Below are 288358 nucleotides of genomic sequence, written 5' to 3' on the forward strand. Positions count from 1 at the left end.
ATAAACTGCATTTGCCGCCTAAAATTTAAAAAAAACAAACAAAGAGGCTGTTCTGATTGACATTGCCACCCACAATCCACATCCTTTTCAGCTTGGGTTTCAACTAGAGGAATTCAAAAGTCATCAGAAACCAAACCAAGATATAATGCCCAGATTTAGCCGGATAGCAGCAAATGCTCCGAGCCAGGACACTGGATATTCCTGGGCCGTTCAGAAACTTGTGAAGCCAATTCCGAAAGAACTCCAGAAATATGGGGAGCAACTAACACATTCCACAAAACACCTTTTCTTCTAATTTCCACTAAGAACAAGTAACTTCCAGCAGGAGAAATCAGCACTGCCATACCTTTACAAGTCATTTCCTTTTTCTTTAACCCAAAATGTTAACCTAATGCTATTTAAACATGTTAAACTTTAATGGTACTGACTCACTCGTGGCAGGAAGGAGAGAAGGCAAGGCATTCTCACCCACTACCGCCAACTAGACCCAACCCAAGTCTGCAAGTAGAGATCTGACAGCGGCTCTGGCAGCCAACAGGTAGTGGATTCAGTTTCTCCAGGACCCGATTCTGTGACTGTCCAGCAGAAAAACTTCTCTGAAGCCTCTTTCAGAACATGAAGCAGCTCAAACTGCCTGCACCTGCCCAGCTACCCCTCAGTCAGGTTAGTCTGTCATCTTCCCTGATTCCTGTTAAGAATAGTTCAAGGAAAACCCAAAGAACACATAAGCTGAACTGTGGTCTTCCCTTGGGGTGTCCTTGAAGCACTGAGGTGTCTGAAAGCTAAGTAGAGTTTCTGGGGAAACAGTCTTTTAAGAAATGTAGCACAGACACTAATAGTTCTCAAGAGCTCCTTGCTGACATGAGAAATCATCGTGTGAGAGCAGCACATGTGATTCATCACGGGGACCCATCTGACCCCCAGGGGTGCCAAGGTGCTGGCCCCTTGTCCCTGCAGAAGGGACACTCCAGACATACGCAACGTTTCTAACCAAATGGGAACAAATCCAGGGCTCAGTGTACACATTTCACAGCTTTTTATTGCGATTCAGGAAGAGCCTGCACGTGGCAGGCATGATCACTGTCCCAGTTTGCGCAGGTCTTCTGCTGCGTGCGTGACAGCATTTGTGACTGTGTTGATCACCACCCCAGTGACATCGTCTACCACTTTGTCCCCTGTCTCGTGGGCATTCTTTAAAGCTTCAAAAATGGCTGTCAGGAAGAAAGAAGAATGTCCAGGTGAGCAAATAAAACAATTCAAGTCACTTGCTGGGTTGCTGTCACCTAGAGTGGCCTGTGGGATGTGGCAGGCTTACTGAGTCGTACCCTGGAAGAGTCCGTGGGACAGAGAGCAGCACAGCTCCTGGAGAAATCATTCAAATTTGCTTTTATTTCTCCAAACAGCTTGCATTTCTCCAGCTGTTAGTGAGACAGAGCATCTGCTTGTGGGTGTACTGCCTACTCATGCATCTTTTTCCTGTGAACTGCTGTTTATATCTTTTGGTCATTTTTATATTGGGGTATCATGTCTACTACAAATATTTTTGCCCAGTTTGTTGTTTTTCTTTTGGTTTGGCTTATAGTTTTGTTTGTTTTTTCCACTATGGAAAATTCTGAAGTTTTATATTGTCCAATTTACCTAACATTTCCTTTATAGCTCTTGGATTTTCTGTCATCATTTAAAAAGTCCGCCCTTCTCTGAGATTATGCCAAAATCTATGTTCTCTTCTATTAATTTAGTAGTTTCATGTATTTATATTTAAGTCCTCATCCATCCAGAATCTATTTCATTGTAAGGAGTGAGATATGCACATGCTTTGTACACTGTGATACTCACAGCACAAACAAACATATAAACATTTATGGAAATAGGTATTTGTATAAATATATAATTTCATGTCTCCAATGTTTTGTCCCCACACGGCTGCCACCTGGTCTTTTGTGCTATCACCCTCTTAAGATTCCACAGAAAGGATTATCTAGATGAATCTTACTTTAGTAAAGTACAGCCTCTGCCCTCAGATGAACACAGATAATTACACACCAACTGAAAGGATGCAACACTGGAGTCAAGGTCTGATCTGGTTAGGCAAGGCTCAGGTTGCTGCCAGCACCCAGCTTCGCTCCTCCCCCACCCCGTCCTTGGCCATACCATTCTCTCCAGCCTCCTTGGCGTGCTCCACCACCTCCTTCACCTCCATAAGATGAGCTGAAAAAATGAGACAAGCCCAGAGTGAGAGCACAGTGCAAGCTGCTTGCACTCACACCAGGTCCCAGACAGCCCTGGATATCCTGGAAGGGCCTCGGGGAGGCCGCCCCTGCCAGGACAGGACAAACCGCCTTCCTTCAGAGACCAGAGTGGGGCCTGGATGCTGGGGGGGCAAGCTGAGTGAGCCAGGTACACGCACACCCCCATGGCCCTTGCCCAGCAAGCCTGGAATGCTGACCAGCAGCCCTCCTGCTGGCTGGGGACCTGCAGCCAAGGCTAGGCCTGTTTCCCAGGTCACCACACCTCTCAGGTGAGCTGCTGTCCTGCCTGTGGCTGAATGGAGGCTGCAGCGGGGGGCTGAATGGCAAAGCGTCCTCCAAAACACAAGCCCCTCAAAGCGATTCCTCCAATTAGATGAAACTCTCTGCCCTCCTAGAGTGGTAACGTGCTAGAGCTGGAAGATGCTAGGGTCAGAAGAACTAATTCAGATTCTAACTCCTAGAATTAACTCTACTGCTTGGGTCCCTCATCTGTAGACTGATAACAACACACCACTCAGAGCTAGAGAAAGATGAAAGGGGGTGGTCTACACCAGCTGCAGGGTTCAAATGAAACACAGGCAAGTTTGCAGCCATTTAGGAAGAAAACAGCAAACTCGGGCACAAGCTGTTTTTCACAAAATGTCCAGCAGGTGGAACCTGGATTAGCCTCCCTGCATCCAATGGCTGACATACAAAAAAGGGTTTCTGGGCACTTTGAAGAAATTGCAAATGTCCTTTGTGTAAACCCTGGGTGCTGACTTTGAACAGAATCAGACTTGGTGGTTTCTTGAACTAGAAATCTTTGCAGCTTTAAAGTTATGGTAAAAATTAAAACCCATCTTCCTTTTCTGTATAGGATACTCGCGATAGGCTGTATCCTCAGAAGGGCCCCTCCCTGGTTTCCAGAGGGAAGGATTCAAGCCACCAGCTGCTCACCCAGCACCCCGGCTTCCCTCCTCCGCGCTGCCCCCTCTGGCTCTCAGCCACAGACCCCAGGAAGGTGTCAAGCCCGGGGGCAGAGCGGGCCTGACAGGGACGGTTGCTTGGGGCAGTGGACCCCTCGTGGTTCCTCCCCCAGGTACCTTCCTTGGCTTCCATAGCCCCCACCTCCATCCTGTCCCTATGGGGCTGATCAGCCACAGCTCCCCGTGGGGCCAAGGCCTGCCCCAATCCTGTTGGGATCAGCACAGGCCTAGTCGAGTCTGTCCTGATCCCCCAGTGGCAGGAACAGTGCAGGTGGAAAGGAGCCTCACAGTTCTCACCAACTTCCTCTGTGGCCTTCTCCATGCAGTGGGCCAGACCCTGAGCGGCAAGTTTCCCCAGGCCTCCCAGCATTGTGTGGTGACAGGTGATGATCAAGCAGGATGCTCAGGCCTGGACCAGTCTGCTTTTATAGATGACTTTTACGCCTGGCTGGCTCTGGTGCACAAGCCCTTAATCGGGTGCTGAGACAGCAAAGATCACAGGAGGAAGACACTGGATGGAGATATCCCAACACTGTGGCTGGGGCAGTGCCCCTCTGGCAGCATGAGACCCCCACACCCCATAACTTGAGACCATCGGTTCTGAGACATGCCCCTCCCCAAAGGCAAGAGGCACTCGGGCCCTGTGGGATGACAGGCATTTGAGACCACAGCCCTGTGAGCCTCCCGGGCTCCTCCCAGACAAGGCCTAGGACTCCCAGCCTGCTGCCCACAGTCCCTCGGGTGGCCTAATCAGAGACTTAGGGTTTTGTATGAGAGGGACCTGGGCAGACCCTTAGGCCAGGAATACCAGTGTACTGGGGGCCACTGCCCTTCCCATTCCTAAAGACCTCCGCTCCACAGAGTGGCTTTGCAACCTCCACTGAACAAGTTGGGGGTGGGAGGAGTCAGGGCCATGCCTGGCCCAAGGCAGAGGAGGACACTACATTGACCAGAAGCCTAGTCATCCCTGGCTTGCAGTTTCCTGGTTCTCACTCATGGGAGCACTTGAGTGGGCCACCAATGAGGTTGCCAGCATGTGAGGGAACCTAGCCCTCCCTGCACCTTGGGGCTTGGCCTCTCAGGGGAGCCCCATGAGGCCAGCAGTCCTCCCCCAAGAGGTTCTAGGGGAGCAGCTGGAGGACCCCACTACCATCTGGGGAGGTGCTTCTGGCCCTAGCAGGAGTTCCCTGAAAGCAGCTCTACCAGCCCCTGATGCATCACACACTTTGGGAGCCAGGCTGCCTCTCTAGTTACCCAGGACGGAGAGAGATGCCTCCAGCCACATACCACATGCTGATTCCCTAGTCCTAGCCCAACCTGAGCCTCAGCTTCCTCACCTATGAGATGGGGGCACCCACGCCATCCTGGATGACAGCTGGTGGGACCATGCATGCACCCTCTCGGTAAACCTCCGTTCCCACTCCCTTGTCACTGACGTGCTAGGGAGGGCTACTTGGCAGGGAGCCCTGACCAACCAGCAGGTGGCGCAAAGAGTGGCAGGGCTATGAGACTGCCTGGGAGTGAGAGGGCTTGGAGATGGGACCGCCACTGGCCAGGAGTCATGGAGGGAAGGCCCTCCAAGGCCCTGCTCACACAGTCCAGGCCCGGGGCAGGAGTCTGAGGCTGCTCCCCCCACGCAGGCTCCCTGATCCCTCAGAGGGGCCAGGAGGGCGTGCTGGGTCTAATTAGTGTTCCCCTGACACAGGCTTTCTGGAGCCGAGGCCCTCCCGCATTCCTGAGTGGTACTGGAAGGCCCTGGGCAGCGGCCGGGCCCCCTGGGCAGCAGGGACTCTGGGCCACAAGGCCCCAGCCCCATACACGCCATTGGCAGGAGGAGATCGGGTCTTAAACAATCTGGAGTCCCTGTAAGAGAGATTACACTACTACTCCTCTTGCGACAGTTCTAAATACATATGTATGACCCTGTGGACTCAGAAGGGGCCACGAAAGCGAGGCGCCCTGGAGCTAAAGCAGACCCCGATGACTCGGGCCTCCTCTTGTTACTGCCAAATACCCGCGAGTTCTGCTCATGGTATCAGGACAACGCTGCCAAGGCCGGGGGGACTTCTGGGACTGGCTGGTGGGAACTGGGCTCAGAGCGCCACAGGCATGTTCCCTAGACCCTTCGAAGCCCCTTCCCTGCTTCCTCTGACGTTGTGTGTCCCCCACCCCCACAGGGCTCCTCTGTGCTGGAGCCCCTGACAGGAGGGCGGTGTCACCCACCAGCCCTGGGATGGCTTCCAGACCCCACGACCCCTCCCCACCAGCGCACACCCTGGGGTACTCTTCACCGTCCGCCTCTCCTCGGGAGCTCGCCAGCTCCTCGACAGGCCCTTGTCAGGGTGCGGCCGCTCAGCAGGACTCTGGCCCCAGTGCCAGCCGGGAGCCCTCTGGCTGCACTTTTCCCCCTCCCTGTCAGACTGCTCTTCCTTCACCACATGTGCCCCTCGCCCCGCCATGGGACCGTCTCCTCCTTAATGCATGGCCCTAGTGTGAGCACCCCGACTCCAGGGAAAATGCCCCAGGGCCCCAGATCTCCTGGCAAGGCTGGGTTCAGGCACAGATCCCAAATGCCCAACAGGGAGAAGGCAACAGGTCTGGAGAGGCCACGCTGCCCAAGACGGGACTCGGGACCCAGACCTGTGCTCTGGCCCGCATCAAGTCCCACTGGCCTTTCCACTCTAGCTCTGACCAGCTCCCTGTCCTCTCAGACCAGCCCAGCCCAGCCGGGCCTCCCTGAGGGTGGACTTTCCAGCCGAAGCACCTAGGACCGCCCAAGACCCTCCTACCACGATTCTGGTCTGAGGGGTCGGGCGAGTCCTGCAGGGAGCCACGTTACCTGCCTGGATGAGGCTGAGATGACTCAGGTGGGAACCACCCCATCTTGGAAGAAGCCTGGCTCACCCGGGGCCCCAGCAGAGCAGGCCCTGAACACCGGCACCCATGTCAGCCCGTCCTGAGTCAGAAGGTCAAGTCCTGCACTTGGGGCGGGGAGAACTGAGCCTTGACAAGAGCCCACGAATTCTCCAAGTGGAATCTGCTCAACAACCCAGTCTGGCAAAGGACCGGCTGACGACATCATCAAGTCACGGAGAGCCAGTTTTTCAAACAGCAACTTGCCAAGTGAGCAGTTAACAATTCGGGAAGAAAAATTAAGAACTTAAATACTTAGGGCTGGCTATGTCTGAAACATCACTTTTTTTTTTCTCCTGTGATTTGAACTGCAAATGCCATGAATGTCAAGAACTTTATGACTGTCATCCTGCCTATGCCTTCTCCTACTTCTGCTTCGTGGACTTGAGCTCCCAGTGTGCACAGAGCCCACATTCTTGCACATGCGGGTCCCTTCCAGCCACAGGGGAACCAAGATTGGACTCCTGGGGACTTGGTTCGTCAGGCACCAAAGGAAGACGTCCCCAGCAACTCAGCTCTCATACATCCATGGGTGTCAGTCAGGGTTCTGGAAGAAATCAGAGGGCACCTCAAAGGGATACCTGAGGAAAGGGACAGTTCACAAAGGTATGGACAGACTTAAGGGAACCAATGAGGGATGGCCAGGCCCCAGGGACCAGGAGCAGTGGGAGTTGTGGCCTCCCTGGGCCTGGAGGGGCTGTAGACCCTGATGAGAGCTGCAGCTGTAGGAGAGGATCAGCAGACAGGAGCAGCTGTCAGCGGAGGAACAGGGCCACTGCCCAACCACGCCCAGCGAGAAGAAAGCAGGAGGAGTACACTCCTCTCCTCTTCTTCTCCATCTCCTATCCACATGCCCCACTGGCTGAACCCAACCAAGTCCCGAGGGTGAGGGAGCCTGGGTGACGCAGTTCAAGAGGCAGGTTCCCAGGGCGAGGGCAGGGAGGAGATGATGTGGATTCTCAGTTGAATGAGAACACCAGCTCAGCCTGCCAGACTTCTAGGTCTGGGGGCAACATGGCAGCAGCGGAATTCTACACTGTCCCATTTCTCCTTCCTGAAACTCTATGGGGCAGCAAGGAACCCAGGAGAAAGAGTTTGTAAAAGCCCATCATCAACTCACACATCAAACTTAACTTCTCTGAAGTTAAGTGTCACTCTCTCCTCATCTCTGCTACCCTGTTGCCATCCGCTCCTTCTTTCCACTGCCTTCCCACCTGTCCCCTGTAGGTAACCAGTCTTTCAGATTCTGGTTTATCCTCCTGCATTTTCTTTCCACAGATTTGCAGAGACATGTGCCCTGCATATTTTCTCACATTCCTCCTCCTTTCTGTACAGGAAGGATCGCATACCAGAGACATGCAGTTTTGCACTTCACTTTTTTCTACCTACCAGTAAAAGCATACTATTTTTTAAGTACAAAAAATACTAAAACGACATTGCATATGAAGAAATCCCACCGAAAAGTCTGCCTTGAAGAAGGCACGTGAAAATTATTACCTAACAGGAATGAAACTCTAACATAAATCTTAGAAAGAAAAGAAGACCCTTAATAAAGTATTAGTTGTCATGAAGGAAGACTGTAAAACAGAAATACAAGAATTCAGGGGTGAGACAGCTGACGACAGGAGTAGGCAGAACAGGAACTTACATAACTCTGGAATAAAACAGAAGAAAAAAGATAAACCAGTGTAGAAATGAAGACTAAACTAGAAGGAGCCACAGTAGGTACCTGTGGGAACACACATGAAGAAAAGCAAAAAAAAAAAAAAAAAAAAAAGGAGTCATATTAAAGACATATACAGTGTTGGGGGACAATGGCAGATGTGGAAGGCAGAAAAGTTTGTGCCCACAACTGGAATTCCCAGAGAAGAAAGCCAAGCAATGGAAGAGACCAAATATTTAAAAGTACAATTAAGAAGTGTTCCTGAAATAGAAGAAATCTAGAATCAATATGGAAAGGGCAAACACCATACTAGGGAAAATTGAACCAGGACAATCATCACTGAGACGAACCTTGAAAAAATTATTGTACCTTAAAGGGGTGAGAGGGATAAATTAGGAGTTTGGGATTAACATATACACACTACTGCATATAAAACAGATAAACAACAAGGAACTACTGTATAGCACAATATCTTGAAATAACCTATAATGGAAAAGAGCATGAAAAGATATATATGTAACTGAATCACTTTGCTGTACACCTAAAACGAACACAACATTGTAAATCAACTATACTTCAATTAAAAAAGATAAAAAAGATAAAGCCAGCCATCCAGTAAAAGTCACTTATTAGAAATTCCAGTGAATTAGAAATCAGATTTCTAGGAACCACGCAACCTTCTGTGGCAGAAGGCAGGGCAGCATATCTAGAAGACACTGATGGAAAAAAGTGTGAGCTTTTTTCACACCCAGTTGAGGATAAAGTATAAAGGCTATAGACCAACATTACCACACATTCAAGAACACAGAATATGGTTCACATGAGCCCTTTTTTTATTTTTAACTTTTTAACCTTTTTTTTAAAAATGGAAAATGCCATACACAAAAACAGAACATCATGGGCCCTCATGGACACACTGCAATAACCCAAGGGATCTACTTATAACAATTCTCAGCTCAGATCCCAGATGTCTTCTCAGTTCATCTGAAAATATTTCATTCTTGAGGAAACTTCTAGAGGACTAACTCCAACAGACCAAGAGATCACAGAAAACATTTCAGCAAAAACAATGGCAGAGCACTTTTAATAATTTCAGTTGCAGATCTAAGACAAAACAAAGATGTGGAAGAATGGATTGCAAATGCTATGTGTTTTCACATAGTAGAAACGAGACAAGTAACAACAACCAAAAAAAAAAAAAAAAAGGAGAAAAAGAGAGAAAGTGGAACGCAGAAAACTCTGCCTCTTCTCATCTGTAATTTTATGGGAATCAGAGCTGGGAAGTCCAGTGGAACCACAATGTGAAGCTAGTGACTTTGTGTTTGGCTATCTGGGGAACTGGGATTTGGAGAATTAGGAACTATCTGAGGAACTGCTAATGGAAGAATAAATCTTTGGAGATTTCACCAAGACCCAACAGATGCAGTGGCCAGAGCCTTCTTCTCCTCAGCCTGTCTGGGCTCAACTAACTTCATGAACCTCATGGAGGCAGGCCTGGGCTCCTATAAGCTCCCATGGCTCCCCAGCTCCATGCCCACCCTGTTTCAGACATAGGGCCAAAGACAAGTCCAACCTGGCCTTGCCCGCAGGGCTCAGTGTTGGGGGAATAGAAGCAAACAGAAACAGGCATCTACACAGTGCATGGAAGCATCAGCTGCATGGGGGCAGGAGGCTGTGGAAGGCGCTGCATTGTAGAGATGGCACCATGTCAACTCTGCTACCTGGTAGGAGAACCAAAGGACCCTCATCCCTGCATTCATGCGGCAGATGTTGCCAGAGCCCAACTCTAGGCACTGGGTGTGCACTGATCAGCAGAAGGGACCTGGTTGCTGCCCGTGGACAACCATCACAGTGACGCACCCAGGAGAGGGACTCATGACTCTACAACTGTGGGTGTGAGAACATACAGGCAGTGGCCGGACCCATTCTGTGTATGCTGGGGGCCGATCGGGGAAGCTGAGACCTGAGAGATGAAAGAGCAGGAGCAACCTGGACAAGGGTGGCTAATGAGGGAGGATGGACAGCATTCCACCTAGAAAAAAACAGCACACACAAAGACTGAGGTGAGCAGAAGCACAACATCAAGGGAAACGAACAAAGGTTAACATGGCTGAGGCAGAGAGGGAGGGGGTGCTGGGAGTGCAGGCTGGGGAGGTGGGTGAGGCCGGCAAATTCCAGACCTTAGCATCGAGGTAACATCAGGATTAAAGCTTTTGTTTGCAATAGAACAATTCACAACGGCTCAAACAATAAGAAAATTGATCCTCTCACCTAACTCGTGGCAGCTGCAGGACTTGTTAAGTTAGGGACTGAATAAAGTAACTTGGCCTCCAGGTTCTTTCTATATTTTGGCTCTGTCCTAATCAGCATTTTGCCTTTTCCTTAGGCTTGTTCCTCCTATGGTTAGAAGTGGCTGCCAGAGTTCTAAGCATCATTTTTAGCCACAAAAATGTCCAGTGGAATAGGAGAAAATGCTTCATCCTTCGTCTTTTTTTTTTTCCTTTTTAGATTAAAAACTTTTCCTAGAAGCCTCCTGGTCCCTCAGACCTGACTCCTCCTCTCCTTGGCCTGAGCAGGCTCACACACTCATCCCTAAGGCCGACACTCACAAGAACAGGATGAACAGGGATTGTCGGGTCAACTGGAATTTCTCCTCTCCCAGAAGGGGAAAGATGCATCCCAGACAAGATATGAGGATTCTGCCAGTCCACACATGCCTCCGGGTGTGGCCCCAGGTGGTCTCTCCCAACCCTGGCATCCTCTCCTGGGGGCAGGGGCTCCTGGAGATGTTGGAAGCACCTCCATATTTCCCCAGGTATCTCTTCAAAGGCCTTCCCTTTAGGCCTTGGCCCATGCTGCAGACTAGGTGAGGCCTTCTTTTGGCCCTGGGATGAAGTGAGAGATGCTAAGGGTTAAGGAGGAGACCTGCTACATTCTTGGGAGTGATCTCAGATTGGAGAAGAGAAAGCTCACCAGGGCAGATGGTCACCCACAGAAAGACCTGGGCCGGGGGGTATGAAGGGGAGGAGTGGGGGTGGACACGACGTCACTGTCCCCTGCTGTCAGGTCGTGGAAAGCCTCTGGGAAAGCCGGCCTCAAGTCAGCTTGAAGGAAAGACGACGCTTTTTTCTCTCAGTCTCTCCAGAACCGGGAAGTGTCGTGTAGCCAATATTTGTGAGTTGAAATGGCATGTGCTCGTCCAGAAGAGAACAAGATCATTACCGAAGCAGGGAACAGTGTGTGCAAAGGCGTGGAGGTGGGGAAAAGGGAACCGGGCATTACCAGCCGAGGTGTGGTGGGGGGTTCGGATGAAGAGGGCTGCCAGCGCCCGGCGCCAGGGCTGGGCCATATCCTGTGGCAACAGTGACTCACCCATCAGCAGGACTTATCGAGGGCTGGTATCGCGTGTATGAACACACGGACACGTGCTAAGGAAGTCGGAGGGAATAAAGTTTGCACGAACCCTCCGAGGGACCTGCCGTACAAAAATGCTGGCCTCCGGCCTCAGCCAGAAGGTACTGGTGCAGCTGGAAGGAAAAGGGTGCTCCAGGGAGCGGTCTAGCGCGCGCACGCACACTGCCGGGCCCACGTGCACCGCCCCCACGTGCACCGCCCCCACGTGCACCGCCCCCACGTGCACCGCCCCCACGTGCACCGCCCCCACGTGCACCGCCCCCACGTGCACCGCCCCCACGTGCACCGCCCCCACGTGCACCGCCGCGTGTGCGCCGCAGGCCCCTCCCAGAGGGCGTGCCATGGGCGGAGCTCCTGGAGGTCGCGCCAAATACAAGTCAACTGAGCGGGATCCAGGTCTTCGGGGAGTGTCTTCGGGGAGTTTCCTCGCCCTCCTGGTCCCGGCCGGTGACGCACCGCAATCGCACAAACACCGGGCGGGCGTGGTAGGGTGACGAGGGCTAAAGCCCCGTCCCTGCGTTCCTTGTCTTCTCCGAGAGCTCTTGCCGCCTGAAGACCTCGCGGGCGCTTGGCCCTGGGATGCCTCGATGCTCCCAGCCTCCCCCCCCCCCCCCCCCCCGGCTTAGCTCCCTGGGAGAAGCTCCCGAGGCCCCGGCCGTTGGAACCCTTCGCCCCCCCGCCCAGGGCTGAGCTCCTGGAGAATCTGGGGACCAAGTATCCCTCTCCTAGGAAGGGGCGGGTTCCTGGAGCTGGGGGAGCAGTTTTGGAATCGTAGGCAGGGGAAATAGAGCGGGGAGGGGCACCTACCTAGATGGGGGGTTGAACTTCGGGTAAGGGAGAGTCTGGATAAGCGGTTGAGACATGGGAAATGAGTTTTTGGACAATCCGTCTGGGTTTCCGAATTTGGAATGCCAGGACTCCGGACGTCGGGGCTGAGTTTCTGGGTACCGAGGCTCTGCTCTAAGCGACAGAGGGCTACGCCCAGTTTGGGAGGAGGCATAAAGTGGACACAGGGTAGGCATAAGTACTTTAATGAGTTGGCCCTCCAGGCGCCTTCTAGAGCTCCATGTCTGGAAGGGAGTCACCCTTGTCTCCCTTCTGTCATTTCAGGAAGCCGAGTTTTTTCCCAAAACCTGAGAAAGCCTCGGAGGCCTGGTTAGCAGTCTTGTCGATGGTTTCCTGGGTAGACTTGGCGGCCTGGTCCATGGCTGGGGAAGGAAAGGTTAGGGCAGTGGAGGGCGGGGCCTTGGGGAACCACAGCCCTGCAGGGTTAGCCTGGCCTGGGTCTCCCTCCCCTGGAAGCAATGTTGGTAGAGGGTCTGCACAGGAGAGGGTGTGTCTGGGCAAGGGCTTGGGGGGTGAGGGGGGAGGGGGTTGTGCTGGGACTGTCTACCCTCCTGCCCACCAGCCCCACCAGACCTTTCTGCCCTGCTTCTGTGGCCTGATCCACCACTTGCTGAGCCGCTGCTCCAGCCGCCGTTACTGGAACAGAGAGATGTGGCCTTTAGCCCTTGTTGAGATACCACCAGCCACAGGGGCCCCACCATTGCTAATCCCATCTGTTCTCTAGAGTGGGCTGTCCTACAGGCCCCGGGATGGATGCCACTGAAGAAAAGTTCTTTGACCAAGGCTACTCAGTTAGTGAGGAGCATGGGCCCTTTCCATGACTCCAGGGTGTTCTTGTTTGTAACTCTGGGCTCCTCCCCTCTGGCCTGCTTCCCTTGCCATCTCCAGCATTGCTGAGAAAATATCCAACAGAGGAAGGAAGGCAGGGCTGGGCCAGGCTGGAACTGGCATCTGGACTGTGGCTGCTGTTGGGCATGGCCCAGGAAGAACCTTGCCCCCTTTAACAACTTCCCCAGAAGCTTGGCCCAGATGCCTGAATTCCCACATTGAGAGCACTGGGGCTTCTACTTTGCAAAGCCCTCTGACTACTTCCTCTCTCCTGTGCCTCTACCCAGAGGGCACACAAGCAGTGATTGCCAGTGCCTCCATGGGCAGGCAGCTTAAGGCATTAGGAAACTAAGTGCAGAAAATAGGTGAAACTTCCAAGGTCAGACCATCTCCTTTAGACCAGAGTTTGTGCCTGTGGAGAACAGGGTTTCCAGGGCCTTAGGTGGGTCCCACCAGCTGGGTAGGCAGACAGGTGACTCTGGCCTTCAGAAATCTGACTCATCCTTGCTGCTGAACAGGAAAGGGCCTGCTTTACCCAGACCTTGGGGGCCAGGGGTCAGGCAGGCCATGGGTCTATTGCTCACAGAGGTCCCTGGGATCCTTGTCTGACAAAGCACAGTCAAGACCACAGGGAAGGAGCCTTTGCACTCAGCTTACAGATGGGGAAAGTGAGGCCCAGAAGGAAAGGTACTGTAGACAGAAGCTTCCTGGTACCATTTTAGCCTCAGGGGAGCAACTGTGGGCTTTCCTTGGGGCACTGATGAAGGAGGGGGTTAGTTTAGGCGTCCTCTGTTGACTGGGATATGTGTAGGACAGATTGGGGAGTGGAGTCCCAAAGGAGGCTGAGCTGGGACTGGAAGAGATGCCTGCTGGTGGGCCTGGAGTCTCCTTACATCCCCTACTCCCCAATCCATCCCCACCCCCAAGCTGTGTAACCTCAGGTCTGAGGAAGAAAGAGCTGAAGGTAGAGAAATGATTGGGGACCTGCTCTGCCTGTGTGAGGGTGGGAAGGTCCTCTGGGTGAGGACTTAAGAGGAAATGAGTATTTGGGGGGGGGGTGCTCAAAACAAAGCCCAGTGGGCATCTGGAGCTGCTTTCCCCATCCCACTCTGGTTCGGTGCGCCTCCAGGATCTGGCCGGTGCGGGGGAGGCCGTGCACGCTTTCCCGGTAGACCTTCACCTTCCCCTAAGGGCCCAGGTGGGGCCCGCTCCCGCCCTCGTAGCTTCTTTGGATTGGCTCTGGCAATGCCCAAAGCGCTCCCTCCCTTCCCCCTCCCCATCCCGCCCCGGCTCCTCAGGCACCGCAGTTCTCCCATTTCCCTCAAGGCATCATTCCCGGGCTGGTCAGGGTAGGCATCCTGCCAGGTCCCTGCATTTCAGGAGAGGGCCCTTCCTAGCCAGAGCCACCCGCCGCCTTTCGAGCTGCGCAGTCCCCTGGCTTCTGCCCCCCTCTGCGTCCATCCGGGTGCCCCAGTATGTGCCCCAGTTCGCGCGCTGTCCTCACCCGCTTCCTGGGCCGCCCCCTCCACTTGCTGCTTCAGGTCCTGCAAGCCCTTGTTGGCCATGGCTGCGGGGTGTCTGCGAGATAGTTAAGGGTAACCGCAGAGACGCTGGATCCTGCTCAAAGCGGCGGCGACCCGAGCGCCAGCTCTGGTTTTTAAGGCGTCCCAGGGCCGGCCCGCCCCGCAAGAAGGGGGGTTGGGGGGGGCGCAGGGCGGTTCCCAGCACTCGGCTCGAGGAAATGACCGGGCCCTGCTCCAGTCCCCGCCAGCCCGAAAGCACATTCTGGCCTCAGGCGGGCCATACTGGGAAGGCGGCGGCGGCGGCGCCAACCAGGGTCTGAAGAGGGGCTCGGGGCTGCGGAGAGGCCGATCACAGGTGCGGAGAGCGGCTGGGGGCAGAGCAGGGCGCACCAAGCTCCCTCCACCGCGTGCGCCCGACGTTTCCTCCTTGGCCCCGAGGATCCCCCAGCCTGTGAACGCGCGGTCAGCACCAGGTCAGGGTCTCAAGGCTGGAGTGGTCATTAATAACAGCAGCTGCCTTTTATGAAGCATTTACCGTGTGGCTGGAGCAGCCCTAATGCTTACAGCCTCTTGTGTAACCTTTACAACTCTTGGAATGGGTGTTATTAGCAGTTTATAGGAAGAAACTGAGGCACAGAGGGTGCGTTAGGTCTCACCCAAATTCACATGGCAGGGATTCAAATCTGAGTCGGTGGGCTGTAAAGCCCCGGGCCCTGACCAATGCCAAGCCGGGGGTCCCCACGCACTCCGCCAGGACACGGCAGACTGGCCACCTGCCCAGCCGCTGCTGCGACAGGGGTGGGGGTGCGGCAGTGGGGAGAAGGTCGATAAATCCCACCCCTTTCCGTAGAGGGAGAGTCAGTGGCCCGCGAGCTGCCCAGGCTGGGGACCACACAGCCCAAAGTGGAGGGGGAGTGAAGCATAGGGCAGCCCATGTGTGTCCAGCACAGGCAAGAAAATCGTTGTCCGTCACCAAAGCCCAACGACTTGGGCAGGAAGCACCCCAGGCCACACAGGGAAGAAGGGATTGGCCAGTCTGCAGGCCGCTCAGGTCAACTCTCCTGGGACAGAGCGGGGGTGGGGGGGGGTGACCAACCGAGGGCACGGTGGGGGGGGGTTAGTGCCTGCGAGTCTGTAGGACAGCCAGGGATCTCGGGGACAGCAAAACCACCCTCGAGGCTCAACCTCCTGGCGCTCAAGGGTGCAAGTCGGCCCCGCCCCAGCGCTCTTCCACTCCAGAGTCCACCTACAGAGCCTGGAGGCCACCCCCTTTGCATCTCTGTGCGGCTCAACCCTCTCTAAGGCTGCTGATTCATCCTCTCTGGGCCTGTCTCTGCACGGCTGTCGGAGTCCCCCCTATTCTGGAGCTCTAGGAAGCCCCCACCTACCCAGGTCCACACCACTGGCCCATGCCCTGCCTCTTATAGGTGGGGAGGGGTGGGTAGGCCATGGAGGGTCAGCCTCTGGTGTGGGGTATCTGGAAACACACACACACACACACACACACACACACACACACACACACACGCACACGGAATTGAGTAACGGGGAAGGATTCCTGGGCAAGAGGAAGGGGCAGGCACTGGGATCAGGTGGGGGGAGGGGACACCAAATGTAGACTAACGGAGCGGCAGCCCCTCCCTGCCCGGCCAATCCCGGCCCTGAGCCTGGTCCAGCCCAGAGCACTGAGGCGCCTGCAGAGCGGCCTGACTGTTCCTTAGGGACTCCGGGCAGCCCCCGCCCAGCCCGTGCCCCAGGCCTGCCTGCGCTCCTGAAGAACCACCAGTAGCAACAGTCCCTTTAGCCAGGAAGGCCTTTTACACCCATCGAAGTTAGCTCTCTGCTGAGCTGCTGATGCTACTTGGCACCTGGCCCAGTGGGTAAGGGACTAGACAGGGAGGCCGTCTATGTAGGAGAGGCTGTCGGGCCCAAGCAGGTGATAAAAGAGACAGCTGAGTGGCTCTAAAGCAGCAGGCACTGGAGTCAGACCTCTTGGGTTCAAAGAAGGCAAGTTCCTTCATCTCTCTGAGCCTCAGTGTCTCAAGGAGCCTCATCAAGCCTCAACCCGTTTTTTTTTTTTTTTTCCTGAGAAAGCAAGGGACTTTACTGGCAAGGGGCACCTGGGTGGAGAGCAGGAGGGTAAGGGAACCGAGGAGGGCTCCTCTGCCACGTGGCTCACAGTCTTGGGTTTTATGGTGACGGGATCAGTTTCTGGGTAGTCTCTGGCCAATCATTCTGACTCAGGGTCCTTCCTGGTGGCGCACGCATCGCATCGTTCAGCCAAGGTGGATTCCAGCGAAAGCCTCAACCCTTGATGGTGGGGGCACAATAACAGAATCTCCAGAGTGTTATGGTGAGGATTAAATGGGCTGATAGATGTCTGACACTCAGCGGAGGGTCCTTGGGCGGGGGGGGGCGGGGGGTATGAAGGGCCCCTTAATCTTGCTAATTCTTACTCATCCTTCCAGTTTGATCAAAAATATCATAGCCTCTGGGGAGCCTTCCCTGACTATCACAGATTTGATGAAGTATTCCAGTTTGGGCCCCTCAGCATTCTGTACTCCTCTAACATGACACTTCCTGTACTTTAGTATTATTGTTTTTCAAATTATCTCCCTTCCCTGTGTAGGAGAGCAAAATTTGCCACTCCAAAATGTCATTTTGGCAGGCAGGTTATTCCAAGCTGAAAACAATCAAGGCCCAGAAGACTCAGGGAGAAACTTTGATCTTTCCTTTTAGCTGAATTTAGATAGAGGGCCTTATAGGAATAGAGCTACCACCATAAACAACTACAGTATAAGCTAGATGTGAAGACAGGGAGGAACCTAGAAAAGTCTATTTGTTAAAATTCCTCTCCGTGTCCCATTGTCTGTACGTGGCCAAGCAAACATTTACCGAACATTTGCTTTTCCATCTCCATTTCAATTGCCTTCCTTCCCAAGTCTCTAGCCCCAAGATTCTCTTTTTTCTTTAGCTGAAGATTATATTTAAGGTGAAAGTTTCAGCCATTTTGACAAGTTACTCAATTTTCCTGGGTCTGTCCCATGTATACACACTATTAAACTTTGATTTTCTCCTGCAGTCTGTCTCATGTCAATTTAACTCTTTGACCAGCCAGAAGAACCTAAAAAGGTAAAGGAAAATTTCTTCCTCCCCGTCACCTCCAAGATTCTGAGCAATTGGAGACGAGAGACCATGCCTAGTTTGCTTAGTTTGATTCCTTAGAGTCAAGCACCTTGCCTGATACATGGTAGATGATTGAAAAATCTGTTGCAGCAATGTTGGAGGAAGTCATCAAGAGGATGTAACTACTGGTTGCCTCGTGAGCTGGACCTAGGCAATCAGAGGCTCCTCACCCCCTCCCCTGTCCTTGGAACGTATGAGTATGTTCTGCCTACAGTTCCCATATTAGCGGCCATTTCAAGGACACAGCTTTGAGAGAGTAAGGTGTTGTTGAAACCCTCTGAACTGAATACATGACTGACCCCAGTTAAGTCCTCTATTAACTTTTAAGATTCTGGTGGGCTGAGGCAGAGATGTATTCATCTTGTGGCCTCCCAAGACAAGCCACAAGACTGTAAGTTCTCTTATTAAAACTACCACCTACCAAAAAAAAAAAAAAAAAACGAGGGACCGGTTGCCCGGGGCTTCTCGGATAAGGAGAGGGTAGGGGGAGAGCAGTTACTCCTCTAGGGAAGTCAGGCGCAGCCCCACAGAGCCCACAGCACATAATAGGGGGCTTAAAGGCAAAGAGCACTGCAGTGCCCATGGAATGGGGAAGGGGCTTCCTGGACTGGGCAGACCTTGTTGTTTGATCACAGGAACAGGCCCTGTATGCATGTCTGGGGTAGGGGCAGGGGGCAAGCAGCAGGGACCCTTGCAGGTTCCTTTAGCAGAGGAGAGGGCACTGGGACCCCAGGGGCCGAGTCTCGGTGTCCTCCTCCCCAGTTACCTGAGAGGGCCCAGCTCCTCCTCGCTTGCTCTCAGGCACACCCAGGCCCCAGATGCCCTCCTGTGGGGCATGCACAGGCCTGCTGACGAACAGTGTCTGAGCCTGGGAGCAGGAACATCCCTGACTGCTCTGAGACTCTTCAAGACCCTTCACTCCTCCCATGGTAGGGTCTGGGAAGCTGGGACACCAGCAGCTCACTGCTCCTTTCTGCCTCCTCAGCAGTGGATGCCCATGACCGGCAGACTGGGATACAACCAAGCTCAGCTATGTTTGACTAGGTCCCCAGCCCCCCAGGGCTGCCCTTGACCTCTGTTCCCCACCACAGAGGCAGGATGGGAAGGTGGTGTGGACTCGAGCTTTGGTGCTGGTGCTCTACTCAGGGCTGGAGGCCTGGGGCAAGACATTTAGATGCTCTGAGCCCAAACTGGGTGTCAAAGGAGAGGGAACCCTGCTCTCTGCTCAGGCACCTCTGAACGAGACTCCGGGTCATGATGCCAATGGCTGTTCGCATAGGACAATGACCAACCCAATTCCTGGGTTGTTTTGAAATCTTGGGGGTGGCAGCATCTGCCACAAGGCCCCTGGGGCCCACGCAGTCCGGGTGGATGTAGCAGAGCATGGGAATCCATTGCATGGCTTGGGAGCCAGGCCACCTGGCCTTCTGCCCAGGCCCCAGCTTCCTAGCTCTGTGCCCTTGGGCACGTTATTTAACCTCTCTGTTTCTCAGTTCATTCTCTGTGAAACTGGGACACACCAACTATTTGTTTTGAGGATTAAAAGAGGTCAAGTATACAGTACAGTGTCCCACACTTGGGAGGAGCTCAACTTGGGAGGAGTTCGTTTTTACTCTTTTTCTCTCTAGGCGGAGCCTTCCTTTCTTGCCTCTCAACTGTTGTGGTTTTCTAATGATACTTGACAGGACTCTGATGAATGAAGGGAAAGCCCAGCTCCAACCTGGTGGGGAGCTCAAGGCTGGGTGGCGCCAGGCGGGAGGGGTCCTGCCGTCATGTCCTTCTCTGCCGAGGAGGATGCAAAGAGTCCCCACTATGGGTTTAGATTTCACATCTTTGAAAGTTACTTTCTGCTTCAGGGAGGGGTGTTAGATGTCCCTGTTCCCGGAGGGACACTGGTGCCTAGGACACCGACGGCGGGAAGGCCCACGAGGCCCATCCTCACCCCCTGCTGTCAGTGGGGTCCAACCCCACAGGGTGAGCCAAAGCTCAAAACCTGGGGCATCCGGGTCTCAGGCTCCATCAGACAGTGTGTCCTTAAAGGTGTCTGCCTGAGCCGAAAGCACGGCCGCCGCCTCCGTGTTAAAAGGCAGGGGGAGGTGAGGGGAGTCCCTGAAGGCACTGCCTGCTCTCAGCAGGTTCCAGAAATGCCCAGGGTGTTCCTGTCGCACACCTGGCCCAGCTCCTGTTCCCAGGAGGGCCCAGGGGGCGTCTTCATGATGAGGCAGCACAGAGAGGAAGCCTGAGCAGGTATGTGGTGGGGATTTGAGTTTTATTTGGAATCATTAAAATCATTAAAAAAAAAATTCACAGCAGCATCTGTGTGGTCAGAAGGACCAGAGGGGGTGAGGAGACATGGGATGGAGGTGCAGGCGGTGGCGGCAGCATGGGAGGACCAGCCTGTGGGCGGCCAGGTGAGGGCACGGGGACCGTGGACAGCCCCATAGGTCACACTCCAGGACCAGACACTCCTTGTACCAGGAGAGGATGGGGTGTTCTTCCGGGCCTCCTCAGCTCGCTTGCAGCCCTCTAATCTCCCCCACTCTTGGTCTGGGAGAGAGAGTGATGTTCACACACAGCTCTGGGGCCCCAGCCCTCCGTGGCCACCCTGGGTGGGCTGGGGAAGGTGTCATCTATGCCCCTCTGCCCTGAGGGTGCCATTCATGAGGGAACCTCATGCCCAGGCTCGGAGGGCTGCAGGTCAAGAGGCTCCCTTGAGGGCTCCAGGGCCCAGGAGGGGTGCAGCTTGCCCAGGACCCCCCAGAACCCCAGGAGCCCAGCTCCTACCTCCTCAGCCACTTCCTCTTCCACTTTGGTTGCCTCGTCCTCCTGCGAGGGGGCAGGTTGCTGCAGGTCCTTCTGTGGGAAAGCAAAGTGGGTGTGGGACCAGGTGGAGGGCACAGAGTCCCCAGCTCCCTGCATCTAGGGCCTCGTCTCCCTGGCCTCAGAGAGGAGCAGAGGCCCTCAGCACCTTGCTGTATGTGGAGGGCTGGAGGTGAGGCAGGTGTGAAGGCCAGATGGACCCTGGAGAAGATAAAGCCTCATGTAAGGATTCACAGCAGGGGCTCTGGCTGATGGTGCCAAGGCCTTCTGGGGGTACCAAGTCCTCCTGAGCTCAGCTTTGCCCCCCAAAGCCAATGCTGAGTCCCTGACAGTCCATGCTTGGGCCTCCTCCATGAGAGAGCCCAGTGAGGTGGGGTGGGGTAGGCAGTGACCCCTGAAGCACTAGGCCTGACCCCACCCTCAGTGTTCCTGAATCATGGGATCACATACCCTTGTCCTACTGTGACCCCAAAGAGCCCGAGGAGGAGGGGCATGTTATCACTGTTCACATGGGGACCCTATGCCCAGAGAGGCCAGGTATCCAGCTCAAGGCCTCATAGCTCAAAGCAGTAGGGCTTCAGAGATCAGGTCCGGCTTGCTCCAGGCCCAACCCTATCCCCAGTAACATGAATGCCCCCTCCTTCCTTCTTCCTGCCTCTTGGATGGGCGCTGGGCTCAGGCTGGTCTGGTTGGGACCAGCAGAGGTTATACAGTCCTCTCTTACTCCCTGTTGCCTTCTACCCACCTACACCCAGCCAGACACTTGCCTGAGATGGTGGCCTGCCTGGGGATGGCCATGTGATAGCTGGTAGGCAGGGACGGACTGGCTTATAAGCTTGGACCCTAGTCTCAGCACCTTCTTCTGGAGGGTCCTGCCACCCTGTGCTACCGTGGGGCCATCCTGCCCCTTGGTGGACTGGGACAGCCAGAGTTGGGGCAGGCTCTCCAGGCAAAATACAGGTGGCCACCTACCTAGTCCTGCTGCCCCAAGGTAGGTGCATGAGGCCTGTGGCATGAGTGGTCAGACACACTGGCAGTGCTGCATCCTTCTACGGTTCACTGGAGGGTGAGTCATGGCTGGTTTTTGGGTGTCACCAGGAAATGTCTCCCTTGGGGTAGCTCGAAGGGCTCACCAGCCCTCCTCCAAAGTCACGGAGGAGTGACTAGGTTTCTGCTCAGAGGCCCAGGGGCAGCCTGGCCCCATCCCAAGGCCTCTTTTGCTGGGGTGTGGGAGAGGAAGGGGCCTGGGATCTCCGGGGGATCTCCTGGGTCCTGCCCAGGGGCACTGATGATGATGGTATAGTCACCTCCCTTTGTTGGGTGCTCACCGTGAGCGAGGTATAGCTGCTTCACGGGGGCACTTCCCTGTATCATCACAGCCCAGAGAGAAGGTTACTCCCCACGCCCGCTGGCATTTTACAGCTGAGAAAATGGAGGCCCAGAGAGGTTGAGTATCTTCCCAAGGTCACACAGCCAGGAAGAGGCAGAGCTGGGAACTAGGAGAGGGGCACCTGCCTGCTCCTAGGATCTGGAGATCTCGTGTGGGGCCTGGAAGCAGATCCCTCGGTACGGCCCCACAGCCAGGGTCAGGGTGACCCCCTACCCTCCCACCCACTTACTCCCTGGAGCAGGGATTCTTAGTGCTGGGTGCCTGGGACTCTGCCGGCCCCCGGGGGCCTGCGCCAGGTAGGGGGGCTTTCTAAAGGACAGCCTTGTACAGAGATGGAGACAGCACATCTCTGGAACAGGAAAACCTCCTGCCCCCAAAATATGAACCTGCTCCCACCACCCAGGATCTCCTGATGTCCCACTCACAGTCTCTCTTTCAGGCTGTGCTGGAAATTGCAGGCTCGCTCAGAGTAGCCATGGGACCTTGGGCAATTATCATCTCTCTCTGGGCCTCATATCCAACCCCGTCTCATGGGACTTTGTACCCACTGAATGAGTTAGTAGGTGTAAAATGCTTCAGGCAGAGTCTCTCTATGGGGGGTGCTCGGACCGTTCTCCCAGCTGGGCTCCAGCCGCTGGTAATGCCCCTCTGCTCCCGTGCTCTCTGCTGCCCGGTACATACACACACATCCACGCACACTCACACCAGACACAGGCACGAATGCACATACACAGGGCTGCTCACAAAGGCGGAGGCGGAGGGCGTGGTCAAAACCTCTCTGTTTTCTGTCACCAGGGGGCGCTGCTTCCCTGCTCCTCCTTGGAGGAGGAGGCCCAACCCAGCCAGGCCCTGGAGGGAGGCTGGACTCCAGTGGGCGGTGACTTGGCAGCTCTGACCCGGTGTCCACTGCCCGTTGGAGGCTGCCTTGGGGCCCTCAGGACCCTGATTTTACTAGTAAAATGTGGTGTCTCCTAAACACTGAGTACCATGGAGGGCGTGGTTTTAAGCCTCACTTTCCCACTGGGCCCCACACTGCCCCCCTCACAGGGGTGGTTGCGAGGATTCCGGGAGTTAATGGATGTAGCAACACCAAGCACAGAGCAGGGCCCCTGAGTCTCCGTTCCCCTGTATGTCAGTGGGGTGGTAATACCTCCTCCCCAGCTGGCCTCCCTGGGCCCGGGGAAAGGATGGGACTGGTCTGAGGGTGAGGGCTGGGGACCAGGTCTCACCTTGCGCACCACTCCGGAGGTGATGGCGATGTTCTCCGCCTCCTCCACGGTCTTGGTGGCCACAGTGTTGACGCTGGAGACCACGGCCTCGCTCACGGCGTTGGCCTGCTCCTTGGTCTTCTCGGCCACTGTGGGAGGAATCTGGCTGGCTCTGGCCCTGACCCCACCCCATCCGGGCCTGGCCTGCCCGAGTCAAGCCAGAGCAGCCCCTTTCCCAGGGCACTCAAGACTCTGGCTCTACCCAAAACCCCAGGCTGTCCCCTCTCTGACCCCAGGGGAGCTCTGATGACGATGGGGTGGCCCACCCTGGGTTTAGCCCCAGATTCTGAAGTCTGGGTTCACATAGAGCTGGGGGAAAAGGGATGGCCTTGGGCTTGGGCCTTTAGGACCAGGGTGCAAAAGTCCCTGGATGTCCCAGCCTCCATGTCCCCTGGTCCTGGGGCCCCTCACCTGAGGTCACACTCTGCACAACACCCTCCTTGGTCTTGGCTCCTGCGGAGGAAATGGAAGCATCAGCCCAGGCCCACTCCTGGTGTTGGGAGGAGAGCCATCAGGGCAAACACATCACAGGACAGCCGGACAAGCTGCAGGATCGGTGGGGGCTAAGGATGGTGTCTGGGGGCGAGCCATCCTTTCAAAGGCCACTTCCTGCTGTGTCTGGAGGAAGGGGACGGATGGGAAGTGGACAGGACAGGATGGAGGGATGAGAGACACCAGGCCTGAGGTAGGGTCTGGACCTTGCATGGCTGTGGCCCGGGCCTCGGAAGTAGCACACGACAGGGTCGACGAGAGCTGAGTCATCAGCTCAGCCTCCTCTCCAGAAGGAGCTGATGGGGGTGGGGTGCACGGGGGGCTGGCCAGGACCCTGAGGGTCGGTCTCACCTCCCCTGACCCCCCCCTTCCTTCCCTCTGGGCAGGGTGGGGGCCTGCGGCCTGGCTGCTGAGCACCTGCTTGCTCAGCCTGGGGTCTAGGCTCAGGGCGGCTGCTTCTCCGGGTCAGGGGGCCTGTCGGTGATGCTGGGGCGGGGGCGCTGGTGTGCGTGGGTGTGTGCACGAGCAGATGTGTCTGAGGGCTACGTGCTCCCCTTGCTGTCCTGCCCCAGAGACCTTTGGGGTCCCAAGGAGGCCCAAACAGACAATGCAGTGTGCAGGAGAGGGGGGGTCCTCCAGTGCCGGGAGACCCTGACTCAATAGCCAGGTCCTCATCCCTCTCCAAATGCCCCCCCCGAGGCCGGGGGACAACGTCAGGCCCAAGCAGCCGGGCGGCCACCAAGCTGCCCCGCCCTGCCGGGCCCTGCCACGCCCCAACTCACCCACATACATGACACCCTCCTTGGTCTTCTCAGCCGCCTCTGTCACCCCCTGCTTGGTTTTCTCCACGGCGCCCACCACACCCTCCTTGGCAATGGAGAAGCCCTTCTTGAAGACGTCCATGGCGGCAGGCAGGGACAGGAGCCTGACTCCCCGGGTGACCTGTGACAGGAGCCGGCGCGAGTGCTGCCGCAGCCGCCGGCCCGCTGCTGCCTCTCATTGACGCCGATGAAATATTGATGATGCAGCAGCGGCTGATGGGAGCCCAGCCAGGCCGGGGTGGGGGCGGGGAGGGAGGGAGGGAGGGAGGGAGCAGGCCCGCCCCCACCTTATTCCAGGGTCCCCTGGGTCCCTGCTGGCTCAAGCCTCCCCTCCTCTTCCCTGTCCTCCCTGGAGGGGCCGTAGAGAGCTGGACACATGCTTATGCATCCCTGCCCCTCATATGTCTGCTGCCCTGTGCACCCGTAGGGGCAGCCCTGACTGGGGGCTCCCAGGCCTGGGGCTGTTGTGTCTGTGTACATCTGGGGCAGAGACTGGTCAGAGAGGAAAGCAGGCAGAGAGTGGGCAGGCACCCCTGCTACCAGTGTCCCAGGGAGGGCAGGGGTCAGGACCAAGCAGGCCTGTTAAGCAAGAGTGGCCAACCTCCCGGACTGGCTTTGGCTGCCCGACTTGTCCCCAGCACCGTGGACGCCCCTATCCTGGGGCTCAGGCAAGGCCAGGTTCGGGAGCTGGGCCACAAAGCGCTGGCCCCAGCGACAGGCTGTGTGATCCCAGGACAGCTCCTTCGTCTCTCTGAGCCTCCACCCACCTGCCGGCTCCCACAGCCCAGTGGTGAGAGGTGCCGAGTAGACATGAGGGCCCCCCACTTCCTGGCCACCAGCATGGATGGGCAGCAGGTTCCCTGAGACGGACTCCACCGCTTCCTGCTGCCCCACGTCAGGGCTGGTGCAATTCTCCTGACGCCCCCTGGGACGTGCTTGGTGGGGCCACCTCCCCCCGTGTCTCCCACACCCCCAGCGTCCCTGACCTGCGTCTTCCTGGGCACAGGGACCGGCCCGTGTTGTCGGCTGCCCCTGTGGGGACCAGGCAGAGGGTGAGGCGGGCCGGACGAGACTCACCGGGTGGGCTGGCCCGGGCCACTTCCTCTCTTTGTTGTCCCTGTGCTTTTTTTTCCTTCTGAGACTTAACTTGAAGACAACGTCACCGGTACCGGCAGTTTCTGGAGTCGCCCTCAGAAGCCGAGTGTGCCCCGAGCAAGATGATTCTCACGCTGCTGCTGAGTGTGGGGGCGCCCCTGGGCTGGGGGCTGCTGGGGGCCTGGGCGCAGGTCCCCGGCACCAGGTTCTCCGGTCCACACAGCCTCAGGCCACCTGGGGTCTGGAAGACAGAGGCTGAGGACACCGGCAGGGACCCTGCCAGACGGTAAGGAGGGTCTGGACCTGGGGGAGGAAGTAGTACAGGATCTGAGTCCCAACTCAGCCGAAGCAGGAGCTCTCTGGACTTCAGTTACCCATATGTGAAATGGGCTCATCCTATCTATCTGCTGTACCAGCCGTGAGGTGAATGAGGTGCTAGGTGGCAGGCTCCCCTTCAGGAGGCCACCCCCAGCCAGGCTGGACCGGGTACCCCAGGGCCCATGGCGGGGAATGGACCTGAAGGTTGGACAGGGCAGGAGCACGACTATGCCATTGGCCACCGGGGTGCTGAAGAGCTGTGGTTCTGGAAGTTTCTAGCTGGCCTGGGAGTGGCTCCTGTTCTTCGAAGTCAGTTCTGAAAGCTGAGCCCCGTTGAGGCTGGCCTGGCCTAAGCCATAGAAGACAGATGCTCCTGGGGACTGGATTTGGCTCTGAGTCCCCAGGGGGCCTGGCATGGGTCCTCCGTCTGGCCCTAACAGCCTTGCATTGAGTCGACGGGGTGCCCTGCTCTATTTCCAGAACAGAAAGGAGGCTGCGGCATCCAGCGAGCTCTGCTTCAGCGCCCCTCTGGACACGGGTAGAATGGTCTTAGGACTCGACCAGGACACCGTCTTCCAGTCTTCTGATTTGTCCAGGGCCAGGGATCTTCCTGCTGATAAGCTGCCGGGAATGTGGGTCCCTCCTCAGGGTATCCCTCAGTCAGAGCAGCAGGTGCCGTGCATGGGACCCATCTCTGGGCTAGTCATCTTGCCAGGTGTTAGCTCACTTCATTCCTCCCCACAGCCCTGGTTAGAGAGGCGCCTGAGGCTCAGAGAGGCTAAGCATCTGGCTAAGGTCACACAGCTGAGGAGAGCTAGAACCAGGACCGGAGTCTGACTCCAGAGATCATATTCTGGCCCAGCTCCCAGGGGTGCCTATTCTCCCTTCCCCCCACTCCCCCACACCCCCAGATCAGACTTGGTTGAGGACCTCTGTATGGATTTGGAGGGTGAGAGGGGCCAATGTACACTCACCCAGAGTCTCCCATCTAGCCAGCTGAGATTCGCCGTCATGTTGGCCTGGCCCCAAATGTCCTGGAACAGTTCTCATGCAGCTATGACACTTCAAGGTGGATGTGTTTGTTGGGCACTTTCCTGAAAGCAGATTTGCCCAGGGAGAGGGAGGAGGACACGAGTACGCAGATGTGCACTGCCTCTCAGTGATGGAGGGCGGGCCATGTGGGAGGAGAGGGGAGAAGGAGTACGCGGGTGTGCACTGCCTCTCAGCGATGGAGGGCAGGCCATGTGGGAGGAGAGGGGAGAAGCTGGGCCTTGAGAGACCCCCCCCCCGCTTCCATTCCCAATTCAGCTCAGTGCTGGGAGGTGCAGATGGCTCTTGGTGGGGGGAACGCAGTCGCCCAGCTCTGATTTCAGGACCCAGCCTTCCCTCCCCGAAGGCATCAGCTCCAAGCCCCTGTCTCTGGGCAGCCTGCCTCCCTCTGATGAAAGGCAGTATGAGGGGCCCAAGCAGATGGGAAGGAGGCAGGAGATGCTTCTCTTTCTCTCCCACCCCCCGGGGACGTGGGGGAAGGACTGTGTTCCCGTAGCCCCAGGGAGGGTGGGTCTCTGGAGTGCTCAAGGCCTGAGGGGGTCACTCAGCCATGGCCTGGTGGTCCCAGTATGTGTGGACGTGTGCACAAGGGCACCCTAGCTGGGGACTGCCCAGGCAGGAGTCCCAAGGCCTGGTCCCAGGAACCTCCACAGGGGTCCCAGCAGGCCTGCTGGTCTCCTGCCCACAGCCCTGAAGCTGCAGGCCCCACACGTCAAGCTCAGGTTGTCAAGGCCTCCGGAGGCACTGGTGAGAAAGGAAGGAAGCGCTGCGCGGCTTCCTTGGGCTGATTGCTTCCAGTGCTCTCGCGAGGGGAGAGGCGGAAATGCAGCACCAGCCCCCCTCCTGCTGCAGAGGAAGGGGAGGTAGCAGGCGCTCCACACACAAGCGGGGCGCCACACCGCCCACACCATCCCTCACCAGCCTGTGCCTCCTGCCCTCGGCTGCCAGAGCCAGGTGCCTGCCCTGTGTTTGCCCCTCATACCTGTATCCGGGGCCTGGAGGCCAGGGCAGGCCCTGGACACAGACCCAGATAAGACCCTCTGCAGGGAGAAACTCGGACAAAACAACGTGGTGCTGGATGCCAGGGCCCGGGATGGAAGAGGGGCGTGGGTGCTGCTTCCTAGGTCCCCCAGGACCCCATTGGTCTGGACCCAGTAAGCCAGCAACATGGGTATTTGGACTTTGTGGGGAAGAGGCTCTTTCCTTAATCCCAGGCTTTTGTGGGGTTGGGGGAGGAGGTTAGGATGTGGGCTCCTCAGACACAGGACTGCTTCCCAGGCAGGACTGAGCCTGCTGTGGGGACTGAGCCAAGATCCAGGCAAGGTGCCGCATCTCCACATAGTGGTGACAGTACTGCGAGGTCGCCCCTGTTCTCTTCACTTTAGATGTTCTGAAGTTCAGACGGGTAGGGTCGCCACCCGGGCCACACAGCTCCTAAGTGATGGGTCAGGCCCACACTGGCCGGGCTGCAAATCCCAGGTGTCCTCAGTTCTGTCTCCCCTAAGAGGGATGGGAGTGTAGGAGACACTCTTCCCAGCAGCCCAGCTGGCCCCAGTCGCCGGCATCAGTGTCTCCACAAGGAGCATTTGCAACTTCTGCAGCTGGGAGCTTGTGGCTCAGAGGAGTCACGTGTCACTCTGGAGGTCACACAGGAGTGGAGTGGAGCCCAGACTGCTGGTCTCTGGGCCATGGCTGTGCCTCCGGCACCTGTATCTGTTCTCCAAGGCACAGGGTCCTGGGCACTAATAGGGAAGAGTCTCACTGGCCTGAGCTTTCTGGTTCTGGGCTGGACACCAAGTGGGCCTTGGCTCGCCTGCCAAGGCCCCTCTGCGGCTCACTGACCAAGCCGGGCAAGAGTCTCCCCTGGAGGCATCATACTCACAGCCACATTCAGGGCCTCAAGAAGCCAGGATGCTGAGAACACAGCCTCCCTCCACAGAAGGACTTAAGGGGCAGTCAGAAGTGGGTTTTACTGGCTGGTTAAGAGGCACTTAAATGTCCCAACAGGCCACAGCAGCAGCACATTTATAATTCAGGAGGCTCAGGTTAATAGCCCTTTCCCTGCTGGAGACTTTCTCTGACTTCCTCAAAGCCTCCCCCAAAGCCTCCCCCACCCCACCCCCTGCTACCAGGGAGGGGCTGGGAGTGGGAATCTTCTCCACATTTCCAGGACTGGAGGAAGGGCCTTGCTCAAGGTCACCCTGAGTCCAGGGACGGGGAGGGGAGGAGAGCCCAAGCCTCGCAGCTCCTATTAGAAGCTCCAAGGGGGTCAGCAGACTCTCTCCTGCCCGGGCTGGGCATCAGGTCAGGGCCATGTCAGAAGCCCAGGACATGCCCAAACCAGGCTGGAGACCCCACACTCATTTCTAGGCTGGCACTTGCCTCTCAGTACGCCACTGGGAGATGAGGGTGCCAAGAGGGCCCGGGCCTGAGGCCAGGAGGCCGTGAGAACAATGGGGCGCTTCAGCGAGCGGGGCTGGGGGCTCCGTGGACCAACGAGAAACTGCCAAGAGCTGGAGGAAACCAAAGCAAAGGTCAGGAATGTTCCCAGGGCTTCTGGGCCAGCAGCCTGTACTGGGCCCACGGGACGGGGCTGCCAAGGGAGGGGAGCGTGGGCAGGGAAAATAGCGGCTGCTGGAGCCTGAGGTTTGGGCAGGTCGGGAGAGAAAGGTCCTGGGCAGGAAGGGTGGGAGGCGCCGCTTCCAGTTCTAGGAACCCGAGGTGGAAAGTCCCAGTCACTCCCTGAAGGCTGGCCCAAACCCGGTGCTCCCAGGGTGCAGGCCTTCTGGACCCTCTGCAGCCATTCGAAGGGCGTGCAAGGAGCAGAACTTTGTTTACAGCGGGTATTTCTCAGCCTCACTCTTTTGACATGGGGGGCTAGTTCTTGGTTTGGGGGTCGGAACTGTCCTGTGCATCGTAGGATGTTAACAGCATCCTTGGCCTCCACCCACTAGGTGCCACTAGCATCCGCATCCCCCGAGGTATGTCAACCATAAATGTCTCCAAATGTTGCCAGATACACCTGGGGTGAATCTCCTCTCCTCCCAACCCGTGCCCCATTGAGAGCAACTGGTTTAGAGAAATACTTCTCCCTAGGTCTGAGCATGTTCTAGGAATTACCATGGGGCCCAGGGCAAGGTAGGAGCTGCAGTTTCTGGTCCTTGAAACAGTCTGTGCACGTGGCCACCTCGCCCCCAGCCCTGACCTCTGGGCCCAGCACTCTCACAGTCTACTGTTTCCATGTTGAGTGTGCATCCTTTGCTTCCATCCTGATTTTCCTGTGCCTCTTTTACCTTTTAATTATCCCTCGGGGATGTATGGGCCCCTTCCGGGTCTCTGTTCCCACTGACTGGCTTGACAAATCTTGTGCCAACGTCCCACTGTTTTCATTACTTGGCATTGGAGTCGGTCATGACAGTGAGATGAGAAACTTCACTCGTTGTCTTCCAAAATGTTCTTACTTGTTCACCTGCATTTTCTCTTCCAGATGGAAATTATTTTATTTTTAAGTTTTGTTTTTATTAGTTATACACACCCATAAGCAGGGCTTAGAAAACTCCAGAATGGTGGGTAAAACCTGGCCTCCCACTTGTTTTGTAAATAAAGTTTTATTTGAACACAACCATGCCCATTTATTTACATACTGTCAGTATCTGCTTTCCTGCTACAATGGGCAAATTGAGTAGATGCAACAGAATCTGTATATCCTGGAAAGCCTATTCATCCTTCTCCTTCCTCCCCACATCCCCAACTGCACACTTTTGATTTTCCCTAAAATAAACAAGTTTCATTTTTGTTGTAGTTTTTTTCCTTTTGCTTAGTTTTCTGTGTTTGTCGCTATTCAATTCCAAACTCTCAGCCAGTTGTCCATATCTGCTCTCCACTTTCACTCCTGTCAGGTGTCTGACCACCTGTGGCCTCTTAGAGATGCTTCCCTCAGGGCCTCCAGCCATGCCCACTCACCCGCTGCCCGTCGTTGTCCTGGGGTCTCCCTTTGCCTCGTTTCTGTGCTGGACCTCCTGTTTCCTGATGCCATGATTTCCTGTTTCTTGGTGTTCTCTCTTGTTTTGGTGGAGCACTTCTGGCACAGTGGTCCTCAGTCCTGGGCTGGGCCTTAGAATGACCCAGAGAGCTTTACAATGCGGATGCCCAGACCTTAATCCCAGAGAATCTCCTTCAACTGGCCTGGGGTGGAGCCCATAGGCTCGTATTTTTAAAGTGCTTTCACAGGGTGCTTCTGATGTGAAGATTTGATGGCGAGATTGCAAACCACTGCTCTAGTAGCCCCCTGATGAGGGCCCTGGGGAGGGAAATGCTTTGAAATCTGGCTTGTTGAAAATGTCTTTATTCTGCGCTCCTTAAATTTATAGTTAGGCTGGGTATAGGATTCTAAATTGGAAATAATTTTCCTTCAGGATTTTATTATTTTTTAATTAATTTTTATTGGGGTATAGTTGCTTTACAATGTTGTGTTAGTTTCTACTGTGCAGCAAAATGAGTCCTTCAGTATTTTGAAGGCAACTGTCCACTATGTTTCAGTCTCCGGTACTGCTGTTGAAAGGTCCAAGGCTATTCTAACTACTGATGTGTGTGTGTGTGTGGAAGGTGTGGGAGGAGGGGTGCTTGATTTTCCTCTTTGGAAAATGTAGAATCGGTCTCATTCCAAGAGTTCCACAATTTCACAATGATGTGCTTTGCTGTGTATTAACTTTCATTGTATTGCAGGTAATTGGTGGGTCCTTTGAATCTGAAATTCCAAGCCCTTCTCTTCTGGCATATTCATTTGCTTGTTTTCATCGATGATTCCCTCCCTCTATTCTCTTTCTAGAACTCCTATTGTTTGGATGTTGGATTCCCAACCCTGGTCTTCTATTTTTCTGATCTTTCCTGTTCTATTTTCCATCTCTCTGTTTGCTCTTCTTTTAGGGAAATTTCTTTAACTTTACCCTCTAACTTTTCTATTAAATTTGTTTTGTATTTCTACCATTATAGTTTTAATTTCCAAGGGTTCTTTTTTGTTCTCTCAATGTTCTGCCCCCATTTTTAAAGTAGCTTCCTGTTCTTGTCTCTTGGATGCAGTAAGTTCTCTTATCAATATCTGGAAATATTAATGCAAATTTAGGGGAAGTTCTTTTCTCCCTGCACAGACTTGGTTTTCTCCAAATTGATTTTCTTCCATTTGCTCGTTTTGACCTCCCACTTTTGTAAGAGATTTTCCTCAGGGGTCATTCTTGGATGTCTGCCCACTTAAGAGGAGAGAGGTGGGAAGCTGATTGGAAGCTGGGTGGACGGGTGGGGCTCTGTAATCTGTTTTCTTATAGGATGCTCTGCTGGGCTAGTTCATTGGGGGAAACCCCTAGGGTCAGTGTCTTTAGGTCTTTCCCCTCAAGTGGGGTCATTTTCCTGACAAGCTTTTTCAGTCTGCTGCCAAGGCTGGCTGCCAGGCTTCTGGGAGCCAAGTGGGAAAGCAGGCTGCGTGGTCTCAGCACTCAGAATAGATATGGTCTCTCAATGCCCCCTCAACCCTCCCCACTGCCATCCCCAGCAGTTTCCCTATGTGATGCTGCCTGGTGGGTGCGGGGCAGAGATCAACTCCAGAGAATTAAACTCCAGCCTGAGAGCCACTCAGTCACCAAGGCCCCTGTATATCACCACCTAACATCTCACAAATGGGGTCATTTCTCCCCAAATACACCACCATCACCCAGTCAGTCCACGCTGCCAGCATCTCCCACCTAGACCCCCGACACAACCACCTACATCTTGCCCCCCCCCCATCCTTTCCGCACCCAGGAACCAGGGTGGCTCTTTCATGTCACTTCCCTGCTTAAACTCCTCCATGGCTCCCCAGGCCTTCAGGACAGAGCCCTGTCCTCAGCTGGCACTCAAGGCCTCCACGGTCCGGCTTCTCCCTACTCCCATCGCCTCTCCTTGGCAGCCCTTTCCACGCTCCCACCCTGCGCACCTCAGTGGGGCCACACACCTCTATCACCACTCCCGGTGCTCCACCTCACTCCCTCCACGTGAGAATCATCACCTCCTCCCAAAAGCCTCCCCAGGTCCTAGCACCTATCACACCATCTGAGATCACCCACTCTCCCTTGGGACCCTGAAAAGAAGGTCTGCACCTTCACGCTGGCACCCAGCCAGAACCCAGCACCTGCTCTCACCAGGTGCTACGTTGACCTGAGCCATGGACGTCATTATCGCTTGCAGCTCTGGAAAGCTCTGGTCTGAGAGCTGACTGTGTGGGGAAGGGCCCTCTGACCTCGTCTGCTGAGCCCATCCAGTCTGCCACCAGGGCTGTGAGCTGGGGCTCTGTCAGCGGTGAGCATCCCCCCACCCCTGGGATGCGCAGCAGCACACGCCCGTGGAGGGCACAGGAGGTGGGGCGACGTCCCAGGTGCTCCGGATGCTGCGTGGGACCCCCGCACCACGCGTGACGACCTCAGTGTGGGTGGCCTTTTCCAGGGAAGGAACTGCTCTGCCTGGCTGCATTCCCTTACAACTGTTTGCAAGTCCATTTCCACAATGGTCATAATGGAGCTCGGCCAGAGTAGGTGCCCCCCACCCCACGCCGGGCCTCCAGTGAGGAACGATGTGGGTGAGGATGGGCATGGCGCAGGACAGCAGTGCTCACTGGGCACTTGGGAGGAGCCAGGCTCCTGATACTCACTTGCCCACTTGGAGGAGGGTATTATGATCTCCATCGCATGGACGGGAAACAGCAACTCCCTAAGTGCCTCACTCGAGGTCACAGAACCAGAAACTGTGAAGGATTCGAACCCAGGACTCTCCAGCCCCAGCAGCGCCATGCTGCCTGCCTGGCACCAGGAGAAACAGGGAGATCCCTTCCTGACTCTGGGGGTAACTCTGTGATTTGGGGGGCTCCTGAGCCTCTCTGTACTCACCTGGGAGTGAGGGGTGCTTCCTGGAAGGCCGTGCAGCAGGTGCCCTTGCAGGCGGGGTCTGTGGAGCTTTTGCTCTGGAGCAGCGAAACGCATACGGCAGAGCACGCCCTTCTCAGGCTGGTGGATTCCAGAACCCCCCCCCCCCCGGCTGGGTGGGGCAGGGAGGCGGGGCAGGGCTCTGCACGGGCTCCCCGCTGACCTCTAGGAAGTGGGGGGGCCTGGGTGTGGCTCAGCAGCCCTCTCTCCTGGCTCGTTTCTTTTCCAGTAACTGGTGCCCCTACCAGAAGTCCAGGCTGGTCACCTTCGTAGCTGCTTGCAAAACTGAGAAATTCCTCGTCCACTCACAGCAGCCATGTCCACAGGGCGCTCCAGACTGCCAGAAAGTCAAAGTCATGTGAGTGGGGGTGTAGCAGGGTGGGCTATTCGTCCAGGCCCTGTGCCAGCTCACCCTAGAGTTGCTGAGCCAGCCCTCCTCCCCCCCCAGGTACAGCATGGCCCACAGGCCGGTATACCAGGTCAAGCAGAAGGTGCTGGCCTCTGTGGCCTGGAGATGCTGCCCGGGCTTTGCGGGACCTGACTGCCAGGACCACGGTAGGGTTCCCTGTGGCCTCCCTTCCCCCTCGACCTCTGACCCCAGAGGTCACGCAGCCCCTCTGAGCTCTGGAGTCCACATCTGATGCTTCTCTGCAGATCCCATGGCGATCCCTGAGCCGGAAGATCCAGGTGATAGCCTCCAGGAGCCTTGGGATGGGCCAGTTGACTTTGAACCTGGTATGCTGCTTTCCTAGAAGGCACAGGAGGGACAGGCGGGAAGAAAGAACCTGTGTGCCCAGGCCCTTTCTCCTCTGGTAGGGTCATGCCATTTCAGGGAAGCTTGGTCCCCAGAATCAGCAGGGGTCCCTCTGTGGCCCTATGTCACCCTGTCCCCACACAAAGGCACCAGGTTACAGGGCCATCAGTGACTTGCCTGCTGGCTAAGCACATGCACCCTTTCCCTTGACCCTATTTTTCCGGGAAGGACAGGTTCACTGGGCACCCTCCTTACCCTCTGAACTGCATAAGATTCCATGGCCTGAAAGAAGCCTCCCCACAGACCCCTAACCAGGACCAGGAAGTCATGCTGTCCCTGGTCTTGAGTCAGCACAGCAGAACCACCAAGTGACACCATTTGTGAGGCCTTTCAAGGCCAGGCCCTGGTTGGGATGGCGAATAAGTTTCATCGTGTGGTGAACTCCTATCTATGGACAAGGGCTGACTAGAAGGATGTCGAGAAGCCGTGTCCCTGTGACTGGGGAGGAAAGTGTGCTTCGAGGATGAGTCATGTCTGCTGTGGGTTTAGGGGGCAGGGTGAGGGCTCACTGGCCATGCATTTGCCCTTCTGGAGTTAAAGGCTTCTAAGCTCCTGCTCAGAGGACATCACTCCCCTCCCCGCTTTCAGTCCCGAAACTTCCTCTCTGCACCTCATGTGCTCCCCAGGCCTGGGAAGTCAGACCCTCATGTCTCATGTGTATGCAGGCCACCCGGCTGCAGAGATCAGCAACATGGTGGAGCAGCAGGAACACCGGCTGGGAGATCTCCAGAATGACATTCACCAGGGGACAGACAGCCTCCCAGGCCTGTGGAAGGCCCTGGCAAGCAACCTCACAGTGGCAACAGCTGAGGCAAATCAGACAGAGCTTGGTGAGTGGCAAGTTCCTGGGGCTGAGGAAGAGCGCAGCCACATCCTGGGGGATGAGTGGGAGGGGAAGCAGGAAGGCCCAGACCTCAGAGGCACCCCCCTCCTTTGCCCCCTGGGGAGGCTGTCTGCTCCGGAAGGGCTTGTGTAAACACATGCATCTGTTGTAGAGTTTCCCAACAGATCCTTGGAGCAAGTGCTACTGCCCCACATCAACACCTTCCTGCAAGGACATCTCAGCCTCATGTGGAGAAGCTTCAACCAAAGCCTGCACAGCCTCTCCCAGGCCATAAGAAACGTATCTCTTGATGTGGAGGCCAACCGACAGGCCCTCAAGAGGGTCCAGGAGAGCTCTGTGGCCAGAGCTGACTTCCAGGAGCTTGGTGCCAAATTTGAGACCAAGGTCCAGGAGAACGCCCAGAGGGTGGGCCAGCTGCGGCAGGACGTGGAGGGCCGCCTGCACGCCCAGCACCTGTCCCTGCACCAGTCCCTCTCAGAGGTCCAGGCCGACGTGGACACCAAGTTGAAGAAGCTCCTGAAGGCCCAGGAGTCCCCGGGAGTCAACAGCAGCCTGGTCCTGGCGGCAGCAGGGGCAGCAGCGAGGCCGGAGCCGGAGAGCCTGCAGGCCAGGCTGGGTCAGCTGCAGAGGAACCTCTCTGCGCTGCACGTGGCCGCTGCCCGCAAGGAAGAGGAGTTACAGAGCACCCTGGCAGACATGAAAGCCACCCTGGCCCAGCACGTGGATGAGATCAAGGAGCTGTATTTGGAATCTGATGACACCTACGAACAGATCAGCAAGGTGGAGCGGCAAATGCAGGAGCTGCTGGTGAACCACACTGCGCTGCGGGAGCTGCGGGTGATCCTGATGGAGAAGTCCCTGATCATGGAGGAGAACAAGGAGGACGTGGAGCGGCAGCTCCTGGAACTCAACCTCACCCTCCAGCACCTGCAGGGCGGCCACGCGGACCTTATTAAGTATGTCAAGGACTGCAACTGCCAGAAACTCTACTTTGACCTGGATGTCATCCGGGAGGGCCAGCGGGACACCACGCGTGCCCTGGAGGAGACCCAGGTGAGCCTGGATGAGCGGCGCCAGCAGGACGACTCCTCCCTGCAGGCCCTGAGCAGCACGGTGGCCGCCCTGTCGCAGACGGTGGACGCGCACGGGGCGGAGGGCGAGCGGGCGCGGGCCGACGTGGCGCGGCTCCGGAGCCAGCTGCGCGCGCTGGGCGGCGAGGTGAGCGCGCTGCGGGCCTCGGAGCCTGAGATCCGCGGCGAGATCCGCCGGCTGCACAGCTCCTTTGCGGCCCTTCTGGAGGACGCGCTGCGGCACGAGGCCGTGCTGGCCTCCCTCTTTGGGGAGGAGGTGATGGAAGAGATGTCCGAGGAGGCGCCCGGCCCGCTGCCCCTGCGCTACGAGCAGATCCGCACTGCCCTGCTGGACGCCGCCAGCGGGCTGCAGGAGCAGGCACTCGGCTGGGACGCGCTGGCCGCCCGGGTGACCGCCCTGGAGACCGCCCTGGAGCGGGCCTCGGGGACCCGCGGGCAGGCCGAGCGCCTGGAGCCCGGTCGGGACGCGTCGCCAGAGGCGACCAGCGGGCTGGATCTGGCTGGGCTAGGCCTGGAGCTCCAGCGCCTGAGCTCCGACATGGTGCGCGTGGGACAGTGCTGCGGGGCCTCCGGGGCCTCCTGGCTCAACAGCTCCCTCGAGGGCCTTCGCGGGGAGCTCTCCACCATCGAGCGCGGCTTGGAGCGGCACCAGCGCCTTTTCCACAGCCTCTTTGGGAACTTCCAAGAGCTCGTGGCAGCCAACGTCAGCCTGGACTTGGGGAAGCTGCAGGCCATGCTGAGCAGGAAAGGGAAGAAGCAGCAGAAAGGCCTGGAAACTCCCAGGAGGCGGGACCGGAAGCAAGTGGGGTCTCTCGAGGATGCGCAAGTGAAAGGGCCGGTGCTCTGGGAGGCAGGTGAGTTCCTCTGAGCAGGGGGAGTTTAATAAAGACTGTGCTTCTGCCTCAGAGGGAGCCGGGGTGAAAGACAGCAGAATGACCATCAGTCACCGCTACTCAGGGCCGGCTTTGCCCTTGACCCACCTTCCATTGAGGACTCGGGAGAGGCCTCTTAAGCTACCTGGAGTATGAGGAGACAGAAGTCACATGACTGAGACGGCAGGGAGCAGGCAGAGCCCCCCCCCCCCCCCCCGTATATACATTTGAGGCTCATATACACACAGCTAGAGTGGCTGCCTGCCTCTCTAACTGTAGAGCGGGGATTGGGGGCTGGGGGGGATGCCTCCTTCCTCCATAACCACACCCTCAAATCCCTCCATCTCAGCTCCTCACCCCTCCCCGCTTCCCCTGCCATGTGTCTTTAAGCTTTCCCCTGTGTACAGGTGAGTGTGTGGCTAGGGCAGCACCTCACAAGAGGTGAACACAGGGGAAGGCCTTGGGCCCCAAAAGGAGCTCCTTCTGCTAACATGGTGGACCCATGTTGCTGCTCTGAGCCAGGTCCCCTGCAATGCTTTTCTTGGGCTTTGCTGTGGTGAATCATCACAACAGTTCAATGACACATTGTCACTGCCACCTTACCTGAAACTGAGGGTTAGGACAGTGTCCTGCTCGCCCAGCTAGTAAACGGCACACAGGAACCCAGTCCGGCTGTGTCTAGGGAGCTGGCTCTTCGCCTGTGAAAGGCCCTCAGCTGGTCCCTGCAGGGCCCTGGGAAGCTGCCTCTGAGGCTAAAGGGATGAGCGCCCAGCCTTCCCAGCCCGTCCCTGAGTGTGGCCCTGGGAAGTGTGCCTAGGCTCTGTGCCTCAAGTGACTTGCCCCTGCCAGAGGGGCTGGCCTTGGGGCTATAGCCACCTCCTCACTCAAACCTGGGCTAAGTACAAGGCTGCCATCTGGGCCATCTGTACCCTCATGTAGCCTGGCATGTGGGCAGTCCAAGGCCTTGCTGAGGACCCCACTGCAAGCCTCCCGTGCTCTCACTCACTCTCCACTATGGCCCCACAGGCCAGTGTCTCCCTGGGAGCAATGGACATAGCACAGGCTCTAGCACCACTTCCGTGTCTCAGTTTCTTCCTCTGTAAAAGGGAGAACCACTACCTACACCAAAGCGTTGTCAAGAAAACTAGCAGGTACACTTACTAAAAACCTGGCACAAGGCTTAACATTTAGTAGAAACCAGTCAGTGTTTTCCCATTTCTCCAGCATTTTCAGGGCTGAGGCTGCACCTACCTACACTAACTCTTATATCTTACTTACTCTTACTTTTCCCTCTTGTGAGTGGTGCAAGGCCTCGGTTGCCTGATAGTTTAGGTATCTGAGTTCACCACTTAATATTTTGTTATTTAAAACAATTTTTTCCATAAAATTAAAAGTAAAAATTCCCCCTTATTTGTCTTATGGGAAGGCCAAAGGGCTTGACTATGTGCCCTGCAGGGAAGCCCACTCTCAGTCCACCTGCTGGCAAATCCGTGAAGCACAACCCTTCCACCTTCTGGGGAGCACGTCGGGCCGCTGGCTGGCTGGGGCCTCCGGCAGAGGGCGCGCTAGGCTGGCCTTCCTTCGGTGGGGCGAGCGCGCCACCTCCTGGGTGCTGGGGGAACTGCAGAGTCAGCAGCGGGTCTTTCTCGCACAGATAAGAAAGCTATTCTGAACTAATTCTCAGAGAATCTTCCAGAAGTAGAGAAAAGCAAATTTTGTCATTCACGAGGATGCTGTTGGGCTGGGAGCCAAAGAGCAGGGGCTCTAGTTCTGGGACCTAAGTCACTAACTGCTATGCAAACTGCTCCTCTGTTAAGCCTTGGTTTCATCCCCTGACAAATGGGGAGCTTGGTCTCAACAGAGAAGGATGGGGTGGGGGTGGGGGGGCTCACAGAGAGCCTGCAGCTTGAGGGAATGACAAGGGAGCCCATGAGGAACATGACCTTGTCAGTACTGAGGCTGGAGCCCCAGCGGAACTCAACCATCCCGTCCCATCGCCTGGCCAGGCAGCCCGGCTGGCTCCTTCCTTTACACAGAGCGGCTTCCTCTGGCTCCGGGCCTGCATGTGGGCCTGGCGGGCCACTCACTTGTGTTCTCTGACTCATCCTCCTTAAATTGGCTAAAGTGCTTCTTCAAGTGGGAAGAGCACCAGAAGTTAGGAGATCCATAGCTCCCAGCTTGGTCACTTACTAGTGTGTCCTCTGGAGCAAGCTTTCCCTTGCTGGGCCTGTTCCCCACTCTGTAATCCCAGGGCTCTGTGCAACATTTTGAAAACATTAAAATGACCACCTTGAAAAGACTTTTCTTCCTTGGTCCCACCTGCTTTTTCCTTCTCTCTCTAGGGTCCTGTGGTAAACATCCAGTAGAAGTCACCCTTCATTCCTTATCTCACCAGGGTTAGCATTATTACTTTGAGGATAGGTAATATTTTCTCTTTCCCCTGGTATCTCAAGATCCCTAGCAGGTGGCAGAAATCTGGGAGTCAGGGGCCTGGGTTCCAGTCCCAGCCTGCCACTGCCAAGCCATGTAGTCTTGGATGCCAGTTAAGCATACAAGACTCACAGTTTCCTCAATCAGGGCACTTATCTCTCAAGGATGTTGGAAAGAAGGATGAAACAAGAAACTGCCTTGTTAAAATGTACACCAGTAGGGACAACAGACTTGTATTTTCCTTTCTCTCAACTAGTGAAATACTGAGAATTGGCCAGTTAGCTCCCAAGATATATTGCTATTGGGAATATCTAGGTTATCTAAAAATAGTAACCTATTTCTAATGTTAATAAAGTGAGAGAGGAAGGAAGTTCTCAGTATAATTTCCCACCTGAGGGAGTGAGGGGATGAGCCACTGACACTTTTCTCCTGCATTCCAGGCTTCCCTGTGGCCTTCTACGCCAGCTTTTCAGAAGGGACAGCTGCTCTGCAGACAGTGAAGTTCAACACCACTTACATCAACATCGGCAGCAGCTACTTCCCTGAACATGGCTATTTTCGAGCCCCTGAGCGTGGGGTCTATCTGTTTGCAGTGAGCATTGAATTCGGCCCAGGGCCAGGCACTGGGCAGCTGGTGTTTGGAGGTCACCAGTGGACCCCTGTCTATACCACCGAGGAGCAGAGGGGTGGGAGCCCGGCAGTGGTCTTTGCCATGGCTGAGCTGCAAAAGGGTGAGAGAGTATGGTTTGAACTAACCCAGGGATCAATAATGAAGAGAAGCCCGCCAGGCACTGCATTCGGGGGCTTCCTGATATTCAAGACCTGAGCACCAGGCACAGCTCTGATCAGACATCGCAGACTTGTTCAGCTCACCTTGGCCTGGCGCTCAGGCTAGGATTGGTCTGGAGACCATCCAGCTGGTCTAGCTCTTCCCTGGAAACCTTCTGCAAAGACAACATGGCATTTGTGGCCTCCCTCTGGACACACTGAGTCTGGCTGTTTCTTAATGATGAGAAGGACTGGAATGCTTCTCTCCAGGCAGGACCTGGTCTGGGGACATGTGAATCTTGGCTTGGTGTGCCTTCCAAGGCAGCATGGCTTGGATTCCAGCTCTTGGCCGTACCCCGTGTTCTATAGCTTCTTTGGTGTTTTGCTCCTCCTGTGGTTGGAAACTTCCATACAACACTAAACCTTTTTCCTGCTTCCTCTTCTCCTTCATCTTATGCTAGAAAATCATTCTTTCCCAGAAAGAATATGTTTAAGTGGAAGTGACATTTAAATGGAAGTGGTGAAGAAGCCAGTCTCCACCCACTGCAGGGCAGTAGGAGAAAACTAACCTGTGTGGTATCTATCAATCAAAAATGGAGACAAAGACCTGGTTGAGTTAACCAAGGGAAACAAAATCAGTATCTTTTCCTTAGTTTCAGTCCTTCCTTGAATTTATCTGTAACTTTAACTTTACTTCTTTTTCTCCTTGCCTCATGCAGGGTAAAGGCCAAGACATGCCAAACACAAACTAAAATGTGTATAGCCTTCACCTTTTTTGCTTCCTCCAATAGCTTATGACCACCCTAGTTCTTATTAGCATTTCTAACCAAGAAGGGAGCTGGGGGAAGAGAAGGAAGACGGTAAACATCTCCCTCAACAATTCTCAACTTTGGGATGAAGTGATATCCTTCAGATTGCTGTCTGGTTTGCAGAGCAAACCCGTATGGAGTGCAAAAAGATTTGGTAAAGTAGGTAGAAATCTGGGACAAACTGTCTGGGATGTGACTTTCATTACTCCAGGCCATATGTGACTTCACAGCTTCAGTTAATCCTACATAAAACACTCAGAGGCCTCCACGGCCTCCACAAGAATCTTGGATTAGACAGTACAGCTTAGAGTTGTAGTTGTTCCTACAATATCAATATATGGTTTTCAAAAAATTACAGGTCCTGACTCAAACAGGCTTCTTGTCAGGGTACACTTTTATTTTGGTAGTAGGTATTCAATATGTGTTGACTATACTTCTCTCTACAAGAAAATCAGATTGGTCTGGGTGATAAAAAAGGACAGCATGGGCTGTCAGGGTTCCCAGCCCTTCTCGTTTCCTTGGGCTCATGAATTCAAATAATTGTCCCTCAGAATTTATTTACCACTAAACTTGGTGTGCTTGATATGCTAAAATATCAGTGTCAAAAGGAACAATACGCCAGGCCATTCTGCCACTGACAGTTTGACCTTGGGATAAAACACCTCTCTTGAACGTTTCCATCTGTAGTATGAGGTGGGTAGTCTAACAGCTGTAAGTATTCTGGTATTTTATTATCTTGACCACAGGTTTGGCTCTCACCTACCTGCCCTTCCCTCTGGCCAGGGCCTCCTGCCCAGTGCAGCTCAGCTACAAGACCAGTCCTGACCCATGGCATGATGTATCTGGGCCATCCCTGACCAAAGATGGGAAATCCAGTACCAGGTCACCCTTGCGGCTAGAAAGACCATGCTGTGTCTTCTTTCTGCTCAGTCTTGCTGTTGCTGGTCAGACTGTGCTGATGGCTAAGTGGAAACATTTGGGTAATACAGTCATCATTTAAGACTTTCACTTGGAAGTTACTACATTATAATAAGCAGAGTGAAAGGATTTCCTTTATAAGGGGCACACGTCCTCCAACCGTCACATGGCTGGTGCTATTCAATAGGGAATTTTTAAATGAAAGTGCTAACTGGTCAACTCTGCCAGCAGCATGCAGTATTGGATAAGTCACTCCAGAAGTTTCTGGGATGAGAATTGGAGAGACAATAGTTCTTTTAAATAGGGTGCTTTCCATGCAAATTTCACAAAACCTTAATATCAAAGTTGAAGTGTAAATTTTCTACTTAAACACTTGTATAACTAGGACCCCAGATTAACAAGAATTCTGAAGTTATTTGATAGATTTATCTCCATGAATATCTCTGGGTGGAGAATCTGTTTGAGTGCCCCCCCCCCCAGCAGACCCCCCGTTACCCAGGCCAATGTTACAACACCCTTTACTTGTGGCATCCAGAACAAGACAATGACTGAGCACAGAGTGGTATCAGGTTTTTCCAAACCCGATGGAAAAAAAATACACAAAAATATTCAAAAATATCATTGAAAAACAAGAAAGGGTACCATAAGCAGGTCAGGAAATTTTAGTAATTCCTGGAAAATAGGAAGTAGAAGGGAGCAAGCAGAAAATGAAACAGCAATAGGAAATCATAACTCAAAACATTTGAGAGATGGGAGTGATTTCAGGGGAGCCCCAAACTCAAGCGCAGCCCCTAACACACCCGGAGGGGTTTGTGGAGAAGAGGCAGCTGAGGCAGCAGTCAGTTCCACCTGCTCCTTGTCTGAGCTAAGCAGCAGGCAGCAGTGGCCTCTGTCTTGAGCTAGAGCAGTGCTGGTCAATCCTGACCTCTCGGTTACAGGGCAGCTACTGACACTTGGAGGTAAGAACCTCCCACATCCAGAAGACACATGTAACCTTATCACAATCAAGACTCCCAGGAGTGAATCTGGAGCTGTGTCTCCACAAACCACAACATGTTAAAATAACTCCTTATTTCAGAAACACTGTGAGAAAGATATATGGTCTATAAAAAATGCTTCTCAAAACTCCCCTTTCCTCTCATACTCTGAAGCTCCTCTGGTCTCCCATGATGTTTATCTTGAAAACGTCACAAACTCCTCTCCCAGCTCTAGCCTGAGCACCATTCCCTTCTCCTCCATCAAGAAAGCTCCCCCAAACCTGGCCTGACAATGACAAAGCTCTTTTATGGGGAAGGGGAGAGGTAAACAAGCAGTGGGGGGGAAAGCCTGAGTCCTCTTGAGTAGGTAAAAAGGGAGGAAAGGATTACCTCTTATTTTTCCACTAACAGCTAGTCCCATCACCCCTTGATAAAAACAGGAAGCTGAGGAACACAGAACTGGGATGAGCAGGTGTTCACGAATACACAGATAAGCAGCTACCCCAAACTGCTAAACGTTTGTGGGAAACTAGTCTCATGAACAATAAGTTCCAAACTCAACAAACTGAAAACTATGGAATATATAAATCTCTAGAAACAATACAGGACATTGGAAATGTATACTGATTATTTGCCACTCAGATCCTGGTTTCTAAATATCATCCTCCCTAAAAGGAACCAAAGTGCCTTGGAGAAATGGCTGACTCGATGGCAAGGGTAAGGAAGGTACCAGATGAGCTTGGAACATCTTTATGTGCCCCAAAGTAAGAAGTGCTCAAAAATGATGGGCATGTGTCAAAAGGACTCAGGCGCCAACTTGATGAACTCCCAGTAGCCAAGTCTGGGTCAATCTGAGCAGCAAAACAAAAAATGACCTAAGAGACTACAACTTACTGAATAAGAGTCCATACTGATAATAAAAAATAAACAAGAACAGAAGACTTATTCCTTGTAGCAGAATGCCAATTAATAAATGTAAATGTAATAATGGAATCAGAAAATCACCACTTTGTAACCACTGATTCATGTAGAAGTTATCAATGGATGCTAAAGCGCAGTCTCTAAGTCTCTCTTATAACATACTCATTACAAAGGGGAACCGGTAGCTTCACAGTGGGGAAACGAGGTACCACAATAAACAACCAATTGACAAGGACACCATCAGTAACTGATGGTGACACATGGACACTGTGGCCTCCTGGTGGGATGCCCTGAGGACACAAACATCATGTCCACAAAATCACTGGCTTTTACTCTAGAAAATGTTGACATCACAAAAGACAAAAGCTGGAGAACTCTTTCAGATGAAAGGAGAATAAGGAGACAGGACACCTAAATACAATGCAAGATCCTAGGCAGACTCTGAACCAGGAAAATGTGCTCAAGGACTTTACTGGAACAACTAGCAAAACTTGAATAAGGTCTACGGACTGGTATTGCCGATAATTGTCACAGTGTAAATGTTAACTTTCCTGATTTTGGAAATTGTACATAATCAGTTATATAATAGAGTATACCTGAAGTATTCAGGGATAAAGAGGCATGAGCTCTGTAACTTACTCCAAATAGTTCAGAAAAAAGTATGTCTATGTATGTGTTTGTACACAGATATTCCAAAATGAGCCTTTGTAACTTTTCTATACACACAGAATGACAAAGCAATTGTGACAAAATGTAGGTTTATGATTCTGGATGAAGGGTAAATGGCATTCTTTATACTATTTTTGTAACCTTTCTGGAAGTTTGAAATTTTTCAAAATACAAATAAAGTTAAAATAAATTTTTGGTTGTTGAAATAAAAACACTCAGTAGGTGGGCTAAAAGCAGAAGGCAGGATGAAACATAAGAAAAACATGTTAAGAAATATGCAAGCAACATCTGTGGGACCTAATATCTGTCTAATAGCAATTCTAGAAAGAGGAGAGTAAAAGGGAAGGAGAGTAAAGAAGTGATGGGAAAAAAGTTCCCAGATATGAGGCAAGATTAAAAGGACCCTATTAGTACTGAGTAACAGAATGAATGTATCTAGAAACGGCAAGATTAAACTTCAAACATCAAAAACAAAAATTAAGTCCTATGTTTCTCGAATGAAAAAAAGTTAAACTAAAAAGGACCGAATTAGACACGTCAGACTTCTTACTGGCCAAAGGGATGCTGGAAGATCACAGAGTAGAATCTTCACAGCTAGATTCTCTCTTCAGCCAAACTACTAGCCAAGTATGAAGACAAAATAAAAAAATAAAAATTACTTTTCAAGTGCTCAATTGAAATGCTTTCCCCAACAGTGTTGGTCTTTTGTTTTTTGCCACAGCCTTTCCATTCTTTCTTGTAGTGTTTTTCACTTGGACTTTAGTCATACAGGAGAGCAACAGAGAACAGAGCAACAGCTGTGCTTCAACCTGATTCTAAAATTGCTTTCAAAAAAAGACTCCCCACCCTCCACCAAAAAAAAGGCCCAAGTTCTTTCTTCCCCTAGCTTAAAAATACTTTCAGTATAAGAATTTCACATTGACTTTTAAACAATGGTAACATTTCAGGTTCCCTGTATAAAATCTAGGCCATGGGTAGTAAGGTGGGTGTAGGGAGCACTGGGGCATCTGGAATCACTCTGAATTTCATTCTGAGCAAGTAATTGGACAAAGGCCAGGAAGACAAACCTCAGAGGAATAATATGTAGGCCATATATATTGCATCTAAAAAAGAGAGTAAGAATTCAAAAGGTAATTATGGATTAATTTTTCAGCCCTAGTCTCTGCTTCTATCTGAAATATTTTTTCATGCACCTTTGCACTTGAACTAAGTTTCCTCTTCCTGCTTCCCAGCTGCAGGGTGACGTGCCCATTTGCTTCTACCCTAAGCTCACAGTGTTTAACTTCCCATGACTAGAACAGTGCCACTGCCATTAGGTGGCCTCTGCCTACACTCCTGGCCAGCCACCTGCACTCTAAGTGCAGCCATGTCCACTTAGGCTGTACTGCTCCAGGGCTGAAGCCAGGCATCTTTTAGGAATATGCATCCAACTGAAGTATGAAGTGCCAGAAATAGTCCATGCAGTAGCAACTGGCAGGTAAATATTTCTCCAAGAGAATGAAGACCTAATGACTGAATTAGCATCTGCTTAAAATTACCTGTAAGGATTAGACTATTCTGGAACAACAGTGTCTCATTCTTAATGTCTACTCTATTAATGCTACTAGTAATATTATAGAAACCTTGGAAATAGTCACTCTTCCAACTAACCAGTGAGAGTAACATTATGCTAGGAAGGAAGAATGAATATATTTATCCAATTTTTGAGTCAGCTTTTTTACAGGTGGAAAAAAAGCCAGCAAGTTTTTGATAAGCCCAAGAAATTCCTGATTCTTCTTTATCAAGCTTCATTTGAGTGCATGCTATTGTTTCAAGAAACTGTCTTACACTGACACTACAGGAGGATTCTAATAAGGCTATCTCCAAACATGTATTTTTTGGGGGCGGGGCAGGGAAGACAACTAGTCCCAAATCCTTTATAAGGATTTAACATGTTCAAATGCCTAAGAAAAGGCATCACAAGGCACACTGAGTGAATTTACACACAACTGAAAACAGCTCTGACAGGCGGTGAAGGGAAGTACAGAAGGGATAATATTGCTACAGAGCAGAAGGAAAGCTACCTTTACTGCCCTGAAGTTTAAGCTTTTAAAACAGCACTTGCTGCAGTAGGAATACCATAAGGCCAGATAAATGGATTCTACTACTCTAACTAAAAGAAGCTAGTTACAGCCAAGATATCAGGCACTCTATTAGCAGAAAGAGAAAAAACTTGGAAGAAATTACTTGGCCAGATAGTGAGATGAGTACTCTTACACTACTCTTAAGAGTGTAAATGAGAAACGCTTCTGGGCAGCAAGATAGCAATATTTGTCAAGAATCTAAGATTTTTTTTTCATCTTAAAGAATTTTTTTTTTGGCACACGGGCTTAGTTGCTCCACGGCATGTGGGATCTTCCTGGAGCTAGGATCGAACCCGTGACCTCTGCATTGGCAGGCGGATTCTTAACCACTGCGCCACCTAGGAAGCCCTCATCTTAAAGAATTTTTAAAAGTTCATATCCACTGGTTCATTTTTAGGAGTGTAATCTAAGAAAATAAATATATGAAAATTTATGTACAAGGATGTTCAATACATTGGTTATATTTTCCCAAACAACAAAAATAACCCTAATATTCAACAGGGAATTATAAAAATAAATTGTTCCATCTACTTAGTGGAATGCTATGTAGTCAGTTTTTTAAAATATTATGTTTTCAATGGATATATAACATACTATTATCTTAACATTGTAAAGAAATACGTAGCAGCAAAAAAGATCGAAAGAAACATTCAACTAAATAGTGGTACTATCTGGCAATAGGATTTTAAATGATTTCATTTGCTTCTTTATTCTTTCCTATATTTTCCAAAATTTCTGTGATGAGTACGTTTTTAGAATTAGAAAAAATGTTTAGTTTTTTTTTTTTTTAAAGGAAAATAACCCTTGGCTATAACAGACTTATGTAACTATTATAACTTCTCTATCTACACAAAGGAAAGAGTGTGTGGTCACTTACCTGCCCTGTGTCCCATTCTGGATGTCTGGTGGCTGAAATGCACATCTCAGGTACATCTGTATGTACCTGTATGTACCTAACTTATCTGTTACCAAATTTCACCAGATATGTGGCTTCTGATACACAACAGAGTCCAAGCAGAGTATCACAAAACACATCACTGAAGTATACTAAAATAAGGTTATTTACTTAAAAATGATACATTGGATGTAAGCTATGTATAGAACAAAACAATTAATGGTAAACTTAATAAGGCACCTTTTAAACCAGATGCTGTACAAAATACATTTAGTGTGTTATATATCAAAGATGAATCTAGATTTTTAGTGTTTTACAATTGCATAATAAAACTGCTTGTTTTTAACCTTCTTTCAGTGTCTATGTACAACTTTCCTAATGAAGCTATAATGATACTTTCATTTTATACAATATATACTACATTTTAGTTTTTAAATGGGCAAGGACAACAGTCACTAAAAGGGCTTAAATAATTCCATTGAAAGCATAGTACAGAGCACAAGCTAAAATTACAATATATTTATCCTTTGCAAAAGCAGTATTCACATACTTTCCTTTATGGGACGACCATTACACGTAGCTTCATGTGATGCTGCCCTAGATTTAATTTGCTCTTTATGGACATGTCAGCTCTCCAGTTTTCACTGTGACTCTCATAACAGCACTGAGGCAAGATGAACTGCTACACCACTATTTTAACATCTGACCCAAGCAAATAATAAATATCACCACTTTTAAACAGTACAAGAGCTGCAACAATCTTAAAAAAAAAAATCAATTCATATTTCTGCTGTTGAACTTATTTTAGATATTTAGAAACGTTTCAAAACAACATGTATGAAAATAAAAATAAATAATTTAATTTATAAAATCTTGCCTGGAATAAATTATTCAGTACCAAATTCGATCTTGGGCCAACTTCGAGATGCATGATTTTTTAAACATTGTATTGCATTTTTGTTCTAAACAGAAGCAAAGTATTTGGGGGAAAAAAGGTCCTGAATATTTTTTAGAGTGAATAAATAAAAAATCTGGCATATTCTAGGAAAACATAATTTTTAAAAAACTATAGGTCACTTTCTAAGCTTAAAACACTCTGGAAATTGGAAAGGCTACATAAAATGTTGATTGAAATATCTTTTGTGAAAACATTTCCAGAGAAAACAGATTCAAATTTTATGCTTCAGAAACCTGTCCAATAAGAAAGCACAGGCAAAGCTTATAACAGTCACACTGAAGCTAATCCTAGCATGCCTTTAATTCTAGACATATTGATATTTACCTGTATAAAGAGAATTTTCTTTGAGGGAGGATTAACTTTTGTTATATTCAGGTAGCTTTGGTTTTTTGTTTTGATGTTTTAGTTATTTAAAAGGATGACAGACAGAAGCCACACATTTTTAAGGACCTAATGGCTTCCAGGGTTTTACAAATTATTATCTATGGTACTATGTAATAACTCCTCTCTTTTACTCTTTAAATATTTAAATATGAACTGAGAAATTTAAGAGTAAGAGTAAAAGCAGGAGAGAAAAAAATAGGTTTCACGCAACTTCTTTTAGACTTTAGGATTTCAAAAATGGCATCATTTGCTTTTTAAAGAACACGTAATACTAGAAAATATTTTTACTGAACAAGTTTCTACAGTCAGTTCTTGATATCACTTTTAACAGATCAATTTAAAAAAATCTTTATAATGGTCTTGTACTTATATATTACCTGCAATTGTCTACTTCCACATACTATTTTAACATTTCTAAGAATAGAGTTTGCCTTTCCTTACATTTTTTCTTTATTAAGATGACAAATTATTTTCAAGATTTATAGTTATCAAATAAAAAATAAATCAAGGTTAACCTTAGACTAAGATTAGAGGTCATAAGTATTCTTAAATCACAAGGCAATTTAGATAAAAAATATCTGTATTTCTCAGAATAGAGATGGGAAAAACATTCTCAAACAGGAAGCTATTGGGTACTATATATATCAATATATAAATTTACTTATCTTGATGAACACTTCAAACTTTAGTTATGTTAGATGAAAACTATTAAATTTGGTCAAAACTGTTCAAGCAAGTTTCAAATTTGTGATTGATATACAGACAAATATATGAGTTTCATCCTTAAATGTCAGTCACATTTTTGGCAATGGATGGATACATGCTCTGATTCCCCCCCTTTAAAAGATTTTTTTTTTTTACTATGTTGTGATATAATCACATTAGGCTATATTTAAGAAAACTGTCTCACTTTATGTACCCATGAATTGTTTAGAAAAAGACATGAGTATTTAAAAGGCATTACAGAAGTATAATAAGTTTAAGTGGATCAGAATTACTCCTTGGGAAAACAAGGCATCCATAAAATGTAGCATTTTATTGGATAACAGCTATATGGTATAGATATAGTACTGAGTAGATAGTGAACTTTATGCCTGACTCTTCACTGTCTTTGCAAACTCACAGAACAAAAATCATAAAGCCAAAAATCTCAAATGATTTAAATGTCTAATACAGTTGTTGATAAGTGTATATTAACTCTGAGATAGAAATTTCTAATTGGAGGATCCTTTCATAAAGGAGAATTGAGATGATGGCATCTTAATGAAAGTCTATACCTGAAGTTAAACAAAGTCCTAGACTTGATACACTACTTTGAATTAATTCTGAAAATTTACATGTAGTTCTACTTTACAGTATTTTTTTTTCTGATGATCTTTTAATTATTTTTCCCTTAAGGATGGGACATGAGGTACACATGAGCTGGTTTCTATAGTATGAATGTATGTACATATATAAAATATGGTTGTAAAGGAGCAGGTGTTTTGCAAGTAAAGCATATTACACGCAAAATATAAATAACTTCCCTTTTAAAAGTTACTGAGAATAAAGAATACCGAACATGGTTATAGGCACTTACTTACATTGCTATCAAATGTAGTAATTAGTATTCACTTCAATAAGTGTTTTCTTTAGAAGGTTCATAGCACTGGAAGTTCCAACTTTGGATAGGATGCTTTTCATGACAAAAATAATAACTATTAAAAAAAAAAAAAGAGTTTGTAGTGGGAGGAAAACAGTTCAAATTTATGTACACTTTAAATTCCTTTTGGCCTTTATATCAACTTTAATGTTAAAAAATAAAGTTGGTGGAGAAGCTAGCTCACTTGCAAGGTAAATGGCTTTTATGTGATTGGCGAATCTTGGTCAGATAATGCATTTTTAAAGCACAAAACCAACAGCCACCAATATCTTCCTGTGCATTCATAAATTATTTTCTTCTGATTCAACTGGCAGCAGAGGAAGTCTGGTATGCATATATGTACACAGACACACACCCCATTACCAGGCATGACCAACTATCATAAACTAAGCGGTATTCCAAACAGATCATAACCCATAGGCTGTTTACAAGGGTAGAATACAAACAGATCCGATTTTCTCAGGTAGAAGACAAAAGTGTCTATTTCTCCATCTCTGCTGAATTCATTTATCTTCTTAAGGCTTTCACAGAAAGCACCATTTTATGAATAGATAATTCAGTACCCAGAGTTTGACTGGAGACTTATTAATCAGGATTGAAGTCTTGATGTAGTTCATAAAAACCCAATAAAAAAAAGGCATCAAAAACCACATTTAAAATAAAGCTGTCCATATATAAAGAATGAAGTGTTTAGAAATTCCCAGCTTGTATTCTACAGAGTACTGAAAGGTTTAATATTAGCAGCCTGTGAAGGTGTAGTGAGGAAAGAGTCTGAGAACCAAGTTAACATCCTTATTCTATTCTAGTTCCACCCGTTCCTTGGGTAAAAACAGTTCTTGCAGTCTAGAGTTTCTCCTCATGATTATTTATCTGTCAAATCTTTACATCTTGAGATTCAACCATCTTGGCGAGTGTCTTCTTGATTCTCAGAGCTGTAAGTCTGGAGGCTGGATTATGGGCCCAGCATTCTGACATTAGCTTCAAAACTGCTCGTAGACACTGAAAAGTAAAAAGAATGTAGTGAGTAGGTAAATATCTTTGTCAACACTCAACAATCACTTCCTCAGGGGACTGAATTATACTTACTTCATCACTGTTCCATCGATTAGACACAATTGGCCGCAAACGTTTGACACACACAACCTCACGCATATCTTCATATGATGGATCACTGGGTACCATGTTATAATATGGCAATTGGTACTCTTCTACTATTCCTGTAATGAGTGGGAAAATACAGTGGGCACAAAAATGGTGGCTGGACAAAATACTTCAATCCATTCAGCACCTCCTGCTGAACTATGGAGCTAAAACAGGTTCCTCCATAAAGAAGAAAAGATTATAGAGTGGATGGTTCACTTTTAATAGTAAACATATGTTCTTCTCTCTCTCTTTTTTTAATGTCTAATTATTTTCTCTACCCCCACCATAGCTGTCCATATTGGATATCCCTTAAAATAAGCAAGGTGAATCACTCACCCTAAATTTTTAGTCTAATTATTTATGTACAAAATGGTTTCCACTAATGAGTGAGGTTTTTATTTTTTAATTTTTTCTGCAGTAGAAAGACAACATATATGCAGAAAAGAGTTAATAAAGCAGACCTGAAACCACTATCCTTAAAAGGCCTGCTTGTAAGACTGGTACCTGGCTGGGTGTTTGGGAACTTGCCTGGTAAACAGGTCCCCTACACTCACATAAAACTAAATGAAAAGGGTGGCCACTGTGCCTAGAGTGCAAACAATATGGTTTATGCTGAACCTCTGCTTTCTTTCTTGGAGTTTGGGATTTTGACACATGCTAGGCAGAGGATGCCCATGTGAACAACCTCCAAGAAAATCTTTGGGTACTAAAGCTCTAATGAACTTCCCTAGATGACAATATTTTATGTGTTATCACAATTCACTGCTGGAGTAACAAAGCACATCCCGAGTGACTCCACTGGGAAAAGAATTTTGGAAGCCTGTGCCTGATTTCCTCTCAACTTTTTGCCCCATGCACCTTTGCCCTTCACAAATTTTAGCTGTGAAGAAAACTATATGCTGAGTCCTGGGAGTCCTAACAAAATCACAGAACCGGGGAGTGGTCTTGGGGATCCCTGACACACATGACATCTAAATTATACAACTGGAGTTGGATTTTTTGAATGATGAGTATACAAACATAACCAGAAACATGCTACCTAAACTCCTACCTCCTGTGATACAACGACGAGCCATTTCCCAAATGATCAGGCCAAAGCTATAGATGTCAGCCATTATGTAGGGCTGGAAATGGTTTTTATTCAGGCTTTCATCTAGCACTTCTGGAGCCATGTAGCGTTTGGTACCCACCCTAGTATTCAAAGGTACATCAACTTCGTTTGTATCACTGAAACAGAAGACAGACAATGTCTAGGTTGAGGGCCAAGAACAAAATTGTTTCTCATCTATTTTTGTCACATATTGTAAAAGTCAGGGTCTGTCTCTCTCTGTATGTGTATAACTGAATAAAATAAAAATCTATCTATCTAACTATCTAATATGTCTACATTCCCTTATCAGAAATCCTTGGGGCCAGATGTATTTTGAAACTCAGCATCTTTCAGATTTTAAATACGTAATATAATCCTTTAAATATATGCTATATATCATATAAATTTCCAGCAGGGTCTGGAGCAGTACTCAATCAAAATCACAACTAAGTACACACAGTGAATATTCATACTAAGCTGGATAAAAAAAGACAGTAAATACCTCACAGTTCAGGTCAAGTTTTGTCACCAAACAAGTTTTGTGCCTCTCTAAGAAAGAGAACAATGCTGAACCAAAAAACAGTGGTAGATAATTATATCCCAGAACAAGTGAATGTGAAAATTAACTGAGAGGAATCATTTGCTTTTATCATTCTCATGTGATCCTCTGTGATTTAGGATTACATTTTTTTTCTTTATGGGTCCAACCAACTAACTTCTATTGTGAGTAATGTTTACATAATCATACTGAAATGATATTTATTGTTTTTTTCAACTTTTGGAGCAAATTTTAGAGTTGGAAGACATGAATGATTTGTTTTTCGGTCCCCAGATCTATTAGGTTCTGAAAACTACTCTGAGGCAGAGATGTATTTTATACTTTCTTAAATAAGCATCAGATGAATATTTGAGCCAATAAACACTCCGCTGATAAAAACAACAGGATTAGAATACTGTAAAAATGATGGAAGAAGGTTAATATTTTTTAAGGCTTGCTTTATTATGGACTAATATTTTTATTTCATGGTCTGAAATGAATTTTGAAATGTGAAATGACTACTGCATTCTAAAATTATAACATTAAAACAATTTAAATGGTTTCCTAAAAATTTGATATTCTCATTGTTTAAAAATATCGACAATATCAAGTAGTGATAAAGAAATGGCATATCTTGTTTATGGGAGTGTAAATTGATGCACACTTTCTAAAGGGATAACATACAACATACTATTAATATAATTTAATATGTACATACTCTCTGTCTAGCCCCTTCTCTAGCAATCCCTCATGAAGAAATACTTGCACAAGTACTCAAGGATATTGTATACGGATAAAATACCATATTCATTAAAGCATTTCTTAAGTAAGAGAGAGAAACTGGAGGCAGCCTTAATGCCCATCATTTGGGTCATAGATGGAATAAATTATAGTACATCTATAAAATGGAAAACTTTCCTTAACACTGTTAAAAAGAATGAAGTAGATCTATATAAGCTGAAACAGGAGGATGTCTAAGACAACAAAAAGTAGGAAATCAAGAATTATGTAGAGTACAATGTAATTTTTGTAAAAAGCAAAAAACATGACGACAAAACACTAAGACAAAAACCCCTCAAAACCCCAATTTATATAATTATATACGCACAAATACATGTTTGGAATTCCACTGTCCTGAATACAAATACAAACAGGTAAATATCTTTAGGAGGTTATAATAATTTCAAGCTAGTAGGTAAAGAATCACTCACCTGTTGAATTTAACAGCAAGGCCCAGGTCAGCAATGCAGCAACTTCCATTTTTCTTGATGAGGATGTTTTTGCTCTTAAGGTCGCGATGAGCAATTGCAGGCTTTCCTTGAGTCCCATAAATTTCTGTGTGGAGATGGCACAGACCACAGGCAGCAGAATAAGCCAACTTAAGCAGGGCTCTGGTGTCTAGGGTAGCACATTTCAGGAAATCATAGAGAGATCCATTTTCATGGTAATCGGTAATCAAATAGAGCTGAGTCCAGGAACCTGTACCTTTAATATCTGCTGCTATAAAACCTGTTCAATTAATGAATTAAAAGGTTAGTTATCAGAGGTGGCTAGGAAGAATAATGAATGCTCATTCAGGATACTGACAATAACTTAGGTATAATCTACAGACAATAAAAATTTAACTTGCCTGACAAAATCTCTTGAACGTGTTACCAAAATTTTTATTTCTGTCATTTATGCATATAAGTCTACATTTTTGTAATTAATTTAAAATAATCTTTATGATAATCATAAAAATGATAATAATATCACTAAGAAAAAGATCACATATATAATAACCTAGGGAAATTGTTATTAAACTACATGATTCTCTGAGTATGAAGAACTATAAAGAAGGAATGCGGAAAAGGCTCTTCATTTCAAACTGAAGTGGACACATTAAAATCATAAAGCTAAATATGTTCAACTAAGAGTTCACTCCTAATTAAGCCAACTCCCACGTGCCCATCAATGCCTTATCACATCTGTCTTTTCAGCCTGGCTCACTGACAAGCAAGTTCACAATACGGGCCTCCTTTCCTTCTTTCTCTTCTCCTCCCTCTCTTCAGAAAAAGCTCAGTGAGTGCTGAGTTGAATAATGTTCCCCTGCCAATTCATGACCACCTGGTGCCTAGAAATGTGACCTTATTTGGAAACAAGGTCTTTGTAGATATAATCAAGTTCAGATGAGGTGATACTAGGTTAGAGAGGGCCCTAAATCAATGACTGGTATCCTTACGGGAAGAGGGAACGGTACATACAGTTCAAGTCACCCTAGAAAATTGCTTAAATTACCTTTAAAGACTTGTTTTTTGTCACTATATGAGTCCAATAAACTACATTACTTCCAATTTGAAACTCACTGCTGTTTCTCCTCTGCTGGGTAGTAAATATAAACATACCTTGTTTAATTGAGCTTCACACATACTGTGTTTTTAACAAACTGAAGTTTCTGTGGCAACTCCTGCCATAGTCTATAGGAGCCGTTTTTCAAACAGCATTTGCTCACTTCATGTGCCACGTTTTGGTAATTCTCACAAAACTTCAAACTTTTTCATTATTTTTACATTGTTGTGGTGATCTGTGATCAGTGGTCTTTGATGTTACTACTGTAATTGTTCTGGTTTTTTTTAGCAATAAGAGTATTTTTATACTAAGCTATGTACGCTGTTTATTAGACATAATGCTACTGCACACTTAATAGACTACAGTACAGTATAAACATAACTTTTATATGCACTTGGAAACCAAAATATTTGTGTGACTTGCTTTATTGTGATATTTGCTTTATTGCAATGGTCTGGAACCCAACCCCGAAATATCTCCTAGGCAAGTCTGGAAAGTCGTTGGTTGCCATTTAGGACTGGACTGTATTTAAACTATGTATTCTGCTAGGTTTCCTTTAGCCCAATGCACACAACTAAACTCACATGTTTTCAAAGCCTGTGTGCCAGGCTTCCACCAGCATCCCACTAACCTTGAAGAATATGCAAGTGACTAAAATCAAATGTGAACCCACCAAGTATGTTTTCATGGCGCATTAGAACGGTTTGATAGATTTCTGTTTCTCGAAACCAGCTAGCTTCTTCAGTGGTAAAAAACACTTTGACTGCCACTTTCTCACCACGCCATTTACCCATCCACACTTCTCCATATCGGCCTTTACCAACTTGCCGAACCATCTGAATCTGTTTGGCAATAGTTCGCTGAACCTTCATAGAAAAAAGGAAAATGAGAAGAACGTATTAAGACTGAGAAAGTGGTTTAATAGGCGATCTCATCAAAAAAGATGGTATCTATAACCAACCAACTCCAATATTAACATGTATACAGTTGGCCTCCATATCGGTTCTGCATCCTTGGATATGGAACATAGACTGCAAGGGACCTGAGCATTTGTACATTTTCGTATCTGCAATGGGTGCTGGAACCAACCCCTGAGGTAGATCCTGAGGGAGGACTGTACTGAATTCAAAAGGAGATGAAACAGTGTACAATATATTCTAAAATCACGAAATAACAGGATAGTCAATGTGACAGATTGTTTGCAAAAATGGACAATATAACTCCCCTCCCAGTATACACACCCTTGGATAGTCTCCCCTACAGACTCTGAGCTTGGCTACATGACTTACTTTGGGCAAAAGAACAACAGCAAATGGAAAACAAAGGAAAAGTCTTTGTGCATTGGGGCTTGCCCTTTCTTGCCACTGTAGGGCACATTTGTGACCAAAATGAGCAAAACCACACCAACTGTTAGCCATGTACATAAACTATACCATTTGGCTCTAGCTGAGCAAATTCAGAAAAAGAACTGCCCAGAAGACCCACAGGATCATGAAAAATAATGTCTGTTGTTTTAAACCACTAAGCTTTGGGGGAGGTTTATCATATAGCAAAATCTAAATGATAGCTAAAAATACTCAGCCTGCAAGACCCTACCTGATCTGGTCTCTGCCTAACTCTCCTGCCTGATCATTCAGTCTAATCCCCCACCCTAATCCCTCTTATTTACGTTGTTTCAATTTTCAAAATTTACTAAAGCTCATTCCTGTCTCAGGCTTTTTACATGTGCAGATCCCTTTACTTAAGAGTGTTGTTTCTCTCTTAAATACCTTCATAGCACATATATACTTCTCAGTTGCTGCACTTAACCACAATTATAATTTTAATATTATTTATATATATATTTGTTTGAATTCTACCCCCTACTACTCACAGAATACAGATATTTATGTAGGACAATACCTGAAGTACAATACCGCTTTCATTAATATTTTCTGGGTGAAAGATGCACATGAATTGCTACCTTTCATTTTCAGAAGCATTAGCAGCCATTCTAAATTAAAAAAAAAACACTAAAGGCCAGGCTGGAAATGTAGTTAAAATGGGCTAGATTTTATGAGAGTATCTAAACCGACTTACTTTATATATCATTTATTACAAAATCCTTTTGTGATTTCTTTTTAGGAAGTCAGAATTTCTAATTTACATATAATAAAATGTAAACGGTCTAACTTACACATAATAAAATTCACTCTTTTTGAGAATTGTTTTGACAAATGTATAGTTATGTAACCACCAACATCACAATTAAGATACAGAACATTTCTATACCCCAAAAAAGTTCCCTTTATCGCTTTAAAGTCAATCTTCTCCCCACCTATCTTCAGTCCCTGGCACCACTGATCTCTTCTCTGTCCCTACAGTTTTGACCATGACATAAAAGGAAACCTACAACAGGCAGCCTCTATGTCTAGCTTCTTTCATTCAGCATAAAATGCTTTGAAATCTACCAGTAGTTTGTTCCTTTTTACAGACAAGCAGTATTCTACTCTATGAACTTACTAGTTTGTTTTCTTTTTTAATCTTTATTGGAGTATAATTGCTTTACACTATTGTGTCAGTTTCTGCTGTACAACAAAGTGAAAGAGCCACATGTATACATATATCCCCATATCCCCTCCCTCTTGAGCCTCCCTCCCAACCTCCCTATCTCACCCATTTAAGTCTTCACAAAGCATCAAGCTCATCTCCCAGTGCTCTGTATTAGCTTCCCACTAGCCATCTATTTTACATTTGGTAGTGTGTATATGTCAATGTTACTCTCTCACTACATCCCAGCTTCCCCTCCCCCTTGTGTCCTCAAGTCCATTCTCTACGTCTGCATCTCTATTCCTACCCTGCCACTAGGTTCATCAGTACCATTTTTCTAGATTCCATAAATATGTGTTAGCATACGGTATTTGTTTTTCTCTTTCTGGCTTACTTCACTCTATATGACAGACTCTAGGCCCATTCACCTCACTACAAATAACTCAATTTCATCCCTTTTTATGGCTGAGTAATATTCCATTGTATATATGTACCACATCTTCTTTATCCATTCATCTGTCGATGGACATTTAGGTTGCTTCCATGACCTGGCTATTGTAAATAATGCTGCAATAAACATTATGATACAGGTATCTTTTTGAATTATGGTTTTCTCCAGGTATATGCCCAGGAGTGGGATTGCTGGGTCATATGGTAGTTCTATTTTTAGTTTTTTAAGGAACCTTCATACTGTTTTCCATAGTGGCTGTACCAACTTACATTCCCACCAACAGTGTAGGAGGGTTCCCTTTTCTCCACACCCTCTCTAGCATTTGTTGTTTCTAGATTTTTTGATGATGGCCATTCTGACTGGTGTAAGGTGATATCTCATTGTGGTTTTGACTTGCATTTCTCTAATGATTAGTGATGTTGAGCATCTTTTCATATGTTTGTTGCCCATCTGTATGTCCTCCTTGGAGAAATGTCTATTTAGGTCTTCCGCCCATTTCTGGATTGGGCTGTTTGTTTTTTTGATATTGAGCTACATGAGCTGCTTGTGTATTTTGGAGATTAATCCAATTTGTTTATCCCTTTAGCAACTGATGGACTTTTGGGTTGTTTACAATTTATTATGAATAAAGCTGCTATGAACATTCACAGTCTGTCTTTGTATGTACATGTTTGCATATCTCTTCCGTAAACACTCAGCAAAAGGACTGCTTCACTGTATAAAAAGCATACGCTTAACTTTTTGGTCAACTATCAACCTGTTTCCCAAAGCAACTGTATTTTGCATTTCAATCAGCAGTGTATGAGATTTCCAGTTGATCTATATTCTTTTTCACAGTTATTATTCTCAGTTTTCATCCTACTAGTGAATGTGTAGTAATATGTGTTTAATTTTCAGTTCCCTGATGATGCTGAGCATCTTTTCATGTGCTTATTTGTCATTCTTATATCTTCTCTGGGCAAGTGTCTGTTCAAATCTTTTGTCCATTTTTAAAATATTGGGTTGTCTCATTACTGAGCTGTAAAAATTCTTCATATACTCTGCAACACAAATTCTTTACCAGAACTCCTTTGCCAGTTTGTGACTTGTTTCCTCATTTTCTTGACAGTGTCTTCTGAATAGAAAAAGTTTTAAAGTTTAATAAAGATCTACTTATCATTTTTTAAAATGACTCTTGCCTTTTGTGTCCTAAGAAATCTTTGCTCAAGATCACAATAATTTCCTAAAACATTTTCTTTTAAAGATTTTACACTTAATTTTTACATTTAGGTCTACGATCCACTTCAAGGTCATTCCGTACATGGAGTGAGGTAAAGGTCAAGATGCACCTTTTGGCAAATGGACGCCCGACTTCTCCTGCACCATTCGTTGAATGGACTCTTTTCCCCACTGAATTACTGGCATCCAAATCGATTGATCACATATGTGTGTGTCCATTTCTAGACTCTTCTCTGTTCCACTGATGTACATATTGATCTTTATGCCAGGATCACACAGTGTTGACTACTGTAGCTTTACAATAAGCCCAGAAAACAGGTAGTGAATCCTTCTTATTTTTCTTTATCAAAATTGATTTGGCTCTTCTAGGTCTTCTGCATTCCCAAATAATTGTTAGAATAAGCTCATCAATCTCAACAGAAGTTTGCTCTGATTCTGATTTGGATTGAACTGAAACTATAAATCAATGTTAGGATAACTGAAATACAGAGTTATACTCAGTTAAGACTCATACAATACTGAGTCTTCTTTTAAAAAAAAAAAATACATTTATTTATTTATTTATTTATTTATTTAATTTATTTTTACTTTTGGCTGCACTGTGTCTTCATTCCTGCACATGGGCTTTCTCTAGTTGTTGAAAGTGGGGGCTACTTTTCATGTGCGAGGGCTTATCATTGTGGTGGCTTCTCTTGCTGCAGAGCACAGGCTCTAGGCACATGGACTTCAGCAGTTGTGGCACACGGGCTCTAGAGAGCAGGCCTAGTAGTTGTGGAGCACAGGTTTAGATGCTCCATGGCATGTGGGATCTTCCCGGACCAGGGATCGAACCCGCGTCCCTTGCATTGTCAGATTCTTAACCACTGTGCCACCAGGGAAATCCAATACTGGGTCCTCTGATTCACAAACAGGATATATACATCTCCACTTATTAAGGGTTTTGTTAATTTCTTTTGGCAATGTTTTCTAATTTCAAGTGTACAGATCTTACATAAATTCTGTTAAGCTTATCCCAAAATATTTCATGTTTTTGATGTTATTTTAAATGATACTGCTTTTAAAATTTTAATTCCTAATTGTTTGTAGCCAGTGTACATAAATTCAATGATTTTTGTATAATGACCTTACATTCTGCAACCCTGATAAATTCACTTATTGGTTATTGTAGCTTTATGTTATCATCCCTGAGATTTTCCATGTAGACAATCAGGTTGTCCACATGTGAAGACAGTTTTACTTTGATTTTTCCAATTCAATTACAGAATTACCTGATTCAATGAATTTTAAAATTAGAGATCAATGTATTTACTTTAAACAAATCCAACTAAACAAAGAATTAAAAATCTATCTCGATATCTATTGTTTATTATAAGGGCCCCCTTAACCCCTAAGTCTGAATATTTCCATACATACAATTCTCTTAGAATTATTTACAACTCCCTTTAACGTTATTTTTATGAATTGTGCTTTGGTAATAGAGTATTATATTGAGGGAAGTATCCTCTTTATGAACATGATCTGTGAGAGTAGCTTCCCTTTGATTTCAGAATCTGAAATAGTTATACTTCTCCCAACCAATCACAGTTTAACCTTACAGAGCCAAGGAATTTTACACCTAATTCCTCAAGTTGGCTGTTAAAAACTTGTGAGCTAATGCTAACACTTATAGAGCAATTCATGATCACATTTTCTCTCTTAACCTTGCTTGTGGCTCTACCTTACTAGCCTATTCTATTTTTCTTATTGCACATTTCTTATTTTAACGAATTTCATCTTGCAGTACTGTACCCATCTTTCTAAATAAGAAGGGGAAAAAATGCATCTAGTAAAGTCCCCTAATCTGTAATTATTATGCTGTCTACCATCATATGACAACACATTCTGTATCAATAAATCATTCATGTTTATATGACATTTCAGCTTACCAATAAGGGTAGTCCAGATCCACTACCAGAACTTTGTGATTGATCAATAAGGTCTTTTAATGATTCTCCAACTGGAATAAATGCTTCATCCTGTTCCAAGTCACGATTGTAACGGCGTCTGCTTGAGATGCTCTTGCAATAATGTCTTTTAAAAAAGCAGAAAATAATACATATTAAAATTCTAAAAATATAATATTCTAAGGTAAGAAAAATCTTGAGACTGTTGACACTATCATCCTTCCTTCATCACATGGGTTCATATCCAAATTCGTCTTATCACAGAATAATACATCTTCTGTTAAAATAATGTCCAGAAATACAATTTATGAGTTAGAGAGCTATATACTATCTTAAAATGGAAAGATGTCCATTGTACATTGGCAAGTAAGAAAAAACAGATTAAAAAACATGTAAAGTGTCATCCTACCTATAAACATTTTAAAATTATATGTATCTATACTTGTCTAAAAGGATCAGAAAGGATATACAGCAAGTTGTATATACTACCTATTGCTGGGGATGTAGGAATATTTACTTTCTACTTTATATATATATTTTCATTTGAATTTATAAGCATATAGTTTTGTATCAAAATGAACAATAAATATAAAAGGGAAATAAATAAATATAAAAAGGGAAAAGGAGTTTACGGAAAAGAAACCAAATAAGTTCTCTTACTTCATTCTGCTATTTTCAAAGGCTTTTTTTTTTTTTAATTTCAAATTATGAAATGTTTCAAACATTTAGGAAAGTAAAGATTAATTTATTTGGCACCCATGTGTAAACCATTTAAATTTAATAAATATTAACATTATGCTGTTTATTTTAGATATATTTTATTTTTTTTAAGCTCTTTATTGGAATACAATTGCTTTACACTCTTGTACCAGCTTATGAGGTACACCAAAGTCAGTCAGCTGTATTTATACACATATCCCCGTATCTCCTCCCTCCTGCGACTCCCCACTACCCTCCCTGTCCCGGCCCTCTAAGGCATCATCCATCATCGAGTTGATCTCCCTTTGTTATACAGCAACTTCCCAGTGGCTATTTTACAGTTGGTAGTATATATATATGTCTGTGCTACTCTCTCACTTCGTCCCAGTTTTCCCTTTGCCCCCCACCCCCCCACCCGTGTCCTCCAGTCCATTCTCTGATACATTTTAAATAAATAAACATTAAAATACTCACAGCTGCAGCCATTTCCCTGATAATTCCTTTCCATCCGTTATTGCTAAGAGACAAACACTATCCTGAAGGTGGTTATATCCTTCCTATCCATGTATTTATACTCATAAACAACATCGTGCCTCTGGACACAGATGGCATATGTTGCATTAATATTTTACATCTTGCTTAAAAAAACTTCTTATGTACTACATATTTATGTTACTCCTTATGTAAAATATCCATGTTGATACATGTTAAAAAAACAATAGCTCCTTTTTATTGATGTTGAGTGTGTCAGGCATTGTTCTATGACTTACTTCATCTTTATTGAACTCCTAAGAGGTAAGTACTGTTGTTTCCATTTTACACAAGAGGAAACCACGGCCCCGAGGCTCATCATTTGTCCCAAATCAGACAGCTGGCTAATTATTCTCCAATACTGAGGCAAGACCCTTCTGAGTACTATAACCAAAGTCCCATGAATTACAAGGTTTTCAAGTCACATAGCTGGTGGGAACAGACACTTATCCCCAGCCTTGTGTGAGCAGTGAATACTGTTTCCTTCAATCTTTTTAGGCGTTCTTTCCCAGCCTTAGATGGTTTCCTCACTTGAACACACTGATCAAGATTCAGGTGGCCCAGTGAGTAAGACTCCGCGCTCCCAATGCAGGGGGCCCAGGTTCAATCCCTCGTTTGGGAACTAGGTCCCCATGTGCATGCCACAACTAAGAGTTTGCATGCTGCAAAGAAGATCCCGTGTGCCACAACTAAGACCCAAGACAGCCAAAATAAATAATAAATAAGTTAAAACAAAAAAACCCCCAGATTCAGATGAATATTCCATGGGAAGGTTCTGAAGATGCCTGGAGTTCTTTCTGTGAAGCTCTCCTTTCCAGTACTCTGTACCTATGAACTATAGCTGCTGCTCTCTCCCCAGACTCTCAGCTACATCTCAATTTGGAGTGTCTGCTGGGCTATACACCTGAGTTCTTCTTGTGCCCTGCAGCCAGAAACTCTTCAGGGAGTAAGCTGGGCAATCACAAGACTCACCTCATTTGTTTCCTGTTTCTCAGGGATCAGTGTCCTTCACTGCCTGACTGGCAGCTGTTAGTATGTGACTGGGGCTTACTGATTACAGGTGTCACTGTAAGATAATCTGCTTAGGCCATTTCATTGGGTTTACTAGGGACAGAATACTTAGGTCTTTTTTCTTTGGCTAGATGGATTTTCCCCAAGAACAATCTTCTTATCTGTTATCTAGAGGGAATATGCTTGGCTAGCAGGCTTCTAGAGAGTGGAGGGGTGCACAAATTAGTATGTAAATATACACTCTACCTCCTTATTTTCACTATAATACCTCACCCTCAATAATGGGATACCACAGCTGAGAACATTTTTGTTATTTTCAGAGACTACACTTCTAGCCCTCTGTTGGAGAGATGGTGGAAAGTCACATAATTATTCAGAATAAGAGTAAGGATCTCAACATCCGTGGTACTTGGCATCCAAAATGGTCTACAAAATTTCTCAGCTCCTGGTATGCCTGTCCTTGTTTAATTCCCTTCCATAAAGCACTAGGGCTGATCTCTGTGACCAACAGATTATGGCAGAAGTGATGGTGTGACTTTTGAGTCTAGGTCACAAACAGCACTGCAGCTTCTACCTTGGTCTTCTGGATCACTAACCCTGATGGTGGGGAGCCAGGCTTCATGCTGTGAGGAAGCTCATGCAGGCAGCTCAGTAGAGAGGCTCACATCAGAGGAACTGAGGTCTCCTGCCAACTTGTGAGCCTTGGAAATGAGCTATTTTGAAAGGGGATCCACCAGCTCCGGTCAAGCCTCTAGGTGAGCACAACCTCTGCTGACATCTAACTGGATGTCATGAAAGATAATGAGCAGGGAATATGGGGATATGTGTATAAAAACAGATGACTGAACTTGGTGTACCCCCCCAAAAAATAATAAATACATAAATTTAAAAAAAAAAAAAAAAAACTCCCAAAAAAACCTAGCTTAAAAAAAAAAAAAAAAAGATAATGAGCCACCCAGTCAAGTCACTCCTGAAGTCCTGACCCACAGAAACAGTGAGAGATAATAACTGCTGTTTCAAGCCACTAAGTTTGGGAATTATTTCTCAATGCAGTACTGCACAACTAATACAGCATCTGACTTTCTAAAAATAGACTTTCAAGCAACCCTCTTGGTTTTACTGCCACTCTCAACTTCACCTCCACAGATAACTGGTACTGCCAATTCTTGAGCTTCTTGGGGAATTTTATAGTATAAACTGGTGGTTGTTTGTCTTTCTCAGTTTCTACCCTGGGATTCAGATTGCTTAGGTCTACAAAGTCACTGGTCATCCATAAGCTTCACAGATTCCACAGCTTTTTGCTGTTATCTTGTCTCCTTGTCCTAGCTGGACAAAAAAGTTAAAGCTCTTTATTGCTGTTTTAGTGGGGACAACAAAAGTAAATGTGTGCTCAATCTGCCTCTTTATCTAAAAGACCTCTTATCAAACATTTTAATCTTTGCCAGTATCACAGGTAAAAAATATCTCAGTATGATTCTAATTTATATTTTTCATAATATGAGGATTCTTGAGTCATCATTTTATTTTTCTTTTAAGAGCCATATGTATTTCTCTTTAGATAAACCATATGTTCATTTTTGGGGGCTTAATTTCCCACTGAATTGATTTTTTTCTTTTTGATTTATAAAAGCTCTTTATATTTGAGAAATCAGCTCTTTGTAATATAAGCTGCTCCTATTTTTCACTGTTAGCCTATCTTCTGACCATTTATGGTGGTTTCTACCACACAGTAAAGTCTTATTTTTATGTAGTTGACACCATCAACTCTCTCTATATATATATATCTCCCCAATCTGGCTAAAATTTATTTCAGCATACAGAATTGATTCAAGTTCATTTTTTTCCATATAGCATCCACTCCCATATCTATTTACTGAATAAGCCAACTTTTTCTCAGTGATCTGCAATGTTACCTTTATCATATACCAACTTTATATACCTGGGTCTACTTATGGGTCTAGTAACCAGTTCCACTGATCTCTCTGTTTATTCATATGCCAGTAAGACAATGTTTTATTACGGAAGTTTATGCCCTCCTCCTATTGCTCTTCTCTTCTGGCAACTGTCTTCTGAAATCATGACTAAATGCAAATAATCCTGAACCACCAAATAACTAAAGAATGGTAATATATATAGTTGATTTCTTGGGGCAGGTTTTAAACATTCAGATATAAGAAATAAATAAGAAAATCCTAATTACTCGTGAACATAACAAGAAGTACAATGTTGTGTCCAATTAATTGATTAGTAGTAAGGTCCTCTGTTCCCTTAAGAAAACTATAATTAATTAAAGGAGATAACCAGAGAATACAAGTTAATGGTTTCTGAAATACATTCAATATCAATGGCTTCTGCCTAGAAGCTTCAAGAACAACTGTTTATATCCAATACTCAACAAAATATTTTGCATCAAAATAATTATCTTACTTGTAACAAAAGCAGCTGGAGAAGATGATCATAGCAACTATGCAGACAGCCATAGAAATGAGCAAAGCCAGCCATCGAATGCTGCCATCGAAAAATGGACCTGGCAGTGGAAGTAAACAATGAAAAAGACGTTATCCGTCGATCTCATCTTAACAGGAAAAAGTAACTTGTAGTGCTGAACTCTAGAAAGCTTGCTTATTGTTAAAACCAGAGAAAATATTTTACTGAGAATCATAATTGCACTTTTCTCTGCTAACCTACCTATAACAACAGGGGGCAGTGTAGGTTGTAAATACTGGTTACATAAGTTGGTCCGGCAGCATTCTATTGTCCGGCGTAGCTGGGCTTTTGGTGAATCCTAGAGGAAGAAAATTAGAAATAATCTGATATACAAAATTCATAATTAATTTTAAAAATATTCATAAAATACAATTTCTAATTCAGTGAGTGAAAAGGGCTTGTTAAGTTTATGTGTGAAAAAAAGATTGTTGAAAATTTTTAATCTATGCTGAAATAGTGTTGTAAAGACTCTAAAATGTTTTTTCTTAAGGAGAATGTATGTATATGGATGGTGTGTTAGAACACTAGACTATAACTTAATTACAGATAAACAAAAGTACATATGTATTTTTCACCCAAAATTTGGCATATCTTAAGATATTACTATTCATTTGTTTTTATAAAAAGTAATTAAAATCACGTTTTCCTAAAAAACATGGGTAATACATTTTATTACAATGATAAACCAGTATGGTAAACATGATCTCATAGTAGTATTGAGACTTAGTTGGATGAGACTTAAGATCTGACTAAAAACTAGAGTATGTCCTAGGCCAAAGAAATGACAGGTTAGAAAAGCAAGTCAAGTAGGCAGAAGATACAGTTGATTCTGCATATCACAACTATGTTGAAACTAATGAATCTGATATGGAAGCAAGCTGAAGCGTTCGTGATGAGGATAACAGCAAAATACAGAAATGATAGTTCTGAGGATTTTTTAGAGACCACCAACAAAATACGTGTCTCTAATAGATCAGAAAATGAGCAAAGGGAAAGGCTGTAGTCTTGGGAACAGATATCAACAATTATATGTGAAATTTTGTTTGATTAAAAGTACAGTATTTGAGAAGTTCTTAACTTGAATGCTGACATTTCAGCACGGCCTGGAAGAAGTGCCTTTCTAGACCAAAAACAGTGATAGAAAGGAATTGCTTGTCATCATAAAAGTAGCAAGAATATAAGCAGAAACTGACTGTCTTATTCTTAAATATCAGATAGCCAGAAAGGAAAAACCTCGGTATAATCAGGTATTCCTTTAAAAAGGTGAATATGAGACTCCCTAAGGGAATCTATACGGGATTCTATAAGGGATTTGAGATTTTATACGAGAAGATGGGTCAAGAGTATTTGCAAACCTCCAAAAGCACAAGTTTTACATTTTAACTGAATTTTAACCTTTCTAACAAATCTGTACTTTTAAATGATCATAAAAAGAAAGAGAAAAGAGAGGCATGTCAGAACTTACACAGGTGACTCAAAAAAATCCCAGATCTAGAGAAAACTTACATGAGGATGGAATGGAGTATATGACTAAAGATGAATGAAAAACTGTGAAGCATCCAAGAATAGTCCCAGTACTGCTAAAGTTCAAAATGAGCTTAGCCTTGCAGGACAGAAAATGTAAAGAAAAATCAGAAAAGGATTTTTGGCACTGCTAGAAGAGAGACCACTAAGCAACGGATGTAGTATTGCTGACAAAATAGTAGGGAATGGAGGACAAAGAAAACAAACAATTGCTTAACTCCACTTTGTTTCGGTCTTCTCTATCAAGGATGATTACAGGAATGAGGAAGGCAGACCAAACCCCAGTAAGTGGGATTGATATTTCACAAGTATGCAGAGACCCTACAATGTTTCTGTGTTCTGTCTGAATTCCTATCTTCTAAGCTAGGTGAATTATATCACAGGAAGTTGAGGGCACTTGGGAGAAAGCTGAAAGAGGTATGATTTAAGATTTTAGAAACAAGGAGTGTTGTAAACTAGATAGCTAAATGTTATGTTACTTTTAAAAGGAAAAGAAAGACTTTGCCAACATCAGATTGGAGGCAGCATAGTATTATGGAAACAGCAAGGATTTGGGAATCAAATAGCTAAATCCTAGCTTGCCATTTATTAATAATAAATCCTTGTCATTTATTAACTTTGTGACCCTGAGCAATGAACTCACTTCTCTCTGGGCTTTAGTTTCCTATGCTATAAGATGGAGGATAAAAGACACCTGCCTTATAGCGTAACTGGGACAAAAGGAGGTCTAATATACTAAGCACTTCGTGTAATAAATGCAAATAGTAAATGTTCAATAAATTAACTCTTCTTCCTCTAGTGAATATGACATGGATCCCAGTCGAGATTCTAGAGTAAGTCAAAAATGCTTGTAATCTCCTGGAAGACTCAATGTGGCTTCACTGAGAATAAGCAACAGGAGACTCTCAACTTTCTTACACAGGTTAACTATGTATTTGGGTAGGTAGAAGCTAGGTGTGTCTAGATTATGAAGTTGGGTGATACAACCTTTCCGGTTCCTGCACTCCCCACTCTCACGCTCCACCGAAGTCCATTTGTATCTCTGGATTTATGTGGGCAATAAAAATCCTTGTGGGGAAAAAACTCACTTTGCATTCATAAAATGGAGATTCTAACTTATTTAGTGAGCTTGATTGGAGGGTTGTGAGTTAGGAGGAGTGGTACATGATGAAGGAACTGAAACCAAATGACAAGGAATGGCAGTGCAGTTTCTGAGAAACAATTCATCTTACAGGAAGGAACAGAATCAGCTAGATTTACCTATGGAGACTGAATGGTGTGAGGGAAAATTAAGGCCTGGGCGAAACATGGTGATTATCACTTGAACCTGTTTTGATCCAAACCTGGCGGCATGTGAAAGCACTGGGAGGAAAAGGCTTAGGTAAAAGCAGAAGAGCTGTTCTGCTCAGGTTAGGTGCCAGGTAAATTAACAGTGATACGTAGCAAGATACACAGAAAGTAAGGTAAGTGGTGGTCAACATTTTTTGTCTGTGTAACCCCTAAATGAATTCTGAAAAACAATGTATCCCCTCATATATTTTTAGGCTGACACCTAAATTTTTCATCATAAATAGCTGCAAAGAATGTATTGATAATTCCTTGCATACTGCACATATTTTAAAATAAAATAACTCTTAAATCCATTCAGTAGAATCTAAATAATGTAACAATTCAATACCTGTTATCATTATTTTAAAAAATAAATGGACAAATGCTTCCTTAACAACTGAAAATTTTATAGTGTTCTTTTCCTCCCTGAGCTCCTATTCCCTTTCCACATTTCCCACAATAATTATGTCCTAATGTAATATATCTTGATAAATAATTCACATGAAAAATAATATACATAATCTATTTTATTTTCTATGATAGTATGTCTTTAAGTCTTAAAAAATTATTCTGGTTTGATTTATCATCACAATTATTAGTATAAAATTAATCAAAACCATATATATTATAACCTTTATTAAAATACTAACATAAAAAGAAAGTTTTATTGGAGAGGTATGAGAAGGATGGGGCTTTAAGAAAATAGTTCATAAATTCATGGATAATTACTTATTGCTAGAATGAGAAAGTTTGGCATGAACTTTTTTTAAGATTTATTATCTATCTATCTATCTGTGTATCTATTGGCTGCGTTGGGTCTTTGTTGCTGTGCATGGGCTTTCTCTAGTTGTGGTGACCAGAGGCTACTCTTCATTGTGGTGTACTGGCTCTAGGTATGTGGGCTTCAGTAGTTGTGGCATGTGGGCACAGTAGTTGTGGCACACCAGCTTAGTTGCTCCGCAGCATGTGGGATCGTCTCAGATCGATGATCAAACCTGTGTCTCCTGCACTGGCAGGTGGATTCTTAACCACTGCACCACCAGGGAAGTCCCTGGAATTAACTTTAATCCTATTTTTATCTCTTCCCTTTTTTTGGGTCAGTACTAAGATTATTTGTTCACATAAACAAAAAGATGGTAACAGAAGGAAGTGGTTATACCATTGCCCTATAATTCTTTAGAGACCTTCCAATTGTATGCTAAAACTCCTATAATGATCCTATTAGCAAAAATTATTTTACATGATCTAGCAACTTGGTTGAAAGAAAAAAATGAAAAACAGATATGCAAATATATCCGCGATCACCACATTCCCCACACTGATACTCAGATTTCAAATTATGACACGGTCTGGAAACTTGAGGATTTACATTCCAGGCCACTAATCTGGAAACTGTGAGAAGGCTGATTGTGAAAAGGAAGGAAGGAAAAGAAAAACTGCTTGAGAAGCTCTGGTCTCAGGCAGATCAATATTAAGCAATAGAACCTATGTAAGTTCAGGATCAGTAAACTGATTGCCTTGAAACTATCCATGTGTCTATGTGATCCTCATGTAATGTAGTCCGTGTGCACCCAGGGATATGCGTAACCTAGTTTAAAGCCTGCTTGGTTACATCATCAATATGGTAAAAGCTAACATTTACTAAGTCCTTACTATGTGCCAGTTGTGCTAAACTCTTTGCACATACGCTATCTTTCATTTGATCCTTACAAGAACTACTTTGCTGATGAGAAAACAACTTGAGAGTGTAAAGCTCCTTGCTCAAAGTTCCACAGCTAGGAAGAGGCAGCATGTCCATCTGAACACAGACTGTCAAGCTTAACAAGTAAATTACATTGATAAATTCATTTGGGACATGCCTAGTGGAGGGAGCCTGTGAGACTGCTGAGCTCAGTACTTTAACCATAGAGAAGTCCTTCTTCAAGATTTTTAAATGATTAAACAGTGGACTGTAGTGTGGCTGATAAATATGAAAATAGCACATAACTAGAAGAGACAAACAAATCAGCATCCCCCAAATCCCAACACATTAGAGCAAAGGATTAATTTTAATACGATGAAATTTAACTTCGACAAGTATGTGACAATTGTGTAACAAAAGTCATTCCATTCCCATCTACTTATTTGTGTCAAGAAACCAACAGCACCAATAAAGAACGGAAGCGATAAGGCTGAGCAGCAGCATGAGTGAAAGACACGGGGATTTCGGCTGACAGAAAACTCAGTATATCTGAAGAATATGCTATGACAATCAAACCTCTAACATGAGATGTGGCTGCATTTTGGAAAAGGGAAAGGCGTTACTAATTCTTTGCTTTTTTTTTTTTCCTGGCCAGACCACAGTGAATTCTGCATATTACACTGAGAAACTGAATACTGAGTAACTCTAAAGCTGATTCTTATAGGGAGCAGTTGAACTATTATTTTCGTTGGACAAAGACTATAAGGTATGATGGGAAGTAAAGCAGTACAAAAACATTTCTTGTCATAGTAAAGGGTTACCATATTAAAGAGGGATTTAATTTGTTCTCCACGGTCCAAATAAGTATAAAGGCAGAGAGATTTGCAGTCATTTGGAGGAAAAGCTTTCTAAGGATAAGGTTAGGTCATTACTATGATGAAATAGGTGGGGTTGGGAAGTAATGAGCTCCTGTCACTAGAGGTGTAGCAAACAGAAAATAAATGGAATGCAATGTGTGTGAGTATGTATGCGTGTGTGTCTGTGTGGTTTTTATCAATCTTGAGAATTTCTCCTTAATTGGAATAATTTTCTAAAATAGCTAAGGCTAAAATTTGTTAACAAACAGTTTCTCTCTGGAGCTGTTTTAAAAAACACTGGAAGGATCCCTTAGGGCAAAATTACTACACAGGATTTTGAAGAGATTAGGTTTATAACCCAAAGCCATCAATATGTTCATACAAGATTACTAATCCTCTGATTCCTTTGCTGTGCTGTTAAAGTAACTGCACTGAGATCTCCTTACAAGGACTTAATGTCTCTAAGTTGTCTCAGAGAGATATAAAGGTCATCTTAAAGTATTTCCAGTCAATTTGATAATCCAGAAATAAGTGTGACACTATCATTTTTTACAGGCTTGACAATTTAAAAACAAGATGATTAAAAACTTTTTTTAAAGTAAAATAATCTATAATTTCAATTGGCACAATCATATAACTTGACAGAATAAGAGCTAAGCTTCCTCCAATGTATCTGCTTCCAGAACACACAGCAATGTACAGACCAGGCACACTTATCCCCGGGAAATCAATGCTTTTTCCTGTGGCCCCTCCCTTCTTTATTTCATAGGCCTCAAATCAGATCTTACCTTGCACTGAAAATCAGATCCTTCATACTTCATACACCCTGAAGCTAATGTAGTTTCTCCCTGGTCATCTTCTTCTATGATGGCAAAGCAATGCCCATTAGTTCTAAAAGAAAAAAAGCCAAAGAACCAAAACCCAACTTCACATCAGAAAGTATTAATTAAATCTCAGTTTGAATGTGACCAGTTACTAATGGCTTTTAGTTCTGAATTAGAATTACATTCATATGTGACTTTCTGCCAAAACCGTACGTGTTTTAAGGCAAATGAAAGTCGTCACATCTGACCTAAAACCTAAAAGTCTAAATAAAAATCCTATGTCAGGCAGAAAAGGATTTCTATTAAACAAGTCCCATCAAATAGAAAGACTATGTAACTTCTCTTTGCTAATCATAGTCATGTGATCATAGAAAGATGATTTATACAACTTTGTAAATAATCTTAATGTTTAAAAATATACTTAAAAATAAAGCTGTCTCTTTTCATCCATAAGATTTTCAGTATACCCATACTGTACACAGTAATAAATAAAACCAAACTTTTCTGTGAAACATAAAAATAGATTCAATGACAAAGAAAAGTATATTTGAGAAGACCAGACTAACTAAGATCCTGAGAGGCACTTTTTATTTAATGTGACAGGAAAAAAAGAACTTTTAAACAGCTGAATTTTCAAGAAATTTATATAAATGTATTTGTATTTAATAAAATGTTATCATTTTAGTATTAGTATGCCAGAATTTTCTCCTAATATATTCATTAGGCTTTAATGGGTAGGAAGAAATACCTAAAAGATTTTTTGTGTCCCTTTTTACTGTTCATTTCAGTAAGTGTATTACTTACAGTTATAAGAATCTTGCAGAATTATTCACGTTTTGAAATGAGAAAATGTTAAGTGTGGGGTGAAATTCTGTTAAAATTGATGATTCAGTTTTACTCTGGGTTACTAAGCCTCAAACAAATAGCCCACACAGATCAAGCACGAACTACAGACAAGAAGTCTGGCAAGAAGCCACTTGCTGACACAGTAGGGAACACTCCCCTAACAACAGATCACCCAATCTACTACAGTAAAGTCAGCCACCACCAGGACAAACAACGAACCTAAGACATGGTGAACCATCATATAATTTCAGTGTTTTATATGTATACTTTTTGACTTTATATCTGGTCATATTCAAAGAGCATAAAATTATTAGGAAAGTACAAACAAGCTATTGACTATTACACTTTTATAACAGGGAGACAAGTGACTGATGAGATTGAGTCATTCAGGGAATTTTTTGGCTAGTAAGCTAATTCTTCAATGTCCCCTGAGAATATGGAATAGAACTACATGATCATATATAAACAGTAAATAGTTAACATAAGATTAAGTAGAAAAATTAAAGTGGTTATATAAATCAGATTTGCATTGAGGAGTTCCCTTATAAGAAAATAACATAAAATTAACTAAATATCACAATATCATTCTTGTAGATCTGTAAAATATTTCAATCAATTTAGAATTACAAGGTTTTAGTGAATTTTCAAGGTAATTTTGGTAATCTCTAAGTTTTCTACAATGAATATCAATAACTATGATAAAAAAGATCACTAAATAAACCCAAAATGTTAGACAAATACCAGATTCCTTTTACCTCTTTTAATACAATGTTACTCTAAGAAAATAACCATCAATCACTTAATAGTAATAAATGTTCCTATATAAAGGACAAGAAGCTTCTGGCTCTTTGGAAAGACATCATATAAAGTTAAAGAAAAAAAAATTTAGACAAAAGTAAATTCTTTAAATAACACTAAGTGCAACCTTATTCTTATAACTTTAAGAAGAACTGCATAAAATACTTACATGCATGTGTTATTAATAGCATCATCTGGGCAGTGTCCTGAGCAATAGCACTTTAAAAAGGGCAAGGTATCCTCTGGTGCTAAGGTTACTCCATTTTCTGACTTTTTCTGGTCGGAGTCTGATTTCATCCCAGTACCATGGAGCATACTGTCTAGATTCTGCCCTGTATTCAAACATGAAATTGTAAATAAACCATTCTGAAAAGCTAATTCTTTTACTCCAATTTTCAGTGAGGAGAAATTTCTTAGCTTTCTTATTGCATTAATTGCAGCTAATGTGTGTTTTTCACTAAAAAATAAATTTCATTCATATGATTAACATTTATTAGCAACCTAAAATGCACTGAAAAACTATCCCAGGTACTGTGGGATATATGGAGATGACCATGTCACAATTTTTGCACTAGAGAAAGACAAATAAGAGTGGCACAAGGTAGCATATGGTGATGACTTGTAAGAAGGATACAAAATGGAAAACGATTTCAGGGAAGAGCAAGATTATTTCCAATCACTAAGAAACAGACAAATTATGGTTCTTTTTTCAGGCTCTTTGGTTCAAAACTTGTGACTAGCTTTAAAAAAGTAAAGTCCTTTATTTGTAACTCTATGTGGAAGTGAAGTTACTAAGCCTCTTGCTCTGGATTTAAGTAAGGGAATTGTGAGAGCATGGGGACTAATCATATTATCTGGTGCCTTTCATCTCAAGGTCATTGGTTCAAACCCAGACTATGCTGCCAGAAAATGAAGGTTACTGCAGGGCAGTAGTTAGTGTATGGAAACAGAACTGTGTTCTTGCATTAAGGTCTCATAGCCTCAAATGACACACACTGTCATATTTGGTACTGATTCTTTCAGGATGAAAGCAGAACAGTACTAAAACAATGTTTTAGTAATTCCTTTCTCTCTCTGAATGAGCTGAAATCAGCTAGGCTACTCCTTGTAGGGTTGATCTCCAGGTAATGAAATATAGAGCCAAACAGCTATAAAGTATTAAGAGAACTGTGTATGTATTTCATTATAAATGTTAAATAAGTGGTTCAAGGCATAATGTGAACTTCACTTAAATTTAGCTGTACTGGTGAGATGACCTATTGAAAAAAGAAAAAGTAACACATACACACACACTGATAACCCAAAAAGAATGTGCTGCTAAACAAATTTTAGTGATTCCATGCCTTAAATTTTAATAATCTTCATTTAATCCTCTAAATCGCTACAAAACACAGACTTCATTTATGTTAAGAACATCAACAGAAAAAAAAGGGGTGGGGAAAAGTTTCAGGAAGGGAAGAAATGAACTGGGCTAGAAATGAGGAACGTGGATTGTGGTCTACTATGTCCCTCCACTGTACATCTAGCTGGATGATCACTGACAAGCCATGTCACTTCAAGCCTCATTTACTCAATAAGACCATAGGACTAGAGCACATCTGAGGTCTCTTAACCAGCTTTAAAATCCTATTACAATAACAGAAGGAAGCATCAAGTTAACTATGGAGACCAAATGGCAAATAATATGCGCACGCTATTGGTTTTTCAAAAATCTAGTGATACACAGAAAAAGAAGTATAATGTGGCAGAAATAACACTGAAATTACAATAAGTCAAGGATTTGTCTTGAATATCTCCACTGATAAGTTACTCTCTGAACCTCTGGTCTCTTCTATAAAAAATGATGATAATAATTTCTGCCCATTTCAAGAGATTACATGTAGATCAATGAATGTATAATAAAGGACTTAAATATAAGTGTATAAATGAAGATATTATTAATAACAAAGATCATAATAAAAGATCACCAATACCTGGAAAATTCAAAGTTATATGATGGTTAATACACATAACTTCCTAGAACAGTTTGAATTTAGGAGATAAAAATATTTTAATTACAATAATTTGCATCTGGGATTTATATTATCTCAAATATTTAATTAACAAAACACTAATTAGAGGCTAACTATGTGCAGGCCAAGTTACTGGATGCTGGAAACTGATCTGGTCTTGAGAAACTTGGAAGGAGGCAAAGGTGTATGTGTGTGGAGGAGATAAGCACATAAACACAATTCAAAGAGTGATATAATACAAAGGTGCTATGTAAACAAAGGAAGGAGCCAATAACACAAACTCTTTGGTAAAAAGCAAAGAAACCTGAGCTACACCTGAAAGTTGTAAAATTTCACTAAGCAGAGGCATGGATACAAAGAAAAACAGCAACAGCCTCTTTGCACTTTCTCCCCAGGTGACAGCACTTATTCCCATGGTTTAAATAAATCTGTTGATGGTTCCTAGATTTATCCCTTCAGCCCTGACTTGCTTAAGCATCTCAAAACTAACTTGTCCAGAATGGAATGCTTGACTTTTCTCCTCAAACTTGGTCCTCCCCAGGTCTTTGGCTCAATCTCTAAGATATATCTCACTTTTTCTCATTTTGGTCTAATTCCACTGATTACCTGGGCCCATCATATCACGTCCCTTCCAAGATAGGAATCTTGACACTGATCTCCCTACTTCCATTTGTACCCTCTCCAATCCATTTCCCACATAGCAGTCAGAGTTATCTTATAAACCTAAATCTGATCCTGTCAACCCCTTGCTTAAAATCAATTAATGGCTTCATAGACACTAAGAATAAAATCCAACCTCCTTCACCATGCCTACTGAGGCCCTGCAGGATTTACACCCTGTGGACCTCTCCATCATGCCAGTTCCTAGAACATGCCAATCTCTTTCTACCCACAAATTCTGTCTTTACAAAGCATAAAATTATGAGTCCTGGGGTGGGCTGCAGCTATAGGTTATATATATAACACCATTTTAGCAATCCCTAGTAATCTCTAAGAAATAACTTTTTTTTTAAGTCTCACCTCACAGCATGTGGAACTTTCCCAACCAAAGATTGACCCCATGCCTCCTGCAGTGGAAGCAGGGAGTCTTAACCACTGGACCACTGGGGAAGTCCTAAATAGTATTTTTTCTACACCAGTTTTAGTTCTTTTCTTTAAGAGCAAATATTTTTATTATTTGAAGGCAACTATTAAACTAATCTTCCTTGAAAGGAAACGTAACAAATTTTGCTCTTATCTTTCAGAGAAATACAATGCTTACTAAGTTTTTTCACTTATGCCTGATAACTAATCACCAATTCATTTCATCTAATAAAAGTTTATTGGGACTTCCCTGGCAGTCCAGTGATTAAGACTCTGTGCTTCCACTGCAGGGGGTGTGGGTTCCATCCCTGGTTGGGGATCTCTGATCCACATGCTGTGCAGCATGGGCAAAAAAATAAAAAAAAAAAAGTTTATTATATAACAATAATATAGGGTGGGGAATGAGAATTTTGTATCATGTTGCCTCTGTGTGATCTATATAGATTAAAAAAATTTTAATACCAAACAGTGATTACCTGGGAGGAAGAGAGCAAATACAAATGTTACTATTAATGTAACTCATTTTCAAAACTAGGACAGCTTTGGTTGATACTGATCAACAAGGTATGTAACACAGACATTAAAATAAAGATGTTTTATTAAATAATGTGGTGGTTCACACAAAAAAGTAGCTTTTGCAAGAGTGCTCTTATATTCTGAGCATGGGTACTAAATAAGGGTAATAAACCTAAGACAAAATACAAAGAAGCTACAGATTTCATTATTATATTCACTCTTTAAAATGAAAGATTTATGCTGTTAATCATAATTCTTTTTAGATTTTACTTATCATCGTGAACAAAACGTTATGAAGAACCATCTATGAAGACATAAGAGAATGAAGATGTTCAGCAAGTTCTATATAAAATCATTTTGCCAAATAGCACTCCCTTCAGTTTAAAATATTGTCCTAATTAAACCCTACAGGGAAAAGCTCACATGCAAACATACAGCCCATCTGATCTTCAGAGTCATCACAATAACTTCCTGTCTGGGAGTTCTAAGCTGTGAGTGCACAGTGTAAAATTACAATATTGGTCACATAATAAATAAATAAAATAAAACTTTGAGTACTCTGGAGAAATTTTAATATTTGGCACATAGAAATTCCATTTATGTTTCTAAACTCTTTCGTTTCTAAACTCTTAACAACAATAAAATGTTTTCTGTTTTATTTTAAAATTTATTTATTTATTGGCTGTGTTGGGTCTTCATTGTTGCTGCACACGGGCTTTCTCTAGCTGCAGCGAGCAGGGGCTACTCTTAGTTGTGGAGCACTGGCGCTAGGTGGACTTCAGTAGTTGCGGCACATGGGCTCAACAGTTGTGGCTCACAGGCTCTAGAGCACTGGCTCAATAGTTGCGGTGCACAGCCTTAGCTGCTCTGCGGCATGTGGGATCTTCCTGGAGCAGGGATCGAACCTGTGTCCCCTGCATTGGCAGGCAGATTCTTAACTACTGCACCACCTAGCAAGTCCCAATAAAATGTTTTTTAAAAATTTTTAAAATACATTTATTCCTTATTGTACCTTAAAGGAGAGAGATGTACTAAGTTTTGAGTACCTATTATCCCGTGTCTTAGGCACTACATCAGCTACTTTATTTTATATTTTATCTCATTTAAATCTCCTAAGACCTGATGTTGTGTATCATATTGCCTATGTTACAGATAACAGAATAAGTTCAAAGAGGCTGAGATTTTATACAGACTTGAAATGTTTCTATCATAGTCAAGTTCAAAAATTATTTGGCATATGTTTGTTCTTTGCTTCTACACTTAAAACCTACTGGCATACTGGGCCTAACTGTTCAAAATGGGACATGAGTTGAAAGAGCAGTCCTAAGAATGAGGGGTTTTTATATATGGAAATAAATTACTAAAAAAGAGATGATTGCTTAAATCAACACTGATTTACCTTGAACGTGAGAAATGATGTACAGATAGGCTCCCAATAATTTGATGCAAATATATAGCTGAGTCATTGTTCAATTTTAACGTTTCCTGTACACTGTTGCCTTTAATAACTAGTCTTGTTATGTCACTAATTTAAAAGACTGTATTTCAATGAGATTTTCTTGTAAAAGGTCTCAATCACTTGACAATGACTCCAGCTTTCACTGCTTTCTCTTGACTCCTGAAAGATAAAAATATAAGAAGGAAATAAATATAACTGAATTCTGGAAAGCTTTCAAAATCTAAGAGAGGAAAACAAATACCCAAACACACCTTTAAACAATGAAATATATTTTTAAAGATTAAAGCTATCTTTCTTTTAAAAAAAGTGGGGGGGGGGGGGCCACTGTAATTCAAAAGCTTAAATAATTTAGTAATAGGTTGCCATCTCTCCTGACCTTAGATTAACCACATGTAAAACAAAATAAGAACACTAATAATCTCAATTAGTCTTTTCTGGCTGCTCTAAAATAATTACTACTATTAAGAAAATTTCTAAATATATTAAGAATAAATCAGGAAGAGTTGAATTTAAAACACTAAGCTATTCATCAGTAATCTTTCAATCCTAGTAGATATGATAAAAACACCTTGAATCTTTCTAATAAATAATTTACCCTATAGATAGAAGAGAAAGCCTACCTAGGAAAACATTTAAGTATGCAGCATGATTCATCATTAAAGCAAAAAACAATAGAAATGTATCTTAAATAAAATTATTTCCCTAACATACTACAAATCTGACTTCATTAGGATAAAACTGAGCTTTTAATATGGATGACATAAAACATAACCTCTCCAATGAAAGTTTGGCAATTATAAAACAGCTAAATAGGTAAAGAAAAAAAGGTTAGTTTGTATAAAGATGAATATGATTCTGTTCCTTTCCCCATCCTGTTGGTTTAGGCAACTGATTTTACTGACTTCAGCCTGAACTATTCCTGAATGAAAATGATTTATTTGTAACACAATTATCCTGGCATGATTTCTACCATAAATAACCCAAGCTTTCTATGTTAACTAAGAATTTTTCACTTTAATTAGCTCTCCAATGGCACTTAAAGTATTGAAGAAATAATGTTTACAGTGAGATGTCATTTATATTGTGCATTTTATATATGGCTTATTCTAATATCGCTGCAATTTCTCACTTTACTGTGAGATTAAATTGCTTTACAGCTACATAATGCTGAGAGTAAGATGTAAAGTCTAAAATTATTACAGAATAACATCTGTAATATGACTTAACAGTATTTCTTGATAAAACTCACTTTTTGAAATTATGGGATTGTGACTCTAGGGATACTTGTTCCAGGTTTCAAATTCAAAAGAAGTTTCCAGTATATTTCCAACAATGATCTCTCTCCTCATTTCTATTTGCCTATTAAACATCTCTACTAGGGTTACATTCTACCTGTCCAAATCAAACTCATTAATGTTCCTTCTCATTCCTCTAGACCTGTCTCCTCCTCCTCCATTTGCTATCACAGAGGAAGGCAGTGCCATCTCTCCAGTCACCCATGCCAAAAATCCTGGCATCATTTCTGCCTCTCTTCCTAGCTCTCACTCTCTCCCCATACCTTCACTCATTTATTCATTACTCACTTATTCACCAACAGGGTTTTCTGAGTATTTATTACACATCAATGCAAGGGGCTAGAAATAAAAATATGAGCATGACAGATTCTGCTTCAAGGACCTCATATTCTTGGGCAGGAAACTGACTGCTATGACTGGTTCCATCTTTCAGTGTCACTGCTTCTTCATCAGTTTATTTAAGCTAATATGTGGTCTTGTTTCATTAGAGGTACAACCAAGGCATCCTGCAGTGCAGCTGATGAGACCCTAAGCACCTGCCATACTCACAGTCCCTTTCAGAGGAAAGGGATCATGTGTGATTCCTTCTACACAAACATCTGTGACTCTACCACTCGCAGTACAAGTTTAAATCCTGGATTTGCCTTAAATAAGTAACTTCACCTCTCTGGATGAGTTTCCTCATCTGTAGAACTGGAATTATATTAACTCACAATTATTTTGAGAACTAAATGATGTAATAGCTAACATATACTTATCTCTATGTGGCAGAACCATTACAAATGCTTTGAATATATTATTCCTTATAATATAGGCACAATTTATTATTTTAATTTTATGGATGAGGAAACTACAGCAAGTGGCGTTTAAGGAATTTATCAAAGATCACACAGCTTGTAAGCTGCAGGGCCATAATTCTAATCAAGAAGATCTGATTCCAGAGTCCATGTGTTAACTGCGATCCTAAGCTGCCTTGCTGGATATTTTACATACACTACATAATGTAAACTATACATTATAAAGTATTTAGAAAAGCCTGGCACAGAGTGGGTGTTTAATAAAATTTCCTCCTCTCAGACATGTTTATAACATACTTGCCAACCTGGCACAGGAAGTAACAGGTGCTATTCATGACAATTGCCATCTGCAAGACATTTTTATAGAATAAAAACCCTGCAACAATTTGTATGGAGAAACAACTATCAGCCAAGAGAAGGCTAAAGGTAAAATGGCTTCAAGTGCCTCATCTGTAATCTAACAATGGAAGCCCCTAATCTTTAAAAGAACAATGTTAGGTTTTAGCTGACTACAAGCTCAATAAACATCAGTGCTTATGACAACTGCTACGACATGAAGGCAATCTAATCAAGCACTGATGGAACCACACTGCCATAATCAAAGAGGGTAACCCTTACTTTATCCCATCTGGTCGGGTCTCTTAAACACTTTAGAGAAGAATGACAAGAATGCAAAGGATAGAGACATTACTACACTTGAGATACAACTGAAAGGACCAGGGATCTTTGCTTACAGAGTATCAAAGGAATAAAGTGTGAATACACCTCTGTCAAGGATATGATAGGCATAATGGAAACAAGACCAGACCAAATAAATGATTCATCAGATTCCTTCCAACTCTGAAGTCCCATGTGTTTTTGCTATTGAATATTTATTTCCCAAATATTTATTAAGTGCCTATTATATACATGATTCTGTGTTAGGCGCCAAGAATATAGTGAGAGTGCAAAACAGACTGAGCGTTCAAGGAGTTCATAGTCAAACAAGACAATTAAGATATTCAGACATCGAACAAGACAATACAAATGATACGTAATCACCACCTGAGGTAAATGCAAAGAATGAGAAGTGCCAGGACCTGGAAGGACATGGGGAGTGACCTAACCTAATCCAGATAGAGAAGTCAAGGGAAGCAATGTTGAAAAGTGACATTTAAGGTGTAGTCTGAAGAATAAAAGAGTTATTTAGCTAGGTAAAGAAACAAGGCTGGGGAGTTGGGTTGTTCTAGGCATAAGGAGCAGCCTGAACAAAGATTTTGAGGCAGAGAAGAGCAAAAAAGAACAATGTTTCTGAAATGCTGAGGACAAGGGTTACTGTGTTGGAAGATGAGGCTGAATAGACAGAAAAGTCAAGCTTTTCTCACAGTTAAAAAAAAAAACCACCAATCTACCAGAAGATCATTATGGTGATCTAAAATATGCCCACAAATGCTCTGACACTGTTTTCAAAAGGTGAAGCCTAATTCCCTCCCTTGAATTTGCACTGGACTTAACAACTCACTTCTAATAAAATAAGATGGAAAAACAGTTTGTCTTCTGAGACTAGATCAAAAAAGGCACATCAGATTCCTTCTTGCTTGCTTTGAAATACTCACTCTGAGGGAAGCTAGCTGCCATGAAATATGGACACCCATGCAGCCTTACAGAAAGGCCCGTGTGGCAAAGAACTGAGGCCTCTTGCCATGAGAGTGAGCCACCTTGGCCATGGACCCATCAGTGTCAGGGAAGCTTTCCAGTAACTGTGGCTTCACAGACATCTTAATCACAATTTATGAGACTTTAAACTAGAACCATCCAACTAAGCTTCTGGTGGACTCCTGACGGTCAGAAAATGTATGAGATGATAAATGTTGGATGTTTTAAGCTGCTAAGTTTTTTGGTAATTTGTTGGGCAGCAGTAGATAACATTCACTGCTATAATACAGTCATTTTGAGAAATTTGTTGAAATAATATGAAATTTGTTGAAATATGCTGAAATAACAAAATGACTATAAGTTATATTTACACAGTCAACCAAAAGACAGAAGTCAGGAAGGCATAGTCAAGTCAGAGTATAACAATAAAAGTATGATAAATAGGAAATTCCCTGGCAATCCAGTGGTTAGGACTCCGTGCTTTCATTGCCGAGGGCCGGGGTTCAAACCCTAGTTGGGGATAATATAACTGACACCTTTCTTTCAAAGGAGTAATGAAAAGTATGTCCTTTGTTTTTAAATTATCTCAACAAGTAAGGCTCACTTTTTTGTGGGGGAAAAACTGCCCCTAGTTCCACACTATACAGTTACATTTGCCCTTTTAAACTATGGATTCCATAAAGATGACATCAGTTTCATGTTCTAGGTAAGTGCACTTTTCATACAATATCCTGCTAAATTTAAGAAAGTTCTTTTTTTTTTTTAATTGTTATCTGTGTTTTTCTCTTTAAGAAGTTTTACTGAGATACAACTGACATACAATAAACTGCATATATTTAAAGTGTACAATTTGATTTTTTTTCTTACTAGTAATGTATATATAGCAATCCAAGAAAGTGAATTCTGATGTCAAAATCAGCTCCAGTATTTATTTGCTATGTAATATCGAGGAAGTTACTCAAACTATCAAGGTCTCGGTTTCCTTAGCTACAAAATGGGGACAAAATTACTAACCTAAATGAGTTAGTGCCTTGCATCTCAGTACTAAACATTCAATAAATAACAGATGTCAGTCGTTATTAATAACAGAAATACTGATTACTTTCCCTTTATTTGTCCCAGCATATTAACTGTTTCTATAATCATGATATAGAAAAAATAGTAACCTTATTTTATAACCATTCCTGAAATTGAGTATTTTATAATTCTAACATCTGAAAATAGAAAATATTTTTAAATTCCTAGAATAAATCATTGGAGTTTTTATATTAAAATTAAACATATCTGATCATGCAATGATAAGAATATAAGGAAATGCAGACATTTGAAATGCTACATGATCAAAAATTTTAAATGACGTAGTATTTAAAAGCTATTATTAAATAGTCCAAATAGGCATCTAAATAGATTTACTTTTCTTTGCTATATACGCAGATTGGTGGCTTCTTTTTCAGGAAAATAAGACTACAACAACATTACTCAATAAAATATAAATTATTTTTAAATAAAACATTTTAAAGCTTTGCAAATAGCAAGAAAGCTAAACCAATAGTTCAATCAGGATAAAAACAAACAAACAGGAAAAGGCTGAAGTCAGCTGAAAAAACAGACTAAAGTCATTCTTTTCTCTTCCCGTTAAGGGAAGCCCCCCACCCTTAATTTTTACTTTCTAGTAGTGAAGTTTGGGAATTTTCAACAAGCTGGCTAACTGCCAACGCCATAAAGTAGTAAGGAGAAAACTCCCCCTTCCAGGGGTCCCTCCCCCTAGGCAGCTCCAGGCGCCTGGTCTGACAAGCTTTCTGAGAAGGACTCACTGCAGACTTTCTGGCTCCACAGCCATTGTTTGCACGGCTGCTTTGCTCCTGATCCAGAGCTTGGATTAGCATAAGAATATTGTCTTTTCCTTTAACAAGCAACTCATCCATCCCTTCCCGGTTTCCAACGTCCACCCCCATCAATCCCTAAACTGATACATACACATACAAATGGAGCAACACTACTCAGGTTATTTTTGTATCAGTGTAAAAAACAATCACCCAAATCTAAACATAAACCCTTAAGAAAATAACATACTTAAATAGTTATGTGAGTATATCTATGGTAATACACAGGAAATCTCACCAAAAGCCTGCCTTGGAGTTCATGCTGTGAGAACTTGTGATGGGCGAGACATTCATAATGAGGTCTTTTGTAAAGTTTGAAAAAGGAGCAAAGAGAACCAACCATCTAGCTAAACTCTGACCTGCAGTAGGGATGGGGAAGTTCCACTTTATAAAGACATTTCTAACTGTCTTGTCTTCATCCTCCCTAAGGTCACTAACTTCATCATCACCCCTGAAATACCTTCTGATTAGACCTTCCCTTTCCCAATGCTCAATTATTTATTCAAAGCAAATTTAACACATTTAACCTTTGTATTTCTGCTCAACTGCCCTCTCTTCATTCAAAACCTTTCACTTTCCTTCTGTGCCAAGAAATTGTTCTCCCCAACACAAGTAAAATTCTTCCAGGAACAGAGAGGCAAGACAAACTAGTACGCCATTATTATAGCTGATACACTTAGATGTTTTATATCCCTCACTAGGGGCCTCAATATTAGATGCACAATAAATGCTTCTTGGTTTATGAACTATTTGAAAAAACAAGAGATCATCTATTTTCAAAACACCATTCAACTCTGTACTACAAATTCACTAACCTAGTTTCTCCTAAGTTTTTTTTTTGTTTGTTTAATCACATTAAACAAAAAAACCTCACAAATAATTAGAACTAGATTATGCTATATACCCATCTTTGGTACATCAGTGCTCAGAAGGGATTATTAATGCCAGCAGTTAATTGAGGGGGTCTGGGTGTTATTCTTCTGTCTCTCCTCTGGAATAAGCACAAATGACAAAAAAACAGGTAAAGTGAATCAGTAGTTGCAGAAATGCCTGGGAGGGAACAGAATTTGGTCATTCCTACAGATATATTAATGAATAATGGTAAACAATACTGTCTTTGTTTCTGCATAATATTTTTATAGAGATAAAATCAGTATAATGTGGTTAGTGAATAGTTCAGTGTCTAGCAGGAGACACATCTAGGTCTTTAGTACCAATTAAATGAGAGAAACTCATATATAGTATTTAGTGGCAACTTTATGTTAGCACATCACCATCTTAATAATTTACAAGTTAGTTTTACATGCATTATACCATATGTATATGACCCTTACAGTAAGTAAAATTATTCCTACTTTAACAGAGAAAAGACAGGTTCAGAAAGCTAAAGTAACTTCTTGAATTCTATACAGCTAGTAACTGGAAGGAAAAACTAAAACCCAGGTTTTCTATTCCCAAGTGCCTTTACCCAGTAAGTACATGAGTAAGTATATCAAAAGGGAAATAGGACGTTATTTTTTATTGAGTCACATAAGATTTTATTTCATCTGCACAACTCTGAAAGGAAAAAGTGAGGCTCAGCAAAGTTAAGAAACTTGCTCAAGTTCACACAACCAGTAAGTGGCAAGTCTGCTGCTGAGAAAGCCCAAATTCCACTCACTATTGCATAGTCAGGAATGATGGGTAATGACCAAAAACCCCAGAAACTACTGTGCCCTTTATTACTCTACTGCTTTTCAGCAAAACAAAATAATAACCCCCCCCCCCCCCGGCCCCCAAACAAACAAACAAAACCTAACCACTCTGCTTGGTGATGCTGACCTGGGATACCACTTACAAGTCTTTTACCAGCTGGCTCCTTGATAGGTTCAGCCAAAAGAGGAACTAGAGAAGGCTGGAGGAGGGAAGAAGGGACTCTTATCTTCCTGACTTTGTTTGCTGTTCCTGTCAGAGTTACCTGAACAACACCCTTTACCATGGCCCCAGCAGTAGATTCAGTTCCCAGCTTCTTCCCACACTCCCAGAACCAGCCTCACGGCCCTTGTTCAGACCCAGTGGTGCCTACACCTTAGGGTGTGAGTGCCAGCGCCTCAAGAGCCCAGAGCAGGTCCTCGGGTGCTGGCAGTAGCTGGGTTCTGAGCTCCCTCCACAGATGACTGGGTCAGGGCTCCACAGGAGCACTCTTTCTCCAAGCTTCTAGGTTCTGAAACCTCAACCTCTTAGGGGTGGTATTTGCTTCCCACAATTAGCATTTCAGTGTAATCCCAGTGCTCCTTTAGCTTTTTCAATCCTCTAATACCTGTGTAGTCAAATCCCTACACCAAATTCTCTCTGTTAAAATAACCAGCAAACTGGACCCTGACTGATACAAATACTTTCAGAAAACAGATCTCAGAGGGTGACTGACTATATCCACACATACCACATACACGTTCTTAAATATATTCATTTCTCCAGAGGTCTAACATTTCCTAATTTAATATATATTTAATTTATTTACTTACTATATAAAGTGTGTTTTAATATATATTCAAAGAGTATTCTAAGACATTCTGACTTTAGGAATGAATTCTTCTAGACTCAGTACATTTCACTTTTCTCACCACAAATAATTTTAACCTATCGAAGTTAGAAATTTGTTCAAGAGTGGTTGGTCTTTCTAACTTATGTGACCCAAGTCAAAATGCCTGAAAGAGTACCAAAAGTTGGCTATCAAAACATTTCTCTTTCCCTTAGCAACACTACATTTAATAAAAAAACTTTTGGAATTAACTCAGTAAATCCCTGTGGCCAAAAAATTAATTCAAATGCTAAATCAATTTTTAAGGAGAATATATCTAACTTCTAGAACTAGGGGAAAAAGTCAAAGCAGAACTCAATAACAAAACACAAACTCATATTTCACTCAGGAAACCAAATCAAAGTATATCTGTATTTATGCTCTCAATATGAAATAACACCCTTTCAAAAAGAGTCACAAAGTTCTGCAAGTTTGTACCTCCCTAAGAAGATCTGGAAATACACAGGTGACTTTTTGGTTGGAACAATGACTAGGTTATGACAGGACACACAGTGACTAGGGACCAAAATGGAAAATGCAATGCAGTGTGCAAGGACGATCCCTCAAAACAAAGAACTGTCTGAACCAAATGCCAACAGGGCTCTCCTTGTTGAAAAACATCTATTCTTGACTAGAACGACCTATCAGATTCTCCATTTTATTTTACTTTATTTTTTGGCCATGCCACAAGGCTTGTGGGATCTTAGTTCCCTGACCAGGGATAGAACCCGGACCCGGCAGCAAAAGCACGGAGTCCTAACCACTGGACTGCCAGAGAATTTCCCAGATTCCATTATTATCTGAAGGCTCCTCTTAGGTTCCAGATGTTCAAAAAGCAAGGCCTAAAAAGTTTTAAGCCTCTTAGAAGAAAAATTATCTTAATCTGAATGCAACTTCACTTTTACTTCACTTTTTTTCCTTCTCATTTGATCACTTTACAAAAGGAATCATATTCTTGCTGTGTCAACCACAGTGCTTGTGCAATGCAAAGTAATTTAAAAATCAACCATTTTTCGCCACTTTTTTTTTTCTATATCTACAACTTTTAAAAATTCAGTGTAAGATGTAGAGAACAAACTTATGGACACCAAGGGTGGAAAGCAGGGGGAGAGGGGTGGTGGGATGAATTGGGAGATTGGGGTTGACATATATATACACTAATACATATAAAACATAACTAATTTAAAAATTAATTAATTAATAAAAAATAAAAATAAAAATTCAGTGTACACAGGTTTCCCTGAAGCTCCAGGAGTAGAGGCTCTGTCCTAGGCCAAACCAATCAGCATATTCTATCTCCTATGCCACAATGAAAAGTTCAGGGGTGAGTTGTACTAACATGGCCTAAGGACTGCAGCTGGGCCTACAGAGACAAAGTCACTCTTTCAGATTGAACATGAATAAGAAAACAGCAGCTGCAGCTATGTTGGGACCAGAAAGGGAATCAGAGGCAGAGTCAGGAGATTAAAAGAAGCCAGATCCCTGGAGCCATCAATGAGCTGCTCAAACAGCCCTGCCTGACATCTGAATTATTTAGGGACTTTTTGGTTAACAGCCAATAAATTCTCCCTATTTTTTAGGTCAGAGAGTCAGTTTTTCTGTTATAACCAAAGATTAAAGGAAAAGGTACACGAGTATTCTGGGATAGATCAGCATAAAATCAGTACCTTTGAGTAATGTCAAATATCTCAGAACAGATACTTGATCACATACACACACACACACACACACACACACACACACACACACACACATGACTGGTACAAGACAGAATTATTTTAAGATAGCTCAAAGAGTATAAAAATTTACTTAATTATGTAATCAACAGCTATATAATTTATCACTCCTGGTCTTTCTCCTCTTATCCCTTATATCTGCTAGACGCTCAGTCTTTCTCACCACAAGTAACAGCCTCTCTACTTCTAGTCTCCCAGGCCTAATACCTTAGAGTCATTCTTGGCAATTCCCTCTTTCCTTCTCATACTCCACAGCCCATGAGTCAGCAAATCCTGTTGGTTCTGCCTTCAAAATATATCCAGAATCTACGTACTTCTCACCACATCCACTGTTATCTCTCTGGTCCAAGCTACTAATACCTTTCGCCTGAATCACTGAAAAAACCTCCTAGAACTGGACTCTCTGCTTCTACCCTTATCCACCTACAATGTGTTCTCAACACCATACCCAAAGTGGTGATAAAAAGCATATTAGATCACATCACTCCCCTTTTCAAAACCCTCCAATGGTTCCCCAACTCACTCAGAGTAAAAGCTGACGTCTACACTGGCCAACAAGACTCCAATTCCTACACTTCAGCAGCATGGGCCTCCTGGTTCCTCAAACGTGTCAGGCATGGCCCTACTGCAGGACCTCTGCACTTGCAAGTTCCTCTGCCTATAGCATTCCTCCCCAAGACATCCATCTGGATGACTTGCTACCTGACCTCTTCCAAGTGCTTACACAATATCCCTCTCTTATTTAGTGTTCCCACTCATCCTATTTAAAACTGTAATCCCATCCGCATCCCTGGCATTCCCATCCTCCATCCCTGATATTTTTTTTCTCTTTAGCACTTGTCACCCTGTAATTTAATATGTAATTTACTATTTGTTTTGTTTATTGCCTACCACCTGCTCCAGAATGTATGCTGCATAAGGGCAGGTATATAAGTCTACTTTTTCACTCTATTTCTAGCACTTAGAACAGTGCTTGGCACATAGTTGGTACTAAACAAATTTTTGCTGAGGGAATGATTGCGTATAGCAGAAGGAATTAAAACGTTATGCCAATTCCTTTTACTTTCATATACAAACAAGACTTTCCCATAAGAGCTTTGCTGTGAATAAACTATTCCATTTCCTTATCTCAACATGACTTAAATGATAGAAAAACCACACCACTTCCTTTTGCTCACTTTGAGCCCTGACTTCTGTCAAGATCCAGTAAAAAAAAATTTTTTCCCACTGTTTTCACTGGATATACTCAAGTTTGAGATATAAATTAAAAGGTCTTAAGAAAGACATGTATAAGTAAACATTATTTCTCATGATCTAAAATATTGCTTAAGGCAAACAATGGTTTGTGTTGTATTCTGACAGTACCACATAGTTACAGCAAGTTAAATAATTCTGGAAATAACCACAGACAAAAAGAAAATACAGTCCTTTCTTTGGTACAAACAATGTGGTCTGACAAAGGGAACTTGAAAGCACTATCTAAACTCAAATGCAATCTTTCAGTAAGTAGACACAAGTAAAGGTTCAAAGGTAATATTTGTATGTAAACTGTAAGTCACCAAAGGCCCTGAATAAGACCAGAGGGTGTTAAAATCAGATTGCTAACAATTCTTCCCTGACAAGCAGGAACCACAAACTATAGGAAACTAAACCTTGCAAACCTATAGGTCTGAGAAACAACACTTAAGATCACAAATTCGGGCTTATTAATGTGAAACGCCTGGAAATCCATGAAGAGTTCCCCCTTTTGGATGAAGCATCTCCATTTTATTTTCTTTAGTCTGTCAAAACATCTCTTAGGTTAAAGTGTGCTGGTTTAGAGTGCTTTCATGAAGAAATTCTGTGGCAGACTTGACATTAACTTGTCCTTTTTTCCCTTTTAGTATCTTTCTTTCAGCTCCTAGTTTAAATACTTATCAACTTACATTTTTATTAAAGAAAGGATTGTAAGTAACACAGTCTTAGAGCCAGGAGACCTAGGATTGAGTTGCAAATTCTGCCTAATTGGCTAGCTGATCTTGGCCCACTCATTTCCCTCTCCAGGCCTTAGTTTCCTCATCTGCATATCCTATGAGTCTATGAACTACACTCACTGAATATAGTGCCTCAAAGACTTCACCTAAGAATTACCTAGGTGTTGAATAAAGCAGGGCAAATACCACTGAAGCTTCACACTTTCCCTGGTTCTGAGAGAATCATTACACTGATTGTGGTTCTTACCACTCATGTCTTTACATGTTTTTATACTATATGTGATATATATCCCAAGCAATACTGCTTTGCATACTGTTCAATTTGCTACAGATGTATAAAAATTGTATCATTCTATATGTATATTTTATAATTTGCTTATTTTTCACTCAACTATGAGTGATTTCCATCACAGATACATATAGTTCCTTTTAATTCATTTTCATTGCTATATAGTGGTCCATTTTATCAATATTTTACATTTTATAGCTGTATTTATCCATTCTCATGTTGATAGATATTTTAAGTTGTTCCTAGGTTTTGGTATTATAAACAATGCTGCAATAAATGAACTTGAATAGATGCTTTTGTTATTGTTATTTGGGTAAATAATTCTAAAGGATCGATTTCTAGAATTGGGATTCTAGGTTTAATGGTAGTTCTGGTAGATATATTAGTAACCCTCTCTGGGACTGTATCATTTTGTACTTCCAAATGTACAACACCGATATAAGGACAACTTTAAAATACTGCTGAAGGATACAGAATAAACTTTAACACATGGAAAAATATACCACATTATGTATAGAAAACCTCAAGATCATGTATATCAATTCTCACTAAGTTAATTATAAATTTAATGATATTCTTTATCACATCACAGTTCCCTTCTATTCTTAGTTTGCTAATAAGAGTTTTCATAATAAATGGGGTTGAATTTCATCAAGTACTTTTTCTCCATCCATTGATATAATCACAGTGGCTTCCTCCTTCAATGTGTTAATATATAAATTAATTAGTATAATCCATATAAGAGCTCTCTTTTTTTTTTAAAGATTTTTTTTCTGATATGAACCTTTTTTTTTTAAAGATTGATTGACTGATTGATTGATTGATTTTTCTTTTTGGCTGCACTGGGTCTTCGCTGCTGCACACGGGTTTTCTCTAGCTATGGTGAGCGGGGGCTACTCTCTTCACTGCGGCGTCAGGGTTTCTCATTGTGGTGCCTTCTCTTGTTGCGGAGCACGGGTTCTAGTGCACGGGCTTCAGTAGTTGCTGAGTGTGGGCTCAGTAGTTGTGGCGCAAGGGCTTAGTTGCTCTGTGGCATGTGGGATCTTCTCCGCCCAGGGATTAAACCCTTGTCCCCTGCATTGGCAGGTGGATTCTTAACTACTGCGCCACCAGGGAAGCCTCGATGTACACCATTTTTTTAAGTCTTTATTGAATTTGTTACAATATTGCTTCTGTTTTATGTTTTAGCTTTTTCGCCCTGAGGCATGTGGGATCTTAGCTCCCCAACCAGGGATTGAACCTGCACCCCCTGCATTGGAAGGGGGAGTCTTAACCGCTGGACTGCCAGGGAAGTCCCTAAGAGTTCTCTTAAAGAGTAAGCCATTTGTGGTAGTTTTAAAATATGTTCACAAATTCTTTCATATTCCTCTTCTCAAGAGGTGGACCCTAATTACTTTGAGAGTGGGCCAGACTGAATGACTCCCTCCTAACAAACAGAATAAAGTCAAAGTGACAAAGTATGACTTCTGAGACTAGGTCTTGAAAGGCAATGCAGCTTTCTCCTTGCTCTCTTTCTTGGATCATTTATCCTGGGGAAAGCCAGCTGCCACAGTGTTAGGATATTCAAGGAATCTGCGGAGAGGCTCATGCGGTGAGGAACAGAGGCCTCCTGTCAATTGCCCTGAGAATGTGCCATCTTGGAAGTGGATTATCCTCCAGTCAAGCTTTTAGATGAATGCAGCTTTTGCTGACATATAATATATATGTCACAAAATATCCGGAACCAAAACCACCCAGTAAATTGCTCCTGAATTCCTGTAAGTTCATTTAAGCTTTCATTATTTCAAGTCCCTACATTTTGGGATGAACTGTTATGCAGCAACAATAATTAATGCACTAACATACTTGGATTTCTAGGACAAATTCCTTTTTTTTATCATTAAATAGTAAATATTTTGTCTGGTCTCTGTGTCTGGTTCCTGGGTAACAGGAGTGTCTTTGTAAGTCACAAGCCTCATGGATCACACCTGAGTTTATGCTAATAAACGACTTAGGATAGGGGCTAGTCACCAAAATGATCAGTGATGTGATTAGAAGAGGGTTGGGGCTTTGAGCCAGCCCAACCTCCAGGGAGTATGAATAGGGCTGAAGACTGAGTTCAATCACATGGCCAATTATTCAATCATGCCTACATAATGAAACTCCAATAAGAACTGCACACCATGGCTCAGATAAGCTTCCTGGCTGGTGAACATATCGATATGCTGCCAGGAAAACACACCCTGATTCCAGGGGAAGAGGGCATGGAAGCTCCACATTTAGAACCCTCTCCGACCCCACCCTGTGTGTCTCTTTCATTTGGCTGTTCCCAATCTGTATACTTTATATTATAAAACTATCATCACAAGTATGCCACTTTCTTAAGTTTTATGAGTTATATAAATGAATTGTCAATATTGGGGGGGGGGGGTCCATGGGAATCCTCCTGGATTTGCAGCCAGTTAGAAGTGTGAGTAGCCTGGAGACCCCCAAACTTGTGACTGGCGTCTCAAGTGAGGGCAGTCTTGTTGAGGACTGTGCCCTTAAAGCTGTGGAGTCTGGGTAGGCAGTGTCACAGCTTTATTGCAGTACTGTAGACATGATCATCTTTAAATACACCACTGGATTTGTTTTGCTAACATCTTATTAGGTTTTATATCTATGTCCATAAGAAAGACTGACCTATAATTTTTTCCTCATGTCTGGTTTTAGTATCAAGGGTATACTACTCGCACAGAATAAGCTGAGGAACTTTCCTTATTTTGCTATTCTCTCAGTCTGTGTAAATTTGGACCTATCTACCATATGAATAGTTTTATAGAACTCAACTTTAAAATCATCTGATCCAAGGGCTTATTTGTGAATATATGGGAAGAGGCAGATCTTTCACTACAAATTAAAACTCTCTAATAATTACAGAAATATCTAGGTTTTCTATTTAGCCATAATCAATTTTATTAAGTCACACTTTTTAAAGTGCTGTTTTATTCAAATTATAAAATGGATAGGCATAAAGTTATTCAAGGTATCTCCTATTTTTAAAAAATCTCTTCTATATCTGAAGTTATGTCCTCCTTTCCATTCCCAAATAACTACTGGTGCTTTCTGGGTTTTTCTTGATTAGTCATTCATATGGTGTGTCTATTTTAACAGCCTTTTCAAGAAACCAACTTTTGGCTATATTAATTCTCTCCATCGTACATTAAAAAACAAAACAAAACTTTTCCCATCAACTTCAAACCCCAATTCTATCACTTGTTAGCTAGAAGCATAGATAAGTTTCTCTCTGTGCCTCAGTTTTCTCATCTGTAAAAGTGGGGATAATAACACTATCTACCTCACAGGGTTGCTGCAAAGATTAAATGAGATAATTCTTGTAAAGCACATGGAACAGTGCTTGGTAAATATAACAAGTGCTCTACAAGTGTTAGCTTTTGTCTTTTCATCTATTTTACTTCACTTGAATTTATTCTGTTGTTCTTTTCCTAATTTAATTTAGGTGCTTACATCTTAATATTTTTAATCTTTTAATACGATTATGTAAGGCTTCAACATGTCACACAAGTTTAATAAGTCCTAATTTTCTTTACTGTTTGGTTCTAGGTGTTTTCTGACTTGCATTATCATTTTATTTTTGACCTGAGGGATTTACAGAGGTAGGTTTTTAAGTTTCCAAATGTGTGTCTGTCTGTACATACTGTTTGTTATTCAGTTTCAACTTAAGTGCATTTGTTGACAAAAAGTATAGCAGATATCATCATTTGAACTGTATAAGAACTTGCTGTACAGTGCAGTAAATGATCACTTTTAATAAAATGCTAACTTCTAAACCAAACCTAACTTCTAAAACTAAATGACCTTGTCATGCTCCCTGCTTAAAAAAAATCTACAAATATTCTCATTTCATAGGACAGAGTTACCAAGACATAAGAAGAACTGTTATGATCAGGCCTGCGCCAGGCTTTCTAACACCATCTCCCCACTCACTCTTTATACCTTTACAGTGATCCAACTATACTGAAATCACTGAAGTCTCTATATTTACAGGCATCCCTTTTGGACTCCCATCCTTTGCTCACCCTTTTTGTTCTTCCCTTTGTTTCTCACGAAGTTAACTACAATTCACTCTTCAGACTTGATCTTTGCATCAGCAGGGTAAGCAATCCCTGACCCCTACACATCAGGCTGAGTGATCTGGCCCATCTTTGTACTTCTAGTGTACCCAGAACATGAACCATAGCTGCGCCTTAGCTCTTGACTAACACTCATTCATAAAGTATTTATTAATTACTTGGTATGTGCTTCACACTGATTATACAACAGTAAATGAAACAGACATGACCGCTCCTCGCATAATGCTTAGTCAGGCGATTTTTTTTTGACTTATCTTGTAGCCCTTGTAATCTCTATTTTGTAGCATGTTACTAAACAAAACAATAAATGTTCAATAAGTGAATGAAATGAATAAAAACAATATTAATATCTTAAGAGAAACATAATTGGGGAGTTAAATTAACTATAAAATCACATAATAAACTCTAATAGTTCTTTATAAGTATACTAACATCTACAAATGTATCTCCAAATCTTAAAATTATAGCCAGCTACTACTAACCCATCAATCCAAGTACTAGCTCAAGAACTTCGCTCCCCAAATCACCACCCCTCTGGTGATTTCTAGATGTTAGAGAAAAGAAATTAAGACCCCAGTCATGAAACGGGGAACCTTAGTATACTCAAAAGCCCTTTTCCCCAAAATATTTCTGGCTAATTTCATATTTTGAATTATCTTTGCTCTAAGTTTATTAGCTTTTTCTTTCTTATACTATGAAGTAAGAAATCCAACATGTTACACATACTTGACATGTATTAACTCATTTAATCCTCACACTAAATTTATGAGCCAAGTATTCTTATTATGCCTAATTTTATCAAAATAAATCCCCCAAATCAATAACCTGACTATAACATAAAGGTCAGTGAGGTGCAAATGGGGTGGAGGGGAGCGTGGTAAGGAGGGCAATGGGGTGTGGGTGGTGAAGAGGGCTTTAGGCTTTGGTGCATGTTGTTCAAAACTGTATATAAGAACTTATTCATGTCTCATTTATGTAATGTTTGAAAAATTAAAAAATTGTTCTGAAAAGAGACAATTAGACCTCCTCTAGCCCTTAACCCACAAAAAAATGGATAGGAGGGAGGAAGGGAAGGAGGAAAGGAAGAAAGGATGAAAAGATAAGAAGTAGATGAGCTCAGAAGTTAAACCAGAATTTCTATCTGAGACACCTAGATTGGGCCTTAGAAACTATTGAAAATGTAAGACAGTAGAACAGGAGAGAAGTATTAGGATGGAGGATAAAGACAGGAATTGAAATGTCACTGGAGAATATGAAAAGATGCTACTGGAAATCTTGTGGCATGTTCTTCTCACAGTATCATATGCAGCTGCAATAACACAAACCACCACCTAAATCTAAAAGCATCCAAACTGGAGAATGATCAAATAAGAAAGCAAGGAGAATATCCATCAAACTTAAACTAAGAAAAGAATAAAGGCATCTTAGTTATGAGGAGGCAGTCTGAATTGAAGGGAGTAAACTTTCTGTCTCCCTTTCAGGTGTAGCACAATAACCAAGGAGCCTGAGGGCAAGGCCTGTAGGATGTTTCTGAGACCATGAGTTCTAGGTTTCTCTAAAGAAGACAGTAGGTGTGGGAATACACTTTCAGCGGAGTCCAAGGAGAGGCCAATAGACAAGGTAAAGCTCATCTTCAAGCCTGGCACTGTAACTGCTTTACTGCAACGCAGGACCCTCAAAAGGCTGCTCCATCTAACAGATCTCAACAGACCTAGAAACAATTGTCATCGGCCACACTGCCAACAGGTCTTGCAGTTGGGAGTGCCTGGAAGCACTGACAACTCCTCCCAGAGCTTCAAGAAATGGGCAACAATTTGCTGGCCCCTTTGTTATCAGTCCACAGGACAGAAACAACTCTGCCTTTCATGCCTATTGATTTGCCACTGAATAATATGCCTACAACCAGAATTAAATGAGTGCTTAGGAAAACCAAAGCCCTGGAATGGGCATAAAAAAATACAGTTCATTTAAAAGGAATTCAGCAAATGAAGGGAAGGCTAAGCTGAAAATCAAAACAGGTGGCTTCTCGTTAAGTGGAACTATTAGAAAAGATTGGGTGAATGAACACCCAAGACACCAAGATGTTGTTAGTTGTACCACTGAAGAAGAAACTCATGGATGTCACAATAAAGGAGTTGCCAAACTGGATACTGATGCAAGATTTCACCCCCAAAGGCATCGTCAGAGCGTTTCAAAGAGGTTACTACCAGTATGACAATAAATACGTCAATATAAACAAAGGGAGTACCCTTGGTGTCTCTATGGTGCTGGCAGCTGACATGCTTTTCAACTACTGCATTTCTTACAAGGAACTCAAACATGAACAGCTATGCAAGAACTACTGATGAGGGCCTCATGTGAAGGGTGCACTCTGCATCCCTTACCATGACCACCTTTGCCCTGCACCTCTCTCTGAAGAACCTGATCTCTGCTGAATCCTTTTACATCCTAATTGAGAATTAATGCCCAATGAAAGATGACTGATACATTTTTAACATTTTTAAAATTAAAAAAAGAGACTGAATAACTCAGAAGGCTGCCCGTTTTGATTAGGACCTACAGGGGAAGAGGCTCTCAGCATATCAAGCTCTGGTGCAAGCTGCCCTGATGCTCACATGCAAAGGTATTAGAGACATCTGTGGTAAACAGATGCCACGTCAATTCTTTGGCAAGTTCCAACAGGAGAGTTGTGGCACAGACCTCTAGATTTTCTGAAGCAAGCACATAACTTCTACAACACTGTATGAAAAGTGTAGCTCCTGGCATGATACTGGGCCCTAGCAGAGTTCCCAACAATGAAACATTAAGGTTTAGTGACCAGAGCTACCCATCGTGATCCACCAAGTCACAAGGTTAGGCGCAGCAGCAATCCACTGCGTGAGGTAACAGGACCTAGGCAGGTCCAAAAGGTACTAGTAAACTACAAGAGGTAGCCCAGAACTTCATGTCACCTACCTCTATCATACTGATATCTTTACTTCTGCTCACACCAATGACTTTATGATAGGTTCCTGGTGACCAATGACAAAAAAGAAAAACCTGGGGCCTGGTTAACAGAAATAAAAAATGCATTACTACTGCTCTACAGCCCTATCTGGATGGCTCTGAGAGACAATGATGAGGCAGGAATTCTCTCAGTGGGTATGGTGAAGGGAGAAGTGACCAGAGAAGGAAATACACAGACTCCTTGGGAGTAGCAAATGGTATGGCTGACTGGTTAGGGGGATAGAAGGAGCAAAACTGGAATATAAGAGAAAGAATCTGAAGAAGAGGCATGTTGATGGTTCTATGGGAGTCAGCACAAAGTGCCAATCTTTTATGTCTTATGTAAATGCCCACCACAAAGCACCAAGAGGGAAGGAGCATTTAACTGCATCCGAACTACAGATGGAGTCACCCGTCAGTGGGCTTCAGCCAGCTTCTGCTCTTGGCCACCTCAGTGCTTAAGCATCAGGGCCATGAATGGAGAAGCCCTAGTGACAGAAAGGAAGGCTTTACCCAGGCCCAACAGCATGGTTTCCTTCTCATGCAGGTGACCTAATTACTGCTGCTGTGGAATGCCAACTGACACATGCAGGTGCAGAACTGACACTGACCCCAGATGTGGGTCTGCCTTCCAGTATACCCCATGGACAGCACCACTATCCCACAGATTACACAATCAATTACGGCCTCAGGACCAGTTGCAGCAGAAGGGACTACAGCATGCTCCTCTAACCCTCCTGTTTTAGAGACTGCTTTTAGCAATTACAACCAGCTACCACTCTGAAGGGTCTGTGACAGAGTAGACTTAACAGAACACAAGGTAATCTGAGTTAATAAAAGAGGTGGCAGACACCTGTGGTGCTCAGCCTACCTTTTCTCATTATAGCCACAGTGGACAGATCTATGCACTGTTCAAAAGCATCTGACATAAAGTGTGAGCCAAGGTATTGCTCTGTTTTGCTCCTCAGGGTTTCCTCCAAACCCAAAGATGACGGCTCAGCAGGATATAGGTGCAACCACACAAGTGCTAGAGTTAAAGGTCCAGGAGCCACCCTCAATTAACAAAAGATGAAAGTCAGTGGATAAATGTCCCAAGTTCCCGTCCTTTGGTAGGACAATGCTGAGGCGCATTCAGAGGATCCCGAGGGGAACTGAATCTCAGTTGCTCACAGTGATAGAACTAGCTCCTTAATACGCTTTATGTAACTTTCTTCTCTGTCTCACTTTTCCCCTTCTCTCATTTCTGCTTCTTTGGATCATCTCCCAAATAAACTACCCAAGCCACAAGCCCCTCTGTCAGGCTCCACTTTCAAAGAAACCCAAATTAAGACGTGGTGCAGTTAGAAGTCAAACTGAAGCAACTTGACTCCACTGCCTGTGCTTTTAAGAAGAGTGTGCTGCCTCTAAGTAGAAGAATGTAGTACAGTACACTATGAGATCCTAAACATAAGTTAGAAGCAAAAAGTAAGCATGTGCACAGCAACATGAAGAGAAAACTTTCTGGTGTTGAAGAAAACAGTGGGGAAAAAAGGGCAGAATATCTGTAGCAAAGTCTAATTAAGTCAATTAAACACATTCACACCAACAACACTATATTTTATAAAGACACATTCATTCAAAGATACACAGCAAACAAATTAGAATGGTTCCCTACGGCAGAAGGAAAGGAAAATGGGAGTGGAGATCAAGAATAAAGAAGACAAAATAAAATATATCAACTCAAAGGCCTTATAAAGAACAAAGATAGTAATTTTACTGCCATATATTGAAGGTATGATTGACTCTAGTTTCTGAACCAGAATTCAAAACAGAAAGGACTTCCCTGGTGGCACAGTGGTTAAGAATCCACCTGCCAATGCAGGGGACACGGGTTTGAGCCCTGGTCCAGGAAGATCCCACATGCTGCAGAGCAATTAAGCCTGCGCTCTAGAGCCTGTGAGCCACAACTACTGAAGCCCAAGTGCCTAGTGCCTGTGCTCCGCAACAAGAGAAGCCCGCACACCACAACGAAGAGTAGCCCCTGCTCACCACAACTAGAGAAAGCCCATGTGAAACAATGGAGACCCAACACAGCAAAAACAAAAAACAAACAAAAACAAACAAGCAAAAAACAACAAAAAAAGCCCATCTTATTTAAAAAAAAAAGAGAGAGAAAATAAAGGTGAACATAGTGGTCACTACGTTAAATATTACTTGTCATGAATAGGAGGTTATCAAAATAAATATATAACTATGAAAAAGTTTATAGATTCATCTGTGTGCCACCTAAAATCATTCTGAACACTACCAGTAATACACATTCCACATGCTGGGAAACACTGTTGTGACTATTCTGAGATAAGAATGATAGAGGGGATCTTAAAAAGTGTATATACATACATATTTATACCCACACACACACAAATATATATAGTACAAATGTTAATTAATTGAGAGCTTAACCAGATTTATGTTAGAGAGGAAATAACTTGAAAATAGTTTCATCATAAAGCCTTTTCTTAATGTGATGTTTCCTTTCTCAATAATGTGTTTTCCAATTTTACACAATGTATAACTACGAAACAAATAGTGACTACTTTATTTTCAACATACAGTGTTGAAATATTTCTGAATATTGCAGTCCTGAATCAATCATCAATTAAGAGTTGAAAAGAACTTTAATAAAAGCATTAAAACTAGTTGGTTTTATATTCTGAGGTAACTCTACCTCACTATAAGGTACTTCTCTAAGGACACTATCATACTAATGTATGTTTGTTAATGCAGAACCATCAAATTCTGCTTAATGAGTGTCTTCACAGGTCTCCATTCATTTAACAATAATTCTATTCAATGAGATATCATCTTTCAGTAAGTGTCACAATTACACCTGCAGACATAACTTAAACATTCTTAAATTTTACTAAATCTTAAATAGCATTTAAAAGAATAACAAAAAGATAAATATGAGAATAGGATTTATTTCTCTAAAAACTACTCTTCTAAAAGAGTCAATACTTTGCTTTCTTCACAATAGCTCCTTCTCAGTATGCTAAGGCTTGAAAAACAATATGCAAAAATATCTGTTGCATGTAAACAAATGAGGAGACCAACAATACAGCAGATCAACTTTAACGTTTCTTTAAACTTAGAAAACTCAGATTCAACTAGATCTGAAGAATTACTTATGTTTGCAATTAACGATGCCCAACATTATCGCTGCTATCCAGATAAAAAATGCAGGCATCATCATCTTTTTTCAACATCTAGTCACAAATTAGTGTCCCTTCTTCCTTCACAACATACTTACTCCATTTAGTCTTTCTTTTCCATTTCCACTATCGCCACCCTGACTGAATTCTGATCACCTCAAGCCTAACTACTCCTATAACCTCCCATGCTCCCTAACTCCTCACTCTATTTCTCTAATGATGTTTGTTCATACATCAGAGTAATTCCCCTAAAATACAGTTTTCTTTATGTCATACTTCCTACCCTCTCCAAGACCTCTTCTACACACCTATGGAAATATTCATTTTCTATCAATCAGCTTTTCCAGAAATATCTTTTAATTCTTTATCTACCAAATTCTACTCATCTTTCAAAACCCAGCTCAAATAACCTCTTCTATATCCTGTCTGTACTTCTCAGTGCTACAGAACTCTGACTAGAAGCAATAAATGACTCCTTTGGCATTTATCACTTTTACCTGGCGATGCTGGTTATCGTTACTCGTATTACTTATATACCTACTTACTGATGTGACTATAAGCAGAGGTTGGGGACCATGTTCTTTACTTTCTGCTTCCCTCTTTATGACTTTTTGTTACATAGTTTAACACGGACCAAAAAAAGTAATATTCTGTAGGACAAAAATAAGTGTTCTGGGGCCTTAAACTAGAAAAAGAGAGGGAAAACACACCTAGAGAAAAACATAATACAAGCAGAAGGGACAAAAAACACAGGGCAATTTCAAATCATCGGCTGAAGAGTATCATACATGCAAGGGGTATAAAAGAAGAAAAATATTTGCTAAATAATCAATGCTTGAAGATTTTCATAATTTCAGGTAATTTGATCCCTACCTTAATCAAGAGTCTCATTATTTCCTGCTTGAAACAATTAAGAGTATCCTAATTGTCTCTCTGCTTTTGGTATCTCCCTTCCAAACTATCATTCACATCACTGCCATATTAATTGTAACAAAACATGATTATGATCCTAAATACCTGCTAAAATTTTTCAAAGACTGCCAACTACTCACAAAAGCCTGAACTCCTTAACATGCCATCCAGAGTTCTTCACAAATAAGCTCTCTTCCAGGCTTGTCCCTCAAACCCTCTCTCGCATCCTGAATTCAAACCATACGAAATGACTTCTTCTGTCTTTTGCACATTCTATATATTTCAAGCTTCCCCTGCTGACACTGGGCTCTATGCATGAAATTCTCTTGCCTCCCCCAATTACACTCAGCAATCTTCTACTCATCCTTTAAGAAGCTACTCAAATACCATCTCCTAACTGAAGCCTCCCTAACAATTCTCTCCTCTAATAATGTTGGTGGAGCCTTTCTAGATGATACCAATACACTTTTCCAATTTCACATAGCACTTTTCAAATTGCACTTGCATTAACTATTTGTATACTCATCTATAAACAGATTATTGTTTGAGAGTAAAGTAAGGAAATCGTTCTACCAAACATTTCATATTCTCAGTGCCTAACACAGTGCCTGGCATAGAGTAGGTATTTAGTAAGTGTTTAAAGGGAGAAAAATGGATGGATGCAAGCAAAGCTGTCACTCACTTAATGCTACACTGTTGAGAGACTTTATTAGAAGAGTTTGTCCTTACTTTGGTAGGCTAACAAAGAGTTACTGACAGCACATACAGAATTACCTTTTAGAAAATTTAAGCTGGTAGCAATGCATAAATGGAAAAGAGTGAGGAGAGGCACAAAGTGGGGGAGAGTCCTGCAATATTTCAGGTGAAGTGTGATATAAGAACTTAAACTTGGATGACGATGAGGGGATTAGAAAAGAGATAATGAAAACATTCATGATATATTATCAAGGTAAAACTGATATGACTCAATCTCTTACTAAGAGTAGGAAGGAAAAGGTGAGGGATCAGATTCAGCACTGAGACTTAGAGCATAGGTGACAAAGAGGTCCAGTAACAGAAGTGGCGACACTGGATGTGAAGCAAGAAGTTGAAAATATGCATCAAAGCTTAGAAAAGTATCACAGTAGAGATATGAAGTTGAGCAAGATCATTTTCGAGGTAACTGCTGAAGTCAAGAGATTAGGAAAGACATTAAAAAAAAAAAAGAATTTCAAAGATAAAAACCTGAGGGAAGGTCATTATTTAATCACAGGAAGACAACTATAATTTTAAAAAAAACCAGAGGAGAAAGAAAAAAATTTTTGAAGGAGTAATTAAAGAAGAACTAGAAGAGCACAGGGTCATGGAAGCCAAAAGCATTTCATGAAAGGAAAAATGGCAACTACTACAGTGATCAAGGAGTATGAAACCTAATAAAAGACAATTAGAAGTCATGAATATTTCTCAAAAGAGCAAACAGACCAGCTTGGAAGAGACAGAAGGATGATGAATGAATGCTATAAGGAAGCAGAAGCAGTGAGCAAAACCTACTATTTAAAGAGGAAAAAGTATAGACCGCTTCATAAAAGTGTATGTTCTGTTTTTTTTCTTTTTTTTAATACAGATCCCTGAAGGATTAAACCTTTTACCCAATAATCTGAGTCTCTATGGATTTGAAAATAATGAACTTGATTTCTCTGTACATATTGTCTTAGAATGTTTTTTTTCTCCCTGTCCCTGATGTTACTGCAGTTCCCACTTCTACCTCCAAAGATCTATTAGTCAAAGTAACAATTTTACCCTAAATTCTAAACATGTGATAGTTTCAGAATAATGTAAACATTCATTTTAATATAATCTTCCATTCTAACCTGTTCTGTCATCATCAGAGGAAAGAAATAATTATATACATCATTTAATGCTTATTTTCCATAATTAAAGAAAGTTATGTTAGTAATAAATACTTTTTTACTCCTGAAGAGGTTCCACACTTATAAGGAGAGAAAAATATAACTACTGATACTTATGAACTCATAAGGAAGGTGATTAAAGAATAAAGAAGCTAACATAAAGTTGCAGTGGTAATACAGAAGGACTATTTTCAATTGTTAAGAAATGAGAATTTTCATATTATTCTAATAATTTTCTTAAAAGTCTTTTTCTTACCTCAGAGATATGGCTAGATAAAACTGTACTTCCAATTTTCTCCAAACAGCTTTGACCTATGCTTCCATCTCATGAATTCCAAGACAGTATTAAACTGATGCATATTTTCATAAATCTGTGTAGAAAAAAGAAACATATATCAAGACTAAAAGAATGTTTATTTGTCAGAATAACATGTAGAAGAAATAACAAAATTTTATCATGCATAAAACTATACATTTTCAATGTAAAGTCAATGAAAAGTTCTACGGTACGTTAGAAATCTATCACTTTACAAACCTCTGCCCAAAGAAGTTTCACATTTTGAGTACTTTCAACTTTACAACATAGTGATTCTGTGGAAAAAATTTACTCATGTGTAAAATTTCTGTATCAGCCTAAGCTTTTGAAAAAAAAAAAAAATCACATCTCAAATTGAAAAATAAGAATAGCCACAACCAGCGCTAAAATTTACAATTCTACAATATTCAGACTCCTATTTGAGTAAAAATATATTTGACCACCCAGCTAGTATTTCACCTTTTATCACAAAGTCTCAATAAGCAGTTTCAGTTTCAGTGAAACTTCAACCTAGAATATTAGGAACTGTGAGGGTCAAGAATTAATTGCACTGCTTGGTCTAAGTCCAAAGCATAAGTTTCAGTTGTGTCACTACTGCCATTAGTACCCCACTGCTTTAACAGCCACATTTGTAAATTTAAAAGAGGGAAAACATTAAAAATTTCAATTTATTGAAAGACAGGTGTGCTGTTCACTTAGAGATCATAAAAGTAATTCCATTGAATGTATCTTTTAACTGAAATTTCAAATAGCACAGTATTCTGTTTCATATTTTAAAAAGAAAAATTTTAAGCTGTATGAACATTGTTTATGTCCCAATGCAAGGTCAAAATGCCTTTGTCTTCAAGTCCATTTAGAAGTATCATTTGTGTCACAATGAGGTTTAGTAGTCTTGGCAATAATGACTAAATTCATGTAAACTGGGGCAACCTGAAACGGTCTAGCATATCAGATAGCCTTTCTTAAAGACAAGAGTCTCCACTCAGCAGACACGCTGCCATAGGGCCATGCTAAATCTTTCATGGTCCAACTAAAGACAGACTGACCCTGAAAGCAATTAGTAATGCTTTGTCTGCATTTAGAAGCCTTTAACAGGCTTCTCAATGCACTAGTTACCTACAACTTCACCAGGTCCCTGACATTTTTCAGGGTAGTCATATGACTATAAAACTCTTAGACCATCACTCAGAGAAATCAGGGAGGGCAGTAATGGAGACCTGGTATTTAGGTTTGTTTGTTTTTCTCTGAGATGATCATAGCCTTAAAAAATTTACCTTATACTAATCAAAATATAAATGCATTGTGTTTCCACTTTAGAAATGGCATAAAGATTTTTCTCCTAAGCCATTCTTTGCCAGTAACTCCCTTCCTCCCTAATGGCATATGAAAGAAGAGAGGGGAGGCAATCACTACATTAAACAAAGCTCAGATTAACCTAGTCTCATAAAGTTTTAAATAGTCCATCAAAGTGACTATGTTTAAAAATATATGGCCTGATTCTAATTCTACCAAATACTTCCAATGGATCAAATAATAAATAAAATTAGCATGTAAACCACTTACCAACCATTGTTTATTATAGCACTATTTATCACAACACTGCTTCCTTGGTGTGAAAAAAAAAAAGTTATAAGCTTTAGGCTAAATCTAAAGTTAACTTAAAAAAAAGAAAAACAGGGACTTCCCTGGTGGCACAGTAGTTAAGAATCCGCCTGCCAATGCAGGGAACATGCGTTCAATCCCTGGTCCAGGAAGATCCCACATGGCGTGAAGCAACTAAGCCTGTGCACCACAACTACTGAGCCCATGCTCTAGAGCCTGTGAGCCACAACTACTGAGCCCGCGTGCCACAACTACTGAAGCCCGAGCACCTAGAGCCCATGCTCCACAAGAGAAGCCACTGCAATGAGAAGTCTGAGCACTGCAATGAAGAGTAGCCCCCTCTCGCCACAACTACAGAAAGTCCATGTGCAGCAACAAAGACCCAATGCAGCCATAAATTAAATAAATAAATAAATCTTTTTAGAAAAGGAAAATACATAATAAAAAGAACCTTCAAAATATACTATCTGCAAAATCCAAGACTCTGAATTATCTTATATCTATCCTCCCTCAATTCTCTCACACATACAAATATATGACAAATCATAAACTTCAGAAACTCTTTTGTAAAGACTGAATTTAAGACTGGCTAAGGAAAACCAAGTAAGATTTTACTTCATTACTAAGAGGAAAATAAAAGACAATCAAAGGACAGGATATGCTTCATGGTACAGGTCTGCAAGTTACTTTTTACATGTGAGAAATTGTGTCAGTCAAAGTAAAGCCTTTTCGATCCTTTGCAATTATAGTCCTTTAAGCAGAGATCTATGAATACGTACAGGCACAGAAATAGGATTTAAATAGGCAAAATGCTTGCAACAACTTCAATTACTCAGTTTATAAGGTAATTTGCCACAGGCTTTTAGTACTATGAACCGTGTTTTACAGTGGCAAGGGATTCAGTCAAAAGCAAACACTAAACAATTGAAAGTATTATTTTCACCAAAAATTTTGTGCCTGAAATTTTCTTAGAATTTTCTTAAGAAAACACATTAAGGAAAGGCAGTTCTTTTAAAAACACACTACAGCTTCTTAATGTCAGAATAAATGAAAAGTGAATCTTTGTAATTATGAGCTAACACTGGAATTTCCTCAAAGTGAATAAGTATTTGTAAACATGGGAAAAGTACATTTCAATCCCATATTGCCTTAACAAAAACCTTCTTTTGCCATAAGAATGTACACATCCCTCTTGGTTTTCAAAATTATTAAAGTTTTAAATCTTAAAGCACTAAGATACTTTTTCAATTTTATTTATTTATTTATTTTGTTGGCTGTGTTGGGTCTTTTTTGCTGTGTGCGGGCTTTCTTTTTAGTTGCGGTGAGTGGGGGCTACTCTTCGTTGTGGTGCGCGGGCTCCTTATTGCCGTGGCTTCTCTCATTGCGGAGCATGGGCTCTAGGTGCATGGACTTCAGTAGTTGCAGCACATGGGCTCAATAGTTGTGGCTCACGGGCTTAGTTGCTCCGCAGTATGTGGGATCCTCCTGGAACAGGGATCAAACCCGTGTCCCCTGCATTGGCAGGCAGATTCTTAACCACTGCGCCACCTAGGAAGCCCTAAGATACTTTAAAGATCACTAACCATACAAAATCCATCAGTGACAAACATCAATTGTGGATATTACAGTTATCTTTGAGGTGTCTGGATGTTACCCATTAACTCCTATATTAGTAAGATTTGCAAAAAGAAGTAGTATAATATGTTTTGATAAATAGTCTGAGACAAAATTTAAGATTGCTTTTCAATTTGTACCAGATGTCAAAAAGTAGTAGAAAAGAAGACATACAGAAGGCCAACAAACACATGAAAAGATGCTCAACATCACTAATTATTAGAGAAATGCAGGTCAAAGCCACAATGAGGTATCACCTCACACCAGTCAGAATGGCCATTATCAAAAAATCTAGAGACAATAAATGTTGGAGAGGGTGTGGAAAAAAGGGAACTCTCCTGCACTGTTGGTGGGATTGTAAGCTGGTACAGCCACTATGGAAAACAGTTTGGAGGTTCCTTAAAAAACTAAAAATAGAACTACCATATGACCCAGTAATCCCACTCCTGGGCATATACCCAGAGAAAACCATGATCCAAAAAGAAACAAGTAGCATAATGTTCATTGCAGCACTATTTACAATGGCCAGGACATGAAAACAACCTAGATGCCCATCAACAGATGAATGGATAAAGAAGATGTGGCACATATATACAATGGAATACTATTCAGCCATAAAAAGGAATGAAATTGAACTATATGTTATGAGGTGGATAGACCTAGAGTCTGTCATACAGAGTGAAGTAAGCCAGAAAGAGAAAAACAAATACTGTATGCTAACACATATATATGGAATCAGAAGAAATGGTACTGATGAAACCAGTGACAGGCAAAAGTGGAGATACAGAAGTAGAGAATGGACTTGAGGACATGGGGCTGGGGTGAGGGGCAAAGGTGAAGTTGGGACGAGGTGAGAGAGTAGCATAGGCATATTTACACTACCAGCTGTAAAAGAGATAGCTAGTGGGAAGTTGCTGTATAATAAAAGGAGATCAACTTCATGGGAGATGCCTTGGAGGGCCAGGACTGGGAGGGTGGGAGGGAGTCGCAGGAGGGAGGGGATATGGGGATATGTGTGTAGATGCAGCTGATTCACTTTGGTGTACCTCAGAGACAGGTGCAAGAGTGTAAAGCAAATATATTCCAATAAAGAGTTAAAAAAAAAAAAAGAAAGAAAGAAACAGACTATTACCAGCCCCACAAGAGCCCCATCGTTCTCCCTTTCCAGCAACACCCCACACCCGTGAGGGTAAATAGTATTCTGATTTCTAACTTCATAGACTAGGCTCATCGAGTGTTAAGCTTTATATAAATGGAAGTATACAAAAAAAAAAAAAAAAGTAGTAGATTCCTTGGTGTTCACAAAATTAGTGATGTTGATCGTACATTTTTCCTTCCACCACTTCAAATCCCCACTTTCTTCATCTCCCCTCTCTTAGCACTCATAAAAGCACCCCACAAACTGTACCAGTACTACTGTAAATACCACAGTTGCAATTATAAAACCATTTTTTCAAATCGCAAATTACAAAATAATCATTTTATAAAACATTTCAGTTGGGGTCTTAAACTAAAGGCATTACTATTAAAACTTTCAGCACATTAGCTGAAAAACTCAAACATTATACTTCAGAAAAACATGACACAGTTTTAGCTGTAAGTAACTCAAATGAACAGTATAATTTATAAGATATAAACAGTGGTATTAAACCCAAAATACAAATGAACTTTAGTGTGTAATTCTATGATAGCACTCTTCTGCTTAAGCATATTTCCATATCAAACTGTAAGTTTCTTATTCATTGCTATATCCTAGAATTTAGCATGGCTGATGACACACAATAGCACTTCAACAAATATTAGCTGATCTGAAGTACTGAATAGCAAAACACAGTGATTATGAAACAGTTGTCTAGAAAACCTTACCTATCTGATCTACAGCAGAAAACCAAAAGGCATGAGGATAAAGCTTCTTCCAAAAGAGATATGACACTGGAAGCAACCTAAATGTCCATCGACAGATGAATAGATAAAGAAGATGTAATATATATATACAATGGAATATTACTCAGCTGTAAAAAGGAATGAAATTGGGACATTTATAGAGACATGGGTGGACCTAGAGATTGTCATACAGAGTGAAGTAAGTCAGAAAGAGAAAAATATCGTATATTAATGCATATATGTGGAATCTAGAAAAATGGTACAGATCAACCAGTTTGCAAGGCAGAAATAGAGACAGAGATGTAGAAAACAAACATATGGACACCAAGAGGGGAAGCAGGGGTGGGGGGTGGGGTGTTGGGCATGGGATGAATTGGGAGATTGGGCTTGCCATGTATACATTACTGATAAGAAAAAAAAATCAAACTGTATACTTTAAATATATGCAGTTTATTGTATGTCAATCATACTTCAGTAAAAGTGCTTTAAAAATAAACAAAAAAAACCAAAAGAGATATGACAAAAGGATACTTAACACCAGGGTTAGAAAGCTCTAGTCCGCCAATAGTGGCAATTTCCATTTCCCCTGCCAATGAGTGGTTTAGCAATAAGCATCTGATGCAATTCTGGCCAATAAGACAAGAGACTAAGTTTGCTGGGGAGCTTCTGGGAAAGGTTTTCCTGGGCTGATGAAAAAACGCCACCCAGGGACTTCGCTGGTGGCCCAGTAGTTACGAATCCACCTGCCAACGCAGGGGACATGGGTTTGAGCCCTGGTCCAGGAAGATCCCACGTGCCATGGAGCAATTAAGCCCATGTGCCACAACCACTGAGCCTGTGCTCTAGAGCCTGTGAGCCACAACTACTGAAGCCTGCATGCCTAGAGCCCGTGCTCCACAACAAGAGAAGCCACTGCAATAAGAAGCCTGCCACCACAACAAAGAGGAGCCCCCCACTCACTGCAACTAGAGAAAGCCCACTCGCAGCAACAAAGACCCAATGCAACCAAAAGTAAATAAATAAATTAAAGTTAAAAAAAAAAGAAAAGAAAAAAAGACACCCAGGTGAAAACACATATGTTTTTCAGGCAACTTTGGGTTTGAATTGTTAAGCAGAACTATTGCAGCCATCTTAGGACCATGAGGAAAGAGACAGCCTAAGAGGACAACCCAACAGAAAAAGAATGACAGCGTTGAAAGATGCAAAAAACCTGGGTCCTTGTTGATGTTGTTATGCTTGAATGTAATATTCCTAGGATCATTTTATTAACTTGGATCTTTTTATTATAGCATATTAAAACCTTTTATTATTTATGCAATTTTATTATTTATGCAAAAGTAACCCAGTGGATACAGCCATTTATGAACAGATACACTATTTATTTCAATGAATTCAACAGGTATTTATACAGTGGTCACTCTCCTAAATTTATATCTCAATCTGGATCCTTCTTTCCAACTAGATACATATTTCCAAACTATTAAACAGCTATATTAAATATTTCAGTGACATATCAAGAAAACAGAATATAATGGCCATCATCTACCAGCACAAAAACTGTTTACGCACCCATATTCACTCTTCTGCTAATGACAGTACTGTCTACCTGTCCAAGGCTAAAATCTTTAGGTCACTAGTCCCACCCACATCCCTCTGCTTCACTTACTATAGTGGGCAGTTGTTGAATGCCGCCTGTTCTAACTCTGATGTACCTTTGAAATCTGTCTCTCTCAACTCTACACACATCTAGTACAGTCTGTCATCTTTTGTGGAGCACAACTCCATTCTTACCTCTTGCACTGCACTCATGTTTCTAAAATAAACTGTACCGTCATGAAAAGATTATAAACATAAGTCATTAGGGAACACAAATTAAATCTATAATGAGATACCACTACATACCACTAGAATAGCCATCATCAAAAAGACAGACAACACCAAATGTTGGTAAGGACATGCAGATCTGGAACCCCCACACATGGCTGTAAAATGATGCAGCCACTTCGGACAACAGTTTGGCAATTTCTTAAGAAGTTAAATATAAACACAGACTCACCAAAATTCCAAAATTCACTCCATAGGAAACTACCCAAGAGAAATGAAAATATGTGTCCATATAAGGACTTATATACAGGGACTTCCCTGGTGATCCGGTCGTTAAGACTCCACTCTTCCACTGCAGGGGGCACAGGTTCCACCACTGGTTGGGGAACTATAATCCCACATGCTGTACAGAGTACCCCCCCCCAACACACACACACAAAAACACTTACATACAAATGTTCTCAGCAGCATTACTCATAATGGCAAAGAACTGGAAACAATCCAAGTGTCCACCAGCTGGTGAATGGTTAAACAAAGGGTGGCAATCATCAAACAATGGAATATTATCAGGCAATAAAAAGGAACAAAATACTGATACATGTTACAACATGAATGCACCTCAAAAATATGCTAAATAAAAGAAGCCAGATGCAAAATACTACATATTGTATGATTCCACGTATATGAAATACTCAGAAAAGGCTAATTGAGAAAAAGAGAAAGCAAGGCAGTAGTTGCTTAGGGCAAGGGAAATTTGGGGCGGTGATGAACTGTTCTGAAATGTTCACAGCACAACTCTAAAAATTTACTAAAAATTATAAAAATACAAGCATGCTTTAAATTTTTCAATGATTTTCAGTTATGTACAAAATGAAGTTCAAATTCTTTAGGAAGACATTCACAGAATGCTATAATCTGCTCTCAATCTATTTAACCTGCTTTATTTTCTGCCACAATCTCTGCCAAAAAGCCTCTCTCTGGCCATATTAAACTATTTGCTGTTCCTAAATATGCCAGGCTATTTAATGCTTCTACCTTTCTTCAAACTTATTGTTCTAACTCAAAAATAAAAATGTTCTTATCTTTATCTTTTGTCAAGTGAAGTTCCATTTGTCCTCACAAAGATCCATCTCAAACAACTCTTTTGTTGAATCTTCTTCACTTCTTATGTACCCACTTGTTCCACAGGAGTCTGGTTATAACACATTACAGCACTTTTCATACTGAATTACGATTATCTATTTATAGACATATCTTCTTTATTAAGATAACCCCTGAATACAGCAACATTTTACTACTGTTTGTGTTCCCTTTGTTTTAAGCACAGTCCAGTGACTAGCGCATAGGAGATAATCTATATATTTTTGAAAAACTGACTGATGAAGAGTGACAGGGAAGAGAAAAACTCAAAAGAAGGTAAAATGATCTATGTATCACAAAGACACTTGTATAAGAATGGTTACTGTCAGATATACCTATTAATAAAATTCTATGTGTGTATGTAACTTTACTAATAGAAAAAAGAAAAAGAAAAAGAATGGCTACAGTCAATGCTATAAAAGAAAGAAAAACAGAAGTCAACCAATGTCACCTAAATGTTTTTCAGTGTGGTATCAGTTAAATAGCCACATGGAACGCTATATGGTCATTTAAAAAAATGAGATACATCTTATCTACCTGTACTGACATGGAAAGATATCCCAAATACTCAAGTTTAAAAAAATAAAACAGTCACTTCTCCACTATTAAAAAGAAAACTATACATACATATGGGATAATGTGCGTGCACACATACATGCAATAAATGTGAGGAAGGCAAGCGGCTAAAAGGTTACACACCACCTGTTCTGAGTATAGGCAAAAAAGTGGAAACACTAAATGACTATCAATTCATGAACAGAGAAACAAAATGTGGTATATCCAGCCAATGGAGTATTATTCAGCCATAAAATAAAAATGAAGCCATAAAAAGAACCAATTCAGATACAACAGGGATGAACCTTGAAGATACTATGCTACGTGAAAGAAGCCAGACATAAAAGGCCACATATATGATTCCATTTATATGAAATTCCATAGAAACAGAAAATCTATTAATGGTCATCTGGGATCAGGGGTAGAGGATGGGACTGGAGAAAAACACCAAAAAGATGATCCCTAAAAGAAAAAAAATGGATAAATTGGACTTCATCAAAATTTTAAATGTTTGCTCTGCAAAAAATTCCGTTAAGAAGACAAAGGCACAGGTACAGACTGGGGAAATATATTTGCAATCCATATATATGACAAACGACTCATCCAGAATATGTAAAGAAACCTCAAAACTCAACATTAAAAAAAATTCACCTAGAAAACGGTGAATCTGAAGAAATATTTCACTGAAGACGATATCTGGATGGCACATGAAAAGATATGGTCAACAATACTAGCCACTAGGGAAATACAAATCAAGACTATGCTGAGATATTACTACACACCTACTGGAACAGCTAAAATAAAAAATAATGACAATACCAAGTGCTGACAAGAATGTGAAGAAAATGGATCCTTCACACATTGCTGTTGAGAATATAAAATGGCATAGCCACTTTAGAAAACGGTTTGAAAGTTTCTTTGAAAATTGAATATACGTTTACATGTAACCAACTGCACTCCTGGGCACCTTTCCCAAAGAAATGAACATGAATGTTCATAGCAGCCTTATTTTTAATAGCCCAAACCTGGAAAAAACAGAATGCCCTTCAAACGACGAATGATTAAACAAACTATGATATATGCATACCACGGAATCCTACTCAGCAATAAAAAGGAATAAACTATTGATTCATACAACTTGGATTAGGCTGAGTGAAAAAAAGGCCATACACTGTGTGATTCCATTTATAAAACACTCTCAAAATGAAAAACTCATAGAGACGAAAAAGAGATTAATGGTTGCCACAGGGAGCAAATGTGTGGGTAGCTTAAGGGAGATCTTTGTGGGGAAAGAACCCGTATCTTATTGCTGCAGTGGTTACACACATCTACCACCACAGAGTTTAAATGGCTCAGAAGTATACATACAAAATGCACCAGTGTCAACTTCTGGATGATACTGTACTACATGCAGTATGAAATAACCACTGGAGGAAGGTGAAGGATACAAGGGCCTTACCTTAACTATATTTTGACAAATTTCCAATGAATCTATAATTATTTCAAAGTTTAAAATGTAAAAAACCCTACTTTCTAAAAACGTTTTTACCTCTGCTTTAGATTTTGAATGGCAAAATAACTGTCCACAGATTATTCAAGATATATTTTTTTCAAATCAGCTAGGAAACTTCAATTCTGCAGTGATTTCTAGTACCCTGTGGGAATAAGGAGTCCCCATAATAAAAGTCTAAAGAAACCAGCAATTCCTAGACCAAATTCTAGGTCTTCAGTCCCCTCTGCACCTGGGAAGAAGCAGTTCTTCCAGGTGAGTGTCAGATCTGTTTCAGGGGTAGCAAACATAGCAAGTTTGATGAAACCACCTACAGCAGAATGAACCCCCAAATAATCATCTCCCTGTATGGTCTTTTCAATTTACTCTTCTGACAATGAAGCACAAAAACCTCTTCTCTATTTTCATTTCAATTTTCTCTATAATTCATTAAAGTAATATTCACAGTAAAAGACATTTAAATGATTTGATACATCTTCTTTCCCTTTCTGAATAAATCCAATTCAGTCAACAGAGAAAAATATATATCACCCACTTTTTTCCTGTAGAATTTTGAGAAATTATCAATAGATCATTTGTTTTATTATTAAAACTGATATTAGTAGCTGACAGGTAAACACACCATACTACATATAAACAATAAAATTTCTATTATTAGGAATCATCAGGAACTGATTCTAGAGTGCTCAGGGTTCACCAATTCTTCTAAAATGTGCATTGTTGCACCTTCTAGAATGAAGAATAAAGATTATTTAGAATTAACATTATGAACACCAATTACAGTTATGCTACAATATAGTGAAGTCATCAGAGACTATTAATACATGGTGCTGTTTGCCCCAGTTCTAAATGGTCCCAAAAGAATGCTGTGTTTATTTACAATAAGTCCCCTACATACAACGAGTTCAGTTCCAAGAGCACATTCCTAAGTCCAATTTGTTTCTAAGTCCAACAAAGTTATCCTAGCTACCCAACTAACACAATCAGCTATATAGTACTCTACTGTAATAGGTTTATAATACTTTTCACACAAATAATACATAAAAAACAAACAAAAAAAAAATAAAGAAGACATTTTGAATCTCACAGTATAGGACCTTGAAAAGTACAGTAGTACAGTACAACAGCTAACATACAGGGGCACTTTTGTACCTCTGAAAGTTCATAACTTGAGGGTTCGTATGTAGGGGACTTACTGTACTTATTTACTCGCTTGTCTGCTTATTTGTTTTAGCTTGCATCCCCATTTTTTCTTGTTAAATTTTCTTCCCCTTGCTAACAGCTACGTAGAATGCGTGTTTGCTCATATAATAACAGCACCCTCTCCCCACTTTTCATTTATATCATTCCTGTACTAGCTTAATGTAGCCCATGTTTTGAAGTCTATAAAAATAAAAAGGCTCTACATAACAACCTGAGACTGACAGTATAAAAACTGAACACATCTACTATGATCAAATAATTTTTATGCTGTGTTACTGTAGCAATTTTTAAAAGACCACTTCAAGGAGAAGGGAAAGATGAGATACCTGAATGAGTTAACCCAGGAAAAAAACAAAGATGGGTGGAGCTAAAAACTATAAACACATCTTATATGCCTACTCAACATTTCTAACAAGATGTTAAGTTCAAAATATATGAAACAGAACTTATTATTTTTTTCCACCTTCTCACAAACCTGTTCCTCACTGAATTCCTTATTTGGCTTAACGTACAACTGTTTACAAGAAGGGTTTTTTTGCCCCTACTTAGTAAAGTTGACAGTGTACATACCCAAAGACCCCAAAATTCTAGCTCAAAGTATATAACCTAGGGAACCTTTCACACATATCTACCAGAAAGCATGTACAAGAATATTTTCGGCAGCATTTTCTTAATAGCAAACACTAGAGGAAACCCAAGTGTCCAACAACAGTAAAATGGATAAACTGTAGTATATTCATATAACGGAATTACCACATAGTAGTAAAAATGAATGTACCTCAGATAAGTGTGTCAACAGGAATGAAATCTCAAAACCATAATGCTGAACAATAACAAAACAAGTCTAAGAAGAATATATACATACAGTATGACTCCATTCACATAAAACTCAAAAATAGGAAACACTAGAAAAATGGATATAAAAGGAAAAATACAAAAGTTTTGAAAAACTTCAGGAAAAGTAACAGAATAACACTGAATAACTTAGGATGATGGTTTCTTCTGGGAAGGGAGAAGCTACTGTCCTGAAGCCTGGAAAGCTTCTAAGATGCCATTACATTTACTGAGATAGGAGGTTGCAACAGATATATTAATTTATTATTACAACTCTGTAAAATGTACATCTACATCATATGTACCCATGTATATAGGATAGGTTTTAGAATAAAAATTTTTGTTTACTCTGAAGTAAATATGGTTAAATGATAGTATTTTTAAAGTCTAGGTATTAGGTACGCAGATGTCTATACCACTTCCTATATTTTGGAATCTATCATAAGTTAATTTAAAAAATTAAGACAAAAGCACTACAAAATTATATTTTGAAATTTAAGGACATGGTATCAAATCTTTAGAAGCAATAAAACAAATACTAAGCTAAATACTATATCCAAACAAATACTAAGCTGTTATAAAATGAAAAAGAAAAGGAAAAAATATTTCTTCACCTCCTGATATAATGCAATGGAAAATACATAACACTATCTATATAGTATTCATTCCAAAAAATTTTGTCTTTAGTCATGAAATACAAAACCGCCAACAGTAAATGTGAGGTATCCTATTAAACTTATTGCAGCTTACTTTCCAATGGCTCAGAAAAAAAAAAGTGTGGGTATTTTTATAAAGAGAGAGAGAAAGCAGATGAGACAAAATGTTAGCAAGTAAGCTGACGAACATAGCTGAAATGGGTATTTACTATCTGTTCAAGTATTATACCAATTTTCAAGTTTTTAAGGTTAAAAAATTGCAGAAAAAGAGGTACTTTATCTGTTATGAGTTATAATTTTACAGTTTTAGTAAACAATGTCAGTATGACAGAGGTTATTAAAATCAAACATTGACACATCTACAAGGAAGTCCCAGAGATCTTTCCTCCATCAGCAAATTTAAAATTTTCCTATAAATTATAAATTGTAAGTTGCTCAACAGGATGAAAAATTATACTCAGCTTAACAGATGGCGAATTACAGCTGTGCAAAGAAACAGAGAATCATAATCAATTTAAAGGCATATGGGCCTTAAAAAAAATTGTTTAGCAAGTCAACTGTACTATAATTTACAAAGATACTGCCAAAATACATGTAACAATACCAATATACTACAATACAGTATTTTTAAATGTCCTACTTAGCAAATAGAAGAATGCTTTAAAATTTCTTTCTCAGAACAGATCTACTTCCTAACGATGCCCATATTTTTCAGGATTGCCAAGGCAAAGTAGTAAGGATGGAATGAACTCCTCTAAAACATGGTAGCTTCCTTAAAAAAAATAACTATACATCATGAAAATGGATAACCATCCTATTACCTAAGGATGTACTGGTGGTCAGAATTTAATCCAATTAACCTGTGTTCAATATTTGGCTTTATTATTATTATATATTAAAAACTTAAAACTACCTTCATTAAATATTTGTCATTCATCCAAACATGTGCATTGATGAAACAAAACAACATTCTAGAAATTACAGAAATGAAATTTTCTATTAAGGGCACCCATATAAAATTCATCACTTATACAGGCAGACGCAAACTAATCATTTCTGACAGGAGTGGGAAACAGACTACAGATATTTCCTCCAAAGGGACACTGTTGCTACATGTTCCCAGATGGGTAAACACATAGGGAATAAAGTTTTAGCTGGGAAGTCTGCATTTAAGTTCTCATCTCTATGTGATGACAAGCAGGTAGTTGATTACTGAACAACTCTGTCTTTTAAATCAGTGAGCCACATGCCTAAGGGAGGGGTTTGTAAGCAGGATGAGCAACAACCAGGGAAATCAAGTAAGATTTCAAAACGAAGCAACAGCAGGTTTTGAAGAGTTTCAGACAGACAACTAGAAGCAACTACCCCAATATAATGTACATGTTGCAACAGCCTGACTATGGACTACCCACCTTCTTGCAAAACATACCTGTACTTTAGGGACTAAATTTGTGAAGCTAGATATGTTTGAATTTCAGAGAACAGCTCTATTATCAATAAGCAAGTGAGATTGAAAGAGAAAGAGAGAGAGAGAAAAAGATTACTTGATAATACTTCTGAGGGTACTACAGTTAATTTTAAAACATTTAAGACACAGTTCCCTGCTGCCAAGCAACATTTAGTCAACTTGAGGAGTCAAGCCATAATATATTAAATCTTAAACAATAGCACCAGATGACAATACAAATACTGTCATACCACCACATATGACAACTAACTGGGAAGTAAAAAAAGACTTGCTTCACAGGTGGCGAGATCACTGTGGGCTGAATTTAAAGTGGCCCATCCAAAGACTGGCAGAGTTTGACAGTATGCAGGGAGTGAGGGGTACAGATTCAGATGAGCATTTTACTGGGAGGGCTGGGGGGGGGCGGGGTGGGAGGGTGCACTGTGTATGGCCATTGTTCCACCTGGGGCCCATATTCTACAGTGGTAGAGCATAATAATCAATGCATGGTCTGAACCAGATGATAAATTTCTAGCCACTCTGAAGCCCATGTCCATAGCATATATTGATACTTGTTTTAGTTTTCCTTACAATCAAGCATCAAAGATTTCACAGTCCTTCTTAATATAGAACTCCCAACAGCCAAGATGTTTGAAATCCACCTGCCATTCTTTTAAGAAGGAGACGATAAAGAGAAAAACACAGGGTTAAGAACATGGGCTCTGTAGCCAGACTGAGTACCAAAGTTAGAATCCTGGCTCCACCACTAATCTGCTGTAATACTGTGGACCAAGTTGTTTAACCTCCTTGGTACCCAATCTATAAAACAGGGAAAATAACTGCATGTATCTGAAGGGTGAGGATCTAAGGAGTTAATGTAGGTATAGCACTTAGAACAGTGCCAGGCAAATGTAAGTACTTTCTAAGTGTAAGCTACTATTACTGTTTTATATCAATAGGAAATCAACTGTATTCTCAGAGAGTAAAGAGAGTTTTATATGAGGGAAAATAATACAAAATGTATAAAAGTGTTGCTAGGTACAAAAAACATTCTGAATCATTGATAGAAACACCATTCAGTATTTTTTTAATTTATTTAATTATTTATGTATGTATGTATTTATTTATTGGCTGTGTTGGGTCTTCATTGCTGCGCATGGGCTTTCTCTAGTTGTGGCAAGTGGGGGCTACTCTTCGTTGTGGTACGTGGGCTCCTCATTTTGGTGGCTTCTCTTGTTTGCGGAGCATGGGCTCTAGGTGCGTGGGCTTCAGCAGTTGCAGCACACAGGTTCAACAGTTGTGGCTCATGGGCTCTAGGGTACAGGCTCAATAGTTGCGGCGCATGGGCTTAGCTGCTCCGTGGCATGTGGGATCTTCCTGGAGCAGGGATCAAACCGGTGTCCCCTGCATTGGCAGGCAGATTCTTAACCACTGCACCACCTAGTAAGTCCCACCATTCAGTATTTAACAATGCTTAATAGCATCAAATACTTGCTAGTTGATTCAAGAACAAAAGTACAGCATCAAATATATCATTCTCTATATTTACTGAACATTTACTATGTGTCAGTTACTGTACTAAATTCTACACATTTATTATCTTGTATAATCTTTAAAATAAACTTTTGTGGCAGGTACCTCCACTAATTCCGTATTATAAGAAAACTGAGGCTCAGAGTGGTTGAGTAACCTGTTCAAAGCTACATAGTTAATATACATAGTAGAGCTGGGATTTAACTCAGGTCAGTCAGACTCCAGAGACTGTACTTTTAATCTAAACTATGCTTTCTCTTTCCAAATTCTGGACCAACTGACTATAACAACCAGATAAATATAAAATACTATTTAAAAATAATAAAATTATGGGGGGGGTGATAGTTTAAAGGTATGAAGGTCTCTTTTTTATTTTCTTATTGAAGTATAGTTGCTGTACAATATTATATAAGTTACAGGTTACAATAAAGTGATTCACAATTTTTAAATGAAGGCTTCATTCTGCAGTGATGGAAATGTTCTAAAATTGACTCTGGTGATGTTGCACATATCTGTGAATATGTACACAAAATGTAAACTTTAAATGGGTGAATTTTGTTATGTGAATTGTAGCTCAATAAAGCTATTTTAAAATATTCTTAGTAAAATTAGACTAGATGGTAATTAGGGTTTTATCCACACACAAACCAATGCAGATTAAGAAAGAGAGGTTTGAATTTATTTAGAATAGAAAAATAATTATTTTCAGAACCAAAAGATTTATAATCACTATGAAAAAAATTAAATATATACCTATACTTAAATTAGACCTAAATAATGAATGAAATGTAGATCAAGAAATACCTGTGGGTAACCATAGTATAACAGTGATCCCCTTCCAAACAAGCCCAACATTTTGACAAGAGAGGGAAAACAACACATTCATCACATAGTTACACACTTTTAGCAAGGGGTGCAGTACAAAATGTAGGCAATGACATGAAGTTTTTGAAAAACACAGTGAAGCTAATGATCTCTTATACCACCCTGGGGTGTAAATGAGTATAACCTCTCTAGAGAGCAATACAGCAATATGCATCATGTACCCACTAGCCCAGCAATTTTAGTAACAGAGAATTTTATATCTCACTAATAAAAATCTACCAAAAATTTAGGTATATAAAATGGCCCTACAACATTCTTAATGATAGCAAAAGAAATAAAAGAGAAATAATCTAAATAAACCATAGTAAATTCAAATACTATTATCATGATAGTTAAGATTGAAGTGCCAAGAATTATTTTTTTATGTACTATCTCACTTATTACTTACAGCAACTCCAGGAATTAGATAAGAATGCTATCTTCATTTTCCAGATGAGGAAACTGAAACCCCGAGTAGCAACTTGCTCAAGGTCACACAGCTAATGAGTATTTAGAGCCAGGATTTCTATGTGGGCAGTTTCAAACTGCCAAATTGTGTGGCTACTATATTGTACTACAGAAGAATAAGGACTTGGAAATATACTCACAACATATTAAAACAGAAAAAAATCAGATATCAAAACAACAGGCAGTATGATCCTTCTTTTGTTTAATGCATTAAAGAAAAAAAAGGGGTGGGGGGCACGAAGGGGAAGCTGGGATGAAGTGAGAGAGTAGCATTGACATATATACACTAAGAATTGTAAAACAGATAGCTAGTGGGAAGTTGCTGCATAACACAGGGAGATCAACTCAATGATGGGTGATGACTTAAAGGGCTGGGATAGGGAGGGTGGGAGGGAGTTGCGGGAGGGAAGAGATATGGAGATACATGTATAAATACAGCTGACTCACTTTGGTGTACCTGAAAGACTGGCACAACAGTGTAAAGCAATTATATTCCAATAAAGAGCTTAAAAAAATAAAACAATAAAAAAAATTTAAAAATACATTATCCAAAAAAAACCCCACAAAAAAACAGATACAGCCCCAAATTTAACAGTGGGTATCTCTGAGAGGTGACATTACAGTAGATGATCACTTTCCTTATATTTTTCGGTAGTTTCCACATTTCTGTATTGCAAGGTAAATTTTTTAAAGTGAGGTTCTTAAAAAAAAAAGTAAAAAGATAGTGATAATTTCAAATACTGCAGAAACACAAGTAATTAAAAACATGGAAGAAGCTGTTAAATTTGCTAAATGGGTTGCTGACGAATTCAAGGGAAGTGGCAGAGGCAAAATGGCAATGGCAAGGAAGAAGTATGTTTAAAAAGTGACAGGAGCTATTCAGGTATAGATTAACATTTTGAGACATTCAGAGAGGAGGAGAAGAATGGTATACAGTCTCAAGGTAATAACAGTGTTAAGGGAAGGTTTTGCTGGTTTATTTTCAGCTTCAAGGAAATTTGATCAGGGTTGTAATCTAACTGGGAATAGTCTGTCAAGGATGGATGTCAAAATAGACAAGGAGCAGGAGGTCTCAGAAGACAAGGATTTCGCCTTAGAATAGGGGAAACTTCTTGTGAGACAGGAGAGAGAGAAGAGAAAGACTCATGAAAAGACATCTCTGAGGTGAGAAGAAATTTACAGAACTTATATTTGGTACCTTCAAACTTCTCTAAGAAAGAGAGTGAAGTCATCTTCAATAAATGAAAGGGTGGGGACCAGGCACAGGGAGAGAGGTATGGAGTAATGGGAAAAAATGTTGGAAAGCAATTGGATTTACTAATTTGCCAGAGCTAGCAGAAGCCATCTACCTAATTATCACACGACCATAACAGAAAGTACTGAAGGAAGGTAGGAAGATCTTCACTAGCATGCACATTAAACTGCACCACTCAAAACCAGGAGAATCTGTGGTATACTTAGAGACAATACCCTGTTAGTAATCTCTAGGGTAACAAGCACTATAATAATCTATGAAGTTGATGATACAAAGTACAATCACTTTTAGGAGATGACATGCATTGTCAAAGGAAGCACCAGAGTTCAAGCATAAATTTCTAATTTGACAATAAGAAGGTAGTTTTCTAGGAAAAATCAAGTTTCAGAGATCTGAAACTTTGTAAAATTGAAAAGTTTTCCCAAGACAGGTAAATTGTACATGTACACAGACCTTTCTGAAGCAGCTTAAAAAAATAAGTAGCAATCAAGCTTTTCATTTTATACATGAGGATGGAACAAAAGAAAATCTATGAGGTAGGGACTCTTTTCATACAATCAATATTTATTAAGTGCTATGTGTCCCATGAACGACTCTAGCCTAGGGATATAGCAATGAACAAAAAAGAACCAAAAAAGCTCTGCCTTCTTTGAAATTATATTCTGTTCTACTGTCTGTGTCTTATGAGGTTAAGTAATTGCTCTTTGGTGCCCCATCTAGTAGGTGGCAGAGACAAGATTCAAATTCAGATATGTCAAACCACAAGAAAATGCTCTTGCACTCAGGTATAATTCCAGCACATATAAACCACTGCTCAACAGAGGAAAAAAAATAACTTCTACATTTATCTATACCTTTCAACAATAACACTTATTTTAAGAAGAATTCTGAACCATTTTGTTTATACTACTTCTATCACTATAGGCACACTTTTCCTCCCAACAACTTGTAAATTTTAAAACAAAAGAAAACGGAGCTAGCTAAAAGTAATAAAATCTTCTCACCTGCTCCCTTAAATTACTAACCAAAGAACTCTTTATGCTTCAGCACACTTCTTAAAATATACTGGGGGAAAGCAAGGTAGGGAAATATTAAAGATGAGCCTCATCACAAAGAATATGTGCAAATCTTTTCCTTTTATTTGTATTATTATCTGCATTACTTTAATATGCAAACAACTCACTGCTACTATTTTATTCTCTTTCCCTTAAAAAGCTGCTTTCCTATTAGAAATTTCCAGCAAATATCTGGGGATCCTTGGGTACTGTCCATGTAAGAGTGAAGCACAGGAACTCAGACTGGACATTGTTGTGGGTACAGGAGGGCTTGTAAACTAGTGGGCTTCACTGTAGGGTAACTGGGCAATCACCTGCCTGTGCAGATATGGAGACTCCTCCAATGTTAGCCTCTGTTGCTCTTTTCCCCGGAGTCACTCAGTTAGTTAGAAGAGTCCTCCAGTCTCCTACGTGGAGTATACACTTCAGGGTGCCACTGCTCTACAAACAAGCGGGAAAAGTAACATGGGACAAAAAGTAAGGGCACATCTTCTGATTCAATAAGTAGACTTTTGCTTAGTCCCACTTACAGTGTATTCCTCTTCTGTATTCTCTCCAAATCTGGGGTCTCACTGGTTAGTTTCTCTAGACACTCAAGCATCCAAACTTCTGCCAGGACTACTGAGTTTGTCCAGGTAGGCTTCAGCACTGTCCAAGATAAATATAATACTGTGAATGTGACTACATGTGTTAATTTAAAATCTTCTAGTGCCTGGATTAAAAAATGTAGAGAAGAAGCTGAGTTTAATTTTAATACATTTTGTTTCACCCAACGGATCCAAAATGTTATTTCAACATAATAAATATAAAAATTATTAATAATATTTTCTTTTTTATTTTTCATAGTTAAACTTCCAAACCTGGTTTGTACATTACAATTAAAGCACATCTCAACTAGGGCTAGCCACACATTAAGTGCTCAGTAGCTACATGTGGCTAGTGGCTACCATATTGGAGTAGTACGGTCTGAATTATGCTATGGAAACAACTCCAAAATTTCAACAGCCCAACACAACAAAGGTCTACTTCTGTCTCATGTAAAATGTCCAACCTAACAAGCAGGATCTGTTTCACAATCATCCAAGGACCCAGGCTGACCATCTTGTTCTTGTATCAAATGAAACACATGGCTAGGTACTTCCAGATAAAGAAAAAGACCAGCAACTCTTCACAGACTTTTCACTACGTCAACACAGAAATAACACACACTTCCCCTCAAAGTCTGGCCAGAATCAGTCACATGATACCAGCTAACTTCAAGGAAACAAAGGAATTAAATGTTCCCATATGCCTGGAAGGAAAGCAGAACTCGATGTGAAAGAACACTAAGAAGTCATTACCACAGGCAGGCACTTGGCTGTGAGGCCAAGTGTTAGAAGATGATCTAAGCCCTAGATTCTATGGTATAACTGTTCCTTATAAAGATTAAACCTGTTTTTAAGACTGAATGCTTATTACTATGTTAGATAAAGCTGATACTTGCAATTCTGGGGTCTTGACAGGGATGAAAACTGGTTTGCTTGTTAACATGAACCTCTACAAGCCAAACAGCAAGTAAGTACTCACTGGAAAGAACAGTAGACAAATTGAAAATACAGGTAAAACTGGGGACAGTGGGAGAGTTGATTAATTCAACTGCAAATGACAGCAAAGGACCTACGTTGCATAAGGTTTGAGGCTGATGCAGTATTTGAGTCTCTGAACTTGGAAAATAACCAACCAGGCCCCCCTTCCAGGACAGAGCCTCACTATGAAGGAAAAAGTGCTGGGATTGAACACAAAATTGAACAGGAAAAGTACAGCAGAAACAACAGAAAAAGAAGGCTCACATAAAAGTAAGGGACAATAACAGAACCAGGAGATCTCAGGAGGCAATCGGCCAAATTCTAAAACATAATCAAAAACAATTCTGTCAAGTTAAAAATGGCATCCTGAATCACTATATTCCTTCTAAAAATTCAGGAAAACTATTTCAAAATTACCCATGGAGAAGTTTCCAAATTCAAATCTTATACAAATTATTAGAAGATAAAAAAAGAATAGAGAACAAAATGACACCCTTACAGACAACTAAAGCATACCAGAAGAACAGAAATACAAAACTGATAAAAAAACAAACAAACCCATAACCTACTAAAAAGCTAAAAGTATTAAGAGAATCATATAAGGCATGAAAACACAACATTGGAACTGGAGAAACTCAGAAATGTGAGAACATGACTAAAAAAAGAATTTGAATTTAAAAAATTATTTTTAAATTTCATTTATTATTTATTTTTACTTTTTGGCTGCGTTAGGTCTCTGTTACTGAGTGAGGGCTTTCTCTAGTTGTGGCAAGCAGGCGCTACTCTTCGTTCCCATGCACAGATTTCTCATTGCGGTGGCTTCTCTTGTTGCAGAGCATGGGCTCTTAGGTGCATGGGCTTCAGTAGTCGTGGCTCACAGGCTCTAAAGCATAGGCTAGTTGCTTCACGGCATGTGGGATCTTCCCCGACTAGGAATCAAACCCATGTCCCCTGCATTGGCAGGTGGATTCTTAACCACTGTGCAACCAGGTAAGTCCTCAAAATGGTTTATTTTGTACAAAAATAGATAAACAACAAGGTCTACTGCATAGCACAGAGAATTCTTGTAAAAAACTATAATGGTAAAGAATGTGAAAAAACACATATATGTGTATATGCGTATATATGCATATATATACACATATACACATATAAGTAATATATATAAATAAAATATGTATGTATTATACATATATACACACATACATATATAAATAAAACTGAATGACTGCTGTACACTAGAAACTTATACATTGTAAATCAACTATATACTTCGATAAAAATTAATTTTTTAAAAAAAATTTTATTTTATTAAGGTTTTATAAAGACTAAAAACAAAGGAACACAAGAGTAAATAAACACAACAGGTAATGCCATAAGAAAGAAAGAAAGAAAGAAAGAAAGAAAGAAAGAAAGAAAGAGAAAGAAAGAGAGAGAAGGAAAGAAAGAGAAAGAAAGAAGAAAGAAAACGAAAAGGAATTTAACCCTAAAAGAAAAAAAATTCGAAAAAGAAATGAAATAAAAGGACTCTAGGGAAAGGGACAAACATTGTTCTAATATTTTTATATAACAGTAATCACTGAATAAGGTCACAAAAAGGGAACTAAATACTAAAAACTATACTAAAATACTAAAAAGTAATTCAAGAAAATTTTCTAAAATAAAATGGAAAACTACATGTTTAAGGCATGCAATGCATAGTAACACAAAATAATTAACACCAAGACATATTATACTAAAATTACAGGACATTTAAAAGGAAAAAAAATACTATTTGAGCATGTAAGCCAAAATGGCTAATAACTTATAAAGAAAAGAAAACTACATCATCAAGAGCTTTTCTTCCCAAAAGCAGCACTTTATGCCAAAAAAACAAGTTAAAATACTCAGGAAAAAAAGTGAGAACCAAGAATTTTATACCCAGTAAAACTAATTTTCAAGTATAAATGATACACATTATCATCATGTAAGAATCCAGGAAATATTGTTCTCATGAGTCTTTACAGAGAAATCTAGAGAATGAGCTTCAAGGAACCAACAAGATTAGAGGAATATCAACATGAGGACTGGAGGTGAACATTAATAGTTACTTATAGAATAAATGAGGATGAAAAGGGAAAAAGTGTAGTATACAACAGCTACATGACCTGATAATACATACAGCATAACTATACAAGTAATGGAGAGAAATGGAGAGCATATGAAAAAATTGTTTTTAATGTTTTTCAATAATACTGGTGATGAATGTATCATTTTTGTTATTGTGAAGCTGTCATATAGATAACAGTTGATAAAATAAATGAGTAATTATGCAATACTCTATCACCCTTATACACTGAAAACCAGAATTCCCAATTTCTATTTCCTGGCACTATCCACTGAAAAGACCTAGAAACACAGAACAACTTAGCAGCAATGAGCATCCCTAGAGTCCAGAAGGTGACTTTGAAATATTATTTCCCAATGAAAGAATCCAAGCTTCATGGAAATATTCCATGTTTGAGGCAGAAACTTTTCAAGATGTTCTTGGAATGCCTTATTTTGTAACGTAGTAAAGAAGCAAATCAGCAACTATTTGAGTCATGTCAAAAGGACTCAGCAGCCAATCTGAAGACTAGTAACGGCCAAAGATGGAATAGTTTGAGCTTCAGTAAACGAACTGAATCCCATCATGAGTTCCTAACAATAGAAAAGAAGACAAAAGAAAAGAAAAAAAAGGAAAATCACCTTCAGAGAAGACAGAAAAATAATTCAACATTTTAAAAATTGTTATCAGGGACCCAGTCATAGGGCGACTCCCATTCTTTTGAGTTTTTACCTCCAGGAGTTCTATCAGGTCTTCACAGTGAATAGTGGAGGAAAATTCCCTTGCGATTAAGCCAGAGGATGGGAAAAATACCATTTTGAAATAGGCCAGAGCATTCTGTATTGTAACAAGGCCTGCCTTTTCAAGAAAAACTAATACGAGAGTCTAAACTATTGGATTTTTTTCAGAGCCTAATGATCTAAGGAGACGGGAAATACCCAATTCCAGCCCTGTCTAGCCATGTCAGGGAAGGGGAGAGAAAAAAAACAGAAAAACCCAACTAAGAAGCACTTGTGAAGTTCCAAGTCCAGAGGCAAAGGCTCACCAGAAAAATGAGATCTACAGTCTAGAAGAAGAGGGTCACTGGGGTAAAAAATAAAAGAGAGCGAGAGAGAGACCTAACCATAGAACTACAGAACACATCCTTTCCCCCACATACCTTAACACCACAATATTAAAGGACTATTTACAGTAGTTACTTTTACCCAGCACATCATATACGGTTAGTAAGAAAAAAATTACAAAGCACACTGAAGGCAAAAAAACAGTCTGAAGAGACAGAGCAAGCATCAGAACCAGACTCATACAGCAGAAATGATGGAATTATCAGAATGGGAATTTAAAACAACTATGATTAATAATATGCTATGGGCTCTGATAGGCAAAGTAAACAATATGCATGAACAGATAACATTATATAGGCAGAGAGATGGAAATTCTAAGAAAGAAGTAAAATGAAATGCTAGAAATCAAAAACACTAACAAAAATGAAAAGTGCCTTTGATGAACTTATTAGCAGACTAGACATGGCTGAGGAAAGAACTTCTGAGCTTGAGGATATGTCAGGAAAAATCTCCAAAACTGAAAGGCAAACAAAAAAGGACCAAAAAAGAATAGAATAACAAAGAACTGTGGAACAACTATAAAAGATGTAACATATGCATAACAGGAATACAAGAAGGAAAAGAATGAGAAAGGAACAGGAAACATACTTGAAACACTAATGACTGAAAGCTTCCCCAAATTAATGTCAGACATTAAACCACAGATCCAGGAAGTTCAGAGAACACCAAGCAGGATAAACGACCCAAAAACTACACCTATATATATACATATACATCATTCTCAAACTACAGAAAATAAAAGATTAAGAGAAAAAAATCTTAGGAGCCTCCCTGGTGGCGCACTGGTTAAGAATCCAATGCAGGGGACACAGGTTCGATCCCTTCCCTTCAGGAAGATCCCACATGATGAGGAGCAACTAAGCCCATGCACCACAACCACTGGGCCTGTGCTCTGGAGCCCATGAGACACAACTACTGAGCCCATGTGCTGCAACTACTGAAGCCTGAGTCCTGGAGCCTGTGATCTGCAACAAGACAAGCCGCCACAATAAGAAGCCTGCACACTGCAATGAAGAGTAGCCCCCACTCTCCACAAATACAGAAAGCCCATGCACGGCAATGAAGACCCAATGCAGCCAATAAATAAAAAATAAATTTTAAAACTATATATGAAAGAAAGAAAAAGAAAGAAAGAAAGAAAGAAAGAAAGAAAGAAAGAAAGAAAGAAAGAAAGGAAAGAAAAGAAAGGGAGAAAAATCTTAAAATAGAGGGAAAAAATACCTTACCTGTAGAGGAGCAAAGAATTACATCCAACTTCTCTTCAGAAACCATGCAAGCAAGAAGAGAGTGCAGTGAAATATTTAAAGTGTCAAGAGAAGAAAAAAAAAAAAAACCAACCTAGAATTCTGTACCCTTACATGGAATAGACATCAAGACTAACTACATTCTGGGCCATAAAATATACTTTAACAAATTTAAAACGATAGAAATCATACACTATCTCTTCTCAGACGACCATGGAATTAAATTAGAATCAAAAATAGAAAGATAACTGAAAAATCTCAAAATACCTGGAGATTAAACAATGCACTTCTAAAGAAAATGGGCCAAAGAAGAATTCTCAAGAGACATTTAAGAATAATTTGAACTAAATGAAAATGAAAGTATAAATTTTCAAGACTGATGGGATGCAGTGAAAGCAGTGCTTAGAGGAAAATTTATAGCATTAAATGCATGTATTAGAAAAGAAGAGTGATCTAAAATCAGTAACCTAAGGTGCCATCTACAGAAACTAGGAAAAGAAGAGCAAATGAAATCCAAGGTAGGCAGATGAAAAGAAGTAATAAAAATCAGAGCAGAAAAATAATAAAACTGAAAACAGTAAATCAATAGAGAAAAATCAATGAAACCAAAAGCTTCTTTTAAAAGATCAATAAAAACTGATAAAAAGAAAAATGACACAAATTACTAATATCATAAACGAAAGAGGAGACACCACTAGCAATCCCATGGTCATTAAAAGATTAATCAAGGAATACCACGAACTCTATGCCCACAAAGTAGATAATGTAGATAAAATGGCCCAATGCCTTGAAAGACACAATCTTCCAAAACTCACAAATGAATAAACAGACTATCCAAATAGGCCTACATTTTTAGAGAAATTGAACCATAATTAATAACCTGCCAAACCAGAAAGCAATAGGCCCAGATGGGTTCTCTAGTGAATTCTAGCAAACACTTAAGAAGATATTATAGGGACTTCCCTGGTGATCCAGTGGTTAAGATTCCATGTTTCCACTGCAGGGGGCACAGGGTCAATCCTTGGTCAAGGAACTAAGATCCTGCATGCTGCATAGCACAGTCAAAGAAAAAAAGAAAAAAAAAGAAAAAAAGAAAAACCAAGAAGAAGATATAACAATTCTCTATAATCTTATTCAGAAGACAGAAACAGAGGGAATACTTCCTAACTCATTCTATGAGGCCAGCATTACCTTAATACCAAAACCAGACAAAAACATTACAAGGAAACTATAGACCACTCTCTTATAAACATATATACAAAAATCTTGAACAGAGTATTAGCACATGGGAATTCCCTGGTGGTCCAGTGGTTAGGACTCAGTGCTCTCACTGTGGGGGCCCAGGTTTGGTCCCTGGTTGAAGAACTAAGATCCCACAAGCTGCACAGTGTGGTCAAAAAACAAACCAAAAAAAGAAACAAAAAAAAAGAAAGAAAGAAAAAGATTTGCAAGGAACCTCCATACTGTTTTCCATAGTGGCTGTATCAATTTACATTCCCACCAGCAATGCAAGAGCATTCCTTTTTCTCCACACCCTCTCCAGCATTTACTGTTTCTAGATTTTCTGATGATGCCCATTCTAACTGGTGTGAGGTGATACCTCATTGTAGTTTTGATTTGCATTTCTGTAAGAATTAGTGATGTTGAGCAGCTTTTCATGTGCCTCTTTGCCATCCGTGTGTCGTCTTTGGAGAAATGCCTATTTAGGTCTTCTGCCCATTTTCTGATTGAGGCGTCTGTTTTTTTGATATTGAGCTGGATGAACTGTTTATATATTTTGGAGATTAATCCTTTGTCTGTTGATTCATTTGCAAATATTTTCTCCCATTCTGAGGGTTGTCTTTTCGTCTTGCTTATAGTTTCCTTTGCTGTGCAGAAGCTCTGAAGTTTCATTAGGTCCCACTTATTTATTTTTGATTTTATTGCCATTGCTCTAGGGGGTGGATCAGAAAAGATCTTGCTATTATTTATGTCGAAGAGGGTTCTTCCTATGCTTTCCTCTAGGAGTTTTATAGTGTCTGGCCTTACATTTAGGTCTTTTATCCATTTTGAGTTTATTTTTGTGTACGGTGTTAGGAAGTGTTCTAATTTCATTCTTTTACATGTAGCTGTCCAGTTTTCCAAGCACCACTTATTGAAGAGGCTGCCTTTTCTCCATTGTATATCCTTGCCTCCTTTGTCACAGATTAGTTGACCGCAATTTATCTATGGGCTTTCTACCCTGTTCCATTGATCTATATTTCTGTTTTTGTGCCAGTACCATACTGTCTTGATCACAGTAGCCTTGTAGTATAGCCTGAAGTCAGGAAGCCTGATTCCCCCAACTCCGGCTTTCCTTCTCAAGATTGCTTTGGCTAGTCGGGGTCTTTTGCGTTTCCATACAAATCATAAAATTTCTTGTCCTAGTTCTGTGAAAAATACCATTGATAATTTGATAGGGATTGTGCTGAATCTGTAAATTGCTTTGGGTAGTACAGTCATTTTCACAATATTGATTCTTCCAATCCAAGAACATGGTATGTCCCTCCATCTGTTTGTGTTGTCTCTGATTTCTTTCATCAGTCTTAAAGTTTTCTGCATACAGATCTTTTGCCTCCTTAGGCAGGTTTATTCCTAGGTATTTTATTCTTTTTGTTGCAATAAACTATGGAAAACAGTATGGAGGTTCCTTGCAAAACTAAAAATAGAACTACCATATGACCCAGCAATCCCACTGCTGGGCATATACCCAGAAAACACCATAATTCAAAAAGACACATGCACTCCAATGTTCATTGCAGCACTATTTACAATAGCCAGGACATGGAAGCAAACTAAATGTCCATCAACAGATGAATGGATAAAGAAAATGTGGTACATATGTACAATGGAATATTACTCAGCTGTAAAAAGCAATGGAACTGGGACATTTTTAAGAGACATGGATGGACCTAGAGACTGTCATACATTGTGAAGTGAGTCAGAAAGAGAAAAACAAATACCGTATATTAACACATATATGTGGACTATAGAAAAATGGTACAAATCAACTGGTTTTCAAGGCAGAAATAGAGACACAGATGTAGAGAACAAACATATGGACACCAAGTGGGGAAAGCGGGGAGAGTTGGTGGGGGGGAATGAACTGGGAGATTGGGATACCAAATTGTACACTCTAAATATAGGCAGTTGCTTGTAAAAAATAAAAAATTAGAAGTTTAAAAGAAGAAAGAAAGAAAGAAAGAAAGAAAGAAAGAAAGAAAGAAAGAAAGAAAGAGAAAGAAAGAAAGAAAGAAAGAAAGAAAGAAAGAAAGAAAGAAAGAAAGAAAGAAAGAAAGAAAGAAAGAAAGAAAGAAAAAGAATATTAGCACATTGAATCCAACAATGTATAAAAAGAATTTATACCATGACCAACTGGCACTTATCCCACATACACAAGGTTGGTTCAACATTCAAGAAATCAACTAATGCAATCGATCACATCAACAGACTAAAGAAGAAAAATCTCATGATGATATCATTATATGCAGAAAAAGCACCTGAGACTATTTAACATTCATTCACAATTAAAAAAAAAATTCTCAGCAAACTAGGGATAGGGGGAAACTTCATCAATTTGAAGTAGAACAGCTACCAAAAACCTATAGCTAACATCACACTTAATGGTGAGACTCAAAGTTTTCCCACTAAGATCAGGAACAAGGCAACATATCCCTTCTCACTACTCCTTTTCAAATCACAGTGGAAGTCCAGGCTAATGGAATAAGACAAGAAAAGGGAAAAAGTGGTATAAAGATTGAAAAGGAAGAACTTTCTTTGTTCACAGATGTGATCATCTATGTAGAAACTCTAAAAGGATCAACAAAAAAAGCTCCTTGAACTAATAATAGATTACAGCAAAGCTGCAAGATACAAAGTTAATATACAAAAGTCAATTGCTCTCCCATATGCCAGCAATAAACTTCTGGAATTTGAAATTAAAAACACATCATTTAAAGTGGTGCTGGGAAAACTGGACAGCTACATGTGAAAGAATGAAATTAGAACACTCCCTGACACCATACACAAAAATAAATTCAAAATGGATTAAAGACCTAAATTTAAGGCCAGACATTAAAAAATTTTTAAAGGAAAACACAGGCAGAACACTCTTTGACATAAATCACAGCAACATCTTTTTTGGCCCACCTCCTAGAGTAATGAAAGTTAAAACAAAAATAAACAAATGGGACCTAATTAAACTTAAAAGCTTTTACACAGCAAAGGAAACCATAAAAAAGATGAAAAGACAACCCTCAGAATCAGAGAAAATATTTGCAAACAAAGCAACTGGCAAAGGATTAATCTCCAAAATATACAAGTAACTCATACAGCTCAATATCAAAAAAACAAACAACCCAATCCAAAAATGGGTGCAAGACCTAAGTAGACATTTCTCCAAAGAAGACATACAGATGGCCAACAAACACATGAAAAGATGCTCAACATCACTAATTATTAGAGAAATGCAAATCAAAACTACAATGAGGTATCACCTCACACAGGTCAGAATGGCCATCATCAAAAAATCTAGAAACAATAAATGCTGGAGAGGGTGTGGAGAAAAAGGAACCCTCATACACTGTTGGTGGGAATGTAAACTGGCACAGTCACTATGGAAAACAGTATGGAGGCTCCTTAAAAAAGTAAAACTTGGATGGATGATGCCTTAGAGGACTGGGATGGGGAGGGTGGGCGGGAGTCGAGGGAGGGAGGGAATACGGGGATATGTGTATAAAAACAGATGATTGAACTTAGTGTACCCCCAAAAATATAATAAATAAATAAAATGGAAAAATAAATAAATAAAACTAGAACTACCATATGACCCAACAATCCCACTACTGGTCACATGCCCTGAGAAACCTGTAATTCAAAAAGATACATGTACCACAATGTTCACTGCAGCACTATTTACAATAGCCAGGATATGGAAGCAACCTACATGTCCATCAACAGAGGAAAGGATAGAGAAGATGTGGTACATATATACAATGGAATATTACTCAGCCATAAAAAGAAATGAAATTTGGTCATCTGTAGAGACATGGATGGAACTAGAGAGTTCATACAGAGTGAAGTAAGTCAGAAAGAGAAAAGCAAATATCATATAATAACGCATATATGTGGAATCTAGAAAAATGTTATAGATGATCTTATTTGCAAAGCAGAAATAGACACAGACATAGAGAACAAATTATGGATACCAAGGGGAAAAGGGATGGGGTGAAAGGAATTGGGAGACCGGGATTAACACATATACATTATTGATACTGTGTATAAAATAGACAACTGATGGGAACACATTATACAGCACAGGGAACTCTACCTAATGCACCATGGTAACCTAAATGGGAGGCAAGTCCAAAAGGGAGGGGGTATCTGTATGCGTATGGCTGATCCATTTTGTTGTGCAGTGGAAGCTAACACAACATTGTAAAGCAACCACAGTCCAATAAAAAAAATTAAAACAAACAAAAAACCCCCCAAAACTTATCTTTACACCACCACCCCAAAAATGAAATACTTAGGTACAAATATAACAAAACATGTATAACGTCTATATAAGGAAAACTACAAAACTAATGAAAAAACTCAACTAAATAAATGAAAAGATAGTCCATGTTAATGAATAGGAAGATGAAATACTGTCAAGATATCAGTTCTTCCATATGATCTATTAAGTCAACACAATTGCAACCAACATCATATGTCACTAGGGAATTACAAATTAAAACAACAATCAGGTAGATGTCACTACACATTTATTAGCATGGTCAAAATCTAAAATACTGACAACATAAAATGCTGATGAGGATATAGAGCAAAGGGACCCTCATTCATTGCTGGTGGGAATACAAAATGGCATAGCCACATTGGAAGAATCTGGCAGTTTTTTACAAAAACTAAACATACTATTAGCATACAATCCAGATATCATGCTCCCTGGTATCCCAAATGAGTTCAGAACTTGTGTCAACACAAAAACCTGCACCAAGATGTTTAAAGGAACTTCATTCATAATTGTCAAAACTTGGAAGCGATCAAGATGTCCTTCAGTAAGTAAATGGATAAATAAGCTGTAGCATATCCAGACAATAGATTATTATTCATTGATTAATATAATGTAATTCATCAATATATTTTACACATTTTAACAGCTGTGAAATCAGAATGTGTCTTAAAATTGATATAATATCATTGTTTAATGGTATCATTTTTCTTTCTTAATGAATCTTTTCACATTTTAACAACTGTAAGATCAGGATACATCTTGAGATTAATATCACATCATTGTTTAATAGGCATCATTTATTTTCTTTCTTAATGGTACACAGAATAACAGTACATCAATGCCTGAGAATTATACAGATATATGTCTTAGGGTTGATGTAATACATCCCAGAATGTATACCTTAACTTCAGAAAAAATTAGATGAGTTTGCTAGTACTAACAACCAAATATTTCTGACATATATATATAAACCTTGTCAGGTTTATAGTTATTAGTATAAAACCTGGCTTTTTATTAACTACTGTTCTTTCTACCATAATTGTTAATTTTTTGTCAATTCTCCTTTTTTCCTTTTTGCTAATTTCTCCAGTACTGCAAAATCTTACTGATCTGTCTTTACAGAGTCAACTATAAAGTTAATTCAAAGAACTGAACAAATTCTCCGCTCTAGAAGTATCTTTTTAAAATAAAAGTCATGCCTTCTAATTGAAAATTAGTCAATTCTGTTCATTCCTATTCCACTAGTTAATAAAAGAATGCTGTTGCAAGTTATAAATTTCTGTGGACAGTGCCACCAATTCACAGAAGAGTTCTAAGAAAAACCTGGCAAAACTCCAGGAACCACAATGTACTTCACCCACTCATAAGGAAGTTCACACTTTGCTTTCTTTACCATCACAATTTGCAATTAGAAAAATGTAGTGATACAATCCTTGTAGAAACATCAACTTTTTCCAGCCCAATTCTAACAAAATAAAATGCAAATGACTGGTGAGAAATAATTTTATCTGCGTTAACCCACAGAATATAGACACTTTTTTGTCTCTGTTTCATTGCATTGAAGTGCAAATGAATTTGTGAATGGGCACATTCAAGGATCAAATATCTAAAAGTATACAAATCAATATTATCCACAATGAGAAACAGTCTCTAAAAATTATAATCAGTATCTTGACAGGGGTGTGGATTACAAAGGTGTAGGTATTTTCCAAAACTGACTGAACCGTATATATAAGATCTCCACACTTCACTTTATATGTGTTTACATATATACATACTATACTTCAATTTTTAAAACTTAATAAATTAGAATATGAAATGGGGAAAAGCCAAAAAAAATTGTGGGGTTGGATTAGAACTGAAGGTGTTAGTATAAACTGAAATTATTTTTTAAATAATATAATAAAAAAATATAGTCCCTATGTTCACTGGAAGGGACTGGAAGCAATGACACCCAGTACCAATGAGAATACCTAATGCCCAGATCTTGGTTTCTATATATAGTTTCTCCACTAAGAGAAACCTGGCCCCCTTTGAGACATGACTGATTCTGCCCCATAGATGGGGCTCAGGAGGTCCAACATGAGCCTGGAAAAACACTGTCTTAGAAAGTAAAAAAGTGCACACAAAAATGATAGGGCCACATCCAAAGGACATCAGAGCCAAGATGAAAGGATTCCCACTGTCAGAACCTGGGACAATATGAATATCAAAAAACATACAGTTGTAGATGAATGGATAAAGAGGATGTGGTACACACACACACACACACACACACACACACACACACACACAATGGCATACTATTCAGCCACAAAAAAAGAACAAAATTTTGCCACGTGCAGCAACATGTATGACTTGGAGGGCATTATGCTAAGTGAAATAAGTCAGACAAAGAAAGACAAAAAATGTATGATATCACTTTTTTTGTGGAATCTAAAAAAAACCCCAACAAACTAGTGAATATGACAAAAAGGAAGCAGAATCACAGGTATACAGAACAAACTAGTGGTTACCAGTGGAGGTAACGGGGCCATAAAGGAGTGGGAAAGTGGGAGGTACAACCTATTGGGTGTAAGATAAACTCAAATGATGTATTGTACAACAAAGGGAATATAGTCAATATTTTGCAATAACTGCAAATGGAAATAAACCTTTTAAAATTGTACAAAATTTTTTAAAATTAAATACAAACAATGACAAAAAAAAAAATAAGGGTTGTAATATACCCAATGAATAAAGTAGAAGTTCATTAGTCCATGTTGATGACAGCTAGATAGATAAATGGGATAAATAAAGACATAAGACAGTAAGATATTCAAGTATTCAAGTAATTCCCCACAGTTTATTAGTTGTAAAGGGGGAAACTGTGAGTATACAATGAAGAAACTGGACAACACCCTAGCCAGGTGATCCAAACCAACATTACTAATGATAAGTAAGGTCACACATATCACACTTCTGAATGTGACAGCCTGAGAAAGGACACATCATCATTTATGTAGAATTCTGGCCAGAGATGCATCACCTGAATCTAATAACGAGAAAATATCAGATAACTCCAAATTGAGGAATAATGTATAAAATAACTGGCCTATATCCTTAAAACATGTTACTGTCATGAAAGACAAAGGACAGCTAAGGAACTGTTCCAGATTAGAGACATGACAACTGAAAACAATATGTGATCCCAGACTGAATTCTCTATTAGAGCGAAAAAAAAGTCTAGAAAAGATTTGAGATAGCTGAGATAACAGACAAAAGTGTAATAGATTAAAGTACTGTATCAATGTCAAATTTCCTGAATTTGATAACCCAAGTGTGATTACATATGAAAATACCCTTGTTTTTAGAAAACAGAAACTGAAATAGTAAGGGTAAAATATATACAACTTTACTCTCTCAAAGAGTTCATCAAAAATAAACTGTGGGGACTTCCTTGCTGGTGAGTGGTTAAGAAACCGCCTGCTGTTGCAGGGGACGTGGGTTCAATCCCTGGTCCAGGAAGATCCCATATGCCGTGGAGCAACTAAACCCCTGAATAACTACTGAGCCTGTGCACCTAAAGCCTGCACTCCACAACAAGAGAAGCCACCTCAATGAGAAGCCTGCACACCACAATGAAGAGCAGCCCCCGCTCACTAAACTAGAGAGAAAGCGCACACGTAGCAACAAAGACCCAAATGCGGCCAAAAATAAATAAATAATAAACAAATAAACAAATAAATTGTGTACGTGTAGATTAGGTAAAGGAAAGAAGCAGAAAACCAGAGAACAATGCAAATGTGGAAAAATGTTAAAAACTGGTGACTCTAGGTAGAGTTTATGGGAGTTTTATTATGCTATTCTTGCATTTTTTTCTCAGTATGAAGTAACTTCAAACTAAAGAGTAAAAATAAAAACATAAATGAATTAAGTTCATACGTTATAGTCCTAACCTCCAGTAACTCAGAATGTGACCTGATTTGGAGATACTGTCTTTACAGAGGTCATCATGCTAAAATGAGGTCAGCAGAGTAGGCCCTAATCCAATATGGTTGATGTCCTTATAAAAGGGGGAAATTTGTATAAAGACATGTGAAGAGAGACAGGGAGAAGATGGCCATCTACAATCCAATGGATGCTTAAGGTACGAGAAGTTAGGAAAGAGGCCTGGAACAGATCCTTCCCTAGTACCCTCAGAAGGAACACAGCTCAGGCAACAACTTGATTTTGGATGTTTCAGAGCTGGGAGAAAAATAATTTTCTGCTATCCTAAGCAGAAACAAACATAAGAATTAAAATAGGGACTTCCCTGGTGGCACAGTGGTTAAGAATACACCTGGTGAGGAAGAATCAAGATGGTGGAGTAGGAGGACGTGCGCTCATTCCCTCTTGCAAGAGCACCGGAATTACAACTAACTGCTGAACAACCATCAACAGAAAGACACTAGAACTCACCAAAAAAAAACCCACCCCACATCCAGAGACAAAGGAGAAGCCTCAATGAGACAGTAGGAGGGGCACAATCGCGTTAAAATCAAATCCCATAAATGCTGGGTAGGTGAATCACAAGCTGGAGAACAGTTATACCGCAGAAGTCCTGAGGGTTCTGAGCCCCACATCAGGCTTCCTAACCTGGCAGTCCAGCAACGGGAGGAGGAATCCCCAGAAAATCAGACTTTGAAAGCCAGTGGGATTTGATTGCAGGACCTCCACAGGACTGGGGGAAACAGAGACTCCACTCTTGGAGGGCACACAAAAAAGTGTGCTCACCAGGACCCGGGGGGAAGGAGCAGTGACCCCATAGGAGACTGAACCAGACCTACCTGTTGGTGTTGGAGGGTTGCCTGCAGAGGTGGGGGGCAGCTGTGGCTCACCGAGGAGACAGGGGCACTGGCAACAGGGGTTCTGAGAAGTGCTCATTGGCATGAGCCCTTCCAGAGTCCACCATTAGCTCCACCAAAGAGCCTGTAAGCTCCAGGGCTGGGTTGCCTCAGGCCAAACGACCACCAGGGTGGGAACACAGCCCCATCCATTGGCAGACAAGCAGAGTAAAGTGTCACTGAGCTTCACCCAACAAATCAGATTAAAGTTTTACTGAGCTCCACCCACCCAGCCCAACCCACCATCAGTCCCTCCCATCAGGAAGCACCCACAAGCCTCCTAGACAGCTTCCTCCACAAGAGGGCAGACAGTAGAATCAAGCAGTATCAGCACTATTTCATCTTGTGGAACTGAAAATCACAGCCACAGAAAGACAGAGAAAATGAAAAGGCAAAAGACTTTGTACCAGATGAAGGGACAAGATAAAACCCCAAAAAACAACTAAATGAAGAGGAGATAGGCTCTCTTCTGGATAAAGAATTCAGAATAATGATGGTTAAGATGATCCAGGACTTTGAAAAAAGACTGGATGCAAAGAGTGAAAAGTTGCAAGAAAAGTTTACAAAAGACCTAGAAGAATTAAAGAACAAACAAACAGAGATACGCAACACAATAACTGAAATGAAAAATACACTGGAAGGAACCAATAGCAGATTAACTGAGACAGAAGGACGAATAAGTGACCTGGAAGACAGAATGGTGATAATCACTGATGTGGAAAAGAGTAAAGAAAAAAGAATGAAAAGAACTGAAGACAGCCTAAGAGACCTCTGGGACAATGTTAAACACACCAACATTTGCATTACAGGGGTCCCAGAAGGAGAAGAGAGAGAGAAAGGACCTGAGAAAATACTGGAAGAGATTATAGTTGAAAACTTCCCTAACATGGGAAAGGAAATAGCTACCCAAGTCCAGGAAGCGCAAAGAGTCCCAGGCAGGATAAACCCAAGGAGAAACACACCAAGACATATAGTAGTCAAATTGACAAAAATTAAAGACAGAGAAAAGTTATTAAAAGCAACAAGGGAAAAACGACAAATAACACAAGGGAACTCCCATCAGGTTAACAGCTGATTTCTCAGCAGAAACTCTACAAGCCAGAAGGGAGTGGCACGATATATTTAAAGTGATGACCGAGAATAACCTATAACCAAGAATACTCTACCCAGCAAGGATCTCATTCAGATTCGACAGAGAAATCAAAAGCTTTACAGACAAGCAACAGCTAAGAGAATTCAGCACCACCAAACCAGCCTTACAACAAATGCTAAAGGAACTTCTCTAAGTGGGAAACATAAGAGAAGAAAAGGACCTACAAAAACAAACTCAAAACAATTAAGAAAGTGGCAACAGGAACATACATATCGATAATCACCTTGAATGAAAATGGACTAAATGCACCAAGCAAAAGACACAGACAGGCTGAATGGATACAAAAACAAGACCCATATATATGCTGTCTACAAGAGACCCACTTCAGACCTAGGGACACATACAGACTGAAAGTGAGGGGATGGAAAAAGATATTCCATGCAAATGGAAATCAAAAGAAAGCTGGAGTAGCGATACTCATATCAGATCAAATAGACTTTAAAATAAAGAATGTTACAAGAGACAAGAAAGGACACTACATAAAGATCAAGGGGTCAATCCAAGAAGAAGAGATAATTATAAATATATATGCACCCAATATAGGAGCACCTCAATACATTAGGCAAATGCTAACAACTATGAAAGAGGAAACGGAGAGTAACACAATCATAGTGGGGGACTTTAACACCCCACTTACACCAATGGACAGATCATCCAGACAGAAAATTAATAAGGAAACACAAGCTTTAAATGACACAATAAATCAGCTGGATTTAATAGATATCTAGAGGACATTACATCCAAAAACAGCAGACTACACAGTCTTCTCAAGTGCACATGGGACATTCTCCAGGATAGATCACATTTTGGGTCATAAATCAAGCCTTGGTAAATTCAAGAAAATTGAAATTGTATCAAGCATCTTTTCTGACCACAACACTATGAGATTAGAAATCAATTACAGGAAAAAACTGTAAAAAACACAAACACATGGAGGTTAAACAATATGCTACTAAATAACCAACAAATCACTGAAGAAATCAAAGAGGAAATCAAAACTACCTCAAGAAACAAGAAACATCCCAAGTAAACAAGCTGACCTTACACCTAAAGAAACTAGAGAAAGAAGAGCAAACAAAACCCAAAGTTAGTAGACGGAGAGAAATCATAAAGATCAGAGCAGAAATAAATGAAATAGAGACAAAGAAAACAATAGCAAAAATCAATAAAACTAAAAGCTGGTTCTTTGAGAAGATAAATAAAATCGATAAACCTCTAGCAAGACTCATCAAGAAAAAGAGGGAGAGGACTCAAATCAATAAAATTAGAAATGAAACAGGAGAAGTTACAACAGACACCGCAGAAATAAAAAGCACCATAAGAGATTACTACAAGCAACTATATGCCAATAAAATGGACAACCTGGATGAAATGGACAGATTCTTAGAAAGGTATAACTTTCCAAGACTGAATCAGGAAGACATAGAAAATATGAACAGACCAATCACGAGTAATGAAATTGAAACTGTGATTAAAAATCTTCCAACAAACAAAAGTCCAGGACCAGATGGCTTCACAGGTGAATTTTATCAAACATTTAGACAAGAGCTAACACCCATCCTTCTCAAACTCTTTCAAAAAATTACAGAGGATGGAACACTCCCAAACTCATTTTATGAAGCCACCATCACCCTGATACCAAAACCAGACAAAGATACTACAAAACAAAAGAAAACTACAGACTAATATCACTGATGAATTTAGATGCAAAAATCCTCAACAAAATACTAGCCAACAGAATCCAACAACACATTAAAAGGATCATACACCATGATCTCAAGTGGGGTTTATCCCTGGAAGGCAAGGAGTCTTCAATATATGCAAATCAATCAGTGTGATACACCATATTAATAAGTTGAAGGATAAAAACCACATGATCATCTCAATAGATGCAGAAAAAGCTTTTGACAAAATTCAACACCCATTTATGATAAAAACTCTCCAGAAGGTGGACATAGAGGGAACCTACCTCAACATAATAAAGGCCATATATGACAAACCCACAGCAAACATCATTTTCAATGGTGAAAAACTGCAAGCATTCCCTCTAAGATTAGGAACAAGACAAGGATGTCCACTCTCCCCACTACTATTCAACATAGTTTTGGAAGTCCTTGCCACAGCAATCAGAGAAGAAAAAGAAATCAAAGGAATCCAAATTGGAAAAGAAGAAGTAAAACTGTCATTCTTTGCAGATGACATGATACTATACACAGAAAATCCTAAAGATGCCACCAGAAAACTACTCGAGCTAATCAATGAATTTGGTAAAGCTGCAGGATACAAAATTAACACACAGAAATCTCTTGCATTTCTATACACCAACAATGAAAGATCAGAAAGAGAAATTAAGGAAACAATCCCATTCACCACTGCAACAAAAAGAATAAAATACCTAGGAATAAGCCTAACCAAGGAGGTAAAAGACCTGTACTCAGAAAACTATAAGACAGTAATGAAAGAAATCAAAGAAGACACAAACAGATGGAGGGACATACCATGTTCTTGGATTGGAAGAATCAATATTGTGAAAATGACTATACTACCCAAAGCAATTTACAGATTCAATGCAATCCCCATCAAATTACCAATGGCATTTTTCACAGAACTAGAACAAGAAATTTTACGACTTGTATGGAAACGCAAAAGACCCCGACTAGCCAAAGCAATCTTGAGAAGGAAAGCCGGAGTTGGGGGAATCAGGCTTCCTGACTTCAGGCTATACTACAAGGCTACTGTGATCAAGACAGTATGGTACTGGCACAAAAACAGAAATATAGATCAATGGAACAGGGTAGAAAGCCCAGAGATAAACTATGGTCAACTAATCTGTGATAAAGGAGGCAAGGATATACAATGGAGAAAAGGCAACCTCTTCAATAAGTGCTTGGAAAACTGGACAGCTACATGTAAAAGAATGAAATTAGAACACTTCCTAACACCGTACACAAAAATAAACTCAAAATGGATAAAAGACCTAAATGTAAGGCCAGACACTACAAAACTCCTTGAGGAAAACACAGGAAGAACCCTCTTCGACGTAAATAACAGCAAGATCTTTTTTAATCCACCCCCTAGAATAATGGCAATAAAAACAAAAATAAATAAGTGGGACCTAATGAAACTTCAGAGCTTCTGCACAGCAAAGGAAACTATAAGCAAGACGAAAAGACAACCCTCAGAATGGGAGAAAATATTTGCAAATGAATCAACAGACAAAGGATTAATCTCCAAAATATATAAACAGTTCATCCAGCTCAATATCAAAAAAACAGACGCCTCAATCAGAAAATGGGCAGAAGACCTAAATAGGCATTTCTCCAAAGACGACACACGGATGGCAAAGAGGCACATGAAAAGCTGCTCAACATCACTAATTCTTACAGAAATGCAAATCAAAACTACAATGAGGTATCACCTCACACCAGTTAGAATGGGCATCATCAGAAAATCTAGAAACAGTAAATGCTGGAGAGGGTGTGGAGAAAAAGGAATGCTCTTGCATTGCTGGTGGGAATGTAAATTGATACAGCCACTATGGAAAACAGTATGGAGGTTCCTTGCAAAACTAAAAATAGAACTACCATATGACCCAGCAATCCCACTGCTGGGCATATACCCAGAGAACACCATAATTCAAACAGACACATGCACTCCAATGTTCACTGCAGCACTATTTACAATAGCCAGGACATGGAAGCAACCTAAATGTCCAACAACAGGTGAATGGATAAAGAAGATGTGGTACATACATACAATGGAATATTACTCAGCTGTAAAAAGCAATGAAACTGGGACATTTCTAGAGACATGGATGGACTTGGAGACTGTCATACAGAGTGAAGCGAGTCAGAAAGAGAAAAACAAATATTGTATATTAACATATATATGTGGACTATAGAAAAATGGTACAAATCAACCGGTTTTCAAGGCAGAAATAGAGACACAGATGTAGAGAACAAACATATGGACACCAAAGCGGAAAGCGGGGAAGGTTGGGGGGGGGAACGAATTGGGAGACTGGGATACCAAATTGTACACTCTAAATATATGCAGTTTATTGTAAAAAATAAATAAAAAGTTAAAAAAAAAAAAAAAAGAATACACCTGGCAATGCAGGGGACACGGGTTTGATCCCTGCCCCAGGAAGATCCCACATGCCGAGGAACAACTAAGCCCTTGCGCCACAACTACTGAGCCTGAGCTCTAGAGCCTGTGAGCCACAACTACTGAGCTCACGTGCCACAACTACTGAAGCCCGAACGCCTAGAGCCTATTCTCCATAAGAGAAGCCACTGCAATGAGAAGCCTGCGCACCGCAAAAAAGAGTAGCCCCCGCTCTTCGCAACTAGAGAAAACCCACGTGTAGCAACAAAGACCCAATGCAGCCAAGAAATAAAGAAATTTATTTAAAAAAAAAAAGAATTAAAATAGTAAAACAAGCAAACAAACAAAAAACACCTATAGGACATTATGCTAAAAGAAATTAAATAATTTTTACAGACATCTGAGATATACTTTCACCAAATAAAGATGTTTAAAAAGCACACATATTTGAATTATTTACTATCAAACATCAATCTTGCACTGTAAAGAAAATCACATGATGTAAAACATCAAACTCAATGCACTATCCTAATGCAAGTGCTTTTAATGTAAACTAAATCCCAAATGAGAATAAGTAAACTAAAATTGATTTAATGGTTATCATTATTTAAAGATATATTTTTAAAAATCTCCCATTAGAATCAATTAAAGAATTATTAAAACTAAGAGTTAAACATGTGAATAGTTTAAACACACAGTAATTTTTTCATATATTAACAAAAGTTTACAAAATATAATGAAAAAATAATCTCACAACAGCACCTAAAAATATACTATAAAATTTTACTGAAAGTCAAAGAAGACTAATAAAATAAGGTGTACTATTTTATGAGTTAGAAGACTATACACTGTAAAGACCAAATCTATCAATAAATGTTAACCAGGTTTTGAACAGAATCAGACAAAAAGGACTCAAAAGATATTTACAAAAATAAACTTTGGAGTATACTAAACTTTTGGAAAAGTAGCAAAGAAGGATTTGCCTTACCAAGTATTAAGATATAGTGAAAGCTACATCAATATAAACAATGTGTTCTACTGTCAAGAGACAGATTTTTAAGAGGCCAAAAGTAGATCCAGATATATATAAAAATGTAATAAAAGCAGCATCTCAAATGAATAAAGGGTACTGAGAGAATGTGCTAACCATTTGGGGAAAAACTAAATTGGATCCTTACCTCATGGAACAAAATTAATTCCAGATAAATAAAAAGTTAAGATGTAAAATGTGAAACTATAAAAGAACTTGAAAATACTATTGCAATGAGGAAGGAATTTTGAAACTTGACATCAAAACCAGAAATCATAAAAAAATGGCTGGTGTAAATTGTAATTAAAGATAGCACTGAATATATATTTTTGTTTTATGTAGCAATCTTAATAAGCCTATAACATCATTACACTTATTATGCTTTTAGAGTTGTGGCTAGGGCAGTAAGATCAGAATATGTTATTCTACCCACCTGACTTCATTTCAGAGAACAATTTTCTACTTTGACAACTGGCTTTTCCTGTAACGGTTAGGAGGTTATCCGAGTGACAAAAAGTACTTAACTCCCTTTTTTTTTTTTCACATTTCTGTGTTTGTTATCTTTAGTTGGAATGAAAAACAAAATCTAAAATTTGGGTAAGTAACTTCCTGTAATTTGGCATCGTTATTAAAATGGTTGTAAGTTTTTAAAATTAATTAAAGTTAATATTTTACGTGAAGAAATAAGAAGTACCTACAAGGACTTTTTTTTCTCCTTCAGATCCACTGGATGTGAGTGCTACTTGCACCTTAACTTATGTTATAAGCAAATGTTTGTTCTGCTGGGGGAAAAATGCTAATTTAAATATGATATTTCATGTCAAATTCCTAGATTCTTCTCCCTTCCCTTTACATCACGGTCATACAAACATCTGCAACTGCAATACAGAGGCAAGAAGTATTCATAATGAAGTTCAGATTCTTTAACATGATTATTTTTATGTTCGAAATCCTCTTTTTTGTCTTTTCATAAATTAGCCTAAAGTGCAGGGTAAAAGGTATAAAACCTGAGTTATGATACTGAATTTACACAGGACTTAAGGGCTTAAATATAAGAGCTTAAACCAGCAAGAGTCCATTCCTCAACCCTCACTTAGCATATTCCTCAGTCACCAGTGGACTTCACTGAAAGACTTGGAAGGCAATACAGTCTTATTACAGCAGATAAGAGTTCCAGAGGAGTCAGTTGTGTCAAATAACACTGAGCAGCTGACGATGAGGACAGAAAATCTGGCACATGGAAGCCGTCAATGACACTAACAAGAATGTTTTTTGAGACGTAAACAGGTAGATAAATGGTAAACAGGTAAATCAATGACTGGAGCAGTTTAAATAGTCAAGGGAGGGTGAGGGAGAAGAGGTAATGCAAGTAGACAACTCCCCGATGCATGTGGCTACTAAGCAAGGGGCTGGAAGATGACTGTTTTCTTACTAAGTCTATACTAGAGATTTTTTTTTGGGGGGGGGGGGTACACCGAGTTCAATCATCTGTTTTTATACACATATCCCCGTATTCCCTCCCTTCCTTGACTCCCCCCCCTTATACTAGAGATTATTTGCTGATAGAAATAAACCAACAAAGAGGCAAAGACTAAAGAAAAGAGAGGAGAAACAGTCAAAATTCTCAGGGATATCAAAAACCGATTGGGACTGACATGTATACATTAATATGTATAAAACAGATGACTATTAAGAAAAAAAATCAAATTGTACGCTTAAAATATATGCACTTTTTTGTAGGTCAATTGTATTTCAATAAAACTTTTTAAAAGGAAAAAAGAATAAGAAAAAAGCAAACAGAGCTAACTAGGTGATACCTATCTGTGCTTACATCAACCTCAACAGAAATAATTTAGCATTTTTGTAGAAGCTGCCCTGTAAATTTCTTGGTCATATTTTTAACACTTAAGCAATATTTCCATATGAACTCATATCTCCAAATTATTGGTGCTCAAAACATACTAATTTATTTGCTCTCTAAACACTCCAAGTAACTCAACATATGTAAGAGATTTTATACCCAGGAAATTTCTCTTAATAATATATAAGCTTTTTTCCCTCACAGCAGCATCACTAATTTTATTTTATTCTCATTTTTAAAAAAATCCCTGTTGATACTTCAGTTCATACTCTAGTAAAAGTTCTTCATTACACATCTTTTTCACATATCATATTAATCACGGTTCTTACTACTGTTTCTCAAGTTCTAAACTGTGACCTTCGACAGATACATTTAGAAATGTTATTTTCACAAAGAATTAGAAGCTTTCCTATTTTTCTTAAAACACAAACGGCTCTATATTAGGTTTCCCTTTTTGATACAGTCAGAAAAGCACTGTCACTTCAGGACTGGGGAGCCCACATTGAGTGCCAGAGATTAGAGCATCCTCTACTTAGCTCCACTGACTGCTGCAATTGGGGAACTTAGATCCTGTGCTGCCTATCTTCCACTTTTTCAAAATAAGCCAGAGAGCTGGACTTTCTTTTTGTGAAATCTCCCAACTTTTGTTTGCAACTAATTAAAAAAATACAGTGTAAGCCAAATATAACATGCCTACAGGTCAAATCCAGATGACAGGCCACAAGTTTACAACTTCAAGGTTAAAGAATCATAGTAGGTCTGCTTATTTTTCTTTCACATTTTTCTTGTTTTTAAGTAATTCTTCCTTCCAAAAAGGGGTATCACAAGTTTTTCTATAATATACCCATTTGGAGATTCAAAGCAAGGTTAAATAACCTCCACCATCACCAAGTGCCCTTAAACATCTGTCTTTTTTAGAGAAATATACTAAATTTGCATTTTGATACTGGTTTGGGATGGCAAAGAAATTCATCTTTAAATTTACAATTGCTCTTGCAAAGGGCAGTTTTCTTACACCTACAAGATAATTAACATTTATAGCACACCTACAGTGTGCCAGGGACATTGCTAAGCACTCACATTTGGGTATTTCATCAAAGCCTAAATTACCTTGTGAAGTAGATTTTATTATCTCATTTTACAGACAACTTGCAACAGTTCACAAACTTCTCAGTTTTTGTTTCTCAGCACTCAAAATCCAGCAGAAATAGTTGGGTAGGCTTGTTTTTTGACAAGTATCATCAATCAAGAATAATTACAACCATCAAATCACAGTAACAAAAATGCAAAGCAAAAGTATTGAAGGATGATATCCTTTGAATAAACAGCTTAACCTTAATTTCAACTAATAAATTCTTCAGTTTCATTGATCTTGTCATCATTGAAATAGTCAGAGTTATTTTCAAGACAAGTAAAATTGAAGTCAGCTCTACTTTCGGGTTAATATGTTTCCTTCCAGGGCCTCTAAAAAGACTAAGTTTTACAAAATCAAAGCTTTTTTCATTAATTAAAGAGACTTAAAAAAAAGAACACTGGTTGCTGCCACAAAGAAGTTACTGAGTATGTGTGGTAGGCAAGGTACTGTGCTAGGCCCAGTAACACAAGGAACCAAGTAAGATTCCCTCCTTACATAGAGCCTTACAGTTTCTAAGAATGGAAACAGATCTTTTTAAAAATGTTCAAATTAAAATTTAATTACAATAATGATAAGTGCCAAAAAAGAAACTTAAAACAGGGTGTTATGATAGCTTTGACATAAATGTGTAAGTTTAAGTAAAAAGACATTACTGGGCAAAGTCTCTATATAATAAGAGGGGTAAAAAGACAATTGCTCTGTTACAGTGAAGTGGCTCCTTTAAAAATATTACAGTCTGGGGACTTCCCTGGTGGTGCAGTGGTTAAGAATCCACCTGCTAATGCAGGAGACATGGGTTTGAGCCCTGGTCCAGAAAGATCCTGCATGCCGAGGAGTAACTGAGCCCCTGTGCCACAACTCCTGAGCCCATGTGCCACAACTACTGAAGCCCGCACACCTAGAGCCCATGCTCCGCAATAAGAGAAGCCACCGCAATGAGAAGGCCACACACTGCAACGAAGAGTAGACCCCACTCATCACAACTAGAGAAAGCCTGTGCACAGTAACAAAGGCCCAGTGCAGGCATAAATAATTAATTAAAAAAAAAAAAAAGAATTAGGACCACAGAATATAAAGCCAATCCGACATCTTATTATTGAGCAAAAATATGCAAACAAATTAGAACTAAATCCTGAGCTAGAGAGAACAAAACCTGTATGAACAGGATACAACAGAACATCAAGTCCCAATACCCAGTCACAAATTTTTATCAGCTGTATCTTTCCTCTTATAGAAAAAGTGAGGGGACAATAGTCTTGTTTAGAAAATATGACACCTATTCTCAAAATACTAAAAGGACTGATACAAATAGGACTATATATCTATGACATAATCTGATTACTACTCATAGTGACTTTTTTCTACGAGTATTAAGCAGATTGATGAATGTCATTAATACTTAAAATGACCTAGGTAAAGAAAAATACTGATACTTTTTAATGGACTGATAATGTTTGACAGAGGTATAATTAGTTTACAAGCAATGCTTGTTTCTTATACCCTCAGAAATGCGACCAGTTACACATGAACATGTATTTATGAAATACATTCAAATTTTAATAACCAAATTTTTAAAGTAATTCCTTAAAAGTTAAAAAAAAGTTTACACACATTCTAACTAAAACTTAGAACTGGAAAAATTACAACATAAAACAGTCAAATTAACATTCAGAATATGACACTGGGAATTTTATGACAGTTTTTATGTGAAAAATCTTTTTTAAAGTCTTCATTTATCTAAAAGCAGCAAGGAAAAGAAGAACAAAAGAAATATTGTAACTGCTTTTGGGACTTTTTCCCATTACATTTGTGAAACACAAGAACAGTCCAATTCATGCCATTTTATGCCAGGAAAGTTATTTTTTTTTTCTCAAAATAAAATGTAAAATACTAAGTTTAACTCAATATCAATTTGAGTTAAATTTGTATTTAACTGCAAAATTAAAATTTAACTTGTGGGCCTCTCAAAAAAAAATACCATTTTTTAAATACCTTTGAATATACAAAGAAATAATCTTCAGGCTTACTTGGAAGCTAAACTATATAAAAGTAAAGACCTTAAAAGAAAAAACTAAGTACCAATTTTTACAAATATTTAAGTTAAAATGGTTCTCCTCTGGAGGCCCCGCCAGGGAAAATGTCTTAGTCTTTGGCTCCCTAACTGGGGGCGGGGTCGAAGATACTGCGGCAAATGCATATTCTAGCCTCGCCACTGTGGCTCCAAACTTGAAGTGCAGTGGTAGGCTCTGGAACAAAGAATGTGTAACCTGATCTTTTTTCCTTCTCTTCTCCTTCACAGCAACATCTCAAAATGGCATCTTTGTGCTGCTTAAGGGAAAAACATCTATTCACTATTACAGTGCAAGGGAAAAAATAAGAAATCAAATCACTTTTTAAAAATGGTTTTTGCTTAATATACGGTTGTATCTCAGTTGTATCAAACACTGAGAACATAGATAATCCAATTATAAATGAAGACTTCATTTCTATTACTTGAATGTCTACTACCCAAGATTAACAAATGCAGCTCAGGTTTGAAGAACAATTAGTTTTACTAATAACAAGGTGGACTTAGTATTTATTTCTGTTTCTATAACAAAAGCAGTAATTAGCTCCTAAGACATTTTGAAGAGAATATAATTTAAATTAATACAAATAATCTACATAAATTTGAGTTTTAGTGACTTTAAATCTTAGTGACTAAAAAAAAATCATGCAAGTTATGTACTTTTAATTCTCATATCTTTTCATTTATCATTATTTAATAAAAAGGAAACAAGTCTGCAAATATGGGAAGGAACAATAAAAAATTTGCTACCCAGGGATCAAAGAACATATTAAACATTCCCACCATTGACAAAAAAAATGTTTAAGGTATTCTAAAATTAATACCACGAAAAATGTTATATAATTTTTATACAAAGCAATCCTATAGTGAGTTATCTGACCCTCACAACAACCTTGTAAGTTAGGAGGTCACAAATTTGGTTAGTTGAGACAGTCATAAAAAAAATGGTAGAAGTCTCTTGACTCCAGACTATAGCCCTAAACTGTTATTTGTATTTCAATATACATTAGTAAACACTATTATGCCCCTTTTACCAGAGAGGAAACAGGCTCAGAAGCGAATAACTTGCCTAAGGTCACAATGCTAACACACAGCAGGCCCAACTCCAAAGTCTTACCACTTAACCACTACTGTAGTCCCCATATTTATCAAAATAAATAGATAAAATTAAGTTTACTGTTATATAACTGACTAAAAACCAACTGTGGTATCAGAACAATGCCCCATCAAAGACATCCACATTCTAATCCCTGGAATATGTGAATGTTACCTTGCATGACAAAAGGGATTTTGCAAATATGATTAAGGGTACAAAGCTTGAGATGGGAAAGTTATCCTGTCGGGCTCAATCTAATACATGAGTCCCTAAGAGCAGAGAACCTTTCCCAGCTGTGGTTAGAAAGAGAAAGAGAAGACAAAGGGTCACAGGGATGAGACCTTGTTGGCTTTGAGGATGGTGAGGAAGGAAGCTAGAAGCCAAGGATTGTGGTTGGCCTACAGAAGCTGAAAAAGGCAAAGAATCAGATTTTCCCCTAGAGCCTGGAGAAAGGAACGCAGTCCCGCAGACACCTTGATTTTAGGCTGGTGACACCTGTGTTGGAAAGTGTAAGAGAATAAATTTTTTCCGTTTAAAACAGTAAGTTTGTGGTAATTTATTACAGCAACAATAGAAAACCAACTCTGTACTGTATAACTGACATACAGACTGAATGTTCGTGTCCCTCCAAAATTCATGTTAAATCCTAATGCCCAGTGTGATGATATCTGGAAGTAAAGCCTTTGGGAGGTAATTAGGTATAAAGGTGGAGCCCCCATGAATGGAATTAGAGCCCTTATAAAAGGGAACTCAGAGAGTTCCCTTGATCCTTCTGCTATGTGAGGATACAGAGAAAAGATGGCATTTTATGAACCAGGAAGTGGACTCTCATCAGACTGAATCTGCAAGCAGCCTGATCTTGGACTTTTCAGCTTCTGGACTGTGAGAAATGTCTATTCTTTATAAGCCAGCCAGTGTTACGGTATTTTGTTAACAGTAGCCTGAATGGACTAAGAAAATTGACTACTTTGTATTTTAAATTAACTGAATACTATTCTACAATACCAAAAGATATTCTGTCAGTGAGCAAATATGTAATCAGAAATCCTGCCCCTCTTGAGTATATGAAATAAAAATACAACAGACACCCATCGCTATACAACTGGATGTGATTTGGTTGTCAATGACATTCTGGCCCAAAGCTATACCTTTTAACTTTCCTTCTTCCTTCCCTCACAAGTTAAATGTAAATACTAAACTCTGAAATTCCAAAACACAAATCCAACTAACTTTCCTTTGTCTTGTCCACATCAGTATGCGTACACATGTACAAAAGTCGAGAAAATGATCAAAAGGCACAGAGTAATTGGGGAAAAGACTGTAGTGATGACCAAAAAAGAATGGGATCAATTTATTAAGCACAGGTGGCAGAAGAGTTTTCAAAAAGGAACAAGGCAGTGAGCTACTGAACAGAGTAGGGAGCTGAATACAGTACAAAGAATATTTGACAAGGAACCATATTACTAGATATAGTAATAAATAAGTTAGTCCTTGACTTAGGTGCTTTTATTATCCCATTTTGCAGGTGGGAAAACAGAGCACAGAATATAAATTAGCAAAGTCACACTGCTAATAAGTGGCAAAGGCAGGATTCAAATGCAAATCAGTGGGACTTCAGGGCCGCTGCATTTAACCAGTGAACTACGCTGCTCTCCAGAGCATAAGCCTCTCATCCAACCCTTTACACGAAACAGGAATAACTTCTACCTCAAAGATTTGGGGAAGTATGAAGTGATAACATGTATAAAGCACTTTGGAAAGTACTTGGTATGTAATAACGGTTCCATAAATGTTAGTGACTAGTGCTAAGTGCCAGGTGCTATGCTAAACATTTCTCTTACCTGATCTTATTTAATCTTCACAACAGCCCAGGAAGCTGCATCTTTGTTTCTGGTATGGGAAGACTGCTTAGAGAGATTAAGGTTACACAACCAATAAGTGACAGCACAATTCAAACTTGGAACTTACCTAGCATACAAAACCTAAGCATTTGAGCAGTGGCCTTCAAATACTGGTTAACAGTTTTTTTAGCTTGCATATTCCCAAATATAACTGTAAAAACCTACATAATCCCTCACACATTTTAAAGTTGACATCTAAAATCTTTTACAAGTCAGATAACTGAATATGATTTCTGGCATACTGTAAATACTGACATTTTACATAGATCTGTAACATCCCTCTTAAATCTGTTCAACAGAATCCAAACACCACTGTGATCTGACACCCACCATGATTCATTCGAAAATAAAATTTTCACATTGTTTTTTCCCCTCCTTGAACTCATAACATCTTATTCCATTCACCCTGCATGTAATAATTTTTATGCTTGAAAGTCTATTATTTAATCACTCATACATATCTGCAGTTTGAATGGAAATTTCTTAAAAATTTCCTTTGACCATAAATAACTCTCTAAGAGTTTTAAAAATTATTTGGGATTCAACTACCATTACTATTAGCATACATAACTGATTTAAATAACAAACATTACAGATTTGATAGTAATTAACAACATTAAAAGTAAAAATTTTACTGGAAATGTATCTGTTAATGGGCTGGATGAGGATTTTTTTTCAATTAGTTCATTCATCTATTTGAATAATTATTGCTAAAATGAGATGATTCAGTGTATTCCTACTTCTCTTTTTTTTTAAGAGGGTGCTGAGAAATTTTGTTCATATTAATAGGTGAATGGAAGGAATTTTATCAGTAGAGTCATACAATTTTTTAGAGTCACACAATTTACAAAATTTCTTGAGTTATTTACTGAAAAATGCTATTGTTATTTACCACCAAAAATATTTTTAATGACTTAGCATCTAACAAATTGATAACTTTAGAATATTGGAATTGAAAAATCCTTCAAATTTATTCAAAGTAAAAAACTGGAAACCATTAAAGGACTTGTTCCCCAAAGATTAGAGCTACTTACTTCACAGTACTAACACCAACATCCGGAAACTGCCACTTTAGGGGTCCTAGAAGTTTTGCTTAGTTTTTGGAGATATAATTCACATATCTCACTCTTTTAAAGTGTACAATTCAGTAGTTATTGGCATATTCACAAAGTTGTACAAGCATCACCACTATCTAATTCCAGAACACTTCATCACCCTAAAAAAGAACCTTGTAACCATTAGCAATCACACACAACTCCCCCCTCTTCCCCAACCTAGTCCACTTTCCCTATGAATCTGCCTATTCTGGACATTTCATATAAATGGAATCATACAACATGTCATCCTTTATGACTGGCTTCTTTCATTCAGCATCATGTTTTCAAGGTTAATCCATGTTGTATGTAGCATGAGTCAGTATTCCATTTCTTTTCATGGGTGAATATTCCAGAGTATAGGTAAACCACATTTTATCTATTTATCAGTTGATGGACATTTGGGCAACTTCCACTTCTTGGCTATTGTGAATAATGCTGCTATGAAATTTTTTTTTTAAGATTTATTTTATTATTTATTTATTTTTGGCTGCGTTGGGTCTTCATTGCAGCGCACGGGCCTTCTCTAGTTGTGGCAAGCAGGGGCTACTCTTCATTGTGGTGCACAAGTTTCTCTTGTTGAAGAGCATGGGCTCTAGGTGCATGGGCTTCAGCAGTTGAGGCTCGGGGGCTTTAGAGCACAGGCTCAGTAGTTGTGGCGCACTGGCTTAGCTGCTCCGTGGCTTGTGGGATCTTCCTGGACCAGGGCTTGAAAAAGTGTTCCCTGCGTTGGCAGGCAGATTCTTAACCACTGTGCCACCAAGGAAGTCCAATGCTGCTATGAACTTTCATATACAAGTTTTTGAGTTAACATTTTTTTTTAAACTGTAATTTTTTTATTGGAAAACAAATATACAACTTGGAATGGATCTGAGGCAAATTGTGCCATAAGCAGATTTTCTTTAAGTGGCTAAAACAAAGTTTAAAAAGCAAGTAACAATAAAAGAAAATGTTTCTGGTACAGGACCAGCAGTACAAAAAAATAGTGTACGAGTACCTGGATAAAATACCCGTTTTGCAATAGTGCAACTTTTAAGTACATATTGTTGACTGTCCATAGTCCACGCAGAGTTACAACTCCACACTTCAACAACAACATGCTGACAGTTCCTAAAGAAAACTACTTTAAAAAAAAGGCATAACCCAGATGTTCCCTCATTTGACCAACTCCATCTAAGTTTAGATGTGCAGAAGGGCTTAGATATATCCAGAGTAAGCCACATGCAACATGTTACTTGATCAATTTTCTAAAATAAGGTTTCAGGACAATGACAGTAAGATAAGGGAGGAAAACATGGAGGAATGAAGTCCTAATTACTATACATGCATATTTTTGTTGACAGTAGGGGGAAACCTTTTACAGATAAGTTACAAACAAAGAAAAGGCAAATAAACAATTTTGTACAAGAAATTTAACACATTCTGTACAATGTCTTCACTTTGCTGTCATCATCTGTACAAACTCTTCATAGTTTACTTGACCATCACCATCAATATCTGCTTCCCTGATCATTTCATCAACCTCTTCATCTGTTAACTTCTCTCCAAGGTTTGTCATCACATGGCGGAGCTCTGCTGCACTAATATAGCCATTACCATCCTTATCAAACACACGGAATGCTTCTCTAATTTCTTCTTCACTGTCTGTGTCTTTCATTTTTCTCGCCATCACTGTCAGAAATTCAGGGAAGTCAATTGTGCCATTACCATCAGCATCTACTTCATTAATCATGTCCTGTAACTCTGCTTCTGTGGGATTCTGCCCAAGAGACCTCATTACAGTTCCCAATTCCTTAGTTGTTATAGTTCCATCACCATCCTTGTCAAATAGTGAAAAAGCTTCTTTGAATTCTGCAACCTGCTCTTCAGTCAGTTGGTCAGCCATGCTGCAAGCGCTACTGGTCTCCGGGACGCGACTACAGAACCACTCAGCTCGCTCGCTCCACTCGGACTCAGAGTTAACATATTTTTAATTCTTTTGGGTATATATCTAGGAGTAGAATTACTGGATCATATGGTAACTCTATTTAACTTTTTGAGGAACTGTTAATCTATTTTCCAAAGCAGCCGCATCATTTTACATTCTCACAGCAGCATATAAGGGTTCCCATTTCTCCACATCCTTACCAACACTTGTTATTATCTGCCTTTTTGATTACAGCCATCCTAGTGGGTATGAAGTGGTATCTCATTGTGGATTTGATTTGCATTTCTCTGATAACTAACGCTATTGAGCATCTATTTATTTTCTCATCTATCTTATTGGCCACTTGTACATCTTCTTTGGAGAAATATCTATTCAAATCCTTTGCCCATTTTTACTTATTTATTTCATTTTTTTTTCCTGTTATGCTTTTTTTTACTTGCCAGGATATATCTGACTAGGTGTCCATGTCCTCCAGTTCTAGTCTGCACTTTGCCCATTTTTAAAATGAATTTTTTGCTGTTGTTAGTTATAAGTGTTCTTTATGTATCCTGGACACAAGTCAATTATCAGACGTGATTTGCATATGAATCTCCCATTCTGTAGGTTGTTTTCTCAACTCTCTTGAAAGTGTCCTTTGATGTACCCCAATTTTTAATTTTAATGACACCCAACATATCTATTTTTTCCTTTAATATCATATCTAAGAAATCACTGCCTAATTCAAAGCCATGAAATTTACACCTGTTTTCTTCTAAGAGTTTCATACTTTTAGCCCTTACATTTAGGTCTTTACTTTGAGTTATTTTTGTATTTGGTATAAGGTAGAGGTCCAACTTCATTCTTTTGCAGTTGGATATCCAGTTGCCCCAGCACCACTGTTTTGGTGTCTTGGAATTGTCTTTTATTCCCTGAGGTATTTCCACCACAGAGCAAATGCATCACCGTAAAAAGAAGGAGCAGGATAAGTTATGCCAGTCTTTTGTAAAATGGAAAAGGGGAATGGTAGAAAGGAATGTGGGAAAGAAGTAACTGCTTGAAAGGCTGATTCACAGGAAAGTCATTTTAGGAAAGAGCACATGTGGAAGTTTAGGGTCTGTAAATTAATTCACTTGAAATTATCCATGTGTGTGGGTACCTTTAGGAGTTTGTGTCCCCGCCCTAGGCCCAAGACCAATGCTTAAATACTGCTCTATAATACTGTCTCCTAAACTCCAGGGGGAAATGTATCATTTGTGGACAACTGGTTATACTTTAATGGTGTGAATAATAAAATGAGATGGGGCTTAGGATGAAGCTAGTGACCCAAGGAGGCCTACAGGTTTTTTACCCTACACCATCAGCCAAACAGAAAAGTTCACTTGCATTTTCCATTTTATATGAAACATATCTGGTTCAATGTAGGCATTAATGGGATAGAACTCATTTTTAAGATTTTTTTTTTTAACTACTAAAAGAGTAATAATAACAAGACAGCACTAAAAAATTCTGCTTTGAACCCACTAGCTTACTCACCTTATGCCTAGGCTCCCTTGAAACAAACCCTAGCTAGACCAGGGATATAGGATGCCATCACTGAATAGAAATATTAAGGTCAAACCCTTAGCCAATTGGTACACCACTATGTGTAGTAAAATTATTTTCCCCTGAGACTGATCCACTTTATGATACTGGCAAAACAGATGTGCTATTTCCTCTTATCACATAACTGCCAGTTTAATAGATGTGTAGTGTATGTAACCTTGGGGTTATTTCATTTCTCATGCCTTTAACTGGGATTAAATACAGACAGCATTTTTGCATGCAATGATTTACTAAGTATTTCTGCCCATGTAAACTAACTGTTCACTGCATTTTACTAAGTACTTACCCAACAAATCTGTATTTTTTATTTTGGATTAAAAGTTTCTATTTGGTTATATATTAACTTCTGCCCCTCCATTTTAAATTTATTTTATGGGTTTTTATTGTGTAAAAAATGAATTACTTTTCAAACTAAATTCTAAGTATCCAAAAATTAATGAGTGACCCCTTTCTCCACTGGTGTGTTGTTCCTGGATTATTATATATATACTAAATTTAAAATGTGACTCTGGGGGCTTCCTTAGTGGTGCAGTGGTTAAGAATCTGCCTGCCAATGCAGGGAACATGGATTCGAGCCCTAGTCTGGGAAGATCCCACATGCTGTGGAGCAACTAAGCCCTACGTGCCACAACTACTAAGCCTGCACTCTAGAGCCCATGAGCCACAACTACTGAGCCCACGTGCCACAACTACAGAAGCTGTGCGCCTAGAGCCCGTGCTCCGCAACAAGAGAAGCCACCACAATGAGAAGCCCGAGCACCACAATGAAGAATAGCCCCCACTTGCCGCAACTAGAGAAAGCCCGTGTGCAGCAGCAAAGACCCAACACAGCTAATAAATAAATGAATGAATAAATAAATAAATGACTTTAAAAAAAAAGTAACATGTGACTCTGTTTCTGTAATCTTATTCAATTTGTTTATTCTATTTTTTTAAACCCAGTATCAGTTATTCTACTTCACGTGGTTGTACTCTGATTTGAGATAACATTTTCAAGAATATAAAATCTATAATGCAAATATCGGATGGTAATTTGTAATTTTTAAATCTGATATCATTCACAGAGTGATAAAGATGACATTTCAATCAAATAAAAACTGATTATCCAGTAAAGAGTGCTGAGAAACTGACGAGCCACCTGGCTTTAAAAAGAGATTTGAGCCCTTCATCACTCCTTAGACCAAAAATAAACTGTAGATTAATAAGATATTTAAAGTAGAAGAAAATAGTTTTGTTTTTGCTTTTTAATATTATTCTCAGACAAGGGGAGACCATCTAAGCCTGACACATTAAATTACTAAGGGGAAAAAATAAGTTCCTTTTAGGAAAATTTATATTTCTGTCTGTGAGACATCCAAGAGAAGGATAAATCTGCATTTCTGAGTAGGGGTTCACACTGGAGATTAAAAGTTGGGCATCATCAACACACAGATGGTTTCAAAGCCTTGAGGTCAAATAAGCTCAAAAAGGGAACAGGTATGGTTAAAAAAGAGGTGCAAGGACTGAGCCTTGGAGGCAATCCAGGACAAAAAAAAGACTGAGATGCAATCGAAAAAAAAGTCTGGAAAAGATGCAGTCTTGAAAGCTGAGTGAAGAAACTGTTTCCAGGGAGAGAGAATAAATGACCACCTGTGCCAAATACTGTTAATAGGTCAAATAATTCAAGGATGAGAAACGAAAAATCATGGTTAACCTTCACAAGAGCAGTTTGGGCAGGGTGCTGGGAAGGAAAGCCCAATCAGAGTAGGCAGACACCTATGATATTGGAATGAGAAAAACTGGAAGCAAAGTATAGACACTTTAAAAAAAAAAAAAAAAAAAGGAGGGGGGAATTGAGCAACAGTTAGAGGGGAAACTGGAGTCAAGAGACTCCATATTCTTGTCATGTAAGATGAGAGAAAAAAGAGTAGGGTGGTGTGCTGATGAGAATGATCCTGAATCATGTAAGACAGCAGGGATGGAATTAGCGCACTGCAGAGGTTGTAGCACTTTCTAGATGCATACTCCGTTACTAAATAATAATACAGAGAAGTCAGAATACATGGAGTACTGATAAAGACATATGGATAGATATAGTAGCAGCAGCTTTATGGATGTTTTCTTGTATGGCATCTATTTTCTCAGTGAGATGAAAAGGAAAATTGTGTAATGAGAGTAAAGAATGTTGAAGGTAGTGTTGGAAGTTTGAGGAGAAGTTAAAATGATCACCTAGGTCAGAACAGGTCAGGGAAATAAATGGATTAGGAACTACTGCCGAGTAACATTAAGGGCTCATCTGACCTTAATGATCATTAACTGGAAGTAAGACCAACAACAAAGTTAATTCGTCAGCCATTTTCAGCTGCAAAAGTGCAAGTATACAGTCAGAGCACACAAATAAGAAGCAAACCTTGACAGAACTGAAGGAAGAAATGGACAGTAGCACAATAGTAGTGGGAGATTTCACTATGCCACTTTCAACAATGGACTGAACAACAAGAAGATCAATAAGAAAACAGAGGATTTCAAAAACACTATGGATCCACTGTACGTAACAGACACATACAGAACACTCCATGCAACAGGAGCAGAATACACATTCTTTTCAAGTGCACACAATTACTCTCCAGGACAGATCACACATTATGCCACAAAACAAATCTTGACAAAGTTAAGAATACTGAAATCATACCAAGTATATTTTCTAACCACAACGTAATGAAACTAGAAATCAATAGTAGGAAAACTGGAAAATTCACAAATGTGTGAAAATTAAACAACACACTCTTGAATGACTAATGGATCAAAGAAGAAATCACAGGGGAAACTAGAAAGTATCTTGTGACAAATGTACACAAAAACATATAATACCAAAACTTATATGATGCAGGAAAAGCAGTTCTAAGAGGGAAGTTTACAGCAGTACATGCCTATAATTAAAAAAGAAAAGAGGGCTTCCTAGGTGGCGCAGTGGTTAAGAATCCGCCTCCCAATGCAGGAGACACGGGTTCAAGCCCTGCTCCAGGAAGATCCCACATGCCACGGAGTAACTAAGCCCGTGCGCCAAAAAAAAAAAAAAAGAAAAGAAAAGAGATCTCAAATTAACAAAGTTTACACCTCAGAGAACTAGGAAAAGAAGAAAATAAGCTGAAAGTTATGAGAAAAAAACTAATAAATATTACAGCAGAAATAAAATAGAGAACAGAATAAAAAAAGAAAAAAATGAATGAAATGAGCATTTGTCTTCTGAGAAGATCAACAAAACTGACAACCCTTAGCTAGACTAAAAAGAGATAGAATTCTCAAAAAACTAAGATCAGAAATGAAAGAGGAGACATTACAACTGATGCCACAGAAATAGGAAAGATTTAAGAAACTACTATGAATAATTACACAATTGGGATACCCAAGAAGAAACGGATAAATTTCTAGAAACATACTTGCTACCAAGACTGAACCATGAAGGAAAAGAAAACCCAAACAGACCTGTAACTAGTAAGGAGATATCAGTAACCAAAAATCTGCCCAAAAAAACAAACCACCTGATTAAAAAATAAGCAGGAGACCTGAACAGACTTTTTTCCCAAAGCAGATATACAGATGGCCAACAGGCACATGAAAAGATTCTCAACATCACTAATCATCAGAGAAATGCAAATCAAAATCACAATGACATATCACCTCACACCTGTCTACATCACAAAGTCTACAAAAAACAAATGTTGGCAAGTATGTGGAGAAAAAGGAACCCTTGTAAACTGTTGGTAGGAATGTAAATTGGTGCAGCCACTATGGAAAACAGTATGCAGGTTCCAGCAATTCAACTCCTGGGTATATACCTGAAGAAAACGAAAACCTAATTTAAAAAGATACGTGCGCCTCAACACTCAAAGCATTATTTACAATAGCCAAGATATGGAAGCAGCCTAAACGTCCTTCAAAAGATGAATGGATAAAGAAGTGGGGTGTGTGTGTATACACACACACACATATACAAAGGAATATTAGTCATAAAAAAAAAGAACGAAATTCTGCCATTTGCAACAACATGGATGGAACTAGAGGGTATTATGCCTAGTGAAATAAGTCAGACAGAAAAAGACAAATACTGTATGATATCACTTATATGTGGAATCTAAAAAATAAAATGAATAAGAAAACAAAACAGAAACAGGCTCACAAATATAGAAAAAAACCTGTGGTTACCAGAGGGGAGATGAAAGTGGAGAAGGGCAAGACGGGTAGGGGATTAAGAGATACAAACTACTCTGTATAAAATAAATAAGCAACAAGGATATATTGCATAGCACAGGAAATATAGCCAGTATTTTATACTAACTTTAAAGGAAGTATGATTTATAAAAATGACTCACTATATTGTACACCTGAAACTAATATATCGTAAATCAACTACACTTTTAAAAAAATCTCCTAACAAAGCCCAGGAGCAGATGGTCTCAGTGGAGAATTTTACCAAACATTTAAAGAAGAATTAATGCCAATCCTTCTCAAAGTCTTCCAAAAAACTGAAAAGGAGGAACACTTCAAAACTCATCTTTTGAGCCCAGCATTACCCTGATACCAAAGCCAGAAAAAGATACTATTAGAAAAGAAAACTACAGGCCAATATCACTAATGAATATACATGCAAAAATCCTCAACAAAATACTAGGAAAGCAAATTCAACAGCACAGTTAAAGTATAATACACCATGACAGAGTGGAATTTATCCCTGTAATGCAAGGATTATTCAACATAAGAAAATCAATAAATGTGATACACCACATTAACACAACTTAATGGAAAAAATCACGATTATCTCTACAGGTGCAGAAAAAGCATTTGACAGAATTCAACAAACTTTCATGATAAAAACAGTCAAACTAGGAATAGGAGGAAATTATTTCAACATAATAAAGAATAACTGACCCTTGAACAATGTGGGTTTGAACTGCACAGGAGCACTTACACATGATTTTTTGTTAATAAATAAGTACTGCAGTACCACATAATCCTCAGATGCAGAACTGTGAATGCAGAACCACAGACTTATTAACACCATTAAAATGTCCATACTGCCCAAAGCTACCTACAGATTCAATGCAATCCTTATAAAAATCCTAATGGCACTTTTACATGTATAGGAAAAGCCATCTTAAAATTCGTACAGTATCTCAAGGACCCGGAACACCCAAAACAATCTTAAGAAAAAAGAACAAAGCTAGAGGCCTCACATTTCCTGATTTCAAAACATATTACAGAGCTACAGTAATAAAGAATTATGGTGCTGCTATACATTCAGATCAAATGTAAAGACAAACATACAAATCAATGGAACAGGACTGATATCCTAGATAAACCCTTGCATATATGATCAAATGATTCTCAACAAGGGTACCAACACTGCACAACGAGAAAGGACAGTCTCCTAAACAAATACTGCTAGGAAAACTGGATATCCATATGCAACAGAACGAAGAAGGATCCTTATCCTACACCATATGCAAAGATTAACTCAGAATGATTTAAGAGTTAAACATAAGACCTGAAACTATAAAACTCTAGAAGAAAATATAGGGGTAAAGCTTCATGACACTGTAATGAACAATGATTTCTTGAATATGACATCAAAAGCACAGGCAACAAAAACACAAACCTCTAGCCAGGCTCATCATGAAGAAAAAAGAAAGTACCCAAATATATGCAATAAGAAATGAAAGAGAAGAAATAACAACCAATATGACAGAAACACAAAAAAACCTTAGGAGAATACTATGAACAATTATATGCCAACAAACTGGACGACCTGGAAGAAATGGACACATTTCTAGAAACGTACAGCCTGTCAAAACTGAGTCAAGAAGAAACAGATTATTTGAATAGACCAATTACTTGAAGTGATACAGAATCTGTACACAAACAAACAAACAAACAACAACAACAACCAAAAAAAACTCCCTGCAAACAAAAATTCAGAATCAGACAGCCTCACTGGGGAATTCTACCAAATATACAGAGAACTTATACCTACCTTTCTCAAACTATACCAAAAAAATGAATAGGAGGGAACACTTCCATATTCATTCTATGAAGCCACTATTGTCCTGATACCAGAACCAGACAAAGATACTACAAAAATAAAATTACAGGCCAGTATCTTTGATGAATATAGATGCAAAAATCCTCAACAAAATATCAGTAAACCAAATCCAACAATTCATAAAAAGGATCATACACCATGATCAAGCTGGATTCATTCCAGGGTGACAAGGATGGTTCAACATACACAAATCAATTAATGTGATACAGCAGATCAACACAAGGGAAGACAAAAACCACATGATCATCTCAATAGGTTCAGAAAAGGCATCTGACAAAATTCAACATCCATTTATGACAAACATTCTCACCAAAGTGGGTACAGAGGAAACATATCTCAACATAATAAAACCCACTTATGACAAATCCACAACCAACATAATACTCAAAGGTGAAAAGCTGAAAGCCTAATTCCTGCTAAATTCAGGAACAAGACAAGGATGTTCACATGATCTCACCACTTCTACTCAACATAGTACTGGAAATCCTAGCCACAGCAATCACACAAGAAAAAGAAATTAAAGGTATCCAAATTGGAAGGGAAGAGGGAAAACTGTCACTATTTGCAGATGACATGATACTCTAGAGAACCTTACAGCCTCAACACAAAAACTATTAGAACTATTAGATACAATATTAATATCCAGAAATCTGCTGCATTTCTTTACTAACAAGGATATACCAGAAAGAGAAAGTAAAAAAATAATCCCATTTAAAATTGCATCAAAAAAAAAAAAATACCTAGGGATAAACTTAATGAAGGAGATGAAAGACTACATGCTGAAAACTATGAAACACTGAAATATGAAACACTGATAAAGGAAACTGAAGACGATTCAAAGAAATGGAAAGATATCCCATGCTCTTGGATTGGAAGACTTAGTATTGTTAAAATGTCCATACTACCCAAAGCAATCTACAGATTTAACACAATCCCTATGAAAATACCCATGACATTTTTCATAGAACTAGAACAAAAAATCCTAAAACTTATATGGAACCACAAAAGACTCAGAACTGCCAAAGCTATCCTGAGGAAGAACAAAGCTGGAGGCATAACCCTTCCAGACTTCAGACTGGAAACACTACAAAGCTACAATAATCAAAACAGCATGGCATTGGCACAAAAACAAACATATAGATCAATGGAACAGAATAGAGAGCCCAGAAATAAACCCACACACCTGTGGTCAATTGACAACAAAGGACACAAAAATATACAATGGAGAAAAGACAGTCTCTTCAACAAGTTGTGTTGGGTAAGCTGGACAGCTACACGTAAGTCAAGGAAATTAAAATACTCCCTCACACCATATACAGAAATAAACTCAAAATGGTTTAAAGACCTAAATATAAGAGAGGACACCATAAAACTCCTAGAAGAAAACACAGGGAAAACACTCTTGGACATAAATTGCAGCAATATTTTCTTAGATCAGTCTCCCAAGGCAAAAGAAATAAAAGCAAAAATAAACAAGTGGCACCTAATCAAATTTAAAAGCTTTTGCACAGCAAAGGAAACCACCAGCAAAACAAAAAAAACCTATAGAATGAGAGGAAATATTTGCAAATGATGTGCCCGACAAGGGGTTATTATCCAAAATATACAAACAACTCATAAAACTCAATATCAAAAAAAAAAAAAAAAAAAAAACCAACTGAAAAATGGAGAGAAGACCTAAACAGACATTTCTCCAAAGAAGACTAAAAGATGGCCAACAAGCACATGAAAAAATGCTCAACATCTCTAATCATGAGAGCAAATCAAAACCACAATGCGGTATCACCTCACATGGGTCAGAATGGCTATCATCAATAAGTCTACAAATAATAAATGCTAGAGAGGGTGTGGAGAAAAGGGAACCTTCTTATACTGTTGGTGAGAACGTAAACTGGTACAGCCACAATGGAAAACAGTACAGAAGCTCCTTAAAAAATTGAAAATGGAACTATTGTATGATCCAGCTATTCCACTTCTGGGTATATATTCAAAAGAACTGAAAACAGGATCTTGAAGAGATATTTGCATAACCGTGTTCATTACAGCATTATTCACAATAGCCAACAAGTGGATGCAACCAAAATGTCCATCAACAGATGAGTGGATAAAGAAAATGTGGTATATAAACATAATGGAATATTATTCAACTTCTGAAAATAAGGAAATACTGTCATATGCTACGAACATGAATGAACCATGAGGACCTTATGATAAATTAAGCAAATCACAAAAAGACAAATACAACATGATTTTAGTGAGGTGGTATCTAAAGTAATCAAACTCATAGAAGCAGAAAGCAGAATGGTGGTTGCCAGGGCTGGAGTGAGGGGGAAGCAGGACACTGTTGTTCACTGAGTAGAGTTTCAGTCAGGCAAGATGAAAAAGTTCTAGTACAACAATGTACACATAATTAACAATACTGTACTGTACACTTAAAAATAGTTAAGGGGATAAATATACATTATGTGTTTTTTTTTTTACAACAATAACAAAAAGTGAAGAGTAGGCACAATTGGATTTATCTAGCAGTGGAGTTCCTCAACTAAGCAATGTAGCAAGTGAGGGCAAGGGTGCTGAGAGTATTTGCAACTGAATAATTATGACTGACCACAGAATTTAAAATGAATATGACGGGATGGGACATAAGGGGGGCTGTGGTGAGAAACGATAAAAAGCTAAAAAGGTCAATGGGTTATAGATCCCAGTGAGGTAAAAGGACAGTTTACACTAGAAGGCATGAGCTGAAAAGGTGAGCAGTGACAAACAGAGAATACAGTACTTGTAACTGAAATTATGGAGGGGGGAGTTTCAGTTACTATAATTATAAGCACATTATTATTGAATAACAGATCTGAGCTATGACCACAGGTGGCTGAAATAGAGTGGAAAACACTGGAAGAGGTCAGAAACCTAGAGGCCAGGAAGGTAGTGGAAGAATACCTACCTAGATGATGAGGTCATCAAGAATTATAATAAAGTAGTACTGGAGACAGTGAGCTATATAAGATAAAAATCTTCACAGAATAAGGGGCGATAAGGGGAGAGTAAGCCAAGGTTCAATGGAAAACTGCAAGGAGCAGTAGTAGTAGCTAGTGTTATCTGATGTGACGATTCAAAACCATCTCTTTCATTTCATGTTAAGTAAAGCTGGAGGGAGAGTGGTGTAGAAGCAGCAAGAGAGGTAAGGAGAATAACCCATCTCCAGGCCCAAAGGAGAGGTGGTCTGGAAGAGAAACTTCCACCACTTTAGTGGACTGCAAAAGAATCAGTGTCCTCCAGTGTGAATCAAGTTTCAGTTGCAAGGGTTCTTAATCAGAGGCCCATGACCTCACAAAATTCAGGGGGGCCATGAACTTAGATGAGAAAAAATTATATCTTTAGTTTCATTAACTCCTAACTGAAATTTAAATATAATTATGAGAGTAGGCAAAGCCCACAGTAGTATTAGCAGTACCTGTAACTTTGTAACCAAAAGAATTAGATATTCTCATCAAATTACACTGTTGCAGATTAACTTAGAGTATTATTTATGTTAATCATTATTTAAAAATTAGGGTAGTTATTAAAACCCATCTCTGGGTTATTTAATGAGTTAATAAAAGAAAATACATATTACTGTATCTTAAAATGTTTTAATTACTTTAATAGCAGTATTTCAATATAATTGGTTTCCTTTGTAATTCAATGTATTTTATTTTACATACTTAAAAACATTAATCTGAGAAGGGGGACACAGACTGTTCAAAAAACATAAGAACACTTGAGTAAGAAGGTGAATAGAAAGGTCAAAAACACAGGCACAAAGAAAAAGCTTGAGGGACTGGAGAGCAGCAGGAGGAAAGGGTCTGCCAAAGAGATTATACAGAGAACAAAGGTCAATGGGAGGTTAAAAACAATGAGGGAGATATAGAAAAAGTTTCCTGAAAAAGGCAAGCTACAACACAAAATGCATGATACCATCTGTATTAAAACACAAGTAATGGAAATATATTTTTGTAAATGGAGAGGAAATTTTAGGATACATAAAGTAGCAACAGTGGTTACCAATGAGAAGTAAACTGAGAAAGGGGCAGAGCAACAAGAGAGAAGTAAAGAGGAAACTTCACTTTTCTCTTCTGTATTGTTTGAATTGTTTACTATGAGCATGTATTACATTAAAAAAAAAAAAAAAGACTAGTTGTTTTTAGGGAAATCCCTTTTCTATTTTCCTTAGAAGTTTCTTTGGTATTCTTGCAGGACACTAGTAGGAGGCTAGGTCTCCAGGCTCTCCAGGGAACTCAGTGAAACATTCTTCCAGGGAATGTTGTCCAGAAACATTTTTTTACAGCAGGGTGAGATGGGAATTATAGGGAACAGTTTTAGCTATTTAGGGCTGTCATGAAACAATCAGCTTTGTGTTAGCCCTTCAAATATTTGACTTTTGTGCTGAAGCAAGCAGGAAATTGGAAGCTTCATCTCCTGCAGCTCTCTCTTCATGATTCAAAACATGTCCGGGACAGGTAACTGCCAAGCAGGCTGCGACTAATAAGCACTTCTTTTCAAACAAAGCAAACACTGATAGCACTTTCAAGGTGAACCGCTACTGCTGGTATATAAGAGCCTGATTTTTTTGTTCATCACCTTACTGAACTCATTTATTAGTTTTCCAACTTTATCAATTGGGTCTCTTGGTTTTTCTAGGTGTATTATATGTTCTGCAAAGGGCATATGCAAAGAGTACAAGTTTTGACTTCCCCTTTCAAATATTTACAGACATACCTTCATTTTATTGCACTGTGTTTTTTACAAATTAAAGGTCTGTGGGAACCCTGTGTCAAGTAAGTCTATTGGAGCCATTTTTCCAACAGTTATTTGCTCATGTCTCTGTGTCAGATTTTGGTAACTCTCACGAAATTACAAACTTTTTCAACATTATTATATTTGTTAGGGTGATCTGTGATCTCTGACGTTACTACTGTAAGTGTTTTGGGGCACCATGGACCGCACCCACATAAGACAGCAAATTTAATCGATAAATGCTGTGTGTGTTCTGACTGCTCCACCAACCAGCCATTCCCCCATCTCTCTCTCCCTCTCCTTGGGCCTCGCTATTCCCTGAGACACAACAATGCTGAAATTAGGCCTATTAAATACCCTACAGTGGCCTCTAAGTATTCAAGTGAAAGAAAGGTCGCACATCTCTCACTTTAAAGCAAAAGCTAGAAATGATCCAGCTTAGTGAGGGAGGCATGTTGAAAGCTAAGATAGGCCAAAAACTAGGCCTCTTGCACCTAACAGCCAAGTTGTGAATGCAAAGGAAAAGTTCTTGAAGGAAATTAAAAGTGCTGCTCCAGTGAACACACAAATGGTAAGAAAGCAAAACAGCCTTATTGCTGATATGGAGGAAGTTTTAGTGGTCTGAACAGAAGATCAAAGCAGTCACGACATTCCCTTAAGCCAAAGCCTAATCCAGAGCAAGCCCCTAACTCTCTTCAATTCTCTGACGGCTGAGAGAGATGAGGAAGTTACAGACAAAAAAGTCTGAAGCTAACAAAGGCTGTTCATGAGGTTTGAGGAAAGAAGCCGTCTCCATAAAAGTGCAAGGTGAAACAGCAAGTGCTGATGAAGAAGCTGTAAATAAGTTATCCAGAAGACCTAGCTAACATAATTAATGAAATTGGCTAAACAACAGATCCTCAACATACATGAAACTGAAACAGCCTTTTTTTTTTTCTGGCTGCACCACGTGGCACGTAGGATCTCAGTTCCCCAACCAGGGATCGAACCCTCACCCCTTGCGTTGGAAGTGCAGAGTCTTAACCACTGGACCGCCAAGGAAGTCCAGAAACAGCCTTATCTTGGAAGAAGATGCCATCTAGGACTTTCATAACTAGAGAGGAGAAGTCCATGCCTGACTTCAAAGCTTTAAAGCACAGGCTGACACTCTTTGTTAGAGCCTAATGCAGCTGGTGACTTTAAGTTGAAGTCATCGCTCACTCACCATCCCGAAAGTCCTAGGGCCCTTAAAAATGATGCTAAATCTACTCTGTCTATGCTCTCTAAATGAAACAACAAAGCCTGCGTGACAGCACATCTGTTTACAACATGGTCTACTGAATATTTTAAGCCCACTGTTGAGACTTACAGCTCAGAAAAAAAGATTCCTTTTAAAATATTACTGCTCACTGAAAATATCTGCAAATGATACAACAGACAAGGGCCTAATCTCCAAAATATACAAACAGCTCACACAACTCAACAACAAAAAACAAACAACCCAATCGAAAAATGGGCAGAAGACCTTAACACACATCTCTCCAAAGAAGACATACAGATGACCAGTAGACACATGAACAGATGCTCAACATCACTAATTATTAGAGAAATGCAAATCAAAACTGCAATGAGGTACCAGCTCACGCTGGTCAGAATGGCCATCATTAAAAAGTCTACAAATAACAAATGCTGGAGAGGGTGTGGAGAAAAGGGAACCCTCCTACACTGTTGGTGGGAATATAAGAAGTTACATGCACCCCATGACTATTTACAATAGCTAAAACATGGGAACAACCTAAATGTCCATCAACAGATAAAGAAGATATGGCACATATATACAATGGAGTATCACTCAGCCGTTAAAAAAGAACAAAATAATGCCATTTGCAGCAACATGGATGCACCTAGAGATTATCATACTGAGTGAGCCAGAAAGAGAAAGACAAATACCATATGATATTACTTATACATGGAATCTAAAATATGGCACAAATGAACCTATCTACAAAACAGGAACAGATTCAAAGACATAGAGAACAGACTTATGGCTGCTAAAGGGGAGAGAGATGGAGGAGGGAAGGACTGGGAGTTTGGGATTAGCAGATGTAAACTAGTATATATAGGATGGATAAACAACAAGGTCCTACTGTATAGCATAGGACTATATTCAATATATTATGATAAACCATAATGGAAAATAATATATATCTATATGTGTACAGCTGAGTCACTTTGCCATACAGCAGACTGGCACAACACTGTAAATCAACTATACTTCAATAAAAAATAAAATTTTAAAAAGTAAAAAGTAAAAAAATAAAATACTACTGTTCATTGACAATGCACCTGGTTACCCAAGAGCTCTGATGGAGATGTACAATGAGATTAATGTTGTTTTCACGCCTGCTAACACAACATCCATTAGGCAGCCCATGGATCAAGGAGTAATTTCAACTTTTGAGTCTTATTATTTAAGAAATACATTTCATAAGGTTATAGTTACCATACACAGTGATTCCTCTGATGAATCTGGGTAAATTAAAACCTCTGGAAAATATATACCATTCTAGATGCCACTAAGAACATTCATGATTCATGGGAAGCGGTCAAAATATCAACAATAACAGAAGTTTGGAAGAAGCTGATTCCAACCCTCATGAATGACTTTGAGGGTTGAAGATGTCAGTGAAGGAAGTATCTGAAGATGTGGTGGAAATAGCAAACAGAATTAGAAGTGGAGCCTGAAGATGTGACTGAACTGCTGCAATCTCATGATAAAACTTTAACAAATGAGGAGCCGCTTCTTATGGATGAGCAAAGAAAGTGGTTTCTGGAGATGAAATCTACTCCTGATAACGATGCTGTGAAAATTGCTGAAATGACAACAAAAGATTTAGAATATCACAGAAACTTATTTGATAAAAGAGCAGTAGGGTGTGAGAGGCCGGGCTCTAATTTTGAAACAAGTTCTACTGTGGGTAAAATGCTATCAAACAGCATTGCACACTACAGAGAAATTGTTCTCTGCAACATAAACTTCTGTTAATGCTGATATTTTGACCACAGCAAAAACTTCATTGTTGCCTTATCTTAAGAAGTTGCTACAGCCACCCCAGCCTTCATCAATCACCACCTGGGTCAGTCAGCTGCCAGCAACATCAAGGCAAGACACTCCACCAGTAAAAAACTTGACTCAATGAAGGTGCAGATGATGGTCAGCATTTTTCAGCAATAAAGTATTTTTAAATTAAGGTAGGCATATTGGTTTTTTTAGACAATGCTATTTCCTACTTAGTAGACTACCGTGTAATGTAAACATAACTTTCACATGTACTAGGAAACCAAAAATTCATTTGACTCCCTTCATCACGATGTTTGCTTTACTGTGGTGGTCTGAAACCAAACCCACATCTCTAAGCCATGCCTGTATACCTTTTTTTATACAAAATTCCATTGGCAGAGGCCTCCTGTTTAATGTTTAACAGTAGCATTAAAAGTGAACTAGGGGCTTCGTAGGTGGAGCAGTGGTTAAGCATCCACCTGCTGAGGCTTTCTAGGTGGCGCAGTGGTTGAGAATCCGCCTGCCAACTCAGGGGACATGGGTTCCATCCCTGCTCCAGGAAGATCCCACATGCTGCAGAGCAGCTAAGCCCATGTGCCACAACTACTGAACCTGCCCTTTAGAGCCCGTGAGCCACAACTATTGAGCCCACATGCCGCAACTACTGAAGCCCACACGCCTTAGAGCCTGTGCTTCTCAACAAGAGAAGCCACGGCAGTAAGGAGCCCGCACACCACAACAAAGACTAGGGCCTGCTCGTCACAACTAGAGAAAGCCTGCATGCAGCAATGAAGACCCAACACAGCCAATTAAAAAAAAAAAAAAAAAAAAAAAAAAAAAGAGCTATTAGGGACTTCCCTGGTGGTCCAGTAGGTAAGACTCCACACTCCCAATATAGGGGACCTGGTCAGAGAACTAGGTCCCGCATGCATGCCACCACTAAGAGTTCGTGTGCCACAACTAAGACCTGGTGCACCCAAAATAAAGAAATATTTTTTAAAAAATGCACTCAGTATTGTTCTTTTTTTCATGGAAAATATCTTAGTTGATTTTAGTGTATGCTTCAGTTAGTTTCACCACTTATCAGGTTAAGAAAGTTTCTTTTTCTAAACCTAGTCTATCAGAACTGGTTACTGAATTTTATCTAATGGCTTTTTTAAAATATATATATTTAATTTTTATTTTATATTTGAGTATAGTTGATTTACAATGTTATGTTAGTTTCAGGTGTACAACAAAGTGATTCAGTTATACACACACATATTATCTATTCTTTTTCAAATTTTTTTTCCCATTTAGGTTATTACACAACATTGAGCAGAGTTCCCTGCGCTATACAGTAGCTCCTTGTTGGTTATCTATTTTAAATATAACTAACAGCTTTTTGTCATCAATTAAGATGATTATATTGTTTTCCACATTTGATTTATTAATGTAGTCCTAATAATACTAATAGATTTCCTAAGGTTAAATCATCCTTGAATCTCTGGGACAGCTTGACCCTACAGTTTTAATACACTTTTGGTTTCAGTTTGCTCGTATTTTATTTTGGATTTTACAATTAGGTGATGAGAAGAGCCTATTGTTTTCTTTTCTTGTGCTATCCTTTTTGCTAGCAGAGTTATGCTAGTTTCAAAGAATATCTTCTCTTCTGCATTTTTTTCTCTAGAAATAATGTGTAACAGCAATTATCAATTACTTTAAAGTTCTGTAAAACATCTGGCCCTTTTAAAGCATATATCTTTAACAATTTATTCTATTTCTTCATCAGCTACTGGATTATCAAGCTTTTCCATTCCTTCTGACAATTTCAGTAATTTATAATTTCCTAGGAAGTAATCCATTTTGTCCAGTTTTTAGGATATGTGGCATGAAGTTATGCATAATGTTCTCTTATAAGGCTTTCATCTTGTTATTTATGGAGATGTCCCTAGCTCGTTTTCAGTGTTTGCTTCTAGTTCGTTTTCTTCTTAACCAGACTTGCCCAGTCTCTGAACTTTCGATTTTTACCCATCAAGTTGTTTGGTTTTAACTTATAATTCTATATTTATTAATTCCTTCACTCCACTGTATTTGGCTTTATTTTGTTGTTTTAAATCAGTGTGAACTGAATATCTTGTTCATTCAGTTTTAATCTTTCTTATTTACTAATTAATATTTAATTGCTATGAATTTCCCATAAAGTTTCACATTGGCTACACTATATTACAGTGTGCTCTCACTGTAATTTACTTCTAAATTGTGTGACTTTAGTTATGATTGTCTCTTTAAGCTATTTAAAAGCCATGTCTCTTCCCCTCCACCTTCCCAAGAACGTAGGTGTTTTTGTTTTAGATTTATGTGTTTGTTTGTTCTGTATGTATCTGTTTTTGGGGGGAGGTAAGGCATCCTCCTGCTGTTCATTTCTATGGCACTGTGGTCAGAAAATATAACCTGTTTGGTTTTTGCTCTCTGAAAATCTACTGATTTTCTTTCTGGCACAAAGCATGCTCACTTTTGGGGACTATTCCATGTGTTGGGAAAGCATATGTATTCTGAAGAAATCTATATGTAGGAACTACAGCCAGTCTTCATTAAGGATCTAGAACTGAGAAATGGAAAGCCACCAAGTGCCAATAGTTATTTAGTTATTTTTTCTCCCCAAAGCTACACAATACCTTATTTCTTCAATGCATCTGATTCATTCTTCTCTCTATAGATAAATTTCTGACTGCTTAGCTATTTGAATCCCACCGCCCTGACTGGGAGCAAAGCCTCTGTGCCTAATGGCCTGAGCACTCCAGTCGTCAGTAACCCAAAAGCAAATTCCCAGACAAAATAATCCAACTGGGCCCACTTGAATTAGAGATCCATCCTCACTTTACTTGACTATGGCCAGGAAAAGCAAGGTCATTCTTGTAAAGACTTTTTAAAGCTCACCCAAAGCCAGGTCTCATCTACTTCCAGAGACATGGAAGAACTACACTTCTTTACCCCCTTGCAGTTAGGTAAGGCCAAATGACTAGTTCCTACTACTGAAGTTACATAATTGCTGGTTACAAAAGCCTTCAATGTTCTCTTCCCTTCCACAGCAACCAAGAAAGCCATGTGTTCCAGAGGAACAGCTACAAGATAGTAGAGCCTCTGACAGGCTTTCTCTCAACTGCTTACTTGACCCAAGCTGAATATGGAATGAGAAACAAACTTTTCAGTCTGTCAAGCCAATGAAATTTGAGAAATTTTTTTCATTAATGAGGCATAATTTAGCCTGTCCTGATTCATACTGTCCTGTTTACCAGTACCTCCCAGAGCTGCAGGGAGGTCAAATTCTCTGATATATTTTCTATTTATAATAAAAATTGACATCTCTAGTACAAATGAAATTTGAGGAAGAGAGTCTTCTATATTCTCCAATTTTTTCTAAAAATAGCATATATTTTTTTCACAGAGAAAAATACTTTTTAAAGAGCTAATAAAAGTTTCAATGGAATTAGCATGTTGGAGCTAGACACTTAGGCATTATCTAGTCTAGTCCTGACCACTTCCATTCTACAGAACAGAGAACTGAGACCTGAAGCATGTCCTAAATGAGACTATCCAATAGTCAATACTGAACTAAGGATAACCACTCAGGCCTCTGGATTGTTTAAGTCAGTTAAGAGAACACATTTTAAGATTTATTCTCTTATCTTTTAAAAATATACTTTCTAAGATTTTCCATGGGTCTACTTCCGCACTTTATTCTATTTTTTTAATCCTGATTTTTACATATCTTACCACATTCTCAACCTAAATAAGCTTAGGTTCCCTACTAACTACTCTCCTAGCACTCTAAACTTTTCTTTCCTAGCACCCAAACTGCGTTGTCATGACACAACTGGGTGGGTTTGTGTTTTTTAATGCTGGTCTCCCCTACTAGAGCATAAGCTCCATGAAAGCAGAACGCAGGGCTATTTTTATTCACTATTGTATAACCAAGTCTGGACAGTCTCTGGTCTGTAACAGGTGCTCAATTACATATTTATCAATTTGAATTATACTCTAAGTCTTAAAGACAAATAATTACCAATACTAAACTGATCATCTCAGAATTCTTGTCTCTGCTTCCCCAAAAAGACTGTTTCTTTCTCCTTAGAAAGTTAAGGGCTCTATGGAAGGACCAAGAAAATAGGAGGTTTTCATAAAAGGTACTGAAACCTCCTAGAAATCAAGTAAATTAGGAATCAAGCTTTGGGGGGGAGAGGGAGTTCAAATGTACTAATAGGAAAACAAAGTACACCTATTTTGGTCAATTATACTTTTCCTCCTGTCTTATTAAAAAGGGAATTTGATGCAAAACATAATACTAAAATCCCCCCACACTCCATCCAATCAAACTTGAGAATGAAGAAACTCCAATCATTTTAATTTCTTGAGATGGACATTTAAATCATTTATTTTTAGCCTTTCTACTTTTCTTATATTTTTAAAGCTATAACTTTTCCTCTAAGTATAAAATTAACTGTATCCCAAATATATTTTCATTATTCTTGAATCCCAAATAATTTCGAATTCATTTGTAACATTATTTGACCCATGTGTGGTTATTCAGAAGTGCACTGTTTAATTTCAAAGATTTTCTCCTTTCATCTTTTGTCATTGGTTTCTAACTTAATTCCACTATCGTCAAAGGACACTGTGAATGATTTCAATCCTTTGGTATTTGTTGAGGCTTGCTTTAATGACCCAGCAAATGGGTCGCACTCAATCCTTAGTGGGTGTGACGTTCTCTTTATATTAATTATGTTTTTTGTTGCGTTATCTGACTTTCCGTATCTTTACTAATGTTTTGTCTGCCAGTTTGATCAGCAGTCAGTGTGGTTATGGTCCCTGATCTAAAATTTTAGGTAACTTACACAGTGCTTACAATGGGTCAGATACGGTTCTAAGACATAAAATATGTTTATATTGTGTATATGTTATATACATATATATCATATATATGTAAACTTACAACCACTTCATGAGGTAGGAGCCATTATTCCCATCTTACAGATGAGGAAACAGACACAGAGATGTTAATCAATGTGCCAAAACTGCTGATGGCCCAGCTAGGAAGAAGCAGAGCTGGGATTTAAACCCAAGCAGAGTCCATGCTCTTAACCACTATATATTTATAACACATGATACTAGGATAAAATGTTTTCCCTCAAGTAGAAAAAAATTTTAGTGAAACAGTACCCCCCAAAATGGTTAAGAACTATTTTTTTATTAGAAATGCTTAAGATGTGAATTTTAAAAGAATACAAATATTGCATCCTCAGTATCAGGGCAAACTATGCAAAAAATATGAGTAGAAAAAAAAGACTGAAAAAAAAAAGAAGACTGAAAAGAATTATACTAAATGTTAACAATGGTTATTATGAGATGTTGGGGATGTGTTTCCTTTTTGTTCTACTTTTCCATGTTTTCTAATTCCTGAATATGTATCATCCTTACAGTAAAAACTAAACAGTGTTCTGTAACCACTGACTTAATTGACAGTATTCTGCCTTAATTTTCAAGAGGTAAAAAATGTTAGCAAGACAATGAAAATCACCAGAGATAACGGATACTAAAACGTGCTTTGTAAACTATAAAGCTATTCAAATGTTAGTAATTATAAGCATCCCAAAACTAAATAAAAGATTATGTCTTCATCGTCTAAAATTTCAATTGTTTTTAAATGCCTGATTATTTTAAAACTTAAATATTCTGTCTAAACAAATTCATAAGAGTTGATTTTTGAAGGGCAGAACATTAAAGTACCACACACTCCTGAGTACTAACAAAAACGAAAGCAACCAACAAATTTACAACAGCATCACACTCTTTCAGTATCACTGAAAATCCCCTGATCTGTAATTTAATAAAATGTTGATTCAGTGCTGAAGATATAAATAGGAAACCAAATTTAACCCCCAAAAGTGATCTGTTATTTTTGGAAAAGAATTTTCATAACTCCTTAAGAAAAGGGAATAATTCATTTAAAGATGACTTAATACACATTGTAAAACTAAAAATGTCCATCTCATAATTAGTTATAAGAATATCAACTCAGTCTATTTAGGATATGTTTCTCTTTCAAAGTTTCTTTTGCTATTTCTGCAACAGAACCTATGAACAAAGAACACACAGCTGCCTCCCAGATGTATAATTTCAGTGTTTAGATTCCATTCTTCCTAGCTTCATTCTACAAGGTTTTGGATTTTCTATTTCCATATGGTTTTTGACCTCCCTCAGTTTAGGTTCTACCTCCCCACATCTTACTCTATTTTAGTCCATTATTATAGAAAAACACTTCAAATTTGAAACATCTTAATTTTTTTTAAAGCTTAAAACTTGCACAGCTGAAAAGAGGAGAATATATAGGAAAAAAGATGAACATGTAACTAGAACAAGACAGCCAAATTTCCAAAACTTTCTATTTTTATTTAGATAACTCTACCACCTGTCCCCTTAATGCTAAGTTTCTTATATTTCAGGTTCAGACATACAAGTTTAATATATGAACAGAATTTCAGCTTTATTCACCTAATTTCATCAAATTAAGTTATGGCAGAAACATTAAGCAGTAAGTTTTGTTTTTTTTTTTTTTTTTAACTTACAATGTGTATACCAAAATGTTTAGAGATGTCACCTTTGAGCAGTATGAATGACAGATTTTTTCTTTTTTCTCAGGGCTTTTCTGTGTTTTAAATTTGTTCAGTGAGTCCTACTTCTGTAATAAAGAGGCAAAAAAGGCTTTTGTTTTGTTTTAAAGAGAAACCTGTAATATGGAGATATGTGTATAAAAACAGATGATTGAACCTGGTGTACCCCCAAAAAAATAATAAAAAAAAAAAAAAGAGAAACCTGCAAGGAAGAGGATTCTTTTTAAATGTATACATGCCATAACCACTTATGTTTAAAAAACTTTCATGGAACAACACAAGCAATTTACTAATATTTCAGAGGACAGTCTTGGCATCATTAACAGGTAAAAATCAGGTTTCATTTCTCAATCTATTTGATTTTGAAAACTGCCCCCTAGATAAGCTTATTTACTTTCATTTTCAATTGATGTGGCAGTATTTTTAAATCGTTTCTTCTTTCTGTTTTCTCACAGGACAGATTTCAAATGTATTCTAAGAAACAATACAAATAACATAATTATGCTTTACAAATATCTACCCAATTTCAACTATTTCGAGAGTAAAAGCCATGGAAGCTGTGAGAAAGGCTTGTCTGTGTGATCATCATCAACAACCAAGCTTATGTATGTCTCAGAAATGAGATACACAATAGAGCACGAATTTAAAAAAATATTTACAAAAAGGGTTCTGAATGTTTAAAAAATAACTGTATTCCACCGACCTCTTGATATCCTTTTCTCTACAATGCAAACATTAGGCAAGTCAAAGAATGCCAATCAAAAAGTTACCCATGAAAAATCTCTAACAAATCTTAAATATTAAAAAGAGAAGCTGGGACTAATTGTTAAAAGTCAATCAGATTTAACCCACCAAATGGATATATTTAGACCTTGAGTGGAGATCATGTTTTACCAGGTACCTCAGGTGACACTACAGCAAACTCAGGCAAACTGATCTACTCCTTGAGGAGAACAGGGAATACAAATGGGCAAAAATAAAGTAAAACATGGTGTGTCTGTGTGTAGTACACATCCTCATATTAAAATTATCCTACTCCATTAGAGAATGAATATAATTCTGTGGCTAAGAACATGGATATTAAAGTCAGACTACCTGGGTTTAAATTCCAGCTCTGCCACACTTGCTGGCTATTCAAATCTTGACAAGTTATTTAATTTCTCTGCCTCATTTTCCTCATGTGTAAAAGGGAACAGGTAACAACACTTATATCACATAACATTTGTAAGGATAAACGGATTAATATGTATAAAGTACTTAAAATATGGCCAGGCACACTAATATGTTAGGTATTATTTAATCCATCTTGATCTTATATTTTATTGTTCTACACTATTTAAACTGAAACCCATTTACCTTTTATACATGAATAATGGCTGAAAATTAATTTAAAACTTTATAAACTTAAAATATCATATACTAAGTAAAATATATTAAACTGATGCTTTTTGTCAAGTCACTTTTATTTAATGTTTCCAAGGTTCGATAACTCCAACTCCATAACAACTAAGGAATGATATTTTAATTAATGTCCTAATTTAAGAGGTTACCATATACAGTTTATAAATTTGAAATAGACAGAATTAAATAAAGCATCCTTAATACTAAATTATATTGAGCAGAACTGGAATGTACTTGGAAACTGAAACATTAAGAAAATCAGTTGTGTATATACTCTAATAGCTTTTATGGAGAGAAAAGAATGGGGTCTGGAATCAGAGGCGCTTTAGTAGGAACTTAAGCTGATACTTATGTAATTTTAATAAAGGGTCTGAAATTGGTAAAAACATGAGAAAAGGTTTTATTTTTCTCTGGTTTCTACCCCAAACTATGATTTGGCCAATTTCCTTTTCCTACTCCTTGGTGACAATTAGAACAATGCTTTCAGCTTTCCAGTAACTTTCAGTTATTAAAAAGTCCAGTCCCATTTACTGATATTTAAATCTTTAATCTTCAATCTTTCTTCAATCTTCAATCTTTCAATCATCTCCTTCACCTCCAAGTTCAGGCTTGGCCCATGATCCAAGAAAGTTCAACAGAGGGAGGGGTGTGGTCTGATCTATTTGCGGGGGGGGGGGTGGGGGGGTGGGGAAGAACAGAATAAACTGTCCCAACAACTGAGCTTCCATAGTCCTCTGTGGTTGTTGCCACTTCCCTGACTAATAGGAACTATACCATCTGTATCACAGGTAGCCAAATGGTGGCTTTTCTTCTGGGGAGAAGCCAGAGCTTTCTGGTAACTGAGGGGTGAGGAACTCTAATCCACTGCATATTTTCCTGTCTAAGATCTGCTTCAGCTCAGCCTCTTCTAACTTTTGCTCACCTCTCCAGCAGAGCCAGCCCTGTCAAGGCTGACTGAAGCCTGATTACATTCTGCAATACAACTTGAACTAAGAGAAACTCAAAACACATGCAGGCTGTTCCACCGCCACCCTCTGTCCACATTGAGATTTCTCTCCAGTTTTCTTTATCCCTTGCTCAAACAGGCATAGATAAACTCATCAGATGTATAATGACTACCCATCTAGGTAATGAGATGTTCTGCTCCACTTTTTGCTGGTATTCCAACAAAAAAAAAAAAAAAAAAAGGAAAGGAAAGGAAGGAAAAGAAGGGCATTTATAAGAAAACAAATGACTTTTAAAAAAAGATTCACCCTCAGGTAAATACACGGAAAAAGTGATCTTTCTGTGACATCAGTTTAGGTGTGATGCCCGCTTTTCTTCTCTTCTCCTCTCTAGTGATGAGTCATCTTCCCTGGTTTTGAAACTCTGGGAAGCAAATTTATGACAACTGACTTCTTCTGAGAGGCTCTGCCTCAAAAAAAAAGAGACTATTATCAAATGCCTTCAGCTCAAAATAATTTTTATGACAAAGTGGCATATTCTGAACCCTCTTCACCATCAACACATACAAATACTTGAACACTTACTCTGTACAAAGCACTGAACTAGTACTGTTGGCAAAACAAAATATTTTAGGACAAAATTCAACCATGGAGCTTATAACAAACAGAGGATAACACAACTTAAACGTTTTATTCTTTTGTTTTTTAATACTTTTACAACAGCAAATGAATTTTTATATATCATGAACAAAGATAAAAAAAAACAAATGGCAAGTAAAAAAGCAAATGCAACATGCCAAAGAAAAGAGGTGATATCCATACCCCAAAAGAATCCTTACAAATGAATAAGAAAAAAGTAAACAGATTAGAAAAATGAACAATGGACATAAAAATGCAAAGCGCCAAAAAATGTATAAAACTGCGCAATCTTATTCATAATCAAAGAAACACAGGTTAAAACTGTTTTTTCAGCTGGCAGGCTGACAAAATTTAAAATAGACTGATGTTGTGTTGGAGAAGGGAGGGGGAACATATGCAAACACTGTTGGTTGGAAAGTGAATTGTTATGAAGATTTTGCAGAGCAGTTTGGCACTATATCAAATCTGCATGGCTTCTCTTACAGTAAATGCATTTCTAAGAATTCATCCTATAAAATAAAAATAGTCTCACAGGATATGTACGAGTGCCACAGCATTGTTTGTAATGCAAAAAAAAAAAAGAATTGGAAACAATCTAAATATTTATCAACAGGTGATTGATACATTAATTAAAGTATATTCATAAAAGGGAATACTACTTTGCTACTAAAAAGAATGAGGAAATTGATGTTTACGGACATAAAAAATCCTGCTATATATTCAGCGAAAGCAGAAAGTTAAAGAAAATGATGCATAGTAAGACCCCATTTTTTTGGAAACAGGGAGAGGAGTTAGAGGAAGAAATGAAGACAATGGAAAAGAAATTATACTTATCTCTATATTACTTTTAACAGTGGTAACCTGTGGGGGCGGGGCAGGATTACAGAAGACTTTCACTTTCTACTTCCAGTCTGTATTGTTTGAAGTTTCAACACAAATATGTGTAACTTCTGTAAATAGAAGAAACAAAGGAGAGTTCTATGCTACTATACAGCTAGGGAAACGATATTGGAGCTTCACTAGATTAGAAACTGAGAAGGCTTACAGTGAAGAAATCTAATATATTTATAGGTAGTACAAGAAACAACAAAATACTGCCTTCAAACAATGATGCAAAAGAGCTAACTTTTAGCCTTGGACCACTGAGGAAGGCTTCACAGAACAGATAGGATTTATGCTAGATTTTTAAGTACTATCATAAGCAAAGAACAGTGGGAAGGAAAGGCAGCACTGTACAATATAATGCGTACTTTAAAATTTTTTAGTAGCCATATTAAAAAAGCAAAAAGAGGGCTTCCCTGGTGGCGCAGTGGTTAAGAATCCACCTGCCAATGCAGGGGACATGGGTTCAATCCCTGGTCTGGGAAGATTCCACATGCCAAGGAACAACTAAGCCCGTGCACCACAACTACTAAGCCTGCGCTCTAGAACCCAAGAGCCACAACTACTGAAGTCCAGGTACCTAGAGCCCGTGCTCCGCAACAAGAGAAGCCACTGCAATGAGAAGCCTGAGCACCACAACAAAGAGTAGCCCCTGCTCACTGCAACTAGAGAGAGCCCTGGCGCAGCAACAAAGACCCAACGCAGCCAATAAATCAATTAATTAGTTTTTTAAAAGGCCACATATCATATGATCCCATTTATTTAAAAAAAAGCAGAAAGAATAAAAAATAATAATATATTTATTTAACCTGACACATCCAAAACAGTAATATCAATATGTAATTAAAATTAAGGTACAAGATATTTTACCTTTTTTTTTTTTTGCACCACCTTCAAAATCTGGTGCATAATTCGGACTAGTCACATTTCAAATATTCAACAACCACATATGGTACCGCAGTGAACAGTGCAGATCTAAGGATTCTGAACCCAAACCCAGAATTGGATCTTTCAGTGACACAGGCTAATATAAGAGCAGTGGGAAGTGAATGAGGCAGAAAAGGCAGAATGGGCCAAAGCAAAAGGTCAGTCCGAGATAATCTGAATTTTATATTGTAAGCAAATAAGAAACCAGAGAATATTTAACAGTAGAGATGATGACTAAAACACTATGTCAGTAAGATTAACTTTTCTTTACTCAGATACACACATATAAATTCAACCAAGCAGGATTTTTTCCTCAACATTTTTATTACATGAAAGATTACTGAAATAGAGACAATAAAATTTGTTATCAAGTGACCATATTTTGTTAATTTGATATCTATTTAAGATACTTCTGGATACTGTTGAAATATTTTTATTTCATGATATTTTTAAATGATTTTTTGAAAAACATAAAAGCTTTAAAAACCTCACCAAAATTTAATAGCCTTTACTTTAACATTTCCCATCAGGAGCTCCTTTTAGTTAGAAATCTAAAATATTCTTAGTTAAATACAAATTGAAGACATTCAAGATCTTATATTCCTGAAATACATTACAAAAATTTTAATTTCTAGTAAGAAAACTACCTACAAATTTCAATATACACAAAACAGTAATGACAACCATAAATGTCTCCTCCAGGTTCAACTTCAAAATTGAGAGCCTATAACATTTCAGATAATGTACCTAAAGGCTAAAGAAAAAAAATATATACGCTCAAAAGAGGAGATAAGAAAGCAGGGCATGGAAGAATACCACTGGTCATACGCCATTCCCTTCATTACCTGAAATGACTGCCAGGACGGGAAGAGTGACTTTTCAGCCAAAAGTCAGAAATCCAGTGATGTCATCAGGACCAAAAGCATTTATAAGACCTGCAATTTCAACAACTAACTGCTCTACATTAAAGTCATGGAATTTTCTTTATTTTTTTCTTTAAGCAGAAAATAACCTTAAAGTTTATCAAGGCTTTCACTTTTTAAGATAAAGAAACAGAAATCCAGATAGACTTAATGTAGTATCCAAGACTGCTCAGTTAGCTTAGTGGTAGTACCAGTACTGGATGTTAGTTTATAAAAAATTAGAAGCCAAAACTTAAGTGTTCCACTCTTTCTTTAAAAATTTTCATATTTCTCAAATTATCCACAATAGGTGTACTGCTTCTATAATTTTTAAAAAAGCAATAAATGTTTGCTTTAAAAACTACTAAATACTTCCAGGAACACTCTGTCTCCTTTCTGGTCCAAAGTCTCATTCTATAGGCCACTTTCTCAGGAAAGCCTTCCAAAGTACCACCCTAAATAGACCAGGTTCCCTTATTATATACTCTTATAAGCTCCCTGCACTTCAGTTTTGTAGATCTCAACATAACTATAATTAGTTAATTATTTGTGAAATTATTTAATGTCTATCCTCTCTACCCAGGTCCTAAACTACTGTTTCTCAGGGCTGTTCTAGGCTCTTTGCTGTTATATACCAGGAGTTCCTGAAATGAGGTCCATAACATTACCATGAAATGATACATTTAATTGTTATATTTGTGTATTTTTCTTCAGATACTCAAAAAATGACCTTAAAAAGGGTTAAGAACCAAAAATAGTGGATTTATGTTGCTTACCTACCCAGAGCCATCCTTTCTTTGGGGAAACAACCACTTGCTCATCTCACATGGCTCCAAGAAGGCTATCAGTCCCTGACTACTCCAGTGGGCATAAAAGTCAGTTCTGGCCAATGATGGTACCCCCAAATTCCATGTAGACCCAATAACAATCTCTCCATGAGGCAGAATATATGCACTTGGAAAAGAAGTGCTTTTTCCCTGTCTTGAACCCATAGCAATAAGACCCATATAAGCCTGGAGTTACCAGTGGTCCTCTCTGCCAGACAAAAGTACCTACTGAAAATGAGGCCAAAAAAGAGATAAGCAGAGAAGACAGACACCTGATTACACCATCTGGACACTTAGATCCAGCCACACCTATTTCCAGTCTTTTCAAAAATGTGAGGGGTGGGGAAGGAGGGGAGCTTTTTTCCCTTTTACGCTAATTTTAGTTACGTTTGTCACATGCAAGCAAAAGTCACTTGAGAGAGCCACTGTTGAAATATACAACTTATATGGTAATCACTGCCAAATGTCCACCTCTAGCCCAAACCTCTGTCAAACTCAAGACCCATATATGCAACGGCCAAGTAGAAATCTCTACCTGGTGTTTCAGGTAGAAACTAAACTATTCTCCTCCAGAAACCCACTCTCCCTCGACTTTTTTCATCTCAGTCAACCACACACACCTACCTTACCATGTTTCTGATCTAGAAACCTGGGAGTCATTCTTGACAATCCCATTCCTCCTCTCTCCCACAGCTAATTACCAAGTCCTGTCCATTCTACGCCCTAATTACCTGCCACTATCCAAGTCTGAGCAAGGATGGAACAGCCTCCCTACAAGTTTCAGTGTCTTCAGTCTTCCTTTCTTCACTGATTTTCCACTATGTAACTAATTTCAGGCAACTGCAAATTTGACAATTTTATCCTCACACCTGACATACCTATCCTCCTTAAGTGAACACCCAATTATATACAGACAGAGCAATAGCCAAGCTCCACAGCTTCAGATGTTACTAGTGGTATAAAAAAATGTATACAGTAAGAAAACAAGGTTCAGGGACTTCCTAGGTGGCTCAGTGGTTAAGAATGCACTTGCCAATGCAGGGGACACAGGTTCAATCCCTGCTCCAGGAAGATCCCACAAGCCACAAAGCAACTAAGCCTGTGTGCCACAACTACTGAGCCTGCGCTCTAAAGCCCATGAGCCACTACTACTGAGCCTGCGCTCTAGAGCCCATGAGCCACAACTACTGAGCCCATGTGCCGCAACTACTGAAGCCCAAGCACCTACAGCCCATGCTCTGCAACAAGAGAAGTCACCACAGTAAGAAGCCCACGCACCACAATGAAGAGTAGCCCCTGCTGTCCACAACTACAGAAAGCCTGCGCTCAGCAACGAAGACCCAAGGCAGCCAATAAAAAATAAGCTAATTAATTAATTAATTAATTTTTTAAAAAAGACCCTACTCTAGTGCTTTCTTCAAAAAACATTACTGGGAAGACTTCCCTGGTGGCATAGTAGTTGATAATCCGACTGCCAATGCAGGTGACATGGGTTCGATCCCTGGTCCAGGAAGATCCCACATGCCACAGAGCAACTAAGCCTGTGCGCCACAACTACTGAGCCTGCGCTCTAGAGCCTGTGAGCCATGACTACTGAAGCCCACATGCCTAGAGCCAGTGCTCTGCAACAAGAGAAGCCACTGCAATGAGAAACCTGCACACCACAAGGAAAAGTAGCTCCTGCTTGCCACAACTAGAGAAAGCCCATGCTCAGTGACAAAGACCCAACCCTGCCAAAAACAAATAAATAATAAATATTTTAAAAGCAAACAAACCAACATGATCTTTGAGCATGTCATTTCATTTCTATTGGGTTGCCCAAAAAAGTTCATTGAGGTTTTTTAAAAAGACCTGAACGAACTTTTTGGCCAACCCAGTTTTTTTTTTTTTTTTTTTTAGAAATGACAGCCCTTAAAATATTGGTTATACAGAGCTATTTACAATAGCCAAGACACGGAAACAACCTAATGCCCATCAACAGATGAATGGATAAAGATGTGGTTCATATATATAATGGAATATTACTCAGCTGTAAAAAGGAACAAAACTGGGACATTTGTAGAGACACAGATGGACCTAGAGACTGTCATACAGAATGAAATGAGTCAGAAAGAGAAAAACAAATATCGTATATTAACACATATATGCGGAATATAGAAAAATGGTACAAATCAACTGGTGTGCAAGGCAGAAATAGAGACAGAGATGTAGAGAACAAACATATGGACACCAAGTGGGGAAAGCAGGGGTGGGGGTGGGGGGTTGGAATTGGGATTGCCATATATACATTACTAATAAGAAAAAAAAAACAAATTCTACACTTTAATATATGTAGTTTATTATATGTCAGTTGTATCTCAATAAAAGTTCTTAAAGAAAAAAAAAATCATGCTATGGAAAACCCCAATGAGCTTTTTGGCCAACCGATTTTTTTTTTTTTAGAAATGATAGCCTTTAAAATATTGGCTATACAGCACTATTTACAATAGCCAAGACACAGAAACAACCTAAGTGCTCATCAACAGATGAATGGATAAGACAATGTGGTATGTGTATACAATGGAATATTACTCAGCCATAAAAAAGAATGAAATAATGCCACTTGCAGCAACATGGATGGACCCAGAGATTATCATACTGAGTGAAGTAAATTAGAAAGAGAAGGACAAACATCATATGATATCACTTATACGTGGAATCTAAAGTATGACACAAATGAACTTAGCTACAAAACACAAACAGACTCACAGACATAGAAAACAGACTTGCTGCCAAGGGGGAGGGGAGGGGGGGAGGGAAGTACTGGGAGTTTGGGATTAGCAGATGCAAACTATTATATATACATGGATAAACAACAAGGTCCTACTGTATAGCACAGGGAACTATATTCAATATCCTGTGATAAACCACAATGGAAAAGAATAAGAAAAAGAATATACATATGTATAACTGAATCACTTTGCTGTACAGCAGAAATTAACACAACATTGTAAGTCAACTATACTTCAATAAAATTTTTTTAAAATTGCTATAAAATTGACAAACATAACTATGATTTAGTAAATTACCCAAATATTTACAATTATTTTTATATTTACTTTTTAAAAAACATAATCTGTGCCATTGTGTGAAAATTACCAGCTCTTCAGAGAACTTGTAAATTCAGAAAATGAGCAAAAGAAATTAAGAGGAAAAAATGGGGGGGGGGGGATCAAAGTACCTCACAATCAGACTGACATACCTAGTTGGGAGAGATCCCACCAAAAGTAAACATTTCTCTATAGTGCCTAAAACATTTTACTTCTTGAAGAGGTTTAACAAGCATCCTCTCTTAAAAAGTAACTTTTCACAATGACAGCAGAGCTGTAAGATCACTCCCACAATAGTGTGGTTTAAATTCTTCCCAACATCTACACTAAAGGGATAGGAGTTTTCATAAGTGAGAGAAACCCTATTCACCAATTCTAAAGCTCACATATTTTTCATATTTTAGCATCACTGAAATTATGGTGCATCTTACAATCAACGGCTTCTTGAAATTAGCTAGAAGCATATTTACTCTCTAAGTGGTCTATAAAATTATGGTGCATCTTATAGTTAACACGACACAATTCAGCATTTAATCTTATAAACTGGACTGAGCTGGTCAATATGGACCTTGAGGTTTTAAAACAGCATTCGAAAAATATAAACGCTAATAAAAGGGCAAAGAGAAAAGAAGGAAAGACTTTCTAGAACAAAATTTAGTCTTAAAGGAAACCCATTTTCCTTTCTTTCCCTGGATCCCTGCTCCCAAGATCCAAAAGTCAGATTAACACCATTATAACTGATGTCCAGCTACTGCGAGGCCAGAAAGGGGCCTCATTCCGTTTTATCATTTTAATATCCAACAAAGCCAGTTACAGACCCATTCTACAGTCTAGGAGCAGAACTAATATCTGTATAAAAATCACTGTAAAAGACCAAATGTCTCACAAAAGTACACACTTAACATGTGTACATATCATTACATACAAATTACATTTCAATAAGGTTGTTTTTCTAAAAAGACAAATGAGTCACAAAAGGCACAAACTTTCATTTATAAAGTAAGCAAGTACTAGGGATGTAATGTACAACACCATGATAAATATAATTAACACACTGCTGTATGTTATATATGAAAGTTGATAAGAGTAAATCCTAAGAGTTTTCATCACAGGTAAAACATTTTTTTTTCTATTTCTTTAATTCTGTATCTGTATGAGATGATGGGTGTTCATTAAACTTACTGCAATAATCATTTCATGATATAAGTCAAATCATTATGCTGTACATCCTAAAACTTATAGAGTGCTGTATGTCAATTATATCTCAATAAAACTGGAAGAAAAAAAAGAAAAATGAGTAAATACAAAAAGAAAATGTCAAATAAAAAACTTCATGCCTTAAGAAAATCCCTTTCTTCAGAAAGGGTTCCACCCAGAAGAAGAAAATGGGGAAGATTTCAAAGAGATGGAATTTGAAATGGGGCTTGAAAAAGGCAGGACTTGTACCTACGACAATCAACCATCTATGCAGTCCAAGTAGAGGGAACAGTCATAAGCAACAGCAGAAGAAGAGGGGCAAGAACATCTGCAGGAAGCAGAAAGAGCGGAAGATAAGAATCTGGCAAATCTGAGGCAAATCCCAACGAAACAATTTCATTTAATAGAAGACACTGCAAACTTCTGAGTGGGGAAGTGACAAGAATGGGATTCAAGATGAATTTAGACAGACATGCCTAAGATAACCTGGATAAACGTCGGCATAAAGGCAAGAAGATGATAACATTAGTCCAGGTGGGATGAGAACCTGATTCAGTTAGCAGCAAAAAAAAAAAAAACAAAGATTGAAGAGGAAAAATTATCAAATTATCAAATAATAAAAATACATACACAGGATATCATATTGTATACAAGTATACAATACACATATTGTATACAATATACACAAGTACAATAAATCAAAAAAAATCAAAGAAAAAAGAATTATGTAAAAAACCAAATAATACTAGATTTGAAAACAATAAATTTCTGGAAAAAATATTAAATACTAAAATTCACATAAGAAATAGAAAACCCACGGAGATCAACAGCTATTAAATAGGTTGAAATGGTATTCAAATTCCTCTCCAGGAAAAAAAAAAACTAAACGTGTACAAGTTCTGCCAAACTCTCAAGTAAAAGATAATCCCAGTCTAAACTGCTCCTGAAAAGAGAAAAAAAAGGAAACTATTATGACCTTGATACCAACATGTATTAAGAACTGTACCAGATTTGGCATGAACAGAGATAAGAGTGACAATACCATGAAAGCAGAACCAACAGATGTTGGCTACAGACAGCATGTGATAGGATGGGGAAGGGTAAGGGTTTGGGTTTGGGATAACATCAACAGAAATAAGGAACACCAGGTAAACAAGTTTGGTAAGAAGGAAGGGGTCCCTTTGAAACTCAATAATCAGGTAGAGATACGCATAAAACAATTGGAAAAACCAGGATTCAAGGGCAGAAGAGAAATAAATAATAGAGATTTGAGATTTATTCAGACAGAGGGTCTGAAACAATGTCAAAGGACCAGAGATGTATGAAAAATGATCTGAAAAGTGAAATATGGAGAATGCTTACATTAATCAGGAGGAAGGAAGAACAAAGTGGAAACACGGCAATGAATAACAAAGTCAGTATAATGTCACAGAAGCTCTGTTTTCACCTAGTTAATTCATACTCACCCTTTGGAACTGTCACAGGGTTCCAAAGTAACATTTTTAAGAATGCCTCCTGAGACTCTTCCAACATATACCAGCACGAGGTCAGGTCCCCATTTTAAGCTCTTATAAATACTCTGCACTTTAATTATACAATTACATTTAATTATAGAATTCATTCTTCAATACACATCTCCCTCAGTAGACTTTAAGCTCCATGAGGGCAAGGGGCTGTATCTGCTGCCACCTCCTACTGACTCGTGTGTTATGCTAGAATAGTAAGTATTCATTGAATGAAACGAATAGGTGAATGACAGACAAGGAAAGGCATTTCAAGAATGATGGGTCGATGTTAAGTGCTACAAATAACTCAAGCTGACTTAGAAAGGGGGCTTAAAAGTGTTTATTACGTTAGAGGTGAACTTTGTGAAGGTGAAATCCAAATAACAAGCGGTTAAGAAGTGAATGGATGGCCAGGAAGTAAAGGCCAGGAAGTAAACTACTCTTGACAATGTCTAGAGTTGGAATTATGAAGGAGTGAATTTTAATTTTACTTCAATTTTGCTCTATTTTTCTTCAACGAACATGTAATACTTTTATAAGGACATAATTTCTTTTTTATTGTTAATATGATTTGAAAAGGAAAGGCAGCAACAAGATAGGTTGAGGAAGTAGCAGACCCAAGTGAAGGTTTTTGCAAACTGAAGAAATCTTAAGCACATTCGTACTTTTAAGAACTCTAAGACAGAAGAGTAACTCATACTCCATTAAGCAGGAAAGAAGAGAAAAATGAAATAAGGTGTTAACCACGAGGAAGGACAAAAAATACTCTTTTTTGTCCTTCCACTAAGATGGAAGGAAAGAAGATAATAAACGGAATCCAGTAAATTCTGGAAGGGGCTCTCACTGGATGCCTTAATGTTTTCAGGAAAGAGTGTAAAGTGAAGAAAGTAGAAAAAGTTTGAAATGAGTTCTACGGAGAATGTTGCGGGGGGCGGGGATGGAACCCAAAACAGCAGTGGAATACTGGTTCTATTAAAAGGGCATTCTAAATTTCAACTGCCCTTTTGTAAACCCCAGCCCATTTCTAGCTCAGAACTGCCCGTATTTTACCTTTAATTTTAAATATTTAAATAAAATTCTAGTTCACAAACTTTCCATTTCAACACCTGAAAAGTGATAAGCATTGATACATTCTATTTTAATTCAGATCTGAACTCGGCTTTTGAAATAAATACAATAAAGGAGTTGTTTTCAACTCGAGCAACAAAATAGCGATCATTTCAAGTATGAGTTAACTGAAAAGCGCTCCTAAACGTAAGAGTGTTGGCAGAGAAAGGCTTTGTGTAGTTGTAGTTAACTCTTCGCATACCAGTTTAACAGATCCTGAATAACAGAGAAAATCTCGAGTTCAAATCCCAGCTCACTTAGACAAATTATTCAACCTCTTTGCATCTCGGTTTCCTCTTCTAAAAAAGGAGGAATACAATAACAAGGATTATCATAAGAATTAAATGACGTCACACAGGTGGACTTGCCAAGTTCGTACTACGTACTCAGAACAGTTTGCTAACCGTTTGAAAGAAAACCTGCAGCACTCTGACCAAATGAAAACATCCGAGAGCCTGAAAGAGCACAAGTCACAAAACGCCAGACCCTAGCACACAGCACATTATTTTTCTTCCCTGACGCAAGCTATTTTTTTTTTTTCTTGCCAAACCTTCCCACTAGGAGTCTGGAAAAAGAAGAAAAAGGATTACGTTCAGTCCAGCAGAAAGTTTTCAGAAGCTGAAGTGCAGAATCACAACAGACATGGCAGCAGAGGCAGCGCAGGACAACAGGTGAACCTCCGAGAAACCTGGCACCTTCCCGCGGGAAAGTTTTGCGCGAGGGCTGCCAGTTCCTCCTGGCTCTACCGTCCCAAGAAACAGACATTCGTTTTCTTTCTTTCTCTTCTTTTCTTTTTTGTTTTGTTTGTTTGGTTTTTGCAGAAACGTAGAAGACAAATCGTGACTACCACCCTCGCAGCTCCCGGGCGAAGAGGCGAGCGCCTTTCCCATTTAAGGATCCAAGAATCGTCCTCGGCGGCGGCTTTCGCTCACACCGCCTCCCCAAACTCGGCCTGAAACCCGGGGGTAGGGAACAAAGAGGGGCCCGGCGGCGGGGACGTCGCGGGGGGCGGCCGGGCCCGGGGAGCGGGGCCCAGTCGGCCGCGGCCTGACACAGCCAGGGCGGCGGGAACCCCGCGGCGCGGCCGGGCCTGGCGGCCCCCAGCTCGGGCCTCCCGCGCGCGCCCGGCCCCCCCTGAAACTTCGCCCCGAGCCTGCGCCAGCCTCCCCGCCGCGGCCGGTCTCTTCCGACGCGCACACGCACTCTCCGGACGAGCCAACTCACCCGGACCCTGGGGAACTCATCCTCCAGCCCTCGGCGCGGAGCGGGGTGGGCGCGGCGAGCCGCCGGGGCGAGGCGGGGGCCCGGCTCGGCCTCCGCCCTGGGCGTGCAGCAGCCCCAGCCCGCTCGCCCCTCGCGCGGCCGTACGGTCCTGGTCTCGCGGGGACGGACGCGCCGGAGCCTGAGCCTTGCTGCCCGCCCTCCGCCCTCCTCCTTCGCCGAGCGCCAGCAGGCGGATTCCAATCTCTGCAGCAGCCGCCGCCGCCGCGGACACACGCACGGGAGGGAGCCGGGCGCTGGGGGGAGGGGGGGGCGGCGCGGGAGCGGGCGCGGGGGGAGGGGCAGGCCTCCGCGAGACTCGGCGCAGCGCGCGCGCACTGGGAGGGCGCCCGCCCCGCCCGGCCGGGGACGCGAAAGGAGCCGATCGCACGGCGGAAGTGCCCGAAGGGTCTCCGGGGCTCGGCGCCCCGCTGCCGGGGAGGAGGGCCGGCCGCCGGCAAGGGGGCGCCGGGCTGTCGTGGAGGAGGGGGGCTTCTCCTCCGCGCGGCCCCACCGGCCCCTCCTCACCGAGACGCCCCATCGCCGCCGCGGCGGGGCTGGCTAGTCTCCGGAAGCCGTGTGGAGCAGACGCCGTGCGCGGGCCGCACGCGACTGAGCGCCGTGGAGCGGCGCGGACACCGCAGCCGCGTGCTGCGCGCTTGCCGGGCCCCCCGCGTCGCCCGTGGGCCGGGGTTCCTTCGCGTGGGCCCCTCCCACGACAAACTCTAACGCTCTTAGCAAAAACTCTGACGCGTGAGGGCAGGTCCGCACTTGTGGAATAAGCCTGATTGCTGAGAATTCACACGCCACGGCGGAGAACTCCCCGGTCGTGGTAGTAGTCGTTGAGACAAAGAAAAGAAAACTGTAGCCACGGTACAAGCATTATTCACCCACAGCGCCCGGCTTCTCTTTCTGGGCTCTTTGCCAGCGTGCCGAGGCACAGGTAGGGAGATGGAGGTGGACAGGCTCCGAGTGAACTGCAGGGGAAGGAAGCATTTCCGCGTCGGTCCAGGAGCTCCGAGGCCTGGCCCTCCCGCGGACCCTGTGATGGAGCCCGTGAATTCCAAAGGCATAAGATGAGGAGCGGCGTTAACCCAACAGAACTGAAGTCAGCGGACTATAAATATTTTCCCTTCTCTACCTTTGGCTCGCTGTGGTGACCTCGGATACCCTCCGGAGTCTCATTCTCAACATTTGGAAAACATAAATAATTGTCCCTACCTCTTTTCTTCCATTTCTCCTCATTCTTTGGGTAATACCGTTAAAGTATTCAGTGTCCTGTGTGTGAAGAAAGAGTCTAGGTCCCTTGGTAACAACCAAACGTGACTTTGATTTCTTTGGTAAGTCTTTCAGCGAATGCATGGTGTTAACTCTCTTTACAAAAGATACTCTTTTTTAAAATTACTTTTATAAAATCACTTTTTAAATTGTGGGTAAAAAGAAAGAGGCAAGGAAAAGAATGTGCCAGGCCCTGATACTTGTTTTTACACACATTCTCCATTAAGAGACGTTAAGGTTCCAGAGTATTCCCTTATATTCTTGTTTAAATGGCTAAATTCCCTTACATTCTTGTTTAAAGTTTTTTGGTCCATCTTTTATTCTGTCCCCCTTTTAGCCACCTTTGCCCTTAATGCCTCAGATACCTTCCATAATTCCAAGTCATTTTTCAACTCTTATTTATCCTTTAATCTTTCTTCTGAACTTTATACCTGTCTCAGGTTTGAGAGTCATGGATCTTACTATGCAGGATGAATGTATGATATATGAGATTCCCTGCATCACCTAAAGTTTGTCACTTTTTCAAGTTTTCTACATTACAACACTGCTTTGATGTTAAGGGAAAGGGTGGACCTTTTACTCCAGGAGATTCAAACTAATTGGCCAAAGACTCATTGATGTAAGCTGAGCAATGTGTCATGGCAGATAAAACTATGACAAGTGTGTTAATATACCCTCTAGAGCCTAGTTCAGTTTTCAGACATACGAATCAGTCTGTAAAATAGACAACATCAGGTTGGAACTTTAGTACATCAAGTTTCCGAAACGTACAAATCTGTGTTCACTAGGTTGTGTTTATATGCCTTATAGAAATGAGAGCAAAATTGAAGCATCAAATTTTAAGTCATGATGCCTTTGCTTCTCTGCAAAAGGATCTCCTTTTCAAGTCTTCGGGAATTTTACTTGACATCCTTTTGCTCTCCTTGAATAAGGCCCACCTTAGTGCCCAGACTGCAATCCTTAGCTTTAGCACAGCGGACAACCTCCCTACTGACAACTGAGCAAGGCATGGTGTTTTCTCTGGTTCCTGGCATGTGTGTGCATGCCAGCCTGTTTCTCCGGTTTGCCTGCCCACTAAATGAACAAGAACAGCCAGGAAGCCCAAGGAGACATCTGGACACGTATAGTCTGGCCCCCAAACTCAAAGGCAGCACCTCAAGGTCCAAATTCAACATTCTCTAATGTGATGGTTTTCCTTTAAGTAGGTTAATAGAATGCTCTGGAAATGGGCCTTTTTTCTCTGCATAGTCTGTTTGAGGTGTAGGTCTCAAGAGTGATAGTTGCCTGCTCAAATCAGATAACATTAATTTGGAAAGCAAAAATCACCCTTCTCCTGCAGTTCTCAGGACTTTAAGGACACTTTCCCTGATCACCTGTCTTAAATTAGCACCCAAACACAGCCAATTTCATTTTCTTTATACCACTTTTTACTATATGAAATTACCTTGTGCATTTAGTTATTTGTTTATGATCTGAATTTCTCTGACCCACTAGAATGTAAATTCTGTAAGAGCAAAGACCTTGTCAATCTTGTTCTCAGCTGTTTCCTCAGAGCCTAGTTCCTGGCACATAACTAGTGCTCAATATTTGGTAAATGAGTGAGATAAGGATAGAATTTCCTTCCAAGCATTTCTGAACCTTGTCATCAAGACCCAGTTTTTTATTTTTGTTTTTTCTATTTTCTTTTAGCCAGTCTGTGCAGCTTGCAGGATCCTAGTACCCCAACCAGGGATTGAACCTGGAAGCGTGGTGGAAGTGTGGAGCCCTAACCACTGGACCGCCAGGGAATCCCAAGACCCAGTTTTAGAGAGTGGCTTGGACTATGTTGAAAAGGTGAGGGTGGGTCAGGGAAGCTATGGGTTATACCATCTTCAGTGAAATGCAGACATCTGCTTTCAGGGAAGGCATTAGTTTGATAGATTAATCCAAGTTAATCCATCCAAAGTCATTTTCCTGCTGTAAAGACTTTATGAGCCAAAGGCAGCACCAAGTCATCGTGGGTATGGAGGTAAATTAGAGTCCAGTAAGGAGGGACTAGTGAAGGAATACCCTTGGCAGAGTGATGCTTTAGGTTGGTTTCAAACCCAATATTAAATGGACGAGTAGTGCTGTGAAGAGTAGAGGAAACAGCTACATTTTTCAGCATGGACACTACTACATAATTTTATTGGTTAGTAATACCCTGTCATGGTTTAGAAGGACCAAGCCAAAACAGAAATTGTGTTTAAGAAAAAAGATGGTTATATGTAAATATGTCAGTGCACAAGATAGAGAAAAGTTTAAAAATCTGAATTTGTTTTTTCTTTCTAACGATATAATATTTCATTTCCCATTCTATTTTTACTTGCAGGTAACTTGCTCTTTTCCCATTTCCATTTTCATTTCTCTTTGTTTCAAAGGAGTTGTTTCCTATGATTAAAAGATGGTCTTGCTACAAAGTAGTCAACACTGGTCCTGCCTAGTCCATGGGCCCTGTAGACCTCTCCCTACTATCAGTGCACCCTTTACTGTGAGCTCAGTCCTCTCCCGGCCCTGTGGCAGGAAGACTTCAGAGCACCAGTCCCAAGCCCAAGACTCAGCCTCTTGCTTCTTCTGCTGCTTACTTGGGGAGTCTTAATCTTGGCTCCCTTCTAAGCACTGACTCACAGTCCTTTTCTTGCTCTTGAAGCTCTGGCCTTTTAACCTGTGTGGAACTTGATTTTCTCTGCCTGCTGTCTGGACTCTGCTCTCTGGAGTCTGCCCCAGCCCTGCAACACAGACTCAGCTGTGCACTGATAGACACCCCTGGTGGCAATGCTTGTTTGCCTTCAGCTGTTTCCCTAGATTCTCTGAGTCCGTATTATATCCATCTATCAGGCCTCCTTTCCCCCATTGCCTCAAGTTGGACATCCTGATGCCTGCTGCTCTTCTGGACTACCGCCTGTTGTTTGCTCACTGCTCTCTGGCTATCAGGTATTGCCTAGAGGGCTGGAGTACCTCCCACTCAACACCTGGCGCTGGGGCCTCCCCACCCCAGCTCCACTCAGCCCACAGTAAATCTGTCCTTCCCCATCCTGTAGCAGTTCACCTCCCTGCCTTTTTCTTCCTGAGAGCAGTGGGTTTATAACCTATTACAGTTTATTTTTTAACCAGATATAAATAAAGATAGAATATATATACTAAAGATATATATATTTATATATATATCTAAATATAGAATATATATGTTGTTTTTTGTTTTTGTGTGGTTAAAAAAACATAATTAAATAAAGATACAACATATATATGGTTGGTTTTTGTCTTTGGTTAAAAAATAAAGTGTAATAGGTATTTGTATATATGTGTATGTGTATATATGTATATTTATATTATACATATGTACATGTATAACCCATATCTGACTCTACTTACTACTCCTAAACACTGATTCTACTCAGGAATTCCTTTGGCACTAGTAGCCCAGAAATCCCAGCATCTGGAGCTGAGTATGATTACCTTGTGAATACCCAGTCAAAGACAGACAAGGTGTCATGATAAAGATTCAAGCTGAGATAACTGGGGAGATAACAATCCTGGATTAGGAATGCTGTGTCATTAACAGCCAACTGTACGTGTTCTACGTGGTTATCCAGATGTATTCCTAGGTGTGGTGTGGTGCCACCAGTGTGCACAGTTTATCTACCACATGTGTTGGGGTACCTATCCCTGTGCTGAACACAAAATTCTAGAGGACAGAAACTGTCTTTTGCTCATTCCATTGTATCCCTAGGATCTAGCATGCTGCCTGGCACACCAGTAGGTGTTCAATAAATACTTAATAAATGACTAAGTATACTGGGCATTGTAGTTGATTCCTGTCCCCTAAAAGCTTAAAATCTAGTAAAAATAAGATGTGTATATAATTCCTTTATTTGATGTTTGTTTCTGAGTCTGATGTTTGATGTTTGTTTGATGTTTGTTTCTGAGTCTGTTTTCTGACATTTGTTTCTGATTTATTGCCCTTAAGAGAGTTGCTAATTCATTTTGTTCTCTATTGATAGTTGACCCTCACTCATTTCTTCTATTTTTATCAACAAAGGCAGAGTTGGTTTTTTGGCTTTTGCTTTTAGCATTTTTGAAGCTGAATGTTAAAGCATTTACCTTGATGGAATGAGAGTCTAAGAAATGCTACAATGATAGCACTGAATTATCACTATTGCTTTTTTTCCTCTTGGCCACGCCACACAGCATTAGACCTGGGATCGAACTTGGGACCACAGCAGCGAAAGCCCAGAATCCTTACCACTAGACCACCAGGGAACCCCCTATCACTGACTTTAAATTTACCAACCCTTCAACAAATAATGCTTGAGCTCTGGAGTTTTGTGTGCTCTTTAAAAAACAACTTTCTCAGTTCTCTCATGGGGAAACATAATCAAATATCCAATCAGTAATCAATAGCTATCAGTGTTTCTTTTAAAATGTAGGTTTTACATTTGGTTTGCTACCCACCTTAAAATCTGTCTTCCTCGCTGTATACCTGAATTATACCAGCTATCCTAATTGGTCATTCCTTCTTTCAACTGATCTTGCTCAGTTTTTCCATATTTCACTTAATGAAACACCACTCTCATCAAAATCTGAGAACCACTGCTACATGACAGTGTTCTGTTAGACTGGTGTCTCTGCTTCCCACGGAATGGGCCACATTCATTCTCCGTTTAATACCATTCTCCTGCCTGCAATGCCCAGTAACCTCTTGCAGGAAGTCATCTTTCACATCTCCATCCTAAACCTCTTGGGCTTTTCTTTCTATGGTCTATATCACTGGCTTTTTTGCATAGTTTAGCTATTCCTATGTCTTTCTCCAAAATATGATTCATACCTTTATTCACTCACATATGAATAGGGGCTTTCTAGCCTTCCAGCCTGGGGAAGGACTTGTGTGGGGGGTATCAAAATACACAAGGTATCAAAATAGCAGCCCCAGGCTGGAGCCTATTTGTAATAGTCAAAATTCTTGTCTCTTTGTTTTCAAGGTCTAATTGGAGGTGGAGGGGTGGTTACAAACCTCTCAGTGCATCTGCTGTGCTGCTCTTTCCCTCAAGGCCAAGTACGGTACTCCTGTTCCTCCTTCCTTTCTACGCTCCCCTGCCCTGGTTGTTAGCACAGTTGCTGTAGTCACTGCACTGAGCACCTCTGGCGGCTACATTGCAGGACTCCAAGGGGTGCCATCCCAGTTTTTGTGAAAGATGCTCCCTGGAGTCTTGCAGTGCACAACCTGCGCCTGCTCCACTGAACACCATGAAAGAACCACTCCAGTTGCAGGCAGGGAGCCTAGACCCTGGTTTGCTTAAAGAACCAGCTTTTTTTTTATTCCTAACATTATATATCTATATGTAACATTAGATAATCCATAGATATGAATATAACACTATATTTTATTATATAACATTATATACCTTTCAGGGAGTTGGAGGGAAATGAAAGTGGCAAGATGCATATTTGTTAGAATTAAGTCAGTTAGAATCTCATATAAGATGTGTAATTAATCAAATTTTTCATTTATTTGATCAATGTAAATGCTCAATAACAAAACTTATTCTATTGTTATACATGCAATAATGCATCATGTTAATCAAACTTTATATATATACCATATTTCATCAAAACTAAGATATCATTGATTATAAGCATTGTTATTTTATGTACAACTAGGAAAGAAAAGCACTGCCAATTAAACTATGGTACATCATAAACTGTAAGACATCCTAATTTCAGAGATGATAAAATGTCAAAAAATGTGTGTCTAAGAATCGATGAAATACAGTGTGTTTTAATGCATCTAAAAGGCAAGACAACATACAGTCCAGTAGTTTGAAACGTTAAGTTTCTGGGTTTTTGACATATAACTTGTTTGTTATGCACGATCCTTGAACAGCCACATTATGAATGTTAACCACAAGAGCAGAAACAGTACAGTTCAACTGCATATAAACACGTAAAACAAAAGTGAATAACTTATGATTCAGTCACATAAAGTTTAGAAGAAACACTAGCATCAAGTCACATGCTTGGATTACGTTACAAATAAAAAATTAACTTTTTGACAGCTGCTTATACTGAAAATATGCAATGACAAGAAAAATGGACATGTTTTTATCTTCAGAAAAGTCAAACTAAACAATCAGAAAAATCTCAGCAGTGCTGTAGAATGACTTTACATTTATCCCGGAAGCTGAACAATAGCCCTTGTTGCTTATGGGGCCATCAGGAAAAGCCAGCTGTGGATTTCTTTCTAGTACAATTAATTGCTTCCGCTGTATATAAAATTGAAAGAATTGGGTGCTTTAGTGCGGAAAAAGGATATCCTGCTACACTGCTATTTCCTCACAAAAGCTATTATTGAGCCTTTTGCCATTAATTCACATGCATTGGATTATCCTGTGATGAAAGACCAAGTGGCTTTTCATTTTTATAGTCTCTTATCTCCTATTTATTTGGCACCTCTCTGGAGATACCTGCTCTTCTCCCAAGACTGGTTAATTGCTAGCATGTCAGAAGGTAGCTAATGACGGACTTCTTCTTCCAAGACTTATTGCAAGCCCATCTCTATACTGTTTCTTGGAGTGACCTTTCTCATTGCTGAGAAATATTCTGAGTTCCATTATTATTTGAAATGAAGGGGTGGCATTTTCAGTGCCAGCTTTCAATCCCTGCCCACCATTCGAGACCAGCAAGTGACTCTTTTATAAATCCTCTGTATAGACCTGTACTGTCCAGTATGAAATAGCCACTTGCCATGTGTGGCTGTGTGCATTTTAAATTAGTTAAAAAGAAATTAAAATTTAAAATTCAGTTTCTCAGTCTTGGCTTGTTAAGTGCTCAATAGCCACATGAGGTTAGTGACTACCATACTGGAAGAGTGCAGATATAGAACATGTCCATTTTCACAGCAAGTTCTACTGGACAGTGTTGCTATAAACCGTGACCTGCTCTGCTCAGGCCTGGTGAACAGTATCTGAGCCCATCTCCTGAGTTGATGTTTCTGTGCTCACCATTCAAAACAAATGGTAGAAAGGCTACTTTCAGGATCATTTCTATAGTTTGTTACTTGAGAAGTTTCTCTGAACATGTAGAGTACCAGAAATGGGGGGTTGCTGTTCAACAAGGGTAAAGTTATAGTTATGTAAGACATATTCTTATCACAATAAAATAAATACATATGTGTATTTCTCAATGGTAGAAAATTGACTAAAATGCTAATAGTGTTTGTGGTGTCTCCAGGTAGTGGGACTATGATTACTTTTTTCTTCTTACTATTTATGTGTGTTATTTTTGGATTTTATCCAATAAGCACATACACATTCCTTTCTTAGTTATTAAAAATCACATTTAAGATACTCGAGTCCATTCATTTCCTTTATCACCAGTTTCAAACTAAGGTGGTTTTATCCAGCTCCTACCTTTAAGAGAGGAAATAGTCATTTTGAGCAACTGTTTCTTTAAAAATTAAACTCAGCCAGCAGCTTTTAATTGATAGATGTGTTTTGCCTTCTATCCTAGCATGAAAAGCATCAGAGAGACTGTCTTAGAACCCTGCCAAATAGAACATCCCTCCAGAAGAGATGGCTCATGATCACTAGCAATCCTCTCACCCAGGCATTTATTGGGCATTTTGCCAGGATCCATCATTTCTAGACTATAGTTCAGAGTCTCAGAATCAAGGCCCAACAGGTTAAGGAGGCTCGTGGAGCTGAAGAGGGCTCTATTTTTACCACTGAAAAGAGAACCATAAAAAAGAAATCCTTGTTTCCTAAAAGTTCAGGCATGATCATACAGGTTTAATTAGGAGGAGCAAGCTGTTTACAGCAAATTATAAACTGTATAAAGCAGACCTCAGTGGACACTCCCAAAGGATGTCCCATGAACCCTTACTTCTCCAAGTCCAGCTTCAGCAGACCTGGCTTGGTGAGGTAGGGTGCTGAAATGCCTGCCAGAGGAGTATCCCAGAAGTCCCTTTCCAGAACTTTGCATGACCAAAAGAGAGGATCAAGAGATCATGAAAAGCCTTTGTTTTTCTTTCCTTTGTCCTTGAAATCTGAAGCCAATGCACTGTTTTCTTTACTGCTACTCTATCCGCCCAGTAGAGAGACACTTCAGAAACAAGCTAAGCAACACGATATGGTGGGAAGGAAACCAGCTTTGGAGTCAGAATTCTGGCTGAACTTCCTAATTTTTGACCTTGGGCAGAGTTTATCAACCTCTCTGAATCCCAGTTTCTTTGTCTGTAAAATGAGGATAAATAATATCGATCTAATGAGGCAGATGTGAGAATTAACTGTTGGAAGACAGTTGGCACAGAATCAACACAACTAATTTTACTTACCTTTTCCTTTTCTTCTAGAAAGTGATCGGTCCATTGATGTTTCTACTGAAGGGGAAAGAAAACAAACTGTAAAATTCTTAATGAGCCTCACTTCAAATACAGCCCAGTGCAGTTCAGTAATTAGTATATGAGTTCTGCTTCAGCTTGGGCTGGGCTCCAGTTCTTCGTTCCAGCCTTAGCTCAGGAATTTCCTTCTCTAGAAAGCCTTCTCTGCCCATTCCCAAGCTGAGTTAGTGTCCCTCTTGAGTAGTCCTAGGGTACCCCAAGATTTTTCTGTCCTATCATTTACCTTGCATTCTGCTTCTCAAACCAGGGTACCTAGCATTGGGCATAGAGTATGGGATGTTGTAAGGCATCTTCTCCAGAGCATCGATTTTATTTAATAATAAATAAAACAAAGGGCATATATATATTTTAAGGTAAAATATTAGATTATATAAGAAATTTCAGGGAATTCCCTGGTTGTCCAGTGGTTAGAACTCTGCACTTCCACTGCAGGGGGCACAGGTTCGATCCCTGGTTGGGGAACTAAGATCACACAAGCCGCCTGGTGCAGCAAAAAAAAAGAAAGAAAAAGAAATTTCACAGTTGCAGACCGTTCCTGGAAGACATATGTTCATTGTCCTTTGCTTTTAGATCTGCTTTGCAGAGAAGTTGGAGAAACATTTATTGCCATATGATAGTGAAATCACATAAGTAGTCTGTTTCTTCCAGAGACTGTGAGCTCTGTTAAGGGAGGGCTTGTGCCTCATTTGCCTCTGAATCATGAAACTTAGCTACTTAGTATGAGGCCTGGCTCAAAGCAGAGGCTTCATGAATGTTTGTGGACCTGAACTCAACTCTCTATCTTCTCTCACTGCTTTGGGGAAACTATAGTATTTCCACCAAGGAGGGGAACTTTGAAATTGTTTAACTGTTAGGACTTTACATTGAGTGCCTGTTAGAGAGAACACAATCCTAGCTGTGCTTTTGGGGAAAGTATTTAACCTATCTGACCTTTGGCTTCCCAACCTGGTGTGTTGTGAAGACTCAGTGAGAAAAGATTCACAAAGTGAATTGTGCTTGGCATATAGAAGATGCATGGGAAAAAGCTCTTTACTTTTCCCTAAAGTCAGATTCTAGTTATTAATCTACAAGCTAAGAGATGATTCTGGTCATTTCAGTCATTCCAAGCAACTCAAAAGGGATCTGGTATCCATGGCTCAAGTCTGAGCCACTGCTTGGGGCTTCTCCTGCAGCACCCTGATCCTTCCTCCTAAACCTCCAACCTAATATTACCATGCCATCCAACGGCTTCCTTACTATCTCAGTGACCTTCACATTAAACCTGGGTTTATAAGATAGAGATAATTCAACTAGAAGGTGGAGAAAGGTAACCACATGTTAGGAGTGTGAGCTGCAGAGTCAGGACCCATTTCAAGCCTTGCCTCACTCAGTAATCTGATTTACTCTCCCAACTCTGAGGCCTGTCTTGATCCTGGTTCTGGAGACAGAACCTGGTCCTGGACAAATGCTGACAACTCCTAACTTAGAGCATGAGCCAGGGAATCAGGATCCCCAAACGGCTGTGTCCTTTGTTCTGTTCGCCTGGGTCCAGAGTATCTTTACTCGGAAACTGGTGAAGCTTAAGCTTCAAGATCTCTAACTTTCAAAGGCCCCTATTTATGCTGAGAGTTGCTTGAAATGTTCTAGGTTGAGAGGGGAAGTCAGGTTGCAATCAGGGAGCATTCCTATGTAAGCTTTTCTGATAAGTTGCCTAAGAGATTTCAGAAGAAAGAGACCTAGCAAGCTATGATTCCAGGAATTTGTTATGATTCTTTCTTCTCATTCTAAATGAATACTCAGTTTTGTAGTTAATTTTGTATTCGAAACTTCCTATTCTTTTTCTTAAGGATGGCTCCACAAAACCTGTGCCTGCTTTTCTCCAGTGCCTCCCTGCCCTACAGCTCACCAGAAAGTCACAAATATGGCAGGAGAGTCTTCAGGGGTCCCTGGAGTGATGACTCCATGTGAGGTAGACTGACCCTCACTGCCTGTGTTTCATCTTCTGTAGGCACATGCTGGGCACCATGTACCAATTTCCTTCCACAAATGCTAGACCCTCTAGCATTCCCAAGTGCTTCATTAGAAGTAAAAGATAAAACCTCTATTAGCTGACTTCTCCCTGAATCTAAAAATTGTTTTGAAATTGTCTCTTTATACCTATTTTTATGCATCAATAAACTTTGAACTAGAGAGAAGGAAGGGGATAACTGACTTGCAAATAGAAAGGTAGTCTGTAAGAATTTTTTTTCTTTTTCTTTACATTAAAAATTTTTTTATTGAAGTATAGTTGATTTGCAGTGTTTCAGGTGTAAAGTGATTCAGTTATATGTATATATGTTCTTTTTCAGATTCTTTTCCATTATAGGTTATTAGAAGATATTAAATATATTCCCTGTGCTATACAGTAGGTCTTTGAAGAATTTCCTTAAGATGTTTTGGTTTTTTAAATAGAATTAGTTCATGAGGAAAGGAACACAGTTCCTAGCTAAGTGGTAACAATGATGGCATCCTTTTGTCATTTTGATTCTAAATCTCTCTAATCTAATGCCTAACTGTAGATGGAGCCCTCATGATCATTATTACCCAGATAACCTTTAAAATGTATTTTAGAGAGGTTTAAGTAGGACCAAACAGCGAAGTTCATAGTTTAAAAAAATACACTGTTTTAAAAAAAAAGCAAATCTCAGAATAGTATGTATAGTATGATTCCAATTAAGTAAACACAATGTGTGTGTGCAGTTTGTGTGAGTGTATATACAAAGATAGGCCTGTGTTTCCCAGATATCAGAAAACAAAACTGTGCTGTATCCACACAGAACTAATGTTTCCCAGACTTTAGACAACTGCATACCACCATTTTTTTTTTTCTGGCTGTGCCTCATGGATTCTGGGATTTGCGGGATCTGCAGGAATCTTAATTCCCCAACCAGAGATTGAACCCCGGGATTTGTGGGATCTGCGGGAATCTTAATTCCCCAACAGGGATTGAACCCGGTCTCCCTGCAGTGGAAGCACAGAGTCCTGACCACTGGATCGCCACAGAATTCCCTGCATGCAACCTTTTGCTGTATTCATTCAGAACTGCTTGATAAATAGCTTTGACGTTTTTTTCAAAAATCTTCTAGGAAAAATAAAATTTATTTTTCTACCAAAAGTGAAGTCCTTCACTTATAGTCAAATATTTATTTCATCTCTTTGCAACTAGCAGGCATTAGAAGGCATTATTTGGCCTGTCTTACTATAGCCTACAAGGCCCTCTGTATTCTCTGCCTCCTCTCCTGCTGCCCTCTCCTTACTTCTGCTCTCAAGCCCTGTGCCTTCATTGTGCCAAAACTGTACCCTGAAAGCCTCCGCATTTCTTTTCCCCGTATCTCAAATTTTAGTGTGGTTGGTTTCTTCTCATCGTTCAGACCTCAGCCCAAATGTTACCTCCTCAGCAAGGTCTTCACCAACCAGGGGACCAAACGTAGCCTACTCCCGCCCCCAACACATCGCTCTGTTTTATATTCCCATAGGATTCACTATCTCAAATTATATTGGTTATATACTACTTGTTTATTGCTTGTCTCTTCCCTTCAGAGGGTAAGCTTTATGAAAGACAAGTACCTTGTCTGTACTGTCATCTTCCGTCCCTACAACAAAGCCTAGCCATTCAGTGAGTGTTTGTGGAATGAAAAGTTACACTTCTAGAATATTATTCAGTCCTAAAAAGACATGAGCTATCAAGCCATGGAAAAATATGGAGGAGAATGAAATGTACATTGCTAAGTCAAAGAAGCCAATCTGAAAAGGCTACATACTGTACGAGTCCTACTATATGACATTTTGGAAAAGGAAAAACCATGGAGACAGTAAAAAGATCTGTGGTTGTGAGGGGTTAAGGGGGAGGGAGGGATGAGTAAATGGAGCACAGGGAATTCTTAGGCAACTTTATATGATATTATAATGGTGAGTGCATGTCATAATACCTTTGTTCAAACCCATAGAATGTGCAACACCAAGAGTTAACCCTAATATAAACTACTGACTCTGGGTGATAAGGATGTTTCAGTGTAGGTTCACTGATTATAACAAATGTACCACCCTGGTGGGGAATGTTAAACACAGGGGAGGCTATGCATGAGTGGGGGCAGGGAGCATATGGGAAATCTGTTTACCTGCTGCTCAATTTTGCTATAAACCCAAAACTGATCTAAAAATAAAGTCTGTTAAAGAAAAAGATACAGTGCCCAAGTTGTTGGTATTTTCATTAAGTGTGTGAGTGGAACACTGAGAAAGAGTATTTGACATTAGGATTATGCTGGGAAAGCCTAAACCAAAACTTTAGGCAATGTTTTCCAAATTGGAGTTCCATGTTCTGTACTCAGATAAGTTAAACAGGTTTCTTTATTGAGGGACTGAGTACTCATACAGCTCACATGTGTTGTGAATCTCTGGGGTAAATAGCATATGCAGCTATTTCCTAACATGTGACCCAGAACCCATTCTTCATGCCGTGTTTTCGTCATTCATGAGCTTAAGTGCAACTGAATGCCAGTGCCACTCTTCAGAGCTGCTTTAAATAGTCAAAATATTTCTCCTCAGCACTAACCTAAAAGAATTTAGTTCCATGAGGACAATGTTTTTTGTCTGTTTTACTTACTGTCATGTGCTTAGTGTCCAGAGCAGCGCCTGGCACACATTAGATGTTCAATAAATATTTGATGAAAAAATGAATGAGCAAATGAATAAACATTTTTTTTATTATATAAGTTTCAGGTGTACAGCATTATGATTCAACATCTGCACACATTACAAAGTGATCACTACCACAAGTCTAGTTGCCATCCATCACCATACAACTGACCCCCTTCACTCCTTTCACCCAGCCCCCAACCCCCTTCCCCTCTGGTAACCACTTACCTGTTCTCTGTGTCTATGAGTTTATGTTTGTTTTATTTTGTTTGTTAATTTGTTTTTTTTTTTATATTCCACATATGACTGAAATCATACTGTGTTTGTCTTTCTCTGTCTGGCTTATTTCACTTAGCATATAATTTCAGGTTCCATCCATGTTGTTACAGATTGCAAGATTTCATTCTTTCTTATGGCTGAGAGTATTCTATTGTATGTGTGTGTATATATTCAAACACACACACATAAATGTGTAAATATCACATCTTTATCCATTCATCCACTGATGGACACTTGGACACTTAGATTGTTTCCATATTTTGGCTATTGTAAATAATTTTGCTATGGCACTATTTACAATAGCCAAGACACAGAAACCTAAATGTCCAAGTGTCCATCAATGGATGAATGGATAAAGAAGATGTGACAACGGGGATATGTGTATAAAAACAGATGCTTGAACTTGGTGTACCCCCCAAAAAATAATAAATAAATAAATAAATACAATTAAATTTAAAAAAAAGATGTGACATACACATGTGTGTGTTTGTATATACACACACACATAAAATAGAGTGCTCTCAGCTATATGAATGGATAAAGATGTGGTATATGTATACAATGGAATATTACTCAGCCATAAAAAAGAATGAAATAATGCCATTTGCAGCAACATGGACAGACCTACAGATTATCATACTAAGCGAAGTAAGTCAGAAAGAGAAAGACAAATACCATACGATATCACTTATATGTAGAATCTAAAATACAACACAAATGAACATATCTACAAAACAGAAACAGACTCACAGATCTAGAGAACAGACTTTTGGTTGCCAAGGGGAAGATGGGGTGAGGGAGGGAAGTATTGGGAAATTGGGATGAGCAGATGCAAACTATTATACATAGGATGGATGAACAACAAGGTCCTACTGTATAGCACAGGGAACCATATTCAGTATCCTGTGATAAACCATAATGGAAAAGAATATGAAAAATATATATATATATACATAAAATAACTGAATCACTTTGCTGTACACCAGAAACTACTACAACATTGTAAATCAACTACACTTCAATAAAATTAAAATTAAAAAGCTGCAGTAATGAAAAAAATTATGCTATTATAAACATAGGAGTGCATATACCTTTTCAAATTAGTGTTTCCATATTCTTTGGATACACACCCAGAAGTAGAATAGCTGGCTCATATGGTGGTTCTATTTTTAATTTTTTGAGGAATCTCATTACTGTTTTCCACAGTGGCTGCACTAATTTACAGTCCCACCAACAGTGTACAAGGGTTTCCTTTTCTCCACATCCTGGCCAGCATTTGTTATTTCTTGTCTTTTCCATAGTAGCCATTCTCACAGGTGTGAGGTGATATCTCATTGTGGTTTTGAGTTGTATTTTCCTAATAATTAGTGATGAATATCTTTTCATGTGTCTGCTGGCCATCTGTATATCTTCTTTGGAAAACTAGCTATTCAGATCCTCTGCCCATTTTTAAATCGGGTTGTCTGGCTTCCTGTTGAGTTGTGTGATTCTTTATGCATTTTGGATATTAACCCTTTATGGGACATACAATTTGCCAGATGCGGCCTTTATTATGTTGAGGTATGTCCACTCTATACCCACTTTGTTGATAATTTTTCTTGTTAATGGGTGTTCAATTTTGTCAAATGCTTTTTCTGCATCTGTTGAGATGATCATATGATTTTTAGCCTTCATTTTATCAATGGATGTATCATGCTGTGGAACCATCCTTGTATCCCTCAAATAAATCCCACTTGATTGTGGTGTATGATCCTTTTAATGTGTTGTTGGATTTGGTTTGCTTTTTTTCTTTTTGGCTACGCCACACAGCATGCAGGATCCTTGTTCCCCAACTAGGGATCAAACCCGTGCCCCCTGCAGGGGAAGTGCAGAGTCTTAACCACTGGACTGCCAGAGAAGTCCCCTTGCTAATATTTTGTTGAAGAATTTTGGATCTATGTTCATCAAAGACATTGGCCTATAATTTTCTTTTTCTGTAGTGTCCTTGTCTAGTTTTGGTATCAGGGTAATGCTGGCTTTCTGAAGTGTTGAACAAGCAATTTTTATTCTGTCCACAGTTCCTTAGTGAAGAGGGCAGAAATTTTGGTACCAGGTAGTTATACCAAATTCTGATCCACGTGTTTCATACTTCTGGGATACTTGTGTAATATTTATTCTTGCTGCTGGTTTTCCTAATGCATTTCTTTCTGGATGGACAAGTTGGAGTTAAGAAAATGAAGCAGGAATGAGGAGTTCTGAGCCCATTCTACTGGTGATAATAATAACCAACATGTGCATTGCCATTTTCTTCCAAAAGTTATTACGTTTGGCTCTCAAAACAAAATGCAGGTGTTATTACCTTCATTTTCAGGTAGATAGGCAGGCTCAGAAAGACTCTTCTGATATCACTCAGATGGTATTAGAGTAGCCTTGATCTAAACACTGGTCTCACGATGTCAAAGTCCATGTTTATTTCATGGCACCTGGCTGCCTCCCTAGCTGGTTATGTATATGCTGGGAAGCCACTTCCCCTTTCTGGGCCTCAGTTCTTACATCTGGAAAATGCCCAGGTGATCTCTGAGATTCCTTCCAACTTTAAGTTCTGTGACTATGAGCCCTTTTCCTTCCATCATCTATTTGAAAAATTGCTATAGCTTTAAAAAGTACTAAAATAAGAAGATTTTACTTCTACTTGTAATTATACAGCTCTCTGAAAATCTGATTTGGGTATTAAAAATCAAATAAATTATGAAATATACCTGTTTCTTTTAAAGTAATGCCTAGAAACGGAATACCCTGAAAAAGAATGAATTGGTTGTGTTAAACATAGTAGCCTCAGAGGGGTCTTCATTATTTAAAAAAAATGCCATGAGAAGATTTTACTCAGAGCTTATTTCAAGACAAAAGATATGGAAGAAAATACAGCAACTTTTCTAGAAACGAAGTCATTTAGAATAGAATAAAAATAAATCTGAAATAGCAAAATAAATCTAAAGTAGCTAAATAAATAAATCTTTCCAAAAGGACAAGGCCAAGCCTGGTCTTCAGGTTATTATTTACCTTGTAAATTCACTTTGTATCCAAAACATCTGTATTATTCACATACCCTTGTCTGTTTAAACAAGAGGATTAAACTGCCATTGGGCCACTTAGGCAAAAGAGCAAGTGAGTTACATGTTTCTTCTCCTTAGGGCATTTTGTTTTGTCTCAAACTTTTATTTGTGGCCATATAGAGATAACCTACTTTTGGTTGTCACATGAAAAAAGTTTACACAGAAAAATCTGTATTTGCACATCCGTTTTGGGGTTTTATTTCGCTAAGAAGAATTCACACTCGCCAAAAAAGAAACCATGCAAAATATTTTTGTGCACACTTCTAACATACTATATTCCACTTCTGAAATGTTAAAATAAAAAAAAAAAAAAAATCCCCAAGCAAGAGTACTTGGGTTGAAAAGTTAACATTATAAAAGCTAGATTCCTAACAGAAACACTGCAGACATAAGTCACCCAGTTGCAAAAAGTTAATGTTTATAAATGTTAAATAAATGTCAACAATGAGGAGACAAGAACTGTAGCTCCAAAGTGTACTCCCCACCATGAACTATTAAAAATTATGTTTGGTGTTGTAGGACATCCATGACGTTAACTTGAAATAGATACAACCATAACCCAACGACCCAACGCTACGCCAAACTTACAAACATCGAGGGAACCATATTCAAAACTACCTCCTTTCCCTGCTACCTTTAAAATGTTTGTTGTTGTTGTTGGTTTTGCATTTTGGTAAATAAAAGAGTCTCTCAGAATCTACACTAGCTCTGAAATGCAGAAAAACGGATTCAGTAAATGACTATGATGAAGTTCTCCTCTGAGATTTCACTTTTCTTTTTAATGATCATACACTTTTTAATGACCATACTTGTGTGTGCGTATGTGTAAAATCTTCTAAATATTTTTAGAAACTTTTTCCTTTCCTTGAGACCGGTCCCTGATAATTTAATAGTGTTTTTTTTTGTTTTTTTGGTTTTTTGGTTTTTTTTTTTAAGAGAAAACCTGCCTAGAACCTTTCTGTACAGTCAGCAACCTCCTTGTCCCTGTGTATGTGAACTTTCCAAAAATAACAGAATGCTTGTTTGCAACTCCTGAAAAATCTCCAGGCACTCCCTGCAGATTTTACTCTGCCTGATGCTTTATATTCACTTCTTCCCTGCACCAAAGATGAAGAAGGGCCCTGTGACAGGAGCACATTTATGTCCCTCCTGGTGCTCCCTGGGGGACTTTGGTGGCTTCACCCGTGGAACAAAACACAGGCCTTCTGTTAGAGACACATCTAGCTGCTTCCTTCTCCCTCAGATAGAAAGACAGTCCCCTGGAAGCCTCAGTTCGCAGAAGAAAAAGTATTCTAATGCAGTCTCATAAAACATTTCAAACATGCAAAGAGAAAATCCAAAACAGGAGTGAGGAGAGAGTAGCAGTGATTTGGAAGAGAGCCTAAGTATTGTGCTCAGGTGAGAAACATCCACTCAAAGCACCTGCTTCAAGGCCGTGTTCAATAGCATAATAACAGCACTTCCTAAAAGGCAAAGAGACTATTCCATTTCCAACCTCAAAAACTAAGCTTCTTTCTTTATCACCAAACAGCTTTAAAATGCTTACTTAACTCAAACTATCACTAATACTTTAAAGAAGTTTGAAGACCCAAGTCTATTTCAATAAATGCTTAAATAAATGCTAGATCAACTCAGCTCATACTTCTTCAAAATATTGGCCAAAATGGCAAACGTATATATATCATATATCATCTTTCCCTTCCAGCAGTCCACACAACTGCATATAATCAGTGTGCTGCATTTAACAGAAGATACGAGAAGGATGAAGCAGCTCTGAAGTGGGAGGTCCTGCCACCTTGCATGTTCTTACTGAGGATGGCAGAAAGGAAGGTTCCTCTTCCCCACCCGGAGTTTGGGCATGTTCTCAGCCTATTCTGCCATCCTGTCTCAGACACTGCCTCTCTCTTCTTTTCCACAGGTCACTAAGCCTGTTGGCAGAAGGGGTGCCAAGGAAGACTTCCAGTGAACAGTCATAGGATTGGGAATGAAACACATGCACAAGAGTAGACGTTCATGCTAATGAACCTCGTAAAGCCAAAAAGAGGCCAAACACAGCCCAGAGTCATTTTAAAATCTCCTCTCACACACAGCAAAGCAAAACTGGAAAAACCCAATTCCACTTTCCCACAATTCAAAAAGAAGCTAAGCTTTCTGGGGACACTGGATGTTTCAGACTGAAAGATGGTGGCTGAAGAGCCCTTCTTTCCTCAGCTGTCTGCGGTGTGAGCCCAGTCCTTTCCGGAAGCCCTGTCAATTGCCCAGAGCCTTCCAGAAGACATCCCTCCCATGTCTGGGCTCCCTTGAGAATGTTCAAGCCTGTGCAAGGTCTGAAGTCTGATGCACAGAGGTAGCTCCATGACGTGAGTAATGGAATAACACTTCCTTTTTTGGTGAGGAAAGCCCAATTGGTCTTAGCTAACAAGCTCTCAGCTATGGCTCTAAAAATACCCTGCAGCCAGGACTGTTTGGCACTTCATTTTGTTTGCCAGAGGAGCTCTAAAGAACTCCGCAGAACACTTCAGATTCTCCGAAACTGCTCTGAGCTCTGTCCCTGCTCTGGTGATCTCAGGAAAGTGTATCGCTTGGGGAAAGTTACTTCTTCTTTTTCACTTTTGAGGTCTTGGAATTCTGTCCTCAACGTTTGAAGTACAATTCCAGTCTTGGATTAATTACTAGCTTGGTTCAGGAATCTTCATTTGGCTTCTAGTCTGAACTATGCAAATACACGATCTGTGTGCAGAAGAAAAGACTAAAATTATACTTCAAAAGGGCTCAGTTGCTTCCTGGCTTCTCCCTTTGCCCCCCAAAAAGAAACATCAGCCTCCCTGAATCCTTTGGCGCCAGCAGATGCCCTGGGCTCGCTACACGTTGATGGCGTGTGCATGCTTCTTGCACAGGGGTTTGTCCTTCTTGGAGTAGAATGGCTGCCCCTCCAGATTCACGTGGCAGACCTGGGACAGAGAACAGATCGGCATGAGACAGCCCATGAGGCAAGAGGACACAAACAAAAGATTTCAGCCACCCCTTTAAGACGAAGTGCTGTCACAGGAACACGGGAGAAGAGGCAACAGCCTGCTTCTCCGCACTACAAACGCTTTACAACTAAAGCAGTGTAGACGCGTTAAGCTATGGAAAAGTCAAGACTTCCAAAGAGCAACATGGAATAAACTCAAGTTAAATTAAATTAAATTAATGGAGTACAGAACATATACACAATAAAGGTGATCAGTTGATGCTATCCAAGATTTATAAGGAACCAATACAAATTCATAAGTCAATATCCACAAAAGTGATTAACACCTAAATATAAAATGTCAGAAAAATGATCCTCACTAATAATGAAAGGAAAAATAAAACCTCCATGCGATACTACTAGACACCTGTTAATCTAGAAAAATTAATAAAATGAAAAGCTTCAATAGCTTGTCACCTTTAACCTTATATGACTGGAGCTAGAAAGTGAAAAAAACAGGAATCAAAGTTAGCAATGTCAAAAGGGAATCAGGTCTACTTGTCGCTGCTAGGGACATGTGAACCAGCCCAGCCTTCTGCAGGGGATGTGGCAACACTGAAGAGAAGCCATGAAGATGTGCCTGCCCTGTACCCCAGTAACACCACTCTGGAGAATTGCATCTTGCAGCAACTATTGCACAGAACAAGAACGCAACATGTGCTCAACTACAAACCAGAAAACCACTAACATTTCTCTCAATGGGGAGATGATGAAGTTAATTTTTAGGGTGCATTTCTCCAATGAAATGTCACCATGAAAAAATAAATCAAATATGGCAAAGTGTATGCAGGAAAATACTACATGAAAAAAAGAGGCAAAATTATATATCCCCATGAAGACAACATATGACTGCAGTTTGAAGATGGAGACAAAACAGAAAGAAGGGAGATCAGTAATACTTGTTGAGGCTACTGTGGGTCAAGTACGATGCCAGATACTCTGTATACATGGTCTCATTTAATTCCTACAAAAACTTTATGGGATAGGTATGACTCTTCCCCATTTCACAATTGAAAGCTGAGGCTCAGAGAGTCCAGGTGTCTTGCTCAAGTCACAGACCTAGTAAGTTGCAGAGTGTAGGAAACCATATTCAGGTCTGCAAGACTCCAGTTCTAAGCTCATTTTCCCCACACCTCATAGCAGAGAGGGGCTACGTTTACTTGAAATTGTCCTGGGTTTACGAACTTGTATCGGGGTAGCTCACTAAGCTTGTTGGACTACCAGTAGGTAGCCTGGTCCTGCATGGGCAATCTGCCAATTGCCAAAGTCATCTGGGAAGTCACATAGGCTGGGATGGGCCCAGAGAGGGCACTGAGGATCCCTAATGGGAAGAGAATTGGGGACCACATCCAGGACACTGACATAAGAAGAAGTGCAGGTGGAATTTCCAGGTACAGGTAGGCATGAGGATAGAGAAATCACCCTCCTGAGATGAGCCTCAGTCACTGAGCATGTGTCCACTCCAAGAGAGCTGGAAAGAAAAGTGGCATCATGGTGGTCCCAAGTGTAAGGTCCTGATGGTCCAGTTGAGGATGTTATACCTGAGATCACAGAGGGGTGCCAATGGGCCCTGGAAGCCAGTGACCTGAAAAAGTGTCTGAAAACATCCCAGGTGGCTGCAGTGATATTGAGTGTAACCAGGCTCCTGTGGTGGCCTCAAGCTGTGGTGACAACTTGGAGACAAGTCTAAGAAGGTGGCACCCAAGATCCAATTGGTGAAGATGGGTTTTGGGAGAGAGAGAAAGGCAGCTCTGGAGTGAGCTGGCAAGGAGCTGCTGGTCAACATCCAGGGCTCTGGCCAGGAGACCCTGCCTGGTCTGGGACAGTGCTGGTTGCTTGTGAAAACCCTGGGATGAGTCAGGCTGGAGAGGGTATTGGGAGACTGAAGACCAAGGAGTGAGGAAAGGCCAGAGCCTCAGAGGTGACTCAGTGATAAGATGAGAGTTAGGGCAGAACCTGTCATAGAGAGGTTGTGCTCACTGCCTTGGGCCAGGAGACTGCAGGTGGGATGCAAGGTGCCTTCATGGTGGAAGAGGTCTCCAGCCCACCCAGCACAAGGGCAGAGCAGGGATGGTCCAACCCCTAGGCTATGTAGTCAAGTGGCAGCAGGGCCTGGCTGGGAAGGAGTGGTGGTCATAGACAGTGCTGACCACAGAGTGGAAGGTGATGAAACAGGCCAGCTACAGAAGTCTCTAGGACTGCCCACACCACTGCACATCCCTTTCTGGCACCCACACCAGCTAGATACCAACTAGACTTAGAGGAGAAGGACCAGTAAGACATCTTTCCCCAACTAAGGTAGAACTCACATCCTTTCCATTAGAACTCAAGTGCCAAAGCCAGACAGCAGCTAAATCCTCACCCTAACCCACACCATCCTTCTCAGCCTTCATTTTATATGCTTGGGGCTTTGGAGATGTTGTCTTGTTCTGTTCTTTAATTGCTCATATATGTCAGCTTTTTTTTTTTTTCTTTCAAGATTCCAAATTCCTTGAAGGTAGAGACTTGTTCCGGGATACTTTTGTATTCCCAAAACTCAACTGAATTAGTCTGAAGTATGTGCTCTCCTGAGATGTAACTTATGGGAAAACAGCACATCAGCTGGAAGAGCTAGTCCTGATCTTCCTTTCTTACTAGTTTTGTTTTTTTTTTTAAGTTACAGGAAAATATATGCTCATTAAAAGTGATTTGGAAATATAAAGTGATGGAAACAGCACCAAAAAAACAAACAGAAAAAACCCTGAAAGTTTTCCAATCAAAATAGTGCTTTCCAAAAATGAAAACCGTGTTCCAATTTGATAAAGCACCATAGGGCAGGAAGTGCTACACAGGTCTAGTTTGGGGGAAGGAGTAACAGTTCTCTGTGCTGAGTCTCCAAAGGATGGTCCTTTGGGACTGTGGGACTTTCACACCTGACTGGAGCTTATTTGTAATCGCAGCCTGAACAACCTCAAGCTTTACTGCTTCTTCTGGTCGCTCTCTGGAGCTTGTGCCATCAGGACTCAGCCAAACATGGTGGGCTCAAGGGAGCAGACCCACGCTCACCTTTGTGTGATTCCCGCTCCATGCAACACAGACCTCTCATCAGCCTGCCTTTGGAGAACAGACCCTCTGTGCCTCTGTCCTCCCTGGACCTCCTCCAAATCTCTTAGATCTTTCTAGAAGTTGGGTAACCAGATTTGCAGGTAGCATCTTAGGATCAGACAAGTCACGGCTTGAAGGTAAGGGTCAGAAAGTCCTACACTGTGCCTTGCTGAGCTGTGGGTCTTCAGGGGACAACCCCAAAGCCGGGACATATATATATGTCCCTTTTTTGGAAGGGAGGTCCTGATATAGTTTGGACCCTACAAGGCAGTTAGAGAATCTGTTCAAAGGGCTGGAAAACCAGGGTGTTACGGATTGAACATAGATTCACATGGTGAAGTCCCAACCCCAAGTACCTCCAGCCTACCCAGCACAGGGACACAGCTGTGTCCTTATTTGGAAATCGGGTCTTTGCAGACTTAATTAAGACTGAGGATGGAGATAAGGTGGAGATAGGTGGGCCCTTAATCTAATATGACCAGTGTCCTTACAAGAAGAGGAGAAGAGACACAGAGGAGAATGTCATGTGAAGCCATAGACACACAGAGGGAAGGCAGGCATGTGACGATGGAGGCAGAGATTGGAGTTATGCATCTGTGATTCAAGAAGCACCAAGCACTGCTGGCAACCACCAGGAGCTAGGAGAGAGAGCACGGCCCTGCTGACACCTTGAATTTGGACTTGCAGCCCCCAGAACTGTGAGAGAATAAGTTTCTGTTGTTTAACCTATTCATTTGTGGTACCTTGTTATGGCAGCCCTAGCAAACTAGCATACAGATGAATACAATGCACTCCACAGATGGGAGGGGATCTAGAAATGAAGTGTAAAAGCTGAAGTGAATTGCAGTAAACTTTATGACTAGGGCTGTCCTATGTCATAAGCCTATAAAAATTATTCAAGTTTAAACTATATAGATCTTTCACATATTTCCAAAATTTACCTTGAGCAGCTCTGATAAAAAACAAAAAAATAGCAATAGTAGTATATTAATTTTCCCAAATAAAGTGCAGTCAATTATAGACTCACATTATGGGGCTCTATCAGGCACGACTATTTTCTAACTCTAATGTAGAGTCTAAATGTCGACAGGCTCATTGCCGTGTCCCTTCCCCAAGCCAAAGCCCTTGGAAGGAAAATGTCAATCTCATGGTAAAAATGACCTGGCTGTTCAGCATAAATAAACTGCACATGGTTAGTACTTAATCTAGGGCTTATCTCCTGGCAACTATATATCAAGAACAGGACCATTTAGGAAAATGAAATGATACTCAGTCCTGCTTTCTAAAGGTTCAATCAAAAGAAAAGTTATCTCAGCTTTTCATAGGATTAGTCAATAAGCTCCAATCTAGTGTTCATGGTGAAAATTTGGGGGAAAACCCTGAATCTCGTCATCATATCTTAAACAGCCTATAACCATGGGAAGCCACCTGCCTCTATTGTATCCAAACATAATTCGCTCCTCCCATCTACTGAGAGCATCGCCGGTGAGGAAAGCTGCTAGTTTGCCAGATCCTGAGACACTCTTCTGTCCTTAATGAAGTGGAGAGTAACAAAGCCATATTGGTTTATGTCATTATTAGTAATAAAACTTTGCTCAACTGTGACATATCAAGGCATTATGGTATTTGCCAACTTTTAAAAATGATAGAATATTAGCATGCCAGAGTTGAAAGGGGTGTAGAGAGTTGATCATCTGTCCCCACTTGGTCCTTCCTGCCCCTTCTCAGAAAGTCAGAACCTCAAGCTAAAAACGTACTGCGCAAATGAAGCAGGTGTCATGCCAGGTATGCCCCAGGGCTTCGATAAACTTGTCACCGGCTTCCACGGGGAAATCACAGCCATGACACTTGGTGCTGAACAGATTGACGTAGTCTGAAATGAAAGGCAGAGTAAGGACCAGGCATCCAGGCAAGCTGGCAGAGCGTCCCAGCCACACTGACCCAATGCCAGTACAACCCCCCAAATCACTGGGCTGGGGGCAGTGGATGAAGACAAATTGGTTACTTGTCACTTTGCAGACAAGATACTCAGTTACGTGACTTTTTTTTCCTTTTTCAATAATTTGCACTGGTGTGGTGCACATTCAGGCTCAGTCACCTCCCTGTGCTGGTTTGATTTGCAAACACTTGCTGGAACTGTCATTAACTTTCTACAGGGTGATTTTCTCCTCTGCCTCTTATGGCCCAAACAGACCAATCCCAAAAAAGAAAAAAAAATCCTATTTCCCAGCAGCTCTGCTTATTTTGGAAGAGTGAGAGCCTTTAACATTTTTTAGAGTCATAGAATGTTCTTTCCTTGGTCATTTTTCTGTCATTGGACATCTGTGTTGATAATAAATTTTCACTACTAGAAACAATATTTGAGCTACTTTGTTGGGATATGTTCCCCTCCCCCCGGCCAAGGAGATAATAATACTAAATGTTATTTATATAACAATTTACAGTTTACCAAGCATCCTCACATAGATGGTATTATTTGCTAGTATCTCAATGTCAAGGTCTATTTGTTATGGAGCTTTGATAAGTTATATCTCTTGCATACTTTTTCAATGTATGGTTTCCCCTTTGGGGTTTAATTATAGTTTGTCATGCAAATGCTCTTATATACATCACAGTCCATCAATCTTGTTTCTGACGGAATACTTAATACAGAGCTAGGAAAACATCATTCTGCTTCCTTTAGAGAGTTATGGCAGGTTTATGGTTCACTCTGTGCTCTGTAGGAACTTACTAGTGTAGGGTGAGAAGCAGGGCTGCAGGCTAACCCATCTCCACTCGAGGGCAAGCCCTGCACCCCACTTCTGAATTCTCTTTCATTCTGCCCAGTTGGTCTCCAGATGCCCTGGATTCTCTCCTCCATCTTCATGCCTCTGTACAAACTGGATCCTGGGCTCAGAAAACCCTTCCCACTTTGTCTACCTGAATCTCTGCAATCCTTTGGGCTGCCTTCCTGCTGGGAAGACCTCACCCCCATCCCACCCAAGAGAGATGAAACAGCCTTCCTGAGGGCTTCTCCTGGGCTTCTCTCCCTCCCCATTCATTCACTCATTCATCCATCTATCTATTCATTATCTCTTAACTGTCCATTTATATGCCAGCCTATCAGATGTTGATGGGTCTGCTTGAGGTTTTTCAGGGCAGAGTCCTCTGCTTTATGCTTAGCGCGCTTCACAGGAACTGGCACACATTTGATGGATAAATGATGAATGGACAAACAAAGATATGTTTCAAAAAATCTTGTTAAACAGTGACTCCTTCTCCTGTTGTGCAGCCTATATTAATAGATTAAGCTCTTGCAATGGCTTGAATTTATTTCTGGAATGTCTAGTCTTGTCTACTGATTAATTTTTTTGTTTTAAACTTGATTTTGTACTATCTGGAAAATTTCCACTTTGTTTTAGAACGTGGTATCACAGGAGTGACCCTAATACATTTTTAAATTTTTTTCTTTAATTTATCAGGACATCCCTGGTGGTGCAGTGATTAAGACTCCATGCTCCCAAATGCACGGGGCCTGAGTTCAGTCCCTGGTTAGGGAACTAGATCCCATATACATGCTACAACTAAGACCCGGTGCAACCATATAAGTAAATAAATAAATCTTTTTAAAATTTAATTTAATTTATTTATTTATTGGCCACACCGTGCGGCATGTGAGATCTTAGTTCCCCGACCAGGAATTGAACCCACACCCCCTGCATTGGAAGCATGGAGTCTTAGCCACTGGAGAGCCAGGGAAGTCCCCTAATACATTTTTTTTTTAAAGCTGGTATTTTTCTCATTTATTCTACAAAAGGGGAATGTAATTGGTATTGAATAAAGTTTGTGCATGGGCCCTTCCCACCAGGAAAATAATTTAGTTTCTCATTTATGTATTCTTTCCTTTATTTCTCCTATTAGGTCTTTATAATTTTCTTTGATAAATCTCTTATGTCCCAAGTTGAATTCATACCTTGTATTTAGTGGATTTTATTGCTATTGTAAAAGGATTTCCATCCATCAAATCACAGATGCTCTGTGTTGAAAAGAGCTTAGTGCTTTACTAGAACAATGGTTCTCAAACTTTAGAATCATCTGGAGGGTTCATTAAAGCACAGATTGCCAGGCCCCACCCCTCAGAGTTTCTGATTCAGCAGATGTGGGGTGCAGCCTGAAAAGCCACATTTCTCACAAGTTCCCAGGTGCTGCTGATGCTGCTGGTCTTGGGACCACACTTGGTGATTCCCAAACCTAAGTGAATGTCAGAATCACTGGGTGGGGGTGGGGTACCCCATGAAATCCTGCTTCTGGGGGCCTGGGATTTTATCTTCTCTGTATCTTTAAAGTTCCCTGGGTGATTGTGACACCCTGCCAGGCCTCGGCACTGCTCACATGCACACCCATCTGTGAGAAGCTGACTCTCTAGCCTCTTTTACTTGCATACAAGGTATTATATACAAAAGTGTCAGCTCATCACTGCAGCGAACTGAGAACTTTTTGAGTCTAGATCCTATCATTCTGTGTCTTCTTCTAAGTTGTTGCTAAAAATGATGACAAGGTGGGACTTTCCTGGTGGTCCAGTAGTTAAGAATCCACCTTCCAATGCAGAGGATGCAGGTTTGATCCCTGGTTGGGGGACTAAGATCCCACATGCCTCGGGGCAACTAAGCCTGAGCTCTGCAACAAAGAGTCTGCACACTGCAACGAAAGTCCTTCATGCTGGAGCAATGAAGATCCTGTGCAACTAAGACCCAACCCAGCCATAAATAAATAAATATTTAAAAAAAAATGATGACAAGATTCCACAGTGAGATATGACCTCACACTCACTAAGATGGCTGCTATATTAAAAAAAGAAAAAAGAAAAAAAGAAAGAAAACCCAAAACAGAAAATAGAAACTATGGGCAAAGATGCAGAGGAACTGGAACCCTTGTACACTGTTGGTGGGACTGTAAAATCGTGCAACCACTATGGAAAACATGGAGGTTTGTGGAAGTTCCTCAAAAAATAAAAATAGAACTACCATATGATCCAGCAATCCTATCTCTGGACATATACCCAATAGAATTAAAGACACAGTCTTGAGGAGACATTTGCACACCCATGTTCACAGCAGCATTATAATAGCCAAGAAGTGGAAGCAGTCCAGGTGTCCATCAATGGATGAATGGATAAAAAAAATATGGTAGATTCATGAAACAGAATATTATTCAGTCTTAAAAAAAGAAGGAAATCTTGTCACGTGCTATAAACATGAATGAGCCTTGAGGACATTATGCTAAGAAAAATAAGCCAGTCACAAAAAGACAAATACTGTATGATTCCACTTACATGAGGTATCTAAAATAGTCAAATTCATAGAAACAGAAAGTAGAATGATGGTTGCCAGGGACTGGGGGGAGAGGGGAAATGGGGAGTTGTTTAATTGGTACAGAGTTTCAGATTTGCAAGATAAAAAAGCTCTGGAGATCTGTTTCATATCAATCAACAATGTGAATATACTTAACACTACTGTACTGTACACTTAAAAATGGTTAGGATGGTAAATTTTATATGTGTTTTTTTTCCCCCACAACAACAACAAAAAAAATGACAAGGTCAGGACCAAATACAATGTCCCATGGTATGACATTGGGGACCTTCCTCCAGGCTGACTCTGATATTTTATCTATGGGCTGGTTAACCAACCAGGCTTGACTTTATCTTACTATTAGACCATCTAGCTCTCCTTTCTTTACGTTGTTTATAAGAATATCATCCTTTATCACATTCAACAAACATACTAAATTTCTAATGCTCTTTCTAAAATAAAAATTAGATTGTGTTATTCTTTACTTAAAACATCTCAGTGAACAGGGAGAGTGGGAGGGAGTCGCGGGAGGGAGGGGATATGGGGATATATGTATAAATACAGCTGATTCATTTTGGTGTACCTCAAAAGCTGGTACAAGAGTGTAAAGCAATTGTTTTCCAATAAAGAGCTTAAAAAAACAAAGCAAAACAAAACAAAACAAAAAACAAAAACATCTCAGTGATCCCATTGCTTAAGGAAGTGGTTTCAAACTGTGCTCCTTGGAGAGCTGTGGGTCTCCTGGAGCCATTACAGAGCTCTGCACCAATTAGTTAATCCTCACAACAGCCTCTGACAGTTAGGTTAGGAAGGAGAGACTCAGAAAGGGTAAGTGTCTTGTCCATGGTCACACAGCATGGAAGTGGCCCCTGTGGGCCTTCAGTCAGGGTCTCTCAGGGTCCCTAGGGCTGAGGCTAAATCCGCTTCCTTGCTGTCTTTTCTTAACAGTAGACCATCCCCTTCCTGGGTCTTCTTAATCAAAACATCATTTTTGAAAATCTTTTCTGGGGGGTTGCTGGGGAGAGCAGCAGTGGTAATAGTGGAAATCTATCATTCTTTCACAAGCCTCACACATAAACTGTGGCCTATCACACATTATGAAAGTTATAATACTTTTAGTTGACTAAAAATAGCAATTTGTATTGGTACCACAGCACTTTTATTAATTACCAATCATCACCATTTGCTCCTAAGAAGGGAAAAAACAGGTATTATCTTCTGCCTTTTACTGATGTGGAAACTGAGGCCAGAATGACTGAGTGATTTATTTAAAGTCATTCAATGAACCTCAGAGTTGGAAAGAGAATTCAGTAGTACCTCAGAACCCAAGAAGTTTCTTTTACAATTTATTGTCTGGGGAAAAAAGTTTTATTTGGTTTTGCTTTTCCCCTTGAAGAACTGGAATGTTTTCTCCTTTCTGGTTTTAAAGTAAACTAACTTACTGTGTTTCTCTTTTTGCCCTCAAATTTGCTACCTAGTCAATGCAGCTCTGTTATTCTTGATAATAAGCATGTTTCCTTTTCCCTCTTCTACTTGGTGCTGATTTGCTAGTTCCGTTGTCTTAACTTTCATGTTTTTGTTACCTTTGTTGGAACCTGCCTCAAATCCTTATCTGAAAGAGGCAGGCTATGAATAAATGAGTGTGTGAGTGTGTGAGTGAGTGAATGGCTAGTTAGCCAGGATGCCCACCCTAGAGAATGCTTTGTCTTCGGAATTTACCATAACTGATTCCAAGTTGTAAGATAACATAGCATTTGCAGGAAACAGAGAAACTCCGAATTCAGACAAGGAGATGGTAGGACTCTGAAGGAACATAAAAGTCTGGTAAACATCACAGAACCTGGGAGGGGACTTGCACATACTTAATGAGTTCTGCACTTTCTTTGGTTTAATCCTTACCACAACTCTGTGAGGCAGGTGTTGATCTCCCTCTTTTACAGACGGGGAAAATAAGGCTCAGAAAAGTTCAGTAACTCACTCAGGGTTACAAAGCCAGCCTGACGTGGAGCCTGGAACGGAACCTAAGACAAAGGCCAGAGCCAAAGCCTTTACAGACTAGACCTTGTGGTCTCCAAATGACAATCAACTGAAAGGTTTCCCAAACGGTCACAAGATGCAACTTGTAGTCCACATATTTGGTGCAGGGAAGACAGCACAGACTGAATGTGTATGAAAGGGACCTCCTACCCCTTTCTCCCAGACTGTGGGGCCTCCCCACAGCACAGAGATCCTACCTTTCTCACAGTAGGGCTCCCCGTCTTCCATGTGGAAAAGGCTATTCCCAAAGGGCTTCTTGCAGGCTGCACAGACGAAGCAGGTGGTGTGCCACGTCTGTCTCAAGGCATGCATCACTTCCTGGGGAAAAAAGCCTCAGCTCAGGACAGAAAGGTCCAGCGGGGAGAAGGGGGCAGGCTTAGCTTCTACACCAGCCCCGGTCACTGCCGGAGCATCCCATCAGGGAGCAGGGCAGGACTGCCTAGGAAGTGGGCCTTGGACACACCAAGGAAGGCTGGGGCAGCAGAGGAGAGGCTCCCACTTGTGCAGTGCTTGCTGGGTGCCAGGTTCTGTGTGTGTTTCCATAAGCTGTGATGCTTCACCCCCATCCAACCTGGGAGGCAAGTACTATTTGTTACCATTTTGCTACCATGCCATTTTACCAAAGAGGCATCAAGGGTCAAAGCCACGTGCAGACTCATGGTGAGGTCAGGCTATGAAGCAGTAACTTGCTTTGCAGAAGCTCTGCCACCACTTCAAGCTGGGTGGCCCAGGGATGTGGCCCATGGATCTCTTGCTTCAAGTTTATTTACTCCCTAGTTCATTGGTGGCAAACCAACTCCCTTCTAGGATAGAAATTGAGTTGTTCTTGCTCTGTTAGCACAGAAACTCCTTGGCTTCCAAATGGGGCCCCACAACCTTGGGGAGAAGAAGAGATTAGTTGGAAAAAAGACAAGGGCCAGGGGAAGGAATGCTGCCCACTTACCCCCATGATTTTGGTGTTGCACTTGGCACAGACCGGGGCAAAGAACTGCTCATAACACCGCTCGCAATAAACGTTGCTCTGCTCCTCCACAAAGCACACGTCTGCCAGGGAGGCCTTGCAGTACGCACAGTTGAACTCTTCTGGGTGCCAGGAGCGGCCCATGGCTACCAGAAAGGGGCCCCTGGGGAAGCAGAGAATAGTACCACCTTTAAGGCAGCCCCCAAAGCTTAAGACCAGATATTTCAAAACCCCCAACAGTATTCACACTTTGACCCTATAACCCTGACTTCTGTGACTGTTCTAATGAAATAACATGAAGTTCAGATAAAGCTCCATGTCAAAAGATGTTGTTTCATCACTTACAATAAACAGAACCGGGGAAGCTCCCACTAGTAGGGGAGCGGGTAAGTATATTATGGAATATCCATTGAGTTGACTACTGGTAACTATAGTAAGAAAAGCAATGATGATAGTGCTAATGGCTAATGTTTACTAAGTGCTTACTCTGTGCCAGCCACCATTCAAGGAGAAATTTGCATTTGCATTTCTGAATGTGTTTAATTCTCACAACAATCCTATGAAGGAGGTACTATTATGATACCCATTTTCAGATAAGGAAACTGAGGTACAGAGATGTTAAGTAAGTTGTTCAAGGCCATAGCGCTTGTATGGTAGACCCAGGACACAAACCTGGTTCCAGGTTAGTAGTCAGAACAGTGGGACTGAAGAAATGCTTTATACTTTAATTTTTACTTTCCTGAATTTTTCTAATTCTTCTCTAGTGAGTATATTCTAGTGATACATTATTTTTAAATAAAAGTGTTTTTTTCATATACATAGGCTCACCCCCTCACACGCACATGCACATACTATAAACATACTATATTCAAAGAAGTACCACCCATGATCCTTGGCCTCTAAGCATGAAATCACTTATTTTCCTTTTAGTGTGGCAGATGTCCACCAAAGCCCCGAGCCCTGAGCATCACAGGCCAGGAACAACCCGAAAGGAAAGCTGGGTCAAAACTAGCATGTCAGCCAGCTTCCAACAGGCCCAATAAACCTATCACCCAGACCTGCGATTCCCAGAACCCAGCCTTAGCCCGAGGGGGCGGTGCTGGCACAGGCACCATGCTGGGAGCTTCACCCACTTACCTCATGGAATTGTCCCAACTCCCCAGGGAAATGGGTATCACACAGGTATGGAAGCTAAAGCTCAGAGAGGGTCAGACCAGATGGCGAGCCAGAGGGACCTGAGGCTGCCCTGGGTGCAGCCTTCTCCCTATACCTGCCCTCCCACCCCCTGCCCTCCCAGCACCGCAGCACAGGGGCACAGCTGGCCCTTACCGGATGATGCTGTTGCAGTGGCCACAGAGCGGAGTCCGGCTGCTGGCTGGGAAGCGCTCGGCCCTCTGGACTGTACCCCTGGCAAGGGGGGACACCTGGGGAGCCGGTGAAGGGGTGTAGGCAGGGGCCCCTCGGGGCAGGCTCTGTTTGCTGACAGTGGTGGTGCTCTTGCCAGGGGCAAACTTCTGAGAGAAGCTGTCATCTGTCACCCATGGGGGACGGCTGGCAGACTCCGCAGGGCCCCCACTGTAGGGTGCAGGATTATAGCTTGGGGCTGGCGAGGGGGTATAGGCTGGTGCTGGGGAGGGGGAGTAGGTGGGGGCAGGGGAAGGGGTGTAGGCGGGGGCAGGGGAGGGGGTGTAGACAGGGGCAGGGGAGGGGGTGTAGGGGGTTGGGCTGTAATTGGCCCCTGGGGATGGGCTGTAGGTAGTTGCAGGCACTGCAAGCCAAAAATACCCAAAGAAAAATGTGTCAGGAATTCATTTCTCCCAAGATCCCCTGCCCCCAGCCAGAGAACTGGAAAAGACAACTTTAATATTGAGTAGCACAATTTCAGTTTTTACAGGAGACTCGTCCCTGAACTTCATGATGGCTTTGATTTGAATTTGTAGCAGGGAGCCAAGGGAGATAAAGAGCCCTCGGAGTAGAGCCCTCGGGAGCTTGGACAGGGCTGGGAAGGGATAGAGCTATAAATATCTGCAGCTGTGTGGGGTGGGGCTCGGCCAGGCCTTGGCTGCCAGAGGCCTGCAGGAGACGGAGTGGGGGCAGGGGGGGCCAGACAAGGCTTATATCTGGATCTCCTGGGCTGGGAAGAGAGTGGGAGTGGGTCAGCTTGGCCTTGACTGAAGATGCTTTTGTTTGCACTCTGACCAATGATTTGACATCTGAAATGCCTCGATCACAAGGCTTTGCTGAACCTGGACCTAGTCCAGCCTTTGGGACAAAGCAGATGACCAGGCAGTTAGGTTTTCAGGTTCAAGTTTCAGGTTTAGCTGCAATCATTTTCTTGAAAAACAGCTTGGCTTGACTTGTACTGGGGGGGGGGGAATTTCCATTTTGGTTTCATTTGGGTGGTGGGTCTTAAAGGCGTCATTCAGAGGAAAGCTGGGCAGAGATGCTGGGGTGACACAGCCCAGGTGTAGCTGCTGCCTCAGCCTGTGGCTGCCACAGTGATACTCCCCCACATCACTTTGGTGGAAACTGAGAGTGTGTCTGAGTGACTGCATGGAGGTTACCAAGGAAGCCAGAGTGCAGGAGGAGAATGCACTGCCCCGCTTCTAGAACTCCCTCCTCCAGCTCACTGAGAGCTGAAAACTCTTAGGGCAGTCACACAAAGGAGCATAGCTGGTGCTCACCCAAAGCCTGGGCCTGGGCCCTCAAAACCCAGATTTCTAAGTTCTGCTGCCTCCCATTGCTAAGCCAGCAAGGGCAGACCCAGCTGCGGCTGGCACACGTGGTCCAGCCAGCTTCCCTTCCCAGGCAGGGAGGCTCCAGAAGCTTCACCTCAGCTCACATCCTGCTGCTCTGGAAAGAGGCCTCATTCCCCCACCCCAGGATGCGTGTCGGGGCAGCCTCCCCATTCCTGAGTCTGGCCTGGTGAATGGACTCGGCTGGTACTTGCTGAGGCAGCCCCCATCAGGCTCCAGCCTGGAAAGGAAGGTCTTTCTCAGGGCTAAAGTTCCTGGCCTGGTGTTTGGTCTCTCCCCACCTGGTTCTCCTGGATTACTCTGGGTGGCCTGTGGCCTGCGGCTCCAACCCTGTACCTTCTATTCCCAGATGATTGGCCCTTCAGAGCTGGCTGACATAGAAACCCCAGTGCTGGGAATGTGTAGGAACCAGGCCTGTATTATTGAAAGAAGAAGGGGTAAAACCCTTTCCAGCCCTGTCTTAGAGCCAATCCTGGGAGTGATGCTGGCTCCCAAAGGTAAAAATTTCTCCATAAGGAATCTCCTTCTCACTTACTAAGAGGGGAGGCTTGGCACATAACAGGTCATCCGGGTTAGTCCCTTCTACAGCTGAGGTCACTGAGGCTCAGACAGAGCTAGTAAGTGGCAGAGTCAGTCTCCAAAACCATTCTTTCTATCGCCTCAGCTGCCTCTGTGAAAAACGTGAGTCTAATTTCCAGAAGACTTGGGTGCACCGTGTTATGGAGGAGTATCTGTCAACCTGGCGGAGGCCCCATGGTCTGGCATGTAGCACAGCCATCAAGAGCCCTGGCTTCAGGCCCCGGCTCTACTACATCCTGGCTGTGTGTCCTTGGGCAGATTCCTTAACATCTCTAGGCCTGAATTTCCTTGTCTACAAATGGCAATAATAATTCTTAGTACTTCACAGGGTTGTTATGCGGATGAAGGGAGAGAAGAACGACAAAGGCTGTGTCACTAAATGTTAGTGAGGATGGTGAGGAGAGTGACTCCTGGGTCTCATGGTCCAGATGAACTGTCAGCTCATCTCACAGCTTGATGATCACCTGAGGGATCCCAGCCCAGGGAAACTGTGGGATATAGGGGGTAGGAGATGTGACACCCCTGAAGTCAGGAAACCTGGGACTGAGTCTAATCATCAATGGTGGTAGGTATGACATCCCTGCCTGCCTCACAGGGTGGGGACTTACTGGGTGACATGTTGCATGGATTATGTAAACCTGTGAAGCCCATATTTGAGGTGCTGTCACCCTCCCTAACAATCTTGCATAGCTCCCAAGTGCCTGGAACAGAGGGTCTTAAAATGCTAGAGCAGCTTCAGCCCTCTCTGAATAATGGGGTTCTGTGCAAGACTTTATTTCCTTTTTTCCTTTTTTTTTTTTTTTGTAAAGTTGGGGAATCTCTGCTAAAGGGGATTAAGAATGAAAGGCCTAATCCTGTGTTATCCAGTGCCTGGCCCTATGTGGTCGTTAAGCACTTGCAATGAGTCTAGTCCAAACTGAGATGTGCTATAAATATAAAATACACACCAATTTTTAAGGATTTAGTACAAGAAAAGAAAGTAAAATATCTCATACTTGTATACTGATTGTAGATTGAAATATTTTGAATATACTGTTACATAAAATATATTAAAATTAATTTCACCTGCTTCCTTTTACTTTTTTTGAAAAGTGTAGTTACTAGAAAATGTAATGTTGTTAGACAGTGCTGTCCTAATCAGAACAATTGTTACCAAGTACTGACTGCTTCCATACACCAGGGCCTTTATGTGCATTATTTCATGTAATACCGTGCTGCAATCCAATGAGGCAGATAATAGTTTCAAGTCCATTTTACAGAAGAGGAATTGAGGCTTGGAAAACTTAAGAAACACCGAGCTGAAACTGGCGCTCGGGCAGCAGGACTCAGCTCCAGGTTCCCTGCTTAATCACTCCCCAGGCTGCAACACAGGCTTTATTAGCAAGCCCCTTCCAAATCGGGCCCTTGCCCACTTCCAGTTTCCCTGCAGCAATACTAACCCTGTTCCCTCTGCCTGGCAGTCTTTCTCTTCCTGCCTCGGAAGGCCTTCCGGACTCCAGGATCCACCCACCTTTTCTAAATCCCCACAACACGGAGATCTCAGCAGGTCGGAGGCACCTGGCATCGGGGCGCAGGTGGGCTGCTGCCTTGCCCAGGAAAACACCCTCCCAGAGCTAGGGCCCTTCCTTCTTCCAGGCGCAGGCCGGCAGCTTCCCCCCGCCATCAGGTCCCCGGTGAGGATGGGGGCGTGGGGAGCAGCTGCTTCACAGTTCCCTTCCCTCTGCGCCCTTCAGCTTGGCTGGCCCCACCATCCCCGACGTGCCAGGAGAGAGACTTCATATCCCATCTCCGAGCCCGGGGCTGTTGCTATTTCTGCTTGACGGAATAAAGCCCGTCCAAATTAGAAGGTGATATTTCATCTCTAATTGGCAAGTTCAAAAGGCTCCTATCGCACTCGGCCGGCTCGGGAATGTGTAATTAAACAAGGTGATTTCTGACTCATTCCAGGTCGGGCCGGGTTCCCGCGAGCGCTCGGCCCCCGCCCGGCCCGCGGGAGACGTGGCCTCCCCACCGCCCGCGCGGGCGCCCCTCCGCCCACGGCCCCTTCCCGGGCCCCAGGTGCTCCGGGAAGCGGCCGCCCAGCCTCGGCGCCAGCGATAAGATCCGGGCTGCCAACGCCACCCTCCACCCGCAGAAGCCCTCGCGGGGAGCTGCAGCTCAGGCCGCACGCGGGCTCCCCGCTCTCCCCGGGGCGGGGAGGGGGCCCGGGTCCGCGACCCCCGTTTCTCCCGGGGCAGCCCGCCCTCCTCCCCGGACCCCACCCCCGAGAGAGGGGGCGGAGTCAGGCCGCCTTCCCCTCGGCCCGGCCGCCTCCTTCCCTCCGGGCAGGAGTGAGTTAACGTCTGCCCGGCCTGGGAACGCTGCGGAGACCCGCAGCTCCCGGGCTCCGGCACGTCTCGCGCGTCCGGGCTCCAGTCCCGGAAGGAGGAGGAGAGGGGCGCCGGGCGGGCCAGGCGGTGCGTGCCCCCGGAGCCGTGCCGCCCCCTGGCGGGGCTGCCGGGGAGAGCCGGCGGCCGGGGCGGGGCCGCCAGAGCCCGGGGCCCACCCCGGAAGATGCCCAGAAGGACCCGCCGGGAGCGGAGCCCGCTCCCGGGCGGAAATACCGTCCCAGCGCCCGGACGGAGCCTCAGCTCTGTCAGCCGCTGCTCCTGCAAATTCCTTATCACCCTCCCTCCTGTACTCCCCAACACCGCAGCGCAGCTGCTTCCTCCAGCTCCATCCGAGATTTTCCACCATTGCAGCCCGCTGCAAATTGCTCCCTAATCCTGTGGACTTCTAACCGCAGAACTTTGTGTTCTTTCCTCTGAAGACGCAGAGAAGGGCACCTCCTGTGTGCCAAGCACTGTGCTGGGTGCTTCCTTTCATTCCCCAGAGCACCAGGTGTACATAATATGCCTATTTTTTTGAACGAGGAAATACAGGCCCGGGAGATGAAGTACTTTGACTTAGACAGCAGAAAGGAGCCTGGCACCGGAGTCTGATGCTAAAAGCCACATCCACCACCCACACTCAACACTGCTGTCAGAGCACGTTTTATAAAACAGAGGGCTGAAGGGCCGATCGTAGCTCCTCTGCCACATCGAGTCAACTCCCCCAAGCAAGGTGCTTCCTGCCTCAGTCCCTGTCTTATCTTCTCTTAAGTTCACTGAGCAGGGGCATGCAGGGGAAGGAGGGGTCTAAGCCAGCCCAACAACTGCCCTGGAGCTCTGGGGAGAGGCGCAACTTTGCCTAGGAAAAGGTAGGACATAGGCTGAGCCCTTGTTCCTGCAGTGATGAGAATGGGGACCAGAGCAGAACAGCCAGCCAGTGAGGCCAGCCACCGGCAGACCGTGTGTGGGCCACTCTCCCGCCTGTCACATGTGCTCTCCATATCTCTAGTTAGCCTGTCCCAGCTGAAGAAACCAAAGACCAGGCAGTGAGCAGCTTGCCCAGCATCACATTACGCAGTAGGTCTGTTCAAAGCCAGTGACATTTTTGTTATAGCTGCCCATCCTCTGGCTTGAGCCAGACCCAGACTCCTGGAGGAACAAGGCCCTCCCCTCTAAACCCTCTCTTCCTCACCTGAAGCCTGGAAATCCCCAGGCAGGAATGGCCTTTTCCTGAGAGCTGGGAGGCTCCATCCCTGCCTGGCACTGCCCACCTGTCTCCCCAGCACCAGAGGCAGCTTCCATAGGATTCTGGCCCACAACTGGAGGAAGGAAGGCTGAACCTTATTAGCAGGGCCTCTCTAACCACCATCCTTCAGGGGGATGTGGCTTTGGAGCTGACCCCTGGAGCCCATATCCAGCCTAGACAGCCTCCCTTACCACTCTGCCTCTCACCTGGCTGGTAGACAGAAGGCCGGATGCTGGCAGTGGTGACAACCCGGGGCTTGGGAGCAGGGGCAGCTGGGGCCTCGCTGTATGTATGTGCGGCAGGTGCCGGAGAGGTGGCCACAGCGGGACTGTAGGCAGAGGCATGGGGCCTGGAACCAAGGGGGGAAAAGTTAGCAGCCAGAAGGACAGCCCCACCCGGGCCCTGGGGCTTGGAGTCATGGCAGGCTGGCCCCCGATCTTTAAGGAGCCTCTGTAAGGAGGAAACCTGACGAAGATGTCCCTGGGGAGCTGCCAGAGGCTGTGAAGGAAAGAATAGGAAGTCTTAGGGGGAGGAAGCTGCTCCTTGGGTGCTGAGTCTTGGTGAGTCTGGTTAGAGCAGCAGGGACACTTGGAGAGATACAGCCCATTGCTGGTGCCACCGCCTTAGGAGAGAGGGAGGAAAGGCACCCGCCAGATGGGAGGACACAGGGAAAACCCTTCACCCTTTGCGGAGAGACTGAGGGATGGGAGGGTGGGGGCTGAGGTGGGGAAGGGGGCAGAGGCAGGAGAGAGGCGAGATGGAGATGGTCAGAGCCACCCGGCTCCTTCCACCTCCTGACCTTTTGGGGCACCTCATAGCCTCAGACCACCACCTGGCCTCCTCCCCCTCCCCCTTTCTATTATTGCTGGAGGGAGCAGCAGAGTCTCAGGTTTCTGGGCAAGCATGCTCCAGGGAGGTCTCAAGGGAGGCCAGGAGTCACCCCCCCACACACACACACAGAGACTCCTCTTCCATATAGGATTCCTGTTGCCCTCCTCCCAGTGGATTAGCTGCCAAGAGGCCTAAAGCAGCCTTTTCCCACTTGTGACCCAAGGACCATGGGACCAAAAAGATGGAAAAAAAATATGTCCCAGTTCATTGCCCTCAGGAAATGCTGTGCTTGGCCTCTCCTCTTAGAGAACTAAAGGCTCCAAGAATTCCTGCAGCTAAGCAACCTGTTTAACTTTGTCTGATCCGGTGTTTTCTAATTCCATTTGTCAGTGAAACCCCCCCCCTTTTTTTTTTTCATTTAAAACTAACAAACACCTTATAGAACACGCCCCTGGTCTCTCCCTGCATCTTTCACACCCTAATGGGGATGACATGACCACACCAGGGCTAATGGGGCATTGATGGCGGTGCTGGAGAAGTGAGCCCTCGAAAATATACCGCTCCCTACCCACCCGTGGCTTCCTGCCTTCCTTCCACCCACCTGTTGCTCATGGGCCAAGGGCCTGCCCATCTCTGCTGGGCAGAGCTGTAGGATAAGTGAATACCTTCTTCTCTAGGGCTCTGGGAGTGGGTTGCCCTGAGCTAAACTCCTGAATAAAGGGTCTGTGGCGCTGCCCCAGATCACCTGAGATAGAATGAGCCTCAGAGAGCCGGTGTCTCATATCTGGGGGCTTGCCCTTCCAAGCTGCCATGTTTCTGGCTGAATGAGGACATTGTCTCCTCTCCCTGGGCTTACCCTTCTCTGATATACCCCTGTTAAGACCAACGGAGTAGGAGCCTCAATGGAAGAGAAAGAGGCAGTGTCCAGGAGGTGCCAGCTTCCACTGTGGTAGGAGGAGGCCAGACTCTCCCACCAGTGGAGGATGTTTTCCCAGCATCCCAGTAGCTACAGGTCAGAGATTGGTGTTGGGGGAGCAAGCAGAGACTTAAGCCATCCAGCAAGAATTCCGAGGCCATGCTGGGTGTCCATTTGTCTCCCACTGGCTCCCTCTAGCTCCATCCCAGCCTGTGTGAAGGAGGGAAGGTAGCTGGGCCCAGAGCGTGGTCCCTTGGCCCCCTCTGCTCCGGTCTGATGCTGGGAACCCTCCAGGTCCTTCTCCAACCTCTGCCCAGGCCTCACATCTCTTTCCAAGGCAAAATGGAGGAAGGGTTTGCCCTGTTGAGGGAGTCCCGAGGGCCCCCAGACACAAAGGCCTGGAGTGTGGTGCTGGAGCCTGCCCTTGAGTAGGGCTGGGGCCCCAGGGATGAGGCTAGACAGTCCACAGGGCCCTGGCACCTAAAGCTCCCCCTTCAAACTGGGGAGGCATCTTCTCACTAGACAGCAAGGACATATCTTATCCTTCTCAAGGTTTCTTCTTTGTGCAGGGAGCAAGCCCCTTACCTGAAGAGATTCTGGTGCGCAGAAGGGAAGCAGCTTGCTAAGTGCCCCCAGGAAGCTGGAATATGAGGACCCCTGAAAGCCTAGGCTAGGCTCTCCCTCGACGCTTGAGTCGGGCTGGGGAAGCCTGGGCTCAGCACCACCTGGGTCACTGCGAAGACCAGGGCTAGGGGCGCAGCACACAGGCCACTTTGCCCACCCTTCATGGGCCTCAGGCTGCACCAGGGAACTATGCGCCCTGACCTAGAGGTGTTCCCTTTCCAGCAAAACCCTGGGAGGGGAGTGTGGAGACTGGAAAAGCTGACTCTGACCCCAAACACCAACTTGGCAGCTCCACACATCCCAGAAAGAGCTGGGCCTGCCTGGCCTGTTACACTGCCTGGCGGCTCCAGAATGACCTGTCCCACCCATCCCTCTGCCTCCCGGCACCTCCCTGCACCCTTTTCAACATGCCCCTTCCCCACCTTTGCTGAGTATCCACAAGGGCAACCAGGAATGCAGTGAGTTGCAATACTTGAGGGCATTTTATGTGCTAGGTGTTTTATGTACACGTTTTCTATGCTGACCCTATAAAATAAGCATTGCATTAGTGCCTCAGCAGATGAGGAAACTGAGGTTCAGAGGAGTTAAATCACTTTCTAAACGTTACAGACAGTAAGTGGTAGAAGAGATGCGAATCCCACTCCATCAGGTGCCTCTGGAGTTAGCATGCTTCCCCATCAAGAGAAGGCAAAGTAGTTGCTAAATATCTGACCAAATCTGACCCATCTTCAGTGGGTCAATGTACCTTCCTCCACGGAGGCTTCCTTGATTTTCTTTCTTTCTCTGTAATCCCAGCTCCAGGAACACGGACTTTCCGGGCAGTCTCTCTTTGTTATTTAACTTTGTATATGAGTGTTTTACCTCTCTCCCTACAGCATGCGCCCCTGGGGCAGGGTGACACATCCAGCTTCTGTCCTCGGCCCCACACCGTGTGCTTCCCTGAAGTGCACCTCCAGTCTCCCCTTCACCCTCAGCACCAAGCAGTGCTGAGCCTTGGCGTCCCCAGTGCCCTGGGATTCTAACCATTTGTATGGGCCTTTCTGAGGGTCCGACCCAGATGGCCCCGGGGAGGTGAGTCCTGCCTCCCTTCCCCGCCGTCAGGGCCGGCACCTGTGGGCCATTTACCTTGGACTGTCCTCGGGGCTTGAGGCAGGGGCTGCGGCAGAGGCGGTGGCAGCGTGGGCAGCAGCTGTGGCCCGGGGTGGCGAGGCTGTGCTAGGAGAGGCAGCAGGCGGCTGGGCAGAAGCGGGCAGCAGCGGGGGGGCGGCCTGGCTGGTGCACACTGGAGCATGCTCGATAGGCGTGCTGAGGGGGCGGACCCAGAAAGACAACAGGTCAAGGGCGCCCCTCTGCACGCGGGTGGTGGCTGCAGGAGAGGCAGGCTGAGCTGAAGGTACTAGCCTATTACAAACAGAGCAGGATCTTCCAGAAGGCCTGTCCCCAGGCTCAGGGAAAGAATACCCCCACCCAGGACCCCAAGAAGGAAGGGCTGGGACCACAGAGAGGCTCACAGTAACATCGAAAATATTCTCAAGCCTAGGGAGACTCCCCTGCCTCCCATTTTTGTGTACTTCCTAATTTGTCAGTCTCAACATGTATTATCAAAACAGTGTGGTCAAAAAGTAGTCTAAATTATCAACCAAGGTTTCTCCCCCATGAAGTTTTCCTTTTTCTTTCACCTTTCGCCATTGAATCAGAGGCATGCATTGCCTTTGAGAAAGGATGATACAATGAAGAAAGCAGAGGTAAGATATTTTGTTGTCAAGGGCTTAAGCTCTGAAGTTGTGAAAGCCTGGGCTTTAGGCTTCGAAGGACTCAGGGCACTGATGATACATTTGGAAGACAGGTGAAAGCTACCATGCCAGGCAGATCAAGGTCATCTAGACCAGAAAGGCGGCAACGTGGTGTGAGGGATTCGAGAATAGAGGCAGCTGTGCCCGTTTTCTGGGCAAACCCTGGGGAAGTGGCAGAACCCCAAGGTCCCCTATGCCCAGGCCCATGGTGAAGGGGTAGGCAGGCCTGAGGCAGCCCAAAGACCTGCAGGCCATCTTGTGGCCCTGGGGGCTGTAGACAGTTTCCCACACACCTGAGAGCGACAGGGACATGGCCCTGAGCACCTGCACATTTGAAAGCCCCTGTACTTAGAAACAAGAGAGGTGAATCCTCTGCCAGTGTGGACCAGTGTGACCAGATGGGATGGGGATCTTCCAGCAGAAGCCAGCACAGGTAGACCACGATCAAGGGCCAGGTGCCCAGACTCCCTACCCCACCCTCCTTGGCATTCTGCAAGCCCCTCTTCCCCAAAACCTCCCCAGACAAAAGAGGCGAATCAGAGCCTGGGTCGATGGAATTGGATTTCTGCTACCTGTGAAATGAGGCAGGGAGTAAAAATTAAATTGTAGGAAAGCAAAGAAATGTATGTGGGCTGTTGGACTAAGATCTGTACTTGCTGCACTGGCGGCAGGATACTGCAACTCCTATGGGTGGGAATGATTTTCCTCATGCTATGAAATTCAATTATTGACCTGCTATTGTGTGCTAGGCCTATGTCTTTAATCCTCACAAAAACCCTCTGATGTGGGTACTATCAATTCTTTTTAATAGGTGAAGGAATGGAGACTGAGAGAATTGAACTGCTCAAACTCCTAGAACTTGTAGATAGTGACAGCGGGATCTGACTGAGGCGTGTGGATTTGAAGGCTTACCCAATACCTCAAGCGGCCCCTCATACAGGAAGAAAGAACCTTCTTCCTGCCATCAGTCAAGTAGAATCTTTCCCCAACAAAAGGCTCTATTCTTATTTGAACTAATTAAAATAATCCTCTTCCCTCTCTGAGCACTTACCATGTGCCAGGCCTTGCACTAAACAGCTGTGTAAGCGGCACCCCATTATTCCATTTGATCCTTTCAACCTCCGTGGGCAATTGGTATCAAGATCCTCAATTTACAGATGAGGAACCTGAGGTCCAGAGAGATTGAATCTCTGCTAAAACATCACCAACTGGCAGAGATGGGTGCGACCCCTAACCACTGCAGCACTTCTCAGATTTTAATATGCAGGCAAATCGCCTGGGAATCTTGTTAAAATGCAGCTTCTGGTGTGGGGTGGAGCTGAGAGTCTACATTTCTAACAAGCTTCCAGGGGATGTTAATGTTGCTGGTCCATGGACCACACTTTGAGTACCAAGGTTTTACAGAGGTCTGTTCCAGATAGGGATGTCAGGGGGGCCACGAGCTATTTACCAAAGCACCACGACATGCTCGCCTCCATCCAGTGAAGTGTATGGTAGAGAAAGGCATGAAATAGCATGAGAAGATCAGGGAAGAAGAGGGCTGGAGCAGAGGCAAGGCCTTGAGTTGATTGCTGCAGGGCGGGAAGCACCATTCTTGTCTGTGACTGCACAGGAAGCACCCAGGGTGGATGAGGGCAGTGGCCAGGCCCTGTCCAGCCCTTTCCCAGCTTAGTGGTTCAGAGAGGATGCCTTGGGCAGCCTGTAGTGGTGCCCAGCCCTGGCCCTTCCAAGAGGCCACTCACCTACCCTTCATGAAAGAACCTGGCTTCTGGAAGCCATGCCTGTGAAGCGGCTGCCTCAGAGAAGTAGCTGCAAGTCCTGACACCATACCGCTGAGCTGGCTTCTCAGACCCCCACGGTGTGGACACGTATGGCCTGGGAAGGCCCCAGCTGGCAGAGGACACTCTTCTCCTTTATCTGTTTCTCCCTGACCCTGCCACATGCTTCCAGTGGGCTTCTGGGAACTGAGGACAGCAGTGATGAAAATACCCAGGCTGGGGAAAGTATTCTGTAGGGCAAATAGGAAAGTGGTATGCCTGTCCCCTGTGCTCCAATTCCCGGTCAGACCAGCTTACCTGCGGCTCTCCCCAGGCACAGCTGCAGGCGAACCCTGGATTCTGGGGCTTTGAAGTTGGAGCTGGATATGACCCTAGGGAAACTCGACATCTACCACAGGGCAGGACCAAGGGCATGCACGTGAGCCTGCTGCGCGGGGCTCTGGCTGAGCGGCATCCGCTCTAGGGCCACTGTCTGCAGACACCAAGCAGCCAGGGCCTAGGGGAGGTAGGAGCAGCACTGAAGAGCATCCCGGAGGATGCTGGATTCTTGTCCAGGTCAGCTCCTGCCTGAAGTTTCCTGAGCCCCCGGAAACTCAAAGCGGGGCGGTGGGGGGGGGTCTCAGAAAGCAAGCACTGCAGAGAATTTGCTAGACCCTGGCTTCAGTCCTAAAGACAGTGCCTGTTAGATCACCCCAGCCTGGTCTAGGACTCAATAGCTGCCTCCTGCCTTGTCATAATTCATCTTAAACATCTAAGCAAAAACCAAACCAACCCAACTATACCAACTGCTGGTGGCTGCAGGGGAAGGGTGTGGCCGAAGGAGAAATAGCCTGGCTACAGTCCCCCTTTCAGCCCATCCCTTCACCCAGTTGGCATCAGGGTGCAGTGTGCTAACCCTGTGCTCTGCTCTGTCGTGGTGGCCTTTGGTTGATGCTCTTACTATCAACAATGGTACTATTTATGGAAAGGATGGGGATGGTATTGGTAGTGGTGCTGGGCCGGGGGTTGGTCGTCATTGGGCTCAGGCTGGAACTGCTGGCGGTGGTGGGGGTGCTGTGATTGATGGTGCTGGGCGCTGTTTGCCATTACTGGGGTGATGATGCTATTTATGTTAGCTAAGAGAATAGAATATGAACATCTCTGTTGATTAGATGATGACAGAACGCCAGTCAAGTGGTTGGTCTTGAAATTGTTCGTGCTGCCCCCCACCCACATTCCACCTTGCAGCCTGATGATGTTGTTTAGGGCAGCCCTGACCATGTCACGTTGCAGCAGGGCTGCTGCACTACACCACTCCAGGGGCCCCACTCACACCATAGTCTTTGCGATGACACCCCTCCGGAACTGCGCGATCCACAATGATTCCCTTAGGCTACAGTGTGAATGGTGCCCTGCAACCTTCACTAGCTCCACACTGCCTTCAGAATACAGTCAAAATCCAGAGCCTGGCATTCCAGCTCCAGACCACTACTAACCATAACATCCTCTGCATGCCCTCCATTCCAGACAAAATGATTAAATCAGGGCTCTGGGACACTCCTTCTTCTCGTCAGCACCTCTGCTCTCTCTGCTTAGAGTACCTGTGCAGCCTTCCATAACTGCACATGCCCCACTCCTAACTGTTCCCGAAGATCAAACACACAGACGCCTTCTTCCAGAAAGCCTTCTCGGATCCTCCAGTTGGAGGATCGCTCCCTGTCTCTGGACCTCACGTGCTCAGCCTTGCATCGTGGTCAGCCACAACCACATCAGCCCTCTCTGATTCCTTCTGCACCCACAGCAGCCAGGCACAGTGCCTCGACTAACGCCCGTGGACACGGAATGCTGAATGAGGACATCTCTCCTGTTCACTTCAGAGGGCTTTATACAGACCCGTGGCCTGGGGCCCCCCAAGGTGCTGCATGCAGCGGCCTGGGGAGGCACCAGGCAGGCTGGAAAGCAAACGAGAGCCTTCCAGGGCTTCAATCAGGTGGATAAGAGGGCTGCAACAGGCAGGGGGATGGGAACAGGGGACAGGGAGGCCACCAGCTCTGATGGATTGGCTCAGGTCCTCTGCCAGCCTTGGGACACCCACCACCTGGGGCCTCTCTCTGTCTGGCAGCCCCCAACCCCCAACCTACGCTTGGCCTTGGAAGTCCTCAATAAAAGGTGAGCTAAGTATGAGTGTGCTCCAGAATGCCTAGATGCGGGCAGAAGCACACACCCCCACCTCCCCTGTTGCTTCCCTAGCCAGCCTGCCTTGTCTGGTCTTCACCTTGGCCCTGGAGCCAAACTGCTAGAGGCAGGAAGAGATGGGAGGCCAAGGTGGAACAGGGTGGTGAGGGGTTTGGGGAAGCATCTCAGGGTGGTAGGCAGGATAGAATAGTCTCCATGGCCAGAGCTTCTAGATGCTAAGGTCCCCGGAGGCAGAAAGGGAGCCTGTGCCCAGGTAGCGGGAGTGGGAGCGAGGCTCTGGCCCAGTCCAGCCCCAAGGGTGGCGGGGGAGGCCTGAGGGATGGTCCTAGGCACCCAGCACTATTTGCCAAAGGCCAACGAGCTCATGTTCTCAGCCGGTGGTTCCCACAGTCGGGGATGAGGCTGATGGGTACACAGGTGGGTGCGGAGGACATGAACCTGCCAGCCTGGCCCTTCCTAAATGCTCAGGACTAGGACAAGGCCGTAGGTGTGTGGAAGTCAGAAGCAAGGGCCTTCCCCGCCCTCCTGCCACCTGGGCAAGACTCCGCCAGGCACACCTTCCAGCTCCTCTCCCCTGAGCCGTGGCCTGGCCCCAGGGGACCCCCAGCATTTCCCCTGTGAACTGCTGCTTAGTTCTGGTGTGTCCGCCTCAGTCCTTCTCTCCCTCCTGGACCAGGGCTGAGCACGAGCAGTGCCTTCCGGGGACAGGGGCTTGTGGCACGCTTTCTGATGGGGAGGGAGGGATGGCCCAGCCTGCTGTCTGTGGCAGGAGAGGCGGGGGCATTCAGATCCCGCTTCTCCATCCACACGCACTGCTCCAAAGGAAGCTAGGGCTGCCCCCAAGCCCGCGGCACAGATTCTCACCTGCCATCCCCTCTGCCTGTGCCCTGCAGCCCTGGGCAGGGCCCCAGGAGCAGGAAATCAGTGGTGGGTAGAGCTCACTGGGTCCCAGCCCTGGCGGGCACTGCCCCTACCCCTCTTCTGCAGGTACCTGTCCTCTCCTCATCTCAGACCTGCCCCCTTGGGTGATACGCACACAGGCACAGCAGGACTGGGGCTGGTGTGGTTCATTTCAAATCCTCTTTATTTCAGAACGAGCATGCTTATATGTACAGGAGAGAGAACTAGGGAGCCAGCACACACAGCACAGAGAGGAGAACACACGCTCCAATCTCACCATGGCCAGGAGGGGCCTCTGCCTCATCTACCCTGGGGCCTCCTCTTCCTCTGCAGGGAGCCCTGTCCTGGGCTGCGTGGGCTCCAGAGGGCATGAGGGAGTGAGTGGGGCTGGGGAATTGGCCTCTTCTCAGGACCCTGATCTATGGGCAGCTCATTGCAGGACGCCACTAGGCCAGGCTGCCACTCCCAGGAGCTGAGGTTGGTGGGAAACGGACCCCTTGGTTCTTGGCGTGTTCTGCCAGCAACCCCCATCACGTCCTCTTTGATCTACAGGAAGGCCCTGTGCAGGGGAGCAGAGGCTTGGGCTATTCGGGAGGTTGTGAGGGGTGCACTGAAGGGTGGGGGTAGAGTGGGTGCAGTGTAGCATGGGGCTGGGCCTTGGCCACCAGCTCGGGGGCAGGCAGAGAGCACAAGTGCTGCAGGTGACTAGCGTGGGCGCCCCCCAGCACAGTCATACATTCTCGAGCATCACCGTGCGGCTCACGCGCCAGGTCTGCGTGGGGGGGAGGAGGGAGGGGGTCCGGCCTGAGAGAGGCAGGGGGATCCCAGACAGCCTTTTAGCTTTTAACATTAAGGATTTGGGCTGAAAGGCCATGGTGCCAGTTGCGCAATTTGGCAAAACGTGGGCTGTTACGTTCCGTTTCAAACCTTTCCCTGTGGCACAGAGAGAGAAACAGAGAGACAGAGACAGAGAGAGAGAAAGGGAGAAAGAAAGGGGTTAGGGGGTGTGTCCGCCATCGCCCTGTCTGAGAGCTGGGGCAGGGGGCATGGGAGGGAGGGATTCAGCTTGGAGAGGCTGTGCCACCCAGGGGGCACTTTCCAGGGGTTCAGGCAGAGTTGCAAGGACCAGGATGGAGGGACTGACGGCCCCGACTTGACTTAGCCATGGAGAAGGGGCCTGGCTAGAGGGCCTGAGGGCAGGCTGGGCGAATGGGAGCTCTCTGGGTTCTCCCTGGCCTGTGTGGTTAGGGCTGGGCAGGGCTGCTTTGGCTGTGGGCTCTCGGGATTGAACCCCATAGGCAGGTAAGCCTCACATGGTCTCTGTCCCCTAGGTGGGCATCAAGAAGGAGGAATGCCTGTCCCCCTGATGAGGCGTGGTGAGCAGACCTGCCACCTGCCTATGCTGCCCCAGTCTCTGCCAACCCTTTTCTGTCCCGAGAGAGAAGACTTCAGACACCACTGACTGCCCCGCCCACCTCGGCCTGAGCACAGCCAGGCACACGCGTGCACACGCATACTCACAAGGCCGCTGACACACACTGAGGGTCAGAACTTCCCGCCACTTCCTGCCAGCAGGGCTTCTGGGGCTCAGCCCACAGCCCGCTCAGCCAAGGGCACAGGACAAAGCAGGCAAGGAACAGCCAGAAACAGAGAAATGGAGGAGAGAGTGTGCCTGGGAAAGGCTAGGGCCACAGATGTCAGAATCCTAGACCCTCCTGGCCAGAGGGGCCTCTAACATCATCCAGAACAGAGGTGCAAATTGGTGGCCCAAACTGGGGCCACATCTAGCCACAAACACAGTGTGCTTAACCTGGAGAGTGTTCAAAACTCATTTTAAAAATTAATTGCTATATCCAGATGATGGGTACTACTTGGCAATAAAAAGACCTGAATGAACCACTGGTACACGCCACAGCTCGGATGAATCCCCAGAGAATTAGACGGACTGAAAAAGCCCATCCCATAAGGTTACAGGCTGCATGATTCCATTTACATAACATCCTTGAAATGACAAAATTACAGAAAAGAGAACGGGTAACAGGTTAGTGGTTGCCACAGGTTAAGGACAGGGTGTGCACAGTAGGGAGGTGGGTGTGGCACCATGGGGAAATCCTGGGGTGATGGAAGTATTCTGCATTCGACTGTACGGGTGTCAACACCCTGATGGGGATATATTGTACTGTAGTTTTGCAAGACGCTACCACTGGGGGTAAAGGCTACGTAGGATCTCTCTGTATTACTTCTTGTAACTACATGCCAGTCTGCAATTGTCTCAAAATAGAGGGTTTAACAAATGAATTGCCAGCATATAAAAATCAGGAAGATCAGCTTTAGATCTTCAAAAATCAGAGTGAGGGCAATGCTGGTCTTACCTTTCTGCACGGTAACAGTCCCGTGTCCCCACACGTACACCTGGCCACCATCCCATACCTGTGTTACCTGGCAGACACCCCCACCCCACACCTTAAGTCCGGCCATGGTATGGGTCTCTGTGTAAGGCTCTGTTTGACAAGAGGGGCCCCCTGCTCATATATTTGAGAACCACTGGTCCAAACTTTCCTAATACCAAGAAGAAGCCAAGGCCCAAACACGTCACATGAGTAGCCTAAAGCCACATGGAAACTCAGAGGCAGAATCATGACCTAAGGGCCAGGCGTTCCCTGCTACTGCCCCTCCTAGGTTGGGGAGAAGGGGCCAAGACGGCACAAGCCCAGGCCCCGCGGCGGGGCCCACACAGCCCTGCTGACAACACCACGGGCCACAACACTCGACCAGCCCACAGACACCGCCCAGGACACAGACGTGGCCAGTCTGTCCAGCCAGGCCCACGTCTGCATCATTGGCGCTCAGTGACAGGGTCGGGAACAGTCCCAGAAGGTCCGCGAGGGAGGCGCGCGCGTCTGCTCTGCCGGCAGCTGCTGGGAAGCTGGCAGCCGGCCAAAGAGAGGAGCCAGAGAGGGAGCAAGAGCAGAAAGGGGAAGAGATTGGGAAGGGGGCGAGAGGGCAAGGGCGGGAGGCCCCAGGACACCCGTGAAGGCTGCTCCGGGGACACCCAGGAGTGCCCTGGCCTCTCCAGTTGTGAATTTCAAACTTGCTAGGCTGGCAGAACACCAAGGACTAAAAATCCACGAAACGCAGTTCCCTCCTGTTACCGGCCCTGAGCTGCACCAGTACCAGGAGAGTGGGCTGCTGAGCTGGGACAGAGCGGAGTGTGCACAGGTGGGGAGGAGGACTGACATGCCGAAGGAGCCTGCAGGGGGAAGCGGGCGGAAACCAGTGAGTCCTGGTGCTCCGTCGGAGTAGGGGTGGGGTGAGAGGAAAAAGAACCTTGGACAGTTGCACGATGGAGAAGGGACTTGGGAGGGTTTTTACCTTGTTTGCAGACGCACTGCTGTGCAACGCAACCCTCACCTTCAACTCCTCTGGGAACTGGTCACTAAAATCAACTTTTTCCTTAACGCTTGGGGACCAGGAAGAGATGCAGGGTTCTTTACTGTGGTGAGCATTATGTAAACACAGAGACTGAACTTGTAGACAGCTGCACCACAAGATGGGGGCCAGGGGATGCTTGAGTTACACACTGGGGTCTTCCAGGATGGTTATGCCCAAGCACTGGGATCCAGAGACCTTGCAGATTCAAGCGCTGCCTAGGATGAAACTAGGGTTGCCTGTACTCCCACCCCAGTCAGGGCTGCCATGTGGATCCAACCTTCTGAGCCATCCGGGCCCTGGAACTCCTTCCCGAAGTCAGACAGAAGCTGTGGTGTCCTCTCTGAGACTAGAGGTTCAGCGTTTGGATGGGGCTCTGCTCCTTCCAGATGAAGGCTGGGAGTCACCTACACCCATGTTGAACCTGGCAGTAGGCTGGTGTTTAAGCCCACCCGGACAGTTTGCTAAGGTGCTGGGTCTTTCCTGGGAGGTGAGCCAAGTCTGCAGCTGATGCCTGGACTGTTCAGAGCTCCCCCTGCCTCCCCTGTAAAGACAGAGTCCCTGGAGATTAGGCCAGCAGGTGGGCACTAGAGCCTCAGAGGGAAGCTACTTGCTACCAGATACAGAGGCATCGTCACAGTGCCGGGAGCCAGGGCCCGAGAGGGGAGGGGTGGAGGGAAGGGCAGGGCAGGGCTCTGAGCTGCTCTGGGACTCTGCGGGGACAGGCCTCAGAGGTAGAGCAGTGACAGGTGAGGGGCACGTTTGCAGGGTCCTCTGACATGTAGATTACACCTGCCCTCGAGGCCACCAGTGCCCTGCCTGGTACAGAACACCTGGTATCCCTGCCAGCTTTCTTAGCGCACAGCAACAGGAAGGAAAAAGCGCCCCAGCAGACATACAAGCCTGTATAGGCTGCTACAGTGCCCAGGTTGCTGGACCCTGGGTTTGGCAAACTCAGGCCGTGCTAGAGTGCGCTCCCTGGAAGCGGGGTGCAGCGAAGCCTCTTTAGGGAGGTGCAGCCTTCATGAGAGACCCTCAGATTCCCCACTGTGAGTCAGGCTAAACTGGGGGGGGAAGGGCAGAGGCTGTGTCTGTGCTCAGCCAACAAGATGGATCTGGGGGTGCAGATTCCAACTTGGCAGGGGGGACAGAAATAAGTGGGGCTCAGCTCCCCAGGGAGCAAGATCCCTGACAAGCCTGGACCCAGGGTGGCGGTAAGTGTGTTCCCTTCTGTTCAGATGGCCACTCGGATGAGTCTGCGACCCCAGCAGCGACCAGTGGCCACAGTCACTACTTTGGGCATTAATCACAAATAGAATTGAACCACTGCACCCACTGTACCCCTACCTCTCACCCCTGAGCCACAGGCTGCTTGGGATTCAGTGAAATAAAAACACCTACCTTCCTCCTGTGACCATGGAAAAAATGGGCATTTTATGGGAGGCCGTGAGGACAACCTTCCAGAAATTAAAGTCAGAAAAAAGAAGAAGGGCAGGAGGCTTAGGCCCTTCTAGTCCTGGGCAGAAGGCTTGCTGGTTGCCTCAGAGCCTGCCTGCAGGGCTCAAGACCCCCAGAGGGAGGGGCTGACAGTGCACAGAGCCTCAGGGGGAGCTGCTTTCTCAGGATGGGGGCCTGAACAGAAGGAGGGAGCAGGCTGGAGTTTCTTCTTGGCCCCCCCTTTCCAGATTTCCCTCCAGTGAAACCATGCAGGGTCTGGGGGAGAGACTCCAAGACCTGCAGCAGAGTTCTCAAAACCCCCTGCCTTCTGCTGGGATCTGAATGGAGTCTGTGGGTGGTTGGACCCCAGGCGGAAAGGGCCTACAGGACCAGGGCGAACAAGCCCCAAGAGATGCTTCTGAGAGGAGGGAAGGGGAAGGCCAATGCCAAGGCCTGTGGGGCCACCCTTAATACTGCCTTTTGTGTGCTCACTCAGTAATTTTGTAGAGCCTGCAAATATTCCAGGGAAGATATGAATGACAAAGGTTCCCTGTAATCTACCTTCACCAGTACCCTTCCACCTCCTAAACGGTGTCTGGTTACTGAGATGTAAACTTCGAGTGACTGGCTGGAGAAACATTAAGTAACCAGAAGTACTGAGGGGGGTGATGGCAGGGCAGGCCCCTGCTGGCTCCCTGATGGAAGGGACCTGGAGATTTTTAAGCAGTTTGCCATGGGGTGTGTAAAGCCCCTCCGTCAAAGCTTCAATAAAGACCACATTGTTCACTGGAACATCTCTGTGAGTGGCTCCGAAGAAGAGGGGACAAACACAGAAACGGCGCGGGAGCAGAGGCGCACAGGACGGGCAGCGCTGACAGCTTAGTCACGCCTCAAATAGCTCCATACTACCTTTTGCACTAAATCAAACACCATCTCATTTCAGGCTTTTTACAGACACACTGCAGGCACCAACAGGTTAAGAACCATCACTGGAACTGCATGCCATTGTTAGCAGACCACAGGCTTGGATGCCCCAGCCAAAGAGTGGGAGCAACTCTGAATGGCAGAAATAGAGGTTTGAAAAGAAAATCCACATCAACTCGAGCTGACCCCAGAGTCCCACTCTCCACGCGGTCCTGTGGCCACTACACGCTGGTTAGCAAGAACAGAAAGCTTGGCCCAGGGTGGAAAGGCACCTCTGAGCCCCAGCCCCTCACACGGAGGCCAGCACAGGATGTGCTGGCCCGAGACAGACTCTCCCAGGAAGGACATGCAGACGACACATTTGCTTCCAGAAGTGTAAGCACAATCACACTGGGCCCCATGCCTCCCCATGGAAGGCCCTAGTGGGTTCCAGTGGGTTCCAGGGCAGTGTGCCCTGCCTCGTGCCCAGGGCCATGAGCACCTGACAGGCCGAAGGTGTCGGGCCCATGGCTGGGGCCTCAGCCCTGCCACTGTTGGGGAGACCATACTCAGAGACACCTAGCCCAGCACAAGCCTCACCTCATGCCCAGGGCTTTGCTTCCTTGCAGCAGCTGTGGTGCTTTGAGCAATTTGTGGAGCTGATACCTCAACGTGGGTCTGGACAGGTGAGTCCAAGGGTCAGGTTCCCCCACCCGGCACAGCCCTCCATGTGCCTGCTTCCCCGTGCCTACCCTTCAGACTCACAGGGGACCGGCCCTGAGATGAGTGGGCAGGCCAGGCAGCCAGCCCAGTGCCTCACAGGGAGAGATGCCCTCATTTTCAACAGCCCAGCAAAGGCCAAAGCAGCCCTGCCCCCTGCCCAGGGACAGAGCCGGGAGAGCCCAGAGTCCTTGCTCGGGCAGCCTGGGCCCAGGGGTTAGAGACTCAGCTCCAGGCACCCACCTCACTGACCCGGGATGCATGTCCCAAGCCAGCACCTGCCAGAGCCCTTCAGGGGCCGGGAGTCTCCAAACGCATTAACTTGAGACATTCCTTCCTTGAGTCGTGTGACCTAGGAGCTGCCCTGGGAGGGATGGGGTTAGGAAGGGCAAGGCCACAGAGCCTGAGTCCAGGCACTTACCTTGACCTTCGCAAAGCTTCTTCATCAGGGTCTTGCACTGTGGGTAGAAAGGTGCAGGTCAGAAGGAATTACAGGGACTATCAGGAGGAAAAGCTACTGGAGCTCAGTGGGCAGGGAGTCCCCACCCGTGATGAGACAGCTATGGCTCCCTACCTGTGACCTCTGGGAGAAGAAGGGTGTGTGCTGGGCACAGGGCAGGGGGAGAAAGGGGGCATGAGAGGAAGCGGTGCAGTGGGGAGGGAGGAGCCAGAGGTGTGACCTGCAAGGTCCTCTCATCCCAACCCAGGTGTGCACTGCAGCCAGCCCGCAGCTCACTGCTGGAGTCAGGGAGCCGAGCAGAAGGCTGATGGCACTGTGCCTGCCCCAGGGGCCTGGAAGGGGTGCAGCAGGCCACTAACTATCTGTCTTCAAGGGTGGGGGGCTTGACTCCCTGGCGTCTGTGGGACCGTGGCGTAGGGCCCAGGACCCTCATCGGGCCCTCAAGGTCGCCCCTCCTGTCCCACGCCCCACAGCCCTCCCTTACTGTATTCTGTCCCCGTCATCTGGGCCAGGATGCGGAAGGACCGAGACTGCAGGTTGGAGGAGCGGCGGGCCCACTCGTCTGCCTCGTCTTCCGGCTTGTTCTGGTTCTTAATCACGGCCTGATACACGGGCGAGGCGCTGTCTACAGTGAGGTCCTTGACAGGAAGGCTCCTGCAATGCAGAGAGAGGCCGTGGGCGAGGGCAGGGCTGGAACCCTACACCTCCGCCTGGTGCCGCCCCCCCCCACGCCTGTTGGTGACCCCTGCTTGTCTGAACCCACCATGCCCTCTACCCACTCCATCTGAGAGCCTGCGACGGACTTGGCCTGGGTCCTCAGTGCTCAGGGGGGTCACCGTGAGACCGTGAATTCTGCTTACACGGGGTCAGGAGGCTCAGACCCTCCAACTGATATCCACCCCCCCCCCCCAGGCTAACTCCAGACAAGGCCTGAAGACACGCCCCGCCCCGCAGGAGCTGGATCTCCTTTAAACAAAGAAGAGGTCTTCTGGAAGTTATTTCAACCTCCCTGAGCAGGTCCTGAGTTTGGGGATGGGTGAGGACAGGCCATTCGGGGGACTCAGAGGCCTCGTCGTGGTCAGTCCCTTGGCGGCCTCAAAGCTTGGGATCCAAACGGGGAGGCACCCATGTCACGACTGCCCTGGAAGAGGGCCACGGGCTCCTGCTCAGCAAAAACAGGCAAGCTTGGCGAGGAGGTGGTTGGAAAAACCAGGCAGGCAGCCCCTAAAGCCCAGCATCCCCCACGTACAGTGGGGTCTCTCGCCCGAGGGAGCTGGGAGTGGAGCTTCAGGGAGGGTCACTAGTCCTCTGCCCCAGGGCAGCATAGTTTTTTGAGGGGGACCTGGTGACCTTCCCTTAGTCTCCCAAGGTCTGGCACATGGCAGGTGCCCAAAACTTAGTTGAATGAACAAATCCTAGCTCAGAATCAGAAGGCACCCCAGAGCCCCTTGAATCCAGGGTCGCTCAGCCCAGATCAGACTGCAGGGCGACACGCACTCAGAGCTTTATGGATGGCTACTCACTGCAACCAGAGAGGGCTGGGGACCTAGGCTGTCCAGCCCCCTCTCAGGAGTCAGTGTGGCCTCAGCAATAACAGCCTGTCTCCCCAGCCTGTAGACTGGTGGCCCAGCCATCTCTTCTTACAGATGCTGAAACTGAGGTCCAGAGAGGCCAGCCGACTAGCTCCAGGTTATGTCATGTAGGGGCCCCACTGAGTTAGAACCCAGGCTTCCCAGCACCCAGCTCAGCATTCTTTCCATCAGACCCTCTGCAGTGACAGGGCTTAGAAAGGCCGCTTCTGCCCACTGGGGTCTTGCACAGCTCAGGTGCTCCACACCTGGTGACATGGCCCAGTGCAGACCCTCCCCCTGTGAAGCATCACCCTGCCTGCGCCATGACTGCCTCTACCTGCCCCTGCTCCCCTGAGGGCTGGCTAATTGGAGGGGGGACCTCCCCAGTGCCCCTGTCTTCTACCCCTCTCTGCAAGGAGCTGGACGGAAGAACTGGCCTAGTCTCCCAGGATTGGTCCCCTGTGTCGGCTCAGGGTGGGCTATGAAAGCAGAGGTGGAGAAAGGTGACGGGAGGCGACTGACCAAGGTTGGATGGAACTACCCCTACTTTTCTGAAGGCTTTCCCCTGGCCTGGAGAGCTACAGGTCCTGGTAACCTTGGTTGGGATCAGATAAGGAGACCTACAGATCCCTCTGGGAGCCCAGGGAGCAGAGGAGAGGCTGGCATGTCGCTGGGGAGGTCATTTCTGACATAGGGAGGAGTCTCAAGGGGTCCCGAAACAGGTGGAAGGCGTTGGCTGCCATTTCCCTGGAACGTGCCCTTGAGGTGCTTCCTGTTCCTTCCACAGCTCCAAGGGCTCAAGAAAGTGAGCCCCAGGAGTGAGTCCCCTGGGATTCACATTGTCGCTTCCCTTCCCACAACACTGTGCAAAGACCAGGGACCTGCGGTGCTGCCGCAACAGAGACTGGGAACCAGACGAAGGAACTGCTGTGCCTTTTGAGAGTCTGGGGCTCGGGAAGAACACATACAGGGGGGGATAGAACAGGCTCTGCAGTTCTGGGACCCTGGGTCCGAGACCACTCTCTGGAGCCACTCCCAGCACAAACTTCTTGCCACCAAAATCACTCCATGGTCACCGCAACATCAAGGTCACTTGTGGGCATTTACTCCACTGTACACCGCCCCCAAGCCTGACTCATCTTTCGCCTCTTCTGGGTGGTCCTGGCAGGCACTGGCTCCTCCAGAGTCATCTTGCATGAGGATTCTGGGGAGTGGCCTCCAAGAGGCCCCTGTATCACCCTCTCCTCAAATAATGGCCCGATGTGGATTCTGACACGAAGGTCTAAGCTGTCCCAGTGCAGACAAGGCTGGGGGGAGCCCTCACAAAGCACAGCAGGGAGAACACGGGATACAACCCAGCCAGTGTGGTGTCATGACTCTATTTTTGTGTCCATCGTGACATTATTTGGGGAAAACCCCAAAAGACAAGTACTTGCCTGTAGAGGCCGCAGGGCATGTCATTTACCTGTGAGGTGGGTGTGAGGAAGAATGTGGACAGAGCCACTGTCCTCAGGCACATCCCACCAAACCCATACACCATCCCGCAACCAGACAGACGGACGACGGAACAGATACTGTGGGGTCTACTTACGCCAGCGGCGATGCCCTGCCAAGCAGAGGAAAGCCCAGCAGGGAGTGCGTGTCCATCATGGGAGGGCGGGGGGGCGGCGCATACACAAGGGAGCAGGGTTAGGGTCAGAAATGAGTTATGGGAGTAGGGTGGATAGAGGAGGAAGAGAGAGAGACAAAAAGAAAACTGTCAGTGAGGAAGGAATCATGGAACTTAACAGCAGAAACGGAACACCTTATGGCAGACAAGGGCAGCTTTTACCCACTGGCGCCGCGGCTGCATCAACCCGGCAGCGCTGAGTTAGAAGGAAAAGGAAGCATGTTGCTTCCCAGGCACGCAAGGGAGGGAAAAGGATGAGAGGGAAGGTGATAGGAAGGAGAAGCCTATATTAGATCGACAGTGCATCATGTTAAAAAAAATATATCATGGGCGCCCTAGGGGTAAAACCAAATGATTTGCAGTCTTTTCCCAAGGTGCAGAAAACATAATGTTAGTGAACAGCAGTTCTTCCACTGTGCTTCCCTTTGGCGAACATTACCACTTTTAAGAGCACACCAAGGACACACATGGCAAACAAATGTTAACAGGAAATCCCTGCTAACTCTTTGGCTTAATCAGGCAGTCTTGTTTTCCTGGGTACACATGAGCTAATGGTTGTATTTTTAAACTTGCATGGTCATATTTTCTGCTTTGAACGATGGGATTAAATAAATCAACACTGACCAGAGAATTCTGCAAAGAACTGCAGCCCTGAGCCTGGAAGGATCGACTCAAGGCTCCACGGCAAGCAACCTCCGCCCCCTGGTGGCCCAAGGGAAGTACTGCGTGCCTGAGATGACCAGGCTCTGTTGGACCAGGAGCGCTGGGAAGTCCACACCACAGTTCTGTCCTTTGGACTCTGGAGCCTGCACTTTATAACTTGCACACTTGTCATGGCCACGAGGGCTGGGCTCTGCAAAGGCCAAACACTACAGGTGTTTTCCCGGGCTTTTCAACGTCTCTGCCCCTCTTACAACATCTGTTTTTCTTAGCTTTGGGAAAAAGGATAACCATCATTTTAAGATTTCTTGCCTTGAGTTGCTGGAGATCCTGATGCAGGGATAAGATGTTACCCAAAGAGATAATCAGTTCTGAAAGTCAATAACAATGGTATTTCCAAGTAGAATATAGTAAAGGACTCTGTGTGTGTGAAAGGAAAAAAGAGACACAGACAGAAACAGAAAAAGAGAGCGATAGAAAGAGACAGAGACAGAGAGAAAGAGACAGACAGAAAGAAAGAGATGCAGAGAAGAAGCAGGCTAAGAGAAACAGAGACAGAAAGAAATTCAGAAAGGAGAGAGGCTCCCATCAATGTTTTTACTACTACCAGTTTCATCCACAAATAATTTTCAGCCAACTCTCTCCCTACTCAGCCCTCAAGTTCCTCAACCATTGCTAACAAGCAAATTCAGGAACCAAGGATGTCCTAAGTCCCACTGCCCTGAGGCTGGGCTTCCCTGGGGCAAACAGGAAGAGGCTGTGCTGGGTGCTCTGTGACAGGGCTGACTGCCAACAGCACCGTGGATGGCTGGTCCTGAGGTCACTTCCCAAACAAGAAACCCACTCATGAATTGGAACTGCCCTCATCATTGGAAGAACACAGCCACTCCGCCCCCCCCCCCCCAAGAATGGTTTAGTTGTGAGAAGCTGAGGTATTCAGGATGTGGCCCCGGTTAACAGGATTCCAGAAGTCTCTTTCTAAACCAGCCCCCTCAGGGAGCCTGGGAAAATGCAGAGGCTGTGAAAAGCACTTGGAGGAACCCAGCACATGCTGCATTTCTCCACCCTTCTCCTAAAGCTGACCATGAGATTGATTCTGAAGAGAGAACACCATGTTCTGGAAGGCCGGGGCAAAGGCTGGCTCTCCTCCAAGGGCTGTACCCTGGGAGGCTCAAGATGATGGAGGAAAGCTGGTTTCCACGCCCAAAGTCTCCGATGGCGCGCAGTGGCCCGGTGCCCTCCGCGGTGACCACGCGGCGGAGGCCGTGAGCGCCGGTGGAGGAGGGGAGGCGCTTACCCACTGAAGTCACTGCCCTGGGCCTGGGCCTGCCCGGCGATGGCGTCCATGATGGCGTCCTGCGAGTACATGCTGATGGGCGTGTTGTACTGCGCGTGGATGATGGTGGCCTTGCCGCCCAGCCCCTTCACCTCGATGGGCTTGTGGGTCGACAGAGCCGAGTCCTTCAGGGCGCTGGGGTTGAAGCGTTCCTGGTAGTCGGCGCTGGGGTGGGGGGAGGGGGGAGCATGGGGGAAGGGGAGCATGGGGGGAGGTGGAAGGAGAGAAGGGCAACAGGTGGTGTTACACGGGTCCAGGGGAGGGCTGGTGGTGGAGGGTGTGCAGAGAGATCTCCCTGAGTCTGACCCCAGGAAGGCCGCCCAAGTCCCCCCCCACCCCCACCCCCGACCGACGTGGGCGGGCTGGGCCTGGTCGGGGAAAATCCTCTCCCCGTCCCCAGAGCCCTTTGCAGAAGGTCTTTCTGGCCGGTCTCCGCTTTCCCAGATCCCTGGAGGCCCCGGCTCAGCCTGAGCTACCTCTCAGGGTCAGCAGTGGGCGCCAGGCATTGAAAGATCTCTCACCACACCCGCAGGGAAGCAGAGACAGAAAGGGTTGGGGATTGGGGACTGGGATTAGGAGACAGGAGCTGGGCCACGCGTGAAAGGCAGCGGCAGCCCAAGCGGAATCCAGAACGCCCCCAAAGGCAAAAAGCAGCCCCTTTGGGCACCCACGGGGATTCTGAGCTTGGTTCCTCCACGAAGGGACTCATCCCGGGTGGTCCCCGTGCTCGTGCTCCGCTCCTCCAGACTCTTCAGTGCGTGTGCTTCTTCCTCGGAGCAGGGCTTAGGTGCTCAGGCCCCCCAAGTCCAACTTGCTGGGTGGCCCACCAGCTTCTACCCATCGAGGCTTTTCCCTTCAAAAGGTAAGTGTGCTCCGCAGGCGGAGACAAGGTCAGGCACAGCCCTTCTGAGGGGTCCAGGAGGCTAGACATGTCTTCAGGCCCGCCCGGAACCGGCATCAGCACGCGCTGCCCCCACTGCCCCCCAGGGCCAGCAGCTGCGGCGGCTAATTGGGAACACAGTGGCCCGGGGTATCCGACGGAGCCCCAGCACCCCTGCCCGCCACCTCCACTCCATACTCGCAGCTCCACACACATGCAGGCTCACTCAGGAACACAGAGGCACTCCCACTCACGCATGCACATACAGGTACACGTGCTGACACAGGCGCTCGCTGTCCAGACCCCCGGACACGCGGTCGCATGCTTACATATGCAGGCAAGCACACACACGTGCTTTCCTTTGATACTAACTTGGCTGGAGAGTTGGCTACCACCTGGGGGGGAGAGAAAGAGCAAAGAAGACAGGGCTATCAGAGTGAGGCTCCTGCCAGAGGGTCTGAGCATAGTGACAAGGTAGGGATGGTCCTCAGACTGGCCATTGTGAAGGCGGACCCCGCCCAGACTGGCACTGGGTGGGGAGCCTGCAGGGTGAGGAGCGTGCAGGGTGAGGAGGGGGAAGAGCTCAGAGTCCCGATCACAGCCTCTCAGTTTGGGTCAGAGATGCCAACTGCAACGTAGGTCCGTAGTACCTGAAGCTTTGCCAGGGAGAAGGGTTTTTTGGTCCATCTTCATAGGTGCCCATTTACCATGTACATGAATCTCCCTCATACACCGTGGCTGCAGACCCCGGAGAGAAAGCCTGAGATGGAGACTGGACCAGCTATGGCTGCTACAGGAATGGCCAAGGCCCCAGGTGCCTCCTGGCCAGACAGCAGCTCTGAACTTACCCTTGTTTAATGAGGGGCAGCTCTGGGAGTTCTGTTCCCTGAGCAGGAGTTGCCGTGGTGCTGGGGTGTGTGTGCAGTGGGATTTCTCACAGCCCCGGGAACATGCTCTCTTTCCCAGAGGATGGTCAGGCAGCCCTGGACACTCCCCCTGGGACCCAGTAGTAAGGGGTCCGTGCAGTTTCCAGTAACCGCCCTTAAAGGCCCTGTGGGAACGGGCAGTGAGGCAGGATGGAGGAATGAAGAGACTTGGGAGAAGTGTGGGTCTGAGGCTTATTGCACAGAAGCCCCCAGCCAAGGCAGCCCAGCTTGGATACTACGAGAGGGACCCCACCCTCACTCTTATCTGAGAACCAGCCTCCTGGGGCATCATCTCTTTGAGGGAGGCATTGCCTGCATCATGTTTCTTTAAATGCAAATTCCTTGTAGTAGCCGACCCTTTTCAGAAACCTGAGGGGAGAAGAGGGCAGAAAGTGGTGTCCCTGCCCCCACACCCCCGCCACCTTCCCAGATCTGACCACTCTGGACGCTGGCTGGGAGAGCCTAGGCCTCAGCTGGCCTGGCCCTGGTCATCCCTTGGCCAGAACCCTGGGGATCCAGACCAAAGCAAGGGACACCCCCACGTCCCAGGCCCAACCCTGTCTCAGAGCTGATAAAATTCACTCTGTCCTCTCAGGCTCAAAATAGCTGCAAGTAGAGCTATATTAGGAAAGGGCCAGCACAGATCTCCAATTCCTTCTCCATTTTTGGCCAGGGCTGACAGCTGCAGGGTCCGCTCTTGCCCTGACCAGCCCAGTGCCCCCTGTAGAGGGCAGTGTTAGCCTCAGGGGCTGCCTCTGCCCTTCCCGGCCCGGGGAGCCAGCTCCTTCTTTGGCGCTGATTCCGGCCCCCTGCTTAGCTTCCACCTGAGGACCCGGAGGCTGGATGCCTGCAGCAGACATAGCTCAGAGAGGAGCACCCAGGACTCGGGGAGAAGGAACCAAAGATGTAACACTGCCCAGGGGGCCTTTGCACCTGCTGCCCTTCAGTGCCAGCCCCAGAGAGGAGGAGGCGCAGGGGGCTGCAGGCCCCGCTGTTCTTGCAGCCACTCTGTCCCTTTCCACTCGTCCCAAGGGGTTACAAACGGCGAAGGAGTCACCTCACAAGCTGCCCAGAGAGTATGGGAAGGAGCTTCCTTTTGAAGCCAGACAGTTCAGAGTTCAAATCCTGACCCTGTCTCCTCCTAGCGCTGTGACTCTGGACACGTTACCAACTTGTCGTAGCCTCAGTCTCCTCATTCATAAGACCGAGAAGGTGGGGCTCACCGCAGACCGAACAGAATGCTGAGTGTAAAGCCCGCAGCATGGGTTAAGTGTGCGATGACCAGACATAGGGAGTAGCATTTGCCAACCCTGTCTCCTGTGAGCACTTAGACACTTGGCAAAGGTGGTGGCCTCTGCCCAGGACAGAGGCTCCGCCCTTCCTACTGGGACCGCAGCATCGGTATTCACTTTGAAGCACGCACCACACTCCCTCCCTAGCCCGTCTTCCCTTTAAAGAAACTGTGGGACCCTGCTGCTCTGAGTGTCAAGTAATAATCTAACACTTGCCAGGCTCTGGGAAGCCCTTGCTCCAATGGGAGGGCACCTCGGGGGTCATGAGAAGCAGGGGTGGGGCAGGCAGGTAGGTCCCTGGCTCCATGCAGGGAGAAGTCAGACTGACCTGAGAGCCCGTCCTGTCTGCCACTCGTTAACTGTGTGACCTTGGGCAAATTACTTGCTCTCTCTGGGTTTCTATTTCCCAGCTATACAATGGGGAAATGAGGCCCCGCCCCGCCCCAAAGTTGCTGAGAGAGTTGTGTTAGATAAAGTTGTGTTACCTAGCCCCCAGCCTCAACTGAGGGCTCCGTGAGGGGAGACCTTACCATCACTGCAGGTGGGCCCTGTGGAGGTTCAGGTCCACCAGATCCTGACCTCCCTGCTGGGGGCCAGTCCCAAAGAGGACGAGGAAGAGCTACCAGCCCAAGCAGCACAGGAGAAGGCCACGTCTACTCTGTCTTTCCCTGAGATTTTTGGCAGAAGCCCCTTGCTAGAAAAAGCCCGGGGGAATGAGGCTTTGCCACCTTGGTCTAGGGAAGCCAGGGTCCAAGTGCTCAGACTGTAGAGTGCCCAGCTTCACTCGGGATCCCAGAAAGAGCTAGGGGAGCTGGGGGAGCTGGGGATCCCCAGGGGAGCAGCGAGTGGGTGGAGCACAGATACCGTTTGCAGCTAGGTCAAAGGAAGGATGTGGGCTTGGATCACACTGACCCAGATTGCATTGCTGACTCATCCTTGTACCTGTTATGTGACTCCAGGCAATGATGACAGGTAGCACGGAGAACAGAACAGAGCTCAGCGCTATACACGGGTTGCCTGCTTCAGTCTTCCCTGTGGGCAGTCTCACGGAAGAGCCCTGAACCCCTAGCTACTGGGCCATGTGCCTTGACTCAGCCTTCGCTGCCGCCAGAGATGCGCATACCAATTGCACAAGGCCATGGAAAAAGTTATGCTGAGATAACGAAACTTTGCGGCTTTGAAGCTAAGACGTGCCCTGCTTGGAGCCTCTCTCCCCTCAGCCCCTGCACAAGGCTCACCCCGGCTCTGGCTCTTGGTTCTTTTAACTCCTGTGCTCCAAGAGTACCATCAGCTAGAGCCTGGGGGGCAGGGTGTGGCCTGCTGAACCTGCACAGCCGGTTTCTCCTCAGGGTCCTGCTTCCTTGCTTCCCCACCCTAGCCAGGGTCCGTCCTGCCAACCCACTCCCCTCACCCTATTGCCCAACCTCTCTGTACCCAGCTCAGGTGCTCCCTTCTCCAGGCAGCCTTCCCAGACCACTGCCAGACCTAGAGAACTTGCCCTCCCATCGCTCAGGACGCCCAGAGAGGTGAGGACTAGCCTGTCCCCTTGCCTCAGAGTCCCTGGAGGTATTAGGCTTTGTCCTGTCTTGGTGGGTGATCTGATGTGAAAGTTTTGGGATTCAGAGTCTCTTGTATTCAGGTCCAGCCTGGCCACTTAGTAGCTGGACAGCTGGACCTTGACATAACCTTCTCTGAACCTCAGTTTCCCTCTCTGCAAAATCCAACACATCGCCCCAGCTTGTGTAAATCAACGATGGGCCCAGCTCATGGCAAATGTCCATATGATGATTACTTTCACTTCTCTTAGCCTGCACTGCCTCATGGGCTTAGGGCTGGCCAGAACGAGGCCAGTTCCTCACTCTGACCCCCTGACCAGGCCTCTACGAGCACTGAGGACCCAGGTGGCCCCTGCCCACCAGTGAAGAGCTGTGTGCTGTTACCTACCCTCCTGGGAGTCCAGCACCTGAGGCCTTCCCACGGAGGCTCATCTGATACATCTGAGCCATCTCCCTCAGGGTCTCTGCCGAGTACAGGCCAATGGGGTTGTTATACTGCCTTGGCTGGCTCGAACCCTGTGGGGCTTTCAGGCTTAGTGAGTCCAGGGCCCCCTCCAGGCTGATCTTGGCCCCCGGGCTGCCCCGTGGAGGGCCAAGGTCAGAGGCCTCCGTGTGTGAGGAGAAGACGGAGGTCTGGGAGAAGGAGGAGCTAAAGGTCTGCCCGAGTTGCAGGGTGCCTGGGGTGCCCGGGCTGGCCTTTGCCTCGGGGTAGGGGCTGGGTGCTGCCAGGCTGCTGTTCATGTCCAGAGCAGGGTCCTGGCCCGGGGCAGCGCCGTGCAGGGGAGAGAGAAGAGAGCAGTTAGAGGTCACACGCATCCCAGCATTTCTGCGTGAACCTGAAACAGAGAGGTGAGTGCGCGCGCCCTGCAGCCCACTGCACGGAGCCCAGGGAGGAGGGACAGACCGGACACCTGGAAGAGAAGGGTTTTGTCAAAAAAGCGGGATGAGGCACACGGCTCCTGGCCCTGAAGCTGTCATCCACCTGGACAAAATGCAAAGCCCCACACAGAAAGCTAGGCCAAGCCGGCCTGCCTGCAGGGCTGGAGGAAAGGGGGTGTGGTCTCAGGGAATTTGGGCGGAGACCCCTCCATCCTCCATCGGTTCCCCTTTCCCCTGAACGGGGGCACCTGGTGAGCACAGCCCTGCCTCCTGCTCTGCTGACCGCACACTGCAGTGCCCCACGTGGCCAGTGAGAGGGGGCCTCCGGGGCTGGTGGTGAACGGGCGGAGCAGAGGTGCAGAGGGGAAACTGAGGAAGGAGGGGCTGACATTTGCTCCCCTCAGTCTGCCTCTGCAGCTTCTCCCAATCAGCCCCCGCCCACCTCCCCAGTCTGTCACCCACCCCAAACCCCCATTATTCTCTCCTTGTCCCCTCTCCCCACCTTGCCCGCCACCCACTCTGCCCCACTGGACAGACAGGGTCAGTATGAGGTCATTCAGGGAGGGGTGCAGAGTGGCGGAATGTGTAGTCCTGCAGGAGCGCTGGGGTGGGCCTCCCGTGCTCCGGGTACCTCAGGGTTGAGCTGCTCCGAGGGAGCTGGGAAGGGGCCTGGGGCAGGGGATGAGGCGTGCCTGCCCTGTGCCTGCCTCTTGGTTGCCCCGGCACTTCTGAGTGCCGCATAAGGGCGTGCCGTCGGGAGAAAGGGAGGTGGTAGGGAGATAGACCGTGACAGAGGAGAAACCTTGAGGGCCAGCAGGCCCCCCCATGCCTGGGAGCTCCTCCTGAGGTGACTGACTCCATCTGAGGCCTTGGCTTTAATGCCACAGTCAGCCCCCTCCCCAGTGCCCTCAGGAGGACGAGGGTCAGAGCCTTCTGGACACTTGTCCCTTCTTGGCTGGGAGGATGCTCTCTTTCGTGAAAACACCGCTGCCTAAGTGGATTTCCTGTCCACCCACCCATGAGGCCCAGGTATTGGCGAAGCACCAGGCAGGCCACCCCTACACTCAGCATTCCGTGAGGGGCTCAAACGCCTCTCCCCGGGGACCCGCGCCACCTCCCCGGCATCGGTCGCAGCAGGGGCAGGGCTGATCCCACCACCTTGCCCGCGTCGGGCCAGCCGAGGGTCAGGCCAGGGGCTGCACTCCAGGAACCACGGCCCAGAGTGGAGCCTGCCACCCACGGTCAGCACCTACCTTCTGGTGGGGGATCACCGGCAGAGGGGACTGAATCGGGGGCGCTGCCGTAGAGATGGGAATGGGACGCTTCGACCTGGAAAAACCAGAAACGGAGACAGTTGTCATTGGGTCCAGGAGCTCCTGCCTCGGCAGGGCTGACGAGGAGAGAACATCTGAAACCCAGGGAGCCAGGGTAGAGGGACTGGGTGTCTGTCCCCTGGGCCTGACCAACGTGGAGAAGTCACGGGTCTCTGCTAGGTCCCAGGGAGGCTGCCTGTGCACAGAGGAAGCAGGGACGACCCTGGCTTCCAGGCCGGGCTGCCCATATACCAGCAGCACCGTGACCCGCCCTCTCTGAGCCTCATCTGTAAAGCGAGGCACAGATGTGGCAGGTGCTTGATGACTTGGGCCTGCCCTTCCTCTGATCCAGAGGCTGCCCTCACTTCCCTGTGCGGTCCAGTAGCACAAGGCTGGGCGCATGCTGGACAGCTCCTCTCCCTGGCCCCCTGGTGCCCACACCCAGCCTCCGCCCCCTGCTCTGGAGAGCTCCCACCTACTTCTGCAGTGTGAGACTCAGGTTGTAGCTGGCGGACTTGATCTTGTTCTGGGCCTCCAGGTGGGTCATGGTGTCGGTGTTGACGCCATCGATGGCCACCACGAGGTCACCCTGGCTGAGCTGGGACTGGGCGGCCTTACTGCCTGGCGTGATCTGAGAGAATAGCAGATGGGGGGTGAACATAAGAAGGGTGACCTGAGGATGGGCCAGTCCTCAGGGAAGACTCACCAGGCATCATCCAGTGGAGGTTTGCCATTTTGTCTTTCATTCATGTGACCACCAGCCTGCTTCCTTTTCCTGGCACAGAGCTGGCCCCTGGTGCTCTGTATCTGAGTGCAGCCATGAGACTAGCTCTGGCCCACAGAATACAGGTGAAAGCAGTGCACGCCCCTTGCAGGCCTGCCCCAGCAACCATCCTGCACTCTCTCTGCTTGGCAGCTAACTGGTTGCAGAGGACCCAGAGGAGGACAGCCAAGCCACTAACTGAAGGGACCTGGATTATGGAGTCGCTGCTTGGAGGGGAGATAACTAGGAAGCACTGAACTGGATGTTGTGTGAATGAGAAATAAACTTTCTCTGTGCTAAGAGATCTGGGGGTTGTTTGTTACACCATTAGCCTACTATAACATCTGCGCCCTGAAAACCCATGGCACGCTTGCCAGGCCCCAGAAGAATTCAGCAGCAGCTAAGACTCAGCACTACTACAGAGATGCTGCCAGGCCAACAGGCAGGCCAAATGCACCCTTACAAAAGCATCCTAGTGTAAGTGCTTAGTATTCTACCATGGAAGGTGTGCAGAGAGGGCTGGCAGAGCTGTCAGCTCTGCTTGGAAGAGCAAGGTCAGCTGGGACATGGGACTCAGCACTCTGTGATTGGCTTCATATTTCCCAAAGGGGAGGTGCAGAGGTGGAGGCCAGTTCCCAAATCTTGCACTCAAGTGACATTACAGAATGCTAGAGTGTGGGGGCCCTACCCTCAGTGTGATCGCACAGAATGCCGTGGATATGCCACCCCATGCAATGTCAGGAAGGCCACACTCCTAGGGACATTACTTGGGATGCTGAGATAGCTCAGACTCCACTCCCAATGACATCATGCACAGTGCCAAATTCTGCATGTCCAGCCCCCAGGAATAGCACCCTGAATGCAGTGGTGCTATTCCTGGGGGCTGGAGTGACATCTCATGAAATGCAAAATTCTGGAGCACCTAGTGACATCACCTAAAATAGCTTGATGGCCAGCCTCTAGTGACATTACATGGAGTGTGATGAAGTGCTACCCCTAAAGGTGTCTCATGGGATGTCATGGAGACTCTGGCTCCACGCCCTGCTGACATCACATAGAATGATTTTATAACCTGACCTCCAGGACATGATGTGGAAGCCCCCCGTGACATCACATTGGATGCCAGGCAGGCCTTGCCTCCAGTGACATCATAGGAAAGAGGAGCCCCTGGGAGTCACCCCCCACCAAACCGTGCCTGGAGGGTGTCCCTTGGCTTTTCCTCCCCAACATGCCCACCAGCCAGTCCTGCTGGCTTCTCTGGGCACACCCCAGTCACCTTTCTGGCTATACCCCAAGGACAAGGCTGGCTCCTAATGTTGGCAGAAGCCATTTTCTGGCCAAGGCTTGGGGGCCATCCTAAAAGGAGCCCAAAGAGGACTTGGGGACAGTCCCATACCCTGGATGCCAGGCCTGGGTGGGCCTCTGGCCAGATTCTGGGCTCTCAGACATGGATGGAAACTTCCTGCCAGGCCCCTCTGAGAGAACTCCCGTCCTAACCAGGGCCCTGCAGTCGCCAGCCTGCAGCCCATTCCCAGACAGGCTCTAGAAGGTGGGCCAGGGAGCACGGGTGCTAACCTGGTGATTGTAGCAAGGCCGGGGGAGCTCCAGCCAGTTGCCATTGGCCCGCCGTTGCAGACTCAGGGACTGTGGTGCCTTCTTAAACACTGGCTCCTTGTGCCCAGAGCAGCCTCCCCACCACCCTCGGCATCTGCTGAGATGAGCAAGGACAATAGGGAAACAAACGCCTTGATTGTCAGGAAGCCACGCTGTCGGGTTTGCCAAGTCCTGCCTGCTCTCCAGCCTCCCATCAGGGCATCTTGGAACCCCTCGGGCCATCTCAAAACACACGTCGCCTTTATCCCCAAATCGATGGCCATACAGAGCCTTTACCTGTGACAGGAGTGTGCTGTTTCCTTTGATTTAAGTGGTTGAACAAAGGGTGAAAAAAACGACAACAAAGAAAAGCAAAACACTTTCTAGGCTGAGAGGGGACTCCCAAGGGCAAGCTGAGCTGCCCAGCCAGGCCTGTCCTGCAAGAAAATCACCTCTCCCTATACCTTCTAGCTTCATGTTCAGACCTCTGCTATTCCAGGCATTTTATTATAGATACCTTCAAACACAGAAAGGCAGAACTAATTCTATGGGGAACACCTGAACACACACCACCGCGATTCTACTGTAGCATTTCACTCAACTTGCGGGTCACGTGTCCATCCCTCTCTCCATCCATCAACCCATATTATGTTTGAAGCATTTCAGAGAAAGCAGCAGACACCAGTATGCTTCCATTCAGGGTGAATTGTGCAAGGCCTCTGCTGTGCTACTGGACTGCCCACAGGGCTCCCCCACAGCAAGACACCCCCATGCCAGGGCTTCCCAACCCAGGGCTCCCCCAGATGCTTCTAAGCATCTACAGGGAAGGGGGGCATCACCCTACAGCAGGGAGCTCCCAGGCAGGGCAGCCACAGACCGCAGACAGAGGGGAGGACCTCATGCCTGCAGAGGTGATGCCTGCCAGGCGGGACCAGAGCTGTGTCCAGCAGATCATGGATAAAGTGTGAACAAGGACACTAGAATGACATCCAAGAGAGGCTGGGGCCAGATCAGCTAGGGCAAACCACGGGCCATCTGGAATGCCCTCCCTTCTGAGCTGCCTTGAGGACATCTTTCTCCCTCAGGCAGGGCTAGCTAACACCACACCTTCCCACAGGGCTCCCATCTTTCCCGTACCTGGCCCTGCCTGGCTCCCCCTCACCCTCAGGTATAGACTGAGGTGATCCTGTTCGCAGGGAAGAGCCCAGCCTCCCCCAGGCCTGGTCAACAGCCAAACTCCCTGAGGAGCACCGCCGAGCTGGCTCCAGCCTGCCCCTGGCGCCTCTCCCTGCACCTGTGTGTGCTCGTCAGGGCGCAGCTGGCCTGACCTTTGGCTGCCCTGAGCAGGGCCCAAGACCCCGCGGGCTGGTGGGGTGGAGGACGCTATAATCCTCTGGTAGGGAGGCGCTCTGCTGGTTCTGCCCAGGTCTCCTTAGAGAAGGAGGCAGGGTGGAGGCAGAGACCCTAAGGAGGTTGCCCCTCAGCTCAGCCAAGGGCCATCAGATCCCCTCCTCACTCTGCAGGAGCAGCCTGCCCGGCAGAAGCATGGGGTCAGCCTTGAACCCTTGCCCAGAGCCCAGGGCTTGTGAAGAGTGCAGTCCAGGCATGAGATGCCCATGTAGCTCTAGTCTGACTCCCTAGCCCCCTCGCTCTACTTTCCTTGTCCCAGAAAAGACCCAAAGCTGCTAAATCCTTGGAGAATTTTTTTTTTCTTTAAAGTCTTTCTAGCCCATTTAGAGCACTTGAAAAACTCTTTTAATGAGTGTTTCATTCCCATTTTACTTTTCAGCTTCTCCAGTCACCAGCGACTGCCCAACAGGGAACCCAGACATAGGCAGAGCTCCAGGACGGAGGGGCTGTCTCAGAAGCCCCTAGGCTAGGCTCTAGGTGTTTGGGGGCCAAGATCACCATCTAACCCACAGGAGTGTTTCCTCCTTGGGGGCCGTGGTTGAGGGCACCCCAGAGGGGGCACAGGGATAGCTGGTACCAGGGAGCAGCTGTGGCCCCCGTGACCTTCAGGTGCCTGGGGGGAAGCAGCAGAGCAAAGGGCATGGACTTTGGTCGGAGATGGACCTGAGACTGCAGCGCTAGCTCCATGGCCTCTGCGTAAAGATAGCAAGGATGCCTTTCTCCCGGGATCGTGATGCGTTCATCAGTAAGTGGAGTATTACATAAGGACAGTGCAGAGCTGAGCAAGTTTCAGGGAAGCTCCCAGCTGAGGAGGTGCAAGTGCTGCCCCTGGCCCCTTCCAAAGAAGGAGTTCGAGGCTGGAAGGCTGCAGCCCCCGGCTCCACAGGAAACAAGATCTGGAGCTGGCAGAGGGTGGTGTGCGAGGGGCCAGCCCTGACTGATTAGTCCTGAGCCAGCCTCCTGTCCCTGGAGGGGCCTGAGCGTCAGCTGGATGGGAGAGAAGTTCTGTCCAGGGTCCCAGGGAAGCAAGGCGCCAGCTGGGGCTCAGGCACACCCATGCCCTTGGCTCCTATTTCCCCGGCTCACTGGCAGCAGAGGGGACCACTGGACTCCGCAGAAGTTTCCGGCCACCACTCCCAGTGCTTACAGCCAGACAGGCCCCTGCCTTCTTTTCCCTCCAGACCTGTCCGTGTAGGTGTGGCAAGGGATGGGGCACAAGGGCAGGCAGTGGATGCTGTGGGCTGTGCAGCTTCCAGCATCTCCTCCTGACCCTCCCAGGCTGACATCCCAGGGGATTTCCAAGGAGCCCTAAGTGCATTTTACATTGTGTGATTAAATTACTGTCATGCCATGCTCTGCTGCCTTCCCATCCGGCCTCCCCTGGGGACTTGCTCCATCCTTCACCCTCTCACTGGAACCTCTGTCTTCTCATGGCCCCACTCTCCAATCCCACCCTGGCTGATAAAAAAAAAAAGCCAGAGTCTTATCTATGCTCAAAAAACATCTTACACGGAAGACTTTTAGGGCAGTGAAAATACTCTCTATGTTACCATAATGGTTGATACACGTCATGATCCATTGGTCAAAATCATAGAATGTGCACACCAAGCGTGAACTCTAGGGTAAGCTGTGGGCTCTGGACAATAATGACGTGTCCGTGTAGTTTCATCAGTTATAACAAATGTGTACTCTGGGGGGATGCTGGTAACGGGGGAGGCTGTGCTTGTGTGGGGGCGGGGAGCTCTAGGTGTTCTTGTTTTTTTTTTTTTTCTCAAAACATATATTTATGACTCCTCTCAGTACATCTTTAAACACCTTTGCCAGATCTCCTATCCTTTATCTTCCTCTCAATGTTGCTGTGAACCTAAAACTGCTCTAAAAATGTTAGTCTTAAAAAAAAAAAAATAAGCCTTAGCTGTTCCAACTTGTTCCTGCCATGTTTCTCTCCCTTTCTTTACCACCAGGCTTTTCTAAGGAGTGACCAGCAGGTCCTGCCTCTACTGTCTCCCATCCCTCTCCCATCAGCCATCTGACTTTGATCCCCACCCCTCCACATATACCGATGACCTCCCTGTGCCAAAGCCAGGGGTCACTGGTCTCTTCTCTAGCTGACCTCACGCTTCCCTAGCCTTCTGAGTCTCTCTCTTCTCCTCTTGTATCTCCTCCACTGGATGCTACCCAATGGGCCCCCAAGAGCTCTGGGACACGGCAAGGTCTGCGTCACGCCACTCAGGATGGTTCCTGGGAAGAGCTGGATCCTGGCTTCACAGGGGCAGAGGAGCTGCGTTTGGGAATGGGAGGCCCCGGGTGGGAGCCTTTGCAATCATGGCTAGCCCCTGGACGAGAGGGAGCTTCAGGGAACCGGGGAGAAAGGCAGGGGGCTGCTGCAACAGGCCCAGCGGGCATCACCCAGGAAGCCCCGTCCTCCTTACACTTGCTGCTCTCGCACAGCGCCTGCAGCTCGGGGAGGCCCGGGGGCTGCCTGTGAAGTTGCCCTCGCCCTGTGTCCTGACCCAGGACCTCAGAAAGCCCACTCCCCAGGGCCCTCGTTGGGTCAGGAACAGCTCTGAGCACCAGGGAGAAGAAGTATGCTGGGAGGGGGCCTGGCCTGGGGACCTCTAAGGATGCATTCCCCTGCAGTGGGCCTCTGTCCGGTTATCTTCCCCATTCGTTCACTCGGGAGGACCCTGGCAGCCCCGCAGCAGCCCTCCGGAGGCTTGCCTGACCTTCAGCGTGGCTATAAACAGCATGGGCTGTCAGCACTGCTAGGCGCTGCCCAAGAAACAGCACCACGGCCTCGAAATTCCAGGAATTGCCGGCGCAGCTGCCCCAGAATAGTCTCAGCCTGTCCTCCTTCCCCTCCCCAGGGACCCTCTGTGCTCTACGTCCCCACCGTAGCCAGGAGAGTCTGACAAATACCGGAACTGAGAACAGCAGAGGGGCAGAGGCCTCTGGGCTGGTGCCCCAGGTGAGCCTGCTGGGCCCGTGGGTGAAGCCATAAGGAGTGGAGGCCCTGGAGCAGAAAGACAGGACCCCCTTGGCCCAGGCTCAGTTCCACCACTCCCCCATCCTCACAAGCAGCCTGTGCACAAAAACAGGTGTGTTTTCATAACTGTACGTTAGAATGAACTCTCACCTGTGTGCTTTCACTGGCGCACCATCCCCATTTTACAGATGAGAAAACTGAGGCTGAGCAGGTGAACTGACTTTTCTAAGGTGACACAGCTGTGAGTAGCAGAGCCAAACAAAAGCATACGTCTCTGGCATAAAATCAAGGGCTGCAACTCGTACGCCAAGAGGCAAGTCCCCAGACCATGGCCCCAGCCTCAGACCTAGCTGCTCCAACAGGGGTGGGGGCTGGGCCTTTGGAAATGCTCCCTCTTCTGCCGCTCCCGCCCCTCCCCCACTTCCTGGAGAACTTGGCTGGGGTTGAGGGAGGGTGAGGGTGAGAGGGCAGCTCATGTTGCAGGACCAGCCGCACCTGTCCAGGATAAGCAAAGGCATTTCCCCTCCACCCTCCGAGTCTGCCTCCTGAACCCATTTCTCTGTGGGTCCTCAGGCTGAGACCCACTGAAGAGAGGACTTGAGGGGCTGTTATTGCTCCAAGGTTGATTCTGTGGGGCTGGTGGGCGGGGTCTGGTGGGTACAGGAGCTACTGCGCAGGTTGCAGGTGGCCAACCTTCTTACGGGAGGAGCTGTGGCACACAGGGGACAGGCCGCGCTCAGTGCTTTTCTACGAGCTCCTAGCCAGAGCGTGAGGAAGCAGGCGTGGGAGTTAGGGGTTACCAAGGACACAGGAGCGCGTGAGCAAGTTTGAGCCTCAGTTTGCCCCACTCTGACGTGAGATGCCGATCCCAGACCTGCCTGCTTGACCACCCGCCTCAGCGTTACAGTGCCTGTGCCCAGCGGTGCTGCCCCTGCTGAGAACAAGCCGGCCTGGTCTTTGCTGGGCCCCTCACCACAATACGCCACTACTGCCCTGTCGCAAAGACTCAGGCCAGGGCATCTACTGGCCCCCTGTGGGAAGCGGCTCAGGGCTGCAGTGGGAATAGGGTTCTTCCAGAGAGCTCTGGCCTTGCATCCCCTCAGGGGAGAAGTTCCTGGTGCAGAAGGACCTCAGGCACCCCAGCAGGAGATACCACAGCCCTGTTGGGAGGGCAGGGCGCAGTGTCCTGGGGCTTGCCTGGCCAGCAGCACTGAGCCTGGGACGCCTGAGCGCAGGGTATCAGTGGCCCACCAGAGGACTTATCAAGAGGCTCCAAGCCCTAGGAAGACCCAGCACCCAGTCCAGCCTGTTGCATGGCCTTGGTGATTTGGGGCGTGCCCCTAAAGGGAGCTGAGAGGCCCATCCCCTGATGCCCTGCCTGAGCTGTGGGTTCTATTTTTAAAAGTCCCCCCTAGTTATTGGCTCTAGTACATCCCAATACACCCCCTGCCTACAGTGAGGACATTCTTCCTGCTGTCTAGCTTAAGGCTTCTGTGCTGCAATTTAAGCCCTGGGCTGGCTGGGGCCAGGTGATGCATAGACCCCGGATGAGGTCATTGGCTATCCTGGGTACCACTGAGCCAGGAGGCTTATTTCCATCTGCAGGGATGGGGTCAGGAGCAGCAGTAGGAGGCCTTGAGGATGGTGGGGCTGGGGGAGATCTGGGCTCAGTTCCAGGCGTGGGAAGCTGGTGGACCCATGAGAGTGAGGATGGATGGTCCTGCCTTGTACAGGGAGGAGACCTGCAACCAGGGGGATGGGGCGCTTGCAGAGTCCTGGGGGCAGAGGGGGCATGTCCACTGGGGCTCAAATGCCCAAATGTCACTGTATCATTAGGCAGAATGGGGACGTCTCTGGGTGTCCTTCTAACATAGGACCCCGCAGTCTCCAGGGCAGTGGGTCTGGAGACTCAGGTTAGAATAAGCCAGACCTCCAGCAGAACGACGGAGGGCAAGGCCTTGCCCCTGGACTAGAGCCAGGCCAGCACCCCAGAGGAGCGTGGCCTCTATTGCTGTTGTGAGGCTCCCATAGCACCCCTGAATGGGGCTTTCTCTCTTAGGGTCCCCCTGAGTATCTACATTAGATTCTACAGCCAGGACTGTGCCTCCAGTGGGGACATTGGGTCCCTGCCCCGTCTGCCAAGCACCTTTCAGGCCTTCCCTGGCTGTCCATCTCAGGGCCTCCCTGCCACACTCTCCACCCCACCCTCAGGCCCAAGGCAAGTCTCCACTGCCCTGGAGAAGAAACTGTCTCCCTATCTCCAGGTGGACAGTGACCCAGACACCCCTGTCCCTCCATCACCCTCCAATGACAGCCTGGGGCCTCAGCCGACCCCCTGGCGTCCACACCAGCCGTGCTGGGGCTCAGCCTCAGCCACATGCTTCCAGGCAAGGCTTGTCTTTGTCCCGGAACACTTCCCAGTCAACTCTGAGCCTGGGGCCTTCCGTGCCCCTCTGCTGGACTTCCCTTTACTTGACAAGTGTTGCCTGAGCACCTACTATGTTCTAGGTACTGATCTAGGTGCCAGGGACACAGCAGTGGTTAAAATGAAGTACCTTCTTACAAACTGCTTCCTCTCAAGCAGATCTAGCTTCTCATTTCTCTGGACTTCAGTGTTGCCAGCTGGGCAATAGAGTTACTCAGACAATCTCCAAAGACCTGTGACCTCCCCATCAGGCGGTGCTGTTCCCTGATCACAGACACTGCAGGACACACAGGCCATTTCCCCAGGTGAGTGTGGTGAACCAGACTTGAGATAGGCAGGCAGAGCAGCTGTAGGTAAATGGCTGGGGCTCAGACAGGAGAGCAAGACCCAGCGCCATGAAGCCAGCCAGTGTGAGGTCCCCGAGAGGGCCCAGGAAGGCGGGGGGTGGGGTGGGGGGAGGGGGGAAAGGCACAGGCTGTTATCTCACGTCTGGGATGGAGCGGGTGTGGGAGACCAGTTCCCAGCCCAATCCAGCTCTGAACCCCAACAGCAGGGCAGCAGAGGTCAGCAGTCTGTCCATCTAACCATCCACCCACCTCTCACCTGCCTTCTGCATGCTACGAGTGCTCTTTCCCCAAAGCAGCTGCCCACTTCCAGGCTTGCGGGTACCCTGAGCCCACCCTCCCAGAGAAGAGCTTAGGAAGGCCCTGTCCTTTCTGTCCACCTGCCTACCTGGCCTGAAAACTTGGTATTTCCTTCTCTGCTCAAAACACCAGCCGCTTGCCCATGTTTCATACTCACAACAGGCCAGCCAATTCGGGTGGGCTACAGCCGTGGCTGAGACCAGGGACCTGTGGCCAGCAGTATGCAGTTAGGTCCAGTCCCATCCCCAGACCAGGAAAGTGTGCCCTGCTTTCCAAGAGCCTCAGGGAGGACAGACAGATGGATGGATGGAGGCACACAACCTCCTTTGAGCATGCCCCGCCCCTGCGGGTGCTAGGCTGTCGGCCGTGTGCACTCACCCGGGAGATGGTGAGTGGCATGTTGAAGTCCTTGCCCCCCTGCAGGCGGAAGCCCCAGGGCCCAGGCCCGGTCAGGGTCACGCTGTAAGACATGCCGGCGCTGACAGTGGCGGCGTCTGCAGACAAAGGGAGAAGAGTAGAGTAAGACGGCCCTCATGCACCTGCCTCCCCAGCCCGAACCTCGGCCCCTGCCCCCCGACCCCTGGCCTTGCCTGCTCCGTCCCTTGCTGCCCGCCGGGCTGTGCAGAGCTCCTCAGAGGCTCCTAAGAATAGCTGGGAGCGAATGCCATCGACACTGATATCTGCCCTCTGCTGCGCCCATAAATGGACTGTAACCCTACACTGTGTCCGCCCGCCCTCGGCCTCCCAGCAGGTCCACCGTGACTCACCAGGCTAATATAGCCCCTGGGGAGGGGTGTCCGGCACCCCGCACCCCCCGGGGGCAGGAGCGGAGCCTGGCCAGGCTACTGATAACACTCTGCCTCCCTGCTCTCCTCTCCTTGCTCCCTCCGCCCTCGGGAGAGCCAGACTGCCCAGCCGCCCTCTCTGCCCAGCTGCACCTACCCCCTTGCCCAGAAGACCATGGCTGAGCTCCCTTGGCCAAGGGCTTTGTGACATGGGTCTTCGCTGCCCTGTGTTCCCTGGTGAGGACCCTGAAGCTGTCTCTTATCCTGATGGTGGCCGAAGATAAGGGACAACTTCAGGGCCCAGAGCTGTCCAAGCACAGAAACAGTCGTAACAATAGCAGCAGCAGGGCGCATGGTCAAGCTCAGCTCTGGGCCCTCGCGCCATTATCTCCTCAGATCCTGAGAGGCTGCCCGTTGTCCCGCAGGAACCAGTGCTCAGGGAGGTTAAGTAACTTCCCCAAGGTTACACAGGTAGTAGACCCAAGCCATACGGGAGCCTGAACTCATTCCTATGGAGACCTGTGCCAGAGAATGGGCTCCTGGTGGCGGCAGGTACCTCCTGATACCCAAGCCTGGCAGTGGGGGGGCCCTGCCTGCAACCTCAGCACAGGGTCTGAAAGCAGGTCTGCGGCAGGCCCCCACCCTCCAGACCCTCTGGGGGCCCAGCAGTTATTCCTGGCTCTCCTGTCTCATTTGTGCTCTGGAAAACTTGACAGCAGCATGGAAAGCTCCAGCTGCCAGTGTCGCACGCCAGGCCCCCGTGCCCTTTGCGCCGGAATGGCAGGGGGCAGGGAGGAGGGGAGGGGAGGCCATTTGCTCAGCTGCTGGCACAAGGGGCCAGAAGGGGCCGGGAGGGGAAAATGTGTGTGGCGTGGTCAGCTCATAATCCAGAGACAGTGTGTTCTGTGCGGGGACCTAGGCCCCTCAGGACTCCTGCCAGTGCGGTCTTTGAGCCAAGATACCTCCAGAAGCCCTTCCTCGGGGTCTACGTGGCCTGGAGGTAGATCAAGACCCATCCTAGTTCCCTGCTCAGGAAACTGAGGCTCAGGGAAGGCAACTGGGACGTCTGTTCCCTGCCCTCCCGGAGGGCTCTGTCCTGAGCCGGGCCCTGAGGACACGTGCAGGCCTGGGTGTGAGGAATTTCCCAGCTGCCAACACCCCACCTCACACTCTGGGCCTAGCACATACAACATGCATGACAGGAAGGAGTCCCCACTTCACAGGGGCGTTTGGTAACTTGACCAAGGTCACAGAAATATCAAGTGGAAAAGCCAGGGAGGAACCTGTGTTCTTTCCTCCACTTCACCACCTCCTCTGCCCTGTGTCATGCGGCCCAGCTGTCCTCCCTGCCTAGGTCTGGCCCAGGAAGTCAGAAGCTCATGGCCAGCACCCCAACCTCCACCATAACATTCCGCGCCCTTCCCCCACTTCCCCCATCTCATCCATCCCTGACTCCAGCATTATCCCCTTTCTGGGGTGGTGGTGGGGGTGTCTGTCCTGCCAAGCTGGAGAAGACCCAGCAGCAGGACATGATTAGTGTGGGGAAAGGAAGGAGCCGACCCTGCAGAAGGATGGGGAGCCCCGGGCTAGGCTGTACCTGGAGCTGCAGGCTCTTTCTCTGGACTCAGGCACCCGCCAAATGCCTATTGCCGCCTCTGGGGAAAGGGAGGGGTAGCAAGAAGGATGCTCTTAAAGGGGAAGGCCAGCCTCCCTCCCTCTGCCTCCCCTGGGAGATCTGAAGCCAGGCCAGCCAGAGAGCAGCTGGTACTCACAAGCTGGGCGTGAGCTGCTTCCCAATAACAGCAGCTCATCGGGGAGTAGGAATGGGGGCAAGCCTGGTCTTTGCCCCTCCTCCACTCTGCTCCCTGCAGTTTGAGATGGGGTTTTAGGAGTGAAAATCACAAGATGGGGGACAGAGGGAGAGGAGGAAGAGAGGCCGCAGTGGGGATCAGGAGCCAGGCCCTGGGACTCTCTCCCATGGCCGCACCAGTACGTAGAGACTGCTTGTTGGAGAACTTCTCTGCTTTTTATTGTTCTATGTCCTGCCAGAGCCACACGGCCCAGGGGTGAACTTAGACTACTGATTTGAAACAAACTGCAGGTGCAGTGGGTGCCCTCATGTGCTTGGTGTGCATGCAAACATGTACACACAGGAGAGTGTGCCCGAAAACGCACGTGTGCACGAGAGGGTGGGCCACGGCGGAAACAGCACTCTGCGGGGAAAGCCAGAGGCGAGCAACAGCTTCCAGCGAGTGAAGGTCTGTGTTTGGCTTTGACTGCCGGCGGCGGGAGACACAGTGCTGTCCTTTCTGTGCCAGTGAAATGCCCAGCCCGGGGGCAGAGGCAGCTCATGAATAGCTGGTGTGTCCCACGGAGCCATCGCCATTGTCATCGCCTGGGCAATCACAGCACACAGCATTTGAGGAGAGCCGGACAGCTCCGGGCAGTGGGAGGGCCTGGGCGCCCACTCTCCAGGCTGAACCTGGGGCGCAGGCTGTTGAGCTGAGAAGTGGGTGCAGACCACTTTGCAGAGCAGGGGTTTTGCAGTGCGAGGCCGTGAATCCAGCACAGCGTGGGTGAAAGGGCCACTTCCAAAGCCCGCAGACCCACGGGGTAATCCCGGGTCTGTGTGTGTGAGGGGAATGTGAAGGGGTTGGACGTGTTCCAGAAGACAGACCCAATGGGCACCCTACATCCTGGGGTCCAGGCTGGGGAGCAGCCCCTTGGTCTGAAAGCAAACAGCAGACATCTGTTTAGCTCAAGGGGTATCCCACTGGGAGTCGTCTCCCAGGGACCCCCGGTGTTCAGGTGTGCCACACGACAAAGGGAGGTTGCGTGGAGGGGCCAGGTTTTGTCGTGGCTGGAGTCTGGGCCTCCTGCAGGCCATGGAGCTGGAGAATGGAGCCGGCAGTGTGTGAGGCCGGCGGCAGGCCATCCCTCTGGGATGTCCCCAGGTTCTTGGACTCCTGGGGTCCGGACTGAGCTCTCCTCACTGCCACCATCCAATTAACCACTTCCCTGCAGTCCTCTTCCACATGCTCAGGCATCTCCTCTCTCCCTGTGGCCTTAAATGCCTCATTCCTTGCGTATCGTACTGACTTCCTCCCATCTTCTCTCTGCTGGTTCATTCCACTCAACCTGTCCTTCCCCAGCCACTGCGGAGAGGGCCAGCTACTCTGCCAAGCTGACCAAGCCCGCTTCCGTGCCCTGCTAAGTGCTCCAAGGGCTCCCTGTCTCCCAGGGCCGTGACCGGAGACCCCTCATGCCAGCACCTGATTGGGCCTCCCGATGGCTCCTACCACCTCCTGCCCCTTCCCTTCCGCATCCCCACCGCCAGCTCCCAGGGTCCCTTGGCTGCACCTGGGGTCACAGAGAGACATTCTATTCCAGGACACCCTGTGCCCCGCTGTGTTTGTACAGGCTGTTTTCTCAGCCTGAGCTGTCCAGTCCCCACTCCTCGGCCCCATCCTGCCTGGCAATCCCTGCTTTACCTCCACCTTTCCCGGGAGCCCTCAGGGACTTGCCTCTGCTTTCAGCACCCTGTGTGCTGACACCTCGATGGCAGTGCTTATCGCGCATGTTAGGTGACTGCTGATGTGCTGTCTGTCCCTCTCTGCCCTGGGCCCCAGCCCAGCCCAGCATTCCCTCTAGGAGAGGCACAGTGCCTTTCATCATTGCCCTGCCAGCCTGGGTGGTGCTGCTGGCCTCTGCCCTGTCCTTCAGGGTTGTGCACAGTGCTGGGGCTCAGGGCTGGGCAGTGAGTCCTCTCTGGGGCTGGAGCATCTGGGGAGTGGTGCTCGCTGGGATGGGAATGCTGGAAGAGGCAGGAGCCCGACAGCTGTAGGGAGCAGCCCAGGGCTCCCCCGCTTTGCAGGCAGGGGAGCAGACTTGGGGAAGGAAGGCAGGAAGGTGCCTCTGGTCTTTGTCTCGCTGCCCAAGAAAGCCCAGGAGCTGGGGGTGTTGTGTGGGTGTGCGTGGAGGGGCAGGGTGGGGAGCTGTCAGCTGAGGGGGCAGGGCAGCCTCGGGGCCTGTACACACGGCATGGCCAGCGTTCCAGAATATGGCCTTCTCTAATCGCCATCAACATTCCGTTCCATAGGCACTTGGGCTGACAGCTGGCCTTCTTTTAATAGCCACGAGTATTCTGGGCGATATCCTAATCTCGGGGCATTCACAGGGAGCACATACACAGCTTGCGGCCCCGCCCCCCCCCCCAGGTACATCCAGTTTCCAATCACAGAGAGGTACACACCACCCACACTTGGTCGCATGCACAGCTTAGAGCAGACACACTAGGGCACTCAAACCCATGCCCTGTGGCGTCACAGGGACCAAATGCATGTGCCGAGCACATGGTCACACACACTTACATACATGCCATACATTCATCATAGCATAGCACAGCCACCACCACCGGCTATGCGCGTGCACAGTCAAGGTCACACAAACACACACAGCACTCTCAGGTGCAGTTACGCTCAGCCCTGCTCAGAGCACCTTGGAGTCACCGAGACCCTAGGACCCCCAGGTGGGCAGGGGATAGCTGGGAGGTGTGGGGAGGGCATGATTCCCAGAGGGCGTTGGGGCTGCCCCCCTTTCCTGGCCACTCCCTGGGCTGCTTCCTCCTTATCTCCCCCTTTTACAGATTGGCAGGTGCCGGGCCCAATTACCTTCCCGGAAGCCTCTGCTTGCCGTCCCTGGGACCTGGGAGGGGCCTTGGCTTCCATGTCCTCCAGGCCCTGACCGCAGGGGGACCATCCACTCGCTTGCTGGACAGCCCCCCAAGCAGCTGTTGCCTCCGTGTCTGTCCAACCCTGGAGGAGTGGAGATGTCCCTGTGAGGTGAGGGGGACATTTTGCAGCCCTGTGCTCTGCCCCCTCCCTGACCAGGCCTTTCTCCAATCTCTCTACACTTATTCCTTGGAGTGAAGCCCACGACCCTGTTTGCAGGGTTGCAAACCCTTGCAGACTGTGAGTGCATGTGCCAGGGTGTGTGTGTGTGTGTGTGTGTGTGTGTGTGTGTGTGTGTGTGTGGATGCACACATGCGCACGCTTGTTTGCTTTCTTAAGCATGTAAGATGGGTATGTTTTCATGAGGATCTAGGCCCTCTTAATGAATAAGATTCACTACTTGATGTTCACTACATTAGTTCAGGGATGCATCCTCTGACGGCTCTGCCCTCAGCCCTTCAACTGAGACCCCCGGGGATGGGGGCAGTGGGAGATCAGTGGAAGCTCTTGGTGAGGCCCAGAGTGGGCCCTGTAGGCACAGTGATGGAGGAGCTGGGGACAGGGGTTCACGTCACAGGGAACTCTCCTGGGGACATCAGGGGGCATCACAGCTCCAGACCCCAACTAGGCGCTGGCAGACTGGCAGCTCCCACGGCTGACCGCAACTGTGGGGTCAGCATCCACGGGCATGGATCTAATCTTGGATGTAGAGACGATGGTTTTCCCTTTCAGAGGAGGGCACAGAGGCTTAGAGAGGGTGAGTGACCTGCACAAGCTCACATAGTAAGGATTTGAACTCAGGCTTGAACACAGGTCCCCTGACTCCAGGGCCAGTGCTCCTCCTGCTGTATCCTGTGAGCTCCTCAAGGCTCCCAGGAGGAGGGGGCTTAATGCTGAGGATGAAGGGCCCTGAGCTAGCTCCTGCCTGTCTCCCTAGAGGCTCATCTAGGGTCAGAAATGCTAGTCTTTTTGATCTGAGGCTCTAAGGCCCTAGGATAGTGCCAGCATGGAAAAGAGGTGGCCCGGAGTTAGGAGACCCACGTTCAGTCCTGGCCCTGCTGCTGGGTGACCTTGGGCCACCTTGTTGTCTCCCTGACTGCAGTGGCCCTGCCTGGCAGGGAGGATGACATGTGGGAAGGCCGTGGGGAGATGGAGAGGGGCTCTTCCTGCAAGCGCCCCAGTTTCCTGAGGGTCCCTGAGTCTCAGAGGCAGCCCCACCCAGAGGCCTGAGGCTGGCCTAGTTGAGGAAAGGATGGCAAGGTGCCAGTCAGTGAGGTCCCAGCCTCCTTACCACCTCGCTCTCAGAGCCCAGGGATGCCTGGCGCCTCCGTCCAGAGATCCAGCTGAGGTCCGAGGCCTGGCTGCTCAGTGTGGAGCGGTGGGTGGAGCGGTAACTGGTGTACAGCCCAGTGCGCTGGCCCGGCACACCCAGCAGCACCCCCAGGCAGGGCAGGTGCTGGGCGATGGCCATCCTGCAAGGACAGTACGTCGGGTTAGGGGGATGAACAGACAGACTTGAGGAGATAGGGGTGGATGGACAGACTGATACTGGGCTAATGGGAGTGGACAAAAAGCCACTGGGGAACTGGGGACGTTCAGACATTGGGGTTATGAGGATGAACAGACAGACACGGGGTCCATGGGCATGGATGGAGAGCCTCAGGGTGGCAGGTTCAGCCAGATGCTTTCTCTCAGTTCTCGAGTGGCTGGCCCAAGCCATATTTCTGCAAATGGGGACCAAGAATGCTCCTGAGCTGCCTCTGGGCTGGATGGACTAAGGCCTGCAGCTGGCCTCAGCAGGGCGCTGAGTTACTGACACCACCAGGCAAAAGGAAGAACTGAAGTCCCCCTCGTGGAAGAGGTCAGCTGCGATTCTATCAGCAGAGAGCACCCTGGGCCAGAATCAGCCCCAGGCCGCTGCCAGCGCCCCTGAAGTGGAGTGGAGCTCTCCCCGCTGTGATCTCTCCAGGCTGTCACTGCCTGGGGGCCTCTCTTTGTAGCCGGCAGCACTGCTGATCCGCCATCCTGGCTGCCTCTTGGCCTCAGCTCTGAAAATCCCAGTTAGTATTGGACACTGCCCAGGGAGCTCTGATGTCCCTCCAAGCTGAGCCCCCCAGGAAGCTGGGGCAGCAGAGAGGGTCACACCAGCTCCAGATGCCACCCAGTGTCACTGGCTGCTCTCAGCTGCTAGAGTTCCCCACCCAATGCATGTATACAAGGGACGGGAAAGATGGCTGGCCTCTGCCCCCATGTATAGGCCCAGGCCCTTCACGCCCATGAGGGTGGGCCTGGGGATCTGAGGCTGGGTCCTGGAGGAGGGCCATACCTGTACTTGGGGTGGGTGATGGCATAAATGATGGGGTTGTAGATGGCAGAGGCCTTGGCGATGACAGCTGGCACCGAGTTCATGTAGGGTGTCAGAACATGTGCGTACCTAGGACAGAGAAGCTGTGGTCCCCCTGCCAGCTGGCCCTCCCTGGAGACTCCACAACCCACCTGCCCACTCAGGAACCTTCTTCTTAGGCCAACCAAGCCCTGCCAGGGCACCACCCAGCCTGGTCCAAACCAGCATAATGAAGTCATCCCCAGGGGAGAGATGGCAATGCCAGGGAGAATTCTGATCTGAGGTGAGTGGGAGCCCAGCAAACAGTTGCGGGAGGGGTGCTGAGAAGATGTGCCAGGTTGGGGGTTTCACCAGGTCCCACTGTCCCTTGGAGCCTGTGCTGCTGGCAGTAAGCCCTCCCCACCCCCAATGACTCTAGCCCCCTGCCCAGCTCTCCCCACGCCCCACCAAATCCAGATGCCCACCGCTCCCCCTGGCTCTCTCAGAATAATTGCACAGGAGGGCCCCTAGAGGGAACCAGGCCGCTCCTGCACAAGGGGAAGGTCTCATACCCAAACATCTGCAAGCACTCATAGGTCTCACTGTCTCAAAGTGCTCCTGAAGTCTGGCTTGTGTCCATGCTGCTGCAGATGTCAAAGTCCCCAGACTCTAGCCACAAAGGACTAGAGGGTGGGATGTGAGTAGCATGCTCGCTGTGTGCCCACAGCCCGGTGAGGAGCAAACCAGAACCTCAGGGATAGTTGCATATTCCTAAGGGGTCTTGCAGGACCTGGCAGCCCTCGCAGGCCCTCAAGCCAAACCCAGACCAGCCCAGAACTCCCCCAGCCTGTCTTCTACTGCCTCCAGGAATGAGGCAGGCCCAGCTCTGGTGGGGCATCTCATAGCAGGGGGAGAATAAGGCTGTGAGGCTGGACTGGGGTGTGAGGATGGCTGGCTTGGGCTTGGGCTGGGGCTGCCCCAGGGTCCCCTTACCCTTCTCCCACCCTTCCAGCCTCTGCCCCAGCCCCTTAGCCACTGCTCACCCAGCAAAGCCCATGAGGGCCACAGTGGAGTAGGGGGCCCAGGAGAGCACAAAGAGAAGGATGACCAGCAGCTCGATCTTGGCCATTTTCCATTCATTCTGCAGCCGCTGCCGTTGCCGGGGGCACTCAGCACCACCCTCGCGGGCTCCGAAAGTCTGGAGAGCTCTAGGAAGCGTGCAGAGTCTGAGTCACTCATGTTGCAGTAAGTGCCGGGGTCATGGCTACTGTCAGGGAGCCTCCTTGAACCCGGCCATCCCTTCCAGTGCGGCAGCCCCGCCTCCCAGAAAGCTCCCCATTATATCCAGCCTAAGCTGCCTCCCTGTGCAACTACCTGTGGTGTCTTCTCTGCTCCACCCCAACCCCCAGACCCCTTGACCAAGCCCGAAGGCCCCCTCTTCAGAAGACCCTGTCTCCTGAGACTTCTTTAAGTACCTAGGTTGTACTGGTCTGTAGGCACCCTACCCCATAAGCACATGTGCTGAGCTGGTCTTTGCCCATCTGGGGCTGGGAGTGCCCTGGGGGATGGGTACAGATGTGAGCCACGGACAGCCCTGGTGAAGGGCCACAGCCCCCTTCCCATCGAGCCCCTCCTTCGTGCCCAGCTCTTACTGGCCCGTCTCCCGGATGGCCTTGAAGATGAAGATGTAGCAGTAGATGATGACAAGCAGAGGGAGGAAGAACACAAAGCAGAAGAGCAGCATGGTGTAGGCGCGGACCGATGGCGTGAAGCTCACGTAGTCCCAGGAGCAAGAGGTCAGCAGCCCCTCAGGCACATAGGCACCTGGGAACCAGGGCCAGGTGCTCAGCCTTCAGGGCAGCACTGAATCAGTCTCCTCATCCAGCAGGGGCTTTGGATGTGGGGTCTGAGCTCCTCAAACACTGGCCCCAGCCCCAGCCCTGCCCAGTGGAGTGAGGAAGCCGGGGCACGTGGAGGGGACCTTTCCAAGCTGGTTCTAGCAGGAGACAGATGGCAAAGCCCACTGCTGCCTAATGTTGCCAGTTTGGAAGAGAAACTTCACCATAGCCCCAGGGTTTTACTCCCCCAGACTTCAGCCAGCTTCCTGGTCCTGCCCCAGAAGGGTGGGTGCCTTGCTGCTAACCCTCTTACCTGCTGAGGCCTCACACCCCAACCCCTGCCTGTCTGACTCATTGCAAACTCAGCATCAGATGCACCTGCCACTTCCTGCCAGCCAGGAACCACGTGGTCTTCCCCTCTGTACTTGGGGATGGCAGCCCAGGTTATCCTCTGATTGTTGATGGTACAGCCTCAGTTCCCTCTGCTGCTAGTCATGCCCCCTGAATGTCCACTTGCTTTGAGGCTTAAGCAGTCCCTTGGCCCCTCCTGCCAGCTGATCGACCCAAGTCCACCTACCTGCCCCTTGAATGCACCCCTCCCAGCCTATCTTCCCTTCCCCCGATTCCCTGAGCCCACTTACTCCAGCCAAAGAAGGGCGGCAGACTCCAAGCTAGGGCATAGAGCCAGACGCCCAGCAGGACAAGCGCCGCCCGCCTCTTGGACACCATCCCGACGGTGGCCAGTGGGCGTGTGATCACCAGGTAGCGGTCCAGGGCGATGGCCGTCAGGGTAATCATGGAGGTGATGCCAAAGACAGCCCCACAGAAGGCATAGAATTCACAGCCTGTGGGCAGAGCTCCCTGACCTCAGCCCTTGGCAGGGAACCTATCAGATACCCCAGGGGAAGGAAGGTCTGGGGATTGCATGTATTCAGCTCCTGTGCTCTCCTCTTGAGGAAAGCAGGCCTCAGCCCCTCTCCACCCTGCCTACTTGCATCTGACGGAGGCTCACGGAAGCCTCTTGCTAACTCATGAGACTGAGGGTGGCTACCCACTCTTTGCCCAGGAAGAGCACATCACCTTCTCATCTGGGTCAGCCTCCACTGTGGACATCCCCTGCCCCAACCCTCCTCCTCCCTCCAGCAAAAGGGAGTCCCGAGTGTCTACCTGCCTCTCCAAAGAGCCACTGCTTATAGAGGCTGCTGGCGAAGAAGACAGGGGCCTGGGTGAAGGACATGAGGAAGTCGCTGACCGCGAGGTTGATGATGAACATGTTGGCAGGTGTCCTGAGGCCTCTGCTCCTGTGAGGGGTCAGAAGCTGTCAGGAGGCGCTTCTGCTGGGCAGCGTCCCTCAAACACGTGTGCACACGTGTGCATGCTCGTGCACACATGTATGTCTGCACACAGGCGGGAGCTGCTGGGCCACAGACCCCCCGTGCTGCCCAGCAATAGCGGCCAAACAGCTCTGGAGTCCGGCATTGTGGGCTGGAAAGTGAGACCCCTCAAGGCAGCAACTCGTGCCTCTCTTGTCCTCCCTCTTCCAGTGTCCCTGCAGTCCTCACCCTCGGGGCTGCAAAGGGGAGAGGCGCTGATGATGGTGTCCACAGGTCAGGTACTTTCACAAAATTTATCTCCTGTAATCATCCATCTTCACGTCTCTCACCCCAGCCCACTTCATTTTCCAGATAAGAACACCAAGGCTCCTACCCGTGGAGAGACTTGCGGTCACAAGACTCAGGAAGAGGCATAGCCAGGATTCACTCATTTGCTGGGTACCGCACATATAAAAACATACTTAATCATCGCGTTGACTCCATGAATTAAATCACAACTCCATTTTGCAGACAAGAAAAGTAGACTCAGAGAAGATAAGTGACCTGCTCAAAGTCGTTTCAGCTAATAGGTGGTAGAGCCAGGAGTTCACTTCTCCACGTGCTTGCCTCAGCCATTCAGGGGGCGAGCGAGGCAGGTAGGGAAGGACGCCAAGGCTGGTGGCCAGGGCTGGTTGTTGAAGGGCTTGAGGACTCAGGCCCTTTTTGACTAGGGTTGCTCTTTGAGGCAGAGGGAGGATGCCCATTGGAGCAGGTGATGGTGGAGGTGAGCTGGGAGCAGGGCAGGGCAGGACAGGCAGAGACGTGCGTGTCATAGGGGCACCCGTCCTACACAGAGGGTGTGCCTGGGACCCAACCGAATGTGCCACTCAAGCTGCCCTGGACTACTTTGGGCCCCTTTCCTGGGTCTGAAGGTGGAGGCCTGAGCCTGAGACCATGGGCCCTGGCCTCCTCACACAGGCTCAATAGCGCCCTGGCAGAGCTGGCACCAGAACTTCTGCCCTGTGTTCTGCCCTATCTCTGCATGGCTGGCAGCCCTCAGTGCCTAGGTCCCCACCCTACCAACCAGGCACCTGCAGAAGGTATAGATGACCGTCAGGTTTCCCAGCATCCCCGTGAGCCCCACCAGGAGGATCACCGTGCCCAGGGTATAGTGGGCATGGCCTGGAACATCGACCGTGGGGAAGGGGACCCAGGCAGCAGCCTGAGCCCTGGCTGCCTGTGGAGAGACAGAGAAACAAAGGCATCACATGACCCCATCCCCTTCAAACAGTCCTGAGAAGAAGAGTTAGGGTTCCCAATGGGGAAGGTAAAAAACTCCCCCAGTGGGGCAGGCTCAGAGTGGCAAAGCCACTTGCCTGCACAGCTTGCAAGTGGCTGAGCTGGAATGGAAACACATGTCTCCCTAAAGCTGAGCCCAAGCTCCTATACCATGGCCCAGAGGCAAAAGTTTTCTAGAAGTGTGCTCAGATCGCCTGTTGGAAGCTGGGACAGAGAGACACATGATTGGCAAGCAGGGACGTGGCTGAAGTGACTCTGTTTTTCCTGGAGAAGGCAGAGCCATCTGCTGGGTGGGTTCTTCGCCTCTGCATGAGCACCATCCCAAGTGCCTGAGACAGTCAGCAATGGTATTCCAGTCCCCTTGCGCTCTGGGGAGCTGGAGTGGGGTAGAGCCCCTCTCCAGCTCCCCAGAGAGTCCCCCAGGAGTCCCACACCCATCTGAGCCTCAAAGACGGAGGTTGTATTCTCCCACTATATAACTGGGTAGGGCTGACCTTGACACATGGCTTTAGACTGAGAGAAAGAATTATCTTTTAAAAAGAAAATTCAGGGGGAATTCCCTGGTAATCCAGTGGTTAGAAATCCGTACTTCCATTGCAGGGGGCACGGGTTCAATCCTTGTTCAGGGAAGTGGGATCCCACATGCTGCATGGCCAAAAGATAAAAATAAAATAAAATAAAATAAAAAGAAAATTCAGGCCTCCCAAGTCACTGCAGGGAGGTCACGATCCTACAAGGCCAGTACAAAGGCCTTTAAAGGCTCCTCCCATCCCAGCTCCTTTCCAGGGAAGGGAGTGGTTTAATTTCTGTCCTGCCCTGACTCCTGTAGCTACTGGAGCCTTCCATCCTGTCCAGAACCTAGGCCAGCATCCCATAGTCTTGCGGGTACCCTCATCCCTCCCCAGTTAATGGTGGGGGAGTTGGGGTATGGCCCTGGGCCCTGGCTAGGATGATGGAGGCAGCAGAATGCCCCAAACACCTCACTCTGGGCTGGGACAAATCCAAAGGCCCAGGGTATGCCTTCCTCTCTGAAAGGCTCCAGGAGGGGCGCATCCTACCACCCTCAGAAAAAAGTGGATGGGCCATTCCAGCCCTCAGTCCCACGGGGCTGGCATTTCTGTTCCTCGGATGCTCTCCACGAGGAAGGAAAACTTGCCACACTCTCCTTTATTGGTCTCTTTGTGTAGGACAGGCTCAGAGAGGTTCAGTAACATGCCCAAGTTCCCACAGCAGAGCTCAGCCCTTTGCTACCTCCCTGTCAAAGCCCCTGTGTGTCCCTAGGAAGGGCACCAGGGTGGGGGAGGGAGGCTTTGCAGGCACACACTCGCCCCAGGCTTACCGTGGGGCTGATGGGCGGAGGCTGGCCCAGGCTGGAGGCGCTGCTCCGGGAGCTGTCCCACCTGCTGGGGGAAGCTGGGGTGGCCATGCAGCTGGATTCCTGGGCCGGGCCCGGCAGGGCTCTTGGCCCTGAAGGAGGGTTCATCCTAAGGTGAGGTGGCCCTTCTCAAGCCCACAGAGAAGTCAAGGGCACAGGGAGCTCAGGATGTTAGCTGTGCACAGCTTCCCACCTTTCCTGCATCCTCAGCACCCCTTTCCAGTCCACTGGCTGCCTTCTCTTGTGTCTGGCATGGACCGAGCCTGGAGCTGTTCTTGGAGCTGGTGGCTGCTCTGTGTCCAGTGAAGCCCAAAGGAGAGAGTGTCACAGTGATGGCGACTCACGTCACAGGGTCCGTCCCCAGCTTTAAGTAGTGGAGCTGGGAGTGCACATGCCCAGTCACTCACGCCTCAGCTCCCTGATGATGGCAGCGTGCATGTGCGAACGTGTGGGTGAGTGAGTGTATGTGCGTGTGAGTGTGTGTCTGTGTGAACTTGTGTGTATGTGTATATTGCAGAAGAGATTACTGGGCTCAGGCTCTTGGACCTTTTCCTACCCTCTGGCCAGGCTCTCATTCTTCCCCGAGCTCATCAAGAACAGCCTCTGCTACCCCAAGATCCCCACTCCCAGGGCTCTATGGTGCCCAGGCTCAGCCTTTCCATGGGGTGCCCTACCCTCGTGTCTGCCCACATAACCCATCACAGCTGCACAACCACGCGGTACAGGACCAAGGCTGGTCACCCCAAGTCACAGATGCAGAAGCTAAGAGAAGGCGCCAAGATATAGCACAATCAGGGGGAGATCAGATCGCGAGGGATTTTTTTGTTTGTTGCTTTTTGATCATAAACTTTGCTATTAAAATATAAATATTTTTTTTTATTATTTTATTTTATTTTTTGGGGGGTACACCAGGTTCAATCAACTGTTTTTATACACATATCCCCATATTCCCTCCCTTCCTTGACGCCCCCCACCTCGAGTCCCCCCTACCCTCCCTGCCCCAGTCCTCTAAGGCATCTTCCATCCTCGAGTTGGACTCCCTTTGTTATACAACAACTTCCCACTGACTATTTTACAGTTGGTAGTATATATATGTCTGTGCTACTCTCTCGCTTCTTCTCAGTTTCCCCTTCACCCCCCGCCCCCTCCCATACCTCGAGTTCTCCAGTCCGTTCTCTGTATCTGCTTCCTTGTTCTTGTCACTGAGTTCATCAGTACCATTTTTAGATTCTGTATATGTGAGTTAGCATACAATATTTGTCCTTCTCTTTCTGACTTACTTCACTCTGTATGACAGATTGTAGTTCTATCCACCTCATTACATATAGCTCCATCTCATCCCTTTTTATAGCTGAGTAATATTCCATTGTATATATATGCCACATCTTCTGTATCCATTCATTTGTTGATGGGCATTTAGGTTGCTTCCATGTCCTGGCTATTGTAAAGAGTGCTGCAATAAACATTATGGTACAAGTTTCTTTTGGGATTATGGTTTTCTTTGGGTATATGCCCAGGAGTGGGATTACTGGATCATATGGTAGTTCTATTTGTAGTTTTTTAAGGAACCTCCAAATTGTTTTCCATAGTGGCTGTACCAACTTACAGTCCCACCAACAGTATTAAAAAAACACACACACACACAAAGCTGGTAGAGACCTGGGAGCTCACCCAGGACTGAAGACCTGGCCCGAGGTGGAGAGGACCCCCGGCCACACATTCCTCTTGGAGGAGGCAGCAGAAACAGAAGTGAGAGCCCTGGAGCTGGAGAGGATAGAGGCTATGCATGCTGTTGCCAAGGGGTCTGCTCAGCTTCCGGGAACGTTCTACGTGGGCGCTGTGTCCTGAGGCACAGTGCCGAGATTTGAGGAGCCCTGAACGGAGAGATATGCCATCTCCTCTTCCATGTCCCCTGAACCTTTACAAACAGTTCTCCTAGAGCCCCAGATTCAGACTGGGGGGCGAGAGCCTCCCAACAGCTCACGGCTCAGATGCACATCCTCCCGGGTCCCTTCCACCCCAGGCTCACCCTGGGTGGCAGGTGAGGCTGGGGGAAGAAGCTCAGGGCAGGGACAAACGGGCGGGGGTCCTCAAGTTCCTCCCAGTTCCCACCCTGGCTGGTGCCCACACGCTCAAAGACTGGCCTGGCATTCTTCCTCTCCCACTGCTGAGGGCAGGCTGACCTCAGTGCTCCGTGACAGCCACTGGCTCCTGGTGCTTCTGTGGCCCCAGGGACCCCTGAGCTGATAGCAGGACTGCCACACCCACACGTAGCTCCTCTCTCCACAGTCTCCCCCTTTCTCCTGCCCCGTCTTCTTACATTC

The 288358-nt window shown here is 44.1% G+C and overlaps 9 protein-coding genes, 1 long non-coding RNA gene and 1 pseudogene across 24 annotated transcripts; 4 read left to right on the plus strand and 7 right to left on the minus strand.

Annotated features, from left to right (window-relative positions):
- Window positions 1-1077: 1077 nt before the first annotated feature.
- On the minus strand, window positions 1078-6168 carry LOC130853001 (protein FAM25A-like). 2 transcript variants are annotated; one of them, XM_057734077.1, is made up of 3 exons: window positions 3512-3584; window positions 2152-2208; window positions 1078-1211 (listed from the first exon to the last, which is right to left on the minus strand). In XM_057734077.1, exons 1-3 carry the CDS (start codon window positions 3582-3584, stop codon window positions 1078-1080), a joined length of 264 nt encoding a protein of 87 aa, XP_057590060.1. The 2 variants fall into 2 exon arrangements, 1 of the variants encoding a protein (XP_057590060.1); XR_009053629.1 differs by lacking the exon at window positions 3512-3584 and adding an exon at window positions 6054-6168 and having other exon boundaries at window positions 1171-1211.
- A 6051-nt stretch (window positions 6169-12219) lies between these two features.
- On the minus strand, window positions 12220-14543 carry ADIRF (adipogenesis regulatory factor). Its single transcript, XM_057735707.1, has 3 exons — window positions 14383-14543; window positions 12624-12686; window positions 12220-12412 (listed from the first exon to the last, which is right to left on the minus strand). Exons 1-3 carry the CDS (start codon window positions 14441-14443, stop codon window positions 12306-12308), a joined length of 231 nt encoding a protein of 76 aa, XP_057591690.1. The 5' UTR covers window positions 14444-14543; the 3' UTR covers window positions 12220-12305.
- A 5298-nt stretch (window positions 14544-19841) lies between these two features.
- Window positions 19842-25196, minus strand: SNCG (synuclein gamma). 2 transcript variants are annotated; one of them, XM_057736044.1, is made up of 5 exons: window positions 24340-25196; window positions 23477-23518; window positions 23027-23154; window positions 20372-20440; window positions 19842-20134 (listed from the first exon to the last, which is right to left on the minus strand). In XM_057736044.1, exons 1-5 carry the CDS (start codon window positions 24458-24460, stop codon window positions 20114-20116), a joined length of 381 nt encoding a protein of 126 aa, XP_057592027.1. In that variant the 5' UTR covers window positions 24461-25196; the 3' UTR covers window positions 19842-20113. The 2 variants fall into 2 exon arrangements, with proteins under 2 accessions (XP_057592027.1, XP_057592026.1); XM_057736043.1 differs by having other exon boundaries at window positions 20372-20443.
- Window positions 25197-25555: 359 nt separating this feature from the next.
- MMRN2 (multimerin 2) lies at window positions 25556-47988 on the plus strand. 3 transcript variants are annotated; one of them, XM_057734272.1, is made up of 7 exons: window positions 25556-25759; window positions 34018-34146; window positions 34237-34343; window positions 34443-34523; window positions 35229-35432; window positions 35598-37391; window positions 40280-47988. In XM_057734272.1, exons 1-7 carry the CDS (start codon window positions 25596-25598, stop codon window positions 40663-40665), a joined length of 2865 nt encoding a protein of 954 aa, XP_057590255.1. In that variant the 5' UTR covers window positions 25556-25595; the 3' UTR covers window positions 40666-47988. The 3 variants fall into 3 exon arrangements, with proteins under 3 accessions (XP_057590255.1, XP_057590256.1, XP_057590257.1); XM_057734273.1 differs by having other exon boundaries at window positions 35268-35432; XM_057734274.1 differs by lacking the exon at window positions 34443-34523 and having other exon boundaries at window positions 35268-35432.
- A 1544-nt stretch (window positions 47989-49532) lies between these two features.
- Window positions 49533-196056, minus strand: BMPR1A (bone morphogenetic protein receptor type 1A). Of its 6 annotated transcripts, none has more exons than XM_057734282.1 (14): window positions 195377-195683; window positions 125348-125465; window positions 105314-105428; window positions 79741-79959; window positions 74900-75062; window positions 73051-73153; window positions 67073-67169; window positions 66812-66911; window positions 62126-62270; window positions 56676-56868; window positions 54886-55183; window positions 53098-53273; window positions 51990-52120; window positions 49533-51902 (listed from the first exon to the last, which is right to left on the minus strand). In XM_057734282.1, the coding sequence occupies exons 4-14, from the start codon at window positions 79805-79807 to the stop codon at window positions 51777-51779; spliced, it is 1599 nt and encodes a 532-aa protein (XP_057590265.1). In that variant the 5' UTR covers window positions 79808-79959; window positions 105314-105428; window positions 125348-125465; window positions 195377-195683; the 3' UTR covers window positions 49533-51776. The 6 variants fall into 6 exon arrangements, with proteins under 6 accessions (XP_057590265.1, XP_057590267.1, XP_057590268.1 ...); XM_057734284.1 differs by lacking the exon at window positions 125348-125465 and adding an exon at window positions 155526-155588; XM_057734285.1 differs by lacking the exons at window positions 125348-125465; window positions 195377-195683 and adding an exon at window positions 195941-196056.
- LOC130853097 (ATP synthase subunit f, mitochondrial-like) lies at window positions 98162-98425 on the plus strand. Its single transcript, XM_057734288.1, has one exon. The coding sequence runs from the start codon at window positions 98162-98164 to the stop codon at window positions 98423-98425; it is 264 nt and encodes an 87-aa protein (XP_057590271.1).
- On the minus strand, window positions 157497-158585 carry LOC130853096 (calmodulin-1-like). Its single transcript, XM_057734287.1, has one exon. It carries the CDS (start codon window positions 158562-158564, stop codon window positions 158115-158117), a length of 450 nt encoding a protein of 149 aa, XP_057590270.1. The 5' UTR covers window positions 158565-158585; the 3' UTR covers window positions 157497-158114.
- Window positions 196057-196223: 167 nt separating the features above from the next.
- Window positions 196224-203887, plus strand: LOC130853099 (uncharacterized). Its single transcript, XR_009053665.1, has 3 exons — window positions 196224-196752; window positions 198380-198523; window positions 199041-203887. It is a non-coding gene; the product is annotated as an uncharacterized LOC130853099 (long non-coding RNA).
- LOC130854617 (small nucleolar RNA U3) lies at window positions 203727-203799 on the plus strand (annotated as a pseudogene).
- Window positions 203888-215387: 11500 nt separating the features above from the next.
- On the minus strand, window positions 215388-272873 carry LDB3 (LIM domain binding 3). Of its 5 annotated transcripts, XM_057734275.1 has the most exons (14): window positions 272750-272868; window positions 263030-263181; window positions 262491-262566; window positions 256957-256979; window positions 255666-255869; window positions 253631-253645; window positions 250953-251122; window positions 250430-250466; window positions 234709-234851; window positions 228882-229320; window positions 227535-227715; window positions 226789-226909; window positions 220982-221097; window positions 215388-216078 (listed from the first exon to the last, which is right to left on the minus strand). In XM_057734275.1, the coding sequence occupies exons 1-14, from the start codon at window positions 272840-272842 to the stop codon at window positions 215989-215991; spliced, it is 1860 nt and encodes a 619-aa protein (XP_057590258.1). In that variant the 5' UTR covers window positions 272843-272868; the 3' UTR covers window positions 215388-215988. The 5 variants fall into 5 exon arrangements, with proteins under 5 accessions (XP_057590258.1, XP_057590261.1, XP_057590259.1 ...); XM_057734278.1 differs by lacking the exons at window positions 253631-253645; window positions 256957-256979 and adding an exon at window positions 260747-261114 and having other exon boundaries at window positions 272750-272873; XM_057734276.1 differs by lacking the exon at window positions 253631-253645 and having other exon boundaries at window positions 272750-272865.
- Window positions 272874-275845: 2972 nt separating this feature from the next.
- On the minus strand, window positions 275846-286142 carry OPN4 (opsin 4). Of its 2 annotated transcripts, none has more exons than XM_057734390.1 (10): window positions 285999-286142; window positions 284452-284597; window positions 283215-283348; window positions 282689-282892; window positions 281862-282033; window positions 281253-281417; window positions 280213-280320; window positions 279178-279358; window positions 277827-277970; window positions 275846-275884 (listed from the first exon to the last, which is right to left on the minus strand). In XM_057734390.1, the coding sequence occupies exons 1-10, from the start codon at window positions 286140-286142 to the stop codon at window positions 275846-275848; spliced, it is 1437 nt and encodes a 478-aa protein (XP_057590373.1). The 2 variants fall into 2 exon arrangements, with proteins under 2 accessions (XP_057590373.1, XP_057590372.1); XM_057734389.1 differs by having other exon boundaries at window positions 283215-283365; window positions 284436-284597.
- Between the last annotated feature and the right edge of the window lie 2216 nt (window positions 286143-288358).

Source organism: Hippopotamus amphibius, chromosome 5, assembly GCF_030028045.1.
Source record: "Hippopotamus amphibius kiboko isolate mHipAmp2 chromosome 5, mHipAmp2.hap2, whole genome shotgun sequence".
In the NCBI taxonomy this organism is placed as follows: domain Eukaryota; kingdom Metazoa; phylum Chordata; class Mammalia; order Artiodactyla; family Hippopotamidae; genus Hippopotamus; species Hippopotamus amphibius.

Excerpts from the sequence above, each read along its gene's own strand:
- SNCG (XM_057736043.1), bottom strand. The coding sequence starts at position 24,460 with ATGGACGTCTTCAAGAAGGGCTTCTCCATTGCCAAGGAGGGTGTGGTG. Across the intron at positions 23,519-24,339 it reads GGAGGGTGTCATGTATGTGG|GAGCCAAGACCAAGGAGGGT; the intron begins GTGAGTTGGGGC and ends TTTCCTCCGCAG. Across the intron at positions 23,155-23,476 it reads TGTGCAGAGTGTGACCTCAG|TGGCCGAGAAGACCAAGGAG; the intron begins GTGAGGGGCCCC and ends TTCCTCCCACAG.
- LOC130853001 (XM_057734077.1), bottom strand. The coding sequence starts at position 3,584 with ATGCTGGGAGGCCTGGGGAAACTTGCCGCTCAGGGTCTGGCCCACTGC. Across the intron at positions 2,209-3,511 it reads GAAGGCCACAGAGGAAGTTG|CTCATCTTATGGAGGTGAAG; the intron begins GTGAGAACTGTG and ends TCATTTTTTCAG. Across the intron at positions 1,212-2,151 it reads CAAGGAGGCTGGAGAGAATG|CCATTTTTGAAGCTTTAAAG; the intron begins GTATGGCCAAGG and ends TCTTCCTGACAG.
- ADIRF (XM_057735707.1), bottom strand. The coding sequence starts at position 14,443 with ATGGCCAACAAGGGCTTGCAGGACCTGAAGCAGCAAGTGGAGGGGGCG. Across the intron at positions 12,687-14,382 it reads GGGGGCGGCCCAGGAAGCGG|TAACGGCGGCTGGAGCAGCG; the intron begins GTGAGGACAGCG and ends TCTCTGTTCCAG. Across the intron at positions 12,413-12,623 it reads CACAGAAGCAGGGCAGAAAG|CCATGGACCAGGCCGCCAAG; the intron begins GTCTGGTGGGGC and ends TTCCTTCCCCAG.
- BMPR1A (XM_057734285.1), bottom strand. The coding sequence starts at position 79,807 with ATGACTCAGCTATATATTTGCATCAAATTATTGGGAGCCTATCTGTAC. Across the intron at positions 67,170-73,050 it reads GATCTGATTTTCAGTGCAAG|GATTCACCAAAAGCCCAGCT; the intron begins GTAAGATCTGAT and ends TTCTTCCTCTAG. Across the intron at positions 53,274-54,885 it reads CTTGCTGTTAAATTCAACAG|TGATACAAACGAAGTTGATG; the intron begins GTGAGTGATTCT and ends CTTCTGTTTCAG.
- LDB3 (XM_057734278.1), bottom strand. The coding sequence starts at position 272,842 with ATGTCTTACAGCGTGACCCTGACCGGGCCTGGGCCCTGGGGCTTCCGC. Across the intron at positions 262,567-263,029 it reads CTGAGTCTCACACTGCAGAA|GTCGAAGCGTCCCATTCCCA; the intron begins GTAGGTGGGAGC and ends TGGTTTTTCCAG. Across the intron at positions 261,115-262,490 it reads CGGTGATCCCCCACCAGAAG|GACCCTGCTCTGGACATGAA; the intron begins GTAGGTGCTGAC and ends GCCCCGGGCCAG.
- LOC130853097 (XM_057734288.1), top strand. The coding sequence starts at position 98,162 with ATGTTGTTAGTTGTACCACTGAAGAAGAAACTCATGGATGTCACAATA.
- LOC130853096 (XM_057734287.1), bottom strand. The coding sequence starts at position 158,564 with ATGGCTGACCAACTGACTGAAGAGCAGGTTGCAGAATTCAAAGAAGCT.
- MMRN2 (XM_057734272.1), top strand. The coding sequence starts at position 25,596 with ATGATTCTCACGCTGCTGCTGAGTGTGGGGGCGCCCCTGGGCTGGGGG. Across the intron at positions 25,760-34,017 it reads GGCAGGGACCCTGCCAGACG|TAACTGGTGCCCCTACCAGA; the intron begins GTAAGGAGGGTC and ends TTTCTTTTCCAG. Across the intron at positions 34,344-34,442 it reads ACCTGACTGCCAGGACCACG|ATCCCATGGCGATCCCTGAG; the intron begins GTAGGGTTCCCT and ends GCTTCTCTGCAG.
- OPN4 (XM_057734389.1), bottom strand. The coding sequence starts at position 286,142 with ATGAACCCTCCTTCAGGGCCAAGAGCCCTGCCGGGCCCGGCCCAGGAA. Across the intron at positions 284,598-285,998 it reads CTCCGCCCATCAGCCCCACG|GCAGCCAGGGCTCAGGCTGC; the intron begins GTAAGCCTGGGG and ends GTCTCTCCACAG. Across the intron at positions 282,893-283,214 it reads GTGGCTCTTTGGAGAGGCAG|GCTGTGAATTCTATGCCTTC; the intron begins GTAGACACTCGG and ends CTCTGCCCACAG.